Raw genomic sequence first — 210763 nt, forward strand, 5'->3', positions numbered from 1 at the left:
CAAGTATAACCAAAGCCCAATTTTATTTCAAGGTTTCTAATGCTGTTCTATGCAAACCATAATATCTAATCTAGAAACTGTTCTGAAAGTCAATACATTGAGGGGTCCTTGGTGTTCTCTTGAGTTTGGTTGTTTTCTTGTAGACATTTCATTACTCAAACTAGGTAACATCCGTGCTATAAGGAAACATCTGAAAGAAAACAAGCAAGTTCGGAAAGCACCAAGGACCCCTCATTTCAACCCTGAGCTACAAATATTCTTTATTAGTCAATATATTGTTCCTCACATTTTATCACATATGCATTGTAGTAACACACAAAATAGCCAATGTGCAGATAGGTTATTAATAAAGAAAGAAAAGCAGAATAAAGTAGGCTTAATTGAAACTTAGAAGATTTTCAGGGATCTTCTGAAGATAGTATGTGCTTTGATTGATTTATACTTCTTATTACTCAAGGCATTCCAGAGTTGGAAAATATCCTTACCTCTTCCTGATTGGATGACAGCCTTTATCAACCAGCAACATGTTTTCAAATTTAGCTGCATGGGTAGGATTAACAATATGCAAATACAAAATTAAGCTGTTTTTCTTTATACATTTGGCAACACCCAGGTGAAGCTCAAAGGGTTAAAGGTTAGAAATCTTAGAAAGTTATATATGCTATTCAATCTCCCAAATGTAAATTTTGGGTGATAAAACACTGATTATTCAGATTGGCTCCTCACAAACATTAGGATTTCCAAGTTTCCAAAACACACTGTTATCAAATTACATTGGACGTCAACAACTTTCACTGTAATGATGGTGCTGACTCTGATTACAGAATTGGAAGACAATACAGTCTAGTAGAGAACCAGATGGAGGAAAGATGAAAGATCAGGTCCACATGCGAAGGTCAAATTAAACTGATTTATTGCTTGAGAAAGCTTTCCAACTCAATTCCTGTGCTAATACACTAGGACTCATTTCTACCTCTCTTTCCTCTCCCTTTTTACTAACACATCCGTATCTATCACATATAACAATTACTTAAAATATATTATCATAAGCTATTGAAGAGCTAGCTTATGAAAAGCAATAAAAATATAAAAACATGGACAACTTGAAGCAGTACAAAAGCGTCTGCTATGCTACTTTGATTGCAGCTGATTAAGAAACAACAAATAGGGGAAACAATGAACTCAAGCCTTGTAGATAGTAGCAGTCTTTGCATTTTAGATGCCTTCTCCATGCTGTTCTAAGCAGCTTTTAATCCTGTAGCCAGTGAAGAGATTCGCTTCTTCTTCTTTTGGTTAAAAAAAGAGAGAGAGAAACCTCATATTCAGCCAACATTTACTGTTACCAAGGTTTCCTCCTCAAAGTATTTTTTTTTTCTTTTGGAAAGGAAAGAGCACATACTAAAATCATGTCATACCAAAAAAAAAAAAAAAAAAAACCCACCCCACAAGAGGAAGATAAAACTGGAAAAAATATTGTGCTTCTTTGCCAGCACTGATGCGTACTAACATGTGCTTTTCCCAAAGCATTGCATTAGTGGTAATTATTAAAGAACTTGATGAAATCAATATATAAAGATGGGAGAGGAATGCAGTAGATCCATTGGTATTTGTTGGGTAACGCCTTAATGCTAAGAATGCTTTCCCATAGGATAATCTTCCCTATCCTTGGGTCTTTTAGATCTGCTAGGAATGAAGGTCCTAGAATTCTCTAGCTTAACTGATCTCTGAGTTGAAGATCTATCTAATGCATGTCAAAAGCGTCCAGAACCAGCATTGATTTTTATTTTGCCTTTGTTACTTTTATAAGGCTCCTCTTTTTCACCCAGCCTTATAAGCTGGGTTGGGCTGAGAGTAAGAGACTGGTTCAAAGTCACCTACATTGGGGAGGCATATTAGATATTATAATATATATATTTAAAGACCTTTATAAAAGGATTTCAAGCATGTCCTAGGTCTAGGAGAGATGGAAGAGACAGATTCAACTGAGGTTGTCTTTACAATTTCAAAATAGAAGTCAGCTGTCCAATAGCAAGTCATGAATTTGTTTAGGATACCAGTACTAGAGCTCTCAACACAAATCCTTTGATATCAAAATTTTCTCTTTGTGCCAAATGTTGGTTTTAAGAACCCAATTCAAGAGAGGAAAAAACTTTTGTTATCACATTTGGAAATGGGTTATCTGAAGCAACAAAGCAAATTCCCTCTGTGCCCAGGTCTGATATATAAAAGATACTACCAAACTCTGACCTTGCTTGGAAAAACAGATAAAACAAACAAGACCCATTTCTATAACAGTATTGTTATATGTACGGGTGGGCCTTGACTTGCAACCACAATTGAATCCTGTTCAACCACAATTGAAAATTTCTGTTGTTAAGTGAAACATTTGTTAAGCGAGTTTTGCCCCCATTTTATGACCTTTTTGCCACCGTTAAGTGAATCATTGCAGTTGATAAATTAGTACCCCGGTTGTTAAATGAATCTGGCTTCCCCATTGACTTTGTTAGGTCACAAAAGGCGATCACATGACTTTGGGATACAGCAATGATCATAAATATGAACCAGTTGCCAAGCATCTGAATTATGATCACACAATCATGGGGATTCTGCAAAGGTTGGAATTTTGAAAAATGGTCATAAGTGTTGTTGTAACTTTGAAGAATCACTAAATGAATTGTTGTAAGTTAAGGACTATCTGTATTCCCAGTTCTGTGAAGATTCAATATTTTTTTTCCTCAAAGCTCAATTTTTTACCAATATTTGGTTATACTAAGGAAATGTGGTGGTGCAGTGGTTACAATGCAGTATTGTTGGCTAATTCTGCTGACTGCCAGCAGTTTGATCCTCACCATCTTAAGGTTGACTCAGCCTTTCATCCGTCTGAACTTGATAAAATGAGAACCCAGATTGTTGGGGGCAATTCACGGACTCTATGTATTGCTTAGAGAGGGCTGTAAAGCACTATGAAGCAGTATATAAGTGCTATTGCTATATTTATACAAGTCCTATACTGATTTTCCAAATACAGTAATACAAGAATACATTAAAGCATGAAAACTCTTAACAAAATCAAAATACAGCCCCAACTATACATTATTCAAACTTTATCAAATGCCAGCCAGCTTCCAAAAAGCCCTTTAGATTGAAGATGTGTTGGCATCAGCAGATCAATAACTCAGAATAACTCAAAAAGAATATTAACATAGATGCTGCCCAGAAAACACATGATAAACAATTTATAAGGTCACAGATAAGGGCAGTATTTTGTTGCTTTGTGCATAGTCTAGTATGGAAACCAGCTTTTAAATATTACTCAGTAAAGTAAAATTGAATCATGATGGCCAACTTTAAAATAAATATTTTTTCCCAACTGGAAGACCTCCTTATTGTAATGGACTATACTGCAAAATATTATTCTTCAGTCTGTGACCTATAAATGATTTTAAACAACTTCAAAATGTTTCTACAGCTTCATCAGTTACCCAGCACTGCAAAGATTAATTAACCGTTGCCAATTAATTGGATTGCTCTCGCTTTATTGCAGCTATCAAAACATAATTCAACCTGTTGCATAAAAGCTGGACTACAATAATATAATCTACGCTTATCTCTGTGCCAAAATACTTCATGTTCTTTATTGCGTGTTGACGGACACCTTGTCCTGGCCAAAAAAATCTGGTTGACTCAAACTGAGTTCTCTTTTCTTGGCAAGGAGACCTTTGGAACAGCACTGCTGCCACCTACTGCAAGCCAGGCTGTGTATAAGCCCAGCTTTTTTGTCTTAAAGCTGCAGAGCCCCACAATAGCTAAAAAATCAGGAATATGGTATGTTTTTTCAGACTAACACATTTTATTAAAATTTATTTTAAAATCACTTTTGTCCTCTGAAATTCAGTAGGCTGGAAATGAAAATATTCAAAGTTGCAGAGGAATCCATGTACACACTAGAGGAGGAATAAATGATATATGTTACACAATTCTGAATATTTGCTGAAGAATTTATTTCGTTGCACAGAATAATTATACAAAATGGACACATTTTATTTTGAAAGCAGTTTGCAAATCACTTTGCAACCTTCGGCATGCCAGCTGGTACTGGTTATTTGTCAGAGGTTAACAGCAATACACAGAGCTTTGACCCATTTCATTATGCCAACTACATTATTAGGTTACATAAGAATAAACAACATTCTACATATTACAAATAAAGGCAATATGCCCTGTTTTTAACATCTCCGAAACTGGAGTACCAAATGAAGATTTTCCTAATACAGGCAAGTGTAAAAATCATACACTAAAACAAGTGTGTGTGTATGGGAGACGTTGGACAACTAAATCTCTAAAGAAATTATTCTTGGCAGGGCCAGAGAAGGAATAAATAATAAGATTAAAATAGAAATATTTCATTCTTCATGCTTAAATGTAATCACTTATCTGTCCAACTACCTGAAGAATACAGAAGTAATAACTCCCTGGCAATTCCTATTGGGGAGGGGACACAGCACTTAAGGTCTTGTTAGAACAGACATGAAGGACTAGCAGGACCAAGAAAAATCCATCTGGTTGGAGTTTATTTTTTACAGGTCCACTGTAAAAATGGACACCTCATAAAGTACCACAGCTTTCTAAAAGGCAAAAAACTTACTTTTATCAGAATCTGCAGAAAATATCTAACTCGAAGTGTCTGCCATAGAGGTATTGTGAAAACGTTTCACTCCAGCTACGGCAGCAAGGGCTTCTTTGTCTATTTGGCCGTAGTTCCTTTTGGCTTTCGACAAAGTCTTAGAATAGTAGGCTATGGGGGCTTCCTTTCCATTCGGTAATCTGTGGCTCAGTACTGCCCCGATGCCATATGGTGATGCATCGCAGGTTAGCTTTAGAGGTAGGGTCTTGCTACATTGCATCAGAACAGTGTCCAATGTTAAAATGTCTTTTATTTTGGTGAACGTGGTGTCTTCGTGGGGGACCTAATAAGTGCTGAACCACTGATACCAAATTTGCGCTCTGTTGCAGCACGCGATTCAGGGTACTCTTGTAGTCAGCACAGATTCGGGCTTTACAGGGGTCACTATAGGGGTCTCCCACCTCGCATGGTCTACCAGTTCAACCTTGGGCCGCAGAGCAAAAGGGACTCTCCGGGACTTCAGTTGGACATGGGCTATGTTGGGGTCAAGGTTAAAACCCTTATACTTGTCCAGCTCGCTACTGAAGATGTCCCGTAATTCCCTCTCCAAAGCATCTAGGTTGCTTCCGCTGTTTGATCTGGCCATTGCTGTTGCGTGGATGCCTGTGAGGCTGATCTGCAGCGGCACAAACCATTCTCTCCCTAGGAGGCTGGGGAGATATTGGTCCATGATGGTCAGTGGCAGGGCTCCCCAGAAATCTCCGTATTCCACGTGGCATGTTTTCTTCCCTAGCACCGATATTTTGCAACCTTGGTACTCCTTCAGTATGGTTCGTTGTGGCTGCAGCTGGCTCTGGCTGATGCAGGAGTTTATCTTTTGTAGGGCCACCCAAGAAATCATGGATATATAAGACCTGGAGTCAACTTCCATCGGGCACAGGGTTCCTTCAATTCTCACCTGGGTGAGGATCTTGTTGGATTCAAAAGTGTCTATGTGTCCCACTCGGGCATGTGCATAGCCCACAAAGGTATGGTGGGTCTCTTCCTCCCAGATGCCATCTTGTTTTTTGAATTTCACGCCAGAATTCTTCCGACCCTTGTATTGCCTGGTTGGGAAGTATGCCCTGTGGCTCTGTTTGTCCATTGGTTGGCTGACTCTGCAGACTTCCACAATGTAGCCTTTCCTCTTGCACTGCCTGCAGATGGTCTCCTTAAAACGGCAGGCAGTCCGGGGATGGTTCCCTCCACAGCCTCCACAAGGCTTGCCCCCCTTGGCAGTTCCAGGTTTGCTGGATTTTACCTGGTGGACATCTTCCTCCTCACTGTTGCTGCTTTTGGAGCGGGATGGTCTACGTGGTGCCCTCCTCGCGGCATGGGTGGCGTGGACCTTGCTGCTGTCCTTGACTCAGGCTGCCAAACAGTCGGAGGCTTCCATAGCTTTTGCTTCTTCCAGGGCCTCCTTGAATGAGACGTCCTCCCTTGTGAACAGTCTCTTTTGCAAGGTTAAGTCCCTGAGGCCGAGGACTAGCCGGTCCTGGATCATTGCTTCAGCATTTGAGAATTTACAGTTTTTTGATAGTCTCCTCAATGCAGCCATGAAATCATTTATGCTTTCCCACTCCTTTTGGCTCTCGTTCTGGTTTGCCAGGTACGATGGGGTAGGGTTGAAATGCCCCTTCAGTGCTTGTTGTAGCTCGTCCCAGGAGATGTTTGCCAGCTCATCTGCAATGAGAACTTTGGCTAGTTCATAGAGTTCTGAATCGCAATAGGTTAAAAAGAAAGCCGCCTTCTTTGGGTCAGAGGCTGCCTGCATTCCGTTCCAAATTTAGGTTGAATCTTCCCATGTACGAGGACCACTTCTCCTTGGCTCGAATGGGATCGATAGGAGTCAGTGGGCCATGTTGGTTTGCTGTTGGTTGGAACGGTCGAGTTCGCGATTCAGCTGAGAAATGGCTGTGGTGCCCACGAGGTCCTTGTCTTCCTCAGAATCCCATCCTCATCGCCAGTATTAAATGGGCATGGATAAGGAAGGAGCAGGACTCAGGAGTGCAAAGAACTCTTTATTTTAAAGCCGGAATCCAAAAAGCCAAGCAATGCAGCAGGTGCCGGCTTTATAGCTGGTGCTGTCCAACACTTCAGCCACTGACGGCGATTCAATCTTCCCGCCAGTGGCTAGACCAATGAGTGGAGTCTGACATCAGACTCCACTTTGCATATAACATAAACTCATGTAAATGTAGCAACATGTATATTTAACACAGTGCAGCAGCCTGAACCTTCTGACAGGACATGAGGATTAAAAAGTAGAAATACATTTACCAAAGACAACTGTTTCTGTAAAAAGGAGCATCTTGTCAGTTTGATCAGAACTGGCTTGATGGCTTATAGAATCAATGATCAAGCTACTTCCAGTTTCTAGGATAGTTTTAAAATGACCAGTTTTTTAAGAGAACAATAAAAAATATTCACTTTATATGAGTATGGATACTGAAGGGGCTGGGGGTTAGGGTTAGGGTTAAGGTTTTTTTTAAAAAAACCTAAACCAAAATTGTCCTATCAGTCAGATGACTTTGACTACAGCCATGATTATATCTTAGATATCCAAGATAAATGGTTGTGGAACTACCTGGGATAATCTGCCCTGGATCTGACACATTACCTTGGTTGACATAATTTGCCTTAACCATGGCCTACCGAGTAAACCAAAATTACTGGAATCATATATAATGCTAAGCTATAAATTATAATTTACAAAGAGCAATGGTTAAGTGTTATACTTCATGCTAAGTCACAAACAAAAACATGACATTAATATATTAAGTGGAGACAGAAATACAGTGATTTACAATATGTGGTCCTAGAGTTCGTCAGAGGATATTGTGCAATCTGTTTATGGTCTACTAAGCTTTCTTTCTTTCTTTCTTTCTTTCTTTCTTTCTTTCTTTCTTTCTTTCTTTCTTTCTTTCTTTCTTTCTCTCTCTTTCTTTCTTTTCCTTGTTCTTTCTTTCATTCATTTATAAAGGAACATTTTAGAAGGACCGAAACAGGGCTGAGAAGCTTCTCTTGTTGTTTAATATTCTTCAGTATTCTTTCTTTTTTCCTCTTAAGTATCTGGTGAAAAATAGATTAGGTTCTAAATAAAACGTGGAAGAATGATTCAGTTTTATGGGAGCCAAAATCCAGTTTTTTCTTAGTACAGATAACATTCAAAAGGATGAAATAAATTATGGGAGGCCACTGTGTTAAATCACATCAGCAGATTGAGCAGAGCCCTAATTCATGACTATGTTTCAGAAATTCTGCTACAAGGTAACTTAAAACATGACAGAGATTTCCCATCACTTGTATCAGTAAAAGAACAACTATCCACCGAGGAGAGGAAGGAGCCGAAATCTTAGAACAGTGGTATTATTCTCCTAACTCCCTCAAATAAGAGATCCTGCAAAGTCCAAGTGCAGAAGTAAAACCAAGGATCATATAAAAAAACAATTAAAAAATAAGCAATGTGCAGTTTGCTTCTAAAATATGCAGTTTGAATCATCCTTAAGACAGCCCAGTTGAGCCACTTTAAAAACCTGGGAGACTCAGAAGTTCTAGGAAGGAACAACAAGAAAGAAAGAAAGAAAGAAGGGAGGGAGGGAGGGAGGGAGGGAGGAAAGTAAGTCTTAAGTTCCATAGGCAGCATTGTACACTGATCTGCTTTATGTATTTTAAAGTCATTTTTGCCTTTAAAAAAGTAGAACTTTAGTAAAACTTAATTGGGAATCTAACTTATCCCAGGTGAACTTGCAAGTGGCTGCTTGCCAGTAATCTACTGTAGTAAAAGCCACTGGTGGCACAGAAGCACAGCAAGTTGGCAGCAAATACTAAAGAGAAGAATTGAACAGTACCAGTAATATTGAAGAAGGAATAGCCTGGATTTGATTAATTCTATTTTGTTGGGCTAATCCATAATTGTCTAGCAATTATCCTGTAACAATAGCAGAATCTTCAGTGCTACTTTCTCGGTGCAGGCCCACCCTCTGAATAGACTCTGTGTATTTTTGCCTTCCCAGTCCAATAATGGTGGTGATCTCATCTGCTATGTCTTGGCGGCCACTATCCTCCATGGCCTTAATCAGCTTGTCTATGCAGTCAGGCTTCTTTTCATTTTGCTGAGCCCAGGAGAAGAGCATATCTAAAATCTGAGTATGGAGATCTTCCCTAGGGGTGGAAAAACAACAGTGAAAAAAAAAAGTTTGTATTACACATATGAAAGTCTAGTTTGCTTTAAGTATCAGTATCACACCTTCCAATGTGCTCCTATCAATTTACATAATAGGGATTGATTGATTATTTAATGTACATGCTGCCCATCTCACTATCAAGGAACTCTAAGCAGCATAAAATGGTCACATGTAAGAAAGTGGTAAGTATTAACTCATTATTTTAAGCAGCAAGTCGGTTTAATGTCTTCTGAATAGGAAAAACATCCTTTTGAGGGCATAGCTAACAGAGTAAAGCTAAACATTTGCTGAATCCAGCAGCATCCTAGGGGTACGGAAGCCATAATACTTGAGCTCATGGGAGACATGTAAACCCCACTTGCACTTGCATGAAATATTAAACTGCAAGGATTGGTTAACAACTTGCATGCATGCCTCCCCTGTTAACCATTTAAGTAAATATGCTGATCAGTCACACTGTGAAAGTGTCCTTGTCCCTCTGAAGGAAGGATGGACTGGAAAATCTAGTCTGGGTGAAGTGGGATAACCTGCTGAACATCTTGTAGAATCACCTGCATATGCTCCAAGTTGAAGTGGGAAGAAACACCTGAATGGCACGTAACATTATGTCGGAGATTTTTGAACCTATAAATCCCAAGGAAATAGACAGCTCTCTGGATTAGATCCTTCCCCACTCAGGCTAGTTGAAGTGACCAAGGAGAGAATTAAGAGTTGGACTCAAGCTGTAGTCAATGTTTCTTTGCGGGAAGATGCCAGGAGAAGTCCTTAAAGATGTTCACCCACTCATTAAGAGGCCAAGACTAGATCCAACAAAACTAGACAATTATTGTACTATAACCAAGTTTTCTTTCTGAATGTAAAGTACCGAGAAAGTTGTGAGACTGCAAAGGGCTATGGAGGATATGGATTATCAAGACTTTGACTATCGAGGATCAGACTGGATATAGACAGAAACCGATTGCTAGCACAGATGGTGGGACTTTGAATAGAGGTGGCATGACTATTATTGTATTCCTGGATTTTTAATGGTATTCAATGCAGTTGACTACAGTATCTTTCTGGATCACATACATGGGTGGGATTTGGAGGCATGTTGTTAGGGTGCTTCTGAAGACAGATGGTTAAGAAAGAGGTTAGGCTTCAAAGAAACTTCATTATGGAAGATCTCCCTTTCCCCTATTCCTGTGCAATATTTACATGAAACTGCTGAAGACATTTGCTGGTTTGAGATGAAGTTTCATCAAAATGCAGATGATACTCAGCTATACATTTTTATCTGAAGCCTGACATAGATATCATAACCCAGTATGTGAAGGCTGTTCAAAGTCTGGTTGGGGAAAAACAGGCTTAGGCTCAACTCAAACGAGACAAGAGTTGCTGTTGATTCTGGGGCTGACTGATTCCAGGTCTGGGTATTATTTGGTTTTTGATCAAATTCTTCCCCGCCTCCCCACACACAAACAGGTTTGGGAAAGATAAGAGAATGACCAGCAGCAAGATGGATAGGCTCAGTTATAATAACCATGAGTGCACCTTCGGAAAGATCCAGCTTACTGATAGCTCATAAAAGGAAAATAATTATTTACACAGTTGCTAAGAGTTCAAAACAACTTAATGGCACATAATCAATTAAAAAAATCAAATTAGAATAAGGGTTTTGTTTTTTGCCATGGTCTAACTCCCTGTGGTATCTTGTCCCTGCGCTTTGTCCCTGCAGAGACATTCTATCCAGTGGTGGGTTCCTCTAAAGGAGTACTCTTTAGTTTAGATGGAGCAGATTATCTCTTGAAGGACAGATGACCCAACCTTCATGGTCTCCAAGATGCAAGTCATAACTCTTCCAAAGAACCTTTGAGGATTAACTATGCATAGCAGCATGATTGTCTACAACTCTACCCGTTACTTCTATTCACTATTTAAATTAATTTTTATTCTGATTCTGCATTCTATTTTTTTCTATGTAAGTTCTGTTAGACAACATCACAAATAACAAACAAGCAAAATAGGAAAGCTGAATGGTATGATAACTCCAAGGCAACAGAAAAAAATACTTTTTATCATCTAAGAAACAGATGAAGATATAAGCAGCTGGATTATTGATGCTTCAGGTCATATTTCCTGAATTAATTTCATGGTTTTTTTATGATTTTTCCCCCCATTCTCACCTGTTGTTGTACTGTATCCGCTCCAACTGCTGATAGGACAATCCCAAGTTTAAGCCAATGATTCTCCATTCAGCTCCTATGCGTCCAGCAATGCCAAGGAGATTGGACTGAGTCAAATAGCCAGTTTCAGCATTCCCCAAATTCAAAGGAGGAAGAGAGAAGCCATCTGGAGTTGTGGGCTGCTTGTTTACCTGACTTTTCAGTTTCTGATAGAACAGAAGATAACACATTATCTTGTTATCACATATTAACATATTATCCTGTTATTCATGACATGTTACAAAACATGGCTGTGACCGTCCACCTTGGATCTTGAGTCAGAGTGCACTGTTCTTTGGATAATTGATTCTCATTTTGAATTCACCTTAGCATGAAGTTTTTGTGTGTTCAACTGTTTCAACTACCCTCATCATTTAAATTCAATTGATTTAGCTCTACTGAGATGGATACCGTTCTATTATGGATATATTTATTCAGAATTAATTTCAGGTAAATGTATAAAATATTGAAGTACAACCATCTTTAATGTACAATTATGGTCAATTGTCTTCCATTCAGCATTGAGTCATGGAAAAAAATCATAATTGGTTTGGTGTGTTCCTTTCCCCACTTAGAAAAGCTCCAAGCTCTGTTGGATTTCAACATCTACCATCTTGATCACTGATGTTGCTGATTGGGACATTTATCCAATATTGTTTTGTTTCTGATTTTAAAAGAGGTGAAATAACAACTTTTGCTATTAATAATGTAGCTTTTGTGCCAATACAGTCTTTAAAGTGTAAAGGAGGAAGGTTTTTACCCACTAATATTAATTAGTTCTTCAAAAAAATAATGAGAAACAATACATATTTTTGGCTAAAACATAGTCTCTGGTCTGTCTTAAATAAATTACATAAAAAATTAAAATTAAAATTGTATTCACAAAAGTAGAGATTGTACTAAAGGAAATGCCATAAAGACAGAAGTTGGTTCACCATGAGTTTTGGGAAACTTATATGAACTTATACATACAAAATGATTCAGATACCATCTTGTTAAGGTCCTATCAGTTTCAGCCAAAAAGAGACTTGAGTAATGATGGGTTATAAACTCTCCTGGTAAGAAGTTATCTGAAATCTGTTGAAGGGTCAATCATCATTCAAGGTTAAAAATATACTTAAAGTTTTGCTTATCAGTTAATGGTTAATAAAGGTTGCTTTATTTTGAGTTACGGAAAGTATTAAAATGTGAACTGGATGTATGATATGGTACAAAACACAGATGTGTATGTTATCCTAAGAAGGAAACAGTGAACTTTGAAGTAGGAATGGGTAATAAAAGGTTAGGCATTAATAAAGGCATTAATTTGGAATATTTATCTAAATGAAAGATAGGTATCTTCTTGCTTACATCTAATCTCTTAGGAATTTTATGATCAATGAAATGGCCTGGAATATGAATTTGTGTTAAGTATATCATATAATTATGCAATTATACAACATACTTGCTATTAAACTGAGTGTGTTCCTGTTTATAAATTAGAAAGTATCCTTACCAGTAGAAGTGCATACTTGTGAGCTGAAACATCTTAATATTTGAAAATTAGAAAAGTTATCCTTTATAAAAATAAACTATTTTAGAGAAATTCTATTTAACCACTGTTATATAGTGAAAACCCACATTATAGAATTATAAATTGTCAGTTAAAGAGACCAATGGATTCTCTTACTGAACTGAATGAATCCAACAAAAAAAATTGGTAAATGTTTATTGAAAGTATATTAATTGTCTATAGGCAATTAATTGGCAGTCAATTTTTTAAAATAATGGAATTATTTTCCTAAGCAAACATAGCTAACTTAAATAGTTTTTCAAAACCCTACATACTATCCTCATGCAGTCTTTAGCCAGATGCCATTCAAATGTTTCAAGATCCAACCAACCAGCTTTAATGTACACATTATTCTTAATAGTCTTCCTTCCTACATATTTTATTTTCATTTATGTAAAACTATATATATAAAAGCGAAATACCACTAGTGCATCATCCAGAACCGTAAAGCCTACAAACTTGAAATTTGGCACGTATGTTCTTCTTGGCTTCTAGGTGCTCACTAAGAAAGGATTTTTCGAAATGACCATCAGAATATTAGTGTTTTGTATATTATTATTAACATGCTCTGATGCTAAGGAGTTCTACTCCCCCGCCCCACCTGAAAAGAAATCAGTTACAAATGCAAAACACAAGCATTCACAGTTTCACAGCAGCAACCTGCTTTAGTACAGGACAGTTGAGCTAAACCACGCCCAGGCTCCTTGCTGTCTCCTTGCTCACACAGCAAATACTGTTTCCCTTTCCAAATAGCCCTCAACTCTCTGACACACTGACAGGATGCTAGCTAGATGAATACCAATGGATGCTGGTAGGCAGAGGCAGAATTCCCTCCCCCCCTTATTTTCCTCCCAAAAAACTAAGCCCAACCACATATTTTTGTAGCAAACCACAGGTATCAAGCTAGTATTTTATATAATTTCATACAGCTGACAACACAAACAACACCAAATGTAAGTACAAGTCAGTACAAAATAGCAAAACCCTTTCCTGTTTCAATGATGCCTTTAAAGTTCAGCCAGTAAATATAAGGTTATAGTTTTAATAGTTCTATTATGGCTTTAAGGGTATTTTATTATTTAATTATTGATTGGGAACCCATCCAGTCTGGTATAAAATGGGTGGTTGTATAAATGTTTTAAATAAAATAAATAAACAACTATTAAAACAATCAACTAACAATTCCATATTTTCTCTTGTTACCCTGTCTACTAATACTATCATCATGATATAAGGGATATTTATTTAAAGGAGTAACTGCATAAGACAATCTGTGGGGTGACTGCCTTACATAAACAAGTGTCCATGCAAGACACTCCCAATCGGCAAGACCAGGGGGAAAAAGAATAGCAATCCTAGTGCTACACTTGTGGATTCTTCTTTGTGAATAACACTTACAGGTAGCTTGATTGGCAATGTAGCTAGCCAGTGAGAATCGGGCCCCTTCCTCCTTCTTGTAATCTCTTCAGGAATGTTCTCAGGGACTTCTCCTCGATAAAAGGAAACCTTCAAAAAGAGATTGGCCTTAGACAGATTTGAAAGAACCACAGCTGGCTGAGATGTTGGTGTTCTCTCATTTGGGAGGTTACTTATTTGTGCATTTATTTACAGAGGTTCTGGGATGAGATAAATGCATAGCAAATATTCTGTCCCTGGCATATTGTTGTGTACCGATTATCAAACCAATCTGTTGAGGATTATTGCTATGTTTTGATTACCTGGGATTTGCTGTGCTCATTCTTTTGCCCCCTCCACCGCAACATTTCTTTTATAACTTTAAGTTAGTGTTGAAAACTTTCTTGTGCTTTCTTGAACCACTTTCAAAAGTGGTTTGCCATTACCTCCTTCCCAGGATTGAGAGAGACTGACTGGCCCAAAGTTGCCCAGCTGGCTTTGTGCCTAAAACCACAGAACTTAAGGTCTTTCAGTTTCTAGGCTGGTGCCTTAACCATTACACCAAACTGGCTTTCTTCTTTTGCTCTTAAAAACTGTGAATTTGTAAGCTCTAGTACTATCAATGCATAATATGCAATTAAATTCATATAAATGTCCTTATTTAGAAAAAAGATATATATCTTTATATATCTCTATCTCTAAATTCTGAGGTAAAGTGACTTTGGGTTCAACTGTGAACAACAGCCATCCATGAAGCACAGTCTACAAAAATAATTGGAAGATAATATTTATTACAATTTAGTACAATCATAATTATATGTTCATCTTTTGAATTACGGAATCAGAGAATATAAATAAGTTATGCCACTGGACTCAGACAATCAGAATTGATATGCTGGTATTAATTGAATTAGTAAAAAGAATTGATAAACTAGTATTAATTAATTGGGGTACAAACTGTTATGGGAAATTTTACTGTGGACAAGAAGAGAAGTATATGTACCTGCCCTTTCACAGCCTTACTGTTTCTGTCCACTTCAGAGGTAATATAGACTTCCTTCACATTTTTCAAATGAGAGAAAAAACTGAATGAAATCCTTCCATCAATACAGTCTGGCCGGTCTGAAATAAGTTTGAGAAAATAACCCAATTTGCTTAAATAATTTCATACTTATAAAATAGCCCCCTGCAGCTAGAAGTTTTCTAAATGGGATGGAACACAACTTGTGAAATTCTCATCTACCACAGGATCAGGTTTGGGAAGGCTATTAGGAAGACTAAACTTCTTTGACATGTTTTTGTCCCACAAAAAAACAGAATTTTGTAACCAAGTCATTTCAATTTTCCTTTTTCCCATCCTCAATCTCAAAGTAAATTGTAAATTTTGCCACACATTAGCATATAAAGTATCCCACATTTATTACTCAAATTCTCACTTGAAATGACTCTGTTAAGAAGGCAAAAAGAACCACTTTCACATTAATATCATGTGTCCTCCTTTCTAGGACAATGCCCTTGAAATTTTCAAGCACCTAGGAGTGCATATATAACACTTATCTAAAACAGTTTAAAGCAACTAAATCTTTTCCTGGAAAATTCAGAAAAGGAATTTCCTCCTTATCCATAAATTAGAAACTAGTCCCAGGGTGGCGGTGGGGGGTGGACAGAGGGAAGTGATTTCTATAAGTCAGAGGCAGGAGAACTCATATTTATTGTTTCTCAGGTATAGGCCTCCACTATGATACCATTTAATACGAGATTAAGATGCATCCGGGTTCTGCCTGTGCAACTGATTCTCTCTTTTGGAAATACTGAGCTATGGTAGCACAGTGGTTAAAGTGCAGTATTTCAGGCTCACTCTTCAATCCTGACCAGCTAAAAGCTGACTCAACTTTAAATCCTTCCGAGGTCCGTAAAATAAGGACCTAGACTGAGGGGGCAGGGGGTCCTTGGTGATCTTTGAGCTTGCTTGTTTTCTTGAAGATGTTTCATTACCCAAACTATGGTAGGTAATATCATCAGTGCTACTAAAGAGTGCTGTTTGCTGTCAGTTTATATTCTGGTGTCTTGCCTGTCTGGATAGGTGGGGACAGTCTTAGGGATTCTTTGGTTGGGCTGTTTACTGATGCCTCTTTGGCATTATTTTATTTCAACCCTGAACTGCAAATATTCCCCTTTATTAGGACCTAGATTGTTGGGGGCAATATGCTGACACCGCAAACTGCCCAGAGAATGCTGCAAAGCACTATTGGGTGGTGTATAAGTCTAAGTGCTATTGCTACTGTTATGAACTGATTTGGAATTGCACAGCTAAACTTGAGTTATGGAGGCATCCATATGTAAATATAGACAAGCTGTTTGATATTTCACCTGCATCAATGCTGATGCCCCGTTCAAAAGCTGCAAAGAACTGCTCCCCTTCAAACATCTCCACAATGTCAGATGGCTCAGGGCCTCGATATCGGTCATGGAGCTTTTTCAAAACAGGATCCACCTAAAAGACCATAAAAAAGGAATAAAGAAACTAGAAGGTATTTTTTAAAATCCTCATTTCTTTATCCTTGTACCACTTCAATGGTAAGATTCAGGTCTCCAAGGAAATGAGCTCCCAGAGACTGGTTGATTGTACTCACTGTTAAGAGATTTCTCCTGAGTTCTAGGTTGCTTCTCTGCTTGGTTAGTTTCCATCTATTGCTTCTTGTCTTGCCTTCTGGTGCTTTGGAAAAAAAGCTGACTCCCCCCTCTTCTCTGTGGCAGCCCCTCAAATATTGGAACACTGCTATCATGTCACCTCTGGTCCTTCTTTTCTCTAGCCTAGACAGATCCAATCTGTCGATCTGTTCTTTGTATATTTTAGTCTCCAGCCTTTAATTGCTCTTTTGTGCACTCTTTTCAGAGTCTCAACATATTTTTTTAATATCATGGTGGCTAAAGTAGATGCAGTATTCAAAGTGCAGTTTATATAAACATACTATATACAACATACACTCACAAATGAATTTTGTTTGTTTTGGCTCTATATTTTTACAAGTTTGGTTCCAGACACACGCTTACAGGCCAAGCGCAGCTTTAAATGAAGAAAACATTCCTACTTATCCCAACTATATTCTTCACTATATTCCAGTTTTTAGAACTCTGACTACTAAGAACAACGTTGTGTTTGCAGAATACAAGCTGCATTTCCTGTGATATGGTCATATGTGTGCATCGGTATATGTGATGTGTGCAGAGATGTACTTATCTGCACATACAAACACCCACCTTGTGCTTTGGGAGGCACTGGAGCAAAACTTGTTCTGGATCTTTCTTTCTCTGCAGTGCTATGAAGTTCACCTGATACATGCGCAACCTTTTATAGACTTCTCTAGCAAAGCCACCAATATAGGCTTTTGTGGTGCACCATAACCAATACCTGGAAGGAAAGGGAAACTCGTAAAATGATTTGGATTGGTCCAGGTCTTCTCTGATCAAGTCAACCACTTGGAAATATGAGTGTATGAGGGCTACGCAGTTGCTTTATTAATGAAAAAATGCAAGTGGTATGAATGATTCTTATACTAAAATAAAAATATTTATTAGATTTTATTTTTTTATTTTACACATAACTCATGGTGGTAAATATAAATAGGAGTATTATTTACTCTTTCCTCCTGTTCTTTTTCTCTACCATAACCCTCAGAGCAGTTGGATTGAGAGAGAATGACTGGCTCAAAGCCAGTCAGCTGACTTTTGTGTCTCCATCAAGCTTCCAACCACAGTGTTGGCAACCATAGCTGGTGCTGCTCCAGTAAGCAAGAAGAGGACAAGAGTTCTAGAGTCTGTGTGGAGCAGGATCAAGAGACTTTGACTATGGGGAGCAGAAAAATCCCCTTGAGCCACATGGGTGCACATGGGGTGATTCCATCCATCACAGCTAAGCAGGTCAAAGAAAGCCAGCTGCGATGAAGAAGCCACGTGAAGCCTTGCTTCCCAGACTTACCCAGAAAAATGTAATGCAGGAGGAGGAACAAATATACAGCAGGTACGCTAGCCTACATCTTAAAATGTGCTTTATACATACACCAAATCTCATGTGCCATCACATGCATAAAGTAACAAAAACAAAGCCCAAATTTCCAATATGCAAAAATATTTGTATTATCTTGAGGTTTGGTCTCTGCTTAGAAACTGCAGATAACGAGGCCGGGCATAAGGAAGGCACTCTGTATCTCTGGATTGCTTGGTGTCCACCATGTCATGACTTTTAAAGCATTCTAAAGAAGAAAAGCAATCTCAGCAAAATGTGGAAACAGATTGTTTCCCATCACTTAACAGAATAACAGAATTGGAAGGGACCTTCTAGTCCAACCCCCTGCTTATGTAGGAGACTCTATACCAGGGGTGTCCAACCTTGGCAACTTTAAGACTTGTGGACTTCAACTCCCAGAATTCCTCAAAGCTGGCTGAGGAATTCTGGGAGTTGAAGTCCACAAGTCTTAAAGTTGCCAAGGTTGGACACCCCTGCTCTATACCACGTCAGACAAATGGCTGTCGAAGTTGTTTTGCAAAACAACTGTATAAACAGGGCTTCAGCTCTTATGGTCAAGTAAAATGCTTCAAATGCATATCAATTCTGTTGTAAATATGTTGGAAAGGTCAACTGAGAACAATTGCTGTTTACCATAGAAAGAAAACCGTTGGCCCAAATAATGCCTAGCCACAGAGTCCACAACTACTTAAATGCTACTGAGATTAATATTATGATTGCTAGCCTACTAACCAAGAGAAGTGTGTTACTTCAAATAAGGCAAAGAGGTGGGTGAACTCCAGTATCACTTGATCGGTGATGTCACTCCAGTTCTGAGCATCCCAGTCACTGTGCAACAAGTGTACTTTGGAACGATCCAAGGTTAGACCTGAGGGAAAAAAATAAAAAGATGTTAGCCATAAACTTCAAGGTTGAACTCTTTTTCAGTTTCTAATGGCATCAGAGGGGATGGAGGTTGACTTATGTCATTGATGGGACAGATAACATTTGGAAAGGACTATGATAGTTTGACCAAATGTAAACAATGAATGTTCTGCAGGATAGAGCTAAACTGCCCTAAACTTTTGCAATACCTATCCTTAAGAACTTAACTTAATTTCCTCCACAGAAGATAAATGCTCTCAAAATTGCATTTAACTGTATCAGGGGATTGAACTGCTCTTGAAATTCAGGGAGCTGCATATTATAAAGAAATATCCCCATTCCATGAAAACATTTTTAAAAAATCTGGAAAACTAACCTGTGACTCCAGGAGGCAGGGGAAGCTGAATTTTAACAGGCTGAAGAAAGTCCACAGTGGAACTTTGAGAGAGGCAGAGGAGAGGGCTGGCAATTGTTTCAGAATCACCTGTGATCTCTCTTAGGTCCCTTGTTGATACAGGAAGCACCTGAAAGTAACATAAAATAAAATAAAGATAATCGGGCCCATTCAAGACTGCGTGGGCTTTCATACATGAAAAATCTCTCAGGGCCTCTTCCCACAGCCAAAAGTTGATCCTGAACTTCAAGAGACTTACTTGAGAGGAATCTGACAGAATTTAAGGTAGAAGTCCCCAACCCCCATCTGTGAACCGGCACTGGTCCACAGCATGCCAGAAAATCAGGTAGCACATGAAACCACACTCCCTCTGGTCCAAGGAAAAACCTCTTTCCACGGAACCGGTCCTTAACTGGGGGCCATTGATTTAAGGGATGCCTTTGGCAAAAAAATAAATAAACAGGAAGTCTCTTGGATTCTGGCCAAAGGTTCAAGCCCCAATTTGTTCCTAGCGGGGGCTCTTGGGTGAGCCTTTCCAGTTGTTAGTTCTCAAATCTGGCTCAGAAGAGTAAATTCCTTGATTTTGTTGTAAATCCTGAATTTGCCTAATCTTCAGACAAGAAAATATCGTCTCAAGCAGAAAAAGGTTATCTTGGTCATTTTTTTTCTGAATGGGAAGAAGTGGTAGCCTTTGGGTTTGAATTTTTTTAAAAAAATATTTATGGAATTAAAATTAAGCATGGCCAGCATTTTTCATTTCTGTCAGAGTATTCAGAAACTGAAGCACTGCTCAGTTGACTCAGAGACTCGTTTAAAAAAAGCAACAGCAAATACTGCTCCACCAAAATTCAAATCTTGTAAAGGACTATTGTTCTACAAAAATGCATGCAAATATAGTATGCTTTATTCTGAATGTGACACACACACACACACAACCATACATTTTATGTAAGCTAATCTTTTGTCTTAGAGATGAACGACAAGAAGAAGAAACAATATGTGGCAGGCAACAGAGCTGGATGGAGAAGGTGAATGAATGAGAGACTCTGAAACAATGGCATGCCCTGAACAAATACTGCAGGCACTTATTGTAAACCTCAACTTCATTTCTCTTCTGTCTATCCAGAAGAGAAAACTAGAACCCTTAAAAAAACTGAATACCACTTTTCTCATGCAGCAAGTAAATATACTGTTCTCCATAAAAATATTAATAACAAAAACTATATGCACAGAATTGCAGAGTGCGATCAGGCTTTGATTATTTACATTCTCACCATCCTTCCTGGCTAAAAATTAAACAACATCCCTAATGAAATTTTACAAATTAGCAACGTGGGCTAAAATTAAGAAAAAAAAATTGAGGGCTGGCTGTACAAGTGAGATTAAGCAACAATTTCAGGACCTGTCTTTTAACTGTATAGCTTTAAATTCACATGACCCAAATTGTGTGACCTGAACCAGGTGATTTTCAATCTTGTAACGCAGGCAAATTTTTTCCTGGAAGGCTGGATTACTGGGAGTCAATGTTTATCTGTATTTTTGGGGTGGGTGGGTGGCTTCTTCCTTACCTGAAGCTTCACTGTCCTCATCTCCTCGGTCACACCAGGAGGAAAGGTCACTTTAATGTTGGGATCAACAGTTGAAAAAAGCAAGCCCCCTTCCTGGCAGACTTTGCATTCATCCTCCACAAGGCGTGAGACAACCAAAAACCAGGAGAAGTGAGAGACGCTGCAGCAAGCCGAATGCTTCTGTCCAAGAATGTGGAAGAAGAAAACCTTCAGTACATATGGAAGTACTTTAAAGATACAGACACCAACTCACTATCACAGTAGATCATAACGTGGGGCTTAATAGTGAAGTTGGACCAGCCCCCAGCTTGCTGTTTTAGGACAGCTATTAAAAACTGGCTTTTAAAGACAACCTTGGAAGGGGACCTAGTATACACTGAGTTGTGTCTGATTTTGTTCTCAGCAGGGGTGGGATTCAAAGTTTTTAACAACCGGTTCTGTGGATATGGCTAAGTGGGCGTGGCCACAAGACTGGGTGGCATGGCTTCTTCTTTTTATTTGCAGAACACCCCCCACGCTCCATTTTTGGGCCTCCTGGGCCTCAGGGAAGCCTCCTGAGGAGGTGTTTTTATTCCCAGAAGGCTTCCCTGAGGCCCAAGAAGACAAAAAAATGGAGCACCGGGGAGGGCGCAGTTAGACGGGGGGTTCCTGGCACAGCTGATCATTGGAACAGCTGATCATCAGGAGGGGGAAAAAAACCTTAAGGAGTGACTGGGCGGGGTAGAATACAGTCAACGGTGTCAGGCATGTGTGCAATGTCGCGCATGCGCAATAAGGACTGACTGGGCAGAGCGGAGAGGGGTGGGGCTAGCCAGGAGAACAATTTGCCGGTTTTCTGAACTGTGCAGAATTTAACAACTGGTTCTATAGAACCGGTCCGAATTGGTAAAATCCCAACCCTGGTTCTCAGTAACCTCAGTTTCTTTGTTAGTTATTATGTTATTATTTTGTTTTTGTATTTCATCTTTTTTATTGTAAGAGAAAATGTAAGATGCTCAGTGACATATATGTCCTAGTAGGTAAGTAGAAGGACAAAGGGCTCATGCTTGATTTCCTCAATTTGGTGCTCTCAGGATGAATTGAATTACTTATTTAACAGCTTTGTATAATAAAAAAACAGGACATCTTCCTCTCATCACATGAGGGGTTCACATTTCTTCAAAGAGTTTATATCTGAACTAAACCATTGAAATATTGATGCACTGAATGTTTCTTTAAAGGTCAACCAAAGAGCTTGATCATTTCTAAACCAGTGTTTTTCAACCTCACCAATTTTAAGAAGTGTGGACTTCAACCCCCAGAATGCAATTCCCAGGGCAGAAGACAGCCTGCAGACTAGAATGCCACAGCCAAGGGAGTCGGGGATCCCTAATTCTTGGGAGTTAAAGTCCACACTTCTTAAAGTTGCTGAGGTTGAGAAACACTGTTCTAAACTATAAGAGATCATTCATATCAGACAGAGTTTACATGTCAAGTTCCTGCAGAAGCTCAAATGAGGGGCCTTCATTTGACACAAGGAAAAATGACAAAGAAAGAGATGGATATTACAACATCCTCAACGTACCTTGCCTTTGCATTTCACTCTAGTTCTCAAATCACTCCACTTATGCCCATCAAAGGTTCGAATTATGAGCTCACGGTCATTCAGGCTGTGAGGAGAAGCATAGGGCATCCAGATCCGCACCTCCTTGCATACCAAGATAGAAGAGAGGGTGTCCATAAGTTCATCTCACAGAGACAACCTTAGTCAAGCTCTGCAATATATGAAGCAAGAAAAATACTCGCTCCAGGGAGCAGAAAAAGGACACTAAAGGGGCAATATAGGAAACGGGAAGTGATCATATGGAAGTTAGCATACTATAGTGCAGTTGTCCATACATAAATGATATAGATCCTCACAGACATGATTCAAAAGGATTTACACCTCACACTAAATGGAAAGGAAATGAATATTCTTTTCCACCCATAACTTGGCCTAGTTCAGCATGCTGCCTGCAAACAGCAATATCCACAATCTCTCAAAATGATAGCATATGTACAATGATATTATCACACAAAGGCTGTCATTATATATTTGCATCCTGGTTATGACATGCATGATATTGTCAGATGCAAATTATCATTTGGCCCTCTTCTCCCTCACATGGATGCTCATGCAACAAAGGAACACAGGTAGCACCATCTGCTCACTACAACACAGCCTGGCATGGAATGCCATTGCCAAGGTTTAGGGAGTTAGCAAAGCAAAGCAAAGCAACAGAGATATTTAACACTTACTCAACAACATTCTCCCCTTAAATTTCCTAGATTCCAGGTCTCTACTCTGGATTAATGTCTGAGTGGTGGTGAGCCATATTATTGGAAATTCAAAATTCAGTCCAAATCTTTTCGTAAGAACCCATTGGATGATCCAACTCACTAGCCTATTTAACAAGCGACTATTCCACCACCAAGCAGTGCAACAACCCAAAGGAAATAAAAGATGTACAGGTACTCAGAACTCTATCTGTTTGTCTGTCTGAGAAAAAAGCTATCAAAAGAAGGATTGAGCTTGAAAATGACTAAATCCAGACAGGGTTCATGGAGAAGAAAAATCATTCTAGAAGGAGAGGAAAATGGGCAACAGCTCAAAATGCCGCTGATTGTTCCAAGTGGAGTATAGGCATGCAGCCTGCCCTCCGCTCCCTAGTGCGTACGTACAGACTCAATCAGAGGGAACAACAGAATCACACTCAGAGAAGGCAAACGTATTACTTAATCACACAGAAGGAAATAACAGTTGTAAAAGAGTTTGGAAAGAATTCCAGAAGCCACGCTCTGCATATTTTTTCCTTCTGGTCCACGTTAGTCTTTACATTGTAAATCTGCAGACTAACATGAACAAGATAATTTACAAGGTTCCAGCTTAATCTCTTTTAAACCTTCCTCTGTGTTTACCTGATGGAAATGAATCCCATGGGGCTGCAGTTCCAGGGCTTCACTTAGCAGGATGTCATGGTGCTTCAGCTTTACCCAGTGAGGGTCAGGGGAGCATTTCTGGAAGTGAATAGTTACTGGAGTAGTTGTAGCACTCCGGGGGAAACGGAGCTGAATGCCACAAGCCAAGAAGACCCGGCAGCCTTCAGGAGTCACAGTAAAGCTATGGAAATGCAAAAAGAAACAAAATGTCTTTATAATCTCTATTCTTGCTGAGATGGAAGAATTGAAATGAAAAATAATTATGAATTGGATCACAACTCCGATAAATCAACAATGCTTCACAATTGGAAATTATAGGGTGCTGGAGTCCAACCTGTCTTTCTTTGCTTCATCTGGAATGTAGGGTTTTTTTTAAAAAAGGCTATGGGCTAAACAAGGGTGGACCACTTTTTGGTTACTATAGTTTTGAGGTGAGCTCTGCAGAGTGAGAGGAGCTGGGCTTGTGGGGAGATTGTTTTAATTGTGAATATGTCTCTAAAATCCAACTTTTTATTCAATATATCATTATCCTAAGAAGACATATTTTGGGTCAGCATTGTTGTTTTCTGTTTATTTATTTTGAAATCTGCCAAAGTTCCAAATTCATTAAATGTCCTCATCAAGTATTCTATATTATTTTTGAATCCTGTAAAATTATAAACAGATCATCAAAGAAGGCCCTCAATTTATCTCAATATTTGTACCCCTTATTTTATCATTTTGTCTAATACTTCTATTCAGGACTTCCAAAACCAAGTTAAACAACAGAGGACACAGGGGACATTCTTGTCTTGTATCCTTTTGAATTTCGCATGAATTAGTTAAGTCACCATTTATAACAATTTTTGCATTCTGGGACATATAGATCAGTTTAATTCCTTGGATAAAGTTCAATCCAAAGTCCATTTCTTCTAGCACCTTAAACATAAAGGCCCAATTTAGATTGTCAATTGACAGCCTTTGACAAAATATGACTATCCCTTTATTAAGATTTATCTTATAGATTCCCCATTCTTTTGAGGTTAAAAACTGTGCTGTCAGTTCCTACAATCATGATCAAAGAATGTACCAAGACTGCTTAAGACTCCCAGTTATCATTTCTTTCTCCCCAAATCTTCAGGAAATATGCATAGCTTTCTGGACAAGCAACAACAACAAAGAAAAACACACTCACTCATACAATACCCACACAATCTCTCACTATGCTCCATGAATAAGCTGAGATGACAAAATAGATGAAACTCTTTTTCACTATCATCAGATGGTCCCATTCCTCCTTCCCACAGGAATGCAAATTCTAAGCATCAGGAGACTCTGCCAGGCATCTAATATTGTGACAGTTGCCCAGGAATACCCACTTTGTTGTCTATGCCTACTTTCACTGCACAAGCTCAACCATCAGTAGTTGTAAAGCAATTCTTTAGTCTTCAAAAGCAAAATCTGGCTCGCTTGAATGAGCTGAGATTTTAAACAAAGTCTTTAAAATCATATTTGAATGAATGACACCGGTTAAGAAAAACCTTGGGTGCAATACAGATGCTATCGGGGGTATCTTTGGAAGGAAATGATATCACAAAACGCATGAATGTCATAGCTTAAATAACAAGACTGTAATTTGCATTATTTGTTATGTTATTATGGCTTGTATTGGATGCCTACATATGGTAAATCAAGGGGGAATTAGGAGGACACCTGACCAAGGTATCAGCTAAACACCACATGAAATACCTGTCTTCATCAGCTTTAAGATACACTCTCTGCAATTCTTCTGAACTAGTGCCACCTGCAAGAAAACCAAAAGGACTTCCTTCAGATCTGTGGTTGAGAAGAAGAGGAGTATAATGTAGGGAAACCTGTCCATGTCCTAACCTCTCTTTACTGTTTTGGAAAAACATAAGGAGAGACTGTCATGTGAGTCCAGAAGAGAGGAAGAACAGAAATTAATAAAGAAATGACAAATAATAAGTATGTTATGACCAGAAGAAAGGAAAAGAGCCCAGAAGAGAGGAAGACCAGAAATTAATAAAGAAATGACAAATAATAAGTATGTTATGACCAGATGCCTGTGAAGCAACTTTTTATTTTTATTTTACAAGCATAGCTGCATCTGAGTCACACGAAAAAAAAAGGATAATTGCAGTTATCCAACTGAACATATCCTCCTCAATTATTGTAAAACTCTTCTGACATATTATAAATGACATGCTGTTATTTCCTAGACATTTCAAAAATCTTTAACCTTTTAATTTTAAAAATTTAAAGTATTTCATGTATTGTGGCTTCAGCACAGTTATTTAACCCTGTCAAAAAAATTTCTGTTGCCTTTCAGCTATAGGGTGTTTGATTTTCAGCTTGCTTTGGAATTGTTTTTGGTTGATAAATTCCCCCCCCCCTTTCTTGTTTTTTAATTTTTCTGTTTAAAGGAATTATGGATTATAGTTAGTTTTATTTTAAGTGCTGCATATCTTCTAAACAGTTATTTTTACTAAGCAGCTGAAAAAAATGGAACAAATAACTAATACCAACAAGAAATTCAAGTGGTTTTTTCCAATTATGCCTTCCAAGTATATATTTTGTATTAAGAATGACAATGTCTTCAGTTTGGGAAGTGCTTTTAACAACAACAACAACAAAAGAGAACACCCTATTCTGTGCCAGCCAAAATAGTTGATCGGATGGTATCTCCCCAGGATGAGACGAGAGTGCCAGAGAACAGCTGTTCAGTAGGCAAATCAAGCAGAAAAAAGCAATTACCTGACTGCAGAGGCACCTCCAGTTCTCCTAGAGGATTGCCCCTTAGATGCACAAAGGGAAAACTCTGAATCTCCGGAGGGATGCTTCGAAGCCTATTATTCTGCAGATCAAGTCTGGACAAGTGAGGTAGGCAAGCAAGGGAGGCAGGAACAGTTGTCAAAAGATTGCTGTGAAGATGCAGCTGCTGCAGAGACTGTAAATTGGCTGCAGGTCACAACGCAGATTAAAAATTGTAAGAAAACCTAGCCATGGTAAAATCAAATAAACACGTACATTCACATACCTCTCTTAACCTCTACAAATTACAAAACCCTTTGGAAAACACCAGGGGTCTTATGCCAATCCATCCCAACCTAGTTGTTATAGATACAAAACAACCAACCACTGCATACTTGATCTCTTAGCCCACAGGTCTCCAAACTTGGCAACTTTAAGACTTGTGGGCTCCAACTCCCAGAATTCCTCCTCCAGTTATGTTATCTCAGGAATTCTGGGAGTTGAAGTCCACAAGTCTTAAAGTTGCCAAGTTTGGAGACCTCTGTCTTAGCCTTACATTCACACTGCCACACCAATTATAAAGAACTATGAGGGGTCCTTGGTCCTCTCTGAGCTTGCTTGTTTTCTTGCAGATATTCCATTATCCAAACTAGGTAACATCACCAGCACTGATGATGTCAGCTAGATTGGCTAATGAAACATCTTGCAAGAAAGCAAGCAAACTCAGAGAGCACGAAGGACCCCTCATTTCAACCCTAAGCTACAAATATTCTCCTTTAATGGTATGAAGAACTATGCATTGTCAACCAAAATGGATATATACCCATACAAGAAACATCTAATTAATAAAGGTGCAGAAGAAATCAGACTTAGCCTGTTATATATTCAGGGTTATAGTTGGTTGCAAGGATGCCATAAATGGATTATTATTATTTTAATCCCAGCTTTCTACCCACAAGGTAAAGCTTCTCTGCCTCAATCAGTGTTTTTTCCTAATCTGGAACACTTCTTACTTCCAGGAAGTAGAATAAGGAATCCGTGTTCTTTTCTTTAATTTGTGAACAGCTTACCAAGAGAACTGGGTATTCCTGTTAATTCATTTCCAGAGAGATCAAGTTCAGTGCAGCTGCGCAAGTTCCCAATCTCTTCGGGAAGTGATTCCAGTGCATTTTCAGAGAGGTTCAGCGTCTGCAATGCTGCCAGCCCCCCGATGCTTTGCGGCAGACCTTTGAGCTGGTTCTTCATGGCAGAGAAAAAGGTCAGCTTGGTAAGCTGGCCAAAGTCCTCAGGCAGCCTCTGCAAGTTGTTGTGGTTGACTGAGAGAAAACGGAGGCTGGCCAGCTTAGCAATGCAGGGAGGTAAAATGGTGAAGCTGTTGAAGCTGAGATCTAGATGAACAAGGCATTGTAACTGCCCAAACTCTTGTGGCAAAGATGCTAACAATCCTTTCTGACATGCACCAATGTCATCTCTGGAGTGTCCACCTGAAAGCAAGCAAAAATAAAAAAAAAATACATTTGCACCACAGTAACTTCATAGACATGGTATTTACTTGAAATAATCTGCAATACAAAATGAAACTTTAAGGAATGCACGGGAAGCTAAAGAACTTTGATGCAAGCAACACTATGAGACAAGTGTAGTGAGTGAATGGTTGGTGAGGTTCTTCTGCTTCTTTCAGGATACAACGGTAATGAAGAGACCAAGACAGAGATGGCCAAATTCTCACTGAAAACCAGAATTGCTTGGGCCTTTTGGTCCACTAACTCGAATGGTTCTCTAATGATACACATTACTAAACTGGGAAGCTGCAATTGAGAAGAGGGAGCTATCTGGTTTATATTCAGCATTAACTCACCATTATTAATAAGTGCATTAATAACAACTATATTTCTAAGGAGTTGTTTTTTAGCTAGCATTTACATAACAGGCAAAAATATTAGGTATTATATATGACTGAGTTGCATGACACTGACTTTAATAGGATATCACATTTGCAGATTGAACTTGTACATAATATGTGCAGAAATAAGAGTGTAGTTCTCTGAATATACATTCAGAATTAAAATGTAAATATTGCCATGGCTTTGTTTTAGGGAAAATAGGATAAAAATTCCAGACTTAACTAAATATTAAAATCTCTTCTGCACAAATGAAAGGGAGAGGGGAATTAAGTAAGACACACTGTGCTTAAAGAACAGCTATCGTGCTATATCTATATACCCCTCAACATGCTGAGCAACATCACAGAAAATATTGCTGGTTTTATGCAATGAAAGTTGTAAAAAGACAAAAGATGAGGAAAAAAAAGCTCAATAACAGTTTAGAAATTTTACACATCTGTTAAAATGAGTTGAATATGCTGCATGATTGTGAGATCAAGATTCATATAAACTTTTGGAGGAAAGAAGCCAGAGGAATTAGCTCCATTGATTTAGTATTTTTACATGCTCTCAATTGTGAAAGCATCTGTATTTGACAGGAATGCTATCACAAATTGCAACCTTCTATCACAGAACTCTCCATCATTGTAGTGGTAATCCATGCCAGACAAAAAAATATTAGCAGGAGATTGTGGGGTTTTTCCCCCCCATCGAAGAACGCTAAGGCTACAAGCTTTTCCACCATTATTTGCAAGTGAGCCCCTTTTAAGAAGCGCGAACAACATCTAAGTAAAGGCAGGCACCTCTTGCCACATAACTTTGCGAAGGAAGCTACAAGAAAATGAACCAAACCATCAGGACAGAAAAAGAAACTGTGAAAGAGCACATTAGAAAGAGGCAGCTGAACAAAGTGGCCATATAAACGTGCAGTTACCTTTGAGCACAAGAGATTTCAAGCCCCTCAAAGCAGGAAGGCTGCTCAGGGTGGAAGTGATAAGGTCCTCATTGCAGTTCAGCCTCAAGAACTCCACCTGTTCTACTTCTTCTCTCCTGGTCTTCAGCAGCTTGAGGAACAACCAACAGCTCTCAGGATAGACGTCCAAGTTCAATCGGTTGCCAGCCAAATAGGAAATAGAAAATGCCTCAGCCCCCAAAATGCCCTCCCCTGGAGGGTCCCCAGGCTCTGGCAGTCCTGCCATCTTCTGGTTTTATATCACCACGGGCTATGCATGTTCTGACTTGCCAATGGTACTACAAATCATTAAAGATGGAAGAATGAGGCAGCCTCTGGGGAGAAAGGATGGGAAGAACATGAAAACAGTTTAGGAAATTATAGAACTGCACAATTAGTCTGGTGAAGAAAGCCACAGAGATTGCACCTGAGCAAGATATCATCGACAAGTCCTGACTTCCAGGCATCCTTTTATTCAAGCACACATTTTCAAGTGATAATTGCTTTTACACTAAAATAAGGAATTTCTTGTGGGCAAGAAATTGTTGGATATTTGAAGCTTCCAGTGCTTTAAGTAATGTCTCCCTAAGATAGTCACACAGCCATATCTTGTAAAAATAATCTTCTTGAACAGATGAGGAACTGATAGGGCAATTAGTTATAAGAAATACTTTAAAAAAGATTAGGTGCAGTTTTTCTCTTAATAGCATAATTTCTACACCACCTATGAAGCATATGTCAGCAGTGCTGTCTTTTATCACATTTATCTTGTATTTTAGAGCAAAGAATCATCTTATCACCAAACAGTGCCAGAATGAATGCAGAAAATTAATACAATTACATTATATTGCACATTACATTGCATGCTATAGAGCCAGTTTGATCTAGTGGTTAAAGCACTAGGCCAGAAACCAGGAGACTATAGGTTCCATACTGTCTTAGCATGTAAGCCAGTTAAGTGACTTTGGGCCAGTCATTCTCTCTTAGGCCATGGTATCAGGCTGAGGCAATAAGCTGGTTAGTAAATTCCTGTTGTAACCAATGGATCAATGCTAGGTTGGTCCTTAAAAAATGGAACCTGAACTTGTGTGAAAATGCTAGGAATGGGAAAAAATGGCACATACAGATAGCCCTTGACTTTTGATCACAACTGGGACCAGAATTTCCTTTGCTAAGCAAAGCGGTTGTAAAATAAGTTGTGTCCAATTTTATCACTTTTTGCCAGAGTTGTTATGCAAATCACTGTAGTTAAGTGAATGTGGTTAAGCAAATAATGTGGTTGTTAAGCAAATCCAACTTTATCATTGATTGCATGTTGGAAGCTGGCTGGGAAGGTCAGAAGGGATGATCGCTTTGAATGCTGCAACTGTTGTGTGTACACTCCGGTTGCCAAGCATCAGGAATTTTGAGCATGGGGGCTTTTCAGCATGGGCTGCTCATGCCGGAAGTGTTTGGATCTATCATAAGTCATTTTTTTTCATGGCATTGTAACTTTCAACGGTCACTAAATGAATGATTATAAGTCAAGGACTACTGTAATATAATGTATATTTACTGAAAAACAAGTCTTAGTTTCTGGTAATGTATCTCAAGTCTGCACAGCATAAATGCCCCATTCCTTTTGTATATGATTTATTATTTCCTTTGCCAAGCATTAGTTTCTTCTTTCATTAAACAGTTTTGGAGAATGTTAAGAAAAAAAGCCCCCAAGCCTCATTTATTAATTAACTTAAAATTAGTATATCTAATATAAAACAGCCAGTTTAGCATACCAGCGCAGACACTATGAGATTGTGAATTCTAGTTCTATTTTAGCCACAAAGACAGCTCGGTAATTTTGGGCCAATCTCTCTCTCTCAGCTCTAGAAAGTAAGCAATGGTAAACCATTTCTGAAAAATCTTGCCAACTAAGCTCCAGGTACTTCTCCAGGCAGTTGCCAGGAGCCAATACTTCATTGAAAGAACAAAAAAGAAAAAAAGAAAACCCAAGACCCCTTTTACAAGTTCTTGATTATTCATTACAAGGTTTGCTTACCAAAATACACTTCCTGCTTTTTATTTTGACATCCTTGCTCTTTTTTAATTTTAAAAAAAACTTTATTAAATACAAAAAGTTAAAATACACAATTGTACAAGTAAGCATAACACATTCTATAGTGCAACCAATCTTATTTTCCTCTAGTAGTTTGATAGTATTTAAATATTCCATCTAGATTATTAAGTGGCGGTTACTTTCTATCCATTGTAAAATAGCTATATTAATAATATATATTACATATTAATCATTTCTTACTCCTGGATTACAATTATATAATTTTATAAATAAATAAATTTTATAATCCATCAATAGTTATGATTTGGCTTAATCAAAACGAAAGAGTAAAAACTCATACCCAATGATTCTCTGTCCTTTGACCTTTACATAATAATATATTTCTTAAAGTCCTCATTTCTTTTGATTTTATACATTGTTTTTCTTTACGATCTATCCATCCGTACCATTTGTCCCAGATCCGATAATATTCCGCATCATCTTTCTCTTTTAATTTCATTTCAGCACATTCGTATATTTTCTAAATAATAAAACATAGAGGTGGTACATTAGGCTTTTTCCAGTAGTATGCCAGTGAGATTTGTGTCGCTGTTAAGATGTGGATAATTAAGTATCTTACTTTGAGTGAATAATCCCCTTTAATTATACCCAGGAGAAACAATTCTGGTTTCCACTCCAATTCATCCTGGATTATTTCTTTTATCTATACCTTAATCCTAATCCAGAATTTTTTAAATTTCTGGACATTTCCACCAGAGATGGAAGAAGGTACCATAATTTCCCTTACATTTCCAGCAGGCTGAATTTACTGTTGGATACATTTTTGCCAATCTAGAGGGTGCCTGATGCCATCTATATAACATTTTGTATAAATTTTCTTTATAGGATACTGATTTTATTAATGTAAAGTTCCTTTGCTAAATCTCTTCCCAATCATCTAAATTTATATTACAGCCAAAATATTTTGCCCATTCTATCATTGGTCCTTTCACAATTTCCTCGGCTAGGCCAAATTCTATTAAATAGTTGTATAATTTAGATATCATGTTCTTTTCTGGGCCCAAGAGGATTTTATCCAATTGTGTATTTTTTTATTTCTAATCCAAATTCTTTTGCATCCCTGTCGTATCTCATTGCTACTTGGAGATAGGACCAACAATCAATAGATAGTCCTTGGGCTTCTAATTCATGAGTGGATTTCAGTTTCCCTTCATTATTTAGTATTTGATAGTATTTAAGCTTTTTACTAATATCCATTGTATTAGGATGGAACATTGCCTCCATTGTTGATAACCATGTCAGGATTTTAGTATAGTGATTACTCCTAATACCTGACCAAGTTTTTATCAAAGATTTATGGAGGGTGTACCTATGAAAATATGTGACTTTTAATATTCGGATTCCACAAGAAAGCATGCCACCCTACTTGTAAATTGTGGCCTTCTAATGTTAAAACTCTTTTATTTTCCAATTTGATCCAATCCTTTATCCAGACTAATGCTGTCGCTCTGTAATAAGTCTCCCAGGCAGGGAGTCCAAAGCCACCTCTGCTTTTATTATCTTGTAAATAATCTTTTTAATTCTTGCTTTTTTACCAGCCCAAGTAAATTTCATAGTGTGATGACCCGTAGTCTCTCAAAATAACCCAAAACCCAAAACATATATTAAAGTCCCGTAAGGCCTTCAACTTAACTTCACTGTTTTATTAGGCACAGTTTAAAGTCACAAAAGTAAATAATGAGGCAAACAGAAAACCAAAACAAACCGCATTGATGAGAGTTCCAAAGCAAGCCAAGATAACTAATCATAAACTCCAGGAAAATAACCGAGAAAAGTCCATGGGAAGAACGCCAGCAAAGATAAACCTCTTTCAAGGTGAACACTAAATTGACTCCTGAAATTCTAACTACGCAGTTGCAAACTTATATACATAGCTCCCACCTGCAAGCCACGAGGAGGATCATGGTAATCTCCTCTTGAGTAGACCTTGCTTTTCCCTGATCCTGTATGACCTAGGATGGATAGGGGATGGGCCTGGATCCTCTTCTGACTGCTCAGCTGGCCTCTGCCCTTCCCCAGCCTCCTCTCCACCTCTGGAGCCACACTCCCACTCCCTGTTGGCTGTTCCTCCTCTTCCTCAGTGAGTCTCCACCAGGGGCATGACACATAGTAATCTTGTCCAAATCTTTAAAGAATTTTCTATCTAATTGTATAGGAATTGTTTGGAATAGATATAATAGTTTAGGTAGGATACTCATCTTAATGGTGGCAATTCTACCTAGTAATGAAATTTGCATTTTACTCCAATTTTCCAAATCTCTACCAATTTGTTGTAGCATTTTTGTATAATTATATTCCTTCAAAGTTAAAGTTTTGGGTCTTAACCAAATGCCTAAATATTTGATCTTATTAATAATTTGTAAACCTTTCTAATTCTTTTTGTCTGCTTTCTGTTAAATTTTTAACTAACATTTTAGTCTTTTCTTTGTTAATTTTCAACCCTGCTGATTTGCCAAGTTTATTTATTTCCCTTAGTAATATTGGTCCTGAATCAATTGGATCTTCTATAATACCATGTCATCTGCAAATGCTTGTAATTTGTATTCTTGCCTTTTAATCTTTGTTCCTTTAATTTCTTTGTTCAATCTAATTCTATCCAATAATGTTTCTAGTACCCTTATGAAAAGCAGAGGTGGCAATGGGAATCCCTACCTGACCCCTTTCTTTATTTCAAATGAACTAGTAAAATTGCTGTTTATCATTACCCTTTTGTGTGGAGTAAATTGAATTTAACATTTTTACAAAGTTATCCCCAAATTCCATCAAATGGATCTGCTGTTTCATAAAATCCCAACTAAAGTTATCAAATGCCCTTTGCACATCCAGGAAGACAAGGGCAAGTTGACTTCCTGGATGGATCTCATAATATTCTTGACATCCTTTCTCAACGTGGTGCCCTTATACTCACTGGGCATACCAAGAACAGACCAGCATCAGGAAGATGGGAGTTTCAGGAAGTATAATCTAGCTACCAAGGCTGCTTTCCCTTGGTGAGATCCTCCGAAGAGGTTAATAGAAGGCATGAAAGAGAACACTGTGGGCAGAGGCAGCAAAAACCGGGAGGCAGCGTGGTTACTTTCTCCCTGTCTTTAGAAGGGTTCCGAGTCTCAGATTCAATCATTTAGTCAGATTCAACCAATATCCGCATACATCTCTGAAATGTTTTTACTCTTGTAAAATGCAGCTTTGGAGAAAAAAAAATCATAACCGCAAGAGCTGTTAGCGTGAGCATTTCCAGTCGTTGGTGCGGGAATGGGCTCCGGTTTTGAGAAGCGAATTGCTGGCAGATATGGTGCCTTGCATAAATTCATGCTTATGTTTTTGGTTTATTTTACCTTAAGGTGAAGCAACTAGATTTTATTAACTTATTTTGTCATAACCTTCTGAGGAGGCGGGGGAGAAACCCAGCAACTTTGGAGGAAGTTTGCAGGAAGCAAGCAGAAAAATGGCCCAGAAAAAAAAGCATAATGGTGTCCTTTTAGGTTTCAGTCTCGTTTAGAGAAGAAAGGCTTTAACAGAAATTTCCATTCGGCTTAGCAGTCCCCCCGATTGAACAATCCCATTCCTCAATTCTCACTGTGGGGGAAAAAAAAAAACCTTACCCAGCAAGGTCATTTTGTTGTTCTTTTGAAGTCATTTCGTCCTGCTGTTGCTAAAAAGAAGCCACGCTACTTTTGAGGAAGAAAATATGCGCGCTCAAGATGCGTAACCGCTGCGGTCGATCGACTGACGTTTGCGCATCGGTGTGTACAGAAGCCTTGTTTTTGGTTTTTTTCCCTCAAGACTCGGGACTTTTTTTTTGTTAAAGGAAGAGCTGCTTCTGTTCTTTCCGTGCATTCACAAGACTTTTCACCCAGGCAAACTAAGGGTTACTGCGTTTTAACGCAAAGGGGAAGGAAGCAGTTAGCTTGCCTGACAAAGATCTGGTTAAGTGAACTCTACAATCAGCTGCTCTTTGCCAACAAACCTTAGCAGGTGGGATAATTGATACGTTTGCTTTTCCAGGCTCAGCAATGACGAGCTAATTACGGTATGTTGCGATTTGTGTGTCAGAGAGGATTTCAGATTTATTGCTATTAAAGTAAATCCTAAGGATTCTGGACACTTTAAAGAACAAAAATAATCAAACATAAAGGAGAAACTCACTACAACCACACACTCTTTAATATGATACAAATACACTCTGGACTTTTTGACTAAAACCCTTTTCTCACAACCAGGAAGTCTGGTCGCTCTTAAAAATAAGTCATAAAAGGACGTGGAGGGTTTTTTTTTGTTGTTCAATTTTACCCTATATTTAAAAGTAAAAACTGAACTTCTTGAATTTATTTCCAAATCAGGGCAGTTAAAGACTGGCGGGTGAGGGGAGAGGCTCTTTTAAACTTTTCTGGAATTTTGCATATCTTTGCCACTGAACATTGCCAGAGTTTCTGAACGTATCTGGTTGACTGCTCTGATATACGCAAAATTCAAAAAAAAAAAAAAATCTGTTAACAGAACCATAAGCTTCTTCCTGTGGTCTATCAACCAGATGCATTCAGCAGCTAGAAGAGGAAGGCCTTCTTCCACTTTCTCTCCATAGCAGCTGATAATCTTAAAAATCTGCTGCCTGTGATTCAGGACATATTGCAGCCTATTAATAATAGAAGCTAAGCAATGATCAAATGAATAGGTTTTGGATTCAGATCATTTCAGGTTAGCGGCATTCAAGTATTTCATTTCCGCCAGTTCAAGCTATATCAAACTCTCAGTTCTCACCAGCAGGCTCCGCCTACCGGCTCAGGGATTACTATTAAAAACCCCGCCCATGCAGGCGCCGGTCTCGCCGTTTGAAGACTCGCGTTTCTATTGGCGGAACGCTTTCGAAGCATCAGGCTAGCTACGTGATCTCAGATTGGTGGCTTTTTGCGGCCAATGGGAGAGCCGATTGTTGCGGCGTAGGGAAGAACCTTACTTTGTAGGCTCCGCCCTTTCTTTTTGGCTGTTGCCGTGTTAAGGAGCGCGCGGTCTGAGGCCTGGCCTTTGCGCGAGCAACGCGGGGAAGTAAGTAATGGCGGGCTGGAAGCCGGCGCCTCCGTGCCTGTGGTGTGCTCACAAGACACGCAGGTCCAGGCTTTGTTCCACTGGGGGAGAATATATCTGAGGGAGAAAGGCCGAGAAATGTAGCTTGGGCCTGGGTAGAGTGGGTGACATGGCGGCCATGTGCTTCTCGAATTGGCGTGAGAAACCGGATGGCATAGTCACGGCGGACTGTGAAATAAAAATAAGATACAGTACAAAGGATGTTCAGATTAAGCCACTGGATTTATACCATACTCGAAAATGGGATCTTTGGGGGAAAATAAGTTAAAGCAAAGTGCCTTTCTAAATTCTAAAAAGTGGAAGCAGTATTTAAAGGAGAGCTTGTATAAGGCTGTGGTTGGCCTATCAGGATCTGTACTTTCTCCTCTTTGGGAGAGACAATTTTCCAAAAAATACTTTTAAAAAACAACCCCCAGTTTAAAAGCCAGGCCATTTACAGAGTTTAAGCTGATTCAAATATTATACCTAGTCCCAACTTCTTCAAGCTGCTAGTTTTTAGATGTGGTCGAGTTTAATTTGTATTGTCCTTAGCATAGCAATAGAAGACAATACAGATCAGTACTGCCTTTTCCAGTCTTCCTTTGAACTTGCAATGCTCAATTTTTATTTTATAGCTGGGAAGATAGGTGTCTAGCTAATCTGTTTTTTTTATACTAATAATGAGCAGTGGCTTTCTAAGTTCAGTATTCTTTTAAATACCTGTTATGAGATTCTTTAAGAATAAAAAGTGATAACATGGGAATTAACAAAATATCTGCTATACTTATGCTCCCTGATGTTGGATCTTTACTGCATAAAATTCCCAATCTTTAATTTTTAATATCCATACATAGACTGAACTGGAAAGGTTAGCTTAGATCAAGGGTCTTCAAACTTGGCAAGTTTAAGACTTGTGGACTTCAACTTCCAGAATTCCTGAGCTGACATGACTGGAGGAGGAATTCTGGGAGTTGAAGTCCACAAGTCTTAAAGCTGTCAAGTTTGAAGACTCCTGGCTTAGATCATACTTGCCATGCAAAGTGAGTAGGGTTGGATTTTCAGTATGAGTACGATCAAAATTATGAGAGTGGTATATATGTTTTTCAGGAAATTGAGACAGTATAGTCTTTGTCCTAGATTTAACAAATATATGTTGCTGTTCAAATATGCATATGTTTGCTTTTCTCTTCACAGAATGCGTTACGTTGCAGCTTACCTTCTTGCTGTCCTTGGTGGCAATGAATCCCCAAACTCAAAAGATTTGAAGAAAATTCTTGATAGTGTAGGCATTGAGACAGATGATGAACGTGTGAATAAGGTGAGGCTAGATACATAGTATATGTATTATTCCTGTTTGTTTTCCCTGGCCATCATTCAGAGACACATATGAAACTTATTTTGTAAGTGTGATCTTCACAGTTATCAAGTGGATGACATAAAGGCTTACAACATTAGTTCCTTGTGGCTTGTTTTCTGTAGAGACCCCTTGAAGTCTTGAAGCCCTCACACTATAGCTGACTTCCACTATTCAGAATTAATGATTTGGAGTAATTGAGATATAATGCTATGTGCATTGTTGCAGTGGATTAAATAGTATCTTCCTGAGTCTTGGAATGAAATATTAGACCTAATTTCCTTTTACCGGAATTGTATGTTTGTGAGGAGAAGAAGAAAAACTTAGGTAGCCTATTTGGATCAGGTGCTTGGATATAAAGTAGTTTTTAATGCTTATTGAGAAATAAATTCCTTTGAATTCAGTTAAAGCTATTTCCAGGTAGATGAAATAGAATTGCTTACAATATGATAACCCTGCTGAAATCAGTTGCACCTGTTACTAATAATTAGTTCATATTGATTTCAGTAGCCTTAAATATGATTTTGTCTGAATCCAACATTCGAGTATTACATTAAGCTGCCTTTGATTCATTATAATGTATTGAAGGCTGAACTGTCATAGCACACAGTTGTAATGTGTTTTGATTGGCCTAGTTTACTGTGTTGAGGTAATTCACCCATTATGGTTTATAAATCAGTTTGTGACTTAATGACAGACATGTTTTTATCAATCATATAATTGGGAAAGATTTTTTTATTTGAGCAGGAAAAGCTATAGATGAATAACTGCAATATTGTTACTGCCTGCAAAATATATTTTATTTGTTGAATTCTAATAGGTTGAGGAAATTTTCCTCTCACTATATTTCAGGCTAGAACTTGTAAACTACACATCCCTTCTTCAAAGAGCAGTTCAGATTACAGTATCCCTCCATGAAACAGATGGGGCTGGTTTTGTTACTGAGCAGAGTAAAAAATTTTCTTTTCCTCTAAAGGTGGAACAGTTCATGAAAAGCTTAAGACAAGGGTCTTCAAACTTGGCAACTTTAAGACTTGTGGACCTCAATTCCCAGAATTCCTGAGCTAACATGACTGGAGGAGGAATTCTGGGAGTTGAAGTCCATAAGTCTTAAAACTGTCAAGTTTGAAGATCCCTGACTTAAGAGATCAAAACTTGCATCCTGTACACAGCCAGTGATAGCTGCTTCTGCAATCTATAAGTTCATTTAAATATTATTTAAAGTGGGGTGATTTAATTTTCCTCTATGCCTTGTTATATAAAAATATTTTAATTTCTGTTTTGAAAACTTTATAGCTTGGTATTGTGCTTTCATATTACCAAAAGATGATCATTGGAATTAGTTAATTCATTTGCAGTATTCACCATCAGTGGAGACTCCATGAGTTATTAAAACCAAGGAGAGTAAAAGAGTGAATAATTATAAAATATAAGGTCCAATATATGTATTAAAGCCAGTGTAGTGGCCATCCACTATTACCCAAATTCAAAGGCATATTAGAACGGGATGATGGTAACATGTCTTACGGAATATGCTTGGAAGAATGCTGCCAAATGTGACCCAAGAGGGAGCTTGTTGCAGTGCATGGGGGCTATTATTAAAAAGTCCTGCCAAAGTACTTTTAAGGTTAAGTACAATTTCAATATTACATAATGCATCCAAGGGAGATGATAAGGTTATTGTGGCACAGTGCAGTTGCTCTCAGGTTAACCCACTAAAGACCTATTGTTTTTAATATTTATAATGCAGAACAAATGACAAGTAAACAATTTGCTCAAAGTTTTAATTAGTAAACAGTTGTAGATTTTTTTATTCAATAATTAACTTTCCAATTGATCATATCGTGTAAAAATAGATTTGTAAATAAGACACTTTCTTTTGTTGCCTTAATTCATAAGCCAATGAATGAAGCCATATTCCTCTTCCTGTTACTCTGCTTCAAAGTGTTCAGGCTCAATTGTTAATGTCCATTCAATTGTAACACTTGATTGAATAAAGATAGTCTTCACTTTACAGCAGCCCTGTTTAGCAACTATTTGAGGTTACAAGGATGGTGAAAAAGTAATTTTACAATCAGTCCTCATATTCACAACCATTGTGGCATCCCCACATGCTTTACAACTGTTGTCTTACAAGCAAAATCAGTGGCAAAGTTGGCAATAAGATTGCAAGTCATATGTCTCACTTAATGACCCATACTGATGTACATAAGAACCAAATGGAAAGTGACATAACTGTCACATGTTTTGTTTAGTGGGGGACCCAGTTAGTAGCTACTGAGCAAGTATCTACAATATAGTGCTCAGTCACTAAAAAATTGCAATATCAATTCAATTTTTTAGAAATTCCAGAAAAAAGCATTACAAATTGTTTAAAAAACTGCATTCTGTTTACATGTGTGCCGTATTATTTCCAGGGTAGATTGTACCACTGAATTTTCTTTCTAGCCCCCCACTTACCCAGAGGTTTTTTTGTTGTTGTTATATTGGATGTTGCCAAACTGAAAGCTAAAAGGCTCTTAAAATTTTTTGCAAATACATGCATGGTTTTGTTTAGGATATTATTCTTTTTATTCATATATTTTACCATTTTACTTATATATGCTAGTTTCAAGATCTCTTACTGATGAATGCTCATCTCTGAAGTAGCAATGAATTCTTTAACTAAACTCTATTAGCATGGAATGTAGTTTAGATAGCCAAGAGTAACATAGATATTGCTTGCTTTGGGGGAAATGCAGGGATATTTAATGTTTAGATTCAGACAAACAAGATATAGTTCTATAGAAACACCTTTGGTAAAGAGGAAACATTGGGTGGAACCTGTTGCTTATTTTGATGACTCTAGTGTGAGTTATCCTCCTTTGTTTATTGTGATTGTATTTGTAACCTGCCTTATAGAGTTTAATATTGGGAATTTGCAAATTGTTCTGCAATTTGTGCAAGTAGCTCAAGTGATTGATTGTTCCTATCCTAATAGGAGACACACAAGTTTTTTTCAATAACACAGATGTAGTACCATGTTTATTATTATCAGATTTCATCCCATCTTTTTAATATATATAATAATAAAATAAACATACCTAATCCTTCTACCTCCTATTTTCTCACAACGTTGTGAGGTAGGATGGGCTAAAAGAGAATGACTGGTCCAAAGTCATTCAGTCAGCTTTTATTCCATCTCCTGATTTCTAGGCCAGCACCTTTACCAGTATCAAACTAGTTGCTTAGTTGTTAAATTAACTCTGTAATTTTATTTTCTACAGGTAATTAGTGAGTTAAATGGGAAAAATATTGAAGATGTCATTACCCAAGGTGAGATGATTATGTTTTTATACTGTGCATCTTCTGAACGTTAAAGGGGTCTTTTGTTGTTTTACCCTTCCAAAGATATCTCGGTAAAGCAGGATGTGATAAGAAATGATTGGCCTCAAATCATCCAATAAGTTTCCAGATCATTTGGAGAATCAAAAATGGATGCTCCACACTCCAGCTTGGTACAAATGCAGGTAGTCCTTGACTTATAACAGATCATTTAGTGATCATTCAAAGTTACAGTGGCACTGAAAAAACTGACTTAGGACTATTTTTCACACTTATGATCGTTGCAGCATCCCCATGGTCATGTGATTTACATTCAGATGCTTGACAACTGACTTACATTTATGACGGTTGCAGTGTCCCGGGGTCATGGTATCGCCCTTTACATCCTTCTGACAAGCAAAGTCAATGGGGAAACCAGGTTCACATAACAACCATTTTACTAATTTAACAACTGCGGTGATTAACTTAAATGTGGCAAGAAAAGTTGAAAAATGGGGCAAAACCCAATTAACAAATTTCTCACTTAGCAACATAAATTTTGGGCTCAGTTGTGGTCGTAAGTTGAGGATTACCTGTAGTGCAAATTATATTGATGGAGATTAATTGTAGAAATAAACTTTGCAGCCAAAGGTTCTTTAAAAGACCTTCAAGTGTATTTGGCTTGAATATTACATGTATTTACAGGTGGTCCTCCACAATTGATCCCAAACTTTCTAAGTGAGACAATTAAGTGAGCTTTGTTCCATGTTACAACCTTTCTTGCCACAGTTGTTAAGTGAATCTCTGCTATTAAGGTAGTATGTAGTATGGTTGCTAAGTGAATCAGACTTTCTCATTGACTGCTTGTCACAAGGTTGCAAAAGCTGAAACAATCATAAATCAGTTGCCAACTGTCTCAATTTCGATCATGTGACCCGGGATACTGAAATTTTCATTAGTCACTTTTTTCTGTGATATAACTTCGAACTAAATGAACTGTTACAAGTTGATGACTCCCTGTATTTAAAGTATAATTTGGGAGAGTGGATGACATCAAAGGATGAAGTTGTTTATTAATCACCTTGTTAAACTTTATGCAGTGTCATTCATTTTCTCTACCTGGAAGTAGGGAATTAGCTGTTAATTGATTTCATACACAGTGTCCCTTTCCCTTGAATGGAAAGACAGACTTAGGAAAATTAGCTGATCCTGATGTTAATAAAAAATCATTTTGGCTGCTTATATCCTCTGATTTCTCCTTGAGAAAGAACAAAGGCATGGGTAAAACCAACACAAGGAAATCCTGCATAACCATTAGCATAATTTCCTTGTATCTGCAATGCTTAGGAGGAGGGGTGTGTAGCCCTTGGTTGGGATTTTGCAACCCAAATAGGCCCCAGAGCTTTTTCAGTGCATGCATGTTGCAGTGGTGGATGATTGCATTCTATGTATGTGTCATACGTGAAATGGGTCCATCCTAATTCTCACAGGCTTATACTGTTACCTGATGGGTTTCGCTGGTGGACTACATCAACTTAGAGGAACCCTCTTAAAAACAGATAGATGATGATCTGTTTATATAGAGGATGTTCTCAACAAATTACTAGAAAAATTAAGCTTTTATTTTGAAAACTAAATTAATGGTTAATTATTAGAATGCAAGTCATTCAAAGGAAAGTTTTATTCTCATAACGTTTGTTCGGCATCCTCTGCTATACAAAGGTCTGTGTTCTGTTGCCAGCTTCACCCAACTCTAGCCTAATAACCTTCACATAAAAGATTTGAAGCTTTCAAAGCATCAACTTAATACTCCTTTCATCTCTGTGAGGTGCCCTCTCTTACTGTCATTTTCTGTATGTTTCATCATCTGGAGTATATATTTAATTTTAATAATTTTTCATATGTGTTCTTGCTTTTATACTGCAGTTATACTGCTTTTTAAACAAACCATGTTTTTCTCTATGCTCCTCCTTGATAAATTTTGCTTTTTGTGACTACAGCCCCACCCTGTTTTCTGATTCTAGATTCTTGGAACATGCTGTTTATTTCCAGTTCCTTTAGTTTCTTTTTTACAGTTAAATGAAGCTTATCTCCCAGAGGATTTCTTCACATGTCCTTATCCTTAAGTTCATCCATAATGGCTAAAAACAAGTAGCAAAAATAAAATTAGATCCCAGTACTTTCTGTTATGTAATGTTCTTTTGGATCACCTGCAGCTGACTTATTTTGTCAAAGTTGCAACAGCTAGGGAAATTACTTCTGCCTTGTAACCTAGTTTCTGCACATCCCTGAAAATGTATTCCGTTATTTTGAAATGTCTGTCCTTTATAATGAAATTTGTTCTTAGCTTGTCTTTATTGTTAGTTCAAAATATCTATTGACAAAATCTCCATCCCAACTCTGGAGATGCTTAGGTTTTCATGGTACTTCACATACCTATTTGAACATCTGATATCCATTTTTAACCTCTCACTTAAATTGAAAGGATTTTGCTAATATACCTACTCTATATTTAACACAGTATTCTTCATTCAATATTTTGATTCAGCCTTCTATGCTCTAGTTATCATCTTTTTTATTATTTATTCAATTTCTACTAGCTGCCAATCTCAATGATTCTGGGCAGCTTACAATTAAAAAAATATATAGTTAAAGCAATAAGAACATTTTAAAAACAATTAGAAAACATCCAAAATAAATTCGTACCTTCCCTAATTTTTCTTCCATCCTATTCGGAATTCATATTACTCTCTAAGCTCAGTTTACAGCCAGGCCTTTGACGCTCTATGAAAGGCTGGCAAATCAGAGTCATCTGAATCCAGGGGTATGCTATTCATAGATTATGTCTTTGTCTCTAACTTTCTCTTCTACTTAAGGAATCTGCCTAGTTAAGCAGCTTTATCTGCCCTTTTTAAAAATAACCTTTCTGCATGGAATTATGCCCTTGGATGTTTGCATAGTTGACATCCTGTACTTCCTGTAAAATTTGACCTGGTTTCTATTCTCATTGCAAAGCTGAAGTACATGTTGTATGGTGGCAATATGTTACAGCATTGATTATACTGAATGAAACAATAGCATAATAAAATTGCTGTGTCATCAGCCACCTGATTATATCTGCATTTAAGTTTGTCTTTAGGAAGACTAATACAACAAAGTGTTAGAGTGATTAATACTTAATATTTTGTCTACCTGTTCTGAGTAAGAGGCCTGAAAACATGGAACATTTTAGATATGTATTCCTAGAAATAGAGAATAGGCATTTTGCCCTTGTCAGTGTGCTTCTGAAAGCCAAAATCATCTCATTGCTCACAAGGGAAATATTATATTTGAAACTTCCCTAGAACTATTGGCATTAATCTGTAGGAAATCTTTGTATCTCAGGGGCCCATCCATCATGTTACTTCTGCAATTCCTTGGAACTCTGCCAGTTCTAAGCTTGGCCTTGTGTTGCTACTGCAAATGAATAAATCACAGCAGAGAAAAACTTTTATCTACTACTAGTTCAGGTCTGATCAGCCACAAGGATGCTGACTAACCTATCCGTTGCAAAGTTCATTGTTCACTTTCCATCATTGTCATAAATAAGCTGAGGTAGCATAAGGGAGGAGAATGTGGAATCAAGCCAAGGAAGGAATGATAGAAGTGCAGTAAATTTAATTGTTTTGCAGCTTATTGTCTTCGGATGTTGGTTTCACTTTTGCCTGGCAACTTTTACATGCAATAGGTCATCTTTCTGGATTGTTCTCCTCTAGGTAACAGCAAGCTTGCTAGCATGCCAGCTGGTGGGGCTGTAGCGGTTTCCTCAGGAGGGTCTGCTGCTCCAGCTGGAGGGCCTGCACCAGCTGCTGGTGAGTATAATTTATCATGAAAACAAATGTTTTGGGTGGGCAAACTTCAAGCTGAGGTTATCTTCCACAAGTCTTTTTGAAGTTTACAGAGCAGTAAAACAGTCTGTTACCTATTCAGCCTTCTAAACACCCCTTTTACATTTAAAGACAAACACGAATAGTTGTGTATAAAAAGGAACATGCTAATCTCTGAAAAATTGTTCTATCAGCAATTGTATAAGATGAAATATTTCAGCAATTTAAGTTGTTCACTTCTAATTATACTTCATTTTGAAATTACAATGTAGATATACAGCCACTTGTATTATTCCTTTATTGATGCATAATTGTAAAAAGCAGATAAATTCATATACAGTACATTCTGTGTTTGAGCTTAATCCTGTCAACAAATCCATCTTCTAGCTTGGCACATTTTTTTAAAATCCTAATTATTGCTTATTAATGTCTTTGAAGGAAACTTTTCTTAGAATAAACCTATACATTTGTAGCATTTAAAATTCTTGGCTAATTGATTTTATCTACTTGTTTTTTCAGCAGAAGAAAAGAAAGAGGAAAAGAAAGAAGAGTCTGAAGAATCTGATGATGATATGGGTTTTGGATTATTTGACTAAAATTAAGAGTTAGTCTGTAATAAATATTTTTCAAAGATTTTGCATTGTTTTGTTAATTTATTAATACTGTTTCAAAAGTTGGACCTGCCCAAAAGAAACCAGAATATTGTGTATTATGTTGTTTGAATATTTTGTCACTTTTTAAAACTTTTGATCATCTTAAAACTGAAAAATACTTCCTAGTAAAAATTAAACCATTATCCTTGTTAAATTTAAAACATAATTATCTTGAGTTTATTTACTATAAAGCTACTGAACTGGTTTCTTGCATTAGATCATCAATTGGGTTGTCTCAGAATTCAACCATGGATTATAGTCTGTCATAGCTGGCTTGACACATTATATTAAGCTACAACGAAGTTACATTATAGCGTGGTTTTTGAATTAGTGTTTGAGATGTCTCAATTATACAGTATCTTCTAGCTGACCTGCAAACACTTAATACTGTCAGCCCATGATAAAATGACTCCCTTATGAATTAGATCTTAGACTGTTTGCTGCCAGTTCCAAAATGCCTTTATGTGACCATATGACAAGAGTTGGCATTACTATCCTACCAGCTTGTTTTAATACTCTTAATGTAAATGGATAGAGGATGTGCTAACTTGAACAAAGAAAGAGCTAATATAATATGACCTCACAGGATTGTTGTGGGGAAAAATAGGAAGGGGAATTAGGCGTTAGCTGTTTATGTGCTATGTGCATTCAATTACTGTGGTTTGTACATCATAGTTTATAATCAAAACATTGAGCACACGATATCTAAGTTGTAAACAGAATTCCTCTTTCCTAATGTATCTAAATATTCCATGAACCTGCATGCAAATTTTATTTTGGAACAGCATTCCTTTGTGAAGCACTGACTTTCTGAGATTATTTTCTGAATTGCAAATATATTTTATTCCAACAGATCATCTAAATTTGAGCTATCTTCTCAACAATTTTATAAGGACATTTTTTTCCTGTAAATGATTATCATGTTTGTATTTAATTAGCCTAAATGCAATTCATATAATAATCCAAATTTTTAATAATTATTAAAATAGTTAAACCTAAAAAGATAGCCTTGAGGTTCCCATTCAGAAATACAGTAAAATATAGGGTGCAATGAACATGTTGGGATTTAATCAAGACAAAGGGCCCATCAGATAGTAAACAAGCCATTCCAAAGTTAAGAGTACAAAATCTAGAATAGTTACATACCTAATGAAGTATCATTTGAGCAGAATTCTCCGTATTTTGTTAATAAATGTTGGCAGTGAGAAACAGCGGTAACACTAGAAATGCATTTGTACAACTACAACTGGGCACCTTTCTGGAGAAAATGACCTGGCTTTAATACCTGTAATCAGCTTTTTAATTATCTACTGCCTAAATTGAAGGTTTTTAATAGCGCACCCATTGCAGTGCAATGAAGTCTGTTTTCCTTAGTGCTGTCATTCTTCCACTTTTCCCAGCATTAGAGACTTCTCAAGAACAATCTTTGTGTGATGAGTTCTAGCTGAGCTCATCTAACTAGATGAGTTCATCCTACAAACACATCTTTTTTTTCCATTTTTTTATTTCAATCTGCATATGCACAACAATACATTAATAGCTTGGCATCAGTATTTCATACATTTTAGTATAGGCAAAATTAATATCAATCATATCTCTCAATGCATATATTTCACATTGATTCATAATCCTTCAATGCTTATTTTCAACTTTTCAAAACTCCAAATGCGTACCACCATATCAGTTAAACATACTTAGTAATTGCATTATTCAATTTTCTCCCTGCTTTTATTTTTTAAAATAAAAAATTCTCATTTGGCAAGCAGTGTGGTTCCAGGTTTCATATCTCAATACAAACATGACCATAGTTAACTGTTTGTTTTATTTGTTTAGTTTCATATTGCATCATCCTTATATTAAGCTTACCTTATCCAATTCATGTTATATTAATCTCATATTTTACAATGTTATCTAAAATTCTCATTTCTGTTGTCATCTCATTACTTTTTTTCTGTCACATTTGTCATTTTATCAATCCTTATCTGTAAATATAATTGTCCCCTCTGGTTAATAATTCGAGCTAACCACCTTCATTCTACCTTAATATCAATCTCCCTATCTAGTATATAACACAAATATATATATTATTCGGATCCCACATTATATTTTCTCAAACACCTTATGAATCATCTATACATTACAAAATACTATTTTCAATATATTCTTATATATCACAACAAATTACTTTGCGGAATCTCCTTCCTTGTCCTTTTTTTTTTTACCCATTATCTCTCACTCTTTGGACAATGTACTTTCTTTTCACCCTTGTTTCCTGTTCTTTGTTTTCTGGTCCTTTCTCTTAATTCCCTTTTTTCCCATTCTTATTCCCCTCCATTTCTCATTCTAGTTATTAAACTTTATTCTCTCCCTCTTTTGATTTTTCTTTTGGCCTTGCTTTTTCTGCTTTTTCCCTCCCTTTATCCATTTTCCGAACCAGTTGGAAATTCTAATGCTGGGAAAAGTGGAAGAATGACCAGCATGAAGGCAAACAGATTCTATAATGTGCTCTGTACAACGTTGCCCTTCAAAAGTTCTGGAAACTCCGGTTAGTGCATAATGTGAAGACACTGCTGCCATTAAATTGTAAATAAACAGTGGAATCCTTGGTGCTGTCTTGGTTGTTTGCTTGCAGACATTTCATCACCACAGCAGGTAACAGTGCTGTCTTTCCAGTTATTTTCCAAGCCAATTTAAGGAGCTGTTTTTTTTACATACAAAACTAAATTAGAGAGTCAAACGGATTAATTAAAACATATTTGTAAGATACTACCTTGCTAATATAGATGTCAGAGCTCTGGTACATATTCCATTATGTATAAGTTGATACTGGCTTAAGACAGACTTTTCTGCCTGCACCCCAAATATGGATCAGCTTCCAGACTAGCCAATACTATGCTTTAAAGAACTGAGTTGCCTTCAGATCAAGCTCTTTTGTAGTAATTTCATACAATTATGGTCTTTCTGGGTAATACCATGGAAGTGGTTTTCCGCTGCTCTCTATAGACTTCCTACTTCACAGTTTGACTACAGACCTGGGATTTCCTTGTAATGCCAACTCATCCTGTTGAAGTTTTTAAGTTTTCTCATTAAGTGTTTTGTTTCAAATGAAATTGAAACTGAGTACAATCTAATCAACTGCACACTGGTCATAGTTTAGTTTCATTAGTGTACAAATATTGCACCTTGTTATAACAGGTTATATACAATATATAGTTTTAAGAAAACAAACAACTTGGGTACTATAGAAACATGTTGGTCATAAGATTCTTCAGGAAAAATCAAAACGGATAATGGTGCTCTCTGGATTTATGGATTATATTTTCCACCATCTCACCAGGAATTGTAAATTAGCGTATCTAGAAGGCACAGCCTTAGAAAAGCCAGCAGACTTGAGTATGCTAACTATAAAAAAAAGACTCAATAGCTGTTCGTACTTCTAATGCATTTGATGCAAAAGCCTGGTGTTACTAAAGCAAGTTTATGAACTATGCTGCTAATACCTACTTTTTGACTCCTAAAACACCTAAAATCGTGCTTGATTCACATTCTTCCATTTAATAACGTTAACATTACACTGGCAATAAAAAAAGTAATTCCACACACAAGATATACTTGCAGCATCCCCCTAGTCCCTAACTCTAGGCATTTGGGAACCAGTATGTTATTTATAATGTTTGCACTGACATGGTATGATTGCCATTTGTGACCTTCCCAGGACTTCCAACGAGCAACGTCAATAGGGAAAGCTGAATTTGTTCAAAAACCTTGGCAAAAAAGTTGTAAAATCAGGTGAATCACTTCACCACCTCATTGCTTAGCAACAGAAGTTCTGGTCCAAATTATGGCTGTAAGTTGAGGACTACCTATGTTTTTTGAATAATAATAATAACAACAACATAAATAAATAATAGGGCAGTGATGAATATTCCTTTTCCAGTGCTCAAAGGACAAGGTTGCGGTTACTGACTGAAAGATATTAAAATAATGGAACCATGGTTCGAAGGAGAGAACACATTATTTTAATTGGGCCGGTTATCCCATCTGCCTTTTTAAAACAGCTTTTTGTAGGATGCCTATGCATACCCGGAATCATTAAAAATACAAAAAATAAATACATATTTTCAATGTATGTGCATATCGATAGAACAGAGGTAAAAATGTAACTCTATCTTCGTGCTATAAAACAATAGCCTGGGCTGAAGAAGATCAGAGTTCAGTTCCAGAGATTTATTAAAGTCTCCAGATAAGGTCACATTTAATCCTTAGTTCATTTAGTTAAAAGAAAATGTCTGATCTAAGACATTGTGTGCTATGTGCCAGTCTGCCCCCAATGTTATGTATGGATGGATAATCTTTTTCCTCCTTCAAGGCATGGGAGTGGTTGGTGACATTCTGTCCAAATTTTACCATTGTAATTTTTCATCTAGTATTTAAATAGAAATACTAAATCTAGTGCAAGTCTTTATACAGTTAATAGAGTATTATTTAAATTTTAGTTCAATCTATTTGATTGTGTGTCCTGACTTCACCTCCTATTTGGTTCCTGACAGATCATTGTAAAAAATAATATTGGATACCACGTTGCAAAATCAAAGAACTTGAGATGAAGCATCCCATAGAAGTTACTAAAATCTATTTCAGAGATACAAATTACTGTATCTCAGGTTCATTCATTCACACAGCTACTCAAGACCACATCTGGCAGTTCCTTAGTCATATACAATTATGTTTACACTATTTTTGTTTACAAAATTTTGTAAGAAAGCATTCACACTGATCCAACAATGACTGCCAATCACCTTCCCATAGTGTGATTGAAATCTTGAAGTGAACTGGAATGTAGTTAATATCATGAAGTGATTTTGCGTAAAAAGCTATGCCACTTATTCAGGATTTACTGGAAGAGATATTAAGGTATCTTTCCAATCACTCAAGGATCATAAAGATTCAATGAGTCAACTTATAACCAGTCTACCAGCAACAAGACTGTTAACCAAATATTGTTTTAGAATAAATTTAGTCATTAATTGAATTGAAATGAACTGTAGATTTAAAAGGTACATACTTTAATAAATGCTAATAAATAAAACTTAAAACTAGACAAACCTGTCACTTTCTGGGTGGACATCTCAGATATATTTCCTTACCAGATTCCTCAATCTCTTTAACAATGGCAAAACTTTGATTGTACTGGGAGTTCTTAAAAATTCAGAGAGAGATTCAGAAATGTATTTGCTTTGAAAGGAGCTTATGTTGAACTGCGTAACAGTCAAATATCCAAAGTTGACCACAGAAGTAGTTTTATGACATTTTGTATTTTGTCAAATTTCAATTCCATGGAAATAATGGGTCCCAAATTCTGCTTGTATTCTGTAAGAACTCATTTGAGGTACCTTGGTTGAAAATATTTTGCCCTATGATGTACCATTTTGCCCAGTTAAAAGTTAAATATAGGAGAGTTTAGTAAGCGAGTAGATAAAATGCCACAAAAAGATTTCACAGTTATGAGCAATTATTTAAAAAGAGCATGTTATACTTTAATAAACATTATCTGATCTTGACACTGGCTAAACGAGCTGCTTAAATCTGTTCTGAAGGCTTGAAAGAAGTTGAAAAGTGAAATTCCATTCTCATGGATTATTTCTTCCAAAAGCAGTGTACTTTGAAACATCAGATTACAGCAATATGAATTTATATACCCATCATAATTAACCGACATAATTAAAACATCTTAATAATTAATTGGATTAATTTCACATAAACACACAATGGCAGTGCTTTCATTTAGACTGGAAACGTTCCCCACAGCACTAACACAGGGATTCCCAACCCCTGGGCTGCAGCTCACTACTGGGCCTTCAGCCGCTTGGAACTGGGCTGCAGAAGCAGCAGGCACGTGTGCGTGCATCCCCACTTGCGCAAGCAGGTGAGCGCTTGCACGTGCGCTCCATTAGTGCAAGGGGCAGGCATGTATGCCAGCTACTCACGCAAATGGAACTGCAATTACGTGTGCTTTCCGGGCGCTTGTGCAGAATCATCCCCTCTGTCTTCTCCCACTTAGTCTGCAAAGCCAGAAAGCTTTGGGGAACTCTCTTCTGGATGGAGAAATAGGCGACAGGAGAATCAAAACATGTTATGGAATCCTATCAGTAGAGAGCCAGGGCAGATATATAATTCTCCAGTCCAGAAATACCACAGAAAGTATTCGTTTGAAAGTACTCTTAGATCCAGTGCTGTCTCATGAAAGCCAAGTGGCACACAGCATTTTCTACCAGCTGTGACCTTTTCTAGACACAGATAAACTGTGATCCATTTTCATTGCTGAAATGCCTGTTGATTCAGCGTTCTGGTTGCTTTGTTTAGATTGAGCCATGTTTATCTCAACTTAGGAGCTACCTTGAGTGCTCATTCATTTCCAAAGAGCTAGTTCTTGGTTCAGTCAGTTCCTTTATCACCAGATGGACATGAGATGGCACTTTCAAGTGTGGGAGTGTGGAGAGTTAACACCTCTCTAGCTCCCTCTCATGACTGTCTCTCATTGTTGCTTCTCTTCCATTTGAGATGCTATCGTGGACCCACAGCAACTATGTACCCTTTCAGGCAAGTTTTGATATTCCATCCCCTCTTTCCACTACGAATGTCCTAAGCCTTCCTTCCACGGTTGTTACTGTTGCAGATTCTCAAAATTGAGGGAGGTGTCTCTTAACAGGATGTGATCATAATTTTTCCTATAGGGCAAATTTTCTCCTTATTTGTGTTTTGGAGGAAGATGGATCCTTCTCCCTCATTTCTAGTCAGAGCTGCATGGCATCTAAGGTTACTTCTCTTGCAGAATTATGTACTAGTAAAATGTGTACTTATCACCTATATTAACAATTAAGGAACCAGTTCAGCATTAAAAGGATGATGAGGAAAGGAGAAAGGAAAAAGTCCTGCCAGAAAGAAGGCCCTGTATACATAAACACACAATATATATAAAACAAAATGAAACTTAAGGTTACAAAGCAGTAGCTAAGAAAGACCCATAACATCATATTTTAATCATCCCAATTTATGACATTTTACTAAATAGGTACTCCTTCTGAATTATTAGTCCTAATTCTAGGCAGGACTGGAGTGGCAGGTTCTTCTCTTGTAGAAGCCAGCCAGGGGAGATTCCTTTCTCCTGTGATAGAAGAGAAAGAACCCAGGCTGAATAGAGAGGATCCCTCATCTTTTAAAAACACATATCAAAAAGAGAGAAAATCTTGGTTTACTCAAAAATACAAAGAGCTTCCTGGGCTTAGCTGGATCTCTGCCCGCTCTTTAAATTGACTTGCCTTCACTTCAGACATCATTTATTCCAGGAGTATATCGGAAGCCATAAATATGTTTATTGTCTACAAGGCGGCTTTATTTTGGAACCAACACTGGAATACCTCCAGCAGGATCCTGACTGCCAACAATGTATTTTTGATAGCAGGTTAAAGATGGAATCAGTGGCCCATGTGTGGTCTGTGGATTGTCTATCACTGCTTTACAATGGTAGTCCCAATCTTCTTGGATAAATATCTATCCAATTCTGACAATTCTACCTAACTATGGAATTGCTCAAAAATTTACAAAGTGAATTCAGTCATAAAGAACTATGCCATGTTATTATTTCAGCCACATATAATCTTCAAGAAATAAAATAAAAGCTAGATCCCCTTGGATTTCAGTCTTTTCTAGGAAAAAAAAGATTAGGCTTACATGGAAATTATAGATCTCCATTTCACCCCCTCTGATTGCGTAGGAATAATCCCCCAAGGAAGGGTAAGTGGGGGAAACCATCAAGAGAGATTCTAGCTTCTGGATCATCCAAGTAGAAGATTTTTGTTCTAAATACATCATCCCTGACAAGCATTTCTCTGAATGCCGGAAAAAGGAAGATTAGAACATAGCAAAACAAAACTGTCACCATCTTTCATAATCTTTTTCTCAACAAATCAAACGCTATTTTCCAATTTTCTGAGGAAAAGGACTCAGTCTTCCTTTAAGGAATAAAATAGATGGTTTGATAATAGCCTAGGGCAGGGGTGTCAAACTCACATCGTCACGGTGGTGTCACATGACATATTGGGTCTTTTACCCGCTTCGCTAAACTGGATTGGCATGGACAGCGTGTGATGCATCTGGCCCATGGGCCGGGAGTTTTGAGAGCCCTGGCCTAGGGCATCAATCTTCAATTACTGAATGAAGTGCAAAACATAATGACTCTTTGCCACCCCCTATTCCCCAACACCTGGTTTCTAGTAAAATTCCAGGTCTCAGTATTGGCTGTAAGGCTAGAAGACTAGGGAGCCATTTTTAAACCTTGTACTCCAACACTGGTGTGAAATAGCAGGATGCTTCTTTTTTTCCTAAATTAAAATAACATTTGAACTGGAAAAAACTATACATTAAGGTGATCTTTTACAGCAGGAGTGTCAAACTCGCAGTCTGTGGTCCGGCTGCCTCATATGCTGGCCACCTCTACCCCCATTTCAGCAAAAGGGGAAAAAGTCGTGATTTGTCATGTGACGTGAGTTTGACACCCCTGTTTTACAGGTTCTCAAAGAGGTATACATGATCGTCTTTTCAATTTAATCTTCACAATTACTTGAAGCAGACTAATCTGAGAGTTTGTTATTGGTGGTTCACATATCTCACTAAACTAAAATGTCCTTTGCTTAGGAGTATATTATGTGCATTGTGATAACTGTGGTTCATTCCACAAACAATAGTTTAGCGTGTGGCATGAGGATTCTGAATCAACTTGGTTCTTCCAAATTCCAGGAAAATGAAGTTTTTAGTTCTCAATCATGACATTTACCCTGCTGGTCTATAAAATAGAGAGATCACTTAGTAAGTCACAAAGCAGCTGGTCTTCTCCTACCTATTTCGACTATTATGTTGTAAGCACCTTCCAGAATATCCAGTTAGACTTGTCCTATCTGACAAAAATGGACACTAATGATAGTAAATATGCCAGAAAAAGAGACATTAAGTTTGATAGAACTTTCAAGTTTATGCAATTTAATTAGACTTTGTTTGTGTTATGAGACTAACACGGCTCTACCCCTACCTCCACTAATCAATGTTACAACGTTAAGTACTGTGTTCTAGAAGATCTTATACTACTTTGCAAAGTTAACCTATGCATGTTTATTTCCTGGGGAATGAGTTCAATCATCGTGTATAGTGTGTAATCCCTAGTAAAATTAATTAGGATTAGCTACTAATCCTAAAGCAACTAATTCTCTTTCATCCAGGAGGCCCTCTTGTTGCAACCCTCCAGGTACTGGTAGTCCTTGACCTTCAACAGTTCATTTAGTGACCATTCAAAGTTACAATGGCACTGAAAAAGGTGACATGACTGTTTTTCACACTTACAACCTTTGCAGCATCCCCTATATACGAAAATTCAGATGCCTGGAAGCCGGTTCATATTTATGACCGTCACTGTGTCCCAAGGTTATGTGATCCCCTTTTGCAACCATTTGACAGGGCAAAATCCATGAGGAGCCAGATTCACTTTTAATAACTATGTCGCTAACTCAGCGACTGTAACGATTCCTTTAACCACTGTGGAGAAAGGTCGTAAAACGGGGGCAAAACTCACTTAACGAATGCCTCACTTAGCAACCGAAATTTTAGGCTCAATTGTGATCGTAAGTGGAGGACAACCTGTATGGCTGACCTACAAATACTGTATAGCTCACCACCAGGCTTTCTAGACTTAGAGCTACCAGGAATCGAATTCGCCCAGTATTGGGGGGAAACTGGAGATTACCTCGCAACAGGAGTGGGGAGCATATGCCCCATTTCATTCAATGCGGGAAGAAGCATAACAGGCGGCGAACGCTCCAGTCCCGTCCCGTCCCCCTCCCCCCGCCCCGCACAGACCACGCACCCTTTCCCTTCCACCGCTTACGTCCGAAGAGACGTCACAATGCGCATAACAGTGGAAGCCCTTCACGTTAGGAAGCAGAACCCCGGGGAGGAGGAGGAGGAGGAGGAGGGGGTGAGACAAAAAGGAGCACTACATACATTTAATGTGGGTCGCAAAGGGGCGGCAACCTGAGCCACAACTCCGGGGAATACAGGTACCCAGCTTGGCCCACGCCCGCCCTTACTGGCTGCCCTCTCGGAACGTCCCCGGCTTTCTGAGAATTCCCCACCGGTGTTGTTGTGAGTCCCCAACGGACTCTTCCCCCCGCTCCCTCCCCCGCCCCCTCCCCCGCCAGACTTCTAGGATCCGAACTCCGCCCCGGACTGGGTGGCGTTACCTAAGCAGCAGCCATTAGCCGGGGCCGGCACTGCTTGTTTGTTTGTTTGCTCCCTTGGCCAATTGGGGAGGGGAGGCTGTCGCAAACCCCGAGCTCCACCTCCTCCTCCTCCTCCTCCTCCCCGCCGCAAGCAGCCGCGCACCTCATATAACGTTTCCTCAGCCAGCAGTCGCCGGTTAGGCACAGGCGATTGGAGGAAGAGCGGAGGAAGCCGGGGAAAGGCGGGTGGTGACCGAGCAGCGGGAGAGAAACAAACAAAAAAAGAGGAGAAAAAAAAAGCCGGCGCGGCGGGTGAGGTAAACGAGAGTCCCGGAAGGGCAGGCAGGCAGGCAGGCTCCGCCAGTGGCTCGTCTGGGAGCTGCTCCGAGTCTCCTCTTTGCCTTGCCCGCGGACACCTTGCTGGGTTCGGCCGCTCTCCCGTTCCCCAGCCGTGGTCTCCTCCCCCCCTCCACCACCACACGCGCCTCCTCCCGGGCGTGCGACTAGCTGGTGGCGGGGAGGCGAGGAGATGTACCCGCCGGGCTCCACCTGGAATATCTCCTTCGCCGGCTGCGGATTCCTCGGCGTCTACCACGTCGGTGTGGCCAGTTGCCTTCAAGAGCATGCCCCCTTCTTGGTGGCGAATGCCAAGAAGATTTATGGCGCTTCGGCCGGAGCCCTGACGGCTACAGCCCTCGTTTCGGGGGCCTGCCTAGGTAAGGGAGCTCGGGGGTCATCTTTCCTACCCGGGTAGGGTGGGTGCGTGGGTGGGGGAAATAGTGAAATCCCTTGTTATTTGAGGGGCAGCTTCCCTCGCTGCCCTTTCCTACTCCTGGGAGCTGTCAAAAGACCACAATCCCTCAGCCCCCCCCCTCCCCCTCCCGCCTGCTCCAGTATGCCGTTGCTATCTCACGTGTTGGATCGGGAGGGAATCGATTTAGGAAAAAAATCTGCTGTACCTTTAGTGCTGAAGTATGAAGGGCTTGTGATCCACAAGGCTGATGCTTGTGGATCACAACAGAGGAAGGGGGGGGGGGGGCAACGTTTTAGTGGCGCTTACACTTCTTAACCCAGCTTATTATTAAAAGACAAGTTTGCCTGGGTTCACACTGTCGCATGTTACACACCACATAACATGTTCTCGGACTAATAAACCAGAAGTAAGCAAATTATATTTTATACATTATAATTATTAAGAATTGATAGTGGAGTCTTAACTATTGAGTCAGACCATTGCAATGCCCAGTGCAGTGCTGTATGTTAAAAAGGTTATTTGCTGTGCTTTGATATATGCTATGATTCCTGCTCTTACACAAATCATTGTATTATTTGAGGGAGAGAATGGAATGTATACATACATGCACAGGGTTTAATTCCTCAGATCTGGTTATGGGACATGTACACTGTTATAGTTATTTTATCTCAAAAGGAGATTGGTGGGAAAGAATACATGCTCTTCCAAATGTCCAAACTGATTTATGTGGTTTCTTCCCCAAACTATGTGGTTTCTTCCCCAAACCCCCAAAACTTTAACCTTAGACTGTCTATTGACCTCACCCCTTTCCTAAGAGGTCTGTAGGGGGCATGCATAAGCACACCAACGTGCCTGCCTACCGTCCCTGTCCTATTGTTTCTTTGATTTTTCTTATATGTATCCATTTCATGTATTCATAACAATGTTTATTCTTACACCTATTATCTGGTAAGCAATTGACAAATCAAATTAAAATTAAAAAAAATGATTTACTAGTGCTAATGATAGATCCCTGTTAAATGTTGTTGTAGACTGTTCATTGTATCCAGCCTCTAAGGAAACAAATGTATGCCACAAGATATTACATGATGTTTTCTCCCACAGAACATGATTCTTCTTCATCTTTGCTAAGGTCAGGAATACAAAAAGATTTGAGATTTCTTGTTTTAAATCATTTAAGGATTGCTTCCAAGCTTTTCCCAGCAGGCAGCAAGAATTATAGATGCTTTCTTCATTTCAAGGGTAGTTTCTTTCTTTCACTTTGCAATTTCTCCTTGTAATTTCACTAAACATAAACTAAAGGAGAGCTTTACTTTGCAGTGGTTACTTAGTAGGAGCTAGAAATAGATGATGGAAATTATGTGTTTGTGTATTTGGAGTCTATCTATCCTAAAGTGTTCCTAAAATTTTATTGTTTGTTAAGTTCAATTCCTTTCTTCACCCTTGATGTTTTCTGCCATGTTTCCCAGAGAGCCTTTAACCGTAGTCCTATATATCCTGACATATATAGTACAAATTTTAGTAGGTATTTTTAAAAATGTAGATGTCTGCTTCCTGGAATTATTCAGTTTTGTAGGGTTGTAGTTCAATACGCCCAGGAACAATATGGGAATGAATGTGCAAATTATATGAAGGGGTTCTATAGCCAGTTTTTCGCATTTTTTTTTACATTGTGGTTGGCACCATGATATGGTAGAGAGAGGAAAATTTAGGCCTGTTCACCTCCACTTTTTTTCCCTTAGAAACATTATATAACATTACATAAGTGAGTCTCCAGTTGTCTTCTCTTCTGCCAGTGCCTCCAGGGAAGGGATCACAAGCATTTGCAGACAAAAAGGAAGATATATAAAAAAAGGCTTCAAACTTCTTCACAACTGAGGAATATAAATCAAGTAAATTAACTGTCTATTAAATTTGGGTAGATATTAATTGGCTAACCATGGTTTGCTTTGATTCACACAACGACCAAAGACAAGACATTGAGGTTGTTAGTTAATGTCTGGATGAGACTGGTGAATGGATATATCCACATTGCTTTTGAAAGAACTGGGTACAGTACTTATTTATAGTTAATATTTTTATAGTTCAAAATCTTATGTTTATATGTCTCTCTTTGCTTTGAGAGAAAGATGAGGTAGACCTAACAAACATTAAGTATTTTGGTGAAGAATTCAGTCTTTCTTTTTATGAAAAGAATAGATTTATTTTGAAGATTACTAGCAAGATCTCTAGCTTGATTTTTGAGAAGTTTCTTGGTTACATTTCCAGGCACTATTGTCCCCTTCTAAAACAACTGCTTGTGAACTTTTGCCTCTTTCTCCCATGGCCACTGCTATGTTTTGGAATTACTGGATGTTCTATTTTTTTCTTGGATGTAGTTAGCTTCCAACCAGCTGACAAATTGCCCATTTGTCATAGAATACTCTGGAAGGTTTGATGCTAATGTGTGATCCTTCTAGTGTAAGGGGAAGGCTACAAATATAGAAAGTATTTTGACTTTCCCTCCCCCCCATAATTTTAAGAATTATTAAAGGACATGAAATTATCATAAGGGAGAGGTTCAAGTAGGATATTGGTTCCTTGTATACTTCTATGGGACATACTGCAATTCACAGAAAATTTATTCTGAAGTCTTCTGTTGTTTCCTGGTATTCTAATTTCCTTTGTTATAAAGAAGCTGCAGAAGGGAATCTTGACAAGCACAAAAGCATCTTGAATTCATGGTTCCAGAAAAAATGCAGAGAAAGGCATTATTCACAATGGCATAATAAATAATGCCCTATTAAATGTATTACATTAAATGTATTGTGGAAAAAACTTTGAGCATAGTGGCTAATGGGTTAATTATTATTGATTTCATACTGTTTTTCCTACCAGGTAGAGCTTAGAAAAGCTCTCAAAATCTGGAATACATATAGAGAGGAAAGCCCAATAAGAATATTGCTTCCTTGGAAATATTTATAATCCATAATATCTTGGTGACATTGTGGCCCAGGAGCAAATTCTTCAGCAAATGCTACGAGAAAAACCCTGTTTTGGACTTTCCCCTGAAGCTTTCTAGTATATGGACTAACCATATTTATGATTTAAAAGGAGTGTGTCATTAAATGGGGCAATCACCAAGAAAGTCCTCTCCTATGGGCCAAGCCCATAGATAAAACCATGAGCAAGGCCTGTCCGTCTGATTTAATCCATGGTATTAGAATTGATCTTTAAAGGATTTAGCCAGTGAAACAGCCCTGAATTGCCCCCACCCCCTTTGTAGGCAGTCTGTGTCTACAAGTTTTAAGAATCAATGTAACATGGTCTCCCTTAGCAGGCCCATTTCCCTATTTAGCAGATTGCATTATTTTGTAGCTTCTAAATTGTCTTGTAAACAAACCCAGTGAAGCAAGTGCAACAATCCAGTTAATAAGATTATGAGGGCAGGAATTATGGTGGTTAAACCTAGCTTGGTCTAGGTAAAAAGAGTTATCTAACTCTTTTTATTGCCTTGGGCAAACCATTCTATTGATTTTAACATTTAATATATTATATTAAATATTACCTGCATTTACATTTCCGGAGAAAGATTGTTCAGCCTGAAATGCCAGTTGTGACCTACTTTATTTACCAGAAAGCATGTTGCACTGTGATAGGCAAGTGATTTCATTGTTCTTTGGCATGAAATCCATGCCATCATCTTAATCATTATTATATTTTGTTATTGCTCAATTTACAAAGAAGACAGGTGAGCTCCTGTTGCCTTTGATGGGAATGGAGGGTCTCAGGTATGATGGGGGAGTTTTCTCAGAACAGAGAAGAATTAATTTACCTGTTTCCTATCTCTTCCACCTGCCAGGACTGAGTGCAAGTGCTGAGCAAGCAGAGGGTAGAAACTTGTCAAAACAGCCTCACCTCTCCAGTATCTAGGAAAAGTCAGGTCTAAGGAGTTTTCTTATCCAGAATTGTTTATCCATCTTGGTTGAATATTGAAGCTTGCGAAAAAGGAGAGGGAATTGGCCTTTGCAAATAGGAATGGCTTACCTCAGGGATGTCCAACTTTGGCAATTTTAAGACTTGTGGATTTCAACTCCCAGAACTCCCCAGCTAGCCAATTCTGGAAGTTGAAGTCCACAAGTTGCCAAGGTCCAGTTTACATGATGTACCATTAATGCAGAACTGGAAACATTCTTAAATGGCTACTCTGTGGTTGATATGTTCACTTTCTCCAAGCCTTGTTCTGTACATTTAAAATTTTAATATGTTAATGTTTAGTAATTATTTTCATAATGATTGTTTAATATTGTTTTATTCAATTGTATGTCACCCAGAGTTGCCGACTGTGAGATAGGCAGTTGAATAAATTTGACAGATAAATAAATGCAGCAATCTCATATGTTGCCTAATTGCTGCAGTACTGCTTAAAACAGTAGGGAACATGTATGTACATCCCATTGCTCATATGAACTACAACTTCTGTCATTCCCAAAGTGTTAGGTTGCTGGGGGTGATTAGAGATATAGTTGGTAATGTTATCTAAAAGCATTAGCTTGGAATGTGACATTAAATTCAATACTCACAAACATATCTTTTAAAAGCATGTGGCATCTGAACAGAATGCAGTGAGTTCTGAAGTTGTTGTTGTTTTCCTAGTATTGTCCCATGAAGATATAGTGTCTGCTTGTTTTTGTATTGCACATTTCTGGTTTACAGGGAAGCTGTCAATATATGTCAGTCATTTCGATGAAGAGTCTGACTGTCCCAAGATCAATCAGCTGGTTTCTGTGCCTGAGGGGAATTAGAATCTGTGTCTCCTCACCCCAGTCCCAACAATTTAAACTGTGCTGTCTTTAATGAGTGGTGAAGCATGTACGTAAATATGACTAGGGAAAGGTATTAGCAAGAGTTAAGGCTAAGCTAAGTAACTAACTTTAGGAACCTGAAGAGTGAGATCCCTAATGAAGTAGCTTCATTTTATTTTTCTAAGTTGCATATGTGGGATGCAATGTAATTTCCCAATGAGGAACACAAGTAACTATTGGATATTTACTTGCATGTTTTTGAGATCCTGCAATAAAAGGAAATGTATATTTAATGGCTGTCCATGGAAGGAAATCCATAATTAAGATGTGTTAGATTTTGCAGCAGAAATTCAAATCTAGAAAGCACACACAGATGATGATTCAGCAGGATTCAATAACTTCTTTATATACATGAGTAAAATGTACAGTATCAATATAGGTTCTTCCAACGTGGTAGAGGGTTACAGGTAAAAACACAAGCAGATAAGAGAACAGCAGAGAACAGTTTCAATTTCAATTCACCAGTTGCAGACAAGACTCAGAGCTTCAGATAATATAGAACCATTAACACTCCTTCCAGTTTCAGTTTCCAAACAGTCCTCATTGATTGACTTAGTTGCTATGCCTATTTGTTGGCTGACCTTGTTATCATGCCTCTTCCAGTTCATGAATATTCCGACAAGATGAAGCACAGATGGTAAAACTATCTGTTATTCCTTTTGTATTTCCATAGGTATACTTTGCTTAAGACAAATTTGCACCAAGACAAATTCCTTGTCTGTCCAATCACACTTGGCCAATAAAAAATTCTAATGCCTATCTTTTGAATATAGGTTACCTCCCCACAAATCAGAATATGTTATTTATGAATGTGAGGAAATATCCTTGATATTTAAAATACATGAGTAGTGGAAGGAATTAATGGCAGCTCTAGATGAAAAACCCTGCTAGTTGATCCTCATGATGTGCATTATATAAACAAGATATTAAAATATGGCAAAGAGCATCAGTGTGGAATTAGCCCTTTGAATATGCTTCTATGGTTGCAGGAGAAAGAGAATATGTGTGCATTAGGATTTAGTAAAGATAGACAAGTATAAATCAAGAATTCACATGATTAAACTAATGACTGAGTTCATAGCTATATAATTAAAGGAATGTCAGTGTTCATAGCTATATGAAACCATGGTTTGTCCTAACTCAAAGCTGGCACTAAACTAAAACCAAATGACATGATATGTGACCCATATTTCCAGAAAGTATAGAATTGGGCTTGTTTTTGATGTCTTTGGACTTTTAAAATATTTAATGGGTTCCTTGTGAGAGGTTTAAGACCAATTTTCTACTGAAAATCAGAGAGAAATTGCTGTTGTTCAGTAGCTTGGTCGAGCAGTCTGTGGTACTCAGAGTAATCACCCTTCTTGGAAGAAATAAATATGTAATTCATAATCTTGAAAATTAATTATTGTGGTGCAGAAAAAATTATTAGACAAGATTGTTAAAACTAGCTACCATAATGCTGGAATACAATTCTCATCATAAGTCAAAATCTCTTACAGAAATTAAGCAAGTTTTATCTCCTCAGAAAATATGAGTATATCTACAGAATTAATCTCTTTCTCCCAAAAAGTAAAACAAAAAATGGAGAGCCATAAATAGCTTTCATATTTTTAAATACTGAATAATGGAAATGCCTCATGCTTCTTGCATATCTTTTGTCCTGTCTAAACTTTTATTTGGCAGACTTGAGGACATTTCCGCACAACTTTCAGTTTTATCTTCTTAAGCTCTCAAAGATATTTTTGTTCCACCCTATGACTCCCCTCAGCAATTTTCATTTGAGGTGTTCCCCCAAAAGATGAGTAACCTTATTTACACAATTGCCCAACATGCAAAAGTATGTGGCCGGGATAAACAGAGCTATGAAAGCTTAACCAGAGCAAATTTTGTAAAGCACCAGATCGTCTATTCCCAGTCTATGAACTGGGCTTACCACATTAAGGTATCACAAAGTGCATGGTTTAGGCTCATGACAAGCTTATAGGATTCAGCTCCTTGAATCAGTTCAAGAGCACCTGTGCACATGCCGTTGATGTGCGCCAAATTCTTGCTCTTTCTGTTTGCTGGTTGATGGACAATTCATTTGCAAATATAACCATAGTACATGAGGAATAATCCCTTTTCTAAAGGAGTGTATGTGACTGATCAGGTCCTGTTTGACGAAAAAGCAGTTACTGTTTACTACAACCAGACATTGTCAAGAAGTTATTTGAGGGAATCACAACAGCCTTCTTAAGTTTTTTAATCTTTGGTGGTCAGCAAAAGCATTAAAGCATGTAAGGACATTCTCAGTAGTGAGAATTCATGCACATATGGCCTCTATACCCTGCAATAGAGAAGGCAGCATGTTTGCTTGGTATGATAAAGTTGTTTGACATTCCACAGATATTTACTTAGGAGAGCGTAAGGAAGATTTTATTACTGTCTTCTTCAAGACCTTTTGTTCCAGTCTTGATCCAGGACTCAGTACTGGCTACTCTGTGATCAGGTCTATACCATTAGATGATAAGGAAGCAATTTTCCATGTGACCACCAGATTTGATGGGAGACCCTCTCATGAGGCTGGTATTAGCTGTGCTTTTTGCTCTGGTTACTTGAGGCTAATAATTATTATCACCCTCTCCTTAAAAGGATATTTTTGGTGCTTTTAGAGAACTTCCAGAAAATACCAATGCAGTCCCAAATGCTTTCCTTTGAAATTTACCAAGGTTCACTGACTTGGAAGGGCTTAGCAATTAAGTATGTTTAAGAACTGCAGCTTTAATCAAGAACTGCTAGGAAGGGGGAAAATTCAACTGGATTTATTTCTGAGCAGAACATTTGGTTAGCCTTGGGTGAAATAAATGGGACTTTTGCGTGAATCTTATTTTTCCTGCCTGGCAGAAATACTGTAAAGTGGAAGTGAGAAATTGGAAAGATTTGATAAACTCTCAGACGTAACAGGTTGCGAACTTTCAATTTGTGACAGATTGTGTTTGGGAAGCAATTTTATATGTTGTTCTTTTGCTTTCTCCCCACAAACTATGGCAGTTTTCTATCCATTTTTTTTTTTTACCATGTGTGTTTGTGTGCCATTATAAAGAAAATTATATGCTGGCTTTCCTTAAGATGAATTTAAGGTAGTTTTCAACAACAGAGCCTATGGGTAAACTGGCATAAATGAAATATAATCTTGAAAATACCCAAAACAATTTTCATAGATATTGTTCAGCATTACATTTTGAAACTTGTGCAAAATAAGACTGGAACCACTAAAGAACAATGGCTTTTTTGTCCCCACCCAAACTTCCTGTGTTCGTGGATATGAAGGAGCAACATTGAACTTTCCTGTCATAGTAAAGGTATCAATACTGTACAGGGTTCTTTTTTTTTATAACAATTTCACGCAAAAAGTGTATCAAAATGAATGGAGACAAAGTTGATTTCCAAGAACACCTCATGCTTGATAGGTCTTTCCTTAATCAATTTCAAGAATAGCATATTAGTGTAATAATCCACTTGTCTACTCAAAATTAGAAGATTAAAAACCAAGTTATGACTTCACAGTTGGCTCTTCAGCTTCAGTAACCCAGCACTACTGGGTCAAAGTTAAAATATAATCCGTAGGACGTAATGTGTAATTGTAAGCACTTTATGTAAGGGCAAAGAGGACTAAATTCCAGAAGGAGTGAAAGTTGATATAGGAAACAAGCTAGCAGAGTTGATTATGCCAAGAAATATGTCTGTTTGGTTTCTACCATTCTGACTGTAGTACTGCAGCAATTCTTATTGCAATATGTACACTTAAGTCTGTGTTTGCAGTTCATTGTTTAAATATCTCTTGTCTAGATATGTAGGATGAGATAAAAACAGATAGAATTTTTAAGCCCAGCACAGAGCTAAAGTTTGTTATAATTTTAAAGATCTATCGCTTCAAATATTGTAACTGCCCATGTATCACTGTACCATATTTTAAAAAGCTGAAGGAATATAGTATGCCAAGAACAAGTATTGAAAGAGGATGCTAGTTATAGAGCAGCGGTCTCCAACCTAGGCAACTTTAAGCCTGGCTGACTTCAACTCCCACAATTCCCCAGCCAACAAAGCTGAAGTCCGCCAGGCTTAAAGTTGCCGAGATTGGAGACCCCTGTTATAGAGAATATAAAGAGAGAATATTAGAATTAGTCTAAAGGTCTATCTGATCTAACGTGCCTCTCGGTAGCCAAGTCATTCCAGAGACCCATTTGGCACTAGACTTCTACTGTTGGGACAGGGCCTATAATTGAATTATGCCTCCTTCTAAAGAGGATTATTTTATTAGTCTTTTTAAAAACTTGTGACAAAAAGGAATGTAAATAGAGGGCACTAACTTTACCTCACTGCTGCGGATTGGTTTAAAATGGGATCCTGAATTTCAGGTTGTTAAAAAACGCAAACATCAAGCAGTCCTCTTGATTGTACCACTGAACTTTCTCTAAAAACTCCCAGACGCACTTCTCCTCCTCCTCCTCGTTCTCCTCCTCTGTATACTGGAAGAAGCTTTGGGCTGCCTTAGATAAGTGTTATCTTTTAAGGCAGCAGCTAGGAAACTTTTCTGAAAGTGCATATACATTTGCAGATGGGGAGAGCACAAATTAGCAATCAAAGACTGGGCAGGGTATTTACTGAAGCATACACTTTCCTCTATCATAAATCATGTACATTGGTCTATAAGCATGTAATCAAATAAATGTTATCAAAAAGCAATATATGATTCACTCGTATCTTTGGCAAGATGATGTGGCATGGCCTAGTAGTAAAAGTCTCTATTCCAGAGATAGCAGCTTTGTAGGCCTTGTCATTGAGAAAGAAGTTTATTTTGGATTTAAGATCACAATGCAATCTAGTCATTATGCATTTTAAAGTATAGCTTATGTTTTTCTGGAATACTAAACCAAGTGTGACTGGTAAAACAAACCACCATGAAAAAAAATCATGTCTCAGCACAATGGTGAACCAAATCAGTCTCAGTTATGCAAGTATATTCTGTATTGAAGAGGAGACTTCTGAGTTGTAATTCAAGGACTCTGAACTTATTTCTTAATGGCTGTTAGTTTTATGCCATGAAAAAAATGCCCATTGAGTACAAATATTCCTACTCATCTGAAATTAAATTAATGTAATGAATGAATGTAACAAATGAAACTTAGTTCATTAAAAATTTCTTGAGCAATGCATAATCATAACAGCTAGGTTTATATATTAAGCTAGGGCATGGTTTATTTTAGATATTTACTGAATCAATCATAAAATAATAAACTGGTTCACAAGATACCAAGCCATTCTTTACAAACCATTATGATTTAACGTAGGTGAATTTAACACTGATCAGTCTTGACAAAACTGCAGAATTAAGATAGTGAGTGTATATTTAAAGGGTCAGTTCCATCTTCCACTATCATAAAATTCTGCCTAACTGATCTCTTGATTCACATTTTTTTTAAAAAGTTTTTATTGTTTTTTAACATACAAACAAACAGACAAAACATAAAAACATCAGCTCCCCCATATTTATATACAAACAGTGAGTCGGTTGGTTCATCAGTTTTGTGCGTTCACTTCATAGTCACGATTACAATTACCTTATATAATAACTCTTATTGTCGATACAAACTTATAAATCATCATATCATTATTAAAAAAAAAAAGTTTGACTATACTTTTATTCGATCATGCCTTTGTGAGATAGCTATATTTTAAGTAATTTATTCTAAAACAAATCGTATAATCGTGCCAGTTCTATCCTAAAATAAGAGAGAGAAAAAGAAAAAGAAAACCATTATATAAATATAATATCCAATACCAAAAAAGAGAAAAGAAAAATAAATTCAATATTATTCCTTATTATCTAACATTTCAAATATTCTATTTTTGTATTTCATCATTCAGCCATTGATAGAAAAGATCCCAAATTATATAAAATTGTTTATCTTCTTGCTCTCTGATTTCAAAAGTCAATCTACTCATCTCAGCACATTCCAATATTTTCTTTATAACTTCTTCCTGTAATGGAATTTTCTCATTTTTCCAATTCTTTGCAAATACAATCCTAGCCGCAGTCAATACATTTACAATCAAATATTTCAACTCTTTACTATAAACATCTGGTAAGATTCCCAATAAAAAAAACTCCGGTTTCAAGTCTATGTGCTTCTTTGTCATTTTTTCCAGCCACATGTGGATTTTAGTCCAATATTTTCTGGCATTTTTAAAGCCCTGCACACTACTGGATTTCCTCACCCATGGCTACACCTTGCCAGAATAGAACCGAGCTTCCTGGTCTGATCATCCTGAGAGGGCCTGTTTGCAAGTCCCACCCATCCCTTCTGAAGTACATTGGTCAATGTTTCTCAGCCTTGGCAGTTTTATGTGTGGATGCTGGCTGGGGAATTCTGAGAGTTGAAGTCCACATATCTTAAAGTTGCCAAGATTGACAAACACTGACATAGTGTGTACTTCTCAGCAGTCGCTTCCTCTCTCCCTCCTTCCCAATAAATATGTGCAGATCTACTTTTCCTAAGCAAGTCCCTCTGAATAGAGAATCTCATGATGCTTGGTTTTTCTGGATATTTTAATTTTAATATTTGTTCATTTGAATTGTACTATTTTATTTGCTGCCCACAATCTGTTTGGAATGGGGCAGCCTAGCAATATTGTTAAATAAATAAATACTACCTTACGTAAACTCAGGCATTGTAGCTTATTCAACAAACCATTGTTAAAAGAAAGCATTTTTAACACAATATCTGAACAGGGTGGGATACAACAGGGTTAACTACCGGTTCAGGATTTATGAGCTTCCCTGCATGCTGTGAGCCACTCGCCTGTAAATCGTCATCAGCATGCTGTGTGCAGAGATGCAGCCTTTGAAACAGCCCTCTTTTCCTGCATTTTTAAGCTGCAGCTGTGCCTCGTTCGGCAGCTGAAGTTGAAAAATCAGGAAATAAAGGTCAGGTAAGAGCCTGGGTGGACAAAAACATCAGCAGACATAGAACCAATTCTATGTCTGCTGCTCTTCAGAGCTACCGGTTCTACAGAGGTGGACAGAACCAGTAGAAACCCACCCCTGTATCTGAAGCCATCCAAAGTTTGAATGGCAATTATTAGCCCTTAGAATAAAAGAACTGGCCAAGGTAACATTAACTGATTTGCATAAAATGTCTCATTGTAATGATTTCTATATCACGCTTAGCCAAATACAATCCAACAGTAGGGTATTGTATCCTATATAAATTAGGACAGTTTGAAAAGCTAATTAAACTCATTAGACACTTTTCCTTGACTGGCTGTTTGTTCATAATGAACTATTAAGATCTGAGCTTCCTATTTATTTTTGCGTAGCTGTTATTCGGGTTCTTTCATCTGAGGGTTGAATGAAAGGTAATGCTTCCAGAATTATAGGTTACCCAGAAATGTTCTAGAGCCCTGACATGTTCTTTAGCATTTCTTTCACTTCAGTTGACAGAAAGTTGCTGTGAGAGAACATGTTGTTACTGTTTGTGAAATTAAAGCCTCACAGTGAGTACTTGTCAGTGTCTTTTAAACAATGCACCATAATTGAATTTTTTTAACTGCTGAAGAAATTCCTCCAGTTCAAATTCACCTACAAATGAAGGTTGTGGATGATGATTGTGCTGATAGGATTACTGTACATCACTGACCCAAAAATATACAGACTGTAATGGCGAAGGGTGGATTTGTGTGACTCAAGAAGAAAATGGATGATTTCTGACAACAACCGATGGTTTCGTGTGACAAAGGTTGATGAACTGACTAAAGACAGTTGGAGATCATTGAAAGGGAAATTGCTGTCAACAGGAAACTAAAAACTAATACAAACTACAGTAATATAAAATAAGAAACAATGAAAAAGGGACCAAAGGGAAAGCATAAAGTACACCAGAAAAAAAATTGAAGAAAAAGAGGGGGAAACCATGTTATTCCCAACAGTTTTATGTTGAAATGTTACATTGTATGTGTGCATTTGTGTGGGACAGGGATTTTACACACCCCAACAACCTTGTGAGACGGATTGGGCTGAGAGAGAGCAGGACTGGCCCAAATTACCCAGCTGGCTTTCTTGCCCAAGGTGGGACTAGATGAGTCTTAGGCCTAGTTTCAAGGCCTGCTCCTTTCAGATGCCGTACAGTGGAAAAGAAGGACAGTCAGTTTGTCAGGCATGCTCAGTTGCATCTTACTTCTTTTTCCCAGATATTAACTCATCTGCAGAAAGCATAGGATTCTTGAAATCCCTTCCTTGGTGCTGCTCTGCCCAGATAACATTTGTGTTAGTTTTTGTGGGAACAAAGAAATGCAAAGATGGCTCTGGGCCAGGCTTTCTAAGAATTCTCTTTCATAGAACTTTATCTTTGCATAGAGGAATATTTGCACAGGGTTACTTTTTATTTAAAAATAACTCTCCACGTAACAAAGGCAATCTGCATGTTGGATTTACAAAGAGTTGTATATGCCGCAGCCTCACAACCTCTTTTTTTCTGTATTAGAAAAGAAAAGAACATTCTCCCATCACCACCTTCCCTGGCTTATGGACTTGAGGATCACAGAAAAATCTCAAAGGAGAAAACGTTAAAATATAGCGCTGGGGAGCTGCTGCAAATCCAGATGAAGCTTTGCTGGCTTGCCCGCCAGCTACTTAAGAGGCAGGGTTTGGGGACCCCTGAACTATGAGATTCTTGGGGGCAGGGGCTATATTCTTCTCTACCAATTATTACTGCCATCTCCTAGAACAGGGGTCCCCGAATTTGGCAACTTTAAGACTTGTGGACTTCAATTCTCAGAATTCATCAGCCAGCTATCCTGGTTGAAGGACTTGTGGAGTTGAAGTCCAAGTCTTAAAGTTGCCAAGTTTGGAGACCTCTGTCCTAGAATAAGCTGTAGCCTAGTATTGGGCCTTGAGCCACTGGGAACCAGGCCATAGAAATGGCAGGCACATACGCATCTCCACTTGCACGAGCAACGGCTGAGCGTGTGCACATGTATTCTATTTAATTCAGTGGTGTAGCCACTGCATTCTAACCTAGTAACCTTAAGAGTGATAAAGAGCTAGCTGGCTAATTTAAATAGCAAGGGAGGCAAAAACCATTATCTCTTAATGTGTTGATTATTCTGGACTTTATTCTAGATTCTGGAATCATGGCACTTAAATTCTGGAATCCATAGAGCTTAACCTGTCATCATATGATTTTTAGGTGGTTGAGGTCCATATGGCATCTTTTCCTACCACTTGAAGTTAAAAACCATCCTAGAAGATATCCCATTCTAGGCAATTACAATAGAGGGATGTATCCACAAAATAATCAGGACTTGAGTTCAAGTCAAATGAGTCTTTACATTGTCAAAGATATTGATTCATCATGCGGAGACAAAACTTATTTAATGTAGGAATCTATCCAATAGGCAACTACATCTACATAATCCTATAGCTGCTTTTCCAGCCTGATGCCCCTTGATCTAGAGCAGGGGTGTCCAACCTTTCACCTTCCCTGGGCCACATTAGAAGATGAAAATTTGGTTTGGGCCGCACATAAAATAAAATAACAATAACGATACCTGATCATCCAAAAAAACCATAGAAAACATAGTTAACATATTAAATGCAATTGGATTTTGATGCAGAATTCCACAGCCAATTTTGTGTCAAAATCCGTTGTGTGAAGCCAGCCTTAGTCTGCTGACTACCAGAAAGTGGCACAGGCTGCAAGATGGCGGAGCTAATATAAGATGGCGGAACTAATATAATGGATGGGGCGCAGGGTTGCCAGATCACAGTTTGGCTCTGCGGCCAAACTCAAGCCAAAATACAGCCAAATTATTTTTATTATTTATTATTAATTATTTATTAAAAATTATTTATTTTTTATCATGGTTTTTTTAATCACGGTTTATCACGGTTTATTTTCTGCCCAAATTTTGCGGGGAGGGGGGGAGGAGGGGGAAGAAAGCTCGCCCGCCTCGCGCCTACCTCTTCCTGCAAATGGCCCGGCTGGATGCGGCAGGACTGGAAGGCAGAAGCAGCGGCAGCGGCGGCGGGGGCAGAAGCAGCAGCAGCGGCGGGGGCAGAAGCGGCGGCAGCAGCAGCAGCAGCGGCGGGGGCAGAAGCAGCTGCTTGTGCCTTTTCTCTGCCCTGTCTGTTCTCAGATCAGGTGCAGAAGGCAGTTCCTCCTCCTCCTCCTCACTAACTGGCTGCAGCTGTATGTTTTTCCCACCTGAAGTGTCAGGGCTGTCCTGCTGCAGCTGTGCTTCAGCCAAATCACTCTCAGCCAGCTGCTTAGAACCATTGAGCAACTCCCCTCCTGAAGTGCCCAGGACTGGTTCATCCTCCTCTGAACTGACATCTGGAGAGGCATCTGGGGAAGCATCTGGAGGAATCATCAAACAGGGTGCTTGTATCAGAAATTTGACAACCTGAGTTTTAGGTATGACATCGGTTGTAACACCAAGGCACGGGCAAGGTATAGCCAATGTATCAAAAAAACTTTTGGAAGTTTTAGAATTGGTGCTGTGCAGATATGAACCCTTTTTGATGTTGTTTCTAAGGGATCAGAATGGAATTGCTACTACTGTACTAACCTTCCCGTTGCACAGCTGCTTCCCTATGTAAGGTGCTGGATGCCATAGCTGGATTGGCAATAGTGTTCTCCATGTTTGTGATCTTGGGAAACTTAATTTTTCTTTCCTAGGGCATAGAATTGGAAGCAGTCCAGTTGTTCGTGGCCTCCCTGGGAAATATGGACCCACCCTAGATAATCGAATACCTGACGTATGCAAGGGGTAACAGGCCAGTTCTGGTTTTTGTCTTGGGGCAGTGGCAATGTGATCTATAGTTGGGGGGTTTCTGTTACGCCCTTGTTATAGATAGATTACTCACTGTTAATCCCAGAGTTGTCTGCCCCATCTTGCAGCAAGGAAGACCTGTTGGATTAGCCTGCCTCAGGTGTATTTTGGATTTTAGAAGGAGTTTGTGGTTATTCTTCAGGCATGCTCGGATTCTACTGAGACCTTAGCCAATATTTGGAATGGGCAGCTAATAACAGCTTTAGACTGAATTGGAGGCGTGTGGGTGTACTGCTCTGTGCATCCCGAAGAACTCTTTGGGCTAGAGCAATCAAATGTTCTCTGTTATTGAGTCTGTCATTCAGTGACCTTATTTAAGGTGATCATATCTCCTGGATAAGGAGAAACCGAAAGAGCAAGACCTCTGTGAGGGTTATTTTTGTCACTTCCTGGACAAAGTAATTTAGATTCATTCTGAGTTGGATGTTAATTAGGCATATCTAGCATAATAGTAACCTGGGAAGAGTTTGACCTTGAGGGGAGTGGACAGGGATCTGTCCTTGGATCTGTCAGCTTGTCCACCTCTGTTTTAGTTTCAGGCTGGTCCAAGGCATCCAGGAGAGCAACATGTAGCTGGATCCATGTGGTGGTAAAAGGTGTCTTTGAAAGAGGGGTGGTGGTTCTACAGGCTCTGAAAGAAGTGGTAGTCTGCCCCCTTCTCAAAAATTTGGAAATCCTCTTTGTCTCTCCACTCCTACATGAAGAGCAAGTGGCAGCTGTGGTCAGGAGGGTCTTTGCACAACTTTTTCTTTGGTTCCCATTTTTGGGTAAGGAAGGCCCTGTTCACAATTTACTCATGCCTCAACCACTTCCCAGTTGGATTTCTACAATGCCCTTTCCATGGGATTGTTTTTGAAGATATCCAGAAGATGCAACTGGTTCAGAATGCAACAGTGGGGATATTACTGTATTTTTTGCTTCATAAGATGCACTTTCCCTCCCCCACAAAGTGGATGGAAATGACTGTGTGTATCTTATGGAGCGAAAAATACAGGCCGCGGTGGCGGGGTCCTTTTTCAGTGCTGAACCCCGCCTCTTCTGTCTTTGTCATTGCCCGTTTTCCTCCTCTAAACCTAGGTGCCTCTTATGGTCAGGTGCGTCTTATGGTGCGAAAAATACGGTAATTAATATGTGTTGGTACATCAAAGCAAGTTGCTATTTTATGAACTGTACTGGCTTCCAGGTGCAATTCCAGGTATACATCTTATAATGGCCTATGTAGCACACAACTAGGTTTTTTGCAGTGCCACCTTTTCCCACATCTTTCTATAAGGTCACACAAAGTAGGCATGCTTGAGGTCACATCTCTGAAGGCACAGTGCCATATAATGGAACCTAGGAGATGTCCCTTTCTGTTACTGCACCCGTACTTTGAAATGAGGTCTCATCCTGCAGGTTTGGATGGCCCCACCCTTGTTGACCATAGAGCTATAAAGACTAAGCTCTTCTCAAGTGCACTGGGCAGAATTATTGATGATAAGAATGCATTGCTATCACCAGGCTCTCATGTATGGTACTTATTTTCTTTTTGTTTGGTACAGTGCTTGTTTTTACCTTTATTGTTCGGATTTTCTTCTTTCTTGACTGTACACCATGATGTGTCACAAATTGTGAGAGAGGCAGCATATGCATTTTTAAAATGACTAAATAAATGGTTAATGGTAGTTTTCATTACAACATTGATAATTCTAAGTGCTGGTCAAAACATTTCTGGGTACAAGTATTAGCAGCAATGATATATTTCTTGCTTACAGAACAAACGTCTGTTGCAGCCAATTACCTGGGAACATTTTAATGGTGCATTATGGGAAGAAATCACACAATGTTAAGAATTTGTGTCAAATCACACAATGAATGATTCTGTCATACTCCTGGTAGTACCTTTCTATGCCTATGTGTAATACTTGCTTCATCCCACTTCCCACTCTCAAATTCTCATTGGCTGATGATTTAAAACAAATTGTGATCATTTAGCACTTCTAGGTTTTAATAATTTCAGTGGGCTTTGCCTCCCATTTTCAAGGACAGTATCTTCTCCTCTGTTAAATTTATAATTTCAAATTAGCAAATAGGACTTGCACAGGGACACTGGAGTTGCTGGGTTAGGAAAGGGTTTTAAATGAAATCTGCCCCTCACTTCTCCTGGGAGAAACAAATATCTTTGCCTTTGGGGTACATCCTGTAGATGTTATTTCCAAGCTGTGCTTTGGTCGATATTGTGTATGTCACTGGACACTTTCTGTTGCTGCCTTTTGCTATTGCAGAAGCAGAGGGAACAGTTCAGTGAAAACAAAGACTGGGTTATGAAAGAGATAATTAGAACAAATGTGAGGTATGTGAAAAGAGGAAGAAGGATATAATCTTAAACAGATTGCCAAATAGTGCAGAAAAGGGTCATCAAGTAATTTAGGATAGCCTTGGCACATCTTGTTGGAATAAGATGACACAACCAATTTGGGAAGGTCAGATGATAGTTTAGAAAAAGAATATGTCAGAAATTTGCAAAATTCACATTGTATGTGAATGGTTCCTAGACTGTTAGGTGCTCTTGGTTGTGAAGCATGATGAGTTATGAAAAGTGGCATAAAACTTTTGTGTTGAGAAATACGGTAATTTATAGAATGGCTTCTCCTTGCATTATATCCCTAGTATACAATATCACATTGTGCAATCAGACAATCAGTTGAAAATTTGTCTGGAATCATGTGCATGTCTTAGGCTAATATTAGACCAGACATTCTCTGCAGCATGAGGTTTTTCTAAATCGACCACATGCTTGTTCCCTGGACTGTTTGTTCCATTTTTAAAACTTATATAATAACCCTTGCAACTCTGCAAAACATTATTATTCAGTAATGTCAGGATCTGATTATCTCAAAGCTTTATTTTTTAAAGGACAAAAAAAAGATTTATTTTCTGTGCAGCATTTCCTTCCCTGAATGTACCACTAGCATAATTACATCCATCTTCATTTTCTTGTCCAAAAGAGACAACATTAAAGGCATAGACCATCAAGCTGCAAAGGGTAAAATAACTCATTTTAAAATACCACCATCCCAGATTGACTATGTGTGCTTGAATATATTTAAACCTTCCGGCAACTTCAATCTGTTGTTCTGTGTCCAGTTCTCTGGGTGATTTGCTGCCTTCTATGTGACAAATTTTCAGGCCATTGAAGAATGCAACTGGGTAAGGTTCTGTACACCTTGGAAATGTTTTGAAAAAGTGGTTTGAACCTGGCACAAGCATGGCAGCTCCCTACTGTTTTTAAAGAAGACTTCCTCCAGAAGAGGCTGAAAAAAAAAATACAGCTGCTTTAATGAATGAATTCATTAAAATTAATTTGAGCCTTAAAGCCACTGCAGCCTCTTTTTCAGGGTCATAGGGAAATCTGGAAAAATTCAAGTGTTTTAAGTTTTCAGCAGGGCAGTACTATCCATGTGCTCTCCTGTGGTTAGAAGCACTTTCGAATCTTTTTTTTTTAATTGCATAGCTCAACTAATGATCTGCTTAGGGCAGTATGTAAAAAATGACTTGTATTCAGTTCTTCGTTTATATTTTGAAGGGTGTATTCTGAGTTTAAATATGGCCATGAACATGCTCTCTGTATCAATGTATGATGTAAAGCAGAAGACATTTTGAAAATTTGGAAATATTTAAGCAAATATGAAATGTAAATTATGCACCTTTCATGAGTACAGCCAGTCTTAAAGGATTTTCATATACTATATGAATAATTATATGTGGCAATCTCAGGAGATAGCGTTTGGGTTTTTTGCTGCTGTTTGTGTGTTTTCTCACCAATAGAAGACTTAGAAGAATAACTTTATTGTCACTTTAGATGTACACTAATGTACACTACATTAAATGAAATTTTGTTGTATACAGCTCTTAAAGGCTCACCGCCTTCAATATACACTACATAAACATGACAAAAATATAAATATATCCATCCATAAATACATAATTATACATATAACTACATATAGTATATGACACAGAGAAACAACACAGTCTAGTTCGGATGTATACATGTACATGGTGAGAAAAACGAATCTTGTGATCAGACGGATGGCATAGGGGAAAAAGCTGTTACAGAATCAGATAGTCCTACTGGAAATACTTTGAAACCTCCTCTCAGAGGGGAACAACAGAAACGGACCATGAAGTGGGTGTGTGGGGTCTCTAACAATGCTTTGAGCTCTAAGCACAAAGCACTTATAAGCAGTATCCTGAATAACAGGAACCGAGCTTTCTATAATCTTCTGGGCTGTGCTTACCACTCTCTGAATGGACTTTCTCTCTGAGGCACTGCTGCCACCAAACCAAACAGTGATGCAGTTTGTTAAAACACTCTCAGTTGTGCTTCTGTAAAAAGTGGCCAGGACAGAAGGAGAAAGATGTGCTCTCCTCATCCAACACAGGAAACGCAGAAGTTGGTTTGCACACTTCACTAAGGATGATGTGTGGAGGGACCAATGCACCTCCAGGTACTTAATATTAGTTGACCACGTCTATGACTGCATCCTTGATACTGAGTGAAGTATGACAATGTCGGCTCTTTCTAAAATCTACAATTATCTCCTGTTTTATTAACATTTAGAAACAAGTTAGTTTTATTGCATCAGTCCACCAGAGCCTGCACGTCTTCCCTATAAGCATCTTCGTTGTTGTCCTGCATAAGACCCACCACTGCCGTGTCATCCACATATTTCACAATACGATTCATAGCAGATTTGGTCTAGCAGTCGTGGGTTATCAAGGTGAACAGTAGTGGACTTAAGACACAGCCCTGTGGGGAACCTGTAGTCAAGGAGATGGAGTTGGAAACTATTCTTCCAACTGGCACAAACTCGCACAAACAAAATACAATGTTGTATTCCTGTTGGACTGATTAAAGCTTCATATGATTAAATGTCCTCTGTGAAAGACATCTTGGAATTCCAAGTGAAGCTGGAATGTCCTTGGCTTGAAGTGGCACCCTTTACTCTGCAGTGGAACATATCCAAGAAGAGTTATAGGTTCCAAAATGTGTATTGTCAGTGTCTACCCAGATAAATTTAATATGTGTATAATGATATTTTAAATTCTTTTGTTTTCTAAATATTGCCAAAATATTGTTTCAAGATCAAATTGACCTTTCCTGACCAAGGAGCTTCTGTGTGCTTCAGATTCAACATCTTTCTTCTGATTTAAGTCTCAGGAAGTTGTAAAAATTTCAGCCAATTTGGTCTAGTGGTTAAAATACCAGGCTAGAAACTGGTAGACTGTGAGTTCTGGTCCCACCTTAGCCATGAAAACCAGCTGGGTGGGCTTGGGTCAGTCACATCTCTCTCAGCCCGACTTGCCTCACAGGGTTTGAATATGTGAGAATATGTGAGAACCAAGGTTATCTCCCCTGTAGATATGGAGATGATGACCCATAATATTGGGAAGAAGAGTGATTAGGTAGATACAAAACGGTATGTTTTTTAAAAGTGGTGCACTTGAAATGTGAACTAATTAAAATATTAGGGATACTTATCAAGCTTTTTTTTAAATACTAGGTTCTTCCTACTCCACCATTTTTTTTGACCTCTTTAACTTTCATTGATAATCCTCTCTGGCATTCTCATATCTCAGCTTGCTGAGTTGATCTTTCCTGCCAAAGTTTGTGTATGTATGTACATAGATGACATTTTCCAAGGTTACTACGCATGTTGAGTTATCTTCAGTTCTGCTAGTCTCTTTGAATCTATCTAAATAAATCGAATCCCTTTTGGCAGGACATCAAAATTAGGTTCTCTTCTAGGAAGTCTGAAGTTCAATCTATATCTGTCCAATTTCTAAGGCTATTTTGGCACTAGCCAAGGTTACAGGATGATGTGCTTTCAATAACTGAAGCATTTCTTTTTGTTCTGCCAAGCCATGCTCCCTCCAGCATATTCAGTGAAGAGAAGCTGTTCATTTTCTTTTATGTCTTCTCTTAATTTGGTGATCGGTTTGTGTTACATCCCAGCAATCCAACTATTAAAAGTGCAACTTGGCTATCGTATATAGGTTGGATTGTTTTAACTATGACACATGTCATTCAGGTGCAGCCAGATATTGCATACAGCTTTACCCAAATAGTCCAGTATTTATTTAGTTATCTTCATGTATATTCATTCAGCTCTCAGTAAATACCTTTATGCATGCATCATAATCAATATGATTTGATAGACTGAAAATGAAGAAGTCAGTTGACCATTGGTATCTGGACACACAATGGTGCTTAGAAATGTGTGAACCATTTTGAATCTTCAATATCTCTGCATAAGCATGGCCTGAAATGTTATGTGTTCTCCACACAAGTGCTAAATCTAGCTAAAGAGAACCCAATTAAACATATGAGCCAAAAACATTATACTTGTTCATTTATTGAGGAAAATTATCCAAAATTACCTATTAATGTAGGGCAAAATGTGTGATGCTCTGGGATTATCAGTTTATTTGAAGGGGGAATTTTGAGTGCTTCATTGGGATGATAATCAGGTATGAGTGTGGGACCTCCTGTCATATTTAAAAAATAGAATTCTGACTATTCATTATCAAAGTCTGTCCTTGACCATGTAGGCATGTAGAAGCATATGGAAGCTCGAAGAAAGAGGTTTCTAAAAATGCTCAACTGGTTACAAAATTATTGCTAAGTGTTTGGACTCCACCATTATGAGGCAGATTATGTACAAATGGAATCAATTCAACACCAATGTTATCTTCCCTAGTAGTGGTCAACCAAAAGAAATTATATCAAGAGCAAGATGTGTAAAGTTTCAAAGAAACCCAGGTTATTATCCAAGGAACCAAGAGACCTCTCTTGCATTGACAAATGTCAGTGTTCATAAGATTGCCATCAGGAAAACACTGAACAACAATGGTGTGCATGACAGAATGGCAAAGAAAAAGTCACTGCTCCCATAAAGAACATCTACAGTTTCTGAAAAACCACATGGAAAATCCAGAAGACTGTTAGAAGAAAGTTCACACACTTCAGCAAGATTTTTAGCTAGAGTACCCCAGAGGAAATGTGAAAAAGGGTGTTTCCTTGTTTTTCTACTATCAGGCCTCTGACTCACTCCAATTTAAAGGGGAGGCCAAGAATGAAGCAATTGCTCTCTGATTTCTATAAATGTACTCGTAGAGCCCTCGATAATAAAAAGCTGTGCCATTTTGTTCAACAACTATCCCAGTTTAAACATTATTCTCTTTTAATTTAATTTGCAGAGATTAAAAATTGCTGCTAATTTCTATTTCAGAAAACAAAGAAGCAGGTTTTGTTGTTGAAAAAGGATGCTGCAATTTCATTATTGTGTGGGGTTAATGATGGGTCATTTTTGAGTACACATGGAAACTTTCCTTCTCCTAATTTCAAGCTAATTTGAAATTTGCTGGAACCAATGAGAAACAGAGTGAGACAAGTAATAGAATTGATGGCCTATATTTAGAATTGGAAATTTAGAATTTATATAGCTAAACTAGAACCAGAAGTTTAAAAGGCAAGATTTGTGTGTTCTGAGAAGTACATTGGTTCTTCCTGAAAGGATACAGCTGAAGTGTTATTTCTTACCATGAAAACCACGGGGTGAATCTTACCCCTTCAAAGCATGCTGACAGTGCTTGATTCAGCATACAGTGAGAGGGTCTGTATCCAGGAGATCATCACATATGACATCACATATATATATAGCTATACATATGTAGCTTTTCTTCCTTTGGAAAGATAACACATGTTGAATGCCCTTGCTGATTACACATCACCAGTGTGGCTTAAGAGAGGGACATGATTCCTATTGCTTGTGGGTGAACTGCTCACTCAGTCTTCCAGTCCCATTGACTGAAACAGCTGGCTTTAATTTCCCCTTCAAATAAATTGATGATCCTAGAGATTCATGTACTTTTGACATACACAAATAACCAGTTTTTGACCTTTTGACCATTTTTTGGCAATTTCTTTAATTGGGTTCTCTCTAGTTATAGGATTTGTGTGGAGAACAAACCACGTTTGAGGTCATATGTGTGCAGAAATATTGAAAATTCAAAATTTCACTGTACGTGGACTTGCCCAGATAGTTGTCAGGAGTCAAATCTAAGTTGAAAGCACAAAACCCTAAAATAAAACTATATAACGTGACTGTTGCTAACTATTACGAGTGGTATTTGATTGAAAGGCATGTGTCTTTCAATCAGGTGACTGTTGCTGACTATTAGGGATGGTATTTGATTGAAAGGTCTGTGTCTTGGGAACGTTGCCTACCAATAAAGAAAAAATAGCATAACTTATTATAACACAGTCAGTTGAGCTCTGCTTAACCTTGAGTATATTTTTTATGATGAGCAGGAAACACAATGTAAGGTAAACAACTTTGGTCTCAGGGGAAAAGGTCAACTTGCAATGAGATAATTTTCCCAGCTCAGAGATGGCTGATAAAGAGAACTTTGGGCAGCACAACAACCTTGTCCTGAAAACAGTGCTGTGTTTAATAGTTAACACATTGTCAATGGGTTAGATGATTTGTTCAGCGGTATCAAATCTCTGATGTACTCCTGAGCTCAAGATGGAAAACTTGACAAGTGATGTATACTTTTAGGGAAACCATATTTCTTGCTACTCAAAGCAGTTTATTTAGCTGTTTAACTTATATCATGTCCAACTAACATGTGCTAGGTAGCTTTTTGTGTGTATAATGTAGAACTATAAACAAAACTCTTTATACTCTTGGTGCCAAAAACTATGAGCAGAATGGAATCTACCATGATTGAGAATTGGTATCTAATTTGGATAAAAGAGAATTCTATTGTAACCTGCTTCCTGTTGAGTATTTTATAGATTAAATAACAATCCTTAGAAAGTTATGAATGCTATATTTATCATTTTAATATTCTATCAATATTTGGGCCACATTTTATGGTGGGGGAACTTGAAGGCATAACTTTACCTTTAGAAAGGGTTGTATCAATATAAAGAATGCTTTTGTAAACTTCAAAGATATGCCTTTGAAAACTGCAGCATTACTTAGTTTGATTTTTAAATTTTTTTAGTGAGCACTATAAATGTCCACTTAGACTGAGGTATCTAATTTTTAAATCAAGAGATATAAAAAATATAAAAAATATGTAGTCTGGATGAATGTGTATTATATTAAATATATAACTTTTGGGATGTTGATCAGCGCTGCCTAGTTAAGGAGTTGGGTTAGGACTGGGGAGTTCCACATCAAATTCACTCTCAAGCCTGGAAACTCACTGGGAGACTTTGGTGGTCACCATCTCTTAGTCCAGGGGTCTTCAAACTTGACAGCTTTAAGACTTGTGGACTTCAACTCCCAGAATTCCTCCTCCAGTCATGTTAGCTGAGTAAGTCTGGGAGTTGAAGTCCACAAGTCTTAAACTTGCCAAGTTTGAAGACCCTTGTCTTAGTCCAATGTTCGCTGCAGAGTCATTGTTAAAATGTAGGAAATCTCCCCATGTAAGTTACCTTGAAATAGTAGAAAAATGTGGGATATTAATCCAACAATTTAAGAATAAAAATGAGAATAAGATAATCTTAATAAAATATTTATGTATTTATCCCTAATCATTTAAAATTTATATATTTTTTTCATACTAGGTGATGTTGGAGGAAATATCATCCATGTCTCCAAAGAGGCCCGGAAGAGGTTTCTTGGCCCTTTACACCCGTCCTTCAACCTGGTGAAAATCATCCGTGCCTGCTTATATAAAACCTTACCAGGCAATGCACATGAGGTGGCCAGCGGACATTTGGGCATTTCATTAACCCGGGTTTCGGATGGAGAAAATGTCATAGTATCGGAGTTCAACTCCAAAGAAGAGCTTGTCCAGGCAAGTTGTAACTCTGGGGCTTTTTTAGAAGCTTTCAACATGAAGCCCTAAATGCCTATCTCCCAGGAACCAGCAGAGCTGATATGACCTACTCTTGTTATAGAAGTTCTCCTTTCTTTCTTCATGCTCTGCCTGGATTTATCTTCTGCAAATACTGCAGGCTTCTCTAGTCAGTTTGTTTATTTCACATGGTGTTTTCCCATCTCTCTCTCCTAGGCCTGTGTCTGCAGCACTTTCATCCCAGTATACTGTGGCCTGATCCCTCCAACCCTTCAAGGAGTGGTAAGTCAGCACCAGGGTGTTTTAACTTTCAGCTGCTTGGTATTGTACGACAGGAGCCTGTTCCTGATTTTCATGCTTCATCAAGAGGGAAAGAAGCCTGAAGACTAACGAAGATGACATGATATGCTCTACGATTCTGGCAAAATAATCAGAACAGTGTACTGTTGTAATCAAAATATTCTCAAAAGAGCTGGTTCTTCTTTTCTTGATTGCTGAGATCAAGCACTAGAGATTTGATGTTTGGAAGTGGAAAAACAAAAAACTTAGGGGAGAAAACAGGACTTTTTTGTTTCAAAAGAAGGAAAAGAAGAAAAGAAGTAGTATTGGAATAGTGGTGAATACTTGTAGATTGGGTGTAGGATGAGGGTGAAGGTTCGTTCTGCGACTTGTGGGTTGGTTTCCAAACGTTTCGTTAACCAGGCTAGGTAACATCTTCAATGGGGTTTAGGGGAATAGTTTTATTTATAGTATCGTGTTTATGTTTCTGGACCATAAATGTTTATAAACATAACATATCTTTAGCAAAATTTAATTTAGGTTTAGTAGAATGAAGCCAAAATGTGTTGCTCTCAGTGTTTGCTTTCCTTTGTTGAATAAGTATTGGACAACAGTTTTGGAGGAAACACCTGTTGCCACAAAGGAAATGTCACAACATTGGATTGAAATTGAAGAACTGCCTGGACTAGGATGTCAATGACCAAATTTGAGATTTGGATGTCACAATGAGAGCCCTCACAGTCCATATGATGGTCTTTAGCATTGCCATGAGTTTGTTTTAAAATTTTATAAAAACGTTTTTGGGTGTGCCAAAGCAGAAAATAAAATATATTCTGCCAGGACTTAGAGAGAAACCTGGGCTTTTTTTGGGGGGGGGGGGCAAGGGGGTGTTTCAAACTTTTTATTAGTTTATAAGAATATAAAATACAAAGGAAAATAAAAATAATGGGAACTAGGGGACAGGAAAAGGGAAAAAGAGAGTGTGGGATAAAAAAAGGGCAAAAGAAAAAAAGGTGTTGATTTCCAACTTTCTTTAGCACAGTAGAGATAATAACATTATAACCTCAACTTTTTACTTTTATACAAAAATATATAATAGCCATTTCTATAAGAACAAACCTATCTAATCAGCAAAACCAAAGTTTCATTTTTCCATAAGTACAAAATCTAGAAGCAGTTTCCAAATAAAAACAAAATTATTTGTATTCTTTTCTTAGAGTAAAGAAATCAATTTAATCATCTCTACTTTTTATCTTTGCTGTGGTAAATAATATATATATATTTCTATTTGTTCATATTAATCTTTAAAGATCATCATCATTTATATTAGCAAAACTCACTGTACTTTTTTAATTCTTTAAACTTAAAGGGAAAAAAACCTTTTTTAACATGCATTTTAAAATTTTCTTTAACAATATTTATAAAATCAACAAATTCTAATATGTCCTTTTTAAACTTCCTCATAACAGAAATAGTTTCAAATACTCTTTCAATATTTTACAAGCTTTAGGAATTACTTAAGTATTATAATAAAGGGGGAAAAAGCACATTGCCAAACCCATTTTACTTTAAAACTTTCAATTATACAGTATATATCAGACTGGTAAAAAATCATCCTTACTCTAACTCATTAAATTTAAGCCACTCCTTCCAGCTTATCTTCATAAAATAAAATATTTTTCTTCTTTGGAATATCTATCAAGTAATTATAGACTTCTCTTTTCCTCAAGGAATTCTCACCCTTGTTAGTATCCATGAAGAAAAAGTTCCAAACTTGTCTTCTTGAAAATTTCAGGTTTCTTGGAACATTTCTTTCAATGATGCTGGGAGATTTATATTTAAACCATCATCATCATAAAGATTGGTGTCAGATTTGTATTCCAAAGTTGCAATTCAGTCCTTTGCGTTGTCAGCTATTTCTGAAATTGCTTAGTAGTTTGATATTTTTTTACACATAATTACATCTCTGAAGTAGTTTTTTTAATAACATCCTTAGAAATAATTGATCTAATAATTGATCTGCAGAGTTTTATTTAAGAATTTTTCAAACACATCATATTTGCTCAAATCCATGTTCCATCTTGTTAATTCCTCATTATGGTCAAAGAGTAAATTTTTTGTGGTCATTTAAGAATTTCTGGCCAATCAGAGTTTATAAAAAACGGAAAGTTTTAACCACCACAGCAAAGGAAACCAAGCTACAAATTACTTAAAAATAGTAAAATAAAACAACAACTTTCTATCCTTATGTTTTCCATCAAAGTGCTTGCCTTCAGCAATCCCTCCTTTTTTTGTTTAACAATAAGCAAGCCTCTTTTAAGTAAATAAATAATCCTAAAAAGTGATTAAGAAATGAAAGGAACAACTTATTGTCTATTTGAAAAATAAATTCCAAAATGTTTGCTTTAACAATAAAGTGATTGTAGCCATGCCACCCACCCCCAAGCTCAATCACTCACCAGATTCTCTGAAGCCCAGCTCTGAAGCTTCTTGCAGACCGATGCTGTATGGAGGATCTTATGGGGTGATTCTAGGACTCTCCCTAACCCAGGAGAGTCATATAAACTAAAGGAATGTCACTTGAAAAAGCAACAGTTCAGAGAAAACCCCATCAGGGAGCCTTCCCTGGGTGTATCATCATTTGGCCATCTTTCATTGGAAGTCAGAAACCTGGGCTGTTTCTTTGACAGCAATGAGCCATTTCCATTTCCAGTCCTTCTGCTTGAGAAGATTCTTTGAGGGTGTTAGGATTCTCATGCTTTTTCACTGTTGGCTGCATAGCCAGTGTTCTAGTATCAACGCTGTTGTAAAGCACAGATACTAAGCAAGCCATGGCCATTCCAAGGATGATCAGCTTTATTATTCTCACATTAAAAATGGACAGCTGAAGGTTGAAAACATCTGACTGTCTAAGCCTACGCAGCTATACTAAGAACTTCATGGGAGAAAAGCTAGCTAGTTAAGGCAGAAGTGAAATAGTTCCGCCTCTTAGTTATTCTGTTCTAATTCATACAGGCATACAAACAAAGCAATCTTATATTTTATTTGACTAACTTATGAGCTTGCCTTTTTCCCAGGAGCTCAAGAAAATTTAGGTAGCAATATTTTATTTCCTCTCAGTAAAAGCCCAATGAAATAGTTTAGAGATTATGACTGTTCTGAAATCTCCAAGTTAGCTTCTATGGCAATAGGGAAGGGCGAATACTGCAGGGAACCTCGAGTTAATGCCGGAGGGAAGAGATGAAGGTAGACAGTACATCTTTGCATTGGAATCCTAGGAGAGGCACCATTTTAAAGATGTTTGAATTGCTTTGAAGCTGCAATTCACTGGGTCTTGACTAGAAAGTGGTATAGTCTAAACAGGAACCGAAGACGGATTCATACAGGAAGTCTTTATTTAATGACTGATGGCTTAATAATAGTTTGACGTTTGATGATTTGGAAAGGGCTCCACTGCTTCCCCTTATGATCATGTGATAGTGATCTGTCTGTTTGGCAATCTATTTGTAATTACAACTGCTTGCCAAGTGCCCTGTAATCATATGATCATGGTTTGGAATCCTCTCTGTTGGGCTCCACAGAAATTTAATGGGTAAGCTAGTAGGGAAGATTGCAAGGTGCTGCTGCTGCCGCCAAAAGTTTTCTTTGATTAAAGTGTAAATGTAGACATTTTGAGAGAGGACAAAGGAAACTGATTTCATTGTTAGTGGAAAAATATTGGTGCAAAAGGTTTGTGTAGTGGATGTTCCAACCTTAATTGTCCAGCTAGTAGCTAACATACAGTAGTGTACTGAGTTTCCTGGAACTGGCTTTGCAGAACGTTATAGGAACATACTAGTTGCTGGAGAACATGTTGTGCTTCTCCTTCCTCTTGCCAGTTGACTTCCACTCCACTTTGAACTTTCTTCTGTTTTTAATATTTGTATCACTTGATACACTTGAGATTCATTTTGGCTCTAGATAATTGTGAGTAGGAGTGACATACATGTGTTCAAAAATGACCGTGTTTTTTTTTCACTTTTAGAAGGATTCGAGGTTAGGGAGAGATTGTTTTGTTTTTAGTTGGGATCAGAGGTGTATTTATAGGCTGTTCTAGATTTGATGCAGGCAAACCTTTCCCCCTTGAGTCTCAGTAGCATTAGCCACTTAGCAACATAGTAAGCTGCTAACTCTTAAACTTCCTAACAGTGGAATAATGGAAAACCTCACCCATCTATCCACCCTGTACAATTCTCTGCCAGTAAAATTAATAATAATAAGGAAAAGCACAGGAGGCAGACTCTATATAAAAACTCTGCTTAGTCATATCTTTTTGTGGTTCCATTAAAAAAAAAATTCAACTTGAATTACTACAGAATGAAGGGCAGGAGGAGAAGCATAAAAAGGAGTCTCGGGATATGACAACAAAACATTATTTCCAAAACACATCCCTTCTCTGCTGCACCACCATGATTGGCAGATGATCTTCCCCTAAGCTGGTGATGTATTGAAGAGGGTAACCAGTGAATCCAGAAGACTCAACCAGTTGCTTTGCCTATCACACCCAGAACATTCAAAATCTGAACAGAACCATTTCTTTAGCAGTGGGTCAGAACAGGGACAGCAGAGGAAGGATACAGATTTGTATGTATAAGCTGCTGCCAACTCGAGAATGGATGGATAATATTTTAACTCAACAGTGGGGAAAAGTTCTTACTGAGTATCTTCTGGGCATGTTCTGTTCCTTCCAAAGCCTCTTAACTACAGCATGTTATATTTGGGTCCTCTGGAGAAACACTCTCTTGATCACTGACTGGCAAACATCTTGATGTCGTTGGTTACTGGATTCCAGTGGTCATTTTGGATATTTGAAATTAAAGGGATCACAGCCATTTTGGCAACTTCAGCTCATTGGTGGCTCTTTACGTTTAAGCCAGTGGTAGTCAACCTGGTCCCTACTGCCCACTAGTGGGCATTCCAACTTTCATGGTGGGCGGTAGGGGTTTTGTCCCCTACTTTATAAATCACCATTACTGTGGAACCGGTGGGCGGTTAGAGAAAATTTTACTACTAACAGAGATATAAAAGTGGGCAGTAGGTATAAAAAGGTTGACTACCCCTGGTTTAAACCATAGTGTTAATTCTGAAACTTTAGAATTCCAAATGGGATCTCTATTATTCAATTAACGTTACCGCTTCCTGAGCTGCAAGAAGGTATCTAATGGAGAAGCTGACTTGCTTTTGAAGCTACCGGTAGAGCATCAATAAATAATCTCAACACAGAAAATAGGGTGGTTTTTCTTGCATTTGGATATTGGGATTATGATTACTACAGAGCTAGTTTTTCCATGTAAATTATTTCTCTCCAAGATGGGCATTATTTTGTTTTTCATGTGGTCATATTCCAGGCATCAGTTTTTCTATAAGAGATGAAGCCAGCAATTATCTGTGTTGCATGTGACTGTATTCTGTAACACATTAGTGCAACCCCTGATGGCATTAAACTCTTTTGTTAAAGGCCAACGGAATAGGAAACAGCCCAATAACCATCCACCCAAACAAGACAGAACTAAATGTTTGCAGAGCTGAAAGAATTATGCTGTCAGAACCTAGTGCGATTCATTCAGAGGCAATGATAAATCAAATGGTGTCTCATTATAGAAAAATGAATGACTTTGAGTCACAGATACGTATGCTGCTTCTCTGTCTGATCATCCATCGTTGAAAGAGGAAGAGGAACTTGGAAGGCTATGCTTCTGTTTAAACACATCATAGCTGAGAGATTAATCTTGCCCACTTTGGTTTTATCTACAATTAAGAATAACTACAGTGTGGCACAACATCAAACCATGGTTGCTTGGCTACTTTTCCCCCCAATTTCAGTCTCTACTGTCCCAATGGAGGAAAAGGCTGAAGCCAGTAGAAGGGTACACAGGAATCTGAAGCTGATGCACAATGTAAAAGTATCCTATCTCTGTATTTGTGGGAAGGAAAATACAAGGGTGTGCAGCATCTGCACAAGATAGAAAAAGCATATAGACTACTATATTTCTTTGTTTAACTTCATTTTTGTGGTCTGGAACCTATAGAAGAGATCAACATGAACTTTTTGTTATTTCCTGGAATATAAGTGAAAGGCCATGGATTGAAAAAAAAGAATTTATTTATTTATTGCTTTTGTTACATAAAGTTGCTAGACATACTCTTTATTTCAGAAAAAATTCTTTCACCACTTCTTCCTGGTGTTATTATTCATTTGAGAGTAAAGAAGCTACCCAATCCTACACCCTGTTAGATAAAACAGGATTAGCAAAGATCTCATCCACTAAAATTGCAGAAATATCTAGTGATTTATTGGGGAGTAAAAAGCCCTCATTCCCTTGATTTTTTGATTCCATAATTGTACATTCCCTATCATAATGATCCAAATGATGAATGATGTGTTGTGACATGATGATGCAAGATAGGCCTTTTGCGATGTACCTTGCAGTGCAAGAGCAGATGTTTGTGTCATGACATTGCAATTAATGTTTTATCGTTTGCTCAACCTTCCCTCCTCCCAGAGGCTATTTCTCTTGATGCTCTAGTAAGCCGAACTATATATATATATATAAAAAACCAAATAACTATACACACCATTGCATTTGTGACTATCTATGTACATGAGCCTCTGTGGCGCAGTGGTTAGAGTGAAGTATTGCAAGCTACTTCTGCAGCCAGCTGCCTACAATTTGGCAGTTCAAATCCCACCAGGCTCAAGGTTAACTCAGCCTTCCATCCTTCTGAGGTGAGTAAAATGAGGAGCCAGATTATTGGGGACAATAGGGTTATAAATCGCTTAGACAGGGCTGTAAAAGCACTATAAAGCGGTATATAAGTCTAAGTGCTATTGCTATTTTGAGATCTGAGAGAGGAAGAACAGACTTGGGACTATAAAAAAGACAGAGGAGGGTAGTGAAAAAAGCTAATGTCATATTTTCTTTTCTTCCTAGAGATACGTTGATGGAGGGATTTCTGACAACCTGCCTCAATATGAGTTGAAGAACACCATCACTGTATCCCCTTTCTCTGGGGAGAGTGATATTTGTCCACGGGATAGTTCCACAAACATTCATGAAATCAGATTCACCAATACCAGCATTCAGTTTAATCTCCGCAACTTGTACCGGCTTTCAAAAGCCCTGTTTCCTCCAGAGCCCCAGGTGAGCCCTCCCCACTATGATGTCACACTTTGATTTTTTAAAAAAAATTAAATAAACTGAGAGCCATTTTAAAATTATTTAAAATTGAAAAAAATGAGAGCAATTAAAAAATAAAGCCACACTATAATCAAAGAGAGAGATTCTGAACCAAGAGTGGGAAATTCAGGTTCTAAGCTTCACTTAGGCAGTGAAGCCAACTGGGTGACTTTAGGCCAGTCACTCTCAACCTAGACTGGAAAGTTAAAAACAACAACAAAGTACTATTTTCAAGTACTAAATTGCACTGGACCAGCAAAGAAAATTATGGTTAATAATCTTCAGTAAAGAGGCCTTCATCCTATATGTCAGATTGATTCAGTATTGCTATCATTGTTTTTGTTGATTTTCTATCTTTCATAGTCCGTAGTACTTTAGGACATTCCCAATTTAGGAAGTAGCTATAATCCACTGCCAATCCCTCTCATGCATTTCCAGCACAATTTTCCTGCATTTTTATAACCGCATAATCCTCTATTGGAGGTAAGACCCCCCCCGCCCCCCTGTCTTTAGTGGAACAAGGAACACCTGTACTTGCCAATGCACACAGGTCACAAACAGAATTAACATGTTGAGAAAGCAGACGCAACACATGACTTTGATACCAAAGAAAATATAGATTCTTCCTGTAATATGCTAGCAGAGAGATTGAAAAGAATTCCAGAGTTCAGCTTTTTCTTTAGAACAGGGGTGTTAAACTGGCATTCCACGTGCCAGATGTGTCACATGTAGGCCATGCCCACCCCAGCTCCATGAAGTGGGGAAACGTTGCAATACAACATGTGATGGCAACATGACCCATGCTTTAGAAAGTGCTAAAGACAACTTGTTGAGCTGGCTCATGCTGAAAAGTCAAGGGACGGTAAGCCTTCAGTAGTTTGGAAACACCGAAGCTGGAGGGCAGCTGTTTCCTTCCAATGGCAGAAAAATGGGAAAAAAGATTTTTTTTGCAGAATTGGCAGAAACTTTGAGTTTCTTTCTTCCCCATGGAGAAAGATGACTTTCACCAATTCTCCCTTTTCACGCAGAGTCCCATCTCAGGATCAGACGTGAGGTGTTTATTTGGCTTTCCTGTGGCTACGCCATTCTTGTCAAGACCATTCAGTTAATCATGCCTTTTACTTTTTCCCAACTTGTCAGAGAATATGGATTAAGACCACTTTGCAAAATGAAATACTCTTTCACTTAATGCTATTTAATAGCATTTCTGTCTTTGTATAAATTCCTTAATTACCAATACAACTGGAGATGTGTTAATTTTTCTGTGTTACTATCCGATCCAACCCAGTCTACAGTGATCGTTGGCCACGTCTGCTTGTCATGCCTAATGCAGAGGTCTCCATCGGAGATCCCTCTTTCTGCCAGGGGCTACATGAGCTGGAAGTACACTTGGAGATATGGATTCTTCCCTCTGCTGAAGTCTGTTGGCATAACGGTAGTGCGGTGTTGAGATGTCTTACAACTAATTGTAAGCGGCTACATGCTGCTTTATCTCTCTGCAGGTTCTCCAGGAAATGTGCAAGCAGGGATACAAGGACGCTCTTCACTTTTTGAAGAAGAATTGTAAGTTCTTAATAGTTTTGCATTCTCTAGCAAAAGTGAATCTCGTGCCAGGTGTTCTGTTCACTTACTTCTAATAGAGTATTAAAAAGGAGAGCCTGCCTTGCATTCCACTCATGACTGTAGTGTGTCAGGACTCTAACAAATCCACCCCCATTCAAATCATAAGTCTCTAGGCGCATCTCAGAGAAAAGAAAATGTATTTATTAGAAATGGACATGTTGGTGTTAGCTGGGTGCAGCTGACACTAAAATACATCATTCGTTTTCCCCTTGACCCTGATCTTCCCCACACCCCCTGGATGTGTATTCTCCAATGGGACATATCCATCCCCAAGAGTCGTCAATCATTCTCTCCAATAATTTTCTTGCACTCGGACAACTTTGGGCTGCCAGGGTGATTATCTAGGCACTTAAGGAATGCACTATTTTCTCCCACTCCCTTTTTCTGGCAGCTAAAAAGACCAAAGGAGTATTGTTTTAGTTGACATAGTGTATATCATCCTCTCTAGTCCCTTCTTGCTGTGTAGAAAATGTACAACTCTTGCAGTCCCTTTTAATGAGGACAACATTATTTGGATACCTGCATGGATTATATATGTTAGTGGTCAAATTTCAAAAATAAAAACTTCCCCCCTAAGCCAAAAGGAAGGAGTGAATTTCCAAACCTGATATTATTGATTATTGCTTAATTGAACTTAATTATTCTTTTTCTGTTCTATATTATTTAAAAGATTGACTCAATGTGCTCTTGCACAAATCGAGATTTATTTTTAAATGAAAACTTTCTTTTTGAATGGCAAACATCTGCAAATTTTATATTTGTTCATAAAGATACAGTAGAAAATGTTACTGTAGGTCAGTGAATTGTACACAAACTTCCTTGCAATGAATGGAAGTTGTGGAAAAGTATGGTGACCTTTTGCTGTATGGTTCATCCAAACTTATTTTTAAACCATTCTTAAAGAAATGGGGTAGTATGACCAAAATTAATTACACTGATAAAAACAGTAACAATACATTTTATATACAATTCAAATAATAGGCTGGCCAGAGGCCATAATATAATCCCCTGGATTTTGCTGATCTCAGAAACCCTAGCGACATGCCAATACTGAAGGACACTGTATTTTCCATATTTTTGCTATGGAGGAAGAATTTCAGACCCAACAAAGAAAACATTTTCTCTTGTTTAGCTACCACATAATGCACTCTCCCAGCAGAGATGCTATCTGCTTCCAGGTGCCTATGTAGTACTGAAGGAGCATCTTCTCTAATTGAAAGTCACGTTATTCTCTAGAATATGTAGAATATGCATATCAGACATTAATACAATCAAGCGAGTCCAGAAGTATTTCAGGAGAAGAGTACTACACTCCTCTGTTCTCAACAGAATACCCTATATTCGCAACCCCGCCAGGTTATAGGAGATTTTGGGCTTGGACAACCTTGAACTACGTCGCCTACAGTTAGACTTAAGCGCAGCACACAAAATTATCTGCTACAATGTCCTACCAGTCAGTGACTACTTCAGCTTCAACCACAACAATATAAAAGCACACAACAGATACAAACTCAATGTAAACCACTTCAAACTCAATTGCAGAAAGTACAACTTCAGCAACAGAGTGGTCAGTGCCTGGAATGCACTACCTGACTCTGTTGTTACATCCTCTAACACCCACTCCTTTAACCTCAAACTATCCACTATTGACCTCACCCCATTCCTAAGAGGTCTGTCAGGGGCATGCATAAGTGCACCATTGTGCCTACCGTCCCTGTATTCTTACCACCTATTTCCTGTATTCTTACTCATGTTTATACTTATATCTATTACCTTGGAAGCGACTGACAAATCAAATAAATAAATAAATAAAACTCTTAGGTTATCTAATTCTATAACTGCAGTATATTGTCTTTCTCTGTAGCATCACCTAGTGGTGCAAATTTCTCATGCAACCATTTGATTCACTGCATTATCTTTAATCAAGGTATCATGCTACCTTAATCCACAAGGAGAGTCATGCCATTGATCATTATATGCTGCGATTAATTAACGATAATGATATATTCTCAGTCTAATTGCCTGTATTAATTTCAAAGTTTTCTTGTGATGTCATGTCATATCATGTCATATTATGTTATATATAGATTTCTGTCCTCTTAGAGTAGAGCTTAAAAGTCACTAATTGAATGATACTCAGCTGAATGTCCAGGTCTGATTTTTATATAAAGACAAATAATAAGCAATTGAGTTTCATCTATTTTGCTTCCAAATGGGCAAAGACAATTATACATCTGAATATCTTCTCCATCTGTATTTTTTTTTTTACAGAAGGACCTATACATACTAGCAGTTCGATGCTTATAAAACACAGAATATTTATACAGAAATGCCAAGATTCATTTTAAAAGCTACTTTGGTTTGTGGCAGTTCAACCTATTTTTGTCTGGCTGCTTCTTGTCCTCTACTTATGTCACATAATAATCAACAAGATGGCTTTCTTGCAAAAGGTTGTTTCTATCTGCTACTGCCAGGTTCCCCAAGGTGAAATGGTGAAGAGAAGATAATCTAACAGTCTAATGATGTTTTCTGGTGAATTCACGGTTCTGCTACCTATCCTTTTTCTCTAGCTCTCCTCCAAAGACCTCCTCTCCCTCTGCTAGTCATTAGTGGTGCTGAGGAAACAGACTCTGAGAAAGAAAAGGATGAGGACGATCAGCTGCAAGAAAGTGCTGAACTGACAAAAGCTAAAGAATACCTCCTGGAACACTTGCCTCCAAAACTGAACCAAGGTAAGATCTTTCGTTGGAGGGGAAAGTTGCTGTATTGCTTTGTCCCCAATTTAACTGAGATGTTCACGTTCTAGGTCAGTTTTACCTGACTTGGCCCTCCTCCAAATCCATTGACTTCAACTCCCAGAATTACCAGCAAGCATGGCTAGCTATTGCTGAGAATCCTGACAGTTGAAATCCACACACCTGGAGGGCATGGAATGGCTGTAACGTGTATGCTTTTTAAAGAAACCGGGTAAGCGGATTTTTTTTAAAAAAAGTGTCCACATTTAGACATAGTCATTGCTCTTAGAGGAGGACAAAGGAGTTCATATAATTCCTGCCCCGATCTTGGTTCGAGATAATCACAGACCAAATTTAAAATCCTGGCTCTGTTGAGATGGACAGCTCATTGATTTTAACTACATCATTTGGTTATTGGAATACAAGTTTTCAGGATCACCAATTGGTGTTGTTAAATCAAAGAACTGTCAGTTTCATTAAGGGAGTACTGTTGAAGCTGTGAACTTGCAAGATGTTTGTGAACATAAGAGAACCAGTTTGGTATAGTGGTGAAGGTGCTGACCTAGAAACAAAGAGATTCTGAGTTTTAGATCCAGATGGATCTTGACAGACTAGAACACCGGGCCGTATCTAACAAAATGAAATTCAATGTAGAGAAAAGTAAAATCCTACACTTAAGCAAGAAAAACCAAATGTACACATATAAACTGGGTGAAACTAGGCTCAATAGCAGTAACTGTAAGAGAGATCTTGGAGTCAGTGGACAACCAACTAAATATGAGCCAGCAGCGTGTAGCAGCAGCCAAAAAAGCTAAGTTGCATTAACAGAGGGATACAATCAAGATCAAGGGAGGTACTAATACCACTCTATAAAGCCTTTGTAAGACTACACCTAGAGTACTGCATCCAGTTTTGATCACCATACTATAAAAAAGATGTTGAGACTCTAGAAAAAGTACAGAGAAGAGCAACCAGGATGATTAAGGGACTGGAGACTAAGGCATATGAAGAATGGTTACAGGAACTGGGCATGGCTAGTCTTATGAAGAGAAGGACTAGGGGAGACATGATAACAGTGTTCCAATATTTGAGGGCTGCTACAGAGAGGAAGGGGTCAAGCTATTTTCTAAAGCGCCTGTAGGCCAGACAAGGAATAATGGATGGAAACTGAACAAGGAGAGATTTAACCTGGAAATAAGAAATAACTTTCTGACAGTGAGAACTATCAACCAATGGAACAGCTTGCCCTCAGAAGTTGTGGGAGCGCCATCAGTTGAGACTTTCAAGAAGAGATTGGACTGCCACTTGTCAGAAATGGTGTAGGGTCTCCTGCTTGGGCAGGAGGTTGGACTAGATGACCTACAAGGTCCCTTCCAACTCTGATTATCTGTTATCTGTTAAATCTGTTAGGACTCCTTTAGCCATGAAAGCCAGCTGGGTGGCTTTGGGCCAGTCACTCTCTCAGCTCAAATCATTTCATAGGATTGTTGTGGGGAGAGAAGGAAGCAGTATTAAATATTTTTTCTACCGTATATTTTAAGAAGGCAAGATAAACATTTGATGATAATAATTATCCAGACTTGAATTCCACTGAACAACAGTTAGATTAAAGGAGATTCATTACTAGAAATAAAATATTTAAGGATATAAAATGGAAAAAAGTTAGAAAAATTATGAAAATGGAAGACCGAAAACAGTTGTAGAAATAGAAGAAATTCAGATAGCAATTCTGAATATAAACGAAAAAGTGGGTATGAAGTATAGAAATGATAATTTGGCTTGTTAATAACAACAGAACCAGTACAGGTCAGCACTAAAATAGACAATGAACTGGCCTCTCTTAACAGGAGTATAAGAGAAAATTATGGTCTATGCAGAACTTTTAGTAGAAAGACAAAGATTGCTAGCATTAAGAGTAGCATTAAGACCTGGTATCTATAATGAAGTATGTGAATGAGGCACTTACAAGGATTAAAATAACATTTATCAAACAGACCAATCAGCTCTCCTACAGTACAGCAGTGGTAGTTATAAAAGAACTATGTATTGTCATTAGAAAACCCAAATCAAAATCATATTCAATCCAGGGGTGGGTTTCTACCGGTTCTGTCCACCTCTGTAGAACCAGTAGCTCTGAAGAGCAGCAGGCTTAGAACCAACCGGTTCTATGTCTGCTGATGTTTTTGCCCACCCGGGCTCTTACCTGACCTTTATTTCCTGATTTTTCAACTTCAGCTGCCGTGGGAGGCACAGCTGCAGTTTAAAAAGCAGGAAAAAAGTGCTTTTTGAAGGCTGCTTCTCTACACGCAGCGTGCTGATGATGATTTACAGGCGTGCGCGGTGCAGCGTGCAGGGAAGCACATGGTAAATCACTGAACCTTGTAAATCACTGAACCGGTAATTAACCCTGTCGGAACCCACCCCTGAATGATCAGACTGGAGGCCCAGATAAAGAAACTAAGATCAGATGCAAGTAATTTAAACAAAAGACCAAACATTGGAGAATGTAAGGATCAAGAGAAGCCAAATGAGAAAGTATTGGCTTAGCACCAGAAAACTGAACACGATGAGGCACAAATCATCCAATTAAAGCAAAATCAGTTATTTCAATCATACCAGAGGCTACCAAAGTATAAATGACAGTAGAAATTCTGAAAATGGAAAACCAAACGAAAAGGAAATAATCCAGTTTTGGAAAGATCTATGGGAAATTCAAAAAATAAAAATGCTGGGTGGACCAAAGAATTTGAAGATGAATTTAGTAAAAATCAAATGGAAGAACTAGTGACAACAAAAATGATTAAAATTGAGTGAAAAGGATTAAAAATTGGACATGTCCTGGAAATGATCAACTAATTAAAGCTAAGCAACTTAATGAAGTATTGCATCATCAGTGCCTACTTAATGATAATAAAATATATCTGATTCACAAGGACCCAGCGAAAGGGACAATAACAGGAAACTACACCAATATACATCAATTCAGTTAAAGAAAAACTCTAGTTATTGATTCTTAGTTAACTTTTCCTTTGTTTAGAATCTGATGATGTAGTAATAGGAGTACCATTTACCAGTAAATCATGGATATTTGCAAATTTGGGGAGGGTTTATAACACACAAGGTAAGGCTTAGCATTGAGGAATAAAATCTTTTGCAACTGGATTGGAAGTGCAGCAATTAAATGCAATAAATGGTCGATATTTTTTTTAAAAAAAATCCGTTTCTGTCTCCAAAACTTGGCAGGGGATTTTGATTTAAAATACTTTCTCCATCTGCAGCACTTTTGGAAGCCTGTACTGAGAGGAAGGGATTATTCACTTGCATTGCCAATTTTCTACCAGTACGTTTGGTCTCTACTTTGATGCTACCATATACCCTTCCTCTAGAGTCTGCTCTCTCCTTTACAGTCAGGTATGTTCTGAATTTCCTTCTGAGACTGTGTGGTGAAAAAACTTTAGTAGGATTTCCATTGGATGTTAAATGCATTTACAGCAGTCACGTTAAAAATAATTAGTATTTAATTGCATTTCTTTCCAATAAAGTAGAGGTAGAATACATTTAGATGAAATTCCTGTCAGTGGCATCTTCTTTGGTATAGTTAGAATGAACCAGAATTCACATTTTAAAATTTTGCAGTGAGAGAGTTTTTATTCCTTCTGGGTTGTAAATTTTGAAATTGTACAGGTAATTCCTTAGAGAAAAGGCTTTCCTGCCAGTAAATTTAAATTTGGGTATAACTGTTCAATTTAAAGTGTAACTTTGTGAGGCAGTGCTTATCTCACTGCAAGGCAAAATCATATTTTTTATGCTGCAAAATGAGTGTTTATTTTGATTACCTGCCATCAAGTCGGTGTTGACTCTTAGTGACAACATAGACAATTTTTTTCTCTAGGACAGTTTGTCCCCAGCCCTGGCCAATTTTTATTTCTATAGCATGTCCCAGGAAAAAAAAAATGTTTGCATCATTTTGCATATCTGGGCGTCTGAATATTTTCTCTTTCAAGGCTTTCTCATTTAACAACAAAAACACAACTACAAAAGAAAAATTAACAACCAATTAAAGGAGCATCTAGCTCTTGTATCAAAACCTCTGTAAAAGGTTCTTGATTTGCCTTTTGACACATTAAGGTAACAAAGCAGACTATAGTCGTTATTTTTCATAAGATTTCTCTTCTTTGTTTAATGCTATATATCTTTTTGTATTGTTTTAGTATTGGAGAGAAGGGAGGGGGAACAAATAAAAAGGAAACAAGGAAAAGAACAGTAGCATAGATGGTATAGATAGGAAATGATTCAGCCTACTTTTAAACACCTCATTAAACCTTGGCCATGTGGAATAATACCGATCAATCTTTCTATTACAGCAGAGAGAACTAAGTCATAATCAGACAGCACACGTAGTGACAATCCAATATTTTAAATTTTGAGTCATGCTTTCTTGCCAACATTGAAGAATAGCTTGTTTTGCTGATCCCCACTTGAAAAATAATAATTTTTGATTTCATGATACATTCTAAGTTTTATATACATAATTAAAAATGCATTCACTTCTTTAATCTGTATTGAATTTTGTAACACCATGTTATCAAGGATCATAATATATAATATTTTTAAAACCTAACATGGAATATAGCACTCTTTATTCCACTGCTTTTGCAAATCTTAGTGATGCTCTAATTGATTATAAAACACTATAGCTTTTAGAATAATCCAAAATGTTTTATCTGATTAAATGCCATCAATTGTATTAATTGTTAGCAACCACATAGATAGATTCCTCAGAATGGTCTGTCTTCAGCTGGACCTTGTTGGTTTCTCAGTGTATATTCATTGACTTTGTAATCATATTTATCTACCTTGTTTCTGGTCGTCATCCTTTTTTTTTTTTCAACTTTTCCAAGCAACATGCACATCACAATATTGTTGGATTCTGGAAAGGCTTAGTGGCCTCTGTGACAGCTAAAGTTTCATCCAGATAGTCTCTAACCTGATGCACACAGAGACATGTGTTTGACTTTATTTTTGCTTCAGAACAGGGCATTAATACATGCCCCATTGCTGGAAATGGTACTCCAAATCCTTTGCTGTGGTTGGATTATTTCTTGTCCAAAAAAGTTGTTGTTATTAAGACTTTTCTGGATGAAAAGGTCAGTTAAGATAGTCCGTCCTAAGTGCCTTATGCATCCTGATATATTAATATATGGGGGTGGGTGGGGTTTTCTACCAATATGGGAGGCAGTTGCACTGACGCTTGCAATGGGAAGATTAGGAGGATGCTTGAGATGATTGCTAACAAGTGATCTTCATGCTTGCAAGTTTCAGGATACTGTTTAGTTTTCTGAAACCAATGCCTGCTTGTTTTCAAAGGCAGAATTATGCTGAAGAAGTCTATGGGTTGGATCATCCTTGCTACTTTATAAAAATCAGGATAATAATAACGATCACAGGCTGTTTTTTTCATTGAAAGGACATCTGGCATGCATTGAGATAGCCTGTACAATATACCCCAAGAGTGTCCAGTCCCTTGATCTAACAGATAATATTCATTGTTTCTTATGACTTTTAGAAGAAAGGGGAAGACAATGGGACAATTAACGGTGAGATCAAAAAAATTACTGAACAGACTTGGAAAGAGCTACAAATTGTTCTTGGAGAGAGGTCACAAAGTTTTTGAGGTTACCTGACTAACTTTGCAGTTACACGGGGAGAATGCTATGGGGAAGTAGCTTCTATACAGTGTGTAATGACCTTTCCAATTATGGGGACCAGTTCTCATGTGAGCACTGTTTTTAGATGCTTAAAGGGTTACAAGTTTTAGTTGGCATGTGCTGGTTTAAGAATTAACATATTTCTTTGGGAGCTCATCACAGCTTTGTGCATCATATAACCTGCAGCCAATGGTTTTCAGTGGACATTAATTAGTTATATATTCTGCCTAATATTAGAATCATTTTGAAAAGCAGTTATTGGGGTGTGTTCTTCCAAGAATCATCCACTTGATCTCTGTGGATGCTGGACTAGATAGAATAGATCTTTGGTCTTTTCTAGCACAGTGATTTAAATGTATGCACTTTTATGTATGCACTTTCTGTTGATACAAATTGGCAATAGCAATAGCAACAACACTTAGACTTATATACCACTTTACAGTGCTTTACAGCAGTTCTAAGTGGTTTACAAAGTCAGCATATTGCCCCCAACAATTTGGGTCCTCATTTTACCCAACTCAGAAGGATGGAAGGCTGAGTCAACCTTATGCCTGGTCAGATTTGAACTGCCAAATTGCAGTCAGCTGGCAGTCAGCAGAAGTAGCCTGCAGTACTGCACTCTAACCATTGTGCCACCGTGGCTCAATCCTGGGATGATTAGTTAAAAATTTCAGTAAAGTGCTTGAACCTGGGGATACTGTACTTGAGCGTTTACAATATTGGAACAATTTTTCCCCAATTAATACTTGTGCATTGTACTTTCCGTATTTAGGCTGCTTGAATGGCTGCCAGATGTTCCAGAGGACATCAGGTGGATGAAAGAACAGACATGGAAAGTCTGTCATTATTTTATAAGAAAAGCCAAGAAAAAACTAGGAAGTCACCTTTCAGCCAGGTAGGATTGTTGCTTCTTATATTGCATTTCTGATGATACTGAAATGTGAGGCACAATACAATGTTTTTATATCACTAATGCCGTAACATTCTTGAATTGGGAGATTTTGCAATTGGATTTGCCCATGCTTCGAAAATAGTGCCTTTGGATTCTGTTCCAGGTTTGCATGATTAAGGGGTCATGTTTGTTTGCCTTGTTCTTAAAGCCAGAATCTGCTGGGGTGGAATGGAATATGAACCCAAGTAAGTATAATGAGCAAATAAAAAACAAACATAGTCCCCAATCAGAATAATTTTGAATATAGCTGTGTTTCTATCATCTCTACGGCAGGGGTGTCAAACTCACGTTGCAATGGCGTCGTCATGGTGGCTCATGGGCTGGGAGTTTGACAGGACTGCTCTATGGTCTCTATCATGGCACTCAAGCCTTGAATTGCCCTTTCTCTAAAGGCTGAGTGCTTTAAAAACCTCAGCCTATGTGCCTGTGATTATTTTTTTGTGGTATAGTTATTGCTGCTTTAATATTTAATGTATTGTTTATTTTTATTTTGTGCTATTGTTTAAGCTTGTGGATTTATGGATTTTAATTTCTCCTAATGGGCCAAGAAAACAGGACCAGAATAGCCAGAGGGTGTCAGTAGTGAGATCCTCAGGGACAAATATTCTGCTGCTCACTTCCATCTCTCTGCAACCTTAGCTCATCTGGCTGTTTTGTGTGTGTGTGTGTGTGTGATTGCATGATGCAAAGGGGCAATTTCAATGGGATGTATACTGTATCTTTCTGTCCTTCTTTCTCCTTCTCTATTGCACTTCCATTTTTATTTATGTGTCAACATTGGAAACCCAAACACGTTAAATAATATTTACCAAAATAGCATGGCAAACTTTAATTCTCCCTCTCTTTCTCTCTTAGGCTATACTATCATCTTGAACTCCGAAAAACACAGAGTTTACCTATCCCTTTGGGCACTGCTTATGGGGAAGCATTGCCAAAATGGCTCAGGAACAGTCTCTCGCTAACAGACGTTATGACAAAATGGGAAGAATACCAGCGTCAGCTGATGCTAGGGCTGTTCTGCATCAATGTGGACCTGCAGGCCTCCATCTTCCCCTCAGAAGGGCTGCAGATGAGGCATCCACCAGCAAGCTGCACGGAAGAGAGCCTTCAGCTCTTTTAATATAATTGTCCGAATCTGGTTGGGGAAAAGAGGGTGGGCGGTGGCTGCATTCAGCAGTTTCCTAATGAAACTCTTTAACAATCACAGGGGGATTTCTCCTCCCCTCACAATTCAGACAGGATACTGATAACAAAATAGGTAATTGTGCCATAACTAAGCAGGTGACTGGCACAAGGTAAATACCCACCAAAAGGTGTTGGGTGTTGCATATCTTCTGGGAGACAGTGGTATAAATAACTTGACAACTGCAACAGAAATGGTGGATGCTTGGGCGGAACTGAAAAGAATTTCATTCAGGGCGCCTCTTGAACTGTTTATAATAAGACGACTGGGGACATCATCGGGACTCTAGCTTTTGTTTTAATCCACTTTGCTTTGAATCAGTATTGCAACATGATTTTGTTCTTAAAGACTTGAGTCCTCTGGGATCATCCTTCTCTGTGTTATGATGCATTAAAAGAAAAGCCAGCAAGAGCTACCAAATTAGCTCTTAAACTAAATGCAGTCCTAAATTTTTACTTTAAATAGAGACACCTTATAATTCCTGTACTGTTTTCTTGTAAATTTGTCATATATAAGGAATGCAGCTAACCTTTATACTACCTGGATTCATGGCCTACTGCACAGGTGTCAAACTCGTGTTGTCACGATGTCATCACATGACATGTTGGGACTTCCCCCCCTTCGTTAAACCAGGTGGGGGTGGGGCCAGCATGTGACACATCCAGCCTGTGGGCCCTGAGTTTGACCCCCCCCCAGCCTATTGTCTTCTAGATCCTTCTATTCTCGAGAGATGAGAAAAAAATTAGAAGTCTTGAAATATGTACTTAAGTCACATCTCATTTGGATGCACTATTATTTCCCTGCTTCCCAGTAATTTTAACTAGCTTAAATCTTAACTTGTACAGTTGCAGAAGGATGTCAAGAAGGATAGATGGAAGCAACAGCTAAGTCAGTGTAATGTATGTTTTGAAATGGTTTGTGACTGACTGGATCAGCTGGCTATTTGAGAAAGAAGGAAAGGGCTTTTGATTCCAGTTGCAAAGGAATATGAAGCTCTTAAAATCCAGAAGCCAAAATATATTCTGATCTAAATGGATTTAAGTTGGTTTGTGGGATCCACATCATTGGTGTCAGTAGTGAATGTGGCCCCTTTGGAATGTTGTTGATTGCTCAGCAGAATTGTGGAAATTATTGTCTTGCACTGAGATGGAAATAAGCAGGGTCTGAAGTTGAAGGCCTGAAAGAAGGTAATAGTTTTGCAGTTATTGAATGTTACAGTATTGCATAAAGAGGAGGAATAGGGTTGGCTCGTAAGTCAGCTGAGCAAAATTGTTCCCCCACCCCACCCCTTCCAAGCACTTTTTTCTCAGATTATAGGAATTGATTGACTGGTTTGTCACCTGAGACTAATGTTGTGTGCTGAGAGTGACTATTCCAAAGTCATCCAGCTGGTTTTCATGCCTAAGGTGGGATTAAAATTCACAATCCCTGGCTTCTAGGCAGGTCCCTTTTCTCACAGCCCCATACCAACTATCTTGGGTCTATTGTTAATGATCACCAGCACCATATTTGACCATGGGTCCCCAAACTTGGCAACCTTAAGACTTGTGGACAAGTTGCCAAGATTGGAGACCTCTGCACTAGACCAAACTGGCTCTCTGCTGAATAAAATTGAATGTATATTTTATTTCAATCTTTTCATGCTAAACCAGTGGAGCTAGTTCCTTCAATTGCTGTGAAAAAAAAATGTTGGTAGGTTAATACAGAAGTATTTTCCCCTTCACACATAGCACAGGAAGCATCTCTGGTATATCCATTTATCCATTTTCCCCCAAGCCTTCTTTATGGCAGTTACCTATTGCCATTAAGCACTCTGGTTAATGCACAACCCTTTTTTCACAGCCCCATACCAACTATGTTGTGTCTATCATTAATGATCACCTGCACCATATTTGATCTCATCATTCACTGCTGTTGTCGTTTTCTTCCTACTACTGTATGTATAGCATGGCAAATATTCTGCATCAATGGCAGAAAGCAGAAGGTGTACTCATATAGCGATACTGGCACATTTTTAGTCACTGTGTATGAGGCTATATGCAGAGTGCTTGCTATGATTTTATATTATAGACTGAAGTGTTTGATGCTGCAGGAAAAAAAAGTTTGGGTATGTTTTTGGATAAAAAAGATTGGTTTTCTTTGCACTTTAACGACATTTGTTTTTCTCCTAGTACAGAACTATCTGTTAAATTCCATAGACAACACAATGGAAGGAAGGAGAGGGAGACATAATGATTGCTTAGAAATAAGTTAATAGTAATAGAATTTTAAATGCTATCAGAGAACAAAAAGGATAAACCTGAGTAGAAATGCTTTATTATATAGTGTATTTGTTCTCTTAGTAGACTGCAACAGACTACTAACTTTAAGTATTATGAGCAGTAAGTGGTTCTATATTAGCAAATATTAAAAATCAGCTGGGAATGAAGTGATTTTAAAAATAGGCTCATGGCCAGAAAAAAAAATCCTTTGCTGTCTACTCATTTGACACAAGGGCCTGTTTTGAATCTCTGCACCAGTATTTCCTTTTACACATCCCTGGGAGAAGTGGAGCTATGAAGAATGAATATTTGCAACAGGCAGGATGGGAGTAGCCATCAAGTTTGGCAATGAATAGTGGTTCTCCTATGCGTTAAATAAGTACTTAGGGTGGCAAGAGCACACTGTTTTATCTGCTAATATTTCCTTTAATGTAAGCAGCAGTAGCAAATTGCAAAACATTTCAGAGCCCTTTCACAGAATCCATTTCCTGGTCTGGAATTCACTATTGAATTTTGATAATTTATTCCATGTTACTATGTTTGGATAAGGAAGTACAGCAGCCATCAACTCTTAGTGCAGAGGAAGAGAAAGGATCCATTTCTCCACTAATATTAAAATGAAGAGGCTGGGTCAAGGTAGACTTCTTCTTCTTTTTTTTTTTGAGGAAGAAATGCTGTTTAAATTGCTTTGGATTGAGCTGTCACATATTCATGCCTTCCATATTTAATTACAAGTAGGATATAAAATAAATGAAGACAGGAGATATGCAAAATTGAAGTGTTTCCTCTAGAAGCAATGACTCTTAAGATAAAAGTTCTGAGAAGCAGATCTTTTATAAAACTCTGAGCAGCAGATCTTTTATAAAACTCTGCTGAGGAAGGAATCTTCCTCTTATCTTAACCTTAATAAGTTCCATAGGTATTGCATTACCTCAGCTTTCCCACATAAAATACAACAGTGCCTAGATACTTCCCTTGTTAAGCACACAATTGTCTGCTTATTCTGCAAAGTGGCCTCTGTTAAGAGGAAAATATTCTTGTATCATGAAATAGCTGGAAGAGTATGATTCTGCTATTGAATTCTAATAGGCACCAAAGCCTTACAACTATAATGTGAATGTCATTTGTTGTCTTTTAGATTAAAATGTGCCAGTGTTTGCATGTCTTTAACCACTAAGTTATTCAACACTGTATTCTATTTTGAAATGTATTGCACAATTATATAGTCTTTTTTTAAAAATAATAATTGTAAGCTGCTATTGCTGCTTCAAATGCAGCCATTGTAATGCTGGGATTCTCTTTGTTGCTAGTACACTGCGCTGTAATTTAGACAGCCCTCTTTTTAACTAACTTACCTGTGTGAAGATAATCAGGATTTTAAAAATAGTTGGTTTTATAAAACAAAATACAAAATGTTTAATTTTATATGTTAATGTTAAAAGGTCTGCTTATTCTGCAAAGTGGCCTCTGTTAAGAGGAAAATATTCAATGTTCAAATGTTAGTGCCAAAAACTGATATTGCAATATGTACTGGAATTTCACAACAAAAACATACACAGACATTTTCTTTTAATTCTAAAACTTAAAAGTGGTGTAAGCAATGCTCCCAACTGATTTTAATTCATAATAAAAAGAAAATAGAAGCTAGAGCCAACAAAGTATCCACAAGGTAAAGCCAACCAGCCCAGCTCTAATTTCTTTAATAATAGTAATAGTAATAACAACAACAATAATAATGACATCAGATTTGAAACTCTGGAACAAAAACGTAACAACTTATATCACCTTGTTTGACTTGGCAAATAGAAATTTGGTCAAGTTGAAAAGCAGCATTTGATTACATCAGAAGCTGATGAACGTTGCACAGTTTCAGATTCCACAGTGCCTTTTTTAAAGAAAGCCAAACAATTTATAGCTTGCTGCTATTATCTTTATGGGCATCTATAGTAGTCCTCAACTTATAACCACATTTGAGATCAGAATTTCTATTACTAACCATTGTGATTGTTAAGTGAATCGTGCCTAATTTAATGACCATTTTGTCTTGGTTGTTAAGTGAGTCACCTTAATCAGTAAGTGAATCATGCAGTCCTTAAAAAAAATCTGGCTTCCCCCATTGACTTTACTGGTTGGAAGCCAGTTGGGAAAGTCACAAACGATGATTACGTGATCCAAGGATGCCGCCATTGTCATAAGTACATGCTGGTTGCCAAGAGGCCCTATTTTGACCATGTAACCACGGGGATCCTGCAATGGGTGTAAGTGCAAGCATTAGTCATAAGTCTCTTTTTTTCAGTGCCACGGAAATCTCAAAAGTTCCTAAATGAATGATTGTAAGTTGAGGACAATCTGGATTCCTTTGCTATTCTCATTCTGACCAGCCTTCTTGGATTCTCTAATAGTTTGTAAGTTGTTGACACTACTAAGGCTGAGCTAATCATTGTGAGAAGCAATTGATTTGCCTTTCCCTGATGTTAAGCCATAGTAAATCCAACATGCCAAATAAAAAATCGCTTTGCAAAAAATGCCCTCTGTAAGAAAAAAGAAAATTCAACTTAAGAACTCAGTTGTATTTAGGGAGTGGGAGATGATCATGATCTGATGCTGTTGGTCAAATTGCAATAGCTCATTTTTAGCACTTGGAACTAAAATAAAGACCTGTATTATTTAGTAGCATTAGAAAAGCAATAAATACAATGAGGAAAACTAATCAAGCATTATAATAGTCATTATTGAGTTAATTTTCTTCATGTTTTGCATTATCCATGCCCTCAGTTCCTTCTATGTGTTTTACTGGAAATGTGCTATTTATTCTTTTAAAATGTATCTCTAATAAAATACTTTCTAAACTTATTGAACTGAAATGTGAGTTTGCTTTTATTCATGCTTTGTGTAGCCACAGTCAGCTGATACTTTCTGAAAATCAGGTATTTTTGATCCAGTTGGCAAGAGGCAAACCAGATGGATCCAAGATGCCTTCTTTGATCTGCAGTCCTGCACTATGCTCACAGTTGCCCTTGCTACACAGGCACCCATTAGGCCTTACAGCCACAGGTATCACTCAGTTCACTGGATTCCTCATCAAGTCACTATTGCCACGTTATTCCTAAGTTTACATTAGCCATGAAGATCAAATAGTGAATGCAGGAATTCCTCCTGACTGAAGCTGTGGATGATACTAAGCTGGCAGGAATAGCTAATATCCTAGATCAGGGGTGTCAAACTCAAGGCCTGGGGGCTGGATCCAGCCCGCGAGGTGCTTAGATCTGGCCCATGGGGCCACGCTGGAAACAGCAAAGGACTGGCCCCTAGTGTCTCTGCCAGTGAAAACGGAGCTTGGGAGGGCTATGTGAGACCCTCCCGAGCTCCATTTTTGCTGGCAGAAGGCTGCAGGAGGCCATCGCAGCTGCAAACGGAGCTCAGGAGACTGTTTTCACTGGTAGAGCACTCGGGTCACCATAGGAATCTCCAACATGAATGACGTCGAGCTGGCCACGTCCACCCTGGCCATGCACACCCTGGACCTGCAGTGTCAAACACAACCCTGGTGCAGCCCTCAATGAAATTGAGTTTGATACCCTTCCCTGGATGATAGGCTCAAGATCCAGATGGATCTTGACAGACATGAACACTGGACTCTAGCTAACAAAATGAAATTCAATGTACAGAAAAGTAAAGTCTTACATTTAGGCAAGAAAAACCAAAAGTACACATATAGGCTGGGTGAAACCAGGCTCAATAGCAGTAACTGAGAGGGATCTTGGAGTCTTAGTGGATAACCAGCTAAATATGAGCCAGCAGTGTGCGGTGGCAGCCAAAAAAGCCAATACAATCCTAAATTGCATTAATGGGGATACAATTAAGATCAAGTGAGGTACTAATACCATTCTATAAAGCCTTAGTAAGACCACATCTAGAATACTGCACCCAGTTTTGGTCACCACGCTATAAAAAAAGATGTTGAGACTCTAGAAAAAGTACAGAGAAGAGCAACCAGGAAGATTAGGGGACTGGAGACTAAAACATGAAGAACGGTTACAGGAACTGGGCATGGCTAGTCTAGTGAAGAGAAGGACCAGGGGAGACAGGATAGCAGTCTTCCAATATCTGAGGGGCTGCAACAGAGAGGAAGGGGTCAAGCTATTTTCCAAGGTACCTGAAGGCCAGACAAGGAATAATGGATGGAAAATGATCAAGGTGAGATTCAACCTAGAAATAAGGATAAATTTTCTGACAGAACAATCAACCAATGGAACAGATTGCCTTCAGAAGTTGTGGGAGCTTCATCACTGGAGGCTTTCAAGAAGAGATTGGACTACCATTTGTCAGAAATGGTGTAGGTTCTACTGCTTGGGTTGGGGGTTGGACTAGATGACCTACAAGGTTCCTTTCAACTATTAATCTGAGGTATTTTATTGCTAGACTTTTCCAATCTGAGAAGTGACGGGTGATAAGCTAGAGTAGGTGTGTATTTGGGCTTCAGCTTCAGATACCTTGGCCACCTAATGAGAAGACAGTGGCAATACTTAGGGCAATGCAAGTTGGTGCTTATCTAAGAAACATGACCAGGTTTGCTCTGTCATTGGTAGGAAGCAAATTTGAGTAAGGGGCAAATATAGAGAAAATTTTTAAAAGGCAATTCCTGGGATTAAAGAACAGAGCCCAGGTAGGAAGTCTGGAGGCTGCAAAGCCGATTCTCTTGCTTTCAGTCACTATTTCATATGTCTACAAGCTGGCCTTCTTCAGCGTTAAAGCCTTTTCCCACCAGTAACTAATCATACAATCATGCTGTGTCCCTATAACTTAACCTTCATGTCTCGTGTTTAAGACGTCTTAAATTCTCCCATCAAGATCCACGGGGTAGGAGGAATAAGACCGACAAAAGCAGCGTCATTATGCAAGCCCCATCCTTTTGTATGTGCATTGTGATGTTTGTTGTCTGGATGCTCCAAAGGCGTGGAATTTGCAGCATTCTAAATTGCCACTTTCCTCATTCTGACAAAAGCAATAGGATCCTGCTGAATTGTCTTAGCTGTATCAGTGTTAGAAGTGTTTCTGCTTTCATTACATAAAAATGAAGATCAGTGAGTGGCTGGGCTCAAAGGCATATAATATTTCCTAACTGTTTCAAACTAAGATGGGCACACCTTTCTAAGCCCATCTTCATCATTCTGCAGTTATTTCCATTAGGAGCTAGTTACAATATCACCAGCCAGCTAATCTACCCCAAGTAAGTAACAGGGCTAGGCTGCTATTCAGCCATCAGTACTAGCTCTTCTCGGTTAATTTCAGTCTAAATAGCAAAGTAGTAGAATGGAATCACAGGCAATAGTAGTAGAATGGAGCAACAGGGAGAAGGGTGACAAGGTGACGACACAACTGTAAAGCAATGGGACCCACCCCTTTCATGGCCTTGCAAACAGAATGTGGTGGGCTCTGAAAGATGTTACTTATTGCCTATTTACAGAAAGGTAAGTTGTGGTTAATTAATACAACCTAGTACCAGTAGCAAAGATTTTAGAGGACGACAACATCTTTCTAGACTTTGGGGCTTTTAGAATATCTTTATGAACCTATACTATTATTAATATTAGTGAATAAGGCACTGAATGGTGGATTTAATTTTCCTGTAGTAAATGGAAGATGACTGCATGTGCATTGGGTGGGAACAGGTAAAGGGCAAGTGACACATATATGATGACAATCCCACACATGCTGCAACTGACATACTTGTGTTATACATTCTGAAACTAGTGCATAATTGTGGCTGTGGAAGCCAGGAAAGTCCCCCACCCCTGCTTTAATCCCGCAGAGTGTAAGATCAAAGACAATTGGAGACACATAGTCACCATCAATATACAGGAAAAGGTGCTGAGACTCAAGACTCTACCGTAGAGATGTGACAGTAGTGCAAAAAAAAAAAAAATGCTTCTTATCACTCGTGTATCATTTTGCCAGCTGAAGGCTTGCAGCCTTTGTGAAACATGTCTCCAAATCACAAGGCTTTACAAATAGAGGGTCAGAGTGGCTCCGAGATTTCCAAGGCTTTGGAAAAGCAAGAGTTTCTCAGGGTTATGGGTCTAGAAAGCCCGGGGAAGCAGCAGGTTAAATAATTACTCCTCTACCCTCTGGCTTCAACCTGATTGATCTCATTTTGGGGACCCACATCCCCACATAATAGGGAGCTCTTCCTATGTATGGGCCCTTTGTCCCTCAGGAGGCACCTGGATCCATTTATCCAGCTCACTCCTTTGCCTGCATCACACTTCTGTCCTTCCACCTCTTCAGAATCCCAAAGGTGCTTTTTCAGGAGGCAACTGGACTTTCTTGTTTTTTTTTTCCCTTGGAAGACTTTTCACTTCTCATCCAAGAAGCTTCTTCAGCTCTGACTGGATGGTGGGGGAATGGAAGGATTTATATCCCTTGCAGACAGCTGGTCATTTGCATCCTTTTGGAGAATTGTTGAGGACAGCCATATCCTGGGGACAAACATGACCCGGGATGACTGAGACCCACCATAGATTTTAGCTATACGTTTTGGAATGAACATCCTTGGAATGGTGTGGGAGTATGAATGGATTTCCAGAAAAATTGCAGACTACAGGAACCATTTGCACTATTAGATGACTTGGGAGGATACAGACAAACCTCCAAGACTTCAACGACCTTCTAAAAGGATGCAAATGACCAGCTGTCTGGAAGGAATATAAATCCTTCCATTCCCCCATCATCCAGTCAGAGCTGAAGAAGCTTCTTGGATGAGAAGGGAAAGAAAAAAAAAATCCAGAAAGTCCAGTTGCCTCCTGAAAAAGTACTTGTGGGACAATCATAATCTGGATGACTGAGAACCTCCACAGGCTTCCACCCGGCAACTGGGAGCCAAGGCAACCAGAGATGGGTATTCAGCAGGTTCTGACCAGTTCTGGAGAACCGGTAGCGGAAATTTTGAGTAGTTTGGAGAATCGGCAAATCCCACCTCTGACTGGAAATTTTACAGTCTCCTTCCCCTGCCACGGCCACTAAGCCACGCCCACAGAAGCGGTAGTAAAAAAAATCTGAATCCCACCACGGAAGGCAACCCGGTGGAAGGTTCCCCCTGCCTGGCAGCGAGCCAGGCTCCGTGGCCACCTCAAGAGGAGGCGTCGCTGAAAGCGCGGCCTCTTCCTCCTCCCCCTACTTTCCGGGCACCTGCGAGGTGGCGTTTCTAGGGCTGGAAACTTAGAGCGCGTGAGGAAAGTATAAGCGCGGAGTTTCCCTTTGCTGACCTTTTAGAGCGGCGAGTTTGGCGTTCTTGTCAATTCCGGCTTGCCAATAAAGCCTCTTTTCCGCGCTTTCCCCGCTTGGGTTGTTTGGACGGCTGGTTGAGTTTCTCTTCCAAGCTGTTCCTTCGGCTTGGAAAGAAGAGCTCGGGCTGTCCGAGAGGTTTTGCCGGTCTTTTCGTCTGCGCGTAAACCACGGACCGAGGGCTTGTCCCTTCCGCGGCTGACAACGTAACTCGGACACACGCGCATTCCTTTAAACCGGGAGTAGCGCAAGTGCTCTAGTCTAAGCGTTTCCCAGACGCGGGTTTGCTGCACCTGACCTCCCTTTCCTCCCTTCCTCTCTCTTCCCAACGAGGTAGGTGGAAAGGGACGCTGTAGGAAGAGCGGCGGGAGATATAACCTGGTGGGCGTTTGCTCTCTTACTCCTAGCCAAATGGAGTAAAAGAGTCCCGGGCTTCTTAAGAACGGGCGCGTTTGGGGGCGAATCTCGGAAAGGAAAGCAAACTGAACTCGAAGCCTACTGCAATCACTTAGTGGGTGGTTTTCCTGCGTAGAGCAATGGATTTTAGGCTAACTTTCCTCAACTGTCGCATTGCTTTCTTTCTGGGTAACGTCACTCCTTGAAATTTCAATTTCCCCCCTCCCTGGATCCTGGCGTAGCTTTTTGGTTGCCATGTAGGCAATAATTAACAAACGATGCTTCATGACCCGCGTTCTAAGAAGGCTAAGTCTCTAGGCTGAGTTAGGCTGTCTTAACATGGCCATGAAGGGATGTCTGTCATTAGCAGTTGTTTAACAGAAGTAGATCTTAAAGACATCGTTTTCTTTTCATCGTTTCACCTCTGTCCTCGAGGCAGCTGTTTAAGGTTTTAGCTTAGTAGCTGTTTAAAGATAGAGACTCTTAACAGAGTAAAAAGTTAATCTCCGGCACACCTTAATTTTTAAAGAAAATGTATATAGCCGCCTACTTGATCCAAGGGACTCTAGGTGCCTTACAAAGCAATAAAACACAGTAAAGAAAAAAATAATAATGGTTGAGTTATGGTGGATATATCATGAGTTTTTAGTGCACTTTGGGGAATAAGTATGCTTTGTGATGTCCAAACATCCTGCAAATAATTCATAGTTATCCTAACTGCTGTATTGTTTTAGAGAACACATTTGTGAGGTAGGCTACTCCTGTGTCTGTTTGCAACTGGAAATGTGAAACTTTTAACAAGTGAGCAAATATTTTGATCCCTTGATGCTGAATTAGATAACGTCTTATAGATTCCACTGTCTTAAAATTTTATTTTTACTATAGAATTTGATAGCCTATAGTTGCAAATATTTTATTTTCTCTAGGTGAAGCACTGCTAGGCCACAGCACCTAGTCAAACTGAGCTGATCTTGAAAATCTGTTTGCTCAGAACAGATTGAGACTATCCACCTCAAAAAACAAAAGCCTAGGACTTGAGCTTTAGTTGATTTATTTTTCATCTTAAGAAGATAGATGTTCTGACCCAACAGCCTGATCAGTTTTTTTAAAATTCTGTGAGAGTATACGACCTCTATAATTGGAGTTTTTACCATGCTCCATAAATAGATACATACCAGTAATTAAGGAGAATATTCCCTGCACTCCATACTGGAGTTCAGAATAACCTGTTGATCTTGAGTCAGTTGACAAGTAATCAACTGAAGCTCTCTCTATACACTATATGTTCTCTCTCTCACACACACACATATTTCCTTGAAAATACATTCAGATGTGTTTAAAACTTACTTCTCTTCCTCCTTGCACCCTCTATATTAGATAACAATTGATAATTGTTATGACATAGCAGTTCCTGATTGTTGATGAGTGTTATATTCACATAGGTGATAACAATGAGCTTCATGTTTTGTTTAACTTTGTTAATTTCTAGAATTTGTTATGTCCCTATATTTATTTAATTTTAACGGATTTAGTAATAAGGGGTAAAAATCTATAGTTTTATGCTGGTTCCAGTTTGTTTCTATGAATTCCTTGGAAACCTTTTAGAATTCCAGTTTGCTTTTTTTTTTAAAGGACACATGCTTTCCATTCCTTGTAGCTATAGAGATGAGTTTGAAAACACAGCTGCAGTGTTGTCAAAGGTAATCTGGCCTGAAGGAAAGTAATATGTGATTTAGATTTGCATTCAGATTTCAATATTTCTAAGTCAGCTGATTATATAGAGGAAATTGTAGCTGGCTAAAATTAGATTAAATTAAAACCAGATATTATGAAATCTAATTTTAGCCAGCTACAATTCAGAGTCCCTCTCTCCCACCACATATTTCCCTGGGAAGATGTGATTTGACTAACTATGTGCAAATAAATATGCAAATACTTTTATGTTTTTCATTCACAGTAGTTTTCCAATGTGATTCCTGAGTTTGAACAAGTTGCCAGGGCCTTTCTTAGTGAATACATTATACGTTAGACTTTTGAATTTTGATTCATTTTTTTCAGCATATTTTTCTTCCAGAATTTCCAGAAAGAGTAGTTCTGGAATTAAGGCAGAAAATGATGTAGGTATGCAGAATATTAAAAACCGAGGGATGGATAATAAGGTCATATTTGTGAAAAAAATGAAATCTTTGTTCTGTTGAAAGTAGCCCCTATAAGAGAGGATACTTATCCACTGAGTATTCTTGCAATTTATTATTCTTGCAATTTAATTCTAAGCAGAGTTGCTAAAGCATTACTTTCTATTACTTTAGTACTCTGCACATGCAACTTGAAGATTGTATAGTAATTTTTTTCTTGCTTGTTCTATAATTTATTTGATGACTTTTTGTTGGATAGTGAATGTTGCAAAGCTATATGGTAAAGGCACTTTGAGACAAATGTGACAGGTATAAAGTGCTAGCTTCCTTGTCTAATTCAGGAAGGTAGGATTTCTTTGAATGTAAGTGTTTCATGATGAAAATGTACTATTCCAGAAGCAGCTATATAATGCTTATTTGAGAGAATGTCATAATATATATTTCTTTTTTTACATAGAAATGTTATTGTATGTTCTGTGAAACGATAGGTAGTTCTCATTTACCATCTGTTCACAGTTATGACAGTGGTAGAAAAGCAACTTTGTAGATCTGTAAACTGAAAGCTGCAGACCTGGGGTGAACTGAGAGGTCATAAACTCAGTTTTGTGGTTCACTTCATTTAATCAAATTTCTAGTCTCATAGTTGCTAAATAAGGGCTATCCGTGTGTCTTTGGTTCTGTAAAAATTCTGGCATATTTCCTATCCTTCTCTCCATCTGTTTTTATTTTTTTTAAAGTGAATCTGACACACACTCTAAAAATGCCAGTTTAGACTCATATTTCATTCATTTCTTGACGTAAATTCTTGTTTTGCAAAAACTAACACCATGATAAACTATATTGCTACACAGGTGTAACAACTTTAGCAGGTCATATATTGCCAGATAACTGTCAATTTATCTCCTATAAAATACAGAAATGTTCATTTAGTTCTGGTAGCGCTAATAGAATGAAAGTTAGCTTTACTTTTAGATCCTCTAACACAGGGGTCTCCAACCTTGGCAACCTTAAGACTTGTGGACTTCAACACACTGGCTCAGGAATTCTGGGAGTTGAAGTCCGCAAGTCTTAAAGTTGCCAAGGTTGGAGACCCCTGCTCTAACAAGTGGAGCCTACATTTATAGAGTGAGTAATCTTGTTTAATCATGCTTGTTCTTTGCCTAATCAGAGAGCACAATTTCCTTTTGATTCTAGTCACTGAAAATCACAGTAATTTTTGTTTCCATTCCCACTCAAATGAACATATTGCAGCTGCATGAATTGCAGAGTTTCTTTTATTTGCAAAGCTGTCTTTCTGTAGTTGCTTTAAAACGGGCTTGGGGAATATTTAGTGTCCAAGGACCTCATGTTCTTTTGCTGTGGCATTTACAGCCACGGAACATATTAATTACAAGCAGGATCTTCTTTTAAAATGAATCTTGCACTTCCCAACGTTTAAGCCAGTATTAAAGCAAGGGCGTAATGACTACCTCCACTTATTAGGAGCACATTTAAGAAAGGGGCCCATCCCAAGAGCCACAAAATTATTGTTGTGGAACTGCATATGGCATGGGTTACCATCTGTGTTATTAGATATCAGTTTGATAAAGAATCAATTAATAAATTGCTTCCCGATTTGTGGCACTGACTGTAAGAGGATAATAAAAGATAAACTATTTTTTTAAAGCATGGAATTAGATTCTGGAAATGAGAGAGTTTCAGCCTGACCTAGTTTGAGGGCCAGGGATAAGAGATAGTTTACAATCATGCATTGTCCCATGTAATAATTTAAGTTTTACACACACTCAAACAAACCCTATTCAAGATTGGGTCTGAGCTACATTTAATGAAGAAAGAGAAAATGGCTGAAAGATCTGTGCAATCAGCTATGAGTTTGGCATATCCTATTGGGAGCCAGCTTCAAAGATTGCACTAATTTTTCCTTCTAGTCAAGTATTTATCTTGTCAATTTACCAATAATGCATGACGTTGGCAGTTTCCCTTGGCACTATTGGACCTTTTTATTTCATAACATTCTATACCAAAGGCAAAATCACCCTGAGCTTTTGTAACACAAATCCCAACTGGTTTTACTTGAAACTGTACAATACTAATTCTCAGTGGACACCACTCCATTAGATAAATCTTTGCTGACGTGTGTTCCCTGTTGTGCAGATCCTACTTCTCCCAACTTTGAGGAAATTCCGTCCTAGTCAAGAGAAACAAACATGCTCTTTGGCACATTTAAGTCCAAATGTGGTTTGGGCTTACGGCCAAAGCTTCAGATTGGTGATTCAACTCATTTATGAACTCTGCCTTCAGTTACTAGCCTGCTTGTGAAAGTTCAATTACAGGTAGTCCTCGAGTTACAAGTTTTCATTTAGTGGCTGTTCAAAGTTACAACAGTACTGAGTGTGAACAACCGTCACAAGTCACTTTTTTCAGTGCCGTTGTAACTTCGAACAATCACTAAATGAAAACTTGTAACTCAGGGACCTACCTGTACAGAGCATGGCTTCTGGAATTCTTTCCTATCCTTTTACCTGCAGTGGCCATATATGTGGAAGCAAGGGGCAAACTGCATTATTAACAATTGCTTCATATGCAAACTTTTAGAAAGCCAAAACGCATGGATAGGTATTATTAGACTATCTGGGAGCCAAAAAGCGTAAATTCATTTCCCCTCCTTACTGTTAACTGGTTAAAATCAAAAAGCTTAGCTTTATTATTCTCCAGATGGAACAATCAGCAACATTTTGACAACTGTACAAGTCTTCTACCATCTCTTTTTACTGCCTGATTCATTGGGGAAAATTCTGAGTTTCTTTCTATATCCGTTTCCAGGGGTAGGCTTCAAATGGTTTAGCAAAAGGTTCTCTGCCCAGTTGCTGGGTCAGCGTGTGTGTGGTGGGTGTGGCCTAGCTAGCCTCCTGCACTATGGGGAGGGGTTTGTTTTTGTCCTCCCTGGACTCCGGAGGCTTTCTTTGAGCCTCCAGGAGGGTGAAAATGGCTTCCCCAGAGGCTCTCTGGAAGCCAGAAACAGGCCCATTTACGGCCTTCCCAAGCTTCCGGGAGACCCGTTTTTCGCCCTCCCCGAGCCTCCATGTGCACCCTGCACTTACCTGCATCCAAAATGGGCCACGTGGGGACTCCTGGAAGGTGTGGGGTGGGCGGGGCCAGCCAGGAGTGGGATTTGGGGGTTCTCCAAACTGCACAGAATCTTAGCTAGGGGTCTTCCAAACCCCGGTGAACTCCCAGCATGATGATCAGATAAAAAGGGGAATGCCCACAGCTGAGTAATGGTCCACGGGTAGCCCACCCCTGTGACTGTTACTCAGCTGTGGGCATTCCCCCTTTTTATCTGATCATTCCCTAAGCAGAATCTCCCCCTCCCCCCTTACAAAGTCATTTTCACATTCAATTATACATTCCCATAATCATAATTATTATTTCACCTTATGTTTATTCTTATATGGAGGTGGATATTCATTGCTTTGATAATTGTTGTTGCAGAAATTATGCCAGAGTATTGTTAAATAGCTCTGTTCAGTGTGTGTTTGAGGAAAAGTGATATGAGGCGAGTTAAATATCAGGCTGCCTATGCAAAATCTAACCTAAAGGTTTTGGACGTGGGATGGTATCACTTTTTCTAAAGAACACAAAAGGAGAAAACTGGAGGAACTCATATATGTATGCAGGTTGCAAACACACATCATACAATATCTACCAGAAGTAAAAATGTAAAATTATTAGTATCCCTTGTTCCCCTTAGGTTTAAAGGTAGTTCAAGGAATAGCTTCACCATTTTAAGCCCTTCAACCAGTTAATAGCAAAGAGGGAGAAAAATGAATTTGTGTCTTTTGGCTCCCAGATAGTTTAACAATACCTGTCCACGTATTCTGGCTATCTAAAAGTTCGTATATGAATCAATTGTTAATAAGCTGGAATAATAAAGCATAGCAAAGAGCTCAGTGCTGTAATCAAAAGCTTCACCTAATTAATTTCCTTTTTTTTTTAACCATATGTCTTCTGGGACCTGCTTCTCAACTTTCTAGCTTTAGACTGTACAGCAGTAGTTACATGACAGATACTTTCAGTGTAAGGTTAACCACACTTCTTATACTAAACTCCAATTTGTTACAGTTCCTGTTTTCATCATCATACGTACCCGAACGAAACATCTGACAATATCCCCCATTCCTGTTTGACTTTACACTGTCTGCCTTTGTTCATCTCATATGAATTGTAATTGCTACGGTAGAAGGATCCCATCAATAATGTACCTTCTCAGTTCCCAGTCATTGGAATGATATTAAAGGGCGCCGAAGATAAAATAGATGTTAAGTTCAAGTTGGAGAACAGAAGCAGTCAAAAATGAAGGACAGAGGAAAATCCCCAAGCAACCCTGACCATCTCACCTGACCAAATGTTCCTTCTGGCATTTGTATGTCAAAGTTTGCTTTTGCTAGGTAAATATTACCTTAGAGGGCTGCTCTGGTATTCATAAGTAACAAGCTTTACTCAAGGCTGTTAAACACCCCCATGATCATGGCACAGAAGGTCTCCAGGGTGTTGGAATTTCTATAGCTGTGCCAAAGCCTGCTGCCCTTGGCCGGCATGGAGAAGGCCAAGGGCATCTTTCTCTTGGCTTGCTGCCCTCAGCCATCTGCTTTTCAGAACAAAGAGCACCCTCCTTTGACATTTCTGAAGCAGACCTTGCTAGCTTTGGCTTCCTCCTGACTTAATGGAAAGAAAACAAATACATGCCCAGTAGCAATTACAGGGCAGTGTCGTACCTATCAGCATTCCTGCAAGAACGTGTGCAAAATTGTCCTTATTAAATATCAAATAAATTGTAACATAACCAAGCGTAATGGGTAGAATTTCCTGCAAACTTCCTTATTCCTAGGATCCGTCTTATAGATATCAAAAAATCCTGTGAATGCCAGCAGACTAAAATATATAGTAATTTACTCATCTATCACAAAATGTTATGCATGTGTACTGTATATAAATCTCAATGTGTTTAGTTGGACTTGTTTTCATTTTCAGTCAGTGCCATTTTCACCAAAAAAATTGTTCTGTGTGAATTGATTTCAGAGATTTCAAAGAGAGAAAATAAATTGACAGAAATGCTGTGCAGAAAGAAGTTTATAGCTATATATTTTTTATTCTTCTAAAAAAGGATTATTCTTTTTCATTTTTTATTCTTTCTTGGATGGTTTTTTTTAAAGACAAGGCAATGACAATTTCTTACTGTATGAATATGTTTATCAAGTACTAAGTTTTGAAGAAATACTAAACTTCAAACATGACTTGAAAGATACTTTGCCTTGGTAACTTTACTAATTTCCTGATGGGGAGTTGAGTATATTATCACTCATTTAATATCAGTATCCGCCATTTTTCTTATCTAAAATATCCGCTTCCCCACTTAGAATTATCTGTGCAACCTACCAAGTGACATAATATATCTTGTTTGAAGATCTTAAATAAATAATGCTGAATGTCTAGCAACATATTTCTCCAGCTATTAAGCAATGGCAGTAAAAGAGACCAATCCCATGCTTTTATTGAACAACATCCTGGGACAGTTCCCAGATATATGTGTGACTCAGGCATCTATATTATCTGTATCCTTTTGTTTAGAGTCTGTGTGAAGACTTAAGGATCCCAGCATCTCTGTCTAACAATCTGGACAAATGCAGAGAACAGATGTCACTCAGGTTTTAATTGTGGAGTTCTTGATGCTCTCTGAGTTTGATTATATACTGCAAACCCCACACTCATTGGCACTGATGAAGTTAAGTTAACTGGGTAATGAAATGCCTGCAAGCATACAAGCAAGCTCAGGGAGCACTAAAAACCCCATAATTTAGACAAAGTATAGCCTCATCTTGCCTGCAGATGCCATATTTCTGGTCACTGTTGGAAGAAAAGAGAAAACATTAAATTATTTTAAAGTTCTGCTACAACACTGCCGTACAAAGTAACTGGGGTTAAAAAATAACAACAACTGAGTCTCTGCATCTCTAACAAAATATCTCTGGATTTTTTTGGAGGAAGGTTTTCTGTTTCCCTCATTGTGAAATGTGATCCTTTGCCTTTAGCTACACTGTTTTGAAGTAGTTTTATCTTTATCTTTTAATAATCCTTAGGAAAGGGCACTTAAGAATTAGACAGCTTTTGTTTACCATATTATAGAAATAAAGACTTTTTTAAAATTAGACTTCTGCTGTGCTGAACCAACTGATCTGCAATAAGAATTGGGATAGTGTGAGTACATCCTGCTACATTCCCTTGAGTGCTAATCTCTTCTGTTGAACATACAATACCATAGTGCACAACACAAAGTCTTCTTACTGGTCTTTCCTGTTTTCTGTCAAAGGACTCTTTATGACCAAACTGAATGGATTAAAAGGAGAGTTAAGCATTTCAGATAATACATGTCTGTATTTCCATGTCCTCATTTATAGTAATGCTATTTCAATTTTTCTTTCAAATGGCATGGATTCTTTTCATGGTTTTAATTACATATTGAATGTTTGGTCTTTGTAGGTTTTTGGGGAGAAAATGGGAAAATATGCCCCATTTGAGGAAAAATTGTGTTAATTCTTCAGCTCTTGAAGAGTTGTAAAAAAACAAACGCTTCTGTGAACTTGATAGCAAAGGATTTATGATCTCTGCCATCGAAATGAAGTCTTTAAAGATATATTATCTGTTAATCTCTCTTTTTTAATATACATTGGACATCCAGTTATAAGGCCACTGCCATATGCCCAAGAAGTTTTGTATATAATTACGTGGGTTGTTTACTTCTCTTTTGTCCTGTTCTCATCATATGCCAAATAAATCTCTCTCTCTCACTTTAAGTTAAGTACTGAAGAGTACTTATAAGTGCTGTTTATTTTATACAAAGATTTATATCCCTTTCTTCCAACACATATCTATCAGTCAGGGATGATAGATATCTAAAATTTAGTTTAATAGAGTTTGATCAAATAAGAAAGTTCTTTCTAAAAAGCCATATCTATGAAATTGATACCCTTGTTTTGGTGGAAGCATGTGTACTTGAATGAAATAGGTTTTAGTTTGATATTTATTTAGTAACTAATTATCTTAGGTCTGCTATGTAGCATTTAATATCTGTAGCTGTTTTTGTTTTACAGTGGATAAATTTCATAGAAGATTTATGGACAAAGATATAAGATACTCTTCTACATCAGCAAGCCTGCAGTGTAATATGTATGTAAGTAGCTTTTTTCGTAGCATGTTTTTCCAAAAGTAATCCCATGTAATTTAGCATTACTTATTCCCATCAAAATTGTAGCCTCAATCCATGCTTAACATTTAATGGAAGCAAGTTATAAGCTGCTTCCTAAACTTAGAAATTGATTGTAGACATAGGAAGCAAAAACTGAATCTAAATCAGATCTTGAATCTGATTTAGATTTTGAATCTAAATCAGTAGTGGTTTAATACAGAAGACTTTAGAATAGAATAGAATTACAGAGTTGGAAGGGACCTTGGAGGTTTTTCTAGTCCAAGACCCAACTTAGGCAGGAAACCTTACACTCTTCAGATAAATGGTTATCCAATCTCTTCTTAAAGACTTCCAGTGTTGGAGCATTCACAACTTCTGGAGGCAAGTTGTTCCACTGATTAATTGTTCTAACTGCCAGGAAATTTCTCCTTAGTTCTAAGTAGCTTCTCTCCTTGATTAGTTTCCACCCATTGCTTCTTGTCGTGTTCTCAGGTGCTTTGGAGAATAGCTTGACTCCCTCTTCTTTGTGGCAGCCCCTGAGATATTGGAACACTGCTATCATGTCATGACTTTCAGATTAAAGTCTGGAATAGTGGCATGCCTCTTTTCTATTCTATTTTCTCCAAATGTGATGCTGTAGTGATTTCATCTTGATTACATTTGCAGCAGAAGACTTGCTTTAACAATCACATATTCTATGCATAGAGCATAGAGTATTTACTTATTCTGCAATGTTCTAGAACACTAACTTTCACTTCCTCCAAAGCGCAGGTGAGCTATGTTTTGCCTCGAGATAAAGATTTTGGCAGGAGAACTGCATATTTAACTCAGTTTTATTGTGGAATAATACTGTTCTTCCCCTGTTTTTCAGTCATATAAATGATTATTCTCAATATCTTCATTGCAGAACATTTTTGGAAGTCTCTCATTCAGTATTTTAAGGAGAAAAGCAATTAAGTTCAATCTCCCCCCCTCCCCAATGTTTTATCATTCCAGTGAAAAGCTTGCGAAGCAATGCAAAGATCTGGGAAAGAACTTTCCAAAACTCTCCACCGGGAAGATAAGGAAGTAAATGAAATGACTGAAGGTGTCTCTTCACTTCCTTCTCCCCTTCTCTGCTTGAGTGGTGAGGGAAACACGCAAGCGGAAATGCTGGAAAAAGCCCAGGAGCTCTTCCGGCTCTGTGACAAGGAGGAGAAGGGCTTCATTACAAGATTTGACATGCAAGTAAGCATCTGACACTGGCTGGCTTCTCAAGACATTGTGTGGTTTGCTTGTTTGTTGTATTGTGTGAATCCAACCACTAGGCTTAGGAACGTATCATAGTGCATGGGAAGAAGCATATCACTTTATTTAACAGATTCTGTTCCAAATACAAAGCAGAAGATTCAAGCCTGGGCTTTTGAAAACAGTACTGGAGCAAAGCAACTATCAGACTGGCATCAAATATGATGCAAGATAATTTAATTATTATAGGTTCAAATTAAAATGGTTTTCTGTAAAAGTCTCAGCTTAAATGTAATACTAAAGCTGAAGATTGCTTGGTATCGACCCATGATTGACATTAGTTTTCCCTGTTTCTGTTTAGATATATCCATATGCCTTCAAGTGAATGAAAGGAATGGGGAAAACAGTCATCATTTAACTATTTTAGGTTCTTTTCTGTCATTGGTCAGTCAGCTGCTCAAAGTTTGAAATTTATCTTTCCTTTTTATTTGTTCTACATCTGGAAAGAAGTCCAAATTGCCCATATCATGTTCTGTACTTTCTGGTTGCTCAGCTAATCTAGCTTAGTACTTCGTTACATTTTTTCCAAAGATGCTTTTTCAAAAGGCAACTGGATCTTGTTTTTCCTTGCAGATGTTTTGCTTCTCATCCAAGAGGCTTCTTTAGTTTTTCTTCAAAACTGAAGAAGCTTCTTGGATGAGAAGTGATATTTCTTCAGTGAAAAACAAATTCCAGTTGCCTTTTGAAAAAGTACCTTTGGGAAAACCATGACCCGGCTGACTGGGAATTTCAATAGACATTTTTTACTTTGCGTTATCCTTTTGCCTTTTCTCACAACATACAGAGATAGTTCTTGTTTATGTTGCCTAGTCTGGTGATGATCTCTTGCTCATTCAATCAGCTAATAATTGTCACAAGAAGATCCACTTTCTGATTGGTTCCTGTTATTTGTTCACCAACTGATAGGCTGTCAACATTCCAACCATCATTTTCTCACCTCTCTTGGTTCTTGACCATCAGCTTTTCAGCAACATTGGTGTGTTCAGTGTATTTCAAACTTTTTTATCATTGTTCGACTCAAAAATGCTGAACATAACCATCTGCCGTAGTCACTATAAATTGCCAATTAAATAGTATTAATTGGTTAACCTACAATAACAACAAAATCAAAGTTTATGGCTTAATATATGATATGAATCAGTTCTAATTTATTTTATAAACTAAGGTTATATAAGCTTGTGAATTAATATAATGGGTGAATCTTGTATCATCTTCCACATTATCTCTTACTTCCCATGCATGCCGAATTTTTTAAGTGGATTTTTTAAAATAAGAAAAAGTCCTTAAACAAATGTAACACAACATAGAAAAAGACCATGCTTCATTTCTTTAAAAACACAAAGTAGTCTGTATACATAAGAAGAAATGGACACATATCTTTTAGATCCATGTATTCATGGATCATCCATGTCCATGTATTCTAATGTATATAGACCTATCTAAAAGATATGAGGACATATATCTAAATTTTACCAAGAGGCAGCAAAATTCTTCACACAGATTCTTGAAGGATAGGTACAGATACTGTGTCTAAGTCACACCTGAATCAGCAACTACTCCCAAAGCAAGGAAGGCTTTAGAATAAATCTGAAAGAAAGTACAGGTATTGAGATGCCTGTCATGGCATAAATGCAACTTTGGCTTAAATTGCCATCTTTCTATGTCTTTCTATGCAATGAAGAAATAAAACACATGAAGGCTATTGAAGGGATATAAATCTAAAAAAAAGCTTATCCTGGTCCCTTCTTTTGCATATATTTGGATACTTTGAAGAATGCTATTAAAAGAGCAGAAGAAATAGAATGGTTGTAGCTACAAATTGCAGCCAAGTTGGACAGAGTATGAGAACTTAGAGAACACCCAGTTTCTGCCCTGGCAAAATAGAATGTTCATTGTTTATATGACACCTGCCAATTTTCCACAGGTTGCATACCAATAAGGTTATTCAGGACTTCATTCTCTCTGGTTTATCATACTAAATGCTAATTATAATTATAGACTATGGTGGTTAAGACTCACCTTAACTAGAAATTCTACCCATTAATGTGAGATTAGAGCAGAAAATGCAAGAGTGTAAATCGTCAGATCCACGTTTTCAAGGAAAGGTTCCCCCCCCCTCATTCCTTCATCTGCCATTGTACAATAACTTGGCAAACTTAGTTCTTTGGAGACAATTGGGGAAATGAAGTGAGAATAATATTTTATATTTGTTCTGTTAATTATAGATCTAAATCCTGAATCTGATGCTCTTTTTTTCTTCTTTTCCACAGCGGTTACAAAGTGAACTACCATTCACGACTGAACAGCTGGAAGCTGTTTTTGACAGTCTGGTGCAGGACAATAATGGTTACCTCACCCCAGTAGAATTCAGTGTAGGCCTAGGTAAGAGAAGAAGGAGAAGGGGAGTTTGGAAGGTGATGATAGTTACATGTGGAACAATGATGGCTGCTTCTGTAGGCAGGAAATCCATATTTCTGTTTTCAGACAGCTGAGAGCTGGGAATGGAACCATACTGAGAATTGAGTCTACAGTAGCAGGCAAGGTAGTAATATATGAAGAATTGAAAATATTGCTCTACTCTGCAGCAAAGATAGATGGACGGATAGACAAGGAGTAGATCCAAGCTGGTGGATTATTTGTCTTTGTCACTTTACTGTTTAGTAAAACAAACATCATTTACAAATGTTGGTGTACCTTCAGAATTGTTTTGCCCCATGTCTACTCCACAAACAAGTTTCTCAGAGTAGTGAACATCTGGAAGTCATACCAAGCATCATGTTTGTAGAACAGAGTATGGAATATACTTCCTCTTATTGTGAGTCATGTTGGGATGAGGTTTCCTTGCAACAACCTGTTGTCCTATTAAGAAGTCTTCCAACACTTCTCATTTACTGCTAAAATACCCAGCAAGCAAAATCCCCCATGCAGCCAAAGAAGTAGCTACTGTAAAAGAGACCCATTTGCTATGAGCTGGCTTTGAAGGAGGCAAGGTTACTAAAATACCCTTGTGCTGATTAGAAGAAGCCAAGTTCCTCTGTTTAAGAAGACAACTTAAGTCAACAGTTCTAATACTGTGTTTCGAAGCAGGCTGATCATAGTGATCAGACCTAGGGAATTGGGTAGGAAAGCAGTGAGAGATTCTGATTTGATGAACTAGAATAGAGACATGATATGGTTTATTTTACCCAAAGGGTAAATATCTTGGAGTTCCAAGAATAAACAATTTAGGTATTTGACCTAGGCTACACATTTAGGAGGCAGTAATCACAGTACAGCTAGTCCTTAATTTATGACCACAATTGAACCCAAAATTTATGTTACTAAATGAGAAATGTGTTAAGTGAGTTTTGCCCATTTTATGAATTTTCTTGCCACCTTTGTGAAGTGAATCACTGCAGTTGTTAAATCAGTAACACGGTTGTTAAGTGAATCAGATTTCCCTATTGACTTGGCTTATCAGAAAGTCACAGAAAGGTGGTCACATAACCCTGGAACACTGCGACCGTCATAAATATGAGTCAGTTGTTAAGCATCTAAATATAAATCACATGAGCGTGTGGATGCTGTAATGGTCATAAGTGTGAAAAATGGTCATGTCACTTTTTTCAGTGTCATATCTTTGAACGGTCACTAAGCAAACTGTTATAAGTCAAGGACTACCTGTATAGAATATTGCTAGTACTAGTCTAATCCCAGAATAGTTAATGGTTGACTATCTATCAAGGAATCAGAGCCGCTGTATTAAAAAACTGTCAGCTGCAAACAATCAGAACCACTCATAGATAGCTAAAGCAAGCAACTTTATTCTCTTCCTAAATTACAAGAATCTCCCCAGACTGCTCGCCTTTCCTTGGGAACAACCACATAAGGCTTCATGAATCTTGGGGGTGGAAGGTTTATGCTTTTTGTACTTGTGCAAGGATTCTAAGCTAAGCCCATGCTTGACCCCTCCCCCAACTTCTAACCTAACTGGCAGTTTCCCAACAAAAACTCTGAAATCAAGTGTTTGCCAAGCCAATAATAATAATAAGGGGAATGTCACAGTCAGCCTATCAAAAATGAGAAAGCCAGTCAGACAAATCGCTCTGATAAAAATACTGGGGGATGGGGGTGGGGTGGGTGTAGCAGAGGGAAGGCATCCCTGTGCTCTGTCTTCTGAGCTAAGCAAGACAATTCTAAGGGAGAGTAATAGTAGAAGAAAGCAATAGGCCCTCTCTGATAGCAGCTTCCATATTTTGGCATTAATTCACCCCTAACAGCTATTATGGCAGATATAACACTATGCTACTATTTGTTTTGCCTTAGTATTGTGTGCAAATCAGGTCAGGTCAGCAAATCATTTAACAAACGATAGTTTTTTTTAAAAAATGAGTTATTAATATGTGTAAATGATGATGATGATGATGATGCAAGATTCAACCATAGTCTTTGTTTGGGTTGCCAGAGTTTAGTCCTGGAAACAAACAATACAGGTAGTCATTGAATTACAACCCTAATGGAGTCTGCCCATTACAGTTGTGAGTCACTGCAGTCCTTAAGTGAGATGCCCTCATAAATGCCTCACTCAACAACCACTGTCCCCACCCTTCCATAGGTGATTGCAATGAGTTGCTAAATGGATGGGGCAAAAGAGCTGTTTGCTGAAGGAGAACAGGCAGTTCCCCTCTGCACAGAACTGGTGATCTGGATGACCTGAGCTTCCTTGATCTGTCCCAGGAAGCCATATTGGCTTCCCTCACCACCATGCACTAGAAAATCAGAAAGCCTATCTCTGTAGCCCAGGGTGGGGGGTGGGGAGTCAGCCCACTGCACAGGGAAGTGAAGCTGTCCTAACTTCGTTCCTTCGTACAACATGTCCCTGCACTGCCTTCCCTGGCTAGAGGAAAAGCTGCCTCTCTAACTAGGGTGTGTGTGTGAGAGAGAGAGGGGCGGGGAGGTGGAATTGGTACACTGTTTAGAGAAACAGAATGGCTTGTGACCTCCTCATCCAGCTTTCCTGTTGACTTTCTCAGGAAGCTGGCAGGGATGATTGCAAATGGTGATCACACAAGGTTGCTAACAGCCCAAATTGCAACCACATGACTGCAGGGGCTCTGTAATGCCCGTGACTGTGACCGTCAATCATATGTACCTTTGTTCAGCACCATGTTAGTTTCCGATAGTTGCTGAATGAATAGCTGTAAGTTGAAGACTACCTGTATGGAATAGCAGAGAACATTTTTAACATGAGGAAGCTGCCCCTACTAGTATGATTGACTATAGTTTCCAGAATTTGCAGCCAGCATGGTGAAAGGTCTGAGGTTTATACTCAAACATACTTACGAATACTGAGTGAGGGAAGGGTGATAAGCAGAATTACCTTCATTGTCACAGAATAACCACAGTTCACTGCATAAATTATGTGGGTGGGCTAAGGATGGCCAGTCCTATTCTTCTTTGGACAAGCCAGGTAGTTAGTGTGATTTAGAAAGCCACTTTCTAAGTTAAAATGGGGGCTATGGATTTGCTATTTCACAAAGGGTCTTTAATTTTGCTTCCCGAATTAATTATTTGGTCCTGATGCTGCAGTCTGGGACTGTGTCTTGAAGTTGGTAACTTCAGTGAGCTTCCAGTCAGTATTGTACTTCTCTCTCTTTACAAACTAGCCCAGAGCGAAAGAACCCTAAAGCAAATTTCCTTTCTATGGTGATCTGCAAGGTGATCTCATTTCATTCCCTTATTTTCATAGGGAAGTTCTTTGGAAACAAGCCACACCAAAACTCTGAAAATGCCAGTCACGAGGAGACCTTTGAGTCTAGCTGGTCGGAGGAATTGGAGCAGACAGATGAAGGGGAGAAACAGTTTTGTTCTGTGTTGGAGCAGCTGGAAGCATCCCAGGTCTTTGAAGAGTAAGATGGAACTCTCCAATCTGTTTTTTTCTATTGGAGTATGAATATTATAATGGTTGAATTCAACAGCCTTACGTTCAAAAAAGGGTTGCCTTGAATTTTGTACGGCATCTCTTTGCTATATAATTAGTGAGCTATATCTATTGCCTTTAATCTGTAGAATAGGGGTGAAGACGCTCTGACTCTCCAGCTGTTGCTGAATTACAGCTCCTAATATCTCTTACCAGTGGTCCCATTGACTAGAACTAAGGCCATGGTGGGCTATGGATTTCTTATGCCCGTGGCAGAACGTTGCTAACTCTTCTGCTTTTCTGTTGCTAGGCCAAGAAGGACTAATGCATGATGTTGTGACAATATTAGTGAAGGAAGAAGAGTAAAAATTTGGGTTGGTAATGTAATAAAAGTCAACCAAAACTATTTTGAGGGGGGAAATGTGCAAACCTAATGTCCAGAAAAAGCTCAGACTTTATGATTTATGTCTTTCCTTGTGTGGTCTGCTTGTTCTTATCATAAGGAAGTGTGGGTAGGAATAGAACTTAAAGTAGTGTCTTTAAAAACATTTTGCTGGGATCTCCATTGCCTTTACTCCAGTCAGGGTGAAGTTCAAGAGCTTTGGGTTCGAATCCGAAAAGGGGCACCCGAACTCCTAGCCAGTTTCGAAGAGTTTCTTTTCCATATTTCCTCATACATCAAGGATCTGCACCATGAGAAAGAATCCATTGAACTGGTATTAAAACGGTAAGCAATTTCCATAATGTCTTAATGGCTTCTTTTATTAAGTTGAAGACTGGGGCATTAGCTTCCCATGGACCATCAACAGGGATTAGCAGAATGTGGGAATCTAGAGGATAGACTATGTTTTCCAAGTATGATAGTCCTAAAGTTTTAATATAGAAGGCATCCTTTCTGTAAAATATTGTTGATGATAAAATATTCATGCATAGCATGGAGGCATAGTTGAAGTAAAATATGGGGCTTAACTTTGATGTCAAGATTAGCCAACTGTTTGTGAATAAAACAAAATAGATAAAATGTCAGTAATTTAAATCAGTCATTGTGTCAATTTAATATAAAACACGATTAATCTAATCTTTTATTTTATAGTCATTTGATACACAACAATGAGTCTTACTGGAATAATTTTTCCAGCCTAGCTACAGTTGCTAAAGATTGCAGATAGGATTGTAAAACTTACAGCAAACATTAACTGTCCAGAAACAACATATTAAGCCTATTATAAAGAATCCTGAGTTTTGCTTTTTAGGAATTTTTCTTTTTATGGGCAGCAACTATTTAAACATTCAGATATTTTTGTAGGACTGTGAGAGTGTCATAATTAATGAGTATGTGAAAAGTGACAGGGTGTATCATGTGATGAAGTGGAATGTATTTATTTTGCTTTAAAGAAAAGATTTCTCCCGTTCTCTTACTTTGTTTTCATTTTTTGTTTAGTTTACCCAACCCAATGTTTTTCAGACTTGGCAACTTTAATATGTGTGAACTTCAGCTATGAGAGTTCTCCAGCCAGCATTGTTGCCAAGTTTGAAATACACCGGTATACACTTTTTCCACATCTTCTTCCTGTTCTATTTTTTTAGAAGAGAGACAGACCATGACCGAGAAATCAGGTGTCTCTATGAGGAAATGGAGCAACAAATTAAAGCTGAAAGGGAGCGGCTGGTCCAGCAGGTAAACCCCTGTCCTGCACACAGTCCTAATCCTTGATTACTCCTATGATGTTCGGCAAATGCTCGGGATGATTTTATGGAGGAAGAAAGAAATTGGAAGGAACACCTGTTCCTCTGCTTTTTTTTTTTTTTTTTTTTTTTGCAGGAGTCATCAACAAGGCTTGAGAAAAACAACATGTTTCAGAAAGAGTTGCATAACAAAGAGCAAGAATTTGAGAAAATTCTTTACCGGCAGAAAAAGGTGACTGAGGCCTGCTTCTCATCCTTTCATGATTACCACCAAGTTATCATTCAGTAAAGGAGTAACAATTTTTACTTATAAACTATCCTTCCCAATCTAGTGTTCCCTAAATATACTGGATTATGATTTACAGAATCCTTGATAAATGTTTGGAGGATATGGAATAGAGAAAGGCTGCTACAAACTATTTGTTGATTCCATCAAGAGAAACTCATGGGTTAAAATAAGTTTTTTTGTATATGCACAAGTCATGCAAAGATGCATTGGAAGGTACATCTTGTCTGGCTGGCAGTATTTTTTTGCAGAACTAGAACTGGATTAGGGTACAAGAGGTTATTGTACACATTCCAAATTAAGATGTAGACCTGTTGGGAAAGGAAGAAGTAAAATACTTTCTGCTCTATTTATTATTTCATCATTCTTGGTCCATTTGGTTCCAATAAGCATGAGTGTTATCATCTCTAGGCTTTCTATTGTCCTTTCATTGCCATGTTACATCAAAATATGATCGAAAACTATGATAGGAAAGCTTTGTGGGGTTTTTTTTTTACAGTCTTTGATTTGTGACTTGGATCTTGGATTTGGATCTAAATTCAAGAAAATGATTGGCACAATTTATTCGAACCAAAAAGCTAGGGTAATTATAAATGGGGAGATTACTGAGAACTTTAAGATTATGAAAGGTGTTAGGCAGGGATGTCCAATGTCGCCTCTGCTTTTTTTCTTGACCATCGAAGTGCTTTTAAATCAGATTAGACAAAGAAAGGAGATAATTGGATTGAAGAGCAAAAAAGAAGAATATAAAGTACAGGCGTTTGGGGATGACTTAGTGTTTTTTGTGGAAGATCCAATGGAGTCAGGGACTTATCTAATTCAAGAATTAGAAGAATATGGGGTAGTAGCAGGACTAAAAATTAATAAAGATAAAACAAAAGTAATAACCAAAAACTTGATAGAAAGTAAAAATAAAAACAATTGGAAAGGAAATTGGGATTACAAAGTGTCAAAAAACTTAAATATCTAGGAATTTGGTTAATAGGAAGATGCTCTTCCATAAAAGAGGATAATTATATGAAATTACTTTTACAGATAAAGAAAGATCTGGCCAATTGGGGAAAATTACAAATATCACTATTAGGCCGAATAGCAGCCATAAAAATGAACATACTACTATTATACTATTTTCAAACAATACCTATAAAATTGGATAAGATTTTTTTTCAGGAATTAGATAGGATGGTAATGAAATTTATACGGATGGGGAAAAAAGCACAAATAAAATTGAAAACATTACAAGATAGTAGAACCAGAGGCAGCCATGGACTCCCAAAATGGGAAACATATTATCAAGCAGCAATTTTACTATGGGTTAAGGAGTGGATAAACTTAAAAAACAAAAGTATTTTGGCGATAGAAGGTCATGACCTCCAAATTGGGTGGTATGCCTTTCTATGGGATAAAAAGGATAAGATCCACTCCTATTTCCATAGACATTTGATAAGGGACTCACTTTTACAAACATGGGAGAAAATTTTTTAAAAAGCATTATTTGAAAGGACCAAACTGGATCTCAACTATGGAAGCTATATTATATCCAAATACAAGGGACATTAAAAGAATGATTAGATATAAAGAATTGGTAGATGAACAGGGGGAATTAAAAACACTAGATAAACTAAAAGAACAAGGGATAATATTAGACTGGTGGGTATATTTGCAAATTCAAACTAAATTTAAGAAAGATGTAAAGGAGCTAGGGATAGATGAAGATTTACAAAAATTGGACCAAACCTTGACAGGCAAAGATATAAAATTTATAACATGAAAATATAATTATTTACTGGAGGTAGAACTAGAGGAGGAAATTGTTAAGGGACCAATGATTGCCTGGGCGAGATATGTGGGTCATAATATAAATTTGGATGAGTGGGAAAAGACTTGGACCAAGAAATGAAAGCTGACTTTGTCGACGGAATTCAAAGAAAATCAATATAAAACGTTTTGTAGATGGCACTTAGTGCTGGCACGACTGGCGAAAATGTATCCAACCTTGAAACCAGAATGCTGGAAGTGCCATCAAAAGAAAGGAACGTTTTGCCATATGTGGTGGCAATCTATAGAAATCAAAAAATACTGGAAGAAAATACAGAGATGGCTTTTTGAGATTACAAAATATAAATTGAATTTGGAACCCAAAATGTTTTTATTAGGTATGATCAAAGGGAATTTGAGTAAAGATAAAAGATACCTTATTGTACACATCTTAACTGCAGCAAGAATCGTGTTAGCACAAAATTGGAAGAGTTATAAAATACCACCAGATGAAGTTTTAATTCAAAAAATAATGGTCTGTGCTGAACTAGATAAATTCACTATGGAACTGAAAGGCAAAGAGGGTTGAGAATACTATGTGACATGGGAGAGGTGGTAGGAATGGGTGAAGGATAAGGATAAAAATAATGTATAGTCACAAAATAAGAAACGTGTATATACAATGACACATGTTAATGGAAATGAGATTTTTGAGATTTTTGTATTTTTTGTTTTTAAAGAATAAAAATTAAAAAAAACACTAGAATTGCAGGAATAAATATGATAGGCTTTGAAAAGCTCTTGATTGCAAAGTCAGAATGCATGCATGGATGGAAACATTTCTGTCTGAATACCTTTTTGGAAACTGTAATGGATGAAATCAGTGCTAAAATGGACAAAGCCATCTTCTATTTAAGGAAAGATATAAGTTTAAAATGCCCATTTGAAGAGGGATGTAGCCTAGCCTGCCACCTCTGTTAAGAAATTGATATCTCATGGTGTGGCGAGCAAATAATTTTCACAAGAGTCCTTGCATTTGGAGAAGATACATCTATGATTACGTCTAACCATACCCAATTGGTTTAAGTAACAGCTGTCTGGTTAAGAGCCAATTACATAATATTGATATAGCAAACTTCATGAAATTCCTCACGTAGGAATCCATGACTGTAGGCCAAGTTTCTTCTGAAATCTTATCTTAATCTGCAAGGCTTGGTCCAACTGCTTTTGAATAGTATCTGCTGTCCTTCTTTAACCTCCAGGCCCACGGCTCTGGCAGGATTTCAACTCCATATTTCACTCTGGTCTGGTACACTAATCACCAAAGTTAGAAGGACTGTGTTTATTCATGTCACAATTGTATAGTTATTCTTCTTGGAGGAATGCAATTTTAGAATTGGGAAATGGAGTTTGTTTGGATAATTATTCTATCCATATTGTTGTAGGCGATTTAAATTTATATTTATATATATGTGTGTGTGTGTGTGCATGTATATATACACATACATACATACATACACACATACACATATATACTCCTAGGATAAAACAACAACAATATTAGATATTATTCTTATTGCAATCCTAGATTTCAATCCAACTATATTTATTTTGTTTTATAAATGTCTATGTTTAGTTGGAACATCAGTTACACTGCCAGCACTCTGAGCAGCTAGAAATGCATATACAAAATGAGAGATTACAAATTCTGAGTGAAAATCTCCTCAATCAGCTGGAGAGGACCAAATGGGAGCTGGAAGCAGCTCAAAGTCGTTTGCAAGAATTGCAGAAAGAAGCTCAGGTAGAGCAGGAATGGAAGAACAGGTATGACCAGGGGTTACAGAAGGATGTAGAATGGTGATAGAATGGAAATATTAGAAAAGCAATGCTGTTGTATGTGGCTGCTGCACATTGATAACTCTTTAAGGGTGAATATTTTCTGGCATTTTGTTTTCCCTACTCAACTGCTATCTTTATAAATCTCAAGTACACAGAGGGCATAGTACCTTTCCTTTCCTTGAGATAAACTAATGATGGAAGGCTTTTTCCAATTACGTTTTTCTAGCAACTTCATGAAGGAATTAGCTTGGATAACAAACACCCCAGCATTTAAATGTAAGGCCGCCTTTTGTCAAAACCTACAGGGCATGACAGTCCTGGAACAAAACGAATATTGTCATTATCTCCACGGAAATCAATTACTTTAATATTTAGAAACATATGTCATTTGAGAATCAATGTTGCCAGTCAAATAACCAGTTACTGTATGTTATCAAGTGGTAAATAATTTATTTTCTGGTACTTAATTGACCCAAACCTGCTTTCCATGGTAAAGAGAGGTAAGAGAATGGCCCTGTCCTCTGTGCAACAATTTATTACAGTTTTCCCTGATGCAATCTGTTTTAAATACATGGAACATTAAATCCCAAATGTCTATGCTATCAGGGACGACAGGAATTTAAATAGAAGCTTAAGGTCAAAGTTGGTGATTGTTGAGAAACAATAACTACCCAGTATACATAGACACAATGTTTTAGGTGAGATGGATGTATGAAAAATAAAGCTACCTAAAAAGCTGTTTTGGTGTGCTCATGTAAACACATACAGATAGTCCTTGATTTACAGCCACAATTGGGACCAGAATTTCATTGCTAAGCAAGGCAGTTAAGAAAGTAGTGCCCAATTTTATGACCTTTTTTGGCTACATCTGTTAAACAAATCACTGCAGTTATTAAGTGAGTCACATGGTTGTTCACCAAATCTGGTTTTTCTCAATGACTTTGCTTGCTGGTAGTTGGATGGGAAGATCATGAATGATTGTCATATGTCTGTGGGATGCTGCAATGGTCATAAATGTGAGGATGGTCATAAGTCACTTTTTACAGCCCTGTTGTAATGTTGAACAGTTGTTAAATGATGTTGTATGCCGAGGACTCCTTGTGTGTCACTTAACCTGTATCCTTAGGGCCAAACTATACCTTGTGCATACATGCAAGCATTGGAGGAATAAAAATGGGGATGATAAGGACATATGAATATCCTTTGAGAAAAGGCAGCTAAGTAAATATCCATGTCTATAAACCTGTGATAACAATAGGCCATTAACAAATAGTCCAAGTTCATATCATGTACTTAGCCATTGTTTGTTTTAATCATGTTCATGGGTGGGTTTACACTTCATATGAAACCATACATTGGCAAGCTTGCAAATTACCATGACTTGATTCACACCTAGAATTAAGCCCCCCCCCGCCCCCAAAGCAACATTATGCCGCTGTGCAGCATGCAAATAAGTAGGGGAGACCTTGTGAGTGTTAATTTACTTGGACCATCCGCCATATACAGTTATTGCCAGCAGGTGTAACACTGCTACGTTTTAACCAATATTAACGTTTTGCAAAAGAATAAAATGCAGGTTTACATATATGAAATCTTTTTTCCCTTGCTTCTACCCCAGAGATATATTTCAAGCTTCTAAGAATATGCAGAAAGAAAAACAAAGCCTCTTGCGTCAGTTGGAGCTCCTCAGGTAAGAAAGTGATCTGAAAAAGAGTATTTGGAAGAGTGAGTGTCTATTCAGTTACTTGGAAAATACTCAAATACAGCAGCTACAGAAAGTGGACCTCTTTGGGGCAGCCATCTCCAACCTTTCTATGCCGATGCAATTTTCTGTACAGACATAACTACACGTAAATCAATGTCAGGTACTGTAGTATTATTAGGAAAGGTGTTAATTGGATGGCGATCTATTCGACAAAAACATCTAAGCTTATCAACAATGGAGGCTGAATTCTCATGTTTGTCTCTATTATGTACGGACTCAGTATGTTATAAACAACTAATGATTGACATGGGAATTAATGTAAAGGAACCTATTGTATATGAAGACAACCAATCAGCAATTCAGATGGCTTCCAATCTCGCTGTAAAGACAAGATCAAAACACATTGATCTAAGATATCTAAATGTGGGACAATGTGTTCAAAGTAAAATGATTAAACTGGAGTACTGCATGTCAGAAAATAACATTGCAGATCATTTTACAAAAGCCCAAAACATAGCAGGCACCTCCCAAACTGGGTTTCTTAGGACTAATTATATCAGCAAACACAACCTCTAAAAGTTGTTTGGTCTTAAACCTATTCAGTCTGTTTGCAGGGGTAACCTTGCTTTTCTCCTGGTTACAGGCATTGCAGTTTAAGTACTTGCTACAGGGTTTTAATTTTACTCCCATTTTGAAATTAATGTACCCCAGACATCTATGCAGTAAATGTATACATTCGTCATGTGGCTTAACATTGTTATAAACCAAGTTAGCCATCTGCAACTGGTCATCGTGTATCACATATAAATCATTCTCTAAAGTAGCAGTACACTTTTACCCTCTTTCTCTATTATACAGTTATCTCCCCTAAAGGTTACTACATAACCAATATTAACTAAAGCCCTTATTGATAACAAATTAAATTTCAGTTTAGGTATATATAACATAGATAAATGCTCATTTACACATGAACAATATGCAGTACCTTCACCAGATGCTTTCATCTTTCATCCATTTGCCAATGATACATGTTGTTTACTAGAGGACATCTTTACAAACCTCTCTCTATTTCTAGTTATGCACTGTGATGCTCCACTATCAATTACCCACAAATCATGGTTTACAGTTGAATTGCTAGACATAGCTAAATTAACATTCTTCTTAGCCTTCTGGTGATTACCAGTATTCTGTCATTTTCCTTCTTACAGAATCTAGCTATACATCCCCTAGCCCCACAAGAAAAACATTTCCTAACAGGCAGTTGAAAACAAATCTTCTTCTTGTGGTTGTTTCTCTCTCAATTGGTCTCTTTTCAGCCTTCTTCTTGCCTCTTCTAATAATTGTCCGGTTATGTCAGTTAATGTCACTTCATTTCTGGTCAGGACTTCCAGTGATGATACGTAATCATCATAACTTTCATCCAGTGAGGAAAGAATGATGTAAACCTGATGCAGTTCTGAAAAAATCAGTTCCTTTTCATGTTGTTCTTGAAAAGTTATTTTCATGAAGTTCAAATGAGCTAACATATCTCCACCTTTCAGAAGACATGCTCTAAACAGTTTACATGTAAGATGTATGTGTGCACCTACACTGTCACGAACATAAATCCTCTTCAAATTCTCCCAACACCTAGCAGCAGACTCTTCTCCACGAATATGGACTAGCTGCTGGTCACTCAGTGTTAGTCCAATTATACAAAGAGCTCGTTCATTGTTATGTTTAAAGTCATCTAACTTTTCGGCATGGTCCTCATTATTTGGATCCCAAGCATTTACATCTGGTGGATCCTGAACTGCAGCCCATAACTTTTCTCTATGCAGAAGTAGACTGCACTTCATTAACCAGGAAACATAGTTTGTTCCATCCCACCAAGTTATCAGTGATAGATTTGTTGATGGTTCTTGTGCCATCTTTACCAGGACAGTAACCCACACTTAAACAGTAAACAACGGTCTGAATACGGTACACTAACTCTCAGTTATCTGAGCCTGGTATGGCCTGGGTCCATAACCAATGTTGAGGTATTCCCTGTTAGGGGAATCAGTGCACTCAGGGAAACATAAGGAGAGTGATGTTGAATAACACACAACCAGCATACAGATTCACTGAACAGTAAAATGTAGGTTTTACTTCCAGTAAACGGGTAAACAAAGTCCATCAAACAGTCCAAATCATACATGGTCAAAGCAGTTAGTATCAGTCCAGGGATAATCCAAAAAACGAAGTCAAGTATCATAAACAGAGTTCAGTAAACAGAGTTTGCTAAAAGTTGCAAGACTCACAACAATCCAAGCAGAACGACGGTCAGGCAAAATGGCAAAACAGGAAATGCAAGAGAGAAAGAAACCATGTTTCTGTCTCCATATTATGGCCATTGGAGGAACCTCAGCCAATCACAATTACAGCATTTTCTTAAAGATACAGTATTAAATTACTATCCTGGTTTATATATTGCCAACCCAACTGTTAGGTGACTGTCATTCCTAACAGATGGTTCTGAGCAAACAGCTGGTGAGTGCACTTGCATGCACAGCTCTTATTTGCATGAGCGGCAGGCAAGTGTGCTGGCCACTCGTACAAATGGAGCTGGGCACGCAAGTGGAGCTATGTGCGCAAGTGGAGCTGCGTGTGCACGTCCACCGTGTCCACAGCCCAGTTCTGAACAGACCATGGTCCAGTAGTGGACCGCACCCCAGGGGTTGGGGACCCCTTCTTTGAGGAATAGCAATAGCACTTAGACGTATATACCACTTCATGGTGCTTTACAGCTCTCTCTAAGCTGTTTACAGAGTCAGCATATTGTCCCCAACATTCTGGGTCCTCATTTTACCAACTTCGGAAGGATCGAAGGCTGAGTTCTCCTTGATCTGGCGAGACTCAAATTGCCTAATTGTTGGCAGCTGGAAGTCAGCAGAAGTAGCCTGCAATACTGCATTCTAACCACTGCACCACCATGCCTCCTAAATATGTTACACCAGGGTTGTCAAACTTGTCATCACGGCAGCATCACATGACATCGGGACGATTCCCACCTTTGCTAAACTGGACTTGGGGGTGGGCAGCATGTGACACATCCAGCCTGCAGGCCGGGAGTTTGACAGCCCTGTGTTACATGATAATAGAAGATTAAAATAAATATTAAAAAAGAGGAAGGGAAATAGATTTTTGTAATTGGAGGTTTGTGACTGAATTACAGGATGGGAAAAATGGAAACTGTCTCTTCCTCTACCTGGGACTAATTCTTCCAGGATGCTTGTGATGTCCCAGTCTTTACCCTTGGAGATACAATTCCATGGAAAGGAACAATATGTACTTAACTCACAGTTAGGAGAAAACACTTCTGTAAGTGTTGGGAGGCCTACAGTGGAATTAGTTGTTAAGAGTTATTGGCCTCATTTACAAATAACAATTACTCAAGATTTATTTTGATCATGGTGTATGGAAGGAAACAGAATGATGTCATGCAGACAAACAAAATATACTGGTGTGGCTGAAGTTCCCCCCACCCCTTTGTTTATTTTACAGTGGAGTGCCCAGAATAAGCGATTTTGTATTCAGAAGAATTATACATGTTAGGTTGTTTATAATTTACTTTGTATAATTAAATATTTGGATGGCCAAAAATTAACGATGGTCTAATATTTGTTGAATCGTTGCAAAAATGGGAAAACTGAACTCAGAAACTTCTTGACTAGTTGACATTGGATTGAACCCATATGAGAGCTACCTTACACAATTCTGCTCTCCAGAATTTATTAAATGAAATTTAGGTGCCAAAGAAATTATTGAACTAGCATTTGTGATTGTACAATGTTTCTTACTTTCTTTGTCCTCTCTGTCTTCTATTCATACAACAAACTGATTCAAAACTATCTTGCTATTAAAGCCCAGGATAGTTATCTTATAGTTCACTGCATTATGCAAATTCAGAACATTTGATTAATCACATAAAGCATTGGTAAGTAAACCATAGGTAAGCAGGTAAGGCAAACACAGTATAAGAGCTGTTAATGGTTGTCAATGGTTTTGAAATCTTCTATAATCTGCTACCTTCAAATGTGACCAGAAATTATGGGAGCTGTAGTACATCATACTAGTAGAGAAGTCAAATCATTTCTGCACTAGTGACTTGCAATCTGTCAGAACTGTGCAACCATCATTTTGCCACAATATCAGAAATCTGAACAGGCCTTATATTACTTTAGAAATCCACTAGGCAATACTATAAATACATTCTATGTCACTAGCATGGAAATTATTTACATTTGGGTATAGGGAAAGGGCAAAGTGAACGCTGTAGCCATAACACTTGCATTTGTCTTGCTTGCCTCTGGAGCAGGGAGATGAACAAAAACCTGCGAGATGAGAGAGACGCAGTTGAAGCTAAGAAGATGGTCAGTCTGAAAAAGAACGTTTTAATCCCCAGTCACTGCTCCTTTGCCTGCTGTCGTTGCTGCCATCCCTTGGGGACATTTCATTTACCTGGGGGATACTAACAGAAACACAGAGTTTAATTATCTTTTGAAAGGATGTTTCTTTTCTAAGTCTAAATGGAGAGAGGACTGCATTTTTGCAAACCCCAGTCATTGCCCCCACCCCCCACCCCAAAATCAGCATAGCTTGTTGCCTATTTCTGATTGTAGAGGAAAGACTATAAGCAGATGTTCTTCGGACCGGAAAGCATGGAGAAATGTTTGCACTAAAGGTGAAATACCCATTAACTGAATCTATAGAAAATTGAATTTTCCTCATGCAGTTTATAGAAAAAGTCTTCTCTTTCCCTCTATTGTCACTGTTTCTAACAACTTGGAAATTTTTACCTGTAAGCCCCATGTCTTACTCTGCAACAGATAGCACTTTGTACCAGCTCTTTTGCCATATTTATTCATGACCGTACTTTTCACGGTTCTCCAATGAGCTGTTCAGAGCATCCAGTAGTGGGAGGTGCTTCAGTCTCTCCTTGGATAGGCTGGGCTTAATTGCAAGGACACTCCTCCTCCTCCTCCACGGGACTCCTCCCTAGCATCCCCCAGTTTTTGCTCAGCCTTTGTAGGAATAGGCAGCTTTTTCCTTTCCTTGGCCAGAATAGCAGCAAAGACTGCAAAAAAGCCTTCAGGTTTGGTCTGAATTTCTTTTAATTAGGCTCCGTGTGTCACCTAAGAGCCACAGCAGCTTCCGATGGCATTCATTCCATCTGGCCGTGGGAGCTCGTAAACACACTGTCAGGGAGCGCTCTCAGCGCCCTTGCAGCGGTCTGAGGCATCAAATTCCTAGTCGTGTTTACCCGAGCCCAAACGGTCAGCCCTTGCTATTGTGACTTCCCATTTCTAGCCGCGCTGTTGCAAGCAGCGAGCGCGGCTTGATTTAAACGACCGAGGCTTTTTTTTCTCCCCACCGAGAACCACCTCTTTTTACCCCTCCTCACCTTTTCTCTATTTGCCATGGGAAGCCGTTTCAGGCGACTTCATGAGGTGGGAGTTCGCTGCTGGTCTGGTCTTGGCACTCAAAATTAACTGCCGGCGCCATTGAGATCACTATAGACCATGTGGCTCTGTGCCGTATTTACTCAGGCTTGTGAGAGGCATTATCCCCAATCAGGGTCCTCTTTGCAGACCTGTCACGTGAGGGAAATCATTCTGACTTCTAACATTAGGGCACATCAGGACGCAACATTCAATGCGGTTAAATTTTCATCAAGGGCCATAGCATCCATGTTACAGCACGGTGTTTACTATGGCTCGGACACTGGCAAGCTGACACTAAGCACAACTGGAAGTTTGCCTCATCCCCCATTTCAGGAGACAAATTGTTTGGCACTGCCCTTGATCCGTATTGATAGAAAACAGAAATAAGAAAAAGATCCCCCCTTCTCTTTTTCGCAAATCAGATAACAGAAACACCCAGCCCTTTCGGAGGGGTTCCTTTCATCTCTTCTATCAGGGTACATATTCCTCAAGAGAGCCTTTGGATGTAGGCAGGGGCAGTAGTCAGAAAGACCCAATTTTGGGGACAGGAATAGAAGGAGAGGACAGGGTAAGAGACCATTCCGTGGGGCAGGAAACAGGGCTTTCTGCCATCCCAAATAGGGCCAAGGACAATGCTCCCATTGGCGGATGACTAAAACTCTTTGAAGACCAATGGGATTCCTCTACCTCAGACTCCTGGGTCCGAGATACCATTAGATTCGGCTTGGCTCTGGAATTCCAATCCACATCCCCGAACTTCTTCATGACATGCCCACTTTCTAGGGATCCTGTTGAAAGAACTCTTACGGAGACAGCTATCCACCATTTGCTGGAGATCTGTGCCATTCAACCAGTGGCACTGGATCAACAAGGGCACAGTTTTTACTCACACCTTTTTGTGGTTCCGAAGAGTTTGGAAGCAAGAGAGGGATCATAGTGTAATGGCTTGTTTTACATATCTAAATTAATGTGTGTTATTTGACTGAATATTTCACTATTTATTTCTGTGATTAATTGGTTTGTGGAAGTATCTCCAGGTGAATAATTGATGAGGATACATATTACCATTCCATTGTAAATAGTGAAAGATATCTATTCTGCTTTGGTAATATTTTCATGTTAATTTTAATCACCCAGGGAAATAACTCTTGCACCTTGTTCCCCAAATCCTGTGATGTATTAAACTGGATCATGTACAGATATAAAAGGATTAATAAAATTGTGTAAATAGAAGTTTCAGTAAATGAAGCTAAATATGAATATAAAATGAACAGTGTGAAGTCTTATTTTGAACACTCTGCATCTTTGCATATTGATCAAGTTGTAAAAGGTTCTGCTGGAAAGATCCAGAGAGGATGACCATCAATGCCAAGTCCTCAAAGTACTTGGAGCCATAGTGTTCCTCCTTTCTTCCTCATAAGTCTTCCAATGTGAATCCAGAGGCCATATTTTTCATTTTTTGTTGCTTATTTTTGCTCTGTGTGTCCAAGACACATAAAATAAAGATCTATTTGTCAAGAAGTAGAATGTTCCATCCACATTTTAAAGCAATGGTAGAGATAGTTCTGGATTACAATGTGACAATGTGTACTAAGCAATGTGGTCATAAAGTACAATGTCACATGACCATGTTGCTTAGCGGTGGCAATCCCAGCAGTCCCAGTTGCCATTGTAACTTCAGGAGGGAAAGTTGAGTGGTAAGAAGTGAGAGTCCCAGTGAATGGCCCACTAGAGAGCACAACTGGGGCCAAGGGATCTTATCCTCTGTAGTGGGTTCAGTGGCAGCAACTTACTGTGGCAACTGGGTTAGCATATGCTAAGGGTCTGCCTTAGACCAGATACAGTGTGATCTATTTACCTTTACTTGGAAATAACCCCATTATGTTAAATGAGGCCTAGATAAAAATACGCAGGGTTGCAACCACAAAGAACGCAGTCAAAGTAGTCTTTTCCATATAATATCTCATTTCAAAGTATGTCTACATTCCTCTTTTTGTTTTGCATGGCATCTAGATAAGCTGTTTATTTGGCCATTAGAGATTTATGCATGCATTAGTTGAGACATTGCTGGTTATTTTGTAGCAGATATTTAAAGAAATTGAATCCTAGTGGAGAAAAGGGCCACTTTCTCACTGGTTTGCAATAATTCAGAGAATTATATTATGAACTCTGCTATTTAGAACTTTTACCTATTTACCCCCAAAGCATCAAGAAAGAAAAAGTCCAATAGGATGTGAATTGGATTCTATAAATTGGACATCATTGTCATCCTTTGACATTCTCCTAACATTATTCCCAGGCTGCTACGTCTCTTAGCCTTCCTGGACCGCATGTCTCCCTCCTGGGAACAGACACCATTTTTGGAGCAGACACAATTCATTATGGCCACTCTGAAAATGGCTTCTGCTTCTGGGACAAAGTCACATGGCCTAGGCCTTAGGGACAGAGCAGTGTGCTCTCCTTCCCTACCAGAGTCTTCAGATTCTAGAGATCTTCTTTAAGGTAAGGGTGCAATCGGTTACTAGTGGTGGGGAGAAGTGTGCAGGAACCAGTGGGGTGAGAAACAGATCCAAGGCCTTCAGGGACCAGGCAAGAGGGAAGCAGGCCCAAAGTCTCTGAGGATCCTGAGGAGTGGGCTGGGGAGAAGAGAGGAACACTGTAATGTGTCTGAGGTCAGTCATAAAGGAGAATGACTTCATGCTGACCATAACTTTGAAATCAAGTCATAATTTGCTCAGTTTTAGCTTTGAATTGTTAGAACATGTTTTATTATATAGTATTAGAATATTTTATTTGAGCAGTCACACTTTTATTAAGGCCGTGTCTCCTTTTAATATACTTTTAAGATTTGTAAGGCTTCTCACACTTCATTGTTCACAAACTTTTAAAGTAGTTTACCCAGCGGATTGAGATAAAGTATACATTTTAATGAAAGATAAGGTATACATTCCAGGGATAGTTTCTCCTTGGATAAGAAGAAACCTTAGAAGCCCTGGCAAGGAAAGAAATTCCTTATATGGAATGATGTGTGGAGGGAAATGAGTGATTGGGTAGTTTGTATTCTATAGGAGGGACTGATTTTAATGCATATAACCTGTGCTGGATGAAGGGGGCCTTTGCAAGAGTCCATCTACTATGGCTTGCTATCATTGTCCTTAGGCGAAAAATAACCTAATTTCATGCAGCTGCCTGATGTTTTTTATCAACCTGACTCAGAATGAACTGAATAAGGAATCAAATATTTCAGCAGAATGGTTGCAAGTCAAGGATAACCTGTTATGAGAGGTAATAAAAATTCATTTTCCCAACCAATGTGTGCATTTATGACCAAATTTCATGTTCTTGACAATAATACACAATGCAGTGATGGGATTCAACTTTTTTTTACCACTGGTTCTGTGGGCGTGGCTTAGTGGGTGCACTTTGCACCAAATGCGTGCTTTGTGCACGCACAGTGGGTTTGATGCTGACTTTTTCCTGCAATCCTGCACTCACCCTGTGTCTTCAACAGCAGATGCGTGGCAATCCGCTGTGCTGCGTGAAGCAGCTGAGCTTCAAAACCAGGAAATAAAGATTAGTATAGAGCCGGGGCAGATGGAAGGGCCCAGCAGCTGGTTGTCGGAGCGAACTGGTTTGCTCACAGATGTTCTTGAGAGCTACTAGTTTGGCCGAGCCAGGCTGAACCGGTAGAATACCACCACTGGCACAATGGGTCGAGAGTAAGGATGGCATAGCTATACTACAGAACACTTTCTCAAACAAAACAGTAGCAACCTATGATATTCACAGCTTCTTTCTCTGCCTTCTCTCTCTCAGTCACATGTTCACTCAGTGGCCATAACAACCTGATTGTTGGAATGGAACTTGGTCATTAAACGAGGTGTAGTATAACTGAATCTATACAGTATTCAAATAACCTTGACGTGTTTGCACTTTTTAAAGCCTAGACTTATATCAGGAGGCATCATCTGTAGAAACTGAAGTGAAATAGATCACATTGTTATTTTCATAACTCCCATAAAGGATGACTGAAGGGAAGTTGCATTTCCATGATTGAGAAGGGCTTCGAAAAATACCAGTTGAGCATTTTCTGGAAGCAAATATCTGAGGAAGACAAATGACTGGTTCTTCCTGCAATTAAAGCTAAAATGGCCACAAAAAGACATGCCTGCAGCAGCCTGACATGGCCAATAAGAACTGGGAACGCTTGCCTCTATTTCATTGGAAACAATACCATCAGTGAAACATCATGTTCATGGCAAAATTGTATCTAAATTAGTGGGGAAAAGACTTGGAACAGCTAAAGGTGTATATGTACTTCAGCTCTGGCTGGGATTGGGAGAAAGGCAATACAGGTAGTCATTTGACTTATGACCATAATTGAACCCTACATTTGTTTTGCTAAGCAACAGTTGTTAAGTGAATTTCACTCCATTTTATGACCTTTCTTGCCGTAATTGTTAAGTGAATCACTGCAGGTGTTAAGTTGGTAACATGGTTGTTACCGCTGACTTTGCTTGTCGGAACACCACAAACGGGGATCCCATGATCCCATTAGTACACTGCAACTCACAAATACAAATCAGTTGCCAAGCGTCTGAATTTTGATCATGTGACCAATGGACATAAGGGTGGAAAATGGTCATAAGTCACTTTTTTCAGTGCTGTTGTAACTTCAAACGGTCACTAAATGAATGGTTGTAAGTCAAGGACTACCTGTATCATGAGGACATTTCATATTTAAAACATGGTTACTGGGAAATTGTGCCCAATAAGGAGCAACAAGGAAGAGTCATGGATTGAAATGGGATTTGCTTCTTTGTGGCTTAGTAGTGTGTTTGTATGCAACATGTTAAAGCTGTCGTTGTTCAACAATTTTCAAACTTTTAGCATTCACTTTGTAGTGATGATAATGCTCAAGTAGATGAGAGTCACATTTAAAATACAGTAATGATATTGGATGAATGGTTATTATCTAGCTTTTAATTGTGCTGATTCATAAAGTAGCCAATAATATAAACTTATCAACATAAGGAGGCCTTAGATAAACTGCAGAGTTTCTTCTAGGAAGGATAAAAATCAAGCAGGAAGTACAGTAGATATATCCTGCTTGTTTTACTTTTCTTCCTGACATTTTTACTATCAACAAAAACACCACTAGATGGTGCCATTTTTACAGCAGCCAACCTTATATCAGCAAAAGGAAAGGAACTATGGGCAAGGTTTAAAGACTGCACTAGTTCAAGAAAATCCATTGGCATTTATTGCTGGTTTTATACTTTAAAGTCAAGTTCCATCTGGTGCAAAATGGAAGTTAATTAGATGATCAAAAATGCCTCCTTTTTCCTATTTTCATATGACAGCTTTCAACTGAAGCACAAAAAGTTGAGATCTCTCTCTCTCTCCCTCCCTCCCTCCATTTTGTTTAATTTGTGAGCAGAATTTGAATAGGTTACAACATTGGCCAGACTAGTGCCCTACATAGATGTTGGATTTCAGTTCCGTGAAGCTTAGCCACGCTTAATTTCAACAACGATGTAAGAAATAAATTAAAATACAGTATCAAACTTTTCATGCAACTTCTTTACAAATACAGCCAGACCTGTAGAATACCCAAAGAACGGAAGAGAGACGTATGCATTGTCATTAGAACTGATGACAGAGACAAGTTCCTAAGTGGCTGAGATAATTTCCCTAGAATTCTGCTTCTGATTCAGGGTTCTCTTACTGAGACCTTAAGGGGTCTCCTCTTGAGCAACCCCCCTTTTTTTTCTTGCAATATCACAATCATTTCGCTGCAGGAATGAATGGAAGATGGTGGTTGTCACTTTTAAAGCTCTATTTGTCTACTTTTGTACCGTAAAAAAATTATAAACTTCTCAGAGCCTTCTGATTGGAATAGCACAAAGGAAGTATAAATAAATGAATAACAAGTTGGTGTGGCTTTCTATTCAGTTTACAAAAGCCAGCTGAATTTGAAATTAATCTGTATTTCAACAACCATTCTGATGCTCTTCACCAAAGCCTAGTGTAGCAATGGGTTTTATGCTTTTAAGAAGCATCATTAGTTAAGATAGCTGTCCTGATGCATCTAATTAATGTTTTATATATATATTGACTGTATCACTTCCTGTGAGGTGCTTCCTGTGGTTTTGTGTGTACTACTTGTTGTGTGTCCTTGGCTACCTTTCTTGGCTGACTTGGGTGTGGACCTTGGATCTCAGACAAAGTCAGGAGGTGGTTGTGCTAGATAAGCACATTTTTTACATTGAGAAAAGCAGCCTTGGTTGAAGAGTTGCTCATGTATCGTACACATAATGCATCCATCCTCCAAAAACTTGTTGATGCTTTTCAGTTTCCCAGGATATTAAGTCGGGTCATTATCTCTTTGCCTGAAGGCTAACCCAGTCATGAAATTTACTGAGTAATTCCAGAGTCCCATTGCTCATTCATAGCCCAGCTGAAAGTTATATCACAGGTTAAATATGTGAAACATAGAATATGGTTGCCAAGAACTCTAACACCATTTTATGTTATATCATAAAAGCAAAGTGTCTAAATGTAAAAGTCCTATGGGATTCTCTTTCTATTTCAAATATTGTATCCAGATCTAAGAAGGATTCAGTTTAAATAAAAATGGTCTTAGACTGAAAATTCCTCAAGAAGGAAATAGGCATATTTATGCTTGAGAAGACTGAGAAAGGCTCTGATAACACTCTTCAAATACCAAATGCCTGAGGGGATGTTACATAGAAGATAGATCTGTTCTCAGTCGTTCCTTTCTGCAGGATACAAAATAATGGATACAGGTTGTAAGAAAGCAATGTCAGACTTCAGGCCAAGCACAGCTACCTAATTCTTCCAAAAACATATTCCCATATTCAGGAAGTAGATAACAGCAGATGCTTTAGGGCAAGGGTCTTTAAACTTGGAAAGTTTAAGACTTGTGGACTTCAACTCCTAGAATTCCTGAGCTAACATGACTGGAGGAAGAATTGTGGGAGTTGAAGTCCACAAGTCTTAAAGCTGTCAAATTTGAAGACCCCTGCTTTAGGGCATCAGGACAGAAGTTGCAGTATATCATTACATGTATTGTATATTATATATGATGTGATATTATATGATATTAATTATATTATACCCATTTTATGACCTTTCTTGCCACAGTTGTTAAGTGAATAGCTGTAGTTGTTAAGTTAGTAAAGCGGTTGTAAAATGAATCTGGTTTCCCCATTGACTTTGCTTGTCAGAACGTTGCAAAAGTCGATCACATGATCTGGGACACTGCAGTCATCGTACTGAAAATATGAGTCAGTTGCCAAGTGTTTAAATTTTGATCATATGATCATTGGGATGCCGCAATGGTCATAAATGTGAAAAATGGTCATAAGTCGTTTTGAACAGTGCTGTTGTAGCTTTGAAAAGTCACTAAATGAACTGTTGTAACTTGGACTACCACTATACTATAATACACTACACTACATCCTACCTTTATTATTTTTACAAATAACTCAAAGCAGCAAACATATCCAACGCATTTCTTCCACCTATTTTCCCTACAGCTGGTTTTGATGTCTATGACTGGACTAGAACTCACAGTCTCCAGCTTTCTAACCCTGGTGTGTAAATCACTAGACTGGACCAAACTGGTCAGGGGTGGGATTCAAATTTTGTAACAACTGGTCCTGTGGGTGTGGCTAGATGGCCGGGGCCATGTGACTGGGTGGGCATGGCTTCTTTTTTGCAGCACACCCCCCCCCCCCCGTTTTTGGGGCCTTCTGGGCCTCAGGGAAGCCTCCTTGGGGGGGGGTGCTTTTGCTCCCAGAAAGCTTCTCTGGCGCCCAGGAAGGCAAAGAATGGAGGTGTGTGTGTGTGTGTGTGTGTGTGTGTGTGTGCTGTGCCCCCCCCCTCCATTTTTTGTCTTCCTGGGCCTCAGGAAAGCCTCCTGGGTGAAGCGGTAAGTAAGTGAGGGGAATCCTGGAACAGCTGATCATAGGAACAGCTAATAGTCAGGAAGGAAAAAAAACCCCAAATACCTTAAGGAATGACTGGGTGGGGAAGAATGCAGGCAGCGATGTCGGGCATGTGTGCAATGTTGCGCATGCACGATAAGGACTGACTAGGTGGGGAGGGGAGGGGCAGGAGGAGATGGGAGGGGCCAGCCAGGGGCACGATTTGCCGGTTCTCCAAACTGCACAGAATCATAACCAGTTTTATAGAACTGGTCTGAACTGGTAGAATGCCACCCCTGAAACTGGTTGTATGCAGAAGATTCTGAATACACAAATCAACTGGCTCTCTACCTGTCAATACTAGGTCTTAACTCTTAAATGTTTTCTTCCCACCATGGCCCATAGTTTTTAAGGACTGGGATTCCCTCTTCTTCATGCTTATATGACGGTTTTGCCTTACTTGATCAATGCTGATTCCCACCTTTCCAGCTTTAGCTCTTAGAAACAGTTTCAGTTCATTGGGAGAAATATTTCTAACTGTAAGAGCAGCTTGAAGCAGCAGCATTTGCCTATAGAGAAGTAATGCTTTCTTTCCTGCCATGCATACTGTAATGAAGTCGAGGCTTGACCATGATCTCATGGGGTTGCTTTTAATCAGGAATCTTGAACTAATAAGGATGTTTGACATGATGGTTCTAATGCCATATCGCTATAATTTTGCACCTGTCAGTTTTTTTATGAGGCTAAAATGAAAGGCAGGGAGTAGTGTGTTTGTGTATGTGTGCATGCATATGTGCATGTGTGTGTGTGTGCATGTATGTACCTGCATGCACAAAGTCAAGGATCTTGGAAAATAGGCAAAACCATAAATTAGCCCTGTTCATATGGTCTTTCCTTACTTACTTTATATTTTTTTATCAGGCAAGCCCTTTTTTATTTCATCAAACTCATTTCCCTCTCTTAAACTCTAAAGTAATATTTTGAGCTGTTCAATATCTTAATTATTTTTATATGTTTGTGGTTCCTTAGTGTACAGTACTAGTCTTTGTTTTCCATTATACAGTACTTGTCTGCTGCATTTTTTTGTGTTTGTATTTTTTGGGAATTACTTCTTGGATTGATGCATTGATTTTTTGTTATTGTTTTATTATGTGTATTGTCCTGAGAGCCTAAGCTAGAGGATAAAATGTATACAAATAAATTCTCCAGAGCTAGCCGGACATAACTTTCATAGTTGATGCCTGCTGGCTTATGTTGATCATGTGATATAAAAAAGAGTATTTCTAGATATGAGCACTTAAAACAGCGGTATGGATAAGTTTCCTTCCAAATGGTTATCCATTATTTTTAGCTGTGTTATCTGTTTCTTTTTGCTAGGGGCAAAATCAACACTTTTGATTTTACCGGTATCCGCTGACACTGAATCCCCACACCAACCTCTTCAAATGTTGTTGTTACTTTGGCAAAGGGAAAGCATTCCTATTTTAGGCATTTGAGAGATGATGGGAGGAAGTTTACTCTTTTGATTTGTCATGTGAAGAGAATTTTCTCTGTTGGTCAACAATGACTCAGCTTTCTGGTGTTTCCGATCTCGTCTTTCATTTTCATCTCTAGTGGAGAGCAAAAGCCTTCCTCATCAGCATATGAGTTTGGACATATTCTCCTCAAAATGCTCTGCCAGCAATTTAGGAGCAGAGCACTAAATGGAAATAGAACAATTAGTTTCAGCCTCCCCAATTTTCTCGTTTATTCCTGGCCATAAAAGGAAATGTGAAATGCAGGCACCTAGGTCTAATCTCTTAGATATTTAAATATCATACATTAGAATTCATTAACACAAAATAACCATTCACACTGTTTTCCCTCCATCTGTTGATTTTGTAAAGCTTATATCTCCCTGCAGGTGCCGTCATCCTTCTGATGTCCTTTTAGACAATTTCTACATTGAGAACATCTAGCTGTTATTTACAGGGAATCTTTTATTCTGTTTCCCGTGGCAAGCCTGGTATTTTTCCCCTCTCATTAGCTCTACCACAAAATTTCTTATCCTGTCTTTTAGGTCTCATTTCGTCACTTGATCTCAGTATCCGCCATGTTGCCATCTGCACTCTTGATCGGGTATACAGCAGTGGTGGGATTCAAAATTTTTTACTACCAGTTCTGTGGGTGTGGCTTGGTGGGCGTGACAGGGCATGGCTTGGTGGGCGTGGCAGGGGAAGGATACTGCAAAATCCCCATTCCCTCCCCACCCCGCTAACCTGCTTTTCAGGTCCATTCTCCTGTACAGGGGAACAGAAGAAGACGCAGCTGATCAGCTGGGACTCAGGAGGCAGAGAATAGATGGGGGCGGAGGTCAGTCAGAGGTGGTATATGATGGTTCTCCGAACTACTCAAATTTTCCGCTATCGGTTCTCCAGAACTGGTCAGAACCTGCTGGTACACAGTCTTGCTTTCCCCTTTGAGCATTTCTTTACCCTTCATTGCTATATTCAAACTACTATATATCAGTGCTTCTCAACCTGTGGTCCATAAACTTCTGAAGGGAGGCATGATGTTGCCCCAGGGGGTCTGGGAAGGCGTGAAGAAAGTTCATGATTTAAACCTTGAGGTAAGCCCTGGTGATCCATAGCCACAATCCATAGCCACAAGTGTTGAAGAAAAGGTTGAGAACTACTGCACTATATTGTTTGTCTTCTGCCAACTGTGGCTTTTCTTTTCTGGCTCTTCTGCAAAACTTTTTTCCATTCTTCCATTAACAATGCGTCTCAGCTACTATAGTTCTTCCGCTGTCCTATCTACATCTATGTTTTTCCATCCAACATTCCTTCATCCTTCCAGAATGATTTACTTCTCTTGCTAGGTGCGATGAAGAAGTTTTGCTAACCAAGTAGGAAATCCTCTCTCCTGTCTGCACATATATTAATGTATCCAAAGCAGAGCAGCATTATGGTACATGAGGCACAAATTCCCTCATGTGACAAATGCAAGAATGTTACCTTTAAAATAACCTTTCTATAATGCAGACTTTCCTGCCAAGAAAATGTCTTTCTTGATCTACTTCCCTTGTTTGAATGTGATCCCTCTCCTTCATTTCTTTATTAGGTTTCTTCACGTTCTTGGATTCTGCTCAGTGACTTTTCCTCTCTTTCAAAGCTCTGATGGCCTTGCCTATTCATATTTCTTTGTGTTTATATGCTTCCTTGGTTAGTTTCATTTGTTTAGTTCTACCCAAATCCTTTCTTTCCCTCGAAAATAACTCTGCTGATTTCACTGTTGTATTTTTTACATCTGGAATTGCTTCTTGGGACATTTTCATGTATCCATCATCCTAATTTCTTTTACTGTTATTTTAAAGTTCACTTTTATCAGGAAGTCACTGCATCTTGTAATATTCTCAATAAGGTGCCTGCAGAGTGCATTCATACATACTTTTCTTGGTGTGTTTTGTTCTACATGATTCTACCTCCCCTTATGCTTAGAAGTGTTTTCAAAACACTTGTTAGTTTTGAAAAAATATCACAGCATCATTCATATTTGTACTGGTTATAATAGAAGGGAAGCTAAAGTGTTTTCGCATTTAACATGTACACTTTTAAACATCCAAATACTATCAGCCTGAGAATCAAGTTTGTTAATTGATAAAGCAATGAAGGAGCAGCAAAACTGGAGGAAGAACAGTTAAATTCCAGCTTTGCTGCAAATGACCAGACACCCCTTTTCATCAGCTGATGCTATATGTATCCCCCCGCCACAAAAAAGGAAGCTTGGTACCATAACTTCAATCTATTTGTGCCCTCAAGCTTTGTTTACTTAAGAATGCACAGAAAATAAATTCCCTTTGAAGAGTCTTCATTGGGAAAATGATGACTCATTTCCACTTCTAAAAAGAGAGGCTTCTAGCAAGGAAAGAAGTATCTCCACCCAAGTCTATCATCTCTGTTTTTGCAGGACACTATTAATGAAAAGGCGACATTGCAATGAAGTGGTCAAGTCGACATGGTAACAACTGGATTTGAATATACCATCAGCAGTTTAATCTCTCAGCAAAAACCAAAATAATAAATAATAAAGTAGATCAGAAGCAAGTGTGTGTATTGCTTTCTTTTTACAGAAAGTAAAATCTAATAGTTTATACCTAGAAGTTAATTTTTTTCTTCACCATGAGTTTGATGAATAACAAGAAATTGTGTAATTCTGCCATTTATGCATGTATGACTTCCTAACTTGCAGGGATTCCCATCCATTTAATCAAATTTGGTGGTTTCTGCGTGTACTGTTAAAAAAATAGCAAATCCACACCATGGAGGATGGACAACATTCAAATAATGGCATTATAGGAACTTTTGCCAGCAATACCTCTATTCTGCACACACTGTCTGTCTGTAGAACAGAAAGTCATAAATTCAGTGTTGAAAATTGCAGCAACTTTCTAACAGCAGTGGAAAAATCTGCCAATTCCCCAGGATGTTTTGGTCTCTCTAATCCTAGCTTTAAGTTCTGAGGGGAAAAAAGGGCAAGATACCGATATAATAAATAAAAATACTCTTTTAAAGTCCAACCATTGTGAAGTAAGATTCTTAGAAAATGCCAGATCCTCACTATTCACATGGTTATAGCAATTTAGATAGGAAAATGAACTAAAATTGGGTGGATAAATACATGCTTTCAATCATTAATGAGGTTGCAATAGAATAGAATACTTTATTGGCCAAGTGTGATTGGACGCACAAGGAATTTGTCTTGGTGTAAATACTCTCAGTATACATAAAGAAAAGGTACATTCATTAAGAATCAAGAATCATAACGTACAACATTTAATGATAGTCATAGGGTACAATCAACAATCAAATCATACTAGGAAACAGTCAATATAAATCGTAAGGATACAAGCGACAAAATTTTCTGGGAGGCAAACCACCACACTATCTCTGCAGTCCTTACTCTCTGGAAATCCCTAACTTTGCCCTATTCCCCAAACTGCATTTTGGAGTGGGGGGGGGGGGTTGTTTCTTGTAATAATTCTTTGCAGCAGTGCAGTGTATTGACATATTCTGTTTTTTTTATATCAGAATTCTGTTTTTTTAATTTAAAATTTGGTGAGTCTGCAATTATGTTTTATCTTTAAGACTGCAAGCATGAATTGTTTTTTAGAAATGCAGTTGCATTCTCTAATTGGACAGCCACTTTCTGAAATGGCATAGGGTATCCTGCTTGAGTAGGGGGTTGGACTAGAAGACCTCCAAGGTCCCTTCCAGCTCAATTCTATTCCTTCCTATTCCTTTATGATTGTGGTTATTTATGAATTTTGTCAAGCAGGTATTAGATAACAGGTATAAGTATAAGCATGATTATGAATACACAAAATAGATATGAATAAAAAGAAACAATAGGACAGGGACGGAAGGCACCTTGGTGCACTTATGTATGCACCCTACAGACCTCTTAGGAAAGGGGTGAGGTCAATAATAGACAGTCCAAGGTTAAAGTTTTTGGGGTTTGGGAAAGAAACCACAGAGTCAGGTAGAGTATTCCAGACATTGACCACTCTGTTGCTGAAGTCGTATTTCCTGCAACCAAGTTTGGTATGGTTTTGTATCTACTGTGTGCTTTTGTATTCTTGTGGTTGAAGCCAAAGTAGTAGCCATTGTGTTCATGTGTTACATATGTATAACACATTAAGCCACAAATGAGTCAACCATTGTGTAGCCTAGTCGTAAGTTTTTTGGTAGTACAAACATACCAACCTCAATAAACAAAGAATAGCCATGTTTGTTATAAGAACCTAACTATTCATAACTGCAATATTGCTTATTGTACCCTATGACTATTATTAAGTGTTGTACCTTCTTCACTCTTGACGAATGTATCTTTGCTTTTATGTACACTGAGAGCATTTGCACCAAGACAAATTCCTTGTGTGTCCAATCACACTTGGGAAATAAAGAATTCCTTCCCTTTTTCCTTCAGTCAGTCAGTCAGTCTGTCTGTCTGCCTGTCTGTCTGTCTATCCATCCATCTAATAAAGACAGGTCAGCTCTGTTACTCCCACTAGGCAGCTGCATCTACCTGACCCTGCCTAATCTTGAAAAGTTAAATGAGAAGAGGTCTGGCTTAAACTGGATTAAACTGCAACCCAAATACAATCTTAAACGGTAACTACTTTTCATGTTGTCTCTGGAGGTTCTTACTCATCCAGAGGATGGCTGTCTCAAAGGTGCTCTTTCAAAAGGCAACTGGACTTTGCTTTTCCTTGAGAAACAAAAGTCCAGTTGCCTTTTGAAAGTGCACCTTTGGGACTACTTTCACGTTGCATTTGAGAAGATCACGTGGATAAAAGTCATCGGTAGTCAAGCTCCACTTGGCTTTCCAGCCTTTGCTACTCCACTTACTTGTAGCCAACGCCAGGAAAGGGGTCAGTCAGCTCAGGAGGCCACTCGGTGACATCATACACCCATCCAGCCACCCGCACGTCCTGCAAACACCCCCGCCCCCTCCACCGCAACAGCGTGTCTCGCATGGCCTTGGCTTAACAGGCACCGACTTCCCCCTTTCCCGGGATCCGAATTCCACTTCCAGCCAGGGCGGCGCTTTAGCGTCCTCGCTACAGTCTCCCCTCACGGCGGCAGTGATCCCGTCCTTCCTCTAGGCGTCTCGGAAAGCGCAGTGTTTTATTCAGACGGTTCAAAGGCACCGAAGCAGCTGCCGGAGCCGTGAGGAGAACTGGGAGGAGCCGCCGCCGCCGCTCGCTGTCTCGGAGGAACGTTTTGGGAAAAGCGACCCGAGCTTCTCCCGCCGCCAGTAGCGCCAGGGCCACCCGGCTCGCCAAGCAAGAGGTACTGGGAGCGAATTTCGGGGCGCCCGCCTGGCTGCGTCTCGCGAGGGAAGGGCAGCGGGGTGGGCGGACGGACGCGCGTGGCTACCTGGGCGAGCGGCCCCAGAGGAAAGGGGGAGGAAGCACGGCTCCTTGTCCTTCCCATCTTCTGGTGGGGGTTGTTCTCTTTGTCTCGAGTGTGTGTGGAGATTTGGGGGGGGGAGTGTGTGTGTGTGTGTGTGTGTGTGTGTGAGTGAGTGAGTGTGAGAGAGAGAGGTGCTTCGCTTGTTGGAGGCCCTCAAAGTTCCTGAAAGTGACTCTCTGGCGAGCAGGAGTGGAAGCTCTCTCTCTCTCTATGTCTGTGTGTGTTTGTGTGTGTGTAAAGGACGCTGCGGGCGTTTCTTTCCCTTTGTACTGTTTGTTTTTAATAATTCGGGACCGCACCGGCTGTTGCGGTGGGGAAGGGAAGCTCCGGGCTTTGATAAAAAAAACAAACAACCAACACCCTCCTCCCTCCCTCCCCTCCTTTGGATTTGGATCCCGCTGTGGAAAAGAGGCGACGGGGGAGGAGGGCGGAGGGAGAGATGAAAGTTCGTTTTATTTAAGCCGCAAGAGGCAAGGGAGCCTTGTTGGACATCCAACTTTTTGTTTCGGAAATCCGCGGGGCTGGGATGGGGGTTGGGGGTGGGGAAGGGATCGAAGTTCTCCTCGTGGATTTCTTTGGTGAAAGTGGAACTAGGAGGTAGCCGCGTGCTCGCCCAGGAACACTTGGTTGCTTTGATTCCCCTCCACCCCACACCAAGGAAAGACAAACGTAGCTCGGGATTTCTACAAATAATCATAATTCATTTGCTGTTTAGTCCAGCCTGTTTCTTTGGGGCTACCTGGCAGAAAGTAAAAACTGCTGCGTGCCGGTGGTGAGACCAATGTTTCCTTAGAGTGCTTTTAGACTTGATAAGGGTGAGTGTGCCTGTTGTGTCTTAACATCCTGCGTTTGATGATGGGTTTACCTAATGTCAGTCCAAAAAAAAAAAAAAACAAGCCTTTTACTAAGATGGAGAAACTATAGATCCATTTTTCCCGGGCTGGTACCCACCCAGTTGGAACTGCAGTTCCTGAATTCTGGAAGTTACAATTCCAGTCGCATCTATAAGATTCCAATTTGAGGAAGTGTGTTCATGGGATAGATTTCTGAGACTTTTTTTTAAAAAATGGTTCCAGAAAGTTGCAACATTTTGGGGGGATCAGCATATATAATAAGACCATACAAACACATACACACACACATTCTATAGTGGACTTTAAAATATGTTAGGCAATGATTAATGTCCCAAATTGCTCATTTAAAAGATAGGGGAGAGTGTTATGTTTATTTTTAATGTGTAAATTTACTTTCTGAATTCTAACATACTTTGTTTCTGTTTGCATAATCTGGTAATCTGAGTTAACTGAGCCAAGCATTAGCTGTATTGTACCCAAGTCAAAAATTTGCCAAATATATTAATTGTAGCATGCAATGCAATCTCACTCTTTGAAATACAGTATAAAATTGAAAGCATTGAAATATGTAGTAAATCCCAGTGTCAAGGTAACAGAGTATATTAGGTATTTCTGTAATTACAGTGTCATAAATTCATGTGCACTGATGTACTTGCAAGGCAGGATCAATGTCAAAACTCCAGAGAAGTTTGGTTTCAATTTGTATTTATAACTTTATGATTGCTTTTATGAGCATGTACCTGGAAGACCTCACCAACAGCAATTGGGACTGACAATTCTGTCACTAAGTGGCACGGATGTTAACTGCGATATCATGTAACACAACTTCCCCCTGGTTTCACCATTGATTTTGCTTGTTGGAAACTGGCAATGGTGACCACATAACTGTGGGATGCTCTAACTATCGTAAAATGTGTGTGAGTTGCAAAGGGCCTGAATTGCAATCATATGACCTTGGGTACACTGCTAAGACCACAACTTCATGGACCAGTTGTAAGTCTTGTTTTTCATCACCCTCCTAAGTTAATGGGGTGCTTGAATGAGTGGCTGGTAAGTTACGGCTACCTCTAATGAAGAAGTTTGAAGGAATTGCATTTCCATTGTAACAAGAAAAAGGAGCCTGGGCATTTTTTTTTTGAAACAAATTTTTTTTTCATTGATGTCATCCTTGCAGTAGATGCCAAGGTCCTACCCTCTTTGGGTGTAATATAAAAATAGTAACATGGGATGAAACTTGCATTACTTTTTGTGGGAATGTGTTTTGATCTGCTCCTCTATAAATGTTTCAGCCTTCACCCCTATCGGCTCGAGCCAGTTTGCACAAGAAAACAGCTTGTCTGGTGGGAGTTGTTCAGAAATTTAGAGAATGCCAGGCTGCCTATCCCTAGGGATACCTTTTTGCTATGGATCTACTGCTATATTTTGCTTGTGTAATGATTAGATTGAAAAACTTTGATCTTGCATTATGCCATGCTGGCTAATGAACATAGCCAACAAAGTAGCATTTCTTAATTTTCTAATGAGTTGTAAATACTGCCTTGTCAAAGAATATGTGCCTTTGGCATCCTGTATAATTTGTTTCTGTAGTGGGTGAAGGAGAAAAAAACAAGTTAATGATGTCCTCAGATGACCTTAACCCCTAGTGACTTTGTGGACACAAATGTAGTTGTCTTGGTAATAGAATGAGGTTGTTTTGCCGTTCTCTTCTTTTGGGATGTTTTTTCAACTCTTAGTCTATAGCTTTGGGATCTCCTGGTGATCTCCCATCCAAGCGCTCTATAGCTTAACCCCTCCTTAGTGTTATGAAATCAGCTAGAGTTGGCTAGGTGTGGAGGAGAGTTGCTATGTGTGATAGCATGGTAAAAGAACAAAGAGAGAGTGGGTGGTCTAGCAACAGGAAAAGGTGCCAGCAAGGTTTTAGGAAAACAAGAAAGCAACTGTTGATTTGAAAAGGGCAGCCAGACCTGTAGGCAGTTCTGGGCAATGGTATCTAGAATCTTGGGAACAAACAAAGCTCAAAGGCTGAAGTGGAATTAGCTGGCAATGGCTATAAAGAGAAGGAACAAACTCTTAAAGAAACAAGGCTCATTTTTTTATTTTGCAAAGCAACTTTATGTAGTCTAGTTTTCTCTCACATATTCTGACAAGTTTTCATCCAGCACCAATGAAAGCACCCACTTTTGTGGGCGCTGGCTGCAAACTATAGAAAAATGACCAGAAAACAAATTAAAACGATGTGCCCTATTCTGGAATTTGTTATTTTGTTTTTAAATAATTTTGAGAATACATAGTAACTCAAAAGCATGGTAATAATTTTCTTTGGAAATAGAATGTAAACTTAATGAAAGGGTTTAATCAATAAATTTGTCAATAAAACCTGTTTCATTTGTCTGTTTTAAAGGAGTAGGTAAATTCTAATGTTGCTTTGAATAACCTGGCTTTTCTCTGTAAGTTTGGAGTGATAAATAGCCTAATTTTTTTTGTAACATCCTTGATTCAACATTTAACTGGCCTAGTTGAGTTGGTAGAGTGTAATTTAAAACTACCAGAATTCCAGATGAATTGTTGGCTTTGCCATCTTAAGGTCATCTGCATTGTAGCAGCCAGATCTGGAATAGGATTATACCTCCTTTTGGGGATATTTTTATTTCCAAATAAATATCAATAGGATTGTATTATTCTAGGCTTGACTTCTACATTCACCATCATCAAAAGTGGCTTATTAAGACTAAAGAGTAATAAAAGAAAAATGCTTTCAACTTAGGGGTGTCAAACCCGAGGCCTGGGGACCGGATCTGACCATGGAGTGCTTAAATCTGGCCTGCGGGTCCTCCTCAGAAACAGCGAAGGACTGGCCTGCAGTGCCTCTGCCAGCAAAAACGGAGTTTGGGAGGCTTGCATTCCGAGCTCCATTTTTGCTAGCAGAGGGTTGCAGGAGGCCATCACAGCAGAAAACGGAGCTTGGGAGCTCATTTTTGCTGGCAGAGCACCAGGGCCACCACAGGTGCCCCTGACATGAGTGGCATCCTGGTCACACCCACCCTGGCCATGCCCACTCCAGCCCTCCGAGGTCAAACACAACCCTGATGAGGCCCTCGATAAAATCGAGTTTGATAACCCTGCTTTAACTGAATCACAGCTGACCTCAAATGGAGAATTGGAGTACAATTTAAAAGAGTTAAGATCCTTTGCAAGTCTGCTGATTTCTGAGTCTGTTGTTGAGCAGTAGAAGGTAGATGGGTAAAGACTGTGGGAGTAAGAACTGCTTAGTATAGATACCAAATAGGCAACTACAGTAAATGCAGACACATTATTATGGATATTAATTGAAAAGTTTTTGTAAACTGAACAAAGGTGTCAATATCTAGTTACTAACAGCTAATTATGAGGGCCAAACTACATAATATTTAACATATAAATTGTTCCAGAATGTTTTCAGTTTGAGTTTATTCTATATAGATGTACACTGGCCCAATCTGGATTAGGACCACTAACTTCAAGGTGAACCACCTAACTTTCTCCCTTACATATTTATTGCCCTAGTTGGAAAATACATACGGATATCTTTTGCTGATCTTTGTTTTTTTTTTTTATCATCGAGATCATTGGAGTTTAAAGCAAAACCTGTGGCCATGCATGTTGATTTTTTAAAAAAATGAGCTTCTCTTTTTGCATGATGCCTACATCCCACATTAAACTACCATATGGTTCAAGTAGAATAAATTAAAATTAGAAGGATTCTTGCATTATGCCTATACCCAAAGGTATCCCATACTGTAACTTCAGACCATTTGAATCTGTACAAACAAGACTTATTGTTCTATATTTGGCACCACTAACTGTAATTCTAAAAGTAGTTTAATTTTAAACATTTAAATTTTAAACATTTAAAAATAAGAAACACAGCATCCCACCCACCCCAAATAAAAGAACAAAGATGGTAAAGAAAACAAATCTGGATGGGAACAAAGAAAAGGAAGAAAAAGGAGTGTCTATCCTCCTTGGATGAAGAGTCATATCTTTAGGGCCCTTCAAAATATTTGTAGGATGGGAGCTGTTCAAATTTCCAGAAGAACCTCACTCCAGAGAGCGGGTGTTGCTATGGAGAAGTCACAATTCCTGGGTCCTGATAGATAGATGGCATTATTTTAATTGAAGGAAGCTGGAGCACATCAATTCTGCCAGACCAGACTAGCTGGAATATAGTATTGGAGACAGGCAATCCCTCAAATTACAGAACAAAATTGTTACAGTATAACCTAAGCCAATTATCCAGCTCCTGCAAGCTGCCAAACATATTTAATGAGAGGGGTCTGGCTTCTTATCTTCCTACACAGATGAACTTCTCTCTGCTACTACAGGGCAAGTGCCATAATGTTCCTAAAGCACATTGTTTGTGTAGCGTTATAGAGGTTGAACTGATCTTCTTTAGTGTAGATCTTATTTTCTTCTTCCAGGGGACACACCAGCCATTAAGGTGACTTCTGTGTTGATTTCCATCCTGCTTAATGAGGTCTTTAAGAAACTTGTAATGTTGAATTTTGTTACTTAGCGTCAAGATGGTGGAAGGACTCTCCCTGTGAAATACAAGCCTAGCTGATATAGATATACAGCCTTTTCTTGGTCTCTTCCCCCACCCCCTCTATATTTGTTTGCTGGCTAATGGCTATAAAAATTGAAATTCAATATATCGAAACATACAGCCCAAACCACCCCTCCCATCTGCAGATTTAGAGGAGAGTCAAGTTTTCCTCATGGAGTAAGCTGAACCCTTTGGAAGCATTTCTCTCACACCATTTCCTAAGCTGCATTGTTTGAGGTGCCAGAGCAGGAGTGACCAGACATAAAGGCCTGTATCTTATTTCATCTGTAATCTGGATAACAGCCGCAACCCTTTATTTTTGGATTGTTAAGTTTTGAAAGACAAATGTCCCAACCCCCCATCCGTGATCTTTTTTTTAAAAAAATGATGTGCAGAGGTGTATTGGAGGAAAGAAGGTGCGGCTGGACGGTATTTCCGTTGGCATCTGCCGCCTTGCTGTTTGTTCTGTATCATTGCCTAGTTAAGGTCAGTTTTGCTCAGTGAAATATGCCTGGGTGGAAAAGGGTCCCCCCCCTCATTCTTGGCTCTCAGATGTCTCCTGCAGCAAACTAACCTTATTTACTTCTGGTCCTAAAGAAAATATGCTGCTGTTTGAGGATTTAGTAGTGCTCCCACAAAGAAAGTGTGAGATTCTAATGAAAACAAAGGCATCTGAGAATTGCTGCTTGTGTGGGCACAAAATAATTTATTCTGCCCATTTGTATCTGAAGTCTTCTGAAAGCAGCCCAGAGTAGCAGGTTTTGTTCAAGATTGAACAACATTTAATGTTTCTGTTTATATCACACCAGCACTTAGTGGAGGTCAGTTCATAGAATGGCTAGCTTACACATCATGGGAAGCAGTCAGCCATGGTTTGTGAATAGTATTGTAGGCTGTTCAGAGTATTGCAGCGTAAATTCAGTGCCAGAAAAGTAAACACAGATGGCTGAGGCTTCATTTAACTTCTTTATAAACACAAAGTAAATTTTACAATACCAGCTGTAGATTTCTCCAACACGGAAAAAACTCAAACAGAAGCAGACATGTTACAGGTTCAGAGCACAGCAGCAACTCAACTTCAGCAGACAAGCAAGCAAATTAGTTTCTTTTTCAATAGACAGACTCAGCTTTACATAGCTTCAGAGCTGCAGAGCTTAGGCTACTTCTAGTTTCAGTTTCCAAACAGTCCTCAATGGCTGACTTAGTTGCTATGCCTATTCATTGGCTGACCTTGTTACCATGCTCTGTTCCAGTTCATGAATATACTCTGACACAGACGTTTGCACAAATCACAGCCAAGTAACATTTGAGTGCATTTTCTTTTGAAAAAGCCTACACCCCTGCTTGTAGTTACATCTCTGCCTGCATGCTACTTGAATTTTGACTACTATGAATGAGATGTGGCTCATTGTACTGGTCTTTCTCCTATTTCCTCCAGCTCTTTGAGTTTTGAATGCATCTTGTTTCTTTTGGTAGTTTGTGTCTCTAGGTTGTATACAGGCCTGTATTCTCTACTGGGCACGGTGCCGTGAGACTGTAATTTCATTTTTATCTCCAGAATGTATATTCAATGGATTTATAATTATAATATCACAATCAAAGCTGGTACCAGCGAGAGCATAGAACAACTCAAAGAAGTAGTGCAAGATTGGAAGATGTGGAGAGAGACCTGGCCCGTGGACTCACCAAGAGTTAGTCTCGGGTGAATGGATAACACAATCAGTTATAATATGGGACTTGCATCTTGTATATACCATTTTTTTTTTGGTAGGATGAACTTGGAGTCTACAAGAACCTCTACAATGATTTTTTTTAAAAGCCTGCCCTGGTTCCCTTGGGCACTGCTGATGAAGCATTCTTCCCAATGTGTTTTATTGAATTTCTATGAAGAAATGTTCTCAGATACAAAATTAAAATTTTTCTATTTCTTCATTTCAATCTAAGTGTTGCAGATAGTTTTCTTTTTTAAGGAAAGGACTTGGACCAGTTAACTCCCTGAGAGTTCTCTGTGATTGCATTAAGACATGATTTACAAACATTTTTACATTTACCATTTTGTCCCTTGGAAAATATGTTAATGACCTGAGGAAAAAATACTTTCCATCTACTTGTTCAACCATAAGGGTTGTTTAAAAGGTGCATAAACATTAGAAACAGTGTGATTTTACTGGAATATTTGGAAGCAATGACAGCTAAAAGGGGTGGATTTATTTTTAAAGGTGCATTGAAGTGTAGCTTTTCTTCAAATTGCAGCAGTGGGTAGCTTGGAAGATATACTGTGAAGCTGCTCAATTTAGTTGATTAGTACCTGACTTTCATTATAAGAAAGAGGTTTAGCATTTAAATTACTTTAGTTTGAGCAATATTCTTGTAGAGTACTGTTGAACACAAAACAAAAGTAAGGGAGACTCATATCCTTGTAAGGGAGAAAACCCCAGACCAGTTGCATTGGTTATTCTATGCTTAGCCTGTATGATGAAATGATGAATAGCATTCAGTTAACTTTTCCTGCCATTGGTGGAATGGCCCTTGCAAAAATGAGGGATTAGGGGTGTGGGTGTGTCAATTTCTCCTGTACAGTTCTTCTCATGTCATATATGGGAATTTGCAGGAATAGAAGCAAGTCACATCATGCAATCAGAAATCCAGGCTTCTGATTTTGGATTTTATCCAAAGTAGGAAGCTATACAACATGGAAAAATGCAGACTTGGATCAAATTAAGATCAATAATGGGAAACAAATTATGGGGTTTTTTGGCGGGGGGGGGGGGGAATGACAATTGCAAATGAGTTTATCTTTATAAGAAATAACTTTGAGGAATTATAAACTATAAAAGGAACTATAAAAGGAAATATAGTTTTCCTTTTACATGTTCCTCCATCTGCCTTTGATAGCTCATCGTTCACCAACAGATACTAGGATAGTCACAGTGTTGCAAGAGTTCTTCATTTATAACACTACCATCATAGTTATTTTCCTCAAAATACTCATTATATATTTTCTATTGAGTCCTAGAATTGAGCCCCAGGAAAAGATCGGGAGGAAAAAAAAGTAGATTACTGACAAATAGCTGAAAGGATTTTTATTCAGAATCTTTAAAAGGTTTTTTTTAAAGTCTCAGTTATGCACTCACAGAGAACTAGTTATTCAGTGAAAGTTTTAAATGTTTAAATTAAGATAGGGCAAGTTGCATGCTTTCTGTATATCAGACTAAGAGAATCTTATGCATGTAATACACACTCCATCGAAAACATATCAGAGAAAAGATTAGCAAGAAGCCTCCAAAGGGGCAGGCAGCTCTGTTAGGCTTATATTGGGAAAGCAGCCAACCAGCTGATGGGAATGCCAATATACAGAATATAATGGTTTCATTCTAAAAGCTTTTTGTGTGATGGATTCATAGGAGCCACTTCAGCAACCACTGAGATGAATGAGGGAACAATAAGAAATGAAGGGCTCACATCTTTCAAGAGCCAGGGCTCTAGAAGAAAGCTCTTTTTAATCTGGTCTAAGTCTGCCGAACCCAAGAGAGCTGTACACAATGTTCGTTTGCAACGTGAAAGATGTTTGGTTTTCGTAGGAAGGATTCCCCCTCCCCCCACAGCTGTTACAGGGTTGGAGATCCCCAATGTGACAGCCTTGGGCCTCCAGGCATCTCTCTTCAGGATCACCAAAATCCCTACCCCACTTGCAAACATTGAATTCCAAAAAAGAAGCGAAACTGCCATGCCGTAAGTCAAAGCGTCAGATTTTCCTCCCCCCAAATAAAGAATGATGGTATCCTAGTGTTTTGTTTATTCATTTCAACTATATACTGAGCTGTGGTTGCGCAGTGGTTAGGATGCAGTATTGCAGGCAGACTCTGCCCACTGCCAGGAATTCAATCCTGACCAGTTCAAGATTGACTTAGCCCTCCATCCTTCCGAGGTCAGTAAAATGAGGACCCAGATTGTTGGGGACAATAGGCTGACTCTGTAGACCGCTTGGAGAGGATTGTGAAGTGACATATAAGTCAAACTGCCATTATTATTTATTTATCAAGGAAGCTTGATTCAAAGAACCCTTTCTAACTTTTTTCCCACCCACACCAGCCATGCTGAAAATCACTCTTGTGAAAGTTGTGGAGTAATCATGCAAAATATATATTTGGCCAAGAAATAGAGAGGGCACATCAGCATAGTATGAATTAAGAGCTTCCTAAAACAATAGGAATACTGCATTGACTGGGCCTTGGATAAGTGTTTTAATGCACTGTGATATATTCACAGCTGTTTGGCTGCGGACTAGTTCCATCCATCTGGAATTTCTTCTATGAAATGCTTTGTAGCCATTACCTTATGCCCTGGCTGTGAAATCCATTTTCATTGCAGCTTTACATTATCCTTGAATCACAAGGATTGACAAGCCTTTCCCTGTTCTTTAATGCAGTGCCCTTTAATTTGATTCCTTTTTAAAGCACCTCCCCCTGAAAACAGAGGTAACCTTTGAAAACATTCTATTTACATTTCCCCCCATTTGGAAAATTGACACTTCGTTTGCTTAGTAAATGTCTAGTTTGCCTGTCTTGGAAAAGCTGAAGGAGACTTGCAGAATAAAACCACATATTACACTCCTCCAGTCTGATGAGACCAGCTGTGTTTGTGGCCAGAATAGCCATAGCATAATGAGGATTGTAGTCTATTACATCAAGAAATCATACTTGGTTGAGAATTTTCAGACTAATAAAGGAGAATATTTGTAGCTCAGGGATGCCAAGGGGAGACCTTGGTGCTCTCTCTTAGCTTGCTTGTTTTCTGGCAGAGGTTTCATTACCCAAACTAGGCAACATCACTGACTAGCACTGATGATGTTATCTAGTTTGGGTAATGAAACCTCTGCCAGAAAACAAGCAAGCTCAGAAAGCACCAAGGACTCCTCAATTTTCAAACTGGTATCCAATAAATTTGAAGGGCATCCGGTTGTGGAAGGCTGATGTAAACTGTTTTCTGCTAAGAAAGTTTAGCAAGAAACTTTTATATTATCAAGAGTCTCCTCCCACAAAAAGAATAGTAATTGCCCATTTCTAAGGCTCTGGGCAACAATTATTATTATTATTAACAATTATTATTCCTAAGACTGGAGGAGCAAGGCTGTAATATTTCTGGAGAGCAGTGTTTATTCTGCTCTAGTTTTGCTTTTGCATAGCTTCTAAATCCGTGTAAGATTTATTTCACCTCTATTTCCTAAACTCCCGCTTTGGATTTAGATCTAGCCTCAAGACAGGCTACAAAGAAGTAGCTTCAGGAGCTGCTGCCTTTATTACCATACAAGTTGAGACAAGTATGAAGGGCAAGTAGTGTGGGTAAAAAGATGGTTATAATTATAAAAGAGTGATGATGTTAGCAGATGACTGTTGAAATTCTTGTTTATAATTAATAATTCAGTGCTTAGCATATGCCAGGTAAGAGAAAACTCTAGTTTGACAGGTGTTCTACCCATTTTTGCATCTATGCCTTTGGACAGTCTCTGGGTTCACACATTGCCAGAGGGCAGCGTGTTTTGATTAGCAAGCATGAACCCATCTACTCCCTTTTCCTCCCAGCTTCCTAAAGCACAAGATGGCTTACAGTATCCCCCCAAACCAAAGCCTATGTACAGTTAAGTGGTATAAGGCAAAAAGAAATTGCTGGAACTTGCCATCGATGAGATAATTTTAACCGAATGAGTACAGGTGCTTCAACAAATCTGCTGCTGAATAGCCTTTAAGCTTTTATTTTTGTTTCCTTATCCCTGAGGTGTATTTTCTCTTATTCTCTTCTTTCTTAAAGTGCACATAAACTATATTTAACATTGCTAGATTGAGGTGAATAAGCTCAAGTTAATAGCCAGCAGGGGTTTTTTTTTGTCTCTGTATATGTATGTGTTTTTAATTGTTAGCATTTTATCCTGGCTCAGAAAAGGGGGAAATTCAGAGTGCTATTTTCACAGGATGCTGTTACAAAACAGTTCTACTGAATTGGTTAGCTAAAAAGTTATTAGTAAATAATACTTCCTTAGTAAAGGAAGGCCGAGGAGTGAGATAGATGTACCCTTCTTGTGGGGCTAAGAGTGAAATGAAGGGAGTGAGTGAGTGAGGGGAGGAGTTAGAGCTGGGGTATCAAACTCTTATTTCATTGAGGGCTGCATCAGGGTTGTGCTTGACCTTGTGGGCCGGAAGGGGGTGGCCGTGGTGGGCGTGGTCAGCTTGACATTCGTGTCAGAGCACCTGTTGCAGCCTGAGCGCTCTGCCAGCGAAAATGGAAACCTCTGTTTTCGCTGGGCAGAGGGTTGCAGGAGACCGTTGCAGCCGAAAACAGTGTGCAGCCCTACCAACTTTGTTTTTTCTGGCAGAGGCACTGCAGGCTTGTCCTTTGCTGTTTCCAAGTGGGCCCTGTGGGCCAGATCTAAGCATCTTGCGGGCCAGATGTGGCCCGTGGTCCTTGAGTGTGACACCCCTGAGTTAGAGGAATCGTAGGAATCATCTAATTCTAAGCCCTTTGCCAGCAACTTCACTCACCTGTATGTAATTGCTGTTTTCTTATGGCAACCAGATGTGATTACTGGTAGTCAAAAGTCCACTATATACTATAGCCTCAGCATTTTGCTATTATGAGACAAGCGGTGCTATTAGACTTGGAATCAGTTAAAATATATCCATAGCTCATTACATAGTTATTGCTATTCTTCTTTCAGAAGTTCTGCCCACACATAAGGGCTTTTCATAAAGCATTTCTATCTAAAGATTCCAACACCTATTAGACTGATACATTTCAAAACAGTTTGTTCAACTTAATAGGGACACCAAAGATAAAAAAAAACCATTAAAATATTTTTAAGAAAAGAACATCAAATACTACCATAATATTATAACAATCCTCTCCTGCACTGAAATCAAAATAAAAGGCCATTTTCAATATTATGTCTGCTGAGGCTTTATATCTATGAATTGGGAACCTGAGTCTCTTTCTTCAAAAGGACTCCATTTTTCCAAGTTGAAATCCATTTATTTTCTCCCTAATTCCCCTTTCTGGTTTCCTTTGGTTGAATGATTCTACCATGCACCTGTGCATAACTGCAAGAAGCTAGCTGGTATTTTATTGGAATCTCTTTGAGCGTAGGTCTAAATAACAAGAAAGTGTTGCCTGCAGGATGTTTGAAGTCTTTCTTGGTGATGCATACCTTGAAATATGTATGAATGCCTCCAGACATGTTACAGTTTGCATAAGCTTGTGCCATGGAGTTGATAACTCAACTTTTGTGGGCTGAATGAGAACATGGTGGCTTAGAATGAAATGCAAGCATCAAGATATTGCAGGACTCCCTAGAGGGCTATCTTTTGTGGCTCATTTGATGGCTGATGGCTCAGTTGTCCTTCTCAAAAATTGAGATTGGAACAATTGTTGTCTGAGACCTTTTATAATTCTTTGGTCCCCAACATGAAAACTGCAGAAGAAGATTGGATTGACACCAGTGTTTTGCTGGGACTTGAACTAAAAATCAACCACAATCTCGATGAGAAAATTGCAGGGCATAATTTAGGTATATGGATGAACCACTCCACCTCTGCAGAGGAGTTTCCCTCCATGTTTGTCATTTCCATTTTCAATTTCCTTTCCCATAAGCTAGGCGGGGATGACAAGAAGGCAATTTTCTTCCTGGCTGTGAGCAATATTTTACTTCTCTGGAGGATTGAACTCTGAAATGGATGCAGGAAACTACTCATTAGACCTAATCCCAGTGGACACAGGAAAGTGCTGAATCTCTTCACAACAGCTTTATGCTGCCGATGGAGAGAATGAATTCAACAAATAATCATGTTGAGATGATCTGCATGTTGGATGTACTTCTTTTTCAATGTAAACTCTATCAGATCCAAGGGGATAGCAGAATATTTACAGGCTCGTTTTCAGGATTGAATGATCTCAGCAAGCTAGTGTGTTCTATTGAGATTATCACTTGAAATTATCTGTGCATAGCTCAGCATGTGCTAAGTCAGGGCTGTCAAACTTCTGGCCCATGGGACGGATGCATCATGTGCTGACCACGCACCCGTCCGGTTTAGCAAGGGGGGGAAAGTCCCAATACGTCACATGATGCTGCCGTGACGATGTGAGTTTAACACCCCTGTGCTAAGTGAATAGAATTACTGGATGAAGCCTCAGCCCTTCTAGTCACCGTCTCATATTATGGTTCACCAGATATGTTGTAGTTCACTGGCAGCCTATGCAGACAATAGTGGAATCGGGGAAGAACGGGGACCATTCCAGGAGTCTGGAGAGGACTTGGATGAGGGTCCTGCATGTGATGCTGAGATGGGTCTAGGACCATCTGGGAGTGGGGTGCTGACTTTGGAGCCTCCGGAGTTTGGCAGCAGCAAGGCCGGGGAACAAGGGGAGCCTGTCCCCAGTGAGCCTGTGCACACAGAGCTGCTAGAAGGCAAGAGCAGCTGAGACAAAAGGGGCGACTCAGGAGTAAGGCTTGGAGGTGATTGTCCCTCCCATAAGGTATAAAGGACAGGCAAAGGTGAAGAAACCTTTGTAGGAAGCAAAGTTGTTCATTCTGTTCAGATTAATCCTTGAGGCTCTGCGTGGACTCTTTATTTTGGTTGGTTTTTTTTTATAATTCATTTGGCACTCTAGTTGGCAGAAATTCAAAGGAAAGAAAGGTGGGTGCTTATCTCGAAGGGACTGTTTGGGACTCATTATCGGCTGGGAATGAACATAATTCCTAGCGTTGAAATAAAACAAAAGTTGTTTTAACCAAGCGTGTACTTAATTTCGGTCTCGGGAAGCCTTGCTCAGAACAAGATAATAGTATGGAAGACCACTAAGAAGAGACTAAAACAGACCTCATCTCCTATAGTTGCTCCCTTAAAGCTCAATGGTACCTCCTTGTGACTTGAAAGAATAACTCAAATTTTGCCTTTGTTTGGATTAATTTTGTAAGCATTATGCAGACAAAGCCAATAACACAGAGAAACTCAAATAGTCAGGTACGAACATAATTTCCAGGGATCGCTAAGCATGGCTTTTAGCAGAAGTGGAACAAGAGGCCCTAAAAGAAACAAACCAACCTCCTGTTTAAATTGTCTAATTCATTTATGCAGAATTGCAAAATCCAGATTTCCTTGGCACAAGTGCATAGAAATTCTGAGATCAGAAAGATAACTGAGGTGCATGCAGAACTGTAGTGCTAGCTTAGAGGTAGAGAATCTTTTCAAATGTTCAATTTTTGGAATGTTAAGAGCACGTTGTTCTCACAAAACGTCTCCCATGAAACTTTCCTGTGTGCTAAATTGGCATCCCAGGGGGAGTGTTCAGTCACAGGATGCTAATTTATTAGGAAACAGCTGTTGATGTTCTCCATACCGGTTAATTTAGTCCCTTCACAATGTTTTCTACCATCCCAGCTTTCCCACTTCTACTCATGCAAATTGACACACTTCCAAACAAAGCCCTGAACTATAGCCACCTGCCCACCACTTTTTTTTTTTTTAAAGTGCTTGTGGCATAAATATTTTGCAAGAGGTTGGCACTTTGCTATAACTTCAGGAGAGCAAGGAACCCAACAGGGACTAAGGAAAGTGCCTACAAATACCACATTTTCTGTCTAGAGATTAATGGATCTTGCATCTCCTTTGCACCATGAAAAAGCCTAGCTTGTTCCAGCTGATTGCAGAGAAAAGCATGAACCTGCAAGGATAGTATTACCAAAAGAGCACAAGATTGGTTCTAGGAGTATCCCCAATGGCTTGCCAGTTTCATTGCTGTACTCTGAAATGCTGCTTTCTGGCCAGGACAACTGGAGAGAACAGTGATAGTTCCATGATTCATTGGCCATTAACGGGGCATTAATCATGCTGTTTTCTGAATTTCCAGCTGCTTTCTGGCTACAACATTAAAACCAGTAAGTGCCTTTTAAAACTATCTGTGAAATCCCACTGATTTTACAAGCTTCTGGAAATTTAGAAGGAACATAACTATCTCTTGAAGTGTTGAATTGTTTCCTGTGATAAAAATGAAGAAGCAGTAATAGAAATGGAGCAGTTTGCAGTAGCGTATCTGAAATCTCATTTCTTATGATGATCAGGAAGAAAAAATCGATTGAAATCTAGGGTTGGCTGGGCTTAAAGATTTTCCTCTGGAAAGAACTGTCTTTAATTCCTGGCAGTTTGGAAATGATGGAGTTGTAGTTCCCATGTTTTTAGGTGATATTTCTTAATGATGGACAAAGAGAAAATAATATCGGCTCACAATACCTCATTTGTGCTATTCTTGGCTTTTGAACCTTACAGATTCCCTTTATGTATTGACAAAACTCTGATAATGTCAGTGATAGAAGTAGGCAAACATTAAGAAAACCTGCCAAAGGATGAATATCTTTTATACAGAACATTCTTTGTTTAATTTGGATGGATTGGAGAAGAAGGCTGATTCTGGGAGGAAGATATGACGTCCTAAAACTGGTATTTTATGGCATACTATTAAAATAGCATGCTAATAGGTCAGCGAAGAAGTTGTTTAACTGTCCACATATTCCTTAGCATTTCAGCTAAATACACATATTGCTATTGCGTATCGAAATTCTACTATATGTTCATAGAAATTTAACCATGGTTAGATCCTTCTTTACAGCATATTTGACATTTAGAGGTGTATTTAATTGATAGTTGCCCCTCCACAATAAAGAAAATTTCAGAAGATGTTAAATTTTAAAATAGCCAGGTAGCTTTTATTTCAGGTATCCTGTAACTTTATTTTAATACTTCAGCCAATACTTTAAATATTGCCAAATTATTTCAAAAAAAATTATTTGAAATAAAAAATTATTTCAAATATTCAAAAATATTCATTGAAAGATTATTATGATCAGTGCACTTAGTGCTCTGCCTAGGGAATATCCTTCAGACTCTTATAGGACTGATCTTGAAACTGTCCAGAAAACCATGACTCTGACAAATTGTAGACTAAAAAAAGAAAAAAAAAGAATTAGATTCTTAGAACATTTCAGAAATGGGTTCTAAGACTATTGGAAAATTACTTGAACAAAATCAGAACAGGGTTGAGATTCGGTGACGTACCCAATAACAATCTGGCTTCCATGTTCGCTGAACAAGATAGCATTGAGGTGTCAGTAAGCTGAAAGACAAGATGTCCTCCAGGGTCTTACTGTATTCTACTCTGGAAGTGATTTTGAGTTTTCATTGCGATTAACTACACGTCTCACAAATTCTGCTACTCTAACCAGAGGTGGCATTCAGCCGGTTCTGACCAGTTCTGGAGAACCGGTAGCGGAAATTTTGAGTAGTTCGGAGAACCGGAAAATACCACCTCTGACTGGAGTTTTTACAGTATCCTTCCCCTGCCACACCCACCAAGCCACACCCACAGATCTTCTGGTAAAAAAAATTGAATCCCACCTATTCTTATTCAATTCTAGTCATTTTTCCATGCTGCCAAATACATAAATGTTGAATATTTCATTATTCTCTTCTCATGTTTTCTTCAAGTTTCGTTTCTTTATTCTAAATAAAAATGTTTTCCTTTTTGGAAATACATGTTTGGAGGCATTACATAAAAAGATCTAGTGAAGCCAATCATTAGTAGTTCAGTTCTGTTGTCTCTTCAGCTTTATCATGTTTTGGAATAACAGCACAACAGAATTGGAAGGGACCTTGAAGGTCATCAAATCCAACCCCCTGCTTAAGAAGGAGACCCTATACCATCAGTTTCTGACAAATGGCTGTCCATGAAAGATAAAACCAGTTCATTTTTTAAAAGTCATTTATTTATTAAATGTATTTGCCACCCATGTCATTTTGCAGTTATATACTCTTTGTGACTGATACCACTAAATAGTTAGTAATAGTTCCCGCAGTTAGTTACTGTGGGAAGGAAGTGAAGAGGAAGGAAGTTTATGGGAGAAGAGAAAATTACAAACCAAATATGAGAGCTTATGTTTTGAAGACATTCCACCTTAATTAACTTGCTGTAAATCTGGCTGAGAATTTGCAGTTTGAAAGATTGGCTGTTTTTATCTCAGATTAGCCTTAATGACGCTTTCCTGAAAACCATAGGATTCTTGCTTCTTGGATTTGTTAATTATATGTAGCTTGGCAACAATTCTATCCTGTATGTCCTGGGAACAGTAAATCTCTCACCATTTACAAGCTATAATTCTCTGGGAAGCCTAACAGAAGTAGGGTACTGGAATGTGAAGGGATGCATAAGGGGAGCACGGACATGTTTCACGATGACTGGGTTGTCAGCAAGCCAAGACTGGAGCCTTCTGTCCCTGATACTATCTTGGGCGCATACAGTCATCTTTCAGCTTTTCCTTTTGTTTGTGAATAAGATCCTCTGCCAACTATGCCATCACCTATCCTAAGAGAAGAATCATTTGCCCTCTGCTTGTGCAGTTGGGCAAAAGGAACAGATTGGAGTAGAAATGGAAACATTCCCAATTTTTTTTTTCTCTAGAGAAATGTCCAATGCCCTGGGGAGGCAGAAGAGTTTTCTAAATGTAAGAAAAAATGGAAAAAAAAGTGTTTGTATTGCAAGCTTCCATTTGCAGTCAATCCAGTGTGCCTCTTTAACTTGACACACTCATGTAAAAACCTAAGAGAGGGGTTCTTGGGAGCCTCTGAGCTTGCTTGTTTTCTTAAAGACGTTTCATTACCCTGACTAGGTACCCAGTGCTAGTGATGGTGATGTTACCTAGTTAGGGTAATGAAACGTCTGCAAGAAAACAAGCAAGCTCAGATGGTCCCAAGAACTCCTCATTTCAACCCTGAGCTACAAATAGTCTCCTTTATTGAAACCCAAGAGAGCACATTCTTATGTTTGCTCTCTTTCTCTCGCTGTGTGTCTAGCCTTCTGGTAAGAATTTGAAATGCTGGTCATAATTTAAAAACCTGTGACAGAACTTTCAGCCCTCATCATGGCCAAAGTTGGAGAGGCAAAAAACTTGGAAAGGGAGTTTTAACTTGGCTTCCTTTAGAGAAAACTCTACCCACAGGAGACCATCAGTAAAAGGTTGCCATATGGATGATCCTGAGTCTCTTGTTAAAGTGTTTGAGTGTCTGCAATTTTCAGCATGCACATAACACAAACTGTTCTGACTCGGCTCCCAGACACGACAAACCCTCTAGTTAAATCAATGATTCCTTTGTTAGGTACGCCAGCAGCCCTGGCAAAAAGTCAGTCTCTGTCTCTCTCTCTGTCTCTCTCTCTCTCTGTCTCTCTCTCACACACACACACACAGAGCGAGAGAGCAGGCTAACAAGTCTGTCAGGCAGGGAGATGAATACTTGTCTGCCACACCTATTCATCTCCGCCCCCTTCCTTTTATCTCCAGAACTAGCGTGGGGCTTCATTAGCAGCTGTGGCTCTTCTGACCCAAGGATCAGCCCATAGATTTCCATTGCTCTCCTCTCCTCTGCCTTCTGCACAGCCTCAGATCAGGCACTGGACCAAGCTGTTCCTCCTGTTCCTCAACAGCTACCTCCAGACCTGGGAGCTGTTGACTCTCCATCTGAGGGCTGACAGATGGCTCAGGCTCTGCCTCTGCCTCTATCTCTATCTCTGGCAGCTCCATTCTCTTTCCCGGCTGGGACCTCTCAGGTTTCCTTGATGCTGGCCCTAACTCCCACACTGCCTCTTCATCTGATTTGGCTATTGGAAGGGCCAGCAGCCGACAGGCAACAACACAAACATACATAGAAGCAAGAGAAGAGGAGAGCAGAAACGTACACACAACACACTTTATTATTTTGTTAGAGAAGAAAATAGTCACTGTTGGTAAAAGGGTCCCAAAAGCATGCTCTGCATGCTTTCCCTGCCATAGTCCCCTTATGGTTTGCAGCCATGCCAGCTGGGCTATCATTGTATAGAGAGATGCAGAATGATCATGCTTGCACAAAATAAAATAAAGAAAGGCTTCTTCATGATATTTTGCTTTCTTCTTCCTTTACAGTTCTGTTGATTTGTGACCATGCGTGAATACAGTGAAAGCAAGGAGACATGTATGACCATCTGTCTCAAATACCTGCTGTTCATCTTCAACTTCTTCTTCTGGGTAAGGAGCTGCCTTTTGGGGTACTTTCCTGCATCATGCTGTAAATCTAGGTTTTTTGGGGGGGGTGTGGGGGGAGGGAAGAGTAATGAAAATTAATCCAATGTAGTATTGTGGCTAGAGTGTTAGATTTGGATTGCAAAGACCCAGATCCAAGTCCACTCTCCGCCAGCTTAGCTTGCGTTGTAAGGCCGCTGCTATTGAAACAAAATGGAAGGAGGGAGTTAGGTATGTTGCCTTAAGCCTTTGGAGGAAAGCCAAGATATAAATGTAATTAATACAGGCTATCTATCTGTCTTTATTCCATTTTAAAGAATGACTGAGATAAGGCATTCAGGCAATCATTTGCCTTAGTACATATGAACCTTTTCTGCTCCGAGGCTTGCAATTTTCTAAAAATGACCAGGAAGGTAGCATCTGAAACCTTCATTTATACAGAAGATAGATTTTTCCCCTGACCTTAACTCACTGGTTTAAGCCTTGCACAAAATTAGGAGTTACCTTCTTCTTTTTTTTCTTGTTTGAACTCCATGCTGCATAGCCTGGAAGCCCACCAAAAGAGCTACAAAAGCCTAATAATGGGGCCCAGGATAACATTGAGAAGATAACATATTGGAAGGTCCTTGAAACACAAATACATGGGGTGTTTGTATTCAGGCTGTCTAATGAATTGTTTCTGTGCTTGTATGGCTCAGATACCTAGGGAAAAGTGAAAATGAAAGAAATGCTTAGATGTATTCTGGGAACTGAAAACTATAACACCTAAAGTTGCCAAGGTTGAAAAAAGCTGTGCTATAATACCCACACATTTCTAGGTATGGTCCAGTAGATGTGGAAGATACCAGTTTGAAGAACATTGGATTAGATGATTCTGAGACATTTATTATTTATTTATTATTTATTTATTTATTTATTTTGTCAAGCAATTATAAGAGAACAGGTATAAGTATAAACATAGTTATGAATACATGAAAGGGATACATATAAGAAAAATGAAAAGAAACAATAGGTCAAGGACGGTAGGCACGTTGGTGCGCTTATGCATGCCCCCTACAGACCTCCTAGGAAAGGGGTGAGATCAATAGTAGACAGTCTAAGGTTAAAGTTTTGGGGGTTTGGGGAAGAAACCACAGAGTCAGGTAGAGTATTCCAGACATTGACCACTCTGTTGCTGAAGACATATTTCCTGCAATCAAGTTTGATGCAGTTTACCTTGAGTTTGTATCTATTGTGTGCTCTTGTATTGTTATGGTTGAAGCTGAAGTATTCATTGATAGGTAGGACATTGCAATATATAATTTTATATACGGTATTATACTTAGATCGGACCGAAGGCGGTGTAGTTCTAGGTTTTCTAGGTCTAGAATTTCAAGTCTGGTCGCATAAGGTATTCTGCAACGAGTAGAGGAGTGGAGAACTCTTCTCATGAAATATTTCTGGACTTTCTCAACTGTGTTAATATCAGATACGTAATGTGGGTTCCAGACTAATGAGCTGTATTCAAGTATTGGTCTAGCAAATGTTTTGTATGTTCTAGTTAGTAGTGTGATATTACTAGAGAAAAAGCTACGTAGGATTAGGTTAACAACTCTTAATGCTTTTTTGGCTATGTAGTTACAGTGGGCTCTAGTTACATTTGACTGCAGACACCTCTCATTCATCCTGTACGTGTTTCTCTCTCCCTCTTTAGCTGGCAGGTGGAGCTGTGATGGCAGTGGGCATCTGGACCCTGGCTGAGAAGAGTGACTACATTAGTCTCTTGCAGTCCAATATATACCTGGCAACAGCCTACATCCTGGTGGTGGCAGGTGCTGTTGTCATGATTACTGGCATACTGGGTTGCTGTGCAACTTTCAGGGAACAACGGAGCCTGCTGAAAGTGGTGAGTTCCTCTTATATAAATGGATTACATCTGGAACCCAGAATGTGAAGGGGAAAATGTTTAGTCAGACAAGGACAAGTTAAATTAGAAAAGAAACCCGAATTCGGGGCAGTTTGAAAAAAGAACTACTCTTTCTGTCTTGGTTTATTTTAGTTCATATATTGTAGAAAATTCTAAATATGGAATGGCAAAATACAGATCAGTTTTGCTCCAGCAAAATTATTTGGTGGGAAAAAATCTAGCATATTTTTCTGACACAGAAAAAAACAAGTACTGAATCGGTTGCTTTGATGTCCTTTTCCTGTACATGTGACGTGACAAAGAGCAAGGACAATGGAGTCTTCCTCAACTTTACAGTCTCCATGCCGGCTGAGGTATTCCGAGAGCTGCTATCCCAAAGCATTTGGAGGGTGTGCCACATTGAGGGGAATAGTTGTTATAGTTTTTAAAGATCAAGTCACCCTTGAAGATATTTTTGAAGTTCTTCTAGCAGTTTCAGAAGATGTTGGTGCTGGACTTGGTTTGCAAGCCAGGCCATTCCACTCTGGCTGCACACAAGAGCTCACTGTGTTGGAAAACTATCTCTGTTTGTTTTTCTTCCCCAAAGCCAAAACTTACAGATTAAAAGTTGGTACAATCTTTTAGGTTGTTTTGTCATAGAAAACTAATACTTGTCTTTTTGGGAAGAAAAGAGCTGTTTGTTTCTGCATTTTCTCCTCTAAGTGGCTGGCTGTGACAGATCGATTGTCTCCTGATTTGGGGCCAGCAGTTCATTTGGCCTGGCTGGCTTTGGCTCTGGTTGTTTCTGCCAAGTCTGAGCTCAGCCCATAGTTCAAGCATCTGTGATTAGAATAAAGAGCTGTGCACTTGTATATGCTCATTTCTTTCTTGTTGAACGTTAAGATGAATGGATATGATGGTCCAACATGGTGAGTGAACATCCAGGGACAAGTAGGTCTCTTGTGGGCTGAATGATTCAAATCTGGTATCAAATGTCTTGGAAAGAAGGCACAGGCTTCAAAATAAATTTCTTCCTTTACCTCTGATGATGAATTCCCATTTCCTCTCCTGTCCCCCTTCCAGTTGTTGTGTAAGTCACTGGTTGCCCTTCCAAGAGCAGGCTGTTGAGGGGAAAGTCTTTATGATCCCTATAAAATGGGTTAGCAACTCTTAACAGCCACAGTGCCGAAGTTTTGACTTGCACCTTCATGATTAAGCATGTTCTTTATATCCTTAAGTTCAAAATAAACTCAAAATTGTCATTCTTCCTCTCTTCTAACTCTCCTTAATAATGACCTGGTGGAATCCCTCCCCCCCATATTTTTTCTTCTGTCAGTAATAACTTTGATAAATTGTCATCCACATTTAAGCATTCATAATAGGGTGTGAGGTTGGTCTTTTTTGAGAGGAAGTTGACAAAAGTTGGACTATAGTCAGGGGTTTTTTGAGTGTGCTATATGCCTTCTGGTCAGTATTGACTCCAGGAGATTGCCTGGACTAATCCCTGCAATTTTCTTGGCAAAGTTTTTCGGAAGTGGTTTGCCACTACCTCCTTTCTAGGGCTGAGAGAGAACGACTGGTTCAAGGTCACCAGCTGGTCTTGCGTCTAAATCAGGACTCGAACTCAGTCTTCTGCTTTCTAGCCTGGTGCCTTAACTACTGTACCAAATGGATCTTTGGTTATTTGGGTTTTCTCCCACGTAAAATTGAAAGTATCTTCAATTTCAAGTACTTCTAATTTTACGTGTGAGAAAACCTGAATAACCAAAGATCCATATATCCACCAGACTGTCAATTATTTGGAAGCCTCCACTCACAAACAAAAAAATCTCCACACCACTAGCCAGGCAAACACCAGGGCACAAACAGATCCCCCCTGATACCTCCAGCTCAAACACACCCCAGCCAGGCACCCAGATGAAACCTAGCTTCTTAACAAATGATAGCCGTCCATTTACTCAGAGCCAAGCTGCACTAAAAGCCTCCAATACAGGAACACAATGTTGCCAGCCAATCAAGACACAAAGCCACAAAACAGACAGAAGATATTAGAAACACCAATCAAGCAGAACACAGCAAACTCCAAGACCAATAAACACAGACCAAGACTCCCAACCAATCAGGATGAAGAAAAAAACATTCTGGCACAGCAGTAGGCTAGCCCCAAATTTAAAACCGAAACAACTGTAAAAGTCTGACTCACAGACGAACACAATACAGAAGCCTGATGATGGCAGATGAGATTCTGCCGAAATGTTGCTACAACTTTAAAAGCACAACTATAATGACATGGGAAAATACCCGAACAAAGCTGAATACCATACATGTAAGTACCCGCGAAAACTTAAGAAAACACACACACACACACACACACATACACACACACACACACATACACACTGACTTTCTTTTTAAATTCTATTTAAATATTTTTAAAATATCAAAAGTAAAACGTAGGGTACAGTAGAGAGGTATTTGCAGGTGACAGCTGCAAATCTCAATTCCTACTGTGTCAATTGCTAGACTGCAACTGACAGGGATTGGTAATAAATTCATTGTGATTCTATAGATCAGTCTTTCTCCTGCTGGCAGAGGATGATCACAGTTCTAGGTCAATACGTTTAGAAGGCATCACATTTGAGAAGAGCATTACTGACCTTTGATGTTCTAGAGAAGAAACAGCTGTGTCCTTTTTAATTTGAGAACCATGGGCTGTGATAATCTGTGAATGGAAAGAGAAATATAATCTAATTGGACCATATTTGCACAACCCAAGAGAAGAACTTGAAGAATACAAGCATAAGAATCACCTTTCTAGCTCATTGGCGAGTTGTTTCCTTTTTAAAGATCTCAGCTGGTAGAGGGATGACGTCAGCAACATTACTTATTCTATTTCCAACAAAAGTGACCTGTGGGTTAAGGCGTGTTTCTGTTCTATTTGCCACTCCTTTTGGTATGAAGTCCAGTCTTGAGTTAGCTAGCTCTCTTCTTTGTTTACTCATGCCTATGGTATGAAAGGACATCTTGTCCAGCATGCAGATGGTCAGAGGCTTCAACAAACTTTGTGGGATGTGAAGGGCTGAGATTAGCCAAGAGCAAAAATAAAATAAGATTTAAAAAATGAGGTTTATTATTTAACCGAATAAATGTGTTTATAATCTAGCCTTCAATTGTATTTACTACTAGCATGGACCAACATATAAATTAAAGGGGGGAACCCCACCAAAGTAAAATTAGCCAGAACACAACTAAGGAAAATTAGTTTCCTAACTAATTAGGAAACACTACAACAACTACAACCACCAATACAACAGTTTCATAGTATTTTTTTTAATGAAGTCCATTATCTTAAAACAACATACCGTGCATCTCACAAAATAAGGCCAGGCCTTATTTTTTTTGACCCCCGAAAAATTGGCTAGGCCGTCTTTTCAAGGGTGACTTAATTCCCCCCCTTGCATCCTTGGGCGCGCGGCGATGGCTTGGATGTTGACCTCGGCATTGGTGGGGCACTTCGTATCAGGAGACCTTCCGCCACCGTTGCTTTCCCTTCTCCCCATGCTGCCGTGGCATTTACAGCAATGCCGTGGCATCCTCCCTGCAACCGGAGCCCAGTGGAGTCATTTGGCTTCAGGCGCTCCTGTCGCCTCCTTCCCTTCGCCTTCGAAGGCAAAGCCAATTCTTTTAAAAATGATGCCCTACTACCGGTACGACAAAGCCTCCCCTGCCCGAGAGGGCAGCCCAACCCCATGTGGGGAGGCGAATCTCCCGGGGCCACAGCACAGGATCGGCCCACCCTGGAAGAACTGCCTAGCCACCATCCCTGCCTGGCTTTGGGCAGAGCGTGAAGAGCTTCACCTGGGGCGCCCAGCGCAGCTGACAGGTGGGCCCTCCTGCCCAGTGGTGGAGCTCTCGCCAAGGCAGCGAGCGCCTCCCCGCCAAGCCAAATTGTTGAGATGAGGGTTGGCTGTACTACTAGGCAAAATGAGAAACTAGGAACTAGAGTATGTTGAAAGACAAAAATAGTGTATCCCACGAAGTCTAGTCTATTTCTAAATTACTCTACTGCCTTCTAGTAGAGGGAGCTCATCCATCTCTAGTGTTGAACTTAGCCAGCTGTCCTGACAGCTCTGCATGTAAAGAAATGAGTGTAGGTTGTTTTTACCTTGTCCTTTGCTTTAGGCAACAAATTGCTTGGACCAGCAATGTTAGAGATTGAGCTACAAAAAGAGTACCATCATTGGAGAATAAGAAGTAATCTGCTCTAATACATCTCTGAATTGCTTCCCTCTGGGAGATTGTTCAAGTTTTGTACATTAAAACTGAGTTTTATCTTCCCTAAACTCTTTGTGAAAGACTATTTAGTATCCTGAATCCAAAGCATATATGGAAGCATGAATAAAGTTGGCAGCAGTTTTTTGAACATTTGAATCCAAGTTTAATTTAAATTAATCAGAGTTAACTATGTGCTTAATTAAAAGCAAGTTGTGATAGATTCACTGGTGCAATGTGTTATGGTATCTTTTTATTTATTTATTTGTCAATTGCTTACAAGATAATAGGTATAAGTAAAAACATAGTTCTGAATACATGGATACATATAAGAATAATAAAAAAAATTAAAAACAATAGGACAAGGACGGAAGGCACGTTGGTGCGCTTATGCACGCCCCCTACAGACCTCTTAGGAAAGGGGTGAGGTCAATAGTAGACAGTCTAAGGTTAAAGCTTTTGGGTTTTGGGGAAGAAACCACAGAGTCAGGTAGAGTATTCCAGACATTGACCACTCTATTGCTGAAATCGTATTTCCTGCAATCAAGTTTGGTGCAATAAACCTTGAGTTTGTATCTGTTGTTTGCTCTTGTATTGTTATGGTTGAAGCTGAAGTATTCATTGACTGGTAGGACATTGCAATGTATGATTTTATATACTATACTTAGATCAGACCGAAGGCAGCGTAGTTCTAGTTTTCTAGGTCTAGAATTTCGAGTCTGGTGGCATAAGGTATTCTGCAACGAGTAGAGGAGTGGAGAACTCTTCTAGTGAAATATTTCTGGACTTTCTCAACTGTGTTAATATCAGATACGTAATGTGGGTTCCAGACTAATGAGCTGTATTCAAGTATTGGTCTAGCAAATGTTTTGTATGCTCTAGTTAGTAGTGTGATATTACCAGAGAAAAGGCTACATAGGATTAGGTTAACAACTGTTAATGCCTTTTTGGCTATGTAGTTACAGTGGGCTGTAGCACTTAGATCATTAGAGATGAGTACTCCAAGGTCCTTGACAGAGTTTGGATCATCAACAAGGTCTTGACTATTCAGTCTGTATTCATTTGGAAGATGAAGCATCCCAATTATCAAACCATCATAGTAGGCAACATCATTAAATCTTACTCCCTGCTGTGCGTTTCCAAGCAAATGCAAGAAGGTTGGATAAATAGCAAAAAAATTGAAGTCATAAATGGGACGAAATTCTTGGTCTAACAGTGCCCCCAAGTCCTGCCTTCTTTGTATGTTAGTCCTCAAATTTTAAGTCCTGGGTTTTTCCTTCTGAATTTCTGAGTCAAAGGCCATGTTTGCTCATGTTTCCTGACTTTGAAGTTTTTGACTATTTACCCCTGTTTAGCTAAAGGGCTTGTTGTGGCAAATGTGCAGGGCTGATGTCCAGAAGCAAAGACACTGAGATCAGATCAAAACAGTATAAATCTCTCCAGTTTCAAAGCTAATAAATGAATAGCAAGTCCATTACTGTGTAAGATGGAGGAGGTTTAATAATTTGATCTACATGCTGTTATTAAATAGAGAGCTTGATTCGCAATAGCTGAACTTCCTGGTTATTAGGGCTACTTGTTTCTGCAATAACATCGATGTGTGTTGCCTTGTCCTGCTAATTCTTTTTTTAAATAAATTTTTATTGATTTTTAAAAACAAACATAAACAAAACATAAAAACATAAAACATCTTTTTTGAAAGCAGCTTAATCCCGGGTTACATCTCTTCGTACAGACACAAATTCAAATTCATGTTCATTTTATATACCATTCCATATTACCATTCTACGTTTTCTATATAGCTTCTCCCCTCTTTTAGCTTTCTTAATTTTATTTTATTTATTTCATCTCAGTTCAGATCATTATACTTATATTCTTTGTCTGTCCTGTTTCCAGCTGTCTATTATCTTTTCTCATTGAACAAAATTTCTCCTGTAATCACTGATTGGAGTATGATGCCTTTATATCTTTCCCCTAAATTTATAACACTTAGTATAATCCATAACTTCCATTTGGATTCTGCTCAGTACGTTCTAAAGTTGCACACTATATTTTAAAAAGAAAAAAAATTATAAATATATAATTAAAACAACAATCCATGCCAATTCAAATCTATTGTTAATATGAGTATTCCTTTAAATCTTAAACATTTTACACATTACTTTTCAAATAAGTATCATACTTCTATGATACTTCCCCCCATTTCACTTCTATTTTAAAACATTATATCATTAAAATGTTCCTATTCCTTCCTAGTTCAATTCTCTCATTTATTTCATTTCATTTATTTTATTCACAAAAATTTCAGCGAGTTACACTGGGTATTTTATCCCACTTTTTAATCATATGTTGTTTTCAATTTTCTAACATAATTTCTAATACAAATGTAACAATACAAAACTCTTGAATGTGGATTTGAGTTCCTTGAGAAAGATTTATGGTGGACCCTTGAATGAAGTGCTGACACTGTAAGAATAAAAGGTTTTCATCTCATCAGCATCATCTTTATACTACCTTTCTCTGTACCTTTACTTTCATCTGACCCTGTGGATGCTTTCTTTTGATTTGGGGGAACTGAAGGATGTCCTTCCTTCCACCTCCATTGGTTGTTTTTTTTTCCAGTTGGAACTGACAAAGCCTCTTCTCTTTTATCTTCTCCTTTGTTTCTTTTAATTTGGGCAGATTTGCATTTCTTCTACAATTAAGACTTATTTAAAAAAAAAACCCTCATCCCTTCACTTCTTTCAGTTAATCTCTCCCTCCACTTGGCCACAGATCTCAGGGATAAAGGGAATGTCCATTCTTTGAATGGAACTGATCTACCATTCTGTCAGACATGCCCCCATTCCCAAAGTCTCCCATTTTTCTCCCACATTCCTCAATTCCCAAAGGCTCCCACACCCATCTATATGAGGTTCTTACTGTAATATCAATCTCCCCTCCACAGGCAGCTTCCATTTATATTCAGAGTCAACCCAGAGCCAGTCAGAACTTGCAGCCCATCAGAAAGTTCGGGTTCCTTGGTATGCTGCAAATGCAACTGTTCATCCATTGATAGTTCACAGGAACTGCGCAAACTATTTCAGTGGATAGATATTCCAGATTGCCCTTCCTAAATTGGAAGCCTGTTCAGTTGTAAATTCTTCCTCCCTGCCATTGAGATATGGAGGTGATAGAACAGACTGGCATAGGGTGGAAAGCAAGAGATATCTTCTGAATGTTGGGAAGCTATAGACCAAAGGCAAAAGAATATGCAGGAATGGGAAATGGTCCGTCAACCTGGAGCCAACTTTTTAGATGTTCATGTGGAGGGAAGAACTATCCTTAGCAATGTGGAGAATCCCTGATGGTGACAGTTGGAGTGCTTGTAATAGGCCTTGAATGGCCTGGAGAATCCTTGAAGAGGTCCTGAGCAGTTTACAGATCCTGGAGTAAATGTGAGAGCTGTTGTAGAAGAGAGCCAAAAATTAATAGGGAGCAGTCATGAATGGTAAGTGTAAGTGGCCTGAAATGACAAATCTATAGAGACACGAATTGAGTAAGTAGGATGACAGGATTGTTGAGCATAGCTCCCAAGAATGTCATAAATTGGAGATGTCTAAGCCTGGTGTGGGGATGAGATAGCTGGTTTTGTTGCTCTCTTAGCAACAATTATAACTCCTGCAAAAAGTTGATGGAGACTCGAATTCCTATATGAAGGTAATGAACCTGCTCAGTGGTTCTTCCTTGCAGGCAAAGAAGCGGAAGTTTGACTTCCGAGGGCTACTTCAGCAGCAACAGCTTATGAGAATTTGAGCAGGAAGTGTGACTAGAGCTACTATTGTGGCAAATTCCTTGCCACCCTGTTGGGCTAGAGCTGGTTCATTGTCTTGATTAACTGGACCATTGCATTGCACCTTGATACTGATATTAGAGCAGATGATTAATGGCCTGATCTCCAGAAGGCCTACAGCCATAGCTTTATCCTATGAATGATATGACGTATGGCAGTTAAACTCCCTCCTAACTCCACATTCCAAGCAGAGAGAAGTTGGGTAACCAGATTAATTCAGAAGATTAGGAAGTCATAAATATGAAGAAGTTATCTGCAGAGCAGCATTTTCAAATCCAGTCCTCTCTTTCTTCCTCTTTCTTTTAGTCTCTAGCTTCATATCCTGGGTCTGTTCCCTTTTGAGTCAAGGTCATGTAGTTGCTTGTTTTCTGACTTCTCCATTTGTTCCCTTTTCTGGTGTGCCTATTGGAGATGTCTACATGACCAGTTTTAAGCCTCACATTGGTGTTAGTGTTATCTTATCTGAATGTTTTTAGAGATTGCTAAGTAGTTGGATCTTTAAAAAAAGTTTATCTCCTTTATTCTTTTATGAAGTTCACATCTGATAATTCAGCACAAAGTGCTTGCCTACATTTTGTTGACTTTCTGTACTACTAGGAGCTACAAGAAGCTCAGGTATTTCAAAGTGCTTTCTGCCCTGAGCAATTAAGCATTCCACCACCATCTAACAAGCTTGTGATGAGTTTTTACTGATGTCAGCTGCAGGGGTTGCATTTCAAAACAAGTAGTATTGGCAAGAGGCGTAGGAGTCGCAGCTGTGAAAGCAATGGGTAAGGGAATGTAATTTAGTGGTAGAGCACATACTTTACACACAGAAGGTCTACAGATCAGTCCCCAGACTCATTGAAAGGATCTTGGCTAGCAGAACTGCAACCAATCTCTCGCCTATTATTTTGGAACTCCATTGCCACACAGTAGACAAAGGTTTAACATCAAAAGCCAGCTTTAGTTAATTATGATTTAAGGAATAAAGCACAAGGACTGTTATTTTGCAATGTCCAAGGAAATCTCATTTTGCTGAATTTATATGGCAGTGAAGATCTGTTTTTGTCTTCCCCTTCAAGAAGTATCAAGAAAGCTATCAAATAATGTATTAAGAAAGCTATCTTCTAGACAAGATAGATGCTTGTTCCACTTCTGAGTAAGATGTACTTTGTGCAGCTTGTTCTGAGCATTTCATAAAATAACAAGCCCTGAAAGTCAAAAGCCATTCTTCCACTCCTAGATAGAGCAGTTGGCTGATAACCCCACAACTTGGAGGCAACTTCCAAATCCAGTTCTTCTTGGCCAGAGGTGCATCATGCCTGCTACTGTTTCTCTGCTTTGCCATGCCATTGTCTTCAATGTTGAGTTGAGTAGCTAAGACGGCTTTTTTTGTCCTAGTGCCGTGATGGCAAACCTATGGCACGTGTGCCACAGGTGCCACGCAGAGCCATTTGTACTGGCACGCAAGCTGCAGGCAAACTTACCTCACTGTGCATGTGTGCGCCTCACAGCTGATGTTTGGCCGGTTTGAGGCCTTTTTCAGCCTCCCAAAGGCTTGAGGAAGGCTTCTGCAGGCTTCTGGAAGCCTTGCAGGCCAAAAACTAGCCCTGTTTCATCACTTCCGGTATTTTCGGAAAAACAGGAAGTGAGGAAACGGGGCTAGTTTTTTGCCTGCAAAGCTTGCAGAAGCCTGCAGAAGCTTTCCTCAAGCCTTGGGGAGGCCAAAAAAAGGCCTCATACTGGCCAAAAACCAGCTGTGAGATGCAGTGCAGGTAAGGGGCCGGGTGGTGGTGGTGGGTGGATGGGATTGTGCGCGCATGTGTAGGGGTGGGGTGGGCACATTGCCTTTTGGGTGCTGGCATGTGAGCGCAAGCATGCAAGCATGTGTACAATGAACCCCAAAAGGTTAGCCACCACTGTCCCAGTGTATTTTTTATAGGCAAAGTAAATCCCCATAGTGCACAGTGCTCTGCTTTAACTTCTTTGTTCATTTTGTTCCTTTAGTATTTCATACTGCTGCTCTGCATCTTCCTGCTTGAGATAATTGCTGGAATCCTGGCCTGTGTCTATTACCAGCAGGTAGGTAACATGAGAAAAGGGGGTGATTGGTAAACAGGCTACATTTCATTCCCCACAGGTCTTCGCAGCACAATGAATATTTGTCTACAGAGACCTACTAATTCTTGTCTACTATCAGCCGGCACTACTGTGACAATGGTAGTCATGGGGCTTTTTGGCTTCTTTCCACAAAACCCTGTAAGCACATCTGTTATGCATAGAACCTCCTAAGCTACAGATTTGTGCAAACCTACAATGAACAAGGGATTGGCATCTGGGCACTTGTGTGTCTCAAGGGCCATGCTATGATTTCAAACTGCAGTGCAAACACTTCTTTCATTAATAACTTTGTTCCAGTGCTCCAATAAAAAATGCATTTGATTATAAACCTTGTATGTAGGCATTGATATACAACCACTGGCCCAAGTAAGGCAACTTTTACGATGCAGTAAATTTTAGTAAACCAGAAGTATAAAATGTTGCTCTATATGATTTAGAGCAGTTCAGTAGTTCACCCATGCATACACCTGGGAGGATCTTTACCACCAGACCCATTTATTATTTAAGCCATTTACATAACTGCCCATCTTATATCAAATTCTGGTGAGGTTCCAATTGAGAATTAAAACAGTATCAATAATAAAACAACATTAACACCATATTAAGACCATAAACATTAAAAACAAAAACCCAGCACCAAGTTAAGCTTCTGACATGAGTCGCCTCATCCTATCCCATAATAGAAATAGCACTTAGACATATGTACCACTTCATACTGCTTTACAGCAATCTCTAAGCAGTGAGTCAGTCAACAATCTGGGTCCTCAGAAGGATGGAGAATGGAAAACCGAGTCAGCCTTGAGCTGGTCAGGATCAAACTCCTGGCAGTGGGCAGAGTCAGCCTGCAAATACTTCATTGCAAATACTGCACAGTTGGCTAATTTAATATAACATGAAATTGATCAGAAATGAGTCGGTCTGAGGCCATTTTTGTGAATTGTGAAAATACCATCTAAGGGGATACTCTGCTTACTGCATCTGTGCTTGGAATGCAAATCTTGGAATTTACATTGCCTTGTTCTCTTCCCTTTTGATTCTGTAGTACAAAATGGGATGACTGATCATCCATTAGATTCTACAGTGCTTAACATTTTATTTTACTAACAAAAGATGATTGTCACTGCAATATCTCTTGATTGTTCACATAGTTCATACTAAGAAGCCCAGAGAGGTGAGAAATAGGGAGGAATGAAGATGTGAATGGGTGACGTGGAGATCTGTTTTTAAACTCCTTAAGTGACTTGTTGTATATTTTGCAATATCCACATTGGACTGCAAGTACATAAAATCCCAGAGATGGATTCTTATCTATGAAACTCACTTCACTGGAAATGTTAACTACAACATTTTTAAAAACCTTTATTTTGGTCTGCTTATTACTGACATATTAATTGCTAATCTTATTATTGCTGCTCTCTTTTAAAGTGATTGTAATGCGTTTTATTGTACATTGGTTTTATGATGAAAAGGGGCATTGGTTCTTACCTGATACGCTTCTTTTCATGGAGCTGTCGAGAGCGTCCAGGTTGGGAGGAGCTCCAGTCTCGGCTCTCACAGGCTGAGCTTGAAATTGAGGAACGCCCCTCACCATCACGTGGTCCTCGGGCGCTCCCCAGGTTTTTGCGCAGACGAGAAGGAAGGTCCTGTTCTCATCACACTCAGGAAAAAAATATATTAGATTGCTCGGTCGAACAGCAAGGTTTCCCACCAGACGGCCTACGGGTGGGGCTGGACGCTCTCGACAGCTCCATGAAAAGAAGCGTATCAGGTAAGAACCAACGCCCCTTTTCCATAGAGCTGTCTCAAGCGTCCAGGTTGGGACATACCAAAGCTTGGTTAGTCCTGCGGGTGGGCCCCCGTCTGGTATAGAATCTCTCCTGGAACCCTGATGACCCGCTGGAAGGCATGCCCAACAGGAGAACCCCTGGAGATTGGAATGTCTCAACAAGGGGGCCTAAAGAGGAGGCGGAGCTGTCCAGAAGGCAGTCCCGCCAAGGAGGCCAACAGATGTGTACTGGAACCGTGATTCAAGAGACTGGGAAGATCGACCCGTGTTGGGAATTCCCTGGGAGAACCCTAGGACAGAGAGGTGGAGGGGAGGCGCAGAGGAGCCCTAAAACTAGAGACCGGGGGAACACGGCAATGGACTACCTCCATGACCCGGGAGAAGGAGGGGCCCCTCTGCTAGGATCAGGAAGGCCCCGGGAACCAATTGCCTGGACGTGGCGAGTTCCCAAACAGCGGCCTGTCCTGGGGGAGCCAGATTCGGTTCCACCCAACGGCGAGGCGGATGACTTTGCTCAAGGACCCAGCTGGCCGAGGGCCGCCTTGTCTAGGGATAAAAGTAGATGTGTTGCCGACCAGTTGCCCAGGGCAGGGTGAGGAGGACAAGAGTGCTCCTGGGGTAGGAGCCTGTTGCAAGCAGGGGTTAAGGGTCGGAGTAGAGATTGGCCTTCTCGCACTCCTTCCTCTCTCCTTTTTTTTTTTTTAAAGCAAGCGCCTGGGGACGACTGCATTATCGGGAACAGACGGAACGAGCCTCTCCCGGATCCCGGGAGGGCTTCCTGGAAGAGTTACCTCCGGACCCATCCGGCTCCGATCGGTAGGGAGATCTGTAGGGAGAGGATCGGTAGTATCTGGAAAAGGAGGAGGAACGGAAGAACCCTGGCGAGGAGAGGGAGAGGAACCTCTGAAGTCAGACCTCCTAGAAAGGGAAGGGAGGTACTTGCGCTTGTTCCGGGTCTCGGCCAGGAATGGGTCGAGAACCGGTCCAAATAGCTTCCCCCCAGAGATGGGGGCTGATGCTAGCTTAGCCTTGTTTTTAACGTCCGCTTGCCAGTGGCGGAGCCAGAGTAGACGGCGGGCGGTGACCTGGGACGAAATGGCCCTGGTGGAAAACTTTGCCGCCTGGAAGGTGGCGTCTGCCGAAAACTCGGCCGCGGCCAGGATCTTGGCAATGTCCTGGTGCGCCCTGAGATTGGCTGAGGGAACATGCTGCTGGAGCTGCTGGAGCCACTTGATGGAAGACCTGGTGAAAAAAGACGCGGCTATGGAAGCCCTGACTGCCCAGGCGTCAGAGAGGTGAGCGCGGCACAGGGCCAGTTCAGCTCGTTTGTCCTCGGGCTGGAGAGCCTCGAGTGAGTCGCTGGGAGTAGAGCGGGAAGCCAGGCCTACCACGGGCTCGTCCACGGGGAGGGGATCGAGCAAGGTGGAGAACTGCGGTTCCAGGTTAAAAAACCGCTTGTCCTGGGCATTGGGGGGAGGGGGCCCCGAGGAGGCCAACTGCCTAGAGACCATGTCTGAGAATATGGGCGGGACAGGGATCACCTCAGTTTCCACCACGGGCTGAGAGAAAAGAGAGTCGGGAGGAACCCCTGCCGCCGCTGGGTTGGGTGGGGAGGGGGTTCAGGCCCGAGGTAGTCCTGGCTTTGAACAGGAGGACCTAAAGGGCTAAAAGCGGGCTGGCCTGGAGAGAGGCCCTCGTCCTCCGACATGTCCCCCTCTAGAGGGCCTGTTCCCGAAAAGAGTTCGCTGCCTATGAGGGACCCCATGTCGAGGTCCTGCTCGTCCCCAAAGAGGGTAGGGTCCCGGGTTCTTGGGCCTCCATCCCCTCCATCTCCAAAGGTAAGGTTAAGTCCCCTTGGGGAGTTGCCTGACCATGCGAGGCCGCTGATCCTAGGGCCTCGGGGGCCGCAGGCCGAGGAGCCAGACCGGCCAACTGCTGCATCTGTTGCGCTACCCTTTGCCGGATGGCCAGCTCCATAGCCTGCATCAGGTTTTCGGGTATTTCCACCATGGGGGGTGGGTGAAACTCCTCCGGGTGCGGATCTACAGCAGTGGTGGGCAAGGTGACCTCAGGGGCCTGTCCAGGCTGTGAGGAAGAAGCAGAAGCAGGAGAGGAGGGGAGAGGAGGATGGGTGGAGGTTGATGGAGCGGAAGGGTCCCGGGACACAGAGCTTGACTCATGAGAGCGTCTGTCAATCTCCCTTTCGAGGGCCCTGTGTCGCCTGAGGGCATCCCTTTGGGAAGCTTTGGATGGTTCCTGTGCCTGTTTGCGCAGGTGGTGGGATTTAGCCTTGGCCTTCAGAGAAGTGCCACGAGAGGTATTGTCGTCTGCCATCTGGAGAGGAGAGAAAAAAAGGGGAAAAATTTTTTTTGGTTAATGCGAGACGGTTAGCGGGTCTGGGTACGGCCTAAGCAGAGGCTGGAACTCCCAGTGCTCGTATCGCACCCCCTTTTTGTCAAGGCAACAGAGTTGTTCTGCAACGTGTTGGGAAGTAGGGCCTAGCCCGGGGGCCAGTCAGCCAGAATAAACGCCAAGCTGTCCCTGCCGGGCGAACCGGGGAAGGGACATGGCAAGCAACTAACTCCTTTGTTGGGGAGAGAGTATGAGCCAGAGACCAAGGCAGGATTGCAAGGTATTTGAGCAGTCCCAGGAGCTGCCCAGGAGTCAGGGGAACAATGCGGCCTACTGGTAGGCCTCTGACAAGAGCCAATGACCCTGGGGCCGCAGGCAGAAGGAAATAATGTAAGCTGTAACCAGGTCTGGATGCGGCCTACGTGGAGGCCGGAATCCCAGCGCACGTTCCGCGCCCCCTTTTAGTCAAAAAATTTTTCTGTTTAAAAAAAAAAAGAGGTTTGGTACGAACCAGGGCCTAGCCCAGAGACCAATCAGCCAAAAGGTGAACGCCAGGCAGCTACCCCTGCCGGACGGACCGGGGAAGGGGTGGGGGGGGGCAGAGCTGCTACCTCGCCTGCTGGGGAAAACGCTGCAGGGCCAACAGGCCCTATTTCTGCAGGAGGCCTGTCAGTAGAATGAAAGGCAGGCTGAGACTTCCAGGCTTCCTAATGATCAGTTAAGGCTGCGGCCTGTAAAAGGGCCTCAATGGCGGACGGCCATGCGGCCACTCACAAGATGGCGGCCGTTCCAGGGCATACCCAAGATGGCGGACGCCACAGGGGGCCCAAGATGGAGGCCGCAAGCAACGGAGGCAGCCCCAGTGGCGGTAAACTCCCAGGGAAAAAAGGAGAAATAGACCCTTTGGGAGAACCAGGGAAGCGTTCCCTGGGCTAGATGGCGTTCGCGGGGGGGGGGAACGGCGGCTAAAGCGAGTAGAGGCAGGCAGAAACGAAGCGGCCTCGCGCGGAGCGATTAGGCGGCAAACGAAGCGGTGGGGGGGGCAGCGCTCGAAGCGCTCGTTTTCTCCCCTTAAGGAAACGGTTCGAATATTAAAAACACTCCCTGGGGAGTTCAAACCTGAGTTCCTGCGCTGCCTGCTGGTGATCCACGTAGAAAGCGATGAGAAGAAGGCCTAGAATGCTGAACGACCGGAGCAAGAGAAAAACAGCCTGTCTGCCACGAGGCTGAGCAAAAAACTGGGGAGCGCCTGAGGACCACGTGATGGTGAGGGGCGTTCCTCAATTTCAAGCTCAGCCTGTGAGAGCCGAGACTGGAGCTCCTCCCAACCTGGACGCTCGAGACAGCTCTATGGAAAATAATGCAATCATGGAAGGGCAGCTGTCCTTAAAGGGCCATTTACAAATAATAAAAGAAAAAAAAAAGCTTGGTCGTAGTCTGATTTTTAATATTGTCCTGATTGGTGCATGCTTTCATAATATATATATAGACTGCCGATCTAATCAGTAGTGGGTTGGGTTGTTTTTTTCTTTGCATCCCAGAGAGTGAGTTTGCAACAGTTTTACTACTTAAAAAATAAACCAGCCTTAACCTGAATGTGAAGACCTGACACAGTTACTTTGGTTCACACAAGCTAAATCCTGTTTGCTTGGTATCTTTGCTTGTATAACAAGCTGTGCCCAAACTGATAAACTAATTTGGGCAAGCTAACACAAATGTTCAAGTTTCCACAGCATGCTAAATCACAAACGATGCAAATACAGTGCAGTGGATCAGATCAGGTGGAAAAGCATGGAGGTTTACCACTTGTAGGTGCTTAACAGTTTGGTCATGGCTCGATTCGGGACTATGCACTGTCACTTTAGGTTCTAATATAATGAAATATGGATTATAAAGAAATGCTATGATTTATACAGGGATTAGGAGCATTAAAATGTCAGGCGTTGAAAAGACAAGTAGACTGAATGCTAGTGAAATAAAATACAGTACTGCTGGAATCACTAGGAAATCCTGATCCCATCCCTTTGTGAAATTTGCAGGTCGTAGAATCTGAGGTATTACCTGTATGTGAAAATGGGCTGGAAACTAAAGGAATGCATGGCAAGCATTGATGATGGGGGCAGGAAAGGGGGGGAAGACATGGCATGTTGACATCTTCACTCTTTATGGATTTTTAGTGATTGTGGGAATCATCTTGGTCTTGTAAGCTTCATTTACTCCCTCTGCTAATTTTTCTTTGGCAAACTTTATGTCCTCTCTTCAAAGACTCGTGGAATTGACCTTTTGTGTTGCCTTTTGTGTTTCTTCCTTCGCTGGCACTTTCTTCCAAAATGCCTATAAACTGTGTGTGTGTGTGTGTGTTTATTTTTGCTGCCTCTTTGTGATGCTGCAGTTTTCCCCTATCGACCCACAGGTAATCTGCTTTTGTTTTTCTGCATGGCATGGGTTAACGGAGGGCTTTAAAAATGTTTTCTTCTAGTATTGTTAAGCTATTCTGTTTTGCATTTTTTCCTGATTTTTCTGTTGTAAAACCTCACAACCTTTGGTTTCCAAATAGAAAGGTGATTTGGAGATAGCCAAGATGATATGCTACCTGATTGGACAAGTGGGGTTTAACGCTTACTGCTGAGTTGATGATGTAAAATATTGACCTTGGCTTAACCTTGGCTTGTTTCTAGATACGCTTCTCTCCTCAAATGGTTGCATAACAATGTACTAGTTTAGACAGCAAAGTTGTAGATTGAGCATTTGATATCTATAGTTAAATTATCTTGGCTGACAGGGTTAATAAAAATAATGGGTCTTATTCAACTTCCCACATTAGCAATGGGCATTCACAACTTGATGAGCTACTGGTCCTTCATTAGATGAAGCCATTCTTTGCTTCCAACATATCAGGTAGTGCTGTTTGAATAATCATTTGAATAAGCGATTGTCACTCTCAGTGCCCACAATATACTTCTAAAAGTAAATCCAGGCAACCAAGAGTACTGGGTCTTAAAACTCTTTCAATTCTAGAGTTCTAACCAAATTAACTACTTTGTCTTATTTGGTTTGCAAAGCATGAGGCAGGATATGCAAGAAAGATCAGAGCAGTCCTGAAAAGAAAGAAAGAAAGAAACAGGAGCAGGACATATTGACACATTCCCTGAGCATTTCTTCAGAAGCTGGAGGAGACCTCGAGTAGCCTTCTCCAATGATCATGTTGGGTAGGGGATGGTGGGAACTACTGTCCAGGTTTTGGACTGACACTTGTTCAGGAACCCTGTTCTAGAGCAGGAGTTTCAAACTCAGGGCCTGCAGGCCAGATGTATCACATGCTGGCCCCACCCCCGCCCAGTTTAGTGAAGGGGGAAAAAGTACTGGTCGCATGAAGCTGCTGCGATGACACGAGCTTGACACCCCTGCTCTAGAGTTCAGTTTGCACAGCATTTCAAGCGATCCACCTTGCTCGGTTTACCAAATTTATATTTGCCGAATTGGACCCCAGGTCCTAGGAGCCATTTTGTATTACATGAAAATTCTCTCAGAATAGTTGATATTGGTAACAATTGTTACGTAGGGAACTGGGTTGAAGAACCATATTGCTATATCTTATTTCTGTCCCCGTTGTTGATGTCCTGTCCTGTATAGCTGAACAACGAGCTGAAGGAAAATCTGAGAAACACGATAATCAAGAAGTATAGGAAGAAAGGAGAAGAGAGAGTGACTACTGCGGTGGACAAACTTCAGCAAGAGGTATGTTTAAGAGATTAATACAGATTAACATCTAGGGAAAGAAATGGGGAAAGCTGAATATTTATATCTATCTATCATCTATCTATCTATCTATCTATCTATCTATCTATCTATCTATCTATCTATCTATCTATCTATCTATCTATCTATCTATCTATCTATCTATCTAATCTATCTATTATGGCAGAAAATAAAATAGCACTTTCCCCCTGTCTTCAGACTGGTATCTTTGAGGCATGTTTTCTGGGTCCATTTTTATTCATGCAGATACAGTACTTCCAAAATTAGGCTGCAGAAGTCATAATGTGGCCTTCCTTTCAGCAGAGCGGTGGATGAAAGGATTAATCAAATGAAGGCCCAACAGCACTACTCAAAAAAGTGCTGATGGACTTGACTACTGCCAATTGACTTACCCAGAATGTAAGTGCACATTTGGAAAGAGGTAGCTTTAGGTCCACTTATCTGCAAGTAACATCTGAAGGGGGCTGCATTTCCACCAAATAACCGTGTTTGAATTATCTTTTATATGGGCAAGGGACTTGTAGATGTATCACACATAGATAACTTTCCCGTGTCTTCCATTCTGTGTTGACTTTCCCTGGTCCAACAAGGCCTGTGTATTTTTAGTACTCTTGCCTCATGCATGAAACAGCAAATCCCAGAGGCACAAAATCAACTGGGTAAAATAATCTGCTGGTCCTATTTAATGATCAGGTCGCTGGAATACCTCTCCAGTTCTTATATCCACCCTCAACCATTTAATAGCCCTGTAGCCTGAGAAAATTAGAAAAACAGATGGGCCTTTGTTGAGTAAAAGTGGTAAATCACTTCCTGATTGTCAAGTAATTTTCTTGAAGCTATTAATCTCCAGTTACAGAGAAGCATGGCATAACATGTAATTAACAGAGGAACACAGTTCTCTCAGAGAGTGCATGGGGGGGATGTGCTTCATCTTCTTTTGACTAGTGCAGCAAGGCTTCCGATCAATATGTCTGGTTATTTTAGAATTTAGATGATCGTATTGGACGTGGCTGAACACTTTAAAGTACGGTGAGCATGATTTGGGGACATACTGAGTAATTCATTCAAAAGAACAAGATTGAGGGCATTTTCCCAACTGACAGGAAGTTCTATTCATCTTTTTTATTTTTAGAAACTGCTGATAGGAAAATGGTCATTTCTGCTCTTCAGTTTATAAAATCACTCCATTTTATTTCAGCACTTGTGAAAGTGTGCTGCTATAAGCCACCGATATACCAAGTCTAAACAGGAACATCATCCTAACACCTATCCTTAGGGAATTTGCAATGACTGAAAGATTCTGCCATTGGGCAGTAGGGCAAAGTGTGCATGATTGTAGAAGCATCACTCAGCACGTGTTCCAAACTGTTCAGAGATAAATGCAGCTGCATTTAAATTAACTTCCCAACATGCATGAGATTGTTGCCTAACAGCACAGGGAATAAGTTGCTCTGAACTTGCTCAGAGAAAATACATATATAGGTTCTGGATTCATGCCACAAACTGGAAGCTTGGGATACTTATGTGTAATCGTGATATCAGATGGAAAAAGACTGTAAAAGGAAGGGAGGAGATTCCTTTTGACCGTAATTGAGCAGAAATGCTTGAGCATGCCATGTCTCTACAGGGAATTACATTTTTCAGCAATGATTCTTCCACACCCAGCTATATATCATCTCACTTGCAGGGAGTGTAGCTTGATGTGAGAAAAACTAAAGTGATTTATTCATTGATACGGATACGAAGAAAAAGTGGCACAATCAAGCATGGCTTTACATTTAACAGTAGGAGCTAATATCTTCCAACATTACTGAAAGAAACTGTTAACATTCAGTATCAAGCTTAAGGCTTCATTAGTTCCAGGTATCCCTCTACAGAGAAGAAGTATTCCATGCCAGAGGGTAGTTCAGTTTTTTCTTCACATTGCTCTCAGAGGGAGTTTATTCATTTATTTGTTCAATTTCTTCTCAGTCACTGGGCCGTTACAGTTCAGAAAATATATTACAATTAAACATTAAAACAACATTTTAAAGCAATAACATTAAAAACAGTTTTTAAAAAATTGAAACCTCCAATTCAAGATACACAAGAACAAGCTATTTGGCCCATTAGCAATACAGCCAGGAAACTGAGCCCTTGACACCCCAGGCTTTGGAACATAGCCAAGTTTTTAAGGCCTTATGAAACACCCAACAGGGCCGGGGCCCTTCTGACCTCTGAAAGGACGATGCTCCAAACAGCAGGGACCACTGAGGCAAAAGCCCATGTTCTAAGTCCCTGTCAGCCAACATTATTTGGCCGACTGTAGCATGTGCATTCTGCTTGACTTAATTGGACAGGTAGAGACTCTTGGAAAACGATGGTCCCCCATGGATCCCAAGCCATGTAGGACTTTATAATAATAACAATTCTATTTTTAAAAAGTATAATTTTTATTAAACGATTTTCCTCATAACACCATTTTCATTCTTTGCAACTTTTCAGTATCGGTATACATACGCTTTACATACATTTTAGTTATATATACAGTACATATATATCTATTCCTTTATATTAATATCAATTCTATTTTTAATAGAACAACTGAGCAAAGGGAGGTGAAGAGAGCTGATTTCAGGGCAGTTTTTTTTTAGAAGATGCTTTTTCTTTTTCTTTTTTTTTAAACATTGGATTCCTAAACTGTACTGATACACATTTTTCTCATTCCCAAACTGAAAAGGGACATTGTAAAGCTTCCAGAAACAAAGTGAACTTTACTGCTTCTTGTGGGAAGAGATGCATAGCCTTGTAACTACATAATGGCAACAAGAAGCTTAAAAACAAAACATTTTTGTTTTGTTGTCTGGCTGGTGGGTTGTTGTGTACTGACCTTTTTTTGAAAAGTCGCCACAAGTTGTACATACTTGAAGAACGTGTTGTCTAAGATAAGAAACATAATTTTGTAACTTTGACCAATACGTCATGCAGTTTTGGTTTTCTCATACTGTCTTATTGCTTGTGTTTTTTTCAGTTTAAGTGCTGCGGCAGTCATAATTATACAGACTGGAGTGACAGCTATTGGTACAAAGTTGAAAAGGAAGGAAGGAAGGTCCCAGATAGTTGCTGCAAGACGATGACTGATGCATGTGGTAGAAGAGATCATCCTTCAAATATCTACAAAGAGGTAAAAATTAAAAAAAAAAGAAATCAAACAAACCTGAACCCTCTCCTGTTATCATTATGTTAAGAAAACACCGAGACCTTTGATTAATTATGGTCTTTGATCAATCATATCTTGGTCATTATGCATTTAAACATAACAACCTCCATCTAGAATTATACCACAGTACCAGGGGTGGGATGCTACCAGTTCTGCCCGGTTCTATAGAACCAGTAGCTCTGAAGAGCAGCAGACACTGAACCCACCTGCACCCGGGCTCTTACCTGTCCTATTTCCTGCTTTTTCAACCTCAGCTACTTTGTGCGGCACAGCTGAGGTTGAAAAAGCAGGGAAAAAGGCCTTTCAATTGCTGTGCACCTGCGCGCAGCACTTTTCAGCTGTCTGGGCGGCACAGCTTAAGGTGTATTACACACATACACACGTGTGTGCAAAGCACGCGTGCGCATGCTAAACATAGTCACCGAACGAGTAGTAACACCAGTTGAATCCCCACCCCTGCACAGTACAGGTAGTCTTCAACTTATGACAGTTCGTTTAGTGATTGTTCAATGTTACAATGGCACTGAAAAAAGTGACTTGTGGCCATTTTTCACAGTTATGACCTTTGCAGCATCCCCATGGTCATGAGATCAAAATTCAGAATGCTGGGAACTGACTCATATTTATGACAGCTACTATGTCCCAAGGTCATATGATCACCTTTTGCGACCCTCTGACAAGCAAAATCAATGGGGAAGCCAGATTCACTTAACAACTGGGTTACTGACTTATCAACTGCAGCGATTATTTAACAACTGTGGCAAAAAGAAGTCATAAAATGGGGCAAAACTCACTTAAATGTCTCACTTAAGAAATTTTGGGCTCCATTGTGGTCGTAGGCTGAAGACTATCTGTATTTATCTTGATTATATTATTCTAAACATCTAAGCAAATAGATGCTTATGTTCCGTAGCAGGGCTGGCCCTACTCTTCTTGGCAAACGAGGCCAAGAAGCTTAGCCTAGCTAGGCACCTGCACCTCTCTGATCTTCACTAAGCCAGTATGGTTAGTATTTGAAGAGGGAAGGCCAGGACTATATGCTAGTAATGAGAGAAATATTCTGGAAGAAAACAGTGGTAACCTATTTTTGTTATTAAGAAAACAAATGGAAATATCTAAAACTGAACTTACCCTAAAGAGTATTTTTCTTCTGTTTTATTGTGCACATAAGCTTTTCAGTGTGAAAAATAGAGAAGTATATATGTGTGTGTGTGTGTGTGTGTGTGTGTGTGTGTGTGTGTGTATTTTTAAAGTGCCCATTTCTACTCCAGTCCTTTAGAATCAATTTAAGTGCAAAATTTCATTTTTCCACCAAGCTGGTTGATGCTTTCAGCCTCTAGGATACTTTGCTGGATGATGATGATGAAGCAGTCCCTTTCTGTGGGGCTCAGAGGAGGATTAAGGGACATGAAGGCACATGAATAACTTCTGCAACGAAGCTTGTTTTTTGGTCATGCAGAGGCAGACCAAACTCTGCCTCAGGACATAATTGCTGACTGCTGAATCCAGGGGGACCTTTTTTTTTTAAGCCCTTTATCTAAAATGTCGGGGAAAGAGGCTCTTCTGAAGGAAAATTCCATCACATTTATCTGAATTTTCCTTATATTTTTCCCTGCATCTATTTCCTCTCTCTCTCTCTTCATTGCTGCTGTATAATTAAAAAAATAACTAAGATGGCTGGGCTACTTTAAAGACTGGCCAGTTTATTATTGTATAAGCTTTCATGGATTGCAAATCACTTCTTCCAATTCATGAAAGTTTAAATGGTAATAATAAATTGGGCTATTTTAAAGTTATCACGAGACTCTGGCTTTTTCTTTTTTTTGCTCCAAATGCTCAACAGGGCAACTCCATACAACCCGTAAAATAAGTACTGTTCCGAAAGATTTAGAAACAATAATGAACCATTTCCTCTTGATGAGATTTGCTTCCAGCCAGTATTTGAATCTGACCTGCCATAAATAGGTTGAGAACATAAGGAGAAAAACTACTTTGGGCGTTATACTACTTAATTTATTCCGCTGCAGTCGTATAGTCCGGGAGGTAATTGATAAGGAGGATAAGAAGGAAAGGGACAATTCATGATTCCTGTCATAAACATAACCACTTGTTTTTATCTTTGCAAGAATGAGATTGTAAGAAACATGAGGCTAAATAGCAATGAGTTTGAGGGCATCTAGCAGCTTCATGGCCGAAGAAAGATCTGACCTTAGATCATCTCAGCGTGTTTTCTGCTGGCTCAGTTTTAAAATCATGGGGCATATCTTACCACTATTGGGCTGCATGGTTGTGAAATGAATAATGAACATTCGGACATTCCCTAGTTTTTTGTAAAAAAAAAAAAAAGGATTATGCTTGGATTATAATACGCAACCATTTATCCTGATAATGTTTCTATGCCTGCAAGAACATGGAAGATCTGAGGGAGAAGCAGACAAGACATCAAATGCAATTATTTTCCAGAAATGACAGCTAGGCTTGTCTGATCCCAGGTTAGGTATCAAACTTTGTTAGGGTTAGGGTTATACTCCTGGTTCTTCTTCTTGTGCCATATCCATCATTGGACATTGGCGATCATGTTGGTGATCGTATTTTTATCAACAGCTGCACGAAAAAGGGCTGTTTTGTCCAAACCAGTCCCTTAAATTTTAAAGCCATGTTCTTTTTCTGCCTGGACCTCATTTGCCTTCAATCTTTCCTTGGAGAGGATTAAGTGAAGTGTGCCGTATTTTTCTGGGTGTCACATCACATGTCCAAAATATTATAACTTTGGCTTTTTTATGGTTTTGATGATTTCCGTTGCTTTCCCAATACTCCTAGTTGAACCTCCTTTAAACCCATTCGATACAAGGCTGTATAGAAAGCTTAATCAGGACATAGTGGGGAATGGGGATGATTCTTAACCTGATGACAGTTTTGGCACAAGTATCAGCCTGTGTTTTACTTCATCCATTCATAAGTTTGTGCCTTGAAGGATGTGAAGCATGAGAAGATAAAACCACCTTCAGAAGATAGATATGAAAAGTACCATAATCTCAATGTTTTATTCCCAGGGTGGCTGTATCACTAAGCTGGGAAACTTTATCCAGGAGCACTTGATAATTATTGGAGCGGTGGGACTCAGCATTGCATTTGTCCAGGTATGTAATAGCAAAGACCGAATTATGCATATTTGACAGGCCACTTGGAAAGGCAACTTTGTTGTGGTGCTTGGTAACTGGAAGGCCGTAACCAAAATTGGTACTAAAAGAGGACCAGCAATCCAGCTTACCCCTAATTGAAGTAGGGGAAAGGGTGTTATTTTACTAAAATGGAACCTTGCTGAAGATTGCATGGTAATAAAAGGAAATCTTATTTATTCCCCTGCCTTAGAAATAGAAAATACTTCTCAAGAGCACCACCCATTTTAATGAATTTGATAAAATTTCAAGGAGAAGCTAACATGGAATCTTATATTTCTTTCAAAGGTATATTTTTAAGCCTAAGTAAAAAAAACTTCAGAATGACAGTCAATTCAGAGTTCTGTCATTATGCAAAGTGTATCATAAAATCAAGATTAAGTGATAGAAAGCTTATAGACCTGTGACATTGTGTTAATTTTACAGTTTTATGATGGTTTTTGTGTCATTTTTCATTTTTGATTGGAGCCACCTAGAACTGGACATAAGATGAGAGGCTATATACATGTTTTGAATAAATAAATATTTTTAAATAAGTGAACTGCGCGATTCATTGTGGCTTTTATATGTACCTCAACTAAAGCAGTGTATGCTTTTAATAAGTTGTTTTCATCCATCATGGCTATCACCTTTGTTTTTAGTGTCTGTGGCCAAAATGTACTGAAGCATGGGTATTTATTTATTTAAATATATTTATGGAGCCCTCTATCTTATGTCCAACTCTGGGTGGTTCCAATCAAAAGTAAAAACAACATAAAAACCGTAATAAAACTGTAAAATTAACCACATTAAAAACATTTAAAAAACACCTGGCACTACAATAGATGATAGATCATGGTTTGGAAGATAAATATAAACAAATTCCTGTCAAAAATAACTTTAAAATATTGAAACAATTGTTATTTTTTATATCTTCACCCAGGCCGCACACACACATACCCCTCCAGTCATACATAAAGGTGTTGACCTGAACTTAACTTTATATTTTTACAATAGCAAATAGTTTAAACTGAAACCTCATCTACACTATATATATATACGCTGGAATGTTCTCACCCTTGTGTCTTTTTTTGAAATCAAGTATTTCTGGATCGTGAAGGTTTATGGCTGTCATTTACTCTTGGAGGCTGTGTGTTCCTCCAGGGCAAAGAAGGACTCTATGAAACTCTGCAAAAATGTTATCCCTGCTTTAAAAAAAGAAAAATTATTTCATTATTGAAAGGAGGATAGTTGGCTCTGAAGACCTATACTCTCTTACCATCTAAAAACTTTCCTGCCTAAAGAAGATTACTACTGTATATGAATAGCCATGTGATTTCATGTTGTTCGGATGCTGGGTTAAAAATGATACAAGCAGCCCTATTTATGGATTGGAATCTGTTTTTAAATCTAGACCTCAGTGGGAAAAAAAAGAGGCAGTTGAATTTTTCAATTATTTTAAATTGCACTTCGTATAATGTGTATATGGAGGTTCCATCAATCTATTTTTTCCCTTTTTCTTGTTTCTGTGTCTGTGTGTCTAGAAAGTGTCTTTTTCAAGAAATGTGAAAATTTGTAGAGCAGTCAAACAGCGTCCTCTGGTGTTAATGTAGTACAGCAACAAATCAGTTTGCAAACTCCCGAGGAAGGGAGAGATTTTGAACAGCTTCTACAAATTCCCCTCATCAGAGGTGTCATCCACTGTGATAATTACAGTGCCTGGGAAATTAGTACTTTTCCATCATTGGGTATCTTCCTCCTCCCTGCACATTTCAAATAACTTTAGAGAGTGTTAGTTTTTTGTTTGTAGTAAAAAAGGTAGCCTGCTGTGAAAATGCTGGACAGTGTCCAATTCTTCTAAGAACAATACAGTTCACTTGAGAATTTTTGTTAAAAAGCATCTGTACACTATAATTTAATCGGGGGCAGGGTTCTACTGTTTCGGACTGGTTCTATAAACTGGTTGTTACGATTCTGTCCAATTTGGAGAACTGGCAAATTGTGTCCCTGGCTGGCCCCGCCCCTCTCTGCCTGCGCCTCCCTGCCCAGTCAGTCCCCATGTGCAACATCGCATGCATCGCTGACTGCATTCTCCCTGCACTACCCCGCCCCGCCCCTCCTTACGATATTTCTTTTTTTTCCTCCCAATGATCAGCTGTTCCAACTATCAGCTATGCTGGGATCCCCCTCGCTGTCTTACTGCTATATGTGCTGCACGGACCCCCTGCGCTCCATTTTTGCCTCCTGGGCCTCAGGGAAGCCTTCTTGGAGCAAAACGCCCCCCTAGGAGACTTCCCTGAGGCCCAGGAGGCAAAAAAATGGAGCGCAGGGGGTCCGTGCAGCACGTACACACCAGGGAGGGAAAGCCACACCCACCCAGTCACATGGCCACGCCCACAGAACCGGTAGTAAAAAATGTTGCATCCCATCCCTGGATGTAATCCAGGTTTTGCTTTCTTACAACACCATAGAAAGAAATGGCCCTATGCATAATATATTGTCTTAAAAGCTCATTGCCACCCTGTTCAGTTACCCCATGACTCACCAAGAGAAAATTTCCAGTTCCTTCTTATAGATCCACCTAAATGCACCCTCTGCATTTCTGATTATACAATATAATTTGATTTAAATTTATTTATTAAATTTTTATGCAGTCCATCTCACTGATAAAATGACTCTGGCTGGCTTATAAATGATAAAAAGATAAATAGAAAAACAATTAAAATTTTAAAAGTTTGTAAGAGCTAAGAATAAGAGACCAATGGTACACAGGTGAAATATTCTTATCCTGTTAACCATCTCCAACAAACGGCATCCCCATTAAACTGTTGGCCTGGAAATTCTGGGAGTTAACATTGAAACCTTTATTTGCAGTCATAGATTTTAGGAAAATTAATATAAAATTGCAGCAATCCATATTATTCTGGGAATCAAAATCTTAACATTGCTAACTTTGAGAAATGCTGATTTAAACCAAGAGCCAATTTGGTCTTGTGCAGGGCTGTCAAACTCTCAGCCTGTGGGCTGAATGTGTGAATGTGTCACATGCTGGCCATGCCCACGCCTGGTTTAGTGAAGGGGAAAAAGTTCCAATACGTCACATGATGCCGCCATGACGACATGAGTTCGACACCCCTGGTCTAGTGGTTAAGGTACCAGACTAGAAAGCAGGAGACTGTTGGTTCAAATCCTGTCTTAGCCATGAAAGTCAGCTGGGGTGACTTTGGGCCAATCACTCTTTCTCGGTTGAACACATCTTACAGGGTTGCCGTTGCGGGGAAATAGGAGGAAGAAAGTTTACAGATTAACAGAGTTGGAAGGGATATTGTAGGTCATCTAGTCCAGCGGTCCACGACCCACTGGTGGGCCTTGAGAAAATTTTGATGGGCCGCAGAGAAATCTCACCCCCAGAGCACCCCCCCAAGGCAATTAATCCAGGCTGCACAGAAACACAAGGCTGCTCAGTCCACTTGGACCACGGGAACCCTCCCCGCCCACTCAGTCCTTACCCGGTAAACTTGTCTGCTAAGTTGCTATTTTTCCTTTTTCCGACCATCAGCTGTTTTGCTCTGCCAGGAAATTTAGATTAGCTAGGAAGCAGGAAATGGTTGGATTTCTTGCTTTCTAGCTAAGCACAGCCGAACCTCACTTAGTACTGAAGGTTTGCTTGCAAGCAAATTCAGTGCAGACTCACAGCAAGCAAATTTGAGAGACTGAGCTAGCCAATGGCAGATAGCTAGATCACTGAATGATTCTGTGAGCAACTCAGTCTGCCTGCTTTGCCTGATTTTGGATAAAATATTTACATGCATGGTGTGTTGTGAGTTAATTTTATGAGTTTGCTTGCAAGCAAATTTTATGTGACAGACTGAGCTAGCCAATGGCAGATTGATAGATTTCTGAATGAATCTGTGATTCTGTGAGCAACTCAATCTGCCTGCCTGCTTTGCCTGATTTTGGGTAAAAGTTGCTCTTTTTTCATTAAAAAATCAATATTTATATAAATATTTATAATATTTACATGCAAGCCATGCCCAGCCAGTCACATGACCACCAAGCCATACCCACAAATTAGGCCACGCCCACAGAACCAGTTAGTGGTCCCTGGGATCTAAAATTATGAGTTTGGTGGTCCCTGAGGTCCAAAAGGTTGGCGACCGCTGCTCTAGTCCAATCCCCCCGTCCAAGCAGGAGACCCTACCTTGAGTTATTTGTAAAAATAATAAAGGCAGGATATAAACAAATAAATTGCATGGGACCACGGATGTTCTGGCTTAATATTATAGCCCTCCTCTTACTTACCTCTATTCACTTTGTCTCCTAGATATTTGGGATGTGCTTTACTTGCTGTCTGTATAATAGCTTGAAGTTAGAGCCTTATTAAGAGGTCATGGATCGCCCACCTATTCAGTTCCTCCACGTTCCAGCCCATCACCCTGACCTTCTCTACAGAAGCACAGAACTATCAACCTTTCCAGGACTTTGCTGCTTCAAGGAATTTATTCTGGGATCATCCAGTGCCTCTGCCAGAAATAATAGTCCTCCTTGAGTCAGTAAGGAGGGAATTCTGTGCTCAGCTAAGTCATTTTTCTCTCTCACTCCAATGTAATGGAGCTATAGAATGCAGTCTGGTTGAATTATTTACAAGCACACAATCTGAAAGAGATCCTCAGAGTTCCCAAGAACACGGTGCCTTTGTCTTTTCCCAAATCATCAATCAAGGTCTTTGAGCTCCGAGATATGACAACTAAGTATTGTGTGCATGCATTAACTGCTTTCTTCCTTTTCCTCAGTACAATGTCTATATGGAAGTTTTCATGACATCTTACCCAAGAGAGTAGCTCTATCTGCCAATAGATAACCCTACTGGAAAATCTTTGCTTCTGACCCCCTACAGGATGCTACCCAGGGATGGATGAATAAGGTTCCCTGCACATTTTCCCCCTTCAAGCAATAGTTTTGTCCTGGAGAAGAAGAATATTTTGTGCTTGTCAAAGCCAGTGTTGGAAGACATTATTTTGTTCACATAATTTTAAAAAAATGGACTTAAAAATATATATATCAAAAACTGATTTCCTGCTTGAGGAAGGATGTTGAGATAATCCCACTTTGCGGAATGCAGTAGTAACTCTTCATAGAATTAGATCCATTTCCAGAATGACATCTCGTTTCATTGGGGAAAAATATATTATCAAGTTTGAAGACTGATATGAAAGTCTCATTGACCAGCCAGATATGATCCGATAGGAAGAGATCCAAAATTTTGATCACCTTAACGTTATGAGTGAGATTCATTAGGGAAAAAAATGTTGAGACGGTGGTGTCTTTTCTAAAAAGTGATCATTAAAATTGGATCAGCAAAGCAGAAAAGGGATCACTACCTCTTTGCAGCCATGGTGATACTCCTCCATCTGATGCTGTTGAGGAGGCTGACCACGCATTGGCTCCCATCACTGGATTTATTAGATTTCCCAAGAATTCATCCACATGGAGAATTCCTAGAGAAGATGCCTATCCTTTGGGGTCCAGTTAGCATATCCATTGCTAGAATATTTCTTGCCCCTTCAATACATCCCATTTTGAAGTTCTTTAGTTAATGCTTGTTTACCCTTCATCCACAGCAGTGGGCACTCAAATGTGCTTTTGAAAGTGTTCACTGTGCATTGCTGTTTCTACAATCCCTGGCCATTAGACATGCCGCTTGGGTTTTATAGGAAATGCAGTCCATAGTGATAGGGGGCCACCGGATTACCTATCCTTGTTTAACTGACTACTGCCTGTAAGGTCTATGATACTTTGGAGCCTAGCAGAGAAAGTGATGTGTGGTTTACTTAGAAGCTGTTGGTATCATTCTCCATTTCCCCCATTGCTTCCCTTATTGGTTCTTCTGACAGAATTGGCAAGAAGGGAAGTCGCACGATCTGGGACTTTTTTTTTTTCATCCAGAACCAATCTACTTTGAGTGCCAATATTCCCTACCCCACTGCAAAATCACTATTCATTCTCCCAGAGAAAGGAAAGGTGGAAGGAAGTATTTTTTAAAATCTCTCTCTTCTCTCTCTCTATCCTTTTGTAAACCCTTACTGCAAGCACCTAACATTAACTCATGCTGTTCTGAAACTTCCATGTTGTTGTTTTGAGTCCAAGGGACGAACGTTCAGAAGACAAATGCGAAGATGAGAAGACAGATCTGCCTTGTATAAATATTCACACAGGAGGGGGGAAAAGCTATTCTCACTGTAAAGGTTGACAGGTCTTAAATTATTGACAGAAATTCATTTCTAGAATTAAGGGTGAATTATTTCTTGAGTATGACAGGATGTGTTCCTTGAGAAATGGGTTATTAACTAACTACTGCTAAGATAGCTTGAAATGATATTTGACTACTGAAATGTACATGCACATTGGCTGGCTTTCTTTTTCCCTTCTTTCTGGGAATCATATAGTGCCATTGTATAAGCAGACCAGGTATGCTGATTGGTAAGCTGTGCCTGCTCTTTTTTTTTCTTTTTAAAAATATTTGTATATATTAACCATGCTTAAATGTGGTTTATGTTGCTGGCCAATAAAATTAAACGTGTCTTTATTTGTCTTGTGTAATGCTGAACTGACCTCGTATACAATGGAAGAGTTAACAGCAACGCATCTTCCTAGGATTGAAGTCTGGGCAGAAGGGAAGTTCTTAATTTTCCTGCTGTCCAGGACCCTTCTTAACTCAAATATAATTGCCTTATGCGTGGGTTAATAACAGATTCTACTGCTGCCCCCTGCTTATGCATTCCAGAAATCCAGCTGATTTCCTCATCTGAAATAATAGCTGTATTAAAATATTTTTCATAAACATTAAAACAAGTCAGGTTCCAGTTTTATGTGCAGGACCAGAGTTTAACCATCTGTTGCTGCAGTTAATTTGTAATGTTGCCAGTGGGTATGCCTAAATATCCGGTAACTTGGGTGATCTCATAAAGGTTGGCCTTGGATGGGAGATCACCAGAAAATACCAAAACATGTAGCCAGAACTAGGAAGTAATAAGTGCTAAAAGAAGTTAATGGCAAATTACTTCCCTGTTGTTCCCAAGAAAGCCACATAAATTTGTCCTTGAATCAACATGAGTTGACTTTATCTGGGGTATGTAATGTTCTTTCTGGCCTGAAAGTTGTGCCTGTGCTTTGAATGGGGTGCTTTAGGGGCTGTGATTAAAAAGAAAATGGGGACAGGATGAAAAAAATATTTTGTAGTAATTTTTAAATTATTAATATCATTGTAATTTGATGACTATCCAGCCCAAGGGTTTTTTGGGAAAGGATGCACATGGTTCTGCAATTTGGGATATGCAACTCTGTTTTATAGTGATAATATAAGAATTAAATTGTCTTGCCTTTCATTCTAGACTATACAGGGAATTATTGTCCAGTGATTACAGTTGGGACCAGCATCTCGGTTGCTAAGCAACCATGACTATACTATAGTTTTCCTTTTCCCTACCCTTTCACTCTCCTGCCCTTTGGAATCTTAATCCCAGCACTGGGATAATTAGCAAGAAGAGAATTTATGTTTAAATTTACATTCACCGCAAAGGAAGGGATTACCAAAGAGTAAACAGGCCCATAGTGGAGAATGCACATAGAAAGAGCACGGGCTGTTTGCCTAGTGTACTAGCAGCTCCAATCAGAAATGTGAAAGTAATTGAAATTTTGTCAGTTACAGGCAGCAGTTGGGAGCCAGTGAATTAAGGTTACAGAGCTGAGTTTGTTAACTTGTGGTTATCATCTTTTGGGGAAGCACTGCAGTGTAGAGAAAAACAGCTCAGGAAGAGATTGCTTATTTGAAATGAACTCTGGGAAGCAAAAATGAGAGGCATAGGACAATGCATATAAATTGACTAATGGCAAACATGATAGAGATGCTATGAAGGTCATAAATGCACACCTGGGTCACAAAGTCATTTTTTTCATTACCACCATAACTTCAAAAGAGTTGAAGGAGGCAGCCAGTAAACAAGGTCTTTCTATAATTTATCCAATCAAAAGCTGATCTATTTCATTTTTTTTTCTTTTATTGCGCATGACTAGCATCTACTACATCAAGCTCTGTTGGTTTGGAGCAATTTGAGATTTCATATAAAATTAATTTGATAATTTAAACAGCAACACAGAAGTTGTATGTTTAGACCAGCGATTCTCAACTTTTTTGAATCAACAACACTATCAAAAGTAGCAGTAGTTCTATGACACACCAGAAAGTTATTAAGTGTATATATGTATTTTTAAAACATTTAGGACATGGTTTGAGGGAAGGTTATACAATTATTAAAAATGTCTGCACTGAATTGAATATACGGTTATACAGGATATATGTAATGCCAAAAAATATTGAAAAAATAAGATGAAAATCCTGTAGCACACCGGAGACAAGCCCACGGCACACCTGGTTGAGAACCACTGCTTTAGAATCAAATAGAAACATATGGTGACCCAGGACAACACAGCCAGCTGATAGTTCAAACTCCTTTTTATTGCTCCAACTGTCCTCCAAATACTCCCACGTTTATGGCAAGTCCTGGAGCAAAGCGCTCACACACACACACACACACACACACAGAGAGAGAGAGAGAGCACCCCCTGACTGTGAATAGCTGTTAGCATAACAGCTTCAAAGCAAGAAGTTCAGCAAAGCAAGGAACAAGGCAATGAATCAA

The 210763-nt window shown here is 39.2% G+C and overlaps 5 protein-coding genes and 3 long non-coding RNA genes across 24 annotated transcripts; 4 read left to right on the forward strand and 4 right to left on the reverse strand.

Moving 5' to 3' along the window:
- Positions 1-6664: 6664 nt before the first annotated feature.
- Positions 6665-35370, reverse strand: PIDD1 (p53-induced death domain protein 1). 5 transcript variants are annotated; one of them, XM_087920932.1, is made up of 17 exons: positions 35114-35370; positions 31792-31971; positions 29381-29733; positions 27634-28047; positions 26567-26770; positions 25541-25595; positions 23792-23993; positions 22419-22541; positions 20855-21034; positions 19269-19416; positions 18761-18896; positions 17263-17413; positions 16372-16495; positions 15005-15123; positions 14005-14112; positions 11016-11221; positions 6665-8827 (listed from the first exon to the last, which is right to left on the reverse strand). In XM_087920932.1, the coding sequence occupies exons 3-17, from the start codon at positions 29643-29645 to the stop codon at positions 8590-8592; spliced, it is 2673 nt and encodes an 890-aa protein (XP_087777058.1). In that variant the 5' UTR covers positions 29646-29733; positions 31792-31971; positions 35114-35370; the 3' UTR covers positions 6665-8589. The 5 variants fall into 5 exon arrangements, with proteins under 5 accessions (XP_087777058.1, XP_087777060.1, XP_087777059.1 ...); XM_087920934.1 differs by having other exon boundaries at positions 31898-31971; positions 35114-35368; XM_087920933.1 differs by having other exon boundaries at positions 31898-31971; positions 34420-35368.
- A 1120-nt stretch (positions 35371-36490) lies between these two features.
- RPLP2 (ribosomal protein lateral stalk subunit P2) lies at positions 36491-45729 on the forward strand. Of its 2 annotated transcripts, none has more exons than XM_026706615.2 (5): positions 36491-36554; positions 37767-37890; positions 41193-41241; positions 44985-45080; positions 45615-45729. In XM_026706615.2, exons 2-5 carry the CDS (start codon positions 37768-37770, stop codon positions 45689-45691), a joined length of 345 nt encoding a protein of 114 aa, XP_026562400.1. In that variant the 5' UTR covers positions 36491-36554; position 37767; the 3' UTR covers positions 45692-45729. The 2 variants fall into 2 exon arrangements, with proteins under 2 accessions (XP_026562400.1, XP_026562401.1); XM_026706616.2 differs by having other exon boundaries at positions 45618-45729.
- A 7038-nt stretch (positions 45730-52767) lies between these two features.
- On the reverse strand, positions 52768-55959 carry LOC148128091 (uncharacterized). Of its 2 annotated transcripts, XR_015740877.1 has the most exons (4): positions 55799-55959; positions 54645-54702; positions 53480-53637; positions 52768-52913 (listed from the first exon to the last, which is right to left on the reverse strand). It is a non-coding gene; the product is annotated as an uncharacterized LOC148128091 (long non-coding RNA). The 2 variants fall into 2 exon arrangements; XR_015740876.1 differs by lacking the exon at positions 53480-53637.
- Positions 55960-56187: 228 nt separating this feature from the next.
- On the forward strand, positions 56188-107155 carry PNPLA2 (patatin like domain 2, triacylglycerol lipase). Of its 2 annotated transcripts, XR_015740878.1 has the most exons (10): positions 56188-56732; positions 82112-82344; positions 82561-82626; positions 89595-89804; positions 91343-91403; positions 94034-94195; positions 97477-97609; positions 100679-100801; positions 101714-105736; positions 105780-107155. XR_015740878.1 is itself a non-coding variant. In XM_026706608.2 (9 exons), exons 1-9 carry the CDS (start codon positions 56546-56548, stop codon positions 101976-101978), a joined length of 1440 nt encoding a protein of 479 aa, XP_026562393.1. In that variant the 5' UTR covers positions 56188-56545; the 3' UTR covers positions 101979-107155. The 2 variants fall into 2 exon arrangements, 1 of the variants encoding a protein (XP_026562393.1); XM_026706608.2 differs by having other exon boundaries at positions 101714-107155.
- Positions 105855-107511, reverse strand: LOC148128092 (uncharacterized). Its single transcript, XR_015740879.1, has 2 exons — positions 106071-107511; positions 105855-105990 (listed from the first exon to the last, which is right to left on the reverse strand). It is a non-coding gene; the product is annotated as an uncharacterized LOC148128092 (long non-coding RNA).
- A 3977-nt stretch (positions 107512-111488) lies between these two features.
- CRACR2B (calcium release activated channel regulator 2B) lies at positions 111489-153365 on the forward strand. 8 transcript variants are annotated; one of them, XM_087920941.1, is made up of 12 exons: positions 111489-111919; positions 118240-118565; positions 121266-121345; positions 122357-122587; positions 124918-125029; positions 128376-128535; positions 129127-129273; positions 130134-130224; positions 130369-130464; positions 133913-134100; positions 135734-135805; positions 153186-153365. In XM_087920941.1, the coding sequence occupies exons 4-12, from the start codon at positions 122375-122377 to the stop codon at positions 153238-153240; spliced, it is 1134 nt and encodes a 377-aa protein (XP_087777067.1). In that variant the 5' UTR covers positions 111489-111919; positions 118240-118565; positions 121266-121345; positions 122357-122374; the 3' UTR covers positions 153241-153365. The 8 variants fall into 8 exon arrangements, with proteins under 8 accessions (XP_087777067.1, XP_087777066.1, XP_087777064.1 ...); XM_087920940.1 differs by having other exon boundaries at positions 118388-118565; XM_087920938.1 differs by lacking the exon at positions 153186-153365 and adding an exon at positions 140160-140411.
- Positions 153366-155565: 2200 nt separating this feature from the next.
- On the forward strand, positions 155566-208650 carry CD151 (CD151 molecule (Raph blood group)). Of its 3 annotated transcripts, none has more exons than XM_026706614.2 (8): positions 155566-156070; positions 175623-175724; positions 177412-177603; positions 187697-187771; positions 195582-195686; positions 198718-198870; positions 201960-202046; positions 206389-208650. In XM_026706614.2, the coding sequence occupies exons 2-8, from the start codon at positions 175641-175643 to the stop codon at positions 206446-206448; spliced, it is 756 nt and encodes a 251-aa protein (XP_026562399.1). In that variant the 5' UTR covers positions 155566-156070; positions 175623-175640; the 3' UTR covers positions 206449-208650. The 3 variants fall into 3 exon arrangements, with proteins under 3 accessions (XP_026562399.1, XP_087777070.1, XP_087777071.1); XM_087920944.1 differs by lacking the exon at positions 155566-156070 and adding an exon at positions 156602-157008; XM_087920945.1 differs by lacking the exon at positions 155566-156070 and adding an exon at positions 174050-174170.
- LOC148128093 (uncharacterized) lies at positions 168165-180551 on the reverse strand. The gene is made up of 3 exons (XR_015740880.1): positions 180414-180551; positions 180261-180325; positions 168165-168252 (listed from the first exon to the last, which is right to left on the reverse strand). It is a non-coding gene; the product is annotated as an uncharacterized LOC148128093 (long non-coding RNA).
- Positions 208651-210763: the final 2113 nt, after the last annotated feature.

This window comes from Pseudonaja textilis, chromosome 1 (assembly GCF_049901715.1).
Source record: "Pseudonaja textilis isolate UNSWEBS1 chromosome 1, rPseTex1.2, whole genome shotgun sequence".
Classification (NCBI taxonomy): Eukaryota; Metazoa; Chordata; class Lepidosauria; order Squamata; family Elapidae; genus Pseudonaja; species Pseudonaja textilis.

Coding starts and splice junctions, on each gene's coding strand:
- PIDD1 (XM_087920932.1), bottom strand. CDS start 29,645: ATGGCAGGACTGCCAGAGCCTGGGGACCCTCCAGGGGAGGGCATTTTG. Junction 23,994..25,540: donor CTTAAAGCTGATGAAGACAG/GTATTTCATGTG, acceptor GCATTTCCATAG/CTTTACTGTGACTCCTGAAG. Junction 14,113..15,004: donor GTAAGGCTGTGAAAGGGCAG/GTACATATACTT, acceptor CTCTTTTTGAAG/GTTTCCTTTTATCGAGGAGA.
- RPLP2 (XM_026706615.2), top strand. CDS start 37,768: ATGCGTTACGTTGCAGCTTACCTTCTTGCTGTCCTTGGTGGCAATGAA. Junction 41,242..44,984: donor TGAAGATGTCATTACCCAAG/GTGAGATGATTA, acceptor GTTCTCCTCTAG/GTAACAGCAAGCTTGCTAGC. Junction 45,081..45,614: donor AGGGCCTGCACCAGCTGCTG/GTGAGTATAATT, acceptor TTGTTTTTTCAG/CAGAAGAAAAGAAAGAGGAA.
- PNPLA2 (XM_026706608.2), top strand. CDS start 56,546: ATGTACCCGCCGGGCTCCACCTGGAATATCTCCTTCGCCGGCTGCGGA. Junction 89,805..91,342: donor TGTTTCCTCCAGAGCCCCAG/GTGAGCCCTCCC, acceptor ATCTCTCTGCAG/GTTCTCCAGGAAATGTGCAA. Junction 94,196..97,476: donor GCCTCCAAAACTGAACCAAG/GTAAGATCTTTC, acceptor CTCCATCTGCAG/CACTTTTGGAAGCCTGTACT.
- CRACR2B (XM_087920938.1), top strand. CDS start 122,375: ATGCAAAGATCTGGGAAAGAACTTTCCAAAACTCTCCACCGGGAAGAT. Junction 130,465..133,912: donor TTCTTTACCGGCAGAAAAAG/GTGACTGAGGCC, acceptor GTCTATGTTTAG/TTGGAACATCAGTTACACTG. Junction 135,806..140,159: donor CGTCAGTTGGAGCTCCTCAG/GTAAGAAAGTGA, acceptor CCTCTGGAGCAG/GGAGATGAACAAAAACCTGC.
- CD151 (XM_026706614.2), top strand. CDS start 175,641: ATGCGTGAATACAGTGAAAGCAAGGAGACATGTATGACCATCTGTCTC. Junction 187,772..195,581: donor CCTGTGTCTATTACCAGCAG/GTAGGTAACATG, acceptor TGTCCTGTATAG/CTGAACAACGAGCTGAAGGA. Junction 195,687..198,717: donor TGGACAAACTTCAGCAAGAG/GTATGTTTAAGA, acceptor TGTTTTTTTCAG/TTTAAGTGCTGCGGCAGTCA.